General features: G+C 48.3%; 2 protein-coding genes across 3 annotated transcripts; one reads left to right on the forward strand and one right to left on the reverse strand.

The window, feature by feature from the left end:
* Window positions 1-323: 323 nt before the first annotated feature.
* Window positions 324-136777, reverse strand: LOC134983988 (oocyte zinc finger protein XlCOF6-like). The gene is made up of 8 exons (XM_063949652.1): window positions 136466-136777; window positions 135865-136011; window positions 133089-133167; window positions 120100-120197; window positions 118966-119125; window positions 80585-81679; window positions 77155-77159; window positions 324-9864 (listed from the first exon to the last, which is right to left on the reverse strand). Exons 3-8 carry the CDS (start codon window positions 133117-133119, stop codon window positions 8620-8622), a joined length of 2634 nt encoding a protein of 877 aa, XP_063805722.1. The 5' UTR covers window positions 133120-133167; window positions 135865-136011; window positions 136466-136777; the 3' UTR covers window positions 324-8619.
* On the forward strand, window positions 136515-154868 carry LOC134983961 (gastrula zinc finger protein XlCGF26.1-like). Of its 2 annotated transcripts, none has more exons than XM_063949597.1 (5): window positions 136515-136703; window positions 139438-139516; window positions 140592-140677; window positions 140813-141359; window positions 153373-154868. In XM_063949597.1, exons 2-5 carry the CDS (start codon window positions 139483-139485, stop codon window positions 154554-154556), a joined length of 1851 nt encoding a protein of 616 aa, XP_063805667.1. In that variant the 5' UTR covers window positions 136515-136703; window positions 139438-139482; the 3' UTR covers window positions 154557-154868. The 2 variants fall into 2 exon arrangements, with proteins under 2 accessions (XP_063805667.1, XP_063805668.1); XM_063949598.1 differs by having other exon boundaries at window positions 136515-136649.
* The last annotated feature ends 74722 nt before the right edge of the window (window positions 154869-229590 follow it).

The raw sequence follows: 229590 nt of genomic DNA on the forward strand, positions 1-229590 counted from the left end.
TCTACTACCTACTGCCCCTTCTCCCATGGGTGTATAATCTGTAATGTACAGAACCGTACCTCTTCTACCTACTGCCCCTTCTCCCATGGGTGTATAATCTGTAATGTACAGAACCGTACCTCTACTACCTACTGCCCCTTCTCCCATGGGTGTATAATCTGTAATGTACAGAACCGTACCTCTACTACCTACTGCCCCTTCTCCCATGGATGTATAATCTGTAATGTACAGAACCGTACCTCTACCTACTGTACTAAGTTGCTGCTTAGCAATTTAACAACTCATTGGAAGAGGAGTCAAAAAACTGTAGAACAAAGGTTTATTAAATGAAATGCACAGTATATTGATTTTACTAACAACTACAAATTTATATAATCAAATACTTAAACAAATCGTATAACTAATCTCCAGTGTGTTTTTTTTTTTTCCCTGATGCAGTTCTCTAAAATCTCAGCTGGATCAAACGACATATCATCTAGTAAAGTGTTTTTCAAACACTGTGCTGTGGCACACTAGTGTGCCCTGAGCAGTCTCCAGGTGTGCCGCCGTAGAAGCACAGCCAGGCCCGTCAGTGTTTTGCCGCTACTGAGGCCCTGGAACGATCAATACTGGTGGGTTTAGTGGTTGCAGAGCCAGTTCTTATTTTGGACCCGGGCAGTGTTGGGATCTTATGGCTTTCTCAGATGTGGCTCAGGCGTTACCTATGGAGAAGCTGCAACATGACATCATAGGACACGCAACTGCACCACGCATCACCATTATATTTGTGTGTGCCTTGGCAATATTTAATACTTGTTCAGTGCGCCACGAGTTGTAAAAGGTTGAAAATCTCTGATCTAGTGTGTACCCAGCTTGTGTGCCCAATGTATATATTGAAGTCAGGATGGGACAGATCCTGCCCCATTCCTGGACTTCACAATGATTCCTATAGTATAGAAGCTTACTGTCTGATTAACACACTGATCACCAGTCTTCTAGAGAACAAATTATTTTAAAAATGGAGACTTCCTTCTTTTCAATACTGCACTTTTAATGTCCTCCAGCCATTCCGAGTCTTAAAAAGTGGGGCTTAATGATGTCATTGGGTATTGCAGTAATTATATAATCATGTCCTGCCTCCTCCTCGGCCACCATTTGCACTTTGATGACCAGTGCATCCGGAAAGTATTCACAGCGCGTCACTTTTTCCATGTTTTATGTTAGAGACTTATTCCAAAATGGAATAAATAAATTTTTCCCCTCAAAATTCTACACACAATACCTCATGACAATGTGAAAAAATAAAAAACAAAGAAATCACATGTACATAAGTATTCACAGCCTTTGCCATGAAGCTCAAATTGAGCTCAGGTGCATCCTGTTTCCATTGATCATCGTTGAGACGTTCTTACAGCTTAACTGGAGTCCACCTGTGGTAAATTCAGTTGATTGGACATGATTTGGAAAGGCACCCACTTGTCTATATAAGATCCCACACTTGACAGTGCATGTCTGTGAACAAACCAAGCATGAAGTCAAAGGAATGGTCTGTAGACCTCCGAGACAGGATCGTTTCAAGAGAGGCACAAATCTGAGGAAGTTTACAGAAAAATATCTGCTGCTTTGAAGGTCCCAATGAGCACAGTGGCCTCCATCATTAAACGGAAGAAGTTAGGAACCTCCAGGACTCTTCCTAGAGCTGGCCAGCCGACAAAACTGAGAGATCAGGGGAGAAGGGCCCTAGTTAGGGAGGTGACTAAGAACCAGATGGTCACTGTCAGAGCTACAGCATTCCTCTGTGGAGAGAGGAGAACCTTCCAGAAGGACAACCATCTCTGCAGCAATCTACCAATCAGGACTGTATGGTACAGTGGCCAGACGGAAGCCACTCCTTAGTAAAAAAGCACATGACAGCCCGTCTGGAGTTTGCCAAAATGCACCTGAAGGACACTCAGACCATGAGAAACAGTATTCTCTGGTCTGATGAGATAAAGATTGAACTCTTTGGCGTGACTGGCAGGTGTCATGTTTGGAGGAAACCAGTCACCGCTCATCACCAGGCCAATACCATCCCTACTGTGAAGTATGTTGGTGGAAACATCATGCTGTGGGGATTCAGCGGCAGGAACTGGAAGGCTAGTCAGGATAGAGGGAAAGATGAAGGCAACAATGTACAGAGACAGCCTGGATGAAAACCTGCTCCAGAGCGCTCTTGACCTCAGACTGTGACGATGGTTCATATTTCAGCGGATCAAAGACCCTAAGCACACAGCCAAGATATCAAAGTAGTGGCTTCAGGACAGCTCTGTGAATGTCCTTGAGTGGCCCAGCCAGAGCCCAGACTTGAATCCGATTGAACATCTCTGGAGAGATCTGAAAAAGGTTGTGCACCGACGCTACCCATCCAACCTGATGGAACTTGAGAGGTGCTGCAAAGATGAATGGGAGAAACTGCCCAAAGATAGGTAGGCCAAGCTTGTGGCATCATATTCAAAAATACTTGAGGCTGTAATTGCTGCCAAAGGTGCATCAACAAAGTATTGAGCAAAGGCTGTGAATTCTTGTGTACATGTGATTTCTTAGTTTTTTTATTTTTAATAAATTTGCAAAAATCTCAAAAACATTTTTTTTTACATTGTCATGGGGATTTGTGTGTAGAATTTTGATGGAAAAAATAGGATTTTAATTACCTACCGGTAAATCCTTTTCTCGTAGTCTGTAGGGGATACAGGGAATCCATTTAGTGCCATGGGGTATAGACTGGCCCACTTGCAGCCATGGGCACTATAGAAGTTTGATAAAGTGTGCTGGCTCCTCCCTCTGTGCCCCTCCTACCAGACTCAGTCTAGGAAACTGTGCCCGAGCAGACGGACATACTTTTAGAGAAGGAAATAGATAAGGATAGCGGTGAGATTTTGAACCAGCACAACAGAACAAGACGAAAGCCATGCTAACCAAACTTGAAAACAGTGACAGCAACAGCTGAATCAAACAACAGTTAAACAAGCAACCGTGCAAGAAGAACGAAGCACCGGGCGGGTGCCCAGTATCCTCTATGGACTACGAGAAAAGGATTTACCGGTAGGTAATTAAAATCCTATTTTCTCTTACTAGGGGATACTGGGAATTCATTTTGTACCATGGGGAAGTACCAAAGCTCCCAAACTGGGTGGGAGAGTGCTGAGGTTCCTGCAGAACTGACTAACCAAACTGAAGGTCCTCAGAGGCCAAGGTATCGAACTTGTAAAACTTGGCAAACGTGTTCGAACCCGACCTAGTAGCTGCTCAGCAGAGTTGTACTGCCGAGACACCGCGGGCAGACGCCCAAGAGGAAACCATCGACCTAGTAGAGTGGGCCTGTACAGATTTTGGAATTGGCAAACCTGTCGTGGAATAAGCATGCTGGATAGTGAGCAGGATCTAGCGTGAATAAACTGCTTTGAAGCAGAACACCCAATATTGTTGGCATCATATAGAATGAACAGCGAGTCCGATTTCCTGTGACAAGCAGTTCGCTTTACATATACCTTTAAAGCCCTTTCAAAGTCCAAGGACATCGAAGTAGCAGAGGTGTCAGTAACAACCGGAACCACAATTGGCTGGTTGCTATGAAACGCCAACACCACCTTATGAAGGAATTGCTGATGAGTCCTGAGATCAGCTCTGTCCTCATGGAAAATCAAGTAGGGTTTCTTTTGAGACAATGCCCCAGCTCCGAGACGCGCCTCGCCGAAGCCAAGGCCAACAGCATGACTGTCTTCCATGTAAGATACTTTACGTCTACCTCCTGTAATGGTTCAAACCAGTCCGATTGGAGGAATTGCAGAACCAAATTGAGATCCCAAGGTGCAATGGGAGGCACAAAGGGAGGTTGGATATGAAGAACACACTTCAAGAACGTCTGGACCTCAGGAAGAGAAGCCAAATGTTTCTGAAAGAAAACAGACAAGGCCGAAATCTGAACTTTTATAGAGCTTAGGCGTAGGCCCACATCAACTCCCGACTGCAGAAAGAGCAGGAAACGTCCCAGATGAAATTCCACCGTAGAATATCGTCTGCTCTCACACCAAGGGACATATTTCATCCAGATACGATGGTAATGTTTTGACGTTACCCCCTTTCTGGCTTGGATCATAGTCGGGATGACCTTGTCAGGAATCCCTCTCCTGGCCAGAATCAGCGGTTCAACTTCCATGCCGTCAAACGTAGTCATGGTAAGTCTTGATAAATGAATAGGTTCTGCTGCAGAAGATCCACTAGAAGAGGCAGAGGCCACGGATCTTTGATTAGCATCTCGAGAAGATCCACATACCAGGCTCTTTGCGGCCAGTCCGGAGCAATCAGGAGTGCTTGACCTTTTTCCCTTTTAAATTTTTTTGAGAACTCTTGGGATCAGAGGAATTGGAGAAAACAAGTACACCAGCTGGTAGACCCACGGAGTTGTCAGGGCGTCGACCTCTACAACCTGTGGGTCCCATGACCTGGAACAATACCGCTTGAGCTTCTTGTTGAGTCGAGAGGCCATCATGTCGATTTGTGGATAACTCCACCGACATGTCAGCCACTGGAACACCTCCGGGTGGAGGCCCCATTCCCCCGGGTGCAGGTCATGTCTGTTGAGGAAATCTGCTTCCCAGTTGTCTACTCCCGGAATGAAGATCGCCGACAACACCACGGCGTGTTTTTCTGCCCAGAGGACAATTCTTGACACCTTTGACATTGCGGCTCTGCTTTTTGTTCCGCCCTGTCGGTTTATGTAAGGCACCGCCGTCACATTGTCCGACTGAACTTGAATGGCCTGATTCTGAAGAAGAGAGGAGGCCTGCCGAAGGACGTTGTAGATAGCCCTGAGCTCCAGGATGTTTATTGGAAGGATGACTTCATGACTTGACCACCTTCCTTGAAATTGCACCCCCTGGGTTACTGCACCCCCAACCTCTGAGGCTTGCATCTGTGCTTAAGAGAATCCAATTCTGAATCCCGAACCTGCGACCCTCCACTAGGTGAGAAGTTTGTAGCCACCAGAGGAGGGAGATCCTGGCTTTTGGCACCAGACAAATCCTCTGATGCATGTGAAGATGCAATCCGGAACATTTGCCCAACAGATCCAGCTAGAAGGGCCTTGCATGAAACCTTCCGTACTGAATTGCCTCGTAAGAAGACACCATTTTCCCCAGAAAGCGGATGCACAGATGTACTGAGATTCGGGTCGGCTTCAAGCCAGCCCGAACCATCGACTGGATCACCATTGCCTTTTCCAAGGGAAGGAACACTTTCTGAGACTGTGTCCAGTATCATTCCCAGGAAATGAGCTTTTGCGTTGGTTCTAGGTGAGATTTTAGCAGGTTCAGAATCCACTCATGATCCAGAAGTAATCTACTTGTGAGACCAATGTTCTCCAACAACTGCTCCCTGGAGGCAGTCTTTATCAGAAGATTGTCCAGGGAAGGAATTACGTTCACTCCCTGTTTGCGGAGTAGCATCATCATCTCTGTCACCACTTTGGTGAACACCCTCGGTGCCGTGGAAAGACAAAATGGCAGGGCCTGAAAGTGGTAGTTACAGTCCTGCAGCACAAACCATAAATAAGCCTGATGAGGTGGCCAGATCGGAATGTGAAGATATGCATCCTTGATATCTAGAGATGCTAGGAATTCCCTCTCTTCCAGACCTGAGATCACTGCTCGCAGACACTCTATCTTGAACTTGAACACTTGTAAGTATAGGTTCAATGACTTCAGATTCAGAATCGATCTTACTGAACCGTCTGGTTTCGGAACTACAAACAAGGTGGAATAGTATCTCTTGTTTTGTAGATGAGGTGGAACTGGAACAATGACCTGGGTCTGTAACAGTTTTTGAATGGCTTCTTGAAAGGTTACTCTTGCCTCTTGTAAAACTGGTAAGCCTCATTTGAAGAATCTGTAAGGTGGGAGATCCTGGAACTCCAGCCTGAAATCCTGGGATATAAGGTCTGTGACCCAGGGATCCCAGCAAGATCTTGTTCAGATGTGACTGAAGAATATTAGCTCGGCTCCCACCTCCCTGTCTCCCAGGCATCGCGGCCCACTGTCATGCGGAAGGCTTTGAAGAGACTTAGCCGGAGCTCTGTTCCTGAGAACAAGCAGCCGCTGGTTTGCGTGGTTTACCTCTAGCACCTCTGGCGGCGGTAGAAAAACCTCTGGCCTTGCCCCGAAACTTTGCAGTCCGAAAGGACTGTAAATTGGGTCCTGAGTAGGCTTTCCTGGGGGATCTGCAGAAGGTAGATTTACTCGCAGTAGCTCGCGAAATCCACTTATCGAGGTCTTCGCCAAATAAGGCCTCACCTGTGAAAGCAGGCCTTCCACGCCTTTTTTGGAGTCCGTGTCAGCAGTCCACTGACGTAGCCATAATCCCCTGCATGCCGACACTGCCACAGCTGTGGTGCGTGCATTAAGCAAACCTATTTCCTTAATGGCTTCCACCATAAAGTTTGCAGAGTATTGTATGTATTGCAGGAGTAAAACAATTTCCTCTTGAGGTAAGGTGTCTAACCCCTCAATTAAGTTACCAGACCATTTAGCAATGGCTCACGTAATCCACCCACATGCTATAGTGGGCCTCTGGGCCACCCCTGCAGCTGTATACAAAGATTTGAGTGTAGTCTCAATCTTACGATCAGCTGTATCCTTTAGGGAGGTTGCACCAGGAACAGGTAATACTATTTTACGTGAGAGCCTGGACACTGACGTATTCACTATCGGTGGATTTTCCCATTTTTTCCCCTATCCTCAGGAGGAAAAGATGATAACCGCCTAGGAATTTGAAATTTCTTATCTGGATTAACACAGGGTTCTTCAAAACAGGCTATTTTCCTTTGACACAGGAAAAGTGGCTGAGGATTTTTACGTCACATTAACGAAAGCTTCCTCACACATCTCTGTCACCTTATCAGGAATATACAGGATTTCCCTGATAGAGTCTATGAGATCCTCAACACCTTGCGACAGAGTACCCTCCCCTACCTCTATGTCCACCTCACCTTCCTCCATTTCTTACCCTTCATCATCAGAGTCAGAATGCAGGAGATGAGCCAAATAATGTTTCTGCAGACAAACGGTAGAGTACTGAGACGCTGGTACTGAGTCATAAACTGAGTCATAGACTGTCTTAAGTATTGTGTTTCCTTCTCACTACGAGATAATTTAGTAGAGATGGTGGAAATTATCCGCCGAATGGAGTCTAGCCATGCTGGCTACATCCCACTAGCCTGAGAAGGGATACTACACTGAGTACAGACTAGTGAACCCCCTGGATAAGAGGAACACTGTGCCCTGCATGATACATTTTGCCTGACATACTGCAGCAGTAACAGCACACACACAGGAAAAGGTTAAGAGCACAATTAACCCACAAAGAGTCCTTCCCGAGAGACAGAGAGAGAGGATAGAACCCTTATCGCTAAAGCCAAGCTTAGCTGGGTCGCAGACTAAGTACCCAGAGTAGGGACTTAGTACACTAGTATATAGCTCCCCCCTGCTATGACCCCCTGGTACCACTGAGGTAATCTGGAGTCTCTCCGGAGGAGCTGTGCGTCCCTGTCAGTCAGCGTCTGTGTCCACTGCAGAGGGAAAATGGCGCTGGTGAGCTGCTGGATCCGCTCATAGTAAAGCCCCGTCCCTGCAATGGCACGCGGTCTTCCAGCTCTTCTTTATACTGGCTTTATGTGTCTAAGCGCATAAAATGGAGTAAGCCCCCTTTTAAGCTGCAATGCCAGTCTGGGTACTGTGTACACATACTGTGTACTAAGTCTGGAGACTCAGTCCGCCCTGTTAGAAGCCATGCATCTCCGTACCCTAATGCCGCCATAATGGCTGGTGACGCGCTAGTCGCAGGATTAGTACTCACCACTCTTCTGGCTCTGTTAGGGGTGGCGGCGTGCTGCGGGAATGTACGCTCACCGCTGTGGGGACCATTAACCCTTAGTGGAGCTGGGCCGTTCCCCCCCTAAGTCCCACGAAGCAGGCTGGCTGGTGCCATCCAACCCTGCCTGAAAATAACAAACTTTTAAAATAAATGCAGAAAACTCTTCAAGCGCTTCCAGAGATGTGACCGGCTCCTTCGGGCACATTTTCTAAACTGAGTCTGGTAGGAGGGGCACAGAGGGAGGAGCCAGCACACGTTACCAAACTTCTATAGTGCCCATGGCTCCAAGTGGACCTGTCTATACCCCATGGTACTAAATGGATTCCCAGTAACCGGTAGCACGTAACAGAAAATTAATGTATTCCATTTTGGAATAAGGCTGTAACATAATAAAATTTAGGAAAAGTGAAGCGTTGTGAATACTTTCTGGATGGCACTGTATATGTTGAGGAAAAGTCCCGCATTTTACTTAGCATTGAAGTGGTTGATTAGAAAGTATGACCATGTAATAAAATGATGTCACAGCTTCCCATTATATCTAAAACCCATTGTTAGGAGTATTTTTTAGAATGCTATTTAACAATGCAGTCTTATTAATGTTGAGAGATACCTGTTCTAACTTTAGGTTGGTGAAATACATTTAATCTATTTTAAAATAATGAATTTATAATTTATTAATACATTGTATGCTTGAATATTTGACTTGCCTTCCACAAAATATCGTGGCATACCAGCTCAGGAAAATTGCTTATGTCTTAGGTGAGTCCTCTGATGTGTAACAAGATCTATATTCTGCGTAAAACATTTCCCACACTCAGAACACATAAATGGTTTCTCACCTGTGTGAGTTCTCTGATGTGTAACAAGATTTGATTTCTGTACAAAACATTTCCCACATTCAGAACATGGATAAGGCTTCTCACCTGTGTGAGTTCTTTCATGTCTAACAAGAGTTGATGTGTGTGTAAAACATTTCCCACACTCAGAACATGTATATGGTTTCACACCTGTGTGAATTCTATGATGTCTAACAAGATGTGATTTCTTTATAAAACATTTCCCACACTCAGAACATGGAAAAGGCCTCTCACCTGTGTGAGTTCTCTGATGTCTTAAAAGAGCTGATTTGTGTGTAAAACATGTCCCACACTCAGAACATGGATATGGTTTCTCACCTGTGTGACTTCTCTGATGGTAAATGAGGTGTTCCTCGGAAAAACTTTTCCCACACTCAGAACATGGAAAATGTTTTTCACCTGTGTGACTTCTCTGATGGCGAAGAAGGTGTTGTTCCTGTGAAAACCTCATCCCACACTCAGAACATGGAAATGGTTTCTCACCTGTGTGGGTTCTTTGATGTCTAACAACATCTGATTTCTGCGTAAAACATTTCCCACACTCAGAACATGGAAAAGGCTTCTTACTTGTGTGAGTTCTCTGATGTCTAACAAGATCTGATTTATGTGTAAAATATTTCCCACACTCAGAACATAGATATGGTTTCTCACCTGTGTGAGTTCTATGATGTATAACAAGATATGATTTATCTGTAAAACATGTCCCACACTCAGAACATGGAAATAGTTTCTCACCTGTGTGACTTTTCTGATGTTTAAGAAAATATGATTTACGTGCAAAACATTTCCCACACTCAGAACATAAAAATGGTTTGTCACCTGTGTGAGTTCTCTGATGTGCAGCAAGACTTGATTTCTGTAAAAAACACATCCTACACTCAGAGCATGGAAATGGCCTCTCACCTGTGTGACTTCTCTCATGTCTAACAATTTGTGATTTGTATGTAAAACATTTCCCACACTCAGAACATGGAAATCGTTTCTCACCTGTGTGAATTCTCTGATGTGTAACAAGTTCTGATTTCCGTGCAAAACATTTCCCACACTCAGAACACAGAAATGGTTTCTCACCTGTGTGAATTCTCTGATGTGCAAGAAGATGCGATTTCTGTATAAAACATTTCTCACACTGGAAACATAGAAATGGCCTCTCATTTGTGTGACTTCTCTGATGTGTAATAAGTTCTGATTTGCATGCAAAACATTTCCCACACTCAGAACATGGAAATGGCCCCTCACCTGTGTGACTTATCTGATGTCTAACAAGACTTGATTTCTGTGTAAAACATTTCCCACACTCAGAGCATGGATATAATTTATCATGTGTGTGAGCTGTACTATCTGTAGCTATATCTGAGGTATCATGACAACTGTCATTATTATAATTAGAGGCATCATATGGTATATGTGAACTGTGAAGTTTTGGATGTAAAGTTTGGGGATGAGTGTTTTCTCCCAGAGAACCTTGTGTGATGAGGTTATCTTTAATGTCACAATCTGGAGACAAAATTAGGTATTCTTCCAAGGTATTCCTGCTGCGTCCATCTGCAGGAAATAAATGAATGGAAATAAAATAACTTATTTTACATTGAGGGGAAGATTTTATTGCCCCAAAGTGCTTATATTACTAAATAGTGATTTGAAAAATGGACTGTAATTCATTTCCATTTATAACCTACAGATGTGTTCCATAAACCTTTCCCTTCCTGCTTCATTTGGCACAAAATGCTTAGCATGGTAAAGACGCTGCACCGCGAGTAGCAATTAGAAGGATTCACAATGTTTGTTTTCGTAAAAGAATTCGTATAAAGTAGAATATCTTAAGAAAATCACAATGTTTTAGATTCCACGGCATGACTAATTTGGCCATACGGCTTAACTGGGGAAAGGTGTATGTGGACACATTTGTAAGTGCACTTCATTACCATTATATATGTATATACAGCTGAAAGGACTCACTTGATTGGATAAAACAGTTGTAATGTGGTTGTGTTATATTTTAAGCCGGTCACATGGCTTACACACAGCCACAGTGACACTGCAGACAGAGCAGCTACATAACTCACCAAAGTCCAGGCAGCATCACGAGACAGAAAACCTCATGTACCAGTGCTGTGCCATGTAACTCATATGGTATCAATGTATTTGTCTGAATATACATGGGCGCACACAGGGAGGGGTTCTGAGTACCCAGAAACCTCCCGATAGTCAGTTTTATAAAGCACCCTGGTCGCAGGCCCTGCATCCTCACATTGTAATGTTGCAATTCACAGGTCTTTGTCCCTTTCAACAACCTGCTGTGTTACATCAACAGTAAATGTTTCTGTGTGACATAGTACCTAGGTATACATGTGTCTGTGTGATATGATATCTATATGTGTGCTATATCTAGAGATACGTATCTGTGTGTGGTATGATATCTACGGTGTATATATATATATATATATATATATATATATATATGTGTGTGTGTGTGTGTGTGTGTGTGTGTGTGTGACCAAACTATTTGGCCACGCCTGTTGATTAGTGACATGGTGTTTCAATCAGACCCGTTGCCACAGGTGTATAAAAATCAAGCACCTAGCCATGCAGTCTCTATTTGCAAACATTTGTGATACAAACTGGCTCGTTCTGAAGAGCCCAGTGACGTCCAGCGTGGTACTGTGATAGGACGCCACCTTAGCAATAAGATGGTGTGTGAAATTTCATCCCTGCTGGATATTCCACGGTCACCTGTAAGTGATATTATTAGAAAGTGGAAGTGTTTAGGAACAACAACAACTCAGCCACGAAGCGGAAGACCACGTAAGATCAAGAACAGGTTCAACAACTGCTAAGGTGCATGGTGCGTAAAAGTCACCGACTCTCTGTTGATTCCATAGCTAAAGCGTTCCCAACTTCTACTGGCATTAATGTAAGCACAAAAACTGTGCGGCAGGAGCTTAATGGAATGGGTTTCCATGGCCGAGCAGCTGCATGCAAGCCTCACATCACCAAGTCCAATGCCAAGCGTGGGATGGAGTGGTGTAAAGCACACAACACTGGACTGTGGAGCAGTGGAAACGTGGTCTGTGGAGAGATGAATCACACTTCTCTGTATGGCAGTCAGATGGGCGAGTCTGGGTGTGGTGGATGCTGTTAGAACGTTACCTGCCTGACTGCATTATGCCAGCTGTGAAGATTGGTGGAGGATGGATAATGGTATGGGGCTGTTATTCAGGGGTTGGGCTAGGCCCCTTATCTCCAGTGAAGGGCAATCTTAATGCTTCAGCATACCAAGACATTTGGACAATGCTATGTTTCCAACGTTGTGGTAACAGTTTGGGGAAGGTTCTTTCCTATTCCAACATGAGTGTGCCCCAGTGCACAAAGCAAGGACTATAAAGGCTCAGTTTAATGGGTTCAGTGTGGAAGAACTTGACTATTCCACACAGAGCCCTGACCTCAACCCCATCGAGCACCTTTATTATGATCTGGAACGGAGATTGCGAGCCAGGCCTTCTCATCCAACATCAACGCCTGACCTCATAAATGCTCTACAGAATGAATGGGCACAAATTCCCACAGAAACACTCCAAGATCTTGTGGAAAGCCTTCCAAGAAGAATGGAATCTGTTATAGCTGTAAAAGAGGGGACCAACTCCATATTAAAGTATATGTATGTGACTACAATGTCATTACAGTCCGTATTGGTGTAATGGTCAGGCGTCCGAATATTTTTGTCCACATAGTATATGTCCAATCTTCCTCAAGTGTCCCTGTCATGTCTTGTGCTGCATTGGACCTGTATGAGTCCTGCTACATCCTTTCTACATAAAGGTTACACTCCTGTCTATCACACACATCTACCATATCTTACGCTAGTGTCTTCTGTCTGCTATGCAGTTGGGTTGAAATTGCATCCATTCATTTTTATAAATATTAAATAATAATAAAATAAAAAGGACCCTCCAGCATGAGTACTCTTCCGTACGCCATTAAAATATGCACAGTTGTAGATAAAGCGCACTTTGCACATTCACAGGTAAAATACAGATCTATTAAATTCTATTTAGCAATAAAAAGTAACATATGCAGTTATCTATAAATGACAGTCAAGGAGAAAAAGTACAAACCTTGGCTACATAAAAACCATTATCACTAAAAATAAGAATTTACTTACCGATAATTCTATTTCTCGGAGTCCGTAGTGGATGCTGGGGTTCCTGAAAGGACCATGGGGAATAGCGGCTCCGCAGGAGACAGGGCACAAAAGTAAAGCTTTTACAGGTCAGGTGGTGTGTACTGGCTCCTCCCCCTATGACCCTCCTCCAGACTCCAGTTAGGTACTGTGCCCGGACGAGCGTACACAATAAGGGAGGATTTTGAATCCCGGGTAAGACTCATACCAGCCACACCAATCACACCGTACAACTTGTGATCTAAACCCAGTTAACAGTATGATAACAGAGGAGCCTCTGAAAGATGGCTTCCTAAACAATAACCCGAATTAGTTAACAATAACTATGTACAAGTATTGCAGATAATCCGCACTTGGGATGGGCGCCCAGCATCCACTACGGACTCCGAGAAATAGAATTATCGGTAAGTAAATTCTTATTTTCTCTATCGTCCTAAGTGGATGCTGGGGTTCCTGAAAGGACCATGGGGATTATACCAAAGCTCCCAAACGGGCGGGAGAGTGCGGATGACTCTGCAGCACCGAATGAGAGAACTCCAGGTCCTCCTTTGCCAGGGTATCAAATTTGTAAAAATTTACAAACGTGTTCTCCCCTGACCACGTAGCTGCTCGGCAGAGTTGTAATGCCGAGACCCCTCGGGCAGCCGCCCAAGATGAGCCCACCTTCCTTGCGGAATGGGCCTTAACAGATTTAGGCTGTGGCAGGCCTGCCACAGAATGTACAAGTTGAATTTTGTTACAAAACCAACGAGCAATCGACTGCTTAGAAGCAGGTGCACCCAACTTGTTGGGTGCATACAGTATAAACAGCGAGTCAGATTTTCTGACTCCAGCCGTCCTTTAAATGTATATTTTTAAGGCTCTGACAACGTCCAACAACTTGGAGTCCTTCAAGTCGTCTGTAGCCGCAGGCACTACAATAGGCTGGTTCAGGTGAAACGCTGATACCACCTTAGGGAGAAAATGCGGACGCGTCCGCAGCTCTGCCCTATGTCGAATGGAAAATTATATAAGGGCTTTTATAAGACAAAGCCGCCAGTTCAGATACTCTCCCGGCCGAAGCCAGGGCCAGTAACATAGTCACTTTCCATGTGAGATATTTCAAATCCACATTCTTTAGTGGTTCAAACCAATTGGATTTGAGGAAATCTAAAACTACATTTAGATCCCACGGTGCCACCTTAGGCACCACAGGAGGCTGTATATGCAGTACTCCTTTGATAAAAATCTGGACCTCAGGGACTGAGGCCAATTCTTTGTGGAAGAATATTGATAGGGCCGAAATTTGAACCTTAATAGATCCCAATTTGAGACCCATAGACAATCCTGATTGCAGGAAATGTAGGAAAACGACCCAGTTGAAATTCCTCCATCGGAGCACTCCGCTGCTCGCACCACGCAACATATTTTCGCCAAATACGGCGATAATGCTTCGCGGTGACTTCCTTCCTTGCCTTTATCAAGGTAGGAATGACTTCTTCTGGAATGCCTTTTCCTTTTAGGATCTGGCATTCAACGCCATGCCGTCAAACGCAGCCGCGGTAAGTCTTGAAAAAGACAAGGACCCTGCTGAAGCAGGTCCCTTCTCAGAAGTAGAGGCCACGGATCGTCCGTGACCATCTCTTGAAGTTCCGGGTACCAAGTCCTTCTTGGCCAATCCGGAGCCACTAGTCTTACTCCTCTTTGCCGTATAATCCTCAATACCTTTGGTATGAGAGGCAGAGGAGGAAACACATATACCGACTGGTACACCCAAGGTGTTACCAGCGCGTCCACAGCTATTGCCTGCGGATCTCTTGACCTGGCGCAATACCTGTCCAGTGTTTTGTTGAGGCGAGACGCCATCATGTCCACCATTGGTTTTACCCAACGGTTTAATAGCATGTGGAAAACTTCTGGATGAAGTCCCCACTCTCCCGGGTGAAGGTCGTGTCTGCTGAGGAAGTCTGCTTCCCAGTTGTCCACGCCCGGGATGAATACTGCTGACAGTGCTATCACGTGATTCTCCGCCCAGCGAAGGATCCTGGCAGCTTCTGCCATTGCCCTCCTGCTTCTTGTGCCGCCCTGTCTGTTTACATGGGCGACTGCCGTGATGTTGTCCGACTGGATCAACACCGGTCTTCCTTGAAGCAGAGGTTCCGCCAGGCTTAGAGCATTGTAGATTGCTCTTAGTTCCAGAATGCTTATGTGAAGAGACTTTTTCAGGCTCGACCACACTCCCTGGAAATTTCTTCCCTGTGTGACTGCTCCCCAGCCTCTCAGGCTGGCATCCGTGGTCACCAGGATCCAATCCTGCATGCCGAATCTGCGGCCCTCCAATAGATGAGCCTCCTGCAACCACCACAGAAGGGATACCCTTGTCCTCGGCGACAGGGTTATCCGCAGGTGCATCTGAAGATGCGACCCTGACCATTTGTCCAACAGATCCCTTTGCATGGAATCTGCCGAAAGGGATTGCTTCGTAAGAAGCTACCATTTTTTCCCAGGACTCTTGTGCATTGATGTACAGACACCTTTCCTGGTTTTAGGAGGTTCCTGACCAGGTCAGATAACTCCTTGGCTTTTTCTTCGGGAAGAAAAACCTTTTTCTGAACTGTGTCCAGAATCATCCCCAGGAACAGCAGACGAGTTGTCGGCATTAATTGGGATTTTGGAATATTCAGAATCCATCCGTGCTGCTTTAGCACCTCTTGAGATAGTGCTAAACCCCTCTCTAGCTGTTCTCTGGACCTTGCCCTTATTAGGAGATCGTCCAAGTATGGGATAATTAATACGCCTTTTCTTCGAAGAAGAAATATTATCTCGGCCATTACCTTTGTAAAGACCCGAGGTGCCGTGGACAAACCAAACGGCAGCGTCTGAAACTGATAGTGACAGTTTTGTACAACGAACCTGAGGTACCCCTGGTGTGAGGGGTAATTGGAACGTGGAGATACGCATCCTTGATGTCCAAGGATACCATAAAGTCCCCTTCTTCCAGGTTCGCTATCACTGCTCTGAGTGACTCCATCTTGAACTTGAACTTCTTTATGTATAGGTTCAAGGACTTCAGATTTAGAATAGGCCTTACCGAGCCATCCGGCTTCGGTACCACAAATAGAGTGGAATAATACCCCTTCCCTTGTTGTAGAAGAGGTACCTTGACTATCACCTGCTGAGAATACAGCTTGTGAATGGCTTCCAAAACCGTCTCCCTTTCTGAGGGGGACGTTGGTAAAGCAGACTTCAGGAAACGGCGAGGTGGCTCTGTCTCTAATTTCAACCTGTACCCCTGAGATATTATCTGCAGGATCCAGGGATTTACCTGCGAGTGAGCCCACTGCGCGCTGTAATTTTTGAGACGACCGCCTACCGCCCCCGAGTCCGCTTGCGAAGCCCCAGCGTCATGCTGAGGCTTTTGTAGAAGCCGGGGAGGGCTTCTGTTCCTGGGAAGGAGCTGCCTGTTGCTGTCTCTTCCCTCGTCCTCTGCCTCGTGGCAGATATGAATAGCCCTTTGCTCTCTTATTTTTAAAGGAACGAAAGGGCTGCGGTTGAAAGGTCGGTGCCTTTTTCTGTTGGGGAGTGACTTGAGGTAGAAAGGTGGATTTCCCGGCCGTAGCCGTGGCCACCAAATCCGATAGACCGACCTCAAATAACTCCTCTACGCATCGCCTGTCCACTGTCGTGTCCATAAAGCTCTTCTGGCCGAAATGGACATAGCACTTACCCGTGATGCCAGTGTGCAGATATCTCTCTGTGCATCACGCATATAAAGAAATGCATCCTTTATTTGTTCTAACGACAGTAAAATATTGTCCCTGTCCAGGGTATCAATATTTTCGATCAGGGACTCTGACCAAACTACCCCAGCACTGCACATCCAGGCAGTCGCAATAGCTGGTCGTAGTATAACACCTGCATGTGTGTATATACCTTTTTGGATATTTTCCATCCTCCTATCTGATGGATCTTTAAGTGCGTCCGTCTCAGGAGAGGGTAACGCCACTTGTTTTGATAAGCGTGTTAGCGCTTTGTCCACCCTAGGAGGTGTTTCCCAGCGCTCCCTAACCTCTGGCGGGAAAGGGTATAAAGCCAATAACTTCTTTGAAATTAGCAGTTTTTTATCGGGGCACCCCACGCTTCATCACACACGTCATTTAATTCTTCTGATTCGGTAAAAACTACTGGTAGTTTTTTCACACCCCACATAATACCCTGTTTAGTGGTACCTGTAGTATCAGCTAAATGTAACATCTCCTTTATTGCCAAAATCATATAACGTGTGGCCCTACTGGAAAATACGGTTGATTCGTCACCTTCACCACCGGAATCAGTGCCTGTGTCTGGGTCTGTGTCGACCGACTGAGGCAAGGGACGTTTTACAGCCCCTGACGGTGTTTGAGGCGCCTGGACAGACACTAATTGAGTGTCCGGCCGCCTCATGTCGGCAAACGACTGCTTAAGCGAGTTGACGCTATCCCGTAATTCCACAAATAAAGGCATCCATTCTGGTGTCGACCCCCTAGGAGGTGACATCCTCATATTTGGCAATTGCTCCGCCTCCACACCAATAACGTCCTCATACATGTCGACACACACGTACCGACACACAGCAGACACACAGGGAATGCTCTATACGAAGACAGGACCCACTAGCCCTTTGGGGAGACAGAGGGAGAGTCTGCCAGCACACACCAAAAAGCGCTATATATGACAGGGATAGCCTTATGATTAAGTGCTCCCTTATAGCTGCTTTTATATTAATATATTGCCATTTATTCTGCCCCCCCTCTCTGTTATACCCTGTTTCTGTAGTGCAGTGCAGGGGAGAGACCTGGGAGCCTTCCTGACCAGCGGAGCTGTGACAGAAAATGGCGCCGTGTGCTGAGGAGATAGGCCCCGCCCCTTTTTCGGCGGGCTCGTCTCCCGCTATTTAGTACATTTAGGCAGGGGTAAATATCTCCATATAGCCTCTGGGGCTATATGTGAGGTATTTTTAGCCTTTTTAAAGGTTTTCATTTGCCTCCCAGGGCGCCCCCCCCCAGCGCCCTGCACCCTCAGTGACTGCCGTGTGAAGTGTGCTGAGAGGAAAATGGCGCACAGCTGCAGTGCTGTGCGCTACCTTAAGAAGACTGCAGGAGTCTTCAGCCGCCGATTCTGGACCTCTTCTTGCTTCAGCATCTGTGAGGGGGCCGGCGGCGTGGCTCCGGTGACCATCCAGGCTGTACCTGTGATCGTCCCTCTGGAGCTTCATGTCCAGTAGCCAAGAAGCCAATCCATCCTGCACGCAGGTGAGTTCACTTCTTCTCCCCTCTGTCCCTCGTTGCAGTGATCCTGTTGCCAGCAGGAATCACTGTAAAATAAAAAAACCTAAGCTAAACTCTCTAAGCAGCTCTTTATGAGAGCCACCTAGAATTGCACCCTTCTCGGCCGGGCACAAAAATCTAACTGGAGTCTGGAGGAGGGTCATAGGGGGAGGAGCCAGTACACACCACCTGACCTGTAAAAGCTTTACTTTTGTGCCCTGTCTCCTGCGGAGCCGCTATTCCCCATGGTCCTTTCAGGAACCCCAGCATCCACTTAGGACGATAGAGAAAACATCATATCATCTAGTATAAAGCAATATACTCTACAAGTAATTTTAAATGTAAAAACACAAATCGAGTAATGTCCCAGATACACAAAGCCTCACATACATAAATCACACATATATACATGATCTAGCCACAATATTATGACATGTGATGTCGGTAGCCCATGAAGTATATCACGTGTCGTGCGCTGGCTTGGTGGGTATAGAAGGCGTGTGATAGGCCGTCTGCACACTTATCACTCGTTGCTGTCATGGGTAAAAGGGGCGATTTATCAGAGTTGCAGGAAGGGATGATTATCTGTTTCGGGCCAAGGCTGGCAGTTTGTGACCTGTCCGCGTGCTGCTGCGGTGATGGTATATTGTGACTGGACAAATGGCACCATTGCTAATAACTGGCGTGGAAACTGCGGAGCACCACGTGCCATTGATGTGAGAGGTGAACGTCGGCAATGAAGGTGCGTGAGGGCTGACCGACACGCTACAGGGGAGCAGCTCACCGTCACAATGTACCTGGGGGCTACCAAACGTGTGTCTATAAACAGTATATAGTATATAGAGTCTAGCTACTGTCCGTGCTGCACACGGTGGTCACTCTGGCTATTATCTGGTGGTCATAATAATGTGATTCCACTGTGTATATTGTATATAAAAAACAAAAAGATAACTGGTGACTCCTTGTGCAATATTTTCCAGATAAAATCACAAATACATGCAGCGGAGAATGTATAATATCCCGTCCCAAAAATAAACCAAATCAAGCTTATGTAAAACAGTCTCCAAATGTTTCATATGTCAGCTCAAATAAGGACAAAAACAGCCATCACAGTGCACCCAATACAGCATTCAACATAACAAGACAATGCAAATGTACTGTGATCAAAAGATATAAATAGTTTACCTTAAAAATCTTTATTGAAACATTAAAGGATAATGGACGCTGACACAAACCACCATCAGTTGGCACAACGCGTTTCGCTTTGACCACCAATGTGGTCTGTGTGATTTCATCAGGGTCATATACAAGAATCACAATATTACATTCTTATATACCGTGACCATTATCTAAAATTAGAAACCAGTATAAATCCACATCCATTTTAGCCTTATTGCTGGAAACAATTTCTAATTTTATATGATGGTCATGGTATGCAACACACACTGACGTCTCCTGATGTATGAGATACACCAGAGAGTTTGGGGAGGAGACTGATCAGATGTCTGGGCTGGTAACACACAGTGACATGATGTGAGAGGGAGAGCAGGAGTATAATAGGGGCTGATGGCTCCTGATGTATGAGATACACCAGAGAGTGTGGGGGGGAGACTGGTCAGATCTCTGGGCTGGTAACACACAGTGACATGATGTGAGAGGGAGAGCAGGAGTATAATACGGGCTGATGGCTCCTGATGTAGGAGATACACCAGAGAGTGTGGGGAGGAGACTGGTCAGATCTCTGGGCTGGTAACACACAGTGACATGATGTGAGAGGGAGAGCAGGAGTATAATAGGGGCTGATGGCTCCTGATGTATGAGATACACCAGAGAGTGTGGGGAGGAGACTGGTCAGATCTCTGGGCTGGTAACAAAGTGACATGATGTGAGGGGGAGAGCAGGAGTATAATAGGGGCTGATGGCTGCTGATGTATGAGATACACCAGAGAGTGTGGGGAGGAGACTGGTCAGATCTCTGGGCTGGTAACACACAGTGACATGATGTGAGAGGGAGAGCAGGAGTATAATAGGGGCTGATGGCTCCTGATGTATGAGATACACCAGAGAGTGTGGGGAGGAGACTGGTCAGATCTCTGGGCTGGTAACACAGTGACATGATGTGAGGGGGAGAGCAGGAGTATAATAGGGGCTGATGGCTGCTAATGTATGAGATACACCAGAGAGTGTGAGAAGGAGACTGGACAGATCTCTGGGCTGGTAACACACAGTGACATGATGTGAGGGGAGAGCAGGAGTATAATAGGGGCTGATGGCTCCTGATGTATGAGATACACCAGAGAGTTTGGGGAGGAGACTGATCAGATGTCTGGGCTGGTAACACACAGTGACATGATGTGAGAGGGAGAGCAGGAGTATAATAGGGGCTGATGGCTCCTGATGTATGAGATACACCAGAGAGTGTGGGGGGGAGACTGGTCAGATCTCTGGGCTGGTAACACACAGTGACATGATGTGAGAGGGAGAGCAGGAGTATAATAGGGGCTGATGGCTCCTGATGTAGGAGATACACCAGAGAGTGTGGGGAGGAGACTGGTCAGATCTCTGGGCTGGTAACACACAGTGACATGATGTGAGAGGGAGAGCAGGAGTATAATAGGGGCTGATGGCTCCTGATGTATGAAATACACCAGAGAGTGTGGGGAGGAGACTGGTCAGATCTCTGGGCTGGTAACACACAGTGACATGATGTGAGGGGGAGAGCAGGAGTATAATAGGGGCTGATGGCTCCTGATGTATGAGATACACCAGAGAGTGTGGGCAGGAGACTGGTCAGATCCCTGGGCTAGTAACACACAGTGACATGATGTGAGGGGGAGAGCAGGAGTATAATAGGGGCTGATCTGTACTTAGCGATTATTACTCACCTGTGCTGATACCTGTAGGGATTTCCTCCTCCTTACACTGCTGATCAACCATCATATATGGGTCCTCTTCCTCCTTTATATCTTCTGCCTTTATATAAGGCACATTGGGCTCTTCTTCTCCCCCCAGATCTTCCGCCTTAATATTAGACAGAACTTCACCCTAAATATCCCATATAAAAAGAAATGCTTTGTTAATGCCGGAATGCAACTATTCAGAGTAATCAGGAGACAATCAGAGTACCAGTCACACAAAGGTTCTGTACAGATCATATAGTGTAATGGTTCTCAGTCACTCCCCCGCCTGGTTACCCCCTTACAGTCCATGTGTGTTATTTGTACACTGGCATTTATAAAGTAATACATGTGTAATGAATATAATTGCTAATACATAAAATAATTATATAATAAAGCAATACATGAGTAGTGTTTCCCCCAGGATTTTGGGCGGGAGGAGCGCAGGAGCTGCGGGGGGGATGGGCACTGCCCTGCCGGCGTCACAATTGGGGGCGGGCCTGCACCTTCACATCATTAGTGAAGGTGTGCCCAGCCCGTTGCGTCACTTGTGGGGGCGTGCGTAGGTGCTGGGCTTCTCACAAGCGCTCACTTTCCTGTGAATAGATGCCGCGCGCACGTCACCTATTCACATAGTGGCGGCAGGAGCGGCAGGCTGTTTTAGCAGGGAGCTACTGAAGGGGCAGGGCGCATTTTGCCCTTTAAAAAAACAGCCAAGCGTGAACACTACATGAGCAATCTCTGTCCTGCAGGCACACTAACACTGCAGGTTTTCATTATATCCAGGCTTCAGCACAGATGGTTAAATCAAAATAATAAGATTTTACTCACCGGTAAATCTATTTCTCGTAGTCCGTAGTGGATGCTGGGGACTCCGTAAGGACCATGGGGAATAGCGGCTCCGCAGGAGACTGGGCACAACTAAAGAAAGCTTTAGGACTACCTGGTGTGCACTGGCTCCTCCCTCTATGACCCTCCTCCAGACCTCAGTTAGGATACTGTGCCCGGAAGAGCTGACACAATAAGGAAAGGATTTGGAATCCCGGGTAAGACTCATACCAGCCACACCAATCACACCGTATAACTCGTGATACTATACCCAGTTAACAGTATGAAAAAACAACTGAGCTTCTCCACAGATGGCTCAACAATAACCCTTTAGTTAACAGTAACTATATACAAGTATTACAGACAACCCGCACTTGGGATGGGCGCCCAGCATCCACTACGGACTACGAGAAATAGATTTACCGGTGAGTAAAATCTTATTTTCTCTAACGTCCTAAGTGGATGCTGGGGACTCCGTAAGGACCATGGGGATTATACCAAAGCTCCCAAACGGGCGGGAGAGTGCGGATGACTCTGCAGCACCGAATGAGCAAACTCCAGGTCCTCCTCAGCTAGGGTATCAAACTTGTAGAATTTAGCAAATGTGTTTGACCCCGACCAAGTAGCTGCTCGGCAAAGTTGTAAAGCCGAGACCCCTCGGGCAGCCGCCCAAGAAGAGCCCACCTTCCTCGTGGAATGGGCTTTCACTGATCTAGGATGCGGCAATTCAGCCGCAGAATGTGCAAGCTGAATCGTACTACAGATCCAGCGAGCAACAGTCTGCTTTGAAGCAGGAGCACCCAGCTTGTTGGGTGCATACAGGATAAATAGCGAGTCAGTTTTTTCTGACACCAGCTGTCCTGGAAACATACATTTTCAGGGCCCTGACTACGTCCAGCAACTTGGAATCCTCCAAGTCTTTAGTAGCCGCAGGCACCACAATAGGTTGGTTCAAATGAAAAGCTGATACCACCTTAGGAAGAAATTGGGGACGAGTCCTCAATTCCACCCTATCCATATGGAAAATCAGATAAGGGCTTTTACATGACAAAGCCGCCAATTCTGACACACGCCTGGCCGAAGCCAAGGCCGACAGCATGACCACTTTCCACGTGAGATATTTTAGTTCCATGGTTTTAAGTGGCTCAAACCAATGTGACTTTAGGAAATCCAACACCACGTTGAGATCCCAAGGTGCCACTGGAGGCACAAAAGGGGGCTGAATATGCAGCACTCCCTTAACAAATGTCTGAACTTCAGGTAGTGAAGCCAATTCTTTCTGGAAGAAAATCGATAGAGCCGAAATCTGGACCTTAATGGAACCCAATTTTAGGCCCATAGTCACCCCTGACTGTAGGAAGTGCAGAAAACGGCCCAGCTGAAATTCCTCCGTTGGGGCCTTCCTGGCCTCACACCACGCAACATATTTCCGCCATATGCGGTGATAATGGTTTGCGGTCATGGCAGCTTTAATCAGCGTAGGGATGACTTCCTCCGGAATGCCCTTTTCCTTCAGGATCCGGCGTTCAACCGCCAAGCCGTCAAACGCAGCCGCAGTAAGTCTTGGAACAGACAGGGCCCCTGCTGCAGCAGGTCCTGTCTGAGCGGCAGAGGCCATGGGTCCTCTGAGATCATTTCTTGAAGTTCTGGGTACCAAGCTCTTCTTGGCCAATCCGGAACAATGAGTATAGTTCGTACTCCTCTTCTTCTTATTCTTCTTATTATCCGCAGTACCTTGGGTATGAGAGGAAGAGGAGGGAACACATAAACCGACTGGTACACCCACGGTGTCACTAGAGCGTCCACAGCTATTGCCTAAGGGTCGCAATATCTTTCTAGCTTTTTGTTGAGGCGGGACGCCATCATGTCCACCTGTGGCCGTTCCCAACGGTTTACAATCAGCTGGAAGACTTCTGGATGAAGTCCCCACTCTCCCGGGTGGAGGTCGTGCCTGCTGAGGAAGTCTGCTTCCCAGTTGTCCACTCCCGGAATGAACACTGCTGACAGTGCTAACACGTGATTTTCCGCCCATCGGAGAATCCTTGTGGCTTCTGCCATCGCCATCCTGCTTCTTGTGCCGCCCTGTCGGTTTACATGGGCGACTGCCGTGATGTTGTCTGACTGGATCAGTACCGGCTGGTTTTGAAGCAGGGGTCTTGCCTGACTTAGGGCATTGTAAATGGCCCTCAGTTCCAGAATATTTATGTGTAGGGAAGTCTCCTGGCTTGACCATAGTCCTTGGAAGTTTCTTCCCTGTGTGACTGCCCCCCAGCCTCGAAGGCTGGCATCCGTGGTCACCAGGACCCAGTCCTGTATGCCGAATCTGCGGCCCTCTTGAAGATGAGCACTCTGCAGCCACCACAGTAGAGACACCCTGGTCCTTGGAGACAGGGTTATCAGCCGATGCATCTGAAGATGCGATCCGGACCACTTGTCCAACAGGTCCCACTGAAAAGTCCTTGCATGTAACCTGCCGAATGGAATTGCTTCGTAGGAAGCTACCATTTTTCCCAGGACTCGCGTGCAGTGATGCACCGACACCTGTTTTGGTTTCAGGAGGCCTCTGACTAGAGATGACAGCTCCTTGACTTTCTCCTTCGGGAGAAACACTTTTTTCTGTTCTGTATCCAGAACCATCCCTAGGAACAGTAGACGTGTCGTAGGGACCAGCTGTGACTTTGGAATATTTAGAATCCAACCGTGCTGTTGTAGCACCTCCCGAGATAGTGCTACCCCGACCAACAACTGCTCCCTGGACCTCACCTTTATCAGGAGATCGTCCAAGTACGGGATAATTAAAACTCCCTTTTTTCGAAGGAGTATCATCATTTCGGCCATTACCTTGGTAAATACCCTCGGTGCCGTGGACAGACCAAACGGCAAAGTCTGGAATTGGTAATGACAATCCTGTACCACAAATCTGAGGTACTCCTGGTGAGGATGGTAAATGGAGACATGCAGGTAAGCATCCTTGATGTCCAGTGATACCATGTAATCCCCCTCGTCCAGGCTTGAAATAACCGCCCTGAGCGATTCCATCTTGAACTTGAGTCTTTTTATATAAGTGTTCAAGGATTTCAAATTTAAAATGGGTCTCACCGAACCGTCCGGTTTCGGTACCACAAACATTGTGGAATAGTAACCCCGTCCTTGTTGAAGGAGGGGTACCTTGACTATCACCTGCTGAGAATACAGCTTGTGAATTGCCTCTATCACTGCCTCCCTGTCTGAGGGAGTTGTTGGCAAGGCAGATTTGAGGAAACGGCGAGGGGGAGACGTCTCGAATTCCAGCTTGTACCCCTGAGATACCACTTGTAGAATCCAGGGATCCACCCGTGAGCGAGCCCACTGATTGATGAAGTTCTTGAGACGAGCCCCCACCGTACCTGGCTCCGCCTGTGGAGCCCCAGCGTCATGCGGTGGACTTAGAGGAAGCGGGGGAGGACTTTTGTTCCTGGGAACTGGCTGTTTGTTGCAGCTTTTTCCCCTTTACCTCTGCCTCTGGGCAGAAAGGACGCGCCTCTAACCCGCTTTCCTTTTTAAGGCCGAAAGGACTGTACCTGATAATACGGTGCTTTCTTTGGCTGTGAGGGAACATGAGGTAAAAATGTTGACTTCCCAGCTGTTGCTGTGGAAACTAGGTCAGAGAGACCATCCCCAAACAACTTCTCACCTTTGTAAGGCAAAACTTCCATGTGCCTTTTAGAATCTGCATCCCCTGTCCACAGCCGAGTCCATAATCCTCTCCTGGCAGAAATGGACATTGCACTTATTTTAGATGCCAGCCGGCAAATATCCCTCTGTGCATCTCTCATGTATAAGACTGCGTCTTTAATATGCTCTATGGTTAGCAATATAGTGTCCCTGTCTAGGGTATCAATATTTTCCGACAGGGACTCTGACCACGCAGCTGCAGCACTGCACATCCATGCTGAAGCAATAGCTGGTCTCAGTATAATACCTGAGTGTGTATATACAGACTTCAGGATAGCCTCCTGCTTCCTATCAGCAGGCTCCTTTAGGGCGTCCGTGTCCGGAGACGGTAGTGCCACCTTCTTTGACAGACGTGTGAGCGCTTTATCCACCCTAGGGGATGTTTCCCAACGTGACCTATCCTATGGCAGGAAAGGGTACGCCATTAGTAACCTTTTAGAGATTACCAGTTTCTTATCGGGGGAAGCCCACGCTTCTTCACACACTTCATTCAATTCCTCAGATGGGGGAAAAACCACTGGTAATTTTTTCTCCCCAAACATAATACCCTTTTTTGGGGTTCACTACGGCTGGCCGGCGGTCGGGCTCCCGGCGACCAGCATCCCGGCGCCGGGAGCCCGACCGCCGGCTTACCGACAGCTTGGCGAGCGCAAATGAGCCCCTTGCGGGCTCGCTGCGCTCGCCACGCTACGGGCACGGTGGCGCGCTACGCGCGCCACACTATTTTATTCTCCCTCTATGGGGGTCGTGGACCCCCACGAGGGAAAATAAGTGTCGGTATGCCGGCTGTCGGACTCCCGGCGCCGGTATACTGAGCGCCGGGAGTCCGACCGCCGGCAAACAGAAGACCACCCCCTTTTTTGTGGTTCCTGGGGTAATATCAGAAATGTGCAACACATTTTTCATTGCCGTAATCATGTAACGTGTGGCCCTATTGGAATGTACATTAGTCTCATAGTCGTCGACACTGGATTCAGTATCCGTGTCGACATCTGTGTCTGCCATCTGAGGTAGCGGGCGTTTTAGAGCCCCTGATGGCTTTTGAGACAGCTGGGCAGGCACGAGCTGAGAAGCCAGCTGTCCCACATCTGCTATGTCGTCAAACCTTTTATGTAAGGAGTTGACACTTTCACGTAATTCCTTCCACAAGTCCATCCATTCAGGTGTCGGCCCCGCAGGGGGTGACATCACATTTATCGGCACCTGCTCCGCCTCCACATAAGCCTCCTCATCAAACATGTCGACACAGCCGTACCGACACACCGCACACACACAGGGAATGCTCTGACTGAGGACAGGACCCCACAAAGTCCTTTGGGGAGACAGAGAGAGAGTATGCCAGCACACACCAGAGCGCTATATAATGTAGGGATTCACACTATACATACAGTGATTTTTCCCTTATAGCTGCTCTGGTGTATGCTGGTATACTCTCTCTCTGTCTCCCCAAAGGGCTTTTCTAAGAGCTCAGGAGAGCCCCTAGTGTGCATCCAGCTCGGCCGGGCACAAAATTCTAACTGAGGTCTGGAGGAGGGTCATAGAGGGAGGAGCCAGTGCACACCAGGTAGTCCTAAAGCTTTCTTTAGTTGTGCCCAGTCTCCTGCAGAGCCGCTATTCCCCATGGTCCTTACGGAGTCCCCAGCATCCACTTAGGATGTTAGAGAAAAGTGATTAAGTCACCTGTGCTCAAATGTGGATATCACTAAAACCTGGACTGTTAGCGTGCTGTGAGGACGGAGGTTGGGAATGCCTGCTCTAGGGTAAAATAATTTACACAATAGAACTAATTGCACAAATAGATTTCTCACATACTACATTTATGAAAAATGTAAGATGTACAATAGAGCTGCAATCATGATGTTATCAGGGTCCTACTGTGCTGCCCGGGGCTAGAGACCCCTAGGACAGTGCTTTCCCTGTGTCTCATGATCACTAGGATACCCTGCGCCAGCCTCGTCATTACAGAACATTTTTCATGTACCCCTGACACCAAAGCTAATACCCCTGGGGGCACTAGTACCGTAGGTAGAGAACAGATCTAGTGAAACGTTACATTGGCATGTTAGTATTTGGCGAGACCCTAAATTCCACCTACCTGACCCTCCTGTGGGACACTGTGATTCTCCTCTGTATGATCCTGGGAATAAAGAGGACGGGGACATCTCTCTGGGGTATTCCTGTTACTGGCCACATCTGTAGGAGACACACAGTGACTGAGTACATTGTATATATGCGATTATCAGGTGATGTGTATCTAGGTGACCCCATAGCTGCTCTCTCCATTACACTACATGACAGTCTCCTCTTACCCAGTGATGTGAGGGGCCGGTGATTCTCCATCATCACGTCCTTGTACAGACCCCTGCGTTCCTCTATATACTCCCACTCCTCCATGGTGAAATAGACAGTGACATCCTCACACCTTATAGGCACCTGACACACACAATGATAAAGTCATCACCCAGACACATCCCCTGGTGTTACTGTATAATGCCCCATTCCCAGCAGTCACCTCTCCAGTCATCACCCAGACACGTCCCCTGGCGTTACTGTATAATGTCCCATTCCCAGCAGTCACCTCTCCAATCATCACCCAGACACATCCCCCGGTGTTACTGTATAATGTCCCATTCCCAGCAGTCACCTCTCCAGTCATCACCCAGACACATCCCCTGGTGTTACTGTATAATGCCCCATTCCCAGCAGTCACCACCCAGACACATCCCCTGGTGTTACTGTATAATGTCCCATTCCCAGCAGTCACCTCTCCAGTCATCACCCAGACACATTCCCTGGTGTTACTGTATAATGCCCCATTCCCAGCAGTCACCTCTCCAGTCACCACCCAGACACATCCCCTGGTGTTACTGTATAATATCCCATTCCCAGCAGTCACCTCTCCAGTCATCACCCAGACACATTCCCTGGTGTTACTGTATAATGCCCCATTCCCAGACACATCCCCTGGTGTTACTGTATAATGTCCCATTCCCAGCAGTCACCTCTCCAGTCATCACCCAGACACATTCCCTGGTGTTAATGTATAATGCCCCATTCCCAGCAGTCACCTCTCCAGTCATCACCCAGACACATCCCCTGGTGTTACTGTATAATGCACCATTCCCAGCAGTCACCTCTCCAGTCACATCCCCTGGTGTTACTGTATAATGTCCAATTCCCAGCAGTCATCTCTCCAGTCACATTCCCTGGTATTACTGTATATTGTCCCATTCCCAGTAGTCACCTCTCCAGTCATCACCCAGACACATTCCCTGGTGTTACTGTATAATGTCCCATTCCCAGAAGTCACCTCTCCAGTCACATCCCCTGGTGTTACTGTATAATGTCCAATTCCCAGCAGGCACCTCTCCAGTCAGCAGCTGAGTTCCAGGATCTTCTGGTCACTGTGCCTCTCATGTGTCAGTGAGTGAGGTGAAGGCACCGGGATGGAGGCACAGCTGTAGGATGTCAGATGGTCACCAGAAGTCTTCTTCACTACTGCATAAGATAGAGATATAAAAAAAAAAAAAAATAGATTTATGGTAGACTTGCCATAGTTAAATCTTTCTGCGAGGTACACTGGGTTCCACAGGGAATAAATCGGGGTGTAGAGTTGGATCTTGACACAGAGGCACCAACAGGCTAAAGCTTTGACTGTTCCCAGGATGCATTGCATGGCCTCCTCTATAACCCCACCTCCGGACACTGGAGCTCAGTTTCGTTAACCAGTCCAATGCAGGAGCAGGTAAAAGAGAAGGCAGATGTTAGTCACACAGAACCACATTCTCATGACAGGAGAAGGGACCAGCGGCTAATGCCATACAAACCCAAAGAAGCTAAGTGCGTCAGGGTGGGCGCCCTGTGGAACCCAGTGTACCCCGCAGAAAGAGATTTAACTATGGTAAGTTTACCATAAATCTCCTTTTCTGCAGCGGGGTACACCGTGTTCCACAGGGAATACATTGGGGATGTCTTAAAGCAGTTCCTTATGGGAGGGGACGCACTGTAGCGGGCATAAGAACCCAGCGTCCAAAGGAAGCATCCTGGGAAGCGGAAGTATCAAAGGCATAGAACCTAATTATCGTGTTCACTGAGGACCACGTAGCCGCCTTGCACAATTGTTCACCGGACATGCTACGGCTGGCCGCCCAAGAAGGTCCAACAGACCGAGTAGAATGGGCTTTAATAGCAGCAGGAGCCGGAAGACCAGCCTGTGCATACGCTTGTGCAATAACCATTCTAATCCATCTGGCCAAGGTTTTCTTCTTCGCAGGCCAGCCACGTTTGTGAAAAACAAAAAGTACAAAAAGTACAAAAAGGGAATCTGACCTCCGGAAAGAGGCAGTCCTCTCCACGTAAATACGGAGAGCCCGTACCACATCCAAAGACCGCTCTTTGGAGGATAAACCAGAAGAGATAAAGGGGGTAATTCTGAGTTCATCGCAGCAGGATTTTTGTTAGCAGTTGGGAAAAACCATGTGCACTGCAGGGGAGGCAGATATAACATGTGCAGAGAGAGTTCGATTTGGGTGGGTTATTTTGTTTCTGTGCAGTGTAAATACTGGCTGCTTTATTTTACACTGCAATTTAGATTGCAGATTGAACACACCACACCCAAATCTAACTCTCTCTGCACATGTTATATCTGCCTCCCCTGCAGTGCACATGGTTTTGCCCAACTGCTAACAAAGATCCTGCTGCGATCAACTCAGAATTACACCCAAAGGCCGGAACCACAATCTCTTGGTTAAGATGGAATGACAACACCACCTTCGGTAGATAACCAGGACGAGTTCTAAGAACTGCCCGGTCATGGTGAAAATCAGAAAGGGTGGACGACAGGACAAAGTGCCTAAATCCGACAACCTCCTAGCAGAGGCAATAGCCAGCAGAAACACGACCTTAAGCGTAAGCCATTTAAGGTCCACTGACTCAAGAGGTTCAAATGGAGACTCTTGCAGGGCAGCCAGGACAACAGACAGATCCCATGGTGCCACAAGAGGGACATAGGGAGGCTGAATCCGTAAAACACCCTGAGTAAAAGTATGATCATCAGGAATAGACGCAATTTTCCTCTGAAGCCACACCGACAAGGCAGATATATAAACCCTGAGGGAAGCCAGATGAAGGCCCAAGTCCAGACCTTGTTGCAGAAAAGCCAGGAGTCTGGGAGTTCTGAATTTGTATGCGTCATAGTTCTTGGCAGCACACCAGGTGAAGTAAGAATTCCAGACCCTATAATAAATCTGTGCAGAAGCCGGTTTGCGGGCCTTCAGCATAATTTGGATAACCGCCTCAGAGAATCCTTTGGCCCTCAGGAGTGATGCGTCAAGAGCCACGCTGTCAAAGCCAGTCTGGCCAGGTCCGGGAAGACACAAGGGCCCTGAACGAGGAGGTCTGGGCATTGAGGAAGTAGAGGAGGACGCAATATCAATAGACCCTACAGGTCTGAAAATGAATACCGTCTGGGCCACGCTGGAGCAACTAGAAATAGTATTCCTCCTTCTTGCTTGAACTTCAGCAGGACCCTGGGCAGAAGAGACACTGGAGGGAACTTGTAGGGCAGCCGAAAGTTCCATGGAATTGCCAGTGCGTCCACGAACGCTGCTTGAGGATCCCTTGTTCTTGATCCGTAGACATGAACTTCGTGATTGTGTCGAGACGCCATCAGGTCTACATCTGGTAGGCCCCACTTGTCCACTAGGAGTTGAAAGACTTCTTGATGAAGACTCCACTCTCCGTCATGCATGTCCTGACGACTGACGAAATCCGCTTCCCAGTTGAGGACTCCCGGAATGAACACTGACGATACTGCTGGCAGATGGCGTTCCACCCAACAAAGGATTTTTGACACTTCCAACATTGCCATGCGGCTTCAAGTGCTGCCTTGATGATTTATGTATGCCACCATGGTGGCATTGTCTGATTGTACTTGAACAGGCCAGTTCTGAATCAGAGGCAGGGCAAGAGTCAAAGCATTGAACACTGCCCGCAATTCCAGAATGTTTATTGGGAGGAGAGATTCCTCCTTGGTCCACCCACCCTGGAGAGACTGTTGCTGTAGCACTGCGCCCCAACCCCGCAGACTGGCGTCCATAGTCAGTCGGACCCAGGTGGGAATCCAGAAGGGATAGGCCCTGCTCAACTGTTGGTCCTGTAGCCACCAGCCCAGTGACAGACAACCTCCGAAGTCAAGGATATCATCTGAGACCTGATCAGATGAGGCAGGCCGTCCCACTTGGACAGAATCAACCGCTGCAGATGGCGGGAATGAAATGGAGCGTACTCTACCATGTCGAAAGCCGACACCATGATGCCCAGTACTTGCATCGCAGGCTGATGGGCAGCCCAGGATTGTTTAGGTTTGGGCTTGGTGGTTTTGGAAGCACGAGCCTATCTCGGGTACGCCTGACCCTTTGCGTTCCCTGGAGGCCGAAAGGAACGCAAAGTGGTGCTCTTTGTCTTCGGAGCAGAAGGACTTGTATTTGGGAGAAATGCAGTCTTAGCAGCCGCTAAGTCAGTCACATGTATGTATATGTGTATATTATATATATATATATATATATATATATATATATATATAATTCATCTGCCTGCTCTTTATTAGGGTCCCTACTGTCTGAAGTTCCCCGGGCCCCCCATGGCCTTAATCTGGCTTTGCTTCCCCGTGTGCTCCGCCCCCCCACCTCGTAAATCTGCAGTGTCTGTGCCCTGCGAAGACGTGCTGCCTGTGACCGCAGAGGTAAGCAGCAGTGGGGAAAGAGTAGGGAGAGGAGCAATGAGGACGAGGAGGTACTCTATCTAGCTCATATAATGTGTAATGGGCTCTACCAGGTGTAATGTGCAACGGGAGTGTGTGACATGTGTAATGGGGTTTACCAGGCGTAATGTGCAACATGTGTAATGGGATCTACCAAGCGTAATGTGTTACATGTGAAATGGGCTCTACCAGGCGTAATGTGTATAATGGTCTCTACTAGGCGTAATATGTATAGGGGCTCTACCAGGAGTAATATGTACAAGCGGCTCTACCAGGTGTAATGTGTACAAGCGGCTCTACCAGGTGTAATGTTTAGAATGGGCTCTACCTGGCATAATGTGTATAAGGTGCTCTATCAGGTGTAAAGTGTACAAGGGGCCACTCCCAGCTGCTCCATAGAGTTCCATACAGGTTCAAGAGACCTGTCTAAGGTGGCCAGAAGCTAGGGGCGCCAAATTGAGATTTTATCTTGGCCCCCCCAACCAAACATCTTTCTGACACCCCTGGGAGTTTTAGGGTAAGAACTTACCTTTGTTAAAACTCTTTCTGCGAGGTACACTTAACAGAAGGTCTAGAGAGCATGGTGTCAATTTTTGCAGATAATACCAAATTGTGTAAAGTTATAAATGCGGAGGGGGATGCGGAGTCGCTTCAGAATGACTTAGTTAAATTAGAAGCTTGGGCAGCGAAATGGAGCATGCGCTTCAATACAGACAAGTGTAAGGTAATGCACTGTGGTAACAAGAACAAAAATAACACCTACCTACTAAATAGGGTAAAATTAGGGGATTCTGTACTGGAAAAGGACTTAGGTGTCCTCATAGATAGCAAACTAAGCAGTAGTACCCAAAGTAGGACTGCAGCAAAGAAGGCTAATAAGATATTAGCATGCATAAAACGGGGAATTGATGCTAGGAACGAGAGTATTATACTCCCGTTATATAAATCACTTGTGAGGCTACACCTTGAATACTGTGTATTCACCTTACTACAAAAAGGATATCCTGGAGCTAGAAAAGGTTCAAAGGCGGGCGACCAAACTAATTAAGGGTATGGAGACGCTGGAATACGAGGAAAGGCTTGTAAGACTAGGCATGTTTACACTGGAAAAGAGGAGATTAAGAGGGGCCATGATCAACATTTACAAATATATAAGGGGACAATATACAGATCTTGCGCAGGACCTGTTTTTAGTTAGATCAACACAGAGAACTCATGGACACTCGCTCAGGTTAGAGGAGAGGAGATTCCACACAATACGGCGCAAAGGCTTTTTTTACGGTAAGGACGATACGTGTTTCGAATTCCCTGCCTGAGGGAGTTGTAATGGCCAACTCGGTCAACACCTTTAAGAATGGGTTAGATAAATTCCTAATGGATAAGGATATCCAGGGTTACGGGGCATAGTCACGCACTATGGTTATTATAAAAAAGAGGGGTTAATCGGAACGGCAGTCAGCAACTTCAGTCAAAATTTTATACAAAATAATCGTGAATAGGAGTCCACAAATAGGTTGAACTCGATGGACAATTGTCTTTTTTCAACCTTAGATACTATGTTACACTGGGCTCCACAAGGAATGGACAATGGGGTGTAGAGTAGGATCTTGATCTGAGGCACCAACAGGCTCAAAGCTTTGACTGTTCCCAGAATGCATAGTTCTGCCTCCTATATCACCCGCCTCCCTGCACAGGATCTCAGTTTTTAGTTAACCAGTCCAATGCAGTACTAGGAAAAGAGACGACAACGGTTAGTAGCCAGAACACCGCATTCTCACGACAGGAGACGTGTCAGCAGCTAATGCCATACCAACCCAAAGAAGCTAAGTGCATCAGGGTGGGCGCCTTGTGGAGCCCAGTGTACCTCGCAGAAAGAGTTTTAACAAAGGTAAGTTTTTACCCTAAAACTCGTTTTCTGCTGCGGGGTACACTGGGCTCCACAAGGAATGGACAATGGGGTTGTCCTAAAGCAGTTCCTTATGGGAGAGAACGCACTGTAGCGGGCACAAGAACCCGGCGTCCAAAGGAAGCATCCTGGGAAGCGGCAGTATCGAAGGCATAGAACCTTATGAACGTGTTCACAGAGGACCACATAGCCGCCTTGCACAATTGTTCAAGGGTCGCACCACGTTGGGCCGCCCAAGAAGGTACAATGGAACGAGTAGAATGGGCCTTAATGTGATCAGGAGCAGAGAGACCAGCCTTCACATAAGCATGTGCAATCACCATTCTAATCCATCTGGCCAGAGTGAAACCCAAACACAACAAAAAGAGAATCAGATTTCCTAATAGGAGCAGTTCTCTTCACATGGATACGGAGAGCCCGTACCACATCCAAAGACCGCTCTTTGGGAGACAGATCAGGAGAAACAAGTGCCGGAACTACAATCTCCTGATTAAGGTGGAACGAAGAAACCACCGTAGGTAGATAGCCGGGACGAGTCCTAAGAAACGCCCGGTCACGGTGAAATATCAGATATGGGGAACTACAGGACGAGGCACCCAAATCCGACACTCTTCTAGCTGAAGCAATAGCCAGCAGAAACACCACCTTAAGGGAAAGCCACTTAAGGTCAGCTGAACCAAGAGGTTCAAACGGAGACTCTTGTAACGCCTCCAAAACCACCGACAAGTCCCAAGGAGTCACAGGCGGGACATAGGGAGGTTGGATACGCAACACGCCCTGAGTAAAGGTATGCACATCAGGTAAGGTCGCAATTTTTCTCTGAAACCACACCGACAAGGCAGATATTTGAACCTTGAGGGAGGCCAGACCCAGGCCTAAGTCCAGGCCCTGCTGAAGAAAAGCCAACAACTTGGCTATACTAAACTTGGAAGCGTCATAATCGTTAGATGCGCACCAAACAAAGTAAGAATGCCAGACCCTATGGTAAATCCGAGCAGAAGCCGGTTTCCGGGCCCGCAACATAGTTTGAATGACCGCCTCAGAAAACCCTTTAGCCCTTAAGATGGAAGCTTCAAGAGCCACGCCGTCAAAGACAGCCGGGCTAGGTCCTGGTAGACACAGGGGCTCTGAACGAGGAGGTCTGGGCGTTGTGGAAGTAGAATTGGACGCTCTGACGATAGGCCTTGCAGGTCTGAGAACTAGTGCCGTCTGGGCCACGCTGGAGCTATGAGAAGCAGAATTCCTTTTTCTTGCTTGAACTTCCGAATTACCCTGTGCAGGAGTGACAACGGAGGGAACACGTACGGCAGCCGAAACCTCCACGGTACCGCCAGCGCATCCACGAATGCTGCTTGAGGATCCCTTGTCCTTGCGCCGAAGACCGGAACCTTGTGATTGTGTCGAGACGCCATCAGATCTACGTCTGGAAGGCCCCACCTTTCCACTAGGAGTTGAAACACTTCTGGATGGAGGCCCCACTCGCCGGCATGCACGTCCTGACGAATGAGAAAGTCTGCTTCCCAATTCAGGACTCCTGGAATGAATATTGCCGATATGGCCGGTAGATGGCGTTCTGCCCACTGTTGAATCCGTAAGACTTCCTTCATTGCTAGGCGGCTTCGAGTGCTGCCTTGAAGATTTATGTACCAACTGTACTTCAACAGGACGGTTCTGAATTAAATACTGGGCTAGGTTCAAGGCATTGAAGACCGCCCGCAACTCCAGAATATTGATCGAGAGGAGGGACTCCTCCTTGGTCCACCGCCCCTGAAGGGAGTGTTGCTCCAGCACCGCGCCCCAACCTCTTAGACTGGCATCTGTCGTCAACAGGACCCAGTCGGATATCCAGAACGGACGGCCCCTGCACAATTCTTGTCCCGGAGCCACCAGAGCAGCGACAGACGGACCTCCGGAGTCAATGAGATCATTTGAGACCTGATCCGGTGAGGCAGGCCGTCCCATTTGGCTAGAATCAGCCTCTGGAGAGGGCGAGAGTGAAATTAAGCGTACTCCACCATGTTGAATGCTGACACCATGAGGCCCAGCACCTGCATCGCCGAATGTATCGACACTTGCGGACGAGATAGGAAGCAACGAATCCTGTCCTGAAGTTTCAGGACTTTCTCCTGAGACAGGAACAACCTCTGGTTGTGAGTGTCCAATAGTGCTCCCAGATGCACCATGCTCTGAGCAGGGATCAGGGATGACTTGTTCCAGTTGATGAGCCACCCGTGGGCTTGCAGAAACCGGACCGTCACATCTAGATGACGCAGGAGAAGTTCTGGGGAATTTGCCAGGATTAACAAGTCATCCAAATTAACAAGTCATCCAAATACGGCAGTATCCTGACCCCTTGACGGCGGAGTACCACCGTCATCACCGCCATGACTTTTGTAAAGACTCGCAGAGCCGTTGTTCAACCAAAAGGTAATGCCCGAAACTGGTAATGGCAGTTGCCAATCGCAAATCTCAGGTATTGCTGATGAGACACTGCTATAGGAATATGCAGGTAAGCATCCTGTATATCCAGGGAGACCATGAAGTCCCCAGGTTTCAAGGCCAGAACTATAGAGCCAAGGGGTTCTATCCGGAACTTGGAAACCTTCACAAACCTGTTCAATGTCTTGAGGTTGAGAATGGGCCGGGAGGACCCATTCGGTTTCGGGACTAGAAACAGCGGAGAATAGTACCCCCGGCCCCTCTGCGCAAGAGGCACCTGTACTACGACTCCTGTATCTATGAGGGTCTGTACCACCGAATGTAGAGTGTTTGCCTTTGTCTTGTCCAACGGGACACCTGTCTTGCAAAATCGATGAGGGGGTCGGTTTTTGAAGGCTATGGCGTAACCTCGATTGACGACTTCCCGTACCCAGGCATCTGAAGTGGTCTTCAACCATTCCTGGGTATACCCTAGAAGCCGGCCCCCCACCCGGGATCCCCCAGATGGAGGCCCGCCCCGTCATGCGGCAGGCTTATCTGTCTTGGAAGCCTGACCTTTTGCTTTACCTGAAGGACGAAAGGGGCGAAAGGAATTACCTTTAGCCTTCGACACAGAAGGAGCAGTACTTGGCAGACAGGCAGTTTTGGCAGTAGCCAAGTCAGCCACAATCTTATTTAAATCCTCCCCAAACAGAATATCTCCCTTAAAAGGCAGTACCTCCAGGGTTTTTCTAGAGTCCAGATCCACAAACCAGGATCTCAGCCACAATATCCGGCGAGCCAGGACTGTCGTAGTAGAGGCCTTGGCTACCAGGATACCGGCATCAGAAGCCGCCTCTTTAATATGAGGAGAAGCTGTGACAATATAAGACAAGCATTGTCTAGCATGGTCAGAGGAGATTTCACCATCTAACTCCAAGGCCCATGCTTCAATGGCCTCTGCAGCCCAAGTAGCTGCAATAGTGGGCCTTTGTGCAGCACCTGTGAGAGTGTAAATCGCTTTCAGACAACCCTCCACACGTTTATCCGTAGGCTCTTTTAGAGACGTGTTGGTGGTGACCAGTAGAGCTGAGGAAACCACCATCATAGCCACATGTGAGTCCACTGGAGGAGGCGTTTCCCAATTCTTAGACAGCTCTGGCGCGAGGGGATAGTGAGCCAGCATCTTCTTTTGAGGCACAAACTTCGTACCCGGGTTTTCCCAGGGTTCCTGACGTATATCAATTAGGTGGTCAGAGTGAGGTAAAACTTGTTTAATCACCTTCTGACGCTTGAACCTATCTGGTTTCTTAGGAGGAACGGATGGCTCGGGATCATCTGTAATCTGTAAAATTAACTTAATAGCCTCCAAAAGATCAGGAACATCCACATGTGAACTACCCTCCCCATCAGCAGTATCTGTGTCAGAAACTGTGGGGTCAGTGTAAGTGCCGTCTTCATCCGATGAGGTGTCAGTGACAGCAGTGGATTCTGAGGAGACAAGCGCTCGCTTAGAGGACCCCTGGGATGTAGGCCAGCGACGGTCAGACTTTTTAGTAGTCAGGGACTGGTTCAACTTCTTTAATTGAGCAGATAAATCATCCGCCCACGGTGGGTTAGCTGCAGGGACCACAAACAGTTGCACCGGCATTGGGGGTCCCATAGGGGGTGTTAGTTTATAAACTAGCGTATGCAGAAGCGTGGAAAAAGCGGCCCACGGCGGGTCATTATTTGCCCCCGTTGCCACCGTCCCACTGGGGAGCAAGGAGCCCCCAGAACCAGAGCCCAAAGCTGCTATATTCTCCTCACAGGTATCTGCGGCTTCAGCAACACCGGCAGTGTGTTCAGCCCCAGAACCGTTACCCTCAGAAGCAGACATGATATAACTTGCAGTATCAGGTAACACAGTACAATTTGTCAGCAGCCCGATACCTCTAGCACAAACCCCTGCGCAGTGTAGTCAGCACCAGCAGAGATAAAGGAGAGATATGGTGACTAAATCACAGAGAAAAATACGTAATACAGTATATCTTTGTGAAAATCCTATATTAGATAAAACCTGATGCACCAAGCCCCCTCAGGTTATAGAATATAGGGATAGCAGGTTGAGTGAAAGACACGAAATGGACACCACTCAGTTATCAAATGCACACACAAATAGTCACAGTCTGTACAATGCAGAGGTTATTACTAACAATAATACTGCACTGGACTAGCTTACACAGCTATATAACAATAGATATAACAGTACACAGTAAGAACTGGATGTATATCACAGGGTAATTGTACTAGGAAACCCTAAGTGCACTCTTTCTTAACTAACACTGACTAAAAAAGGCAGGTAGAATACTTAAGTGTCTTGTAAAGTCACAGCACTGACAACCAGGCGGCTTTACATAGGAGGATTTGCCCAAGCAGTCCCAGGAACAGTGAGCTGAGGGATAATGACGGTGCAGACACTGCCAGGGAGTGAGGGAGAGACAGATATGCAGCTCCAGGGCGGGAACATTTGCAGAAAATGGCGCCCTGGGGCTGGGGGAGGGGCTTCAGGTCCAAGCTCTATCCCCCTGCTGGCAAAACCACCGGGTACTGCGGGCTCTAATAAAACGGTTTATAGAGAAAACCTGACCTGTCCCATGCCCTGGTGATCTAGTGGGATCGCCTGTACTGCCACAGTGTCCACCGTCAGCGCGTGCAGCCCGCCTCCCACTGACCGCGCCGGATCGTGATAAAGACCGGGTCCCGGAAGCGGGACCCACTTACCACCTCCCGAAGCGCGGCCACGCGATCCCGGAGAGCCCCCCGTCGTGTGTGCCTGACAAGAAGAAAACCGGAGCCTCCTGCTGTAGTTACCCGGCAACCAGGGCTCGGGAGTGTACAGCGCCGCTGGGGAGAGTCGGAGCTGCAGCCGTGAATGTCCACTGACATGTAACACTGCTGCTGCCCTTGAAGTCTTCACTTTTTTCCTCAGAAAAAAAGCTCTTCTTAGGGCTGCCTGGAGCAGCCCCTCAAGTGCCTGCTATCTGCAGCACCAACTACAAAACTGAGATCCTCTGCAGGGAGGTGGGGTGATATAGGAGGCGACACTATGCATTCTGGGAACAGTCAAAGCTTTGAGCCTGTTGGTGCCTCGGATCAAGATCCTACTCTACACCCCATTGTCCATTCCTTGTGGAGCCCAGTGTACCCCGCAGCAGAAATAATAAGAATTTACTTACCGATAATCCTATTTCTCGGAGTCCGTAGTGGATGCTGGGGTTCCTGAAAGGACCATGGGGAATAGCGGCTCCGCAGGAGACAGGGCACAAAAGTAAAGCTTTCCGATCAGGTGGTGTGCACTGGCTCCTCCCCCTATGACCCTCCTCCAAGCCAGTTAGGTACTGTGCCCGGACGAGCGTACACAATAAGGGAGGAATTTTGAATCCCGGGTAAGACTCATACCAGCCACACCAATCACACCGTACAACTTGTGATCTAAACCCAGTTAACAGTATGATAACAGCGGAGCCTCTGAAAAGATGGCTCACAACAATAATAACCCGATTTTTGTAACTATGTACAAGTATTGCAGATAATCCGCACTTGGGATGGGCGCCCAGCATCCACTACGGACTCCGAGAAATAGAATTATCGGTAAGTAAATTCTTATTTTCTCTATCGTCCTAGTGGATGCTGGGGTTCCTGAAAGGACCATGGGGATTATACCAAAGCTCCCAAACGGGCGGGAGAGTGCGGATGACTCTGCAGCACCGAATGAGAGAACTCCAGGTCCTCCTTAGCCAGGGTATCAAATTTGTAGAATTTAGCAAACGTGTTTGCCCCTGACCAAGTAGCTGCTCGGCAAGTTGTAAAGCCGAGACCCCTCGGGCAGCCGCCCAAGATGAGCCCACCTTCCTTGTGGAATGGGCATTTACATATTTTGGCTGTGGCAGGCCTGCCACAGAATGTGCAAGCTGAATTGTATTACACATCCAACTAGCAATAGTCTGCTTAGAAGCAAGAGCACCCAGTTTGTTGGGTGCATACAGGATAACAGCAAGTCAGTTATCCTGACTCCAGCCGTCCTGGAACATATTTTCAGGGCCCTGACAACATCTAGCAACTTGGAGTCCTCCAAGTCCCTAGTAGGTGCAAGGCACCACAATAAGCTGGTTCAGGTGAAACACTGACACCACCTTAGGGAGAGAACTGGGGACGAGTCCGCAGCTCTGCCCTGTCCGAATGGACAAACAGATATGGGCTTTTTTGAGAAAAAAAAAAAAAAACACCAATTTGACACTCGCCTGGTCCAGGCCAGGGCCAAGAGCATGGTCACTTTTCATGTGAGATGCTTCAAATCCACAGATTTGACTGGTTTTAAACCAATGTGATTTGAGGAATCCCAGAACTACGTTGAGATCCCACAGTGCCACTGGAGGCACAAAAGGGGATTGTATATGCAATACTCCCTTGACAAACTTCTGGACTTCAGGAACTGAAGCCAATTCTTTCTTGAAGAAAATCGACAGGGCCGAAATTTGAACCTTAATGGACCCCAATTTGAGGCCCATAGACACTCCTGTTTGCAGGAAATGCAGGAAACGACCGAGTTGAAATTTCTTTGTGGGGCCTTCCTGGCCTCACACCACGCAACATATTTTCGCCACATGTGGTGATAATGTTGTGCGGTCACCTCCTTTCTGGCTTTGACCAGGGTAGGAATGACCTCTTCCGGAATGCCTTTTTCCCTTAGGATCCGGCTTTCCACCGCCATGCCGACAAACGCAGCTGCGGTAAGTCTTGGAACAGACATGGTACTTGCTGAAGCAAGTCCCTTCTTAGCGGCAGAGGCCATAAGACCTCTGTAAGCATCTCTTGAAGTTCCGGGTACCAAGTCCTACTTGGCCAATCCGGAGCCATGAGTATAGTTCTTACTCCTCTACGTCTTATAATTCTCAGCACCTTAGGTATGAGAAGCAGAGGAGGGAACACATACACCGACTGGTACACCCACGGTGTTACCAGAACGTCCACAGCTATTGCCTGAGGGTCTCTTGACCTGGCGCAATACCTGTCCCGTTTTTCGTTCAGACGGGACGCCATCATGTCCACCTTTGGTATTTCCCAACGGTTTACAATCATGTGGAAAAAACTTCCCGATGAAGTTTCCACTCTCCCGGGTGGAGGTCGTGCCTGCTGAGGAAGTCTGCTTCCCAGTTTCCATTCCCGGGATGAAACACTGCTGACAGCGCTATCACATGATTTTCCGCCCAGCGAAAAGTCCTTGCAGTTTTTGCCATTGCCCTCCTGCTTCTTGTGTCGCCCTGTCTGTTTACGTGGGCGACTGCCGTGATGTTTTTCCCACTGGATCAATACCGGCTGACCTTGAAGCAGAGGTCCTGCTAAGCTTAGAGCATTATAAATTTACCCTTAGCTCCAGTATATTTATGTGGAGAAAAGTCTCCAGACTTGATCACACTCCCTGGAAATTTTTTCCTTGTGTGACTGCTCCCCAGCCTCTCGGGCTGGGCTCCGTGGTCACCAGCATCCAATCCTGAATGCCGAATCTGCGGCCCTCTAGAAGATGAGCACTCTATAACCACCACAGGAGAGACACCCTTGTCCTTGGATATAGGGTTATCCGCTGATGCATCTGAAGATGCGATCCGGGCCATTTGTCCAGCAGATCCCACTGAAAAGTTCTTGCGCGAAATCTGCCGAATGGAATTGCTTCGTAGGAAGCCACCATTTTTACCAGGACCCTTGTGCAATGATGCACTGTTTTTAGGAGGTTCCTGACTAGCTCGGATAACTCCCTGGCTTTCTCTTCCGGGAGAAACACCTTTTTCTGGACTGTGTCCAGAATCATCCCTAGGCACAGCAGACGTGTCGTCGGATCAGCTGCGATTTTGGAATATTTAGAATCCACCCGTGCTGTTGTAGCAGTATCCGAGATAGTGCTACTCCGACCTCCAACTGTTCCCTGGACTATGCCCTTATCAGGAGATCGTCCAAGTAAGGGATACTTAAGACGCCTTTTCTTCGAAGAAGAATCATCATTTCGGCCATTACCTTGGTAAAGACCCGGGGTGCCGTGGACAATCCAAACGGCAGCGTCTGAAACTGATAGTGACAGTTCTGCACCACGAACCTGAGGTACCCTTAGTGAGAAGGGCAAATTTGGGACATAGAGGTAAGCATCCCTGATGTCCCGGGACACTATATAGTCCTCTTCTTCCTGGTTCGTTATCACTGCTCTGAGTGACTCCATCTTGATTTGAACCTTTGTAAGTGTTCAAAAATTTTTTTAGAATAAGTCTCACCTAGCCTTCTGGCTTCAATACCACAATATAGTGTGGAATAATACCCCTTTTCTTGTAGTAGGAGGGGTAATTTAGTTATCACCTGCTGGGAATACAGCTTGTGAATTTTTTCCCATACTGCCTCCTTGTCGGAGGGAGACCTTGGTAAAGCAGACTTCAGGAGCCTGCGAAGGGGAAACGTTTCGACCTTCCAATCTGTACCCCTGGGATACTACTTGTAGGATCCAGGGGTCCTGTACGGTCTCAGCGCCATGCTGAGAACTTGTCAGAAGCGGTGGAACGCTTCTGTTCCTGGGAATGGGCTGCCTGCTGCAGTCTTCTTCCCTTTCCTCTATCCCTGGGCAGATATGATCTTATAGGGACGAGAGGACTGAGGCTGAAAAGACGGTGTCTTTTTCTGCAGAGATGTGACTTAGGGTAAAAAACGGTGGATTTTCCAGCAGTTGCCGTGGCCACCAGGTCCGATGGACCGACCCCAAATAACTCCTCTTCCTTTATACGGCAATACACCTTTGTGCCGTTTGGAATCTGCATCACCTGACCACTGTCGTGTCCATAACATCTTTTGGCAGTTATGGACATCGCATTTACTCATGATGCCAGAGTGCAAATATCCCTCTGTGCATCTCGCATATATAGAAATGCATCCTTTAAATGCTCTATAGTCAATAAAATACTGTCCCTGTCAAGGGTATCAATATTTTTAGTCAGGGAATCCGACCAAGCCACCCCAGCTCTGCACATCCAGGCTGAGGCGATCGCTGGTCGCAGTATAACACCAGTATGTGTGTATATACTTTTTATGATATTTTTCCAGCCTCCTGTCAGCTGGTCCTTGAGGACGGCCCTATCTATAGACGGTACCGCCACTTGTTTTGATAAGCGTGTGAGCGCCTTATCCACCTTAAGGGGTGTTTCCCAACGCGCCCTAACTTCTGGCGGGAAAGGGTATACCGCCCATAATTTTCTATCGGGGGGAACCCACGCATCATCACACACTTTATTTAATTTATCTGATTCAGGAAAAACTATGGTAGTTTTTTCACATCCCACATAATACCCTCTTTTGTGGTACTTGTAGTATCAGAAATATGTAACACCTCCTTCATTGCCTTTAACGTGTGGCCCTAATAAGGAATACGTTTGTTTATTCACCGTCGACACTGGATTCAGTGTCCCTGTCTGTGTCTGTGTCGACCGACTAAAGTAAACGGGCGTTTTAAAACCCCTGACGGTGTTTTTGAGACGTCTGGACCGGTACTAATTGTTTGTCGGCCGTCTCATGTCGTCAACCGACCTTGCAGCGTGTTGACATTATCACGTAATTTCCTAAATAAGCCATCCATTCCGGTGTCGACTCCCTAGAGAGTGACATCACCATTACAGGCAATTGCTCCGCCTCCTCACCAACATCGTCCTCCTACATGTCGACACACACGTACCGACACACAGCACACACACAGGGAATGCTCTGATAGAGGACAGGACCCACTAGCCCTTTGGAGAGACAGAGGGAGAGTTTGCCAGCACACACCAAAAACGCTATAATTATATAGGGACAACCTTATATAAGTGTTTTCCCTTATAGCATCTTAATATATAAGCATATCGCCAAATTAGTGCCCCCCCTCTCTGTTTTAACCCTGTTTCTGTAGTGCAGTGCAGGGGAGAGCCTGGGAGCCTTCCCTCCAGCCTTTCTGTGAGGGAAAATGGCGCTGTGTGCTGAGGAGATAGGCCCCGCCCCTTTTTCGGCGGCCTCGTCTCCCGCTCTTAACGGATTCTGGCAGGGGTTAAATATCTCCATATAGCCTCCGGAGGCTATATGTGAGGTATTTTTAGCCAAAATAGGTATTCATTTGCCTCCCAGGGCGCCCCCCTCCCAGCGCCCTGCACCCTCAGTGACTGCCGTGTGAAGTGTGCTGAGAGGAAAATGGCGCACAGCTGCAGTGCTGTGCGCTACCTTTAGAAGACTGAGGAGTCTTCTGCCGCCGATTCTGGACCTCTTCTTACTTCAGCATCTGCAAGGGGGCCGGCGGCAAGGCTCCGGTGACCATCCAGGCTGTACCTGTGATCGTCCCTCTGGAGCTGATGTCCAGTAGCCAAGAAGCCAATCCATCCTGCACGCAGGTGAGTTCACTTCTTCTCCCCTCTGTCCCTCGTTGCAGTGATCCTGTTGCCAGCAGGACTCACTGTAAAGTAAAAAACCTAAGCTAAACTTTCTCTAAGCAGCTCTTTAGGAGAGCCACCTAGAATTGCACCCTTCTCGGCCGGGCACAAAAATCTAACTGGCTTGGAGGAGGGTCATAGGGGGAGGAGCCAGTGCACACCACCTGATCGGAAAGCTTTACTTTTGTGCCCTGTCTCCTGCGGAGCCGCTATTCCCCATGGTCCTTTCAGGAACCCCAGCATCCACTAGGACGATAGAGAAATATATATATATATATATATACACAGACACACACACACAGATATAACAATGCACAGTCAGATACTGGATGTATATATCAGAATACTTGTACTAAATATTCAGGTAGAAATACACTTGTTCTTAACGGACACTGAATACTTAAGTGACTGTAAATGCACAGCGCTGAGCAAGCAGGCGGATTTACAGAGGAGACATTGCCCTGCAGTCCCGGAGATCAGCTGCAGCTAATTGTGAAAAGATGGCGCCCAAATCTCTGTCAGGGAGTGAGGGAGAGGGAGAAGCAGCTCCTGGGCGGGAACACCAGCAGTAGATGGCGCCCGGAGCTGAGGGAGGGGCTACAGGTCAAGCGCCTTATCCCCTATGCTGGTCCTCACCACCGCGTACTGTGGGGCCTTATTAAATGGATTTTTGTGTAATCCGACCTGTGCTCCCTGCCCTGGTGGATATAGTGGGGTCCCTGCTCTAACACAGTGTCCACGCCAGCATCACGGTCCGTCTCCTAAGACCGCGACCGGAACGCGATTTTGGCGGGTCCCACCTGGTGGACCCTATTACCTCCTCCCAAAGAAGCAGCCACGCGATCCTGGAGAGCGTCTGCGGTGGTGTGCCTAGGAACCAGAGCGCCTCTGCTGCAAGTATGCGGGAACTCAGCCAGCGGGAGTATGTGGTGCTGCTGGGGAGGTGATGGAGCCGCAGCACAGTATGTCACTAGGACATAAAAGTGCTGCAGCCCTTGAAGATTCTTCTAAGAAAAGCTCTTTTTAGGGCTGCCTAGCGCAGCACCCCCTAAGTGACCTGCTCTGCAGGCACCAACTTGCAAACTGAGCTCCAGTGTCCGGAGGTGGGGTTATAGACGAGGCAGTGCAATGCATCCTGGGAACAGTCAAAGCTTTAGCCTGTTGGTGCCTCTGGATCAAGATCCAACTCTACACCCCGATGTATTACCTGAGGAACACAGTGTACCCGCTGCAGAAACATAGAGCATAACAGGGGTCACGGGGGTGAGATAGGGGAGGGGATAACAGGGAGCACAATGATGGGGATGATAATATGGGGCACAGGGGTGTGGGGAGATAACAGAGGGCACATGGGTGGAAGATGATAATATGGGGCACAGGGTGGTAGAGGAGGGTACACAGGGGAGCAGACATTATAGGGGTAAATGTATTATAGCGGCACAATACACTTCCTGCTTTGCCCCATTAACGAGGTGAAGGTGGGAGGGACATCGACAATATGTATTAAGAGCTTGTCTGCCGAGGCGCCTCCGCCCCGAGCACACAGCACATCAGCTCAGTACTGACACACTGTGCCTCCTTCCCGGCTAGCTCCCCTGTGCATGTGTGGGATCTCGCCACTCACGTAAGATCCCCAGTGCAGTCCGGAGCCGACACCCGCCACAGCCAGTATGGGCATCGCCACCTGCCGATATTGACAGCTGCAGGTGTCAGAACTGCAGACCGTTCATACACTGCCCACGCTTATCGACCTATCTTTTAGATAGCAGCGCCAATAAGGACAGAGGCGCATAGACGACACCGCTGCCATGATACATGGGGAGCTGATACCACTGCTCCCCCATAACGACGCATAATACATTTACCCCATACTGAGATGGGGAGAAGATAATGGGGCGCTGCAGGGGGGGAGACAGAGAAGTGTAATCATGTGGAGAGAATAAAAGAGGATACAGGGGAGGGAGCAGAGAGTCCAGAGGAGCAGTCAGTAAATAGACATCGTGAGAGGATAACAGGGTGGTAGAGGTGAGTACACAGGGGGGCAGTAGGTGGTAGATGCTAGAACCAACCATGGAGGCACATAGAGGATGGGTGGGAGGAGCGAGGACTACAGAGCATGGGGGGCAGGATAACAGGGGGTCCGGTAGTTGGGGGGGGGGGGGAGTATAAATGGGGTACTAGGATGAAAGGGGAAGGGATAGCAGGGGGCACAGAGGTGAGGGAATAAGTGGGGAAAATATACCAGGGAGCACACAGCGATGTCTCCAACTCACCCGGGAGCAGAGGGCGGAGACCAGGGGGCAGGAGCGCGGCGACCTCACATCCGGTGCAGCGAAGAAGTCGGGTGGAACGCACAGACCGGAACTCGGGTGGAACGCACAGGCCGGAAATCGGGTGAGTAACGTCTTGCGGGCGAGAGGAGGCGTCCGGGCCCGGGAACCACTGGGGGAGAGGCACTTACAGCTGGGATAGAGCAGGGACCTGGCTGATGCTTTCTCATGTCGCCATTATCCGGCACCATTAGGCTATGAAGTAGGGATATGGGGCTATGACCCCTACCACATGACCTAGGACTGATTCCCCCCCCCCCCTCTCCTCCTGGCTTCCCACTCCATGTCCTCATATCACCCTCCTCAGCCTCATTATACCTCACCTGGTTACCCTATAAAACCTCATCTTTGCCTAATAATGGTCTCCTGCTATCCTGTAACCCGTATTATATCCTCTGTATGCCCCTCTCACCCCTCCCAGTGCCCATCTTACACACCCACATATAGATCACCCCATAGTGCCCATCTCACACCCACATATAGGTCACCCCAAAGTGCCCATCTCACACCCACACATAGGTCACCCCATAGTGCCCATCTCACACCCACACATAGGTCACACCATAGTGCCCATCTCACACCCACACATAGGTCACACCATAGTTCCCATCTCACACACACATATAGGTCACCCCATAGTGCCCATCTCACACCCACACATAGGTCACACCATAGTGCCCATCTACTACCCACATATAGGTCACCCCATAGTGCCCATCTCATACCCACACATAGGTCACCCCATAGTGCCCATCTCACACCCACACATAGGTCACACCATAGTGCCCATCTACTACCCACATATAGGTCACCCCATAGTGCCCATTTAACCCCCACAATAAGTCACTCCATAGTGCCCATTTCACACCCACATAAGAGTCACCCCATATAGCCTGTGAGTGGACGCTCCTCGCTGCCCACACCAAGCAATAACAGCGGACAGTGTGGAGTGGTCACTTCTCTGTGCCTAAGCCCACCTGGGGTGTTAGGAACAGCCCAAGTGCCGGCTTGTCTGGAGTGGAAAAAAGTTCCTTCCAAAAACGATCTTCCAGGAATCTGCTAAGGGACCCAGCTCACCATCCCTAGCCTGAATTTGAGCTCCTAGATGTGCAACCAAGTATCCCGGGCAAAGGGGGTCATTCCGACCTGTTCTCACGCAGTTCTGCGGTGCTAATGAGTTGGAATTGCTCATGCGCGGTGTACACATTGCGCACGCGCGTCGTTGTGTCGCCGGGCAACGACGTGCACAACGAAAAAAGAAGACGCAGTGCCAATCGCATGAAGTTTGACAGCGGAGAGAGGCATTCCAGGGCGGATACTCACCGTTGTATGCCGTTTTCGGGGAGTGGTCGTCCGAAGGCGTGTCCAGGCAAACAGGGCAGATGTGTGACGTCAAAGCCAGGAGGAACGTCGCTGGATCCGTCGCACAGGGTAAGTAGCTCCAGCCTTACTCCTAGGTTGATGACATTTTTTTTTGCATAATAGGGCTGCACAAGCGATCGCAGCCCTGCTAAGCTAAAATACACTCCCTCATAGACGGGGATTAGTTGATCGCACCAGCAGCAAAAAGTTGCTGGCTGCGATCAACTCGGAATCACCCCCAAAGTCCTCTGGCCACGGGAGGTGGTCAGGGGGACCTAGCACAACGTGCTCCGGATTCCCCATAGACCACAGGGATAGATGTGTTTTTGTTTTCGTAAAAAAAAAAAAATTAAAACCGTTTTACATTGTAAACTATACACTGAGCCTGTGCACAGCAACAGAATTTACACTGCAGCACTGCAACTCGGGACCTGTGATCTCAGCTCAGTTGCTGCAAATACATTTAAAAAAACGTTTCCATCTTTTGTTTCTAATATTTATATATTATATTCTTATTCAGTCTGCCTTACTACTAGTGCCAGCGCCCGGCGCTGGGTCTTTGACCATTATAATACTAGCTGGATTGCCCCGCCCCCTCTCCCGGTCACCAGCACTCTGTCCGGCTGTGCTGCTTCCCCTCCTGATACCCGGTATTTGGTAAGTGTGGGGGGTAACAATCCTGATAGCCGCAGCTGCTGGACCTGGCTCAGTCTGTGGCGATTAGCTACTCTCCCATCTCAGCGATTGGACTCTAGATTGACACCATTGGAGCACTCACTGGCAGCCGGCTTTCCTGGTCCCCACAGCGGGCATCTCTGTGTACACCCCCCCCCCCCCCCCCCCCCTCAACTCTGGGGGTTCAGGGAGCTTGAGTCTCCCTGTCTTCCATTGCGCATCCACACAACTTGACTGCCCTGTAGTGTTGGCGTGCCGGAGCTAGCTCCCAGTCCCCAGTTATCTGATTTCAGTTCCTGGGAATGATACTGGACACAGTGTCTCAGAAGGTGTTTCTTCCAATGGACAAGGCCTTGACTATACAGGCTATGGTCCACTCGGTGCTATGACCCCGAAAAAGATCAGTTCATCTCTGCATTTGCTTACTGGGCAAGATGGTAGCTTCATACGAGACAGTCCAATACGGCAGGTTTCATGCCAGTCCATTCCAGCTGGATCTACTGGACAAGTGGTCGGGGTCTCACCTACACATGCACTAGAGTGTAACTGTCACCAAAAGCACGAATTTCCCTGTTATGGTGGCTTCAAGTCCCTCACCATGTGGAGGGTCCTAGTTTCGGAACCCAGTCATGGGTACTACTGACAACGGACGCCAGCCTCCGGGGCTGGGGGGCGGTGACCCAAGGGGCCCAGATAAAGGGAAAATGGTCGAGTCAGGAATCTGCACTACCGATAAACATCCTGGAATTTACAATGCTCTTCTGCAAGCTTCATATCTTCTCTGGAATTAAGCCATCCAGGTAAAGTCGGACAACGCCACGGCAGTGGCGTACATAAACCGACAGGGAGGAACAAGAAGCAGAGATGCAATGTGAGAGGTGTCAATAATAATCCTCTAGGCAGAGGCCAATGCAAGGGCCATCTCAGCTATATTCGTTCCAGGCGTGGACAATTGGGAAACGGACTTCCTAAGCAGGCACGATCTCCATCCAGGAGAATGGGGCCTTCACCCTGAAGTGTTTCAACAACTGGTTCACCGGTGGGACTGTCCGCAGGCCGACCTGATGGCTTCTCGTCTCAACAAGAAGCTACGTCGTTACTGTTCCAGAACGAGGGATCTGCAGGCTGCTGCAGTGGACGTGCTGACGGTACCATGGTATTACTAGTCCGTATACCTGTTTCCTCCAATCCTCCTCATTCCCAGAGTTCTAAAGAGACTCAAAAGGGAAAGCGTTCAGGCGATTCTAATCGACCCAGATTGGCTTTGGCGGGCCTGGTATGCAGACCTCCTGACCATGTCTCTGGAGGAACCCTTGTCTCTGCCGCTTCTAAAGGACCTTCTTCAGCAAGAACCATTCATCTATCCAGACTTACATCGGCTACGCTTGACGGCTTGGAGGTTGAAAGGGAGATTTTAGCCAGGAAAGGTCTCCCTTTCAAGGTTATTTTCTCTAACGTCCTAGTGGATGCTGGGGACTCCGAAAGGACCATGGGGAATAGCGGCTCCGCAGGAGACTGGGCACAAAAGTAAAAGCTTTAGGACTACCTGGTGTGCACTGGCTCCTCCCCCTATGACCCTCCTCCAAGCCTCAGTTAGATTTTTGTGCCCGAACGAGAAGGGTGCATACTAAGGGGCTCTCCTGAGCTGCTTAGAGTAAAAGTTTAAAGTAGGTTTTTTATTTTCAGTGAGACCTGCTGGCAACAGGCTCACTGCACCGAGGGACTAAGGGGAGAAGAAGCGAACTCACCTGCGTGCAGAGTGGATTGGGCTTCTTAGGCTACTGGACATTAGCTCCAGAGGGACGATCACAGGCCCAGCCATGGATGGGTCCCAGAGCCGCGCCGCCGGCCCCCTTACAGAGCCAGAAGACTGAAGAGGTCCGGAAAATCGGCGGCAGAAGACGTCCTGTCTTCAATAAGGTAGCGCACAGCACCGCAGCTGTGCACCATTGCTCTCAGCACACTTCACACTCCGGTCACTGAGGGTGCAGGGCGCTGGGGGGGGGCGCCCTGAGACGCAATAAAAACACCTTTTTTGGCAAAAAATACATCACATATAGCTCCTGGGCTATATGGATGCATTTAACCCCTGCCAATTTTTCCATAAAAAAGCGGGAGAAAGGCTCCGCCCCCTTCTCGGCGGCCTATCTCCTCAGCACACTGGCGCCATTTTTTCCTCACAGCTCCGTTGGAGGAAGGCTCCCTGACTCTCCCCTGCAGTCCTGAACTACAGAAACAGGGTAAAACAAGAGAGGGGGGGCACTAATTTGGCAGATAAATATATACAGCAGCTATATCAGGGAAAAACACTTATATAAGGTTATCCCTATATATATATATATATATATATATAGCGCTCTGGTGTGTGCTGGCAAACTCTCCCTCAGTGGGGTCCTGTCCTCTGTCAGAGCATTCCCTGTGTGTGTGCTGTGTGTCGGTACGTTGTGTCGACATGTATGAGGAGGAGAATGGTGTGGAGGCGGAGCAATTGCCTGTGTTAGTGATGTCACCCCCTAGGGCAGTGATTTTCAACCTTTCTCGACTCGCGGCACACCTAACAAGACTTTAAATTCCCAAGGCACGCTATCAGTTACCCACGGGAAAAAAACCCCACATTGGCCCCCACAGATATCAAATACATTGGCCCCCACAGTAATTGAACACATTGGCCCCAACAGTTAAAGCATATTGGCCCCCACAGGTATAAATCAAACACACTGACCCCCACAGTAATTCCACACCGCCACCCCATACCTTACCCAGACATACCCCTCACTCACCATCACTGCCTGACCCTCTCGCTCTTCTATTGCCAGTAATGTGCTCCAACCACTGTTCTGTCAGTACTGTGTCCTCCCTCTGTATTGCTAGTGATGTGCCCCTTAATATGGTGCAGTGGTGTGCCAGCTCCCCACTGTACTCCAATAGTGTGGTCCCCCTGTTGTATTTACAGTAGTGAATGCTCCTTCTCCCCCTCCGTTTTCCCAATACTGCGTTCCCCCCCCCCCCCCCCCTGTCCCCATGTATGGTCATTAATGTGCTGCTCCGGCCCTTCAAACTCCCTGCTACCCGAGTTAACTTACCTTGTTCTGCTGTTCTGCTCTGTCTTGACAGCCTGTACCCTCCTTACACTCACCAGACGCGTGGGTCTCCTCTCTTCTGTGACAGCACGACGGCAAACATTAGGCTGCAGCGTCGTGACATGACGTCTGTGCGACACTGCTCAGGGGACAGAACTGACTACGGAGCGGGGAGCGGCCTTCCCCCTCCGCTTACATTCTTCCAGAACTGCTTCCTTTTTAGCCCGGAGGTCGCTGGCAGCGTCTCATTAGTAATGAAGCTTGCTGATACTGTTGCCGGCTGTGTGGCTGCACCGCTAGTAGTTCTGACACTGGGTTGAGCACTGTGCAGGGCATCTCTGGTGGCCAGTGAGCAGCAGGCTGCGGCACACCTGACAACCGCTGGCGGCACACTAGTGTGCCGCGGCACAGCGGTTGAAAAACGCTGCCCTAGGGAGTCGACACCTGACTGGATGGTCTTATGGAAAGAATTACGTGATAGTGTCAGCACTTTACAAAAGACTGTTGACGACATGAGACAGCCGGCAAATCAGTTAATACCTGTACAGGCGTCTCAAACACCGTCAGGGGCTCTAAAACGCCCGTTACCTCAGGTCGATACAGACACTGACACGGACACTGACTCCAGTGTCGACGGTGAGGAAACAAACGTATTTTCCAGTAGGGCCACACGTTACATGATCACGGCAATGAAGGAGGTTTTGAACATTTCTGATACTACAAGTACCACAAAAAAGGGTATTATGTGGGGTGTGAAAAAACTACCCGTAGTTTTTCCTGAATCAGATGAATTAAATGAGGTGTGTGATGAAGCGTGGGTTTCCCCCGATAAAAAACTGCTAATTTCTAAAAAATTATTGGCATTATACCCTTTCCCGCCAGAGGTTAGGGCACGTTTGGAAACACCCCCTAGGGTAGATAAGGCGCTCACACGCTTATCAAAACAAGTGGCGTTACCGTCTCCTGATACGGCCGCCCTCAAGGAACCAGCTGATAGGAAGCTGGAAAATATCCTAAAAAGTATATACACACATACTGGTATTATACTGCGACCAGCAATCGCCTCAGCCTGGATGTGCAGTGCTGGGGTGGCTTGGTCGGATTCCCTGACTGAAAATATTGATACCCTGGACAGGGACAATATATTATTGACTATAGAGCATTTAAAGGATGCATTTCTATATATGCGAGATGCACAGAGGGATATTTGCACTCTGGCATCAAGAGTAAGTGCGATGTCCATTTCTGCCAGAAGAGGGTTATGGACGCGACAGTGGTCAGGTGATGCGGATTCCAAACGGCATATGGAAGTATTGCCGTATAAAGGGGAGGAGTTATTTGGGGTCGGTCTATCGGACCTGGTGGCCACGGCAACGGCTGGGAAATCCACCTTTTTACCCCAGGTCACCTCTCAGCAGAAAAAGATACCGTCTTTTCAGGCTCAGTCCTTTCGTCCCCATAAGGGCAAGCGGGCAAAAGGCCACTCATATCTGCCCCGGGGCAGAGGAAGGGGAAAAAGACTGCAGCAGACAGCCTCTTCCCACGAACAGAAGCCCTCCCCCGCTTCTGCCAAGTCCTCAGCATGACGCTGGGGCCTTACAAGCGGACTCAGGCACGGTGGGGGCCCGTCTCAAGAATTTCAGCGCGCAGTGGGCTCACTCGCAAGTGGACCCCTGGATCCTGCAGGTAGTATCTCAGGGGTACAAATTGGAATTCGAGACGTCTCCCCCTCGCCGGTTCCTGAAGTCTGCTTTACCAACGTCTCCCCCCGACAGGGAGGCGGTATTGGAAGCCATTCACAAGCTGTATTCCCAGCAGGTGATAATCAAGGTACCCCTCCTACAACAGGGAAAGGGGTATTATTCCACGCTGTTTGTGGTACCGAAGCCGGACGGCTCGGTGAGACCCATTTTAAATCTGAAATCCTTGAACACTTACATAAAAAGGTTCAAGTTCAAGATGGAGTCACTCAGAGCAGTGATAGCGAACCTGGAAGAAGGGGACTATATGGTGTCTCTGGACATCAAGGATGCTTACCTCCATGTCCCAATTTGCCCTTCTCACCAAGGGTACCTCAGGTTTGTGGTACAGAACTGTCACTATCAGTTTCAGACGCTGCCGTTTGGATTGTCCACGGCACCCCGGGTCTTTACCAAGGTAATGGCCGAAATGATGATTCTTCTTCGAAGAAAAGGCGTCTTAATTATCCCTTACTTGGACGATCTCCTGATAAGGGCAAGGTCCAGAGAACAGTTAGAGGTCGGAGTAGCACTATCTCAAGTAGTACTACGACAGCACGGATGGATTCTAAATATTCCAAAATCGCAGCTGATTCCGACGACACGTCTGCTGTTCCTAGGGAAGATTCTGGAAAGGTGTTTCTCCCGGAGGAGAAAGCCAGGGAGTTATCCGACCTAGTCAGGAACCTCCTAAGACCAGGCCAAGTGTCAGTGCATCAATGCACAAGGGTCCTGGGAAAGATGGTGGCTTCTTACGAAGCGATTCCATTCGGCAGATTCCACGCAAGAACTTTTCAGTGGGATCTGCTGGACAAATGGTCCGGATCGCATCTTCAAATGCATCAGCGGATAACCCTGTCTCCAAGGACAAGGGTGTCTCTCCTGTGGTGGTTACAGAGTGCTCATCTCCTAGAGGGCCGCAGATTCGGCATTCAGGAGTGGGTCCTGGTGACCACGGATGCCAGCCTGAGAGGCTGGGGAGCAGTCACACAGGAAAAAAAATTTCCAGGGCTTGTGGTCAAGCATGGAAACGTCACTTCACATAAATATCCTGGAACTAAGGGCCATTTACAATGCCCTAAGTCAGGCAAGGCCTCTGCTTCAGGGTCAGCCGGTGTTGATCCAGTCGGACAACATCACGGCAGTCGCCCACGTAAACAGACAGGGCGGCACAAGAAGCAGGAGGGCAATGACGGAAGTTGCAAGGATTCTTCGCTGGGCGGAAAATCATGTGATAGCACTGTCAGCAGTGTTCATTCCGGGAGTGGACAACTGGGAAGCAGACTTCCTCAGCAGACACGATCTTCACCCGGGGGAGTGGGGACTTCACCCAGAAGTCTTCCACATGATTGTGAAACGTTGGGAAAAACCAAAGGTGGACATGATGGCGTCCCGCCTCAACAAAAAACTGGACAGATATTGCGCCAGGTCAAGGGACCCTCAGGCAATAGCTGTGGACGCTCTGGTAACACCGTGGGTGTACCAGTCAGTATATGTGTTCCCTCCTCTGCCTCTCATACCCAAGGTACTGAGAATCATAAGAAGGAGAGGTGTAAAGACTATACTCGTGGCTCCGGATTGGCCAAGAAGGACTTGGTACCCGGAAATTCAAGAGATGCTCACGGAAGACCCGTGGCTTCTACCTCTAAGAAAGGACCTGCTCCAGCAGGGACCATGTCTGTTCCAAGACTTACCGCGGCTGCGTTTGACGGCATGGCGGTTGAACGCCGGATCCTGAAGGAAAAAGGCATTCCGGATGAAGTTATCCCTACCCTGATCAAAGCCAGGAAGGATGTAACTGTGCAACATTATCACCGTATTTGGCGTAAATATGTTGCGTGGTGTGAGGCCAGGAAGGCCCCTACAGAGGAATTTCAACTGGGTCGATTCCTGCATTTCCTGCAAACAGGACTGTCTATGGGCCTCAAATTAGGGTCCATTAAGGTTCAAATTTCGGCCCTGTCAATATTCTTCCAAAAAGAACTAGCTTCAGTTCCTGAAGTTCAGACGTTTGTCAAGGGGGTACTGCATATACAGCCTCCTTTTGTGCCTCCAGTGGCACCTTGGGATCTCAATGTAGTTTTGGGATTCCTAAAATCACATTGGTTTGAACCACTCACCACTGTGGACTTAAAATATCTCACATGGAAAGTGGTAATGCTGTTAGCCCTGGCTTCAGCCAGGCGTGTATCAGAATTGGCGGCTTTATCCTATAAAAGCCCTTACCTAATTTTTCATACGGACAGGGCAGAATTGAGGACTCGTCCTCAATTTCTCCCTAAGGTGGTTTCAGCATTTCACTTAAACCAGCCTATTGTGGTGCCTGCGGCTACTAGGAACTTGGAGGATTCCAAGTTGCTGGACGTAGTCAGGGCCCTGAAAATATATGTTTCCAGGACGGCTGGAGTTAGAAAATCTGACTCGCTGTTTATCCTGTATGCACCCAACAAGCTGGGTGCCCCTGCTTCTAAGCAGACGATTGCTCGTTGGATTTGTAGTACAATTCAGCTTGCACATTCTGTGGCAAGCCTGCCACGGCCAAAATCTGTAAAAGCCCATTCCACACGGAAAGTGGGCTCATCTTGGGCGGCTGCCCGAGGGGTCTCGGCTTTACAACTTTGCCGAGCAGCTACTTGGTCAGGGGCAAATACGTTTGCAAAATTCTACAAATTTGATACCCTGGCTGAGGAGGACCTGGAGTTCTCTCATTCGGTGCTGCAGAGTCATCCGCACTCTCCCGCCCGTTTGGGAGCTTTGGTATAATCCCCATGGTCCTTTCGGAGTCCCCAGCATCCACTAGGACGTTAGAGAAAATAAGAATTTACTTACCGATAATTCTATTTCTCATAGTCCGTAGTGGATGCTGGGCGCCCATCCTAAGTGCGGATTGTCTGCAATACTTGTACATAGTTATTGTTACAAAAATCGGGTTATTATTGTTGTGAGCCATCTTTTCAGAGGCTCCTCTGTTATCATGCTGTTAACTGGGTTCAAATCACAAGTTGTACGGTGTGATTGGTGTGGCTGGTATGAGTCTTACCCGGGATTCAAAATCCTTCCTTATTGTGTACGCTCGTCCGGGCACAGTATCCTAACTGAGGCTTGGAGGAGGGTCATAGGGGGAGGAGCCAGTGCACACCAGGTAGTCCTAAAGCTTTTACTTTTGTGCCCAGTCTCCTGCGGAGCCGCTATTCCCCATGGTCCTTTCGGAGTCCCCAGCATCCACTACGGACTATGAGAAATAGAATTATCGGTAAGTAAATTCTTATTTTTACTATGATCCATTCCCAAAAGTTGGTTACGTCAAAACATTACCACAGTATCACAAATAAATATGTTTCTTGGTGTGAGGGTAGGAAAGTTTCTCCTGTGGAGTTTTGACTTTGTCGTTTTCTACTGTTCATGCAAGCAGGAGTGGATATGGACCTAAGGTTAGGCTCCATCAAAGTCCAGATTTCGTCTCTCTCCATCTTCTTCCAAACACAAATTTCAGTATTGCCAGAAGTACAGACATTCCTGAAAGGGATTCTTCACATGCACACGCCCTATGTACCCCCCACGGCTCCGTGGGAACTCAATGTGGTTTTGACCTTTCTCCAGTCGGACTGGTTTGAACCCCTGCAAAGGGTGGAATTTAAATATCTAACTTGAAAGACTGTCATGTTGCTGTCATTAGTCTCTGCAAGACGTGTATCAGAATTGGGGGTCTTATCCTGTAAGAGCCCGTACTTAATATTCCACGAGGATAGGGCGGAACTCGCCCAAAGTTTTTGCCGAAAGTGGTGTCGGCTTTTCACGTAAATCAACCAATTGTGGTTCCAGTGTTGTCCGACACTTCAGTTGCTCCACAGTCCTTGGACGTGGTGAGAGCTTTGAAGATTTACGTCAAAAGAACTGCTCGTCTTTGGAAGACTGACTCACTTTTTGTCCTTTATGATGCCACCAAAATCGGTAGTTCTGTTTCTAAGCAATCCATTGCTCGTTGACTCAGGTTGACCATTCAACAAGCCTATACTTCGGCAGCACTGCCTTTGCCGACGTTTATCCAGGCCCACTCCAATAGATCAGTGGGCTCCTCCTGGGCGGCTGCCCGGGGTGTTTCGGCCTTACAGTTGTGCTGTACAGCTACTTGGTCTTGTTCGAACGCGTTTGTAAAGTTCTATAAGGTCGACACCTTGGCCAGAGATGACCTTCAGTTTGGTCAGGCGGTTTTACAGGGGTCTCGGCACTCTCCCACCCGTTCTGGGAGCTGAGTTAGAGAAAATAGGAATTTAATACCTACCAGTAATTCCTTTTCTCATAGTCCGTAGTGGCTACTGGGCGCCCGCCTCAGTGCTTCGTGTTCCTGTTTATCTAGTTGTAAGCGTTCTTCATTGGGTCCGCTGATGCGGTTCCTGTTCCATGTTGGGTTAGTGTTGCTATCCTCTGTTCTGGTTAGCGCTGCTTTTATTACGGTTGTGTGTTGGTTTGTTGCCTACATGTATAGCCTTCTCTCAAGGTATGTCCGTCTCCTCGGGCACAGTTTTCTAGACTGAGTCTGGTAGGAGGGGCATAGAGGGGGAGGAGCCAGCACACACTATAGATTTCTTAAAGTGCCAGGCTCGAGTGGACCCGATCTATACCCCACGGTACAAAAGTACATTCCCCAGTATCCACTACTGGCTATGAGAAAAGGAATTACCTGTAGGTATTAAATTCCTATTTTTTTGCGTATTGGATGTACTCATAGGCCAAAGCTTTTTGGCTGAATCACTAATGTGAAGACAAGCATGATGGGACATAATTACCCACGGTGACTTCATTTTTTTAAATGCTTGTTTAATACCTGTACTTTATATAAACTGTGCCATTAAAATGCCTTTAGATGTATTTACTCACACCAATGTGTTCCCCTGCACCCACCTCAGACACCAGGTTATGGGAAGACACAGAGGCCATCACCTCTAACCTTTTGTCTCCTTCACCTTTATTATGGATTCACCACACAAGCCTGCCCAGACCAACCTCCTTCCAACCCTGACCTTCTCATACCTCTAATATGTCCTGTACATATAACCTAATACCTGGATACCTTGGCTTTTTCTCATTGGACCCATCATAGGGGTAAATTTACTAAGGTGGGAGTTTTTTTTAGAACTGGTGATGTTGCTCACAGCAACCGATAAGATCCTATTTACTATTTATCTTGCTGCTTCTAGAAAATAATAGAATCTGATTGGTTGCTATCATAGTATTTAACATCACCAGTCCTATTTTCTCTTACATCCTAGAGGATGCTGGGGTCCACATTAGTACCATGGGGATGTACCAAAGCTCCCAGAACGGGAGGGAGAGTGCGGAGGCTCCTGCAGAACTGATTGACTGAACTTCAGATCATCAGAGGCCAAAGTATAGAACTTGTAGAACTTGCGAACGTGTTCGACCCAGACCAAGTTGCCGCTCAGCAAAGTTGTAACATGAGACACCCCGGGCAGCCGCCCAGGAAGACCCCACCTTACGAGTACAGTGGGCCTTAACAGATTTTGGACACGGCAAGCCTGACGTAGAATAAGCATGCTGGATAGAGAACCTAATCCAGCGAGATATAGTCTGCTTTGAAGCAGGACACCCAATTTTCTTGGGATCATACAGGACAAACAAAGAGTCCGATTTCCTGTGACGAGCAGTCCTCTTCACATAGATTCTCAAAGCCCTCACAACATCCAAGGACTTTGACGAAATTGAGGAGTCAGTAGCCACTGGCACCACAATAGTTGGTTGATATGAAATGCCGACACAACCTTTGGAAGAAACTGCTGACGTGTCTGGAGCTCAGCTCTATCTCCGTGGAATATCAAGTAAGGGCTTTTACCTGGACAAAGCCCCCAATTCTGACACGTCTAGCAGAAGCTAAGGCCAACAACGTGACAGCCTTCCATGTAAAAAATTTGATCTCAACCTCCTGTAGAGGCTCAAACCAATCCGACTGGAGAAACTGCAACACCACATTAAGGTCCCAAGGTGCCGTAGGCGGTACAAAGGGAGGATGGATGTGCAGAACTCCCTTCAAAAAGGTCTGAACCTCAGGGAGGGCAGCCAATTGTTTCTGGATGAAAATGGACAGGGCCGAAATCTGGGCCTTCACAGATCCCAACCTCAGGCCCATATCCACACCTGCTTGCAGGAAGAGGAGAACACGTCCCAGTTGAAACCACTGCAGTAAACTTCTTGGACTCACACCAAGAGACTTATTTCTTCCAAATACGATGGTAATATTTAGACGTTACCCCTTTCCTAGCCTGTATCAGGGTAGGAATGACCTTCTTCAGAATGCCCTTCCGAGCTAGTATCAGGCGTTCAACCTGTCAAACATAGCCGCGGTAAGTCTTGATAGGCGAATGGCCCCTGCTGCAGCAGGTCCTCCCGAAGAGGAAGAGGCCTTGGCTCTTCCTGCAAGAGATTCAGAAGGTCTGCGTACCAAGCCCGCCTTGGCCAGTCTGGAGCAATGAGGATCGCTTGAACCCTTGTTCTCCTTACGAGCTTTAGAACTCTTGGAATGAGTGGGAGTGATGGAAACACGTATACTGACTGCAACACCCACAGAGACACCAGGGCGTCCACTGCCACTGCTTGTGGGTCCCTCGACCTGGAACAATAGCGTTGAAGCTTTTTGTTGAGATGAGAGGCCATTATGTCTATTTGGGGTAACCCCCAAAGGTTTGTTATTTCCTTTGAACACCTTCGGATGGAGACCCCACTTCCCCGGATGGAGATCGTGTCTGCTGAGGAAGTCTGCTTCACAGTTGTCCACTCCCAGAATGAAGATTGCAGAGAGCGCCAACATGTGTTTTTCTGCCCAGAGGATGATTCTTGTCACCTCTGACATCGCAGCTCTGCTTTTCATTCCGCACTGTCGGTTTATGTAAGCCACTGTAGTTACATTGTCCGACTGTACTTGAATGGCCCGATTTCTTAGAAGATGGGCCGCCTGAATAAGACCGTTGTAGACGGCTCTTAGTTCCAGGATGTTGATGGGCAGGCCGGCTTCCAGACTTGACCACCTTCCTTGGAAGGTTTCCCCTTGAGTAACTGCGCCCCAGCCCCGGAGGCTCACATCCGTGGTTAGAAGGACCCAGTCCTGAATCCTGAACCTGCGGCTTACCAGAAGGTGAGGCAATTGCAGCCACCAGAGGAGTGAAATCCTGTCCTTTGGCGACAGACAAATTCTCTGGTGCATGTGTAGATGAGATCCTGACCATTTGTCCAGGAGATCCAGTTGGAAGGACCGAGCAGGAAATCTCCCGTACTGCAGAGCCTCGTAAGAGGCCACCATCTTCCCCAGAAGGCGAATGCACTGATGAACCGACACCCGGGCTGGCTTCGGGACATCCCGGACCATTGTTTGTCGTGCGGAAGAAACACCCTCTGCACTTGTCGAGGATCATCCCCAGAAAAGACAACCTCCGGGTTGGTTCCAAATGAGATTTTGGAAGGTTCAGAATCCAACCGTGGACTCTGAGTACGCGGGTCGTGAGTACAATGGACTGCAACAGCTCCTCCTTGGATGATGTTTTTATCAGTAGATCATCTAAATACGGAATGATGTTCACCCCCTGTTTTCGGAGTAGAACTATCATCTCCACCATTACCTTGGCGAACACCCTTGGTGCTGTAGAAAGGCCGAATAGCAGGACCTGGAACTGGAAATGACAGTCCAGTAATGCAAAACGGAGATAAGTCTGATGCGGTAGCCAAATCGGAATGTGGAGGTACGCATCCTTGATATCCAGGGATACTAGGAATTCCCCCTCTTCCAGACCTGATATCACCGCCCTGAGAGACTCCATTTTGAACTTGAACTTTTTCAGAAAAGGGTTCAGTGATTTTAGGTTTAGAATGGGCCTGACTGAACCATCCGGTTTCGGTACCACGAAAAGGTTTGAATAGTAACCCATGGCTTGCGAATGAGGAGGCACTGGCACAAAAGACCTGTGCCTCCACCAATTTCTGAACCGCTGCTTGTAGGATAGTCCTGTCTGCCAGCAGAGCTGGCAAGCCTGATTTGAAAAATCGGTGAGGAGGGAGATTTTGAAATTCCAACCTGTATCCCTGGGACACAATATCTATCACCCAGGGATCCAGGCCGGACGATGCCCAGACGTGACTGAACTGTCTGAGCCTTGCTCCCACTGGCCCCACCTCCAGGCTGCGCGGTCCACCATCATGCGGAGGACTTTGGCGTACTGGAAGCAGGCTTAGTTTCCTGGGAACCTGCCGTAGCAGGTTTCTTGGATTTAGCTCGACCTCCCCTAAAGAAGGTGTTGGACGGCTTGGCCTTCCTAGGCTTGTTAGGCCGAAAGGACTGCGATGCTGATGAAGAGAAGGATTTCTTTGGAGCAGGTGCAGCTGAGGGAAGGGACGGAGACTTACCCGCCGTAGCCGTGGACATCCACGCATCCAAAGCTTCCCCAAAGAGAGCCTGACCTGTGTAGGGTAGGGACTCCACACTTTTCCTGGATTCCGCGTCGGCCGACCACTGGCGCAGCCACAGTCCCCGACGAGCTGAAACAGACATGGAAGAGATTCCCGCAGCCATGGAACCCAGGTCTTTCATGGATTCTACCATAAAACCTGCTGAATCGTGAATGTTACGCAAAAACAATTCAACATCCCCTCTATCCATCGTATCCAAATCCTCAAGTAAGGTGCCTGACCATTTCACTATAGCTTTGCAACCCATGCTCTGGCAATAGTGGGACGTAATATGGCCCCCGAAGCTGTGTTCATTGATTTAAGTGTATTATCAATCTTTCTATCAGCCAGCTCCTTTAAGGCGGTAGATCCCGGATCAGGCAAAACCACCTTCTTTGAGAGTCTGGACACAGATGCATCAACAATTGGTGGGCTTTCCCATTTTTTCCTATCCGCCTCAGGGAAAGGAAACGCCACCTGGACCCTAATATGGATCTGGAATTTTTTCCCAGGGTTTTCCCATGCTTTCTCAAATATAGCATTCAATTACTTTGACGCAGGGAAGGTTATCGAGACTTTCTTATTTTCAGTGATAAAAGCCTTCTCAACCTGCTCAGGTGTGGTATCATTAATATTCAACAAATCTCTGATAGAGGCTATCATCAATTGCACCCCCTTTGCAAGAGATGCGGACCGCCGCAACACATCCCCATCACCATCTGTAGTGTCAAAATCGGTATCCGTGTCATCTTGCATGACATGAACAAGCGCACGTTTGTGCGGGTATATAGCGGAGCATCCTGAGGTACCAGAATCGGGCCATACTGCCAGTTCTGTAATACCTGGGTTGCGGATTCATTACCTGTAACCCTAGCTGAAATCTGAGAAATCCAAGATTTGATAGAGGAAAGCCACTCAGGTTCCCTTGTTGGAATCTGTGCTAAACCAGTGCTATCCTGATTACATGGAATGGGATCATCCTGGGAGGATATATCCTCCGCAGCATATGACACAGTGTCCCTGGACATAGCTAAAGGAGACCACAAAACACTCCACACACACACACACACACACACACACACACACACACACACACACACACACACACACACACACACACACACACACACACACACACACACACACACACACACGTTTCTCCCCCAAGAATGGCAAGAGAGACACAGAGATTGGAGCCAACCCAGATACAGCGCTTTTAACCAAAGGGAGACCTCTTGTCAGCGCTGACTGTGCACCTTAGTAGGTTACACGGTCGTATTACAGCCTCCACCCACCCCCCCCACCCCCTTTCTACAATCTCCTGGTACCGTGAGAGAGAGCTGGAGTTGCTGTGGAGGGACCTTCTTTCTCCTGATCAGCGCTGTGCAGGCAGGAAAATGGTGCTGAACGCTGCTGGGTCCGCTCTGAGAAGCTCCGCCCCCAAAATGGTGCTGTCTTCCCGCTCTTTATATGATTATACTGGCCTGAGGATTGATGCTGAGACCCCAACAGGCTTTGTGACCAAAGTAGGGTGTAAGCGCGGGCCCAGGACACCCCTCACCGCGCCGCACTACGTACCACTGAGCCATTCCGGCGCTCCTACCCTGCTGCCACCATCTTCACACCAGCCCCCGCATGCTAGGGGGGTCGGTGTCTTACTCGCTACAATCTTCAGCTCTGTAAGGGTGTGGCGGCATGCTGCTGGGGTGAGCGATCCCCTGTGGTGTGGAACGATCTATCCCCTCTGGTGCTCAGTGTCCTGTCAGCAAAGATAGTGGCTCAGACCCCGCAGGGCAGACACTGCTCCCCTCCCCCTCAGTCCCTCGCTGCAGGGAGGCTGTTGCCAGCAGCCTCCCTGTAAAATAAAAAACTCTAAAATAAAATTTTACTAGAAAAGCTCTGTAGAGCTCCCCTAGCTGTGACCAACTCCTCCTGGCACATTTTCTAAACTGTCTGGTAGGAGGGGCATAGAGGGAGGAGCTAGCCCACACTCTCAAACTATGAAAGTGCCAATGGCTCCTGGTGGACCCGTCTATACCCCATGGAACTAATGTGGATCCCAGCATCCTCTAGGACGTAAGAGAAAAGTTTTGTGCAGTTTCTGAGTAGGTTTGAACTCACTCAGCCGCTGCGATCACTTCAGCCTGTTCGTGTCTGGAATTGACGTCAGACACCCGCCCTGCAAATGCATGGACACGCCTGCGTTTTTCCAAACACTCTCAGAAAACGGTCAGTTGACACCCACAAACGCCTTCTTCCTGTCAATCTCCTTGCGATCGGCTGTGCAAATGGATTCTTCGTTAAATCTATCGCTCATGCGCAATAGTGACCTGAACGCTGCGAAAAACTGCAGCGTGCAATCGGGTCGGAATGACCCCCACAGTTCTGCTATATGGGTAATCCCCGGCCAAAGTGATCCACTGCTTCAACCCCCGCCCCCCACAGTCCCAACGCTCCTTAGGTAAAGGTCTAAATTCGTCTTTATACCAGTCCATACTGAAGCAGGGATCCTCCTGGTGAAGGTTCGTTTAAGAGCCTCTGCCACAGACCTTTCATCCTGTACTTAGATTCTGAGGGGTCTATTTAATAAGCCTTGGATGGAGATAAAGGATCAGCCAATCAGCTCCTGCCATGTCACAGGCTGTTTTTGAAAAATGACAGTTAGGAGTTGGTTGTCTGGTACTTTATCTCTATCCACTTAATTTCCATCCAAGGCTTAGTAAATAGACCCTTCAGTCTCTTACTTCCACTCCATAGTTTTCCAGACAGGAACTAATATCACCAGGCCATATTAATCTCCACAGAGCGCAGGTCAATGATCATCTCCAGCCAAATTCTAGTTTAACTCCAGGGGGTGATCATCAGTCTCCTCCGGCCTAGCCTGACTACAGGGTCGATCACCAGACACAGCCGGCTGGCCTGACTCTAAGGGGCGATCATCAGTCACCATCGGCTGGCCTAACTACAGGGTCGATCATCCAACATCGACAGCAGGCTTGACTATAGGGGGCGATCATTAGTTACTGTTTCTCATATATATCTCTCCATGCAGGAGGGGGAGTATATAGAGGAACACAGGGGTCTGTACAAGGACGTCATGATGGAGAATCACCTGCAGCACACATCAGTGGGCGGCCGGGCAGGGGGCGGCCCTTAAAAATCAGAGACATGCCAGCTCTGATGGAGGACTGGGAGGGTCACCCGATTTTCGAGAGCCTCGTGGCCATTCCTGGAAAGTAGACAATTTGGACACGGTGGCATCCAGACTTTGAAATCTGGATGAGAAATGATACTTGGGAAAGTCTGGTTCAACATTTATAAATATTCCAGGTATTATGATGTCACTGATTACCAACCAATGAAGTCAAACATGAATTAGTGACACTGGCTCTTGCAGTATACGTAGTGTGATGTCACTGTTGACTGTGTTTTGCTTTAGCGCTAGTTCTTGTTGGCAGGAATGTTTTTGTAAGTTTTCACCTTGCAACAATTCATGACACTAACTTCACACACAAAACAAAATCATTTGATGTTTTTAAGATATAGGGGTCTATTCAACTATTGTCGGATCCTCTCCGACGTAGAGGATCTGATACTTCAGTATTCAATTTGTGGGCATTTCTGACAGGTTTTTGCCCGTTTGTGACAAGCCGATCCAACTTTTTTTTAAATCTGTTGAAGGTGGAAAAAGAACACATACAAACAACACACAGAGCGGCGTTTCTCAGTGGTGGCGTAATTACGCAATTGACGTATGGAGACACACGATGCATCTTACCACGCACTGTGCATAGAATCGCACGGCGTGCGTGTTGCCGCGTGGCGAGTGTATATATGGTAAAATGTGCAATTACTGAGAAATCCCATAAAGACACACACAATCGTATATCATTATCTACATATCACATAAATTACACATAGTCACTACACATCCAGAGCACTGTTTTAAATGTATAGGGACTGTAGTATTATTTCAGTAAACTGGCTATATACCAGTGGTTTCCAAACTTTTTTGAATCACGGCGCCCTAGAATATCAGAAAATTTTTTACGGCACCCCTAGGCCAAAAATTTCTTATTGAGAAATTTAGAAATAAATATTACATTAAGTAGATCACGTTTATATGTCATCCTTAGGGTCAGTTGTGTGGTGAGGGGCAAGATTTGCTTCTGTTTGGCCACATATTTTATGACTGGCAGCCACCAGCACTGGTTTTGTCTATTACATTGACCATGAATAATTTGAATTGGTCCTGGACCACCAACCCAGGGCACCCCTGCAAGTGTCCCGAGGCACCCCAGGGAGCAACGGCACACAGTTTGGGAACCTCTGCTATATACATATTCCAGGGTTAGAACCACATTGTCGCATCATGTTTAGTCTCATATTAATCAGTGTTTTACCATCAGTAATCCGGTCATTACAGATAAACAGTCGCACACTGCGACTGCAAGATATGAGTAATAGAAGATATGTATGGAATAATGTGCAGAGCAGGTTGTGCATACTGGCTAGTTCAATCCAGTTTCAGAGCGGGACCCTCAGGGACATCACATGTCCTTGCAGCAAAGAACAAAGGCCCACATCTTCAAGTGGACTGACCCATGAGCCGTCGAGTTCTTGAGAGATCTGGACCAATGAGAGAAGACTTTGCTTGATGTATTGTATTCTTTTTGGACAAACTATAAAATAGTGAGCCAAAACCAGGCAGCGCTCTCTCTCTCTCTCTCTTCTCAGAAGTCTTCTATCTGATGAATGGCTGCCTGGAACTAGGGAAACTTGTGTATGTATATTAACTGTAACTCTCTCATTGGGGCAGATGTATTAACCTGGAGATGGCATAAGGAAGTGATAAATCTGTGATAAAGGCACCAGCCAATCCCCTCCTGTTAATTTACATATTGGAGCTGATTGGCTGGTGCGTTTAGCACCTTGCACTTATCACTGGTTTATCACTTCCTTATGCCTTCTCCAGGTTCATACATCTGCCCCATGGTGTGTTATACCTGAATTTGTGTTTTATATCTGTAATTGTGTTTAATACTTGTACTTGCTCAATTTAAATCTGTTTGTGCGTTGGACCACAATTAACAGTATATGATACCGTACTCTCTCTTATTACGGTATTAGCGTGCGTATAACCGCACCGGGGGTGCATTACGCAAATAGAAGCAGCTTGCGTTGGCAGCAAACTATTTTGTATTGTTTTAAAATTAAGCGACTTTTACAAATACTATGGCCTTGTAAAACGGGTTTGGAAGCTGCCCAAAATAAATTGTCTAAATGCTTATCAACATTATTAGAAAAGAGCTGAGTTAAACACATTTTAAAGTCATCTGAGGAAATGAAATAAGCAGGAAGTTGTCAATTATTTCATACGCAACATGGAGTACAGATAGGTCACACCACGTAGGAGAATGATTGGAGATCACTATGGTATCAATGTCAGAGCCTGTTATTCTATGAATTAGGGTTAAATACTGCAACCACAAATCTATCCTGGTGGACATGTGGTGGGGTGGGAATAAAAGATAACATCTTGGAATGTGGGGTGTTGGTACCTCCAGAGATCCAGCCTTTGGAAGGAGTTCACCAACAGAGTCGGTGCAGATGATGCGCTGCCCCACCACCTACCTGGGTGCCTGATTGGGCCAGGAGCAGGTACAGTTTATGTTTTTCTTTAGCCAAATGGCTCACCCTAGAACCTAGTTGTTGCTTGGCTACAAATGTTTCCATGATACAGTCAGTGGTATAGAACGTCCCAAGCAGAGGATACATGGTGTAGGTAGGTCTCAGTATGATGTATATGGATAGCGGTACATATCAAGGTAGGCACCATGCGTGGAAATGAATATATGAAATGATGCCTCCTGCTGCCACCTGGTTAAGTGCAGCAAGGCTACTGGGGAGATGAGCCCAAGACACTGTATGGAGCACCTCTTGTGGGGAGGCCGTATAGAGCAGTTGTCACTTCTAGACCGTTTAAGCTCCTCCAGAGAAGGGCTTTGTTGTGGACTCAACACCCATTGGGGCACCTTCAGGCAGAGCATGCTGTTATGCTCTGGGGGTAGCGGGGACAGGACGATACCTGGTTGCTAATGCAATATAGTCACGAGCTAGATTCCGGTGCCTACAGTTGTCACTGGGAGCAGGGTGTAACACTTGCCTGTATCTAACCCTGGCGCAGTCCAACTTTCCCAAGTTATGCAAGAGTGCGCCTATGCACTGAAGTCATTACAAACATATGAGGGTGTCCACCCTCCATAGTAAATAGTAGCAATAGGACAGGTGAGTGCTCTGCCTCCAGATTGTGTGTGTGTGTAGTTACAGTATATGTCGGACCTTGAATGTATATGTAAAAAGAACTGATTGCATGGACCAGTAAGGTGGATTAATAGCTCTTTACTATATGAACATTAATGTTAACTACATGGTACAATGCAGCCGCAAATCCGATCAATGGTAATGTTGACCTGGCGTTTATAGGGTAAATTGTCCCATGGTGGGATACATATAATATGCAGATAGTTGCTGCAGGATGAGGGTCTTATCTGGATCTATGAGCAGTCATAAGGTACACAGCTCAGTGACTGCCTGTTCTCCTTTGTTAAATAGTCTCAGCCCTACTGGGAATGTGGACCTTTATATAATTGTGAGGTCTTCTCTGGCTCCTTCCTCCCTGGTCTCCGTTCCAGCTGCTGATTCTGTGCATCCACGGTCATACTGGAGGTGGGCTCACCCTCAGTACGTGATGCAGTTAATATACCGCCTGTCTGGATCCCGGCGTTCAGGATCCTGACAGGCGTCTAAATGCCGGCAGTTGGAATCCTGACCGCAGCCCCGTATTCCCACTCGGGTGGTGGGTCCATGCCACCACCCAAGTGGGAACATAACCTGTGACAAGCAAAGCTCGCCACCAGGCCCGATATGTGGAGTGTGCAGCGAGGCCGCAAGGGGACTCGCTGCGCTCACTACCGGTATGCCGCTGTCGGCATCCCGACAGCCATTATAGATTCCACTACAGGGGTGAGGGTGGGGAGTGATCCTTCTCGTCTGACCTTGCTGGACCTCAGATATCTGGTAAATAGGTTGTGAACCCCCGGTAACTGTCCGGTCATGACTCCAGGTCCTCCTTTTCTCCTTAGATAGCTGGGGTTTCCTCTGTCAGTCACAATCTCCCAGCAGTGTGCGAGGGTCTATGAGATTTGTGGAGACATTGGGGGTCATTTCGAGTTGATCTCTCGCTAGCTACTTTCTGCAGCGCTGCGATCAGATAGTCGCCGCCTATGGGGGAGTGTATTTTCGCTTTGCAAGTGTGTGATCGCGTGTGCAGCCGAGCGGTACAAAAAAGTTTTGTGCAGTTTGAGTAGGTCTGAACTTACTCAGCCGCTGCGATCACTTCAGCCTGTTCGTGTCCGGAATTGACGTCAGACACCCGCCCTGCAAACGCTTGGACACGCCTGCGTTTTTCCAAACCACTCCCAGAAAATGGTCGGTTGCCACCCACAAACGCCTTCTTCCTGTCAATCTCCTTGCGATGGGCTGTGCGAATGTATTCTTCGTTAAATCCATCGCTCAGCAGCATTCCGCTTTGTACCCGTACAACGTGCCTGCACGCAATGCGCATGTTCTGACCTGATCGCAGCGCCGCGAAAAAACCTAGCGTGCGATCAAGTCGGAATGAGGCCCATTGAGTTGTATCACTGTGCGATGTCTCCAATGCTCCTCACTTACTGAGTAGTCTTTTTCAAGGATCCTGTGTGTATCTTGGGTCTTCTTAAGTAGGCACACCAGGACAGGTTCTTGTTGCTGATTGCTTGTCTGTTGGACTTGCACTATTGGTTGGTCTGGGTGACCTGTCTTTCCTAGTAGGTTAGGCATGCAATGTGTGTTTTGCTCTTCTTCTGGTACAGTAGTAATTATGGAAGTGGTCTGATTTGAGGTTTGTCTGACATACGCTGTAACTGCAGATATACAATCTGGAGGATAAGCGCTCACCTTTCCTATTATTACACGTGGCACCCACAGGCCAGATGGTAGGAGGCAAATACATTGGGAGCCTCGGCAGCTCCTCTACAAGTCAGCCATCGGATAGGACTGCTCACTAGAAGTCAGGAAGGAATGTTTTTATATTGAAACATTTAATGACAGCAAATCACAGACACCGTCATGGCGGATAAATAGCTAATAATGGAAGTATGTCTTAAACCAATATGCAAGCACATTAGGTATATAATACATTTGTTCAATATTTATATATTTATTTATCGACATATTCTTGCCTTAGCTGGTCTCATATAGGGGTCAGCCGGTTATTTTTGTTACCATTTTTATAATCTTGTATAACATACAGACAAACACTCTCCATTCTTCTAATGTCTAAATGGTTTACTTCAGGAGGTAAACAGGAAAATGCAGATTGGGGGTCTAGCTGCAGAACAGAGAGCGGGGTCAATAATATACCTAATTTGTCCCTGACCCTACTGCCTGCAACTATATAGTAATCTCAAGTACAACTCTGCAAAGTATCACAGTTTCCATTTACAAGAAAGGGCAAATGGCTATTATTAAAAATGATAACAAAAATGTCAGACAGTCCGTTTGCATTTTCTTCTCCAAATAGGACTTCTGTGTAATGTACAGTACTGTGGGGCAGATTTTATATAGGGGCATTACGCAATTATACAGATGAGTATCGAGGCTCTTGCTGGTGATCTGGCTCATTTCCAATTCACTCTATATTCTAATGCTGCATTCAGATCGCAAATGCCGGATCCTACCCGGTAAGAGAAACGTGTACATACCGGGTGGAATCCGGCATTTGCGCTCCGTTGCTGGCTTTCCGACCCGGCAATATACCGGGTCGGTTGCCTTAGCAGCGGAGGGCGCAGCAGGGGCGGGGGTGGAGGCGGCGCCGGGAGATGAGCTCATCTCCTGCGCCGCCTCTGCCTATGCTGTGAATGGGAGCCGATTCGCATCGGAACGGCTCCCATTCACACTGCGCCTGACCCGGTAATCAACCCGGTAAGAACCCTTCTTTTTTACCGGGTTGAATTACCGGGTCAGGCGACCCGCTATTTCAACAAAGGACCTTTCACATCGCACACTGACCCGTTTCGACACGGCAATATGCCGTGTCGATACCGGGTTTTCAGTGCGATGTGAAAGGGGTTTAACAGGGCATAATCTTGAGTCCCCCCCGGCTATCGCTACCCCCAGTTATAGGGGACAGGAAAACTGCACCATTTATCAAGCAGTGAAAAGATTTTTCACAATAAATAGCTTATCTGTAAATACCTAGGCCATCTGGGGACAGCAATAAATGTCACAAAGAATTGAATCATTACATAGCTTTTTCCCTGCAAGTCTCGAGTAATATTTTCTGAGAGAAAAAGCCAAGCCGCTATAATAATACATGCTTATTTTATTTATCACTATATTTTTTAATGGATATAAGCTTATTGTGTTTTGTTTTTACAAAAAATTGTTATATTTAACTTTTATTCAATACCAGAGGGGCTAGTTTCCTGACCATTTCGTACAGTAAAGCTTGAAGTGACATGTCACTATGTTCATCATTATTCAAAGGAAAGAGCTCCACAAGGTGCCCCTTCTCCCATGGGTGTGTATTCTATGTAGTGTTCATTACTGTACCTCTACTATTTACTGCCCCACTGTGTACCCCTTCTCCTATGGGTGTGTAATCTGTATAATGTACAGTACTGTACCTCTACTACCTACTATCCTACTGTGTGCCCCTTCTCCCAGGGGAGTGTAATCTGTATATTGTACAGTACTGTACCTCTACTACCTACTGTCTCACCATGTGTCCCTTCTCCCAGGAGTGTGTAATTTGTATAGTGTACAGTACTGTACCTCTACTACCTACTATCCCACTGTGTGCTCCTTCTCCCAGGGGTGTGTAATCTGTATAATGTACAGTACTGTACCTCTACTACCTACTATCCTACTGTGTGCCCCTTCTCCCAGGGGTGTGTAATCTGTATAATGTACTGTACATCCACTACCTACTATCCCACTGTGTGCCCCTTCTCCCAGGGGAATGTAATCTGTATATTGTACAGTACTGTACCTCTACTACCTACTGTCTCACCATGTGTCCCTTCTCCCAGGGGTGTGTAATCTGTATAATGTACAGTACTGTACCTCTACTACCTACTGCCCCACTGTGTGCCCCTTCTCCCAGGGGTGTGTAATCTGTATAATGTACAGTACTGTACCTCTACTACCTACTGTCTCACCATGTGTCCCTTCTCCCAGGGGAATGTAATCTGTATAATGTACAGTACTGTACCTCTACTACCTACTGCCCCACTGTGTGTCCCTTCTCCCAGGGGTGTGTAATCTGTATAATGTACAGTACTGTACCTCTACTACCTACTGCCCCACTGTGTGCCCCTTCTCCCAGGGGTGTGTAATCTGTATAATGTACAGTACTGTACCTCTACTACCTACTATCCCACTGTGTGCTCCTTCTCCCAGGGGTGTGTAATTTGTATAGTGTACAGTACTGTACCTCTACTACCTACTATCCCACTGTGTGCCCCTTCTTCCAGGGGTGTGTAATCTGTATAATGTACTGTACATCCACTACCTACTATCCCACTGTGTGCCCCTTCTCCCAGGGGAGTGTTATCTGTATATTGTACAGTACTGTACCTCTACTACCTACTGTCTCACCATGTGTTCCTTCTCCCAGGAGTGTGTAATTTGTATAGTGTACAGTACTGTTCCTCTACTTACTGCCCCACTGTATGCCACTTCTCGCAGGGGAGTGTAATCTGTATATTTTACAGTACTGTACCTCTACTACCTACTGTCTCACCATGTGTCCCTTCTCCCAGGGGTGTGTAATTTGTATAGTGTACAGTACTGTACCTCTACTTACTGCCCCACTGTATGCCCCTTCTCGCAGGGGTGTGTAATCTGTATAATGTACTGTACATCCACTACCTACTGTCCCACCACGTGCCCCTTCTCGCAGGGGTGTGTAATCTGTATAAATAGGATTTGAATTACCTACCGGTAAATCCTTTTCTCGTAGTCCGTAGAGGATGCTGGGATCCATATTAGTACCATGGGATATAGACGGGTCCACCAGGAGCCATTGGCACTTTAAGAGTTTAACAGTGTGGGCTGGCTCCTAGGGAAGCTGGAAGTGCAGAACCCCTTTCAAAAAGGTCTGAATCTCAGGGAGGGCAGCCAATTGTTTCTGGAAGAAAATGGCTAAAGCCGAAATCTGGACCTTTTGGGACCTCAATCTCAGGCCCATATCCACTCCTGCTTGCAGGAACAGGAGAAACCGTCCAAGTTGAAACTCCACCGCCGGAAACTTCTTGGATTCACACCAAGACACATATCTTTTCCAAATTTGATGGTAAATTTTAGACATTTCTCCCTTCCTAGCCTGTATCAGGGTAGGAATAACCGCGCTCGGCATACCCTTTCGAGCTAAGATCTGGCGCTCAACCGCCATGCTGTCAAACGTAGCAGTGGTAAGTCTTGATAAACGAACGGCCCCTGATGAAGAAGATCCTCCCGAAGAGGCAGAGGCCTTGGATCTTCCAGTAGTAGATCCAGCAGATCCGTGTACCAAGCCCTCCGTGGCCAGTCCGGAGCAATGAAGCTTGCCTGAACCCTCGTTCTTTTTACAAGCTGAAGAACTCTTGGAATGAGAGGAAGTGGAGGGAACACATACACAGGGAACACATACACCGAATCGAACACCCACGGTGTTACCAGTGCGTCCACCGCCTCTGCTTGTGGGTCTCTCGACCTGGAACAGTACCTCTGCAGCTTCTTGTTGAAGCGGGAGGCCATCATGTCTATGTGAGGAACACCTCACCAACCGGTTACTTCCTCGAACACCTCCGGGTGGAGGCCCCATTCTCCTGGATGGAGATCGTGTTTGCTGAGGAAGTCCGCTTCCAAGCTGTCTACTCCCAGAATGAAGATTGCTGACATCGCCACTGCATGCCTTTCTGCCCAGAGGAGGATTCTTGACACCTCTGACATTGCAGTCCTGCTCTTCGTTCCGCCTTGTCGGTTTATGTAGGCCACTGTGGTCACGTTGTCAGACTGCACCTGAACAACCTGATCCTGCAGAAGGTGTGCTGCTTGAAGAAGACCGTTGTACACGGCTCTTAGCTCCAGGATGTTTATTGGAAGAAGGGATTCCTGACTTGACCACCTTCCTTGGAAGGTTTCCCCTTGAGTGACAGCTCCCCAACCTCTGAGACTTGCATCCGCGGTTAGAAGGATGCAGTCCTGAACCCCGAACCTGTGGCCCTCCAGAAGGTGAGGCAGTTGCAGCCACCAGAGGAGTGAAATCTTTGCTTTCGGCGACAGACGTATCCTTTGGTGCATGTGTAGGTGAGATCCCAACCACTGGTCCAGGAGATCCAGGTCAAGGGACCGAGCATGAAACCTTCTGTATTGCAGAGCCTCGTAGGAGGCAACCATCTTCACCAGAAGGCGGATGCACTGATGAACAGACACCGTGGCAGGCTTCAAGACATCCTGGACCATTGACTGTACCACCAATGCTTTCTCCACCGGGAGAAACACCCTCTGCACCTCCGTGTCGAGGATTATCCCCAGGAAGGACAGCCTCCTCGTCGGCTCCAGATTAAACTTTGGAAGGTTCAGGCTCCAACCGTGCTCCCTGAGCAGATGCGTTGTGAGAGCAATGGACCTTAACAACTTCTCCCTGGACGATGCCTTGATCAGCAGGTCATCCAGATATGGAATTATGTTCACCCCCTGCTTGCGGAGAACCATCATCTCTGCCATCACCTTGGTGAAGATCCTTGGTGCTGTGGAGATACCGAATGTCAGCGCCTGAAACTGATAGTGATCGTCCAACAGCGCAAATCGGAGATAAGCCTTATGCGGCGACCAAATGGGAATGTGGTGGTACGCATCCTTGATGTCAAGGAACACCAGAAACTTACCCTCCGCCAGACCTGAGATCACTGCCCTCAGAGACTCCATTTTGAATTTGAACTCCCTTAGATAAGGGTTTAACGATTTCAAGTTCAAAATTGGCCTGACCGAACCATCCGGCTTCGGTACAACAAAAAAGTTCAAATAGTAACACTTGTTAAGCTGATGAGGTGGAACTGGAACAATGACTTCTGACATTTCCAATTTTCGAATAGCTACCAGTAGGATAGCTCTGTCTGCCATGAAAGCTGGCAAGCCTGATTTGAAGAATCGGTGAGGTGGAAGAGTTTGAAACTCCAGCTTGTACCCCCAGGACACAATATCCTGCACTCAGGGATCCAGGCCGGACGACACCCAGACGTGGCTGAAATGCCGGAGTCTCGCTCCCACCTGACCGACCGCCAGGGTGTGCGGTCCACCGTCATGCTGATGACTTTGAGGCGCCAGAAGCAGACTTCTGGTCCTGGGAACCTGCAGGAGCAGGTTTTTTGGATTTAGCACGACCTCCTCTAAAGAAGGCGTTAGGCCTGTTCTTTCTAGTCCAAGCGGGCCGAAAGTAGTGTGACGTGTTGGGAGATAAAGGTTTCTTCGTAGCCGGTGCAGCTGAGAGAAGAAAAGGAGACTTACCCGCGGTAGCTGTGGAAATCCACGCATCCAGCGCCTCCCCAAAAAGAGCCTGACCTGTGTAGGGTAGGTTCTCCACACTTCTCCTGGATTTCGCATCTGCAGACCACTGGCGCAGCCAGAGACCCCTGTGAGCCGAGACAGACATGGAGGAGATCACCGCAGCCATGGAACCCAGATCCTTCATGGATTCTACCATAAATCCTGCAGAATCCTGTGTTACGTAAAAACAATTCAACGTCACCTCTATCCATCGTAGCCAAGTCTTCCAGTAGTGTGCTTGACCACTTTGCTATAGCTTTAGAAATCCATGCACAGGCAATAGTAGGCCGCAGTATCGCCCCTGAAGCAGTGTATATGGACTTGAGCGTAGCGTCAACTTTGCGATCTGGTTCTTTCAACATGGTAGATCCTGGGACAGGTAAGACCACCTTCTTTGACAGCCTGGAGACAGATGCGTCAACTATAGGCGGTGTCTCACATTTTTTCCTATCTTCCTCAGGGAAGGGAAAAGCAACCAGAACCCTTTTAGGGATCTAGAATTTTTTTCTCCGGGTTTTTCCAGGATTTTTCAAATATAGCAATTAATTCTTTAGATGCAGGGAATGTTAGCGAGGCTTTCTTAGTATCAGTAAAGTAAGCCTCTTCAACCTGCTCAGGAGTTGTGTCAGCAATATTTACCACATCTCCCATGGCCTCAATCATCAACTGCACCCCCTTAGCAAGTGACGCCGCCTTCCTCAACACATCACCGTCTGCAGTATCAGAATCGGTATACGTGTCATCCTGCGTAATTTGGGCAAGAGCACGTTTTTGAGTCTACAGCAGGGGGGCCCGAGGGAACAGAACTGGACCATACTGCCATAGAGGACTGTAACACCTGATTTGCAGTCTCAGTCTGAGCAACCCTCAGAAATCTGAGAAATAACCCCCTTAAGAAGGCTAACCACTCCGGTTCCCTAGCCGGGATCTGCGCTACAACAGTGCAATCCTGATTACATGGAATGGGATCTTCTTGAGAAGATATATCCTCTGCAGCATATGATACAGAGTCTCTAGACATGGTTGCTTGAAATCCCCACACACCCCACATACACACAGGGTAAGGGCAGAGTTTCCCCCCAAGAATGGCAGAGAGAGACAGAGATTGGAGCCAACCCACACACAGCGCTCAAAAGGTATAGGGAGACCCCAACCAGCGCTGACTGTGCACCTTAATAGGTTATACTGTCTTTACACAGCCTCCCCCACTTTCTACAACCCCCTGGTACCGTACAGATAGCTGGTGTTGCTCTGGAGGGACTGTTCTTCACGGACAGCGTGTCTGCAGGCAGGAAAATGGCGCTGAACGCTGCTGGGTCTGCTCTGAGAAGCTCCGCCCCCGTAATGGCGCTGTCTTCCCGCTCTTCAGAAGATTATACTGGCCTGAGGATTCATGCTGGCTGAGATCCAGGGACCCCAACAGGCTTTTAGGTCAGTGTAGGCGCTGGCTCAGGGCGCCCCTCACAGCACCGCACTATGTACTGCTGAGCCCCGGAGCGCAGTTAGTACTGCGCTCCATACCCTGTTGCCGCCTTCTTCACATCGGCTCCCCGCTTGGTAGGGGGGTCGATGACTCACTCGCCACCGATCTTCTGGCTCTGTAAGGGGGTGGTGGCACGCTGCCGGGGTGAGCGATCCCCTGCGGCGGGGAACGTTCTATCCCCTCAGGAGCTCAGTGTCCTGTCAGCGGAGATAGTGGCTCAGACCCCGCAGGGCGGACACTACTCCCCCCTCAGCAGCCTCCCTGTAAAAAAAATAAACTCTAAAAAAAACTTTTTCTAAAGAAGCTCTGTGGAGCACCCCTAGCCGTGACTGGCTCCTCCGGGCACATTTTCTAAACAGAGTCTGGTAGGGGCATAGAGGGAGGAGCCAGAACACACTGTTAAAATCTTAAAGTGCCAATGTACCCCATGGTACTAATATGGACCCCAGCATCCTCTAGGACAGGGGTGGGGAACCTCAGGCCCGATGGCCGTATAAGGCCCTCAAAGCCACTTGATCCGGCCCGGCTCACCTAAACGAGAGATGACCAGCGCCCGCTGAGATTTTACCACCAGCGGGCGCCCAGCTCCTCAGCAGTAGCCGGAGGCAGGAGCTCACGGCTGAGCTCCAGCTTCTGGCTCGGGCAGTGTACATATGTGGCTGTGCGGCACTATGGGAGAGACGTCATGACATCTCCCATAGTTTCGAGGAGAGTGAGGGCAGCGGTCCGGAAGCAGGAGCAGGGCTGGTGAGCATTGTGGTTTTTTTCCGTGTGTGTGTGTGTGTGTGTGTGTGTGTAAGCGGCACTACTAGGGGGCATAACAAGTGACTGGAGGCAGGCTAATTTTTAAGTTGATAATTTTTGTATGGCTCCCGAAGGATTTTATAAATATCCGAATGGCCCGTGGTAGAAAAAAGGTTCCCCACCCCTGCTCTAGGATGTAAGAGAAATATACAGTACAGTACCTCTACTACCTACTGCCCCATGTGCCCATTCTCCCATGGGTGTGTAATCTGTATAATGTACAGTACTGTACCTCTACTACCTACTGTTCCACCATGTGCCCATTCTCCCATGGATGTGTAATCTGTATAGTGTACAGTACCTCTACTACCTACTGCCCCATGTGCCCATTCTCCCATGGATGTGTAATCTGTATAGTGTACAGTACCTCTACTACCTACTGCCCCATGTGCCCATTCTCCCATGGATGTGTAATCTGTATAGTGTACAGTACCTCTACTACCTACTGCCCCATGTGCCCATTCTCCCATGGGTGTGTAATCTGTATAGTGTACAGTACTGTACCTCTACTGCCCCTTCTCCCATGGGTGTTTAATCTGTATACTGTACAATACTGTACCTCTACTGCCTCTTGTGGCCCTTCCGCCCCATGGGTATGTAATCTGTATAGTGTACAGTACCTCTACTACCCCATGTGCCCCTTCCCTCTTGGGTGTTTAATCTGTATCGTGTACAGTACTTCTACTACCGCAACGTGTGTCCTTTGGGTGTGTAATCTGTATAACATACAGTATTGTACCTCTAGTACCTACTGCCCCACCTTGTGCCCCTTTTCCCATGGGTGTGTAATCTGTATAGTGTACAGTACTGCCCCACAGTGTGCACCTTCTCCCATGTGTGTGTAATCTGTATAATGTACAGTACTGTACCTCTCCTACCTACTGCCCTACCATGTGCCCCTTCTCCCAGGGGTGTGTAATCTGCATAATATACAGTACCTCTACTATCTACTGTACTGATTTGCTGCTTAACAACGGAACAACTCATTGGAAGAGTAAAAAAACTGTAGAACTAAAATTTATTAAATGAAACGCAGTATATGAACTTTTGTAACAACTACAAAATTATATCAAATAATTAAACAAATCTCATTTTATCCTGTGTATATCTAAGCTCCAGTGTGTTTTGCCTTTTTCCCTGATGCATTTCTCTTAAATTCTCAGTTGAATCGATCAACATATCGTCTAGTGTGTACTCCGGATGGGAACACATCCCTGGACTTCACAATGATTCCTGTAGCATAGAAGCTTACTGTCTGATGAACACACTGATCACCAGGCTTCTATAGAGAACAATTAATTTTAAAAAATGGAGACTTCCTTATTTCCAAAACTACACTTTTAATGTCCTCCAGCCATTCCCAGAGTCTTAAAAAGTGGGGTTTAATGATGTAATTGGGGATTACAGTAATGATATAATTACAGTATGTCAAGTCTCCTATTTTGGCCACCATCAGCACTTTGATGTATATGTTGAGGACAAGTCCCGGCTCTTCCTTAGCACTGAAGGGTTGATTAAAAAGAATGAACACATAATGTAATAATGTCCGTTTCCCATTATATCCGAAGCCCATTGTCAAGATTATTTATTAGAATGCTATTTAACAATGCAACCTTATTGTTGAGTGATACCTGTTCTAACTTTAGGTTGGTGACATATAGATTCATTATTTTAAAGTAGATGAAATGTAACTTATTAATACGCTGTATGCTTAAATATTTGACTTGCTTACTATAAAATATTGCTGTATCCCAGCTCAGGTAAATTGCTTATCTCGTGTGAATTCTCTGATGTGTAACAAGATCTATTTTCTGCGTAAAACATTTCCCACACTCAGAACATGCAAATGGTTTCTCACCTGTGTGAGTTCTCTGATGTGTAACAAGATTTGATTTCTGTAAAAAACATTTCTCACACTCAGAACATGGATATGGTTTCTCACCTGTGTGAGTTCTCTGATGTCTAACAAGAGCTGATGTGTGTGTAAAACATTTCCCACACTCAGAACACGTATATGGTCTCTCACCTGTATGAATTCTATGATGTCTAACAAGATGTGATTTCTTTATAAAACATTTCCCACACTCAGAACATGGAAAAGGCCTCTCACCTGTGTGAGTTCTCTGATGTTTAACAAGGGATGTTTTGTGTGTAAAACATTTCTCACACTCCGAACACGGAAATGGTTTCTCACCTGTGTGAGTTCTCTGATGTCTAACAACATTTGCTTTTTGCATAAAACATGTCCCACACTCAGAACATGGAAATAGTTTCTCACCTGTGTGACTTTTCTTATGTGTAAGAAGATTTGATTTTTGCGCAAAACATTTCCCACACTCAGAACACGTATATGGTTTCTCACCTGTGTGAGTTCTCTGATGTCTAACAAGATCTGATTTATGTGTAAAACATGTCCCACACTCAGAACATGGAAATAGTTTCTCACCTGTGTGACTTTTCTCATGTGTAAGAAGATATGATTTTTGCGCAAAACATTTCCCACACTCAAAACATGTATATGGTCTCTCACCTGTATGAATTCGATGATGTCTATCAAGATGTGATTTCTTTATAAAACATTTTCCACACTCAGAACATGGAAAAGGCCTCTCACCTGTGTGAGTTCTCTGATGTATAACAAGACTTGATTTCTGTGTAAAACATTTCCCACACTCAGAGCATGGATAAAATGTATCACCCATTTGAGCTGTACTATCTGTAGCTATATTTGAGGTATCAGGACAACTGTCATTATTATTATTAGAGGCATCAGATGATATATGTGAACTGTGATGTTCTGGATGTAAAGTTTGGGGATGAATGTTTTCTACAGGAGAACCTTCTGTGATGATGTTATCTTTAATGTCACAATCTGGAGGCAAAATGAGATATTCATCCAAGGCATTTCTGCTGCTGCTGTGTCCGTCTGTAGGAAATAAATGAATGGAAATAAAATAACTTATTTTACATTGAGGAACAGATTTTATGCCCCCCCCCCAAAATGGTTCATATTACTAAATAGTGAGTTCAAGATGGTCTGTAAACAATTTAAATTTGCAACCTACAGCTGTGTCCCATACACCGTTCCCTTCCTGCTTCATTTGGCGCACGATGCTTAGCATGGCTGAGACGCTGCACTGTGAGTAGGGATTAGATGGGTTCACAATTTTTGTTTTCCCAAAAGAATTCATATACAGTAGCATATCTTAAAAAAAAAAATCACTCTTTCAGAATCCATGTCATGGCCTATTGGGCCATACGGCTTAACTGGGGAAAGGTGTATTTGGACTAGGGATGAGCAGGTTCGGTTCTCTAAGAACTTGGAGATCTGACCCCAGAGCAGAGTCAGGCTCGGTTTTTCGCGCCTGACTCGGATCTGAAAATGAGGCAAAACGTCATCATCCTGCTGTCGGATCTCGCGGGTTTTGGATTCTTTATCGAAGCCGCGTGTTGCTGCCACTACCACTTCGGACTTGGAGCGTGCACAGTTAGGACGTGTTCCTTCTGACGCTGTAGTTAGGGAAGAGGGGCAGAAGAGAGCAGAGGAGTTGTTTGCAGGAGAGTTGAGTTAACCTGGGATGCTTGTGTAGGTGTGCTGTGTTAGGGCTCTGCATAGTAGTGCACTGCACATAGCATACTGTGGCTGTGTATAGGACCAGGTGTTGATCTCTGTCTATAAGGGGCTGTATGACTGTGTGTAGTCGTGTGTCACACTACCAGTAATGCCATACACTACTGCTATATATTCACTGTGTGTGATCCAGACCCAGAGCAAAGAATATATTAAATTTTCTATTGGTGCGTCACTCAGTGACTACCAGTACTGCGGCTGCCGTAGACTAATGCTATATATCCTGTGTGTGTGATCAAGAGCAAAATATATTTCTCTAACGTCCTAGTGGATGCTGGGGACTCCGTAAGGACCATGGGGAATAGACGGGCTCCGCAGGAGACTGGGCACTCTAAGAAAGATTTAGTACTACTGGTGTGCACTGGCTCCTCCCTCTATGCCCCTCCTCCAGACCTCAGTTTGAATCTGTGCCCGGCCAGAGCTGGGTGCTTTTAGTGGGCTCTACTGAGCTTGCTAATAAGAAAGTATTTTAGTTAGGTTTTTTATTTTCAGAGAGCTTCTGCTGGCAACAGACGCTCTGCTACGTGGGACTGAGGGGAGAGAAGCAAACCTACTCACTGCGGCTAGGTTGCGCTTCTTAGGCTACTGGACACCATTAGCTCCAGAGGGATCGAACACAGGACCTGACCTTGTCGTCCGCTCCCGGAGCCGCGCAGAGCCAGAAGACAGAAGCCGGCGGGTTGAAGCAAGAAGACGACCAAATCGGCGGCAGAAGACTCCTGTCTTCATACCAGGTAGCGCACAGCACTGCAGCTGTGCGCCATTGCGCCCACACTAACCCACACACTCCAGTCACTGTAGGGTGCAGGGGGGGGGGGGCGCCCTGGGCAGCAATTAAGTACCTCATGGCAAAAGCAGCATATATACAGTTGGACACTGTTATATGCATGAGCCCCCGCCATTATTTTACACAAAATCGCGGGACAGAAGCCCGCCACTGAAGGGGCGGGGCCTTCTTCCTCAGCACTCACCAGCGCCATTTTCTCTCCACAGCTCCGCTGAGAGGAAGCTCCCCAGGCTCTCCCCTGCAGATTCACGGTAGAAAGAGGGTACAAAAAAAGAGAGGGGGGGCACATACATTTAGGCGTATTGATCATATATACAGCAGCTACTGGGTAAACACTAAATTACTGTGTAATTCCTGGGTTATATAGCGCTGGGGTGTGTGCTGGCATACTCTTGCTCTGTCTCTCCAAAAGGCCTTGTGGGGGTCCTGTCCTCATTTAGAGCTTCCCCTGTGTGTGTGGTGTGTCGGTACGCGTGTGTCGACATGTTTGACGAAGAGGGCTATGTGGAGGCAGAGCAAGTGCAGATGACTGACGTGTCGCCACCTGCGGTGCCGTCACCTGATTGGATGGATATGTGGAAGGTGTTAAATGATAATGTAAACTCCTTACATAAAAGGTTTGATAAAGTTGATACCTTGGGGCAGTCAGGGTTGCAACCCATGCCTGATCCTACAGCGCAGAGGCCCTCAGGGTCTCCAAAGCGCCCACTATCCAAAATGGTTGACACAGATATCGACACGGATTCTGACTTCAGTGTCGATGACGATGATGCAAAATTGCAGCCTAAAATGAAAAAAAGCAAGAGGTGACTTTTCCCCCTTCACATGAGTTGAATGAATTATGTGAAAGAGCGAGGGATTCCCCCGATAAGAAAGTACTGATTTCCAAAGGGTTACTTATGGCGTACCCCTTCCCGCCAACGGACAGGATGCGCTGGGAATCCTCCCCTAGGGTAGATAAAGCTCTCTCACGCTTATCTAAGAAGGTGGCCCTGCCGTCACATGATACGGCCGCCCTAAAGGATCCTGCGGATAGAAAGCAGGAAAGTATCCTGAAATCTGTTTATACACATTCCGGTACTCTACTGAGGCCGGCAATTGCGTCGGCTTGGATGTGTAGTGCTGTAGCAGCATGGACAGATATTCTGTCTGAGGGAATGGATACCTTAGACAGGGATACCATTATGCTGACCCTGGGGCATATAAAAGACACTGTCCTATATATGAGGGATGCCCAGAGGGACATTTGCCTACTGGGCTCTAGAATTAATGCAATGTCAATTTCTGCCAGGAGGGTCCTGTGGACTCGGCCGTGGACAGGTGATGCCGACTCCAAGAAACACATGGAGGTGTTACCTTACAAGGGTGAGGAATTGTTTGGGGATGGTCTCTCGGACCTGGTTTCCACAGCTACTGCTGGGAAGTCAGACTTTTTGCCATATATCCCCTCACAACCTAAGAAAGCACCGTATTACCAAATGCAGTCCTTTCGCTCACAAAGAAGCAAGAAGGTCAGAGGTGCGTCCTTTCTTGCCAGAGGCAGGGGTAGAGGAAAAAAGCTGCACCTTGCAGCTAGTTCCCAGGAACAAAAGTCCTCCCCGGCTTCCACTAAATCCACCGCATGACGCTGGGGCTCCACGAGTGGAGCCAGGAGCGGTGCGGGCGCGTCTCCGACATTTCAGCCACCAGTGGGTTCGCTCACAGGTGGATCCCTGGGCTATACAGATTGTGTCTCAGGGATACAAGCTAGAATTCGAAGTGATGCCCCCTCACCGTTACCTCAAATCGGCACTGCCAGCTTCCTCCATAGAAAGGGAAGTAGTGTTAGCGGCAATTCACAAGCTATTTCTCCAGCAGGTGGTGGTAAAGGTTCCCCTTCTTCAACAGGGAAAGGGATACTATTCCACAATGTTTGTGGTACCGAAACCGAATGGTTCGGTCAGACCCATATTGAATTTAAAGTCCCTGAACATTTATCTGAAAAGATTCAAGTTCAAAATGGAATCGCTCAGAGCGGTCATTGCAAGCCTGGAAGAGGGGGATTTTATGGTGTCTCTGGACATCAAGGATGCTTACTTGCATGTCCCCATGTATCCACCTCATCAGGAGTACCTCAGATTTGTGGTACAGGACTGTCATTACCAATTCCAGACGTTGCCGTTTGGGCTCTCCACGGCACCGAGAATATTTACCAAGGTAATGGCGGAAATGATGGTGCTCCTTCGGAAGCAAGGAGTCACAATTATCCCATACTTGGATGATCTCCTCATAAAGGCGAGATCCAGAGAGCAGTTGCAGATCAGCGTAGCACACTCTCAGGAAGTGTTGCAGCAGCATGGCTGGATTCTGAATATCCCAAAGTCGCAGCTGATTCCTACGACGCGTCTGCCCTTTCTGGGCATGATTCTGGACACAGACCAGAAGAAGGTGTTTCTCCCGGCGGAGAAGGCTCAAGAACTAGTGACTCTAGTCAGAGACCTCTTAAAACCGAAACAGGTGTCGGTGCATCACTGCACGCGAGTCCTGGGAAAGATGGTGGCATCGTACGAAGCCATTCCCTTCGGCAGGTTCCATGCGAGGATCTTTCAATGGGATCTGTTGGACAAGTGGTCCAGATCGCATCTTCAGATGCATCGGCTGATCACCCTGTCCCCCAGGGCCAGGGTGTCTCTTCTGTGGTGGCTGCAGAGTGCTCACCTTCTCGAGGGCCGCAGGTTCGGCATACAGGACTGGGTCCTGGTGACCACGGATGCGAGCCTCCGAGGGTGGGGGGCAGTCACTCAGGGAAGAAACTTCCAAGGGTTGTGGTCAAGTTAGGAGGCTTGTCTGCACATAAATATCCTGGAACTAAGGGCCATATACAACGCCCTGAGTCAAGTGGAGCCCCTGCTTCGCAACCAACCGGTGCTGATTCAGTCAGACAACATCACCGCAGTGGCTCATGTAAACCGCCAGGGCGGCACAAGAAGCAGAGTCGCGATGGCGGAAGCCACCAGGATTCTTCGGTGGGCGGAGAATCACGTGCAAGCACTGTTCATTCCGGGAGTGGACAACTGGGAAGCGGACTTCCTCAGCAGAGAGCAGACACGACCTCCACCCGGGAGAGTGGGGACTTCATCACGAAGTCTTCGCTCAGATTACAAATCGATAGGAACTGCCACAGGTAGACATGATGGCGTCCCGTCTCAAGTGGACGCACTGGTAACACCGTGGGTGTTCCAGTCGGTCTATGTGTTTCCTCCTCTTCCTCTCATACCCAAGGTACTGAGAATCGTAAGACGAAGAGGAGTGAGAACAATACTAATTGTTCCCGATTGGCCAAGAAGGCCTTGGTACCCGGAACTGCAAGAAATGCTCACAGAGGACCCGTGGCCTCTACCTCTCAGACAGGACCTGTTGCAACAGGGACCCTGTCTGTTCCAAAACTTACCGCGGCTGCGTTTGACGGCATGGCGGTTGAACGCAGGATCCTAGCGGAAAAAGGCATTCTGGAGGAAGTTATTCCTACGCTGATAAAGGCTAGGAAGGACGTGACAGCAAAGCATTATCACCGTATATGGCAAAAATATGTTGCTTGGTGTGAGGCCAGGAAGGCCCCTACAGAGGAATTCCAGCTGGGCCGGTTCCTGCACTTCCTACAGTCTGGAGTGACTATGGGCCTAAAATTAGGGTCCATAAAGGTCCAGATTTCGGCCCTATCCATTTTCTTTCAGAAAGAACTGGCTTCACTGCCTGAGGTTCAGACGTTTGTTAAGGGAGTGCTGCATATTCAGCCCCCTTTTGTGCCACCAGTGGCACCTTGGGATCTTAACGTGGTGTTGAGTTTCCTGAAATCTCACTGGTTTGAGCCACTTAAGACCGTGGAGCTAAAGTATCTCACGTGGAAAGTGGTCACTTCAGCTAGGCGTGTGTCAGAATTGGCGGCTTTGTCATGTAAAAGCCCCTATCTGGTTTTCCATATGAACAGGGCAGAATTGCGTACTCGGCCACAATTTCTGCCGAAGGTGGTATCCTCTTTTCATTTGAACCAACCCATTGTGGTGTCTGCGGCTACTCGTGACTTGGAGGACTCCAAGTTGCTTGATGTAGTCAGGGCTTTGAAGATCTATGTAGCCAGGACGGCTGGAGTCAGGAAGACTGACTCGCTGTTTATCCTGTATGCATCCAACAAGTTGGGTGCTCCTGCTTCAAAGCAAACCATTGCTCGCTGGATCTGTGGCACGATTCAGCAGGCTCATTCTGCGGCGGGATTGCCGCATCCAAAATCTGTAAAACCCATTCCACAAGGAAGGTGGGCTCTTCTTGGGCGGCTGCCCGAGGGGTCTCGGCATTACAGCTTTGCCGAGCGGCTACTTGGTCGGGTTCAAACACATTTGCAAAATTCTACAAGTTTGATACCCTGGCTGAGGAGGACCTTGTATTTGGCCATTCGGTGCTGCAGAGTCATCCGCACTCTCCCGCCAGTTTGGGAGCTTTGGTATAATCCCCATGGTCCTTACGGAGTCCCCAGCATCCACTAGGACGTTAGAGAAAATAAGATTTTACTCACCGGTAAATCTATTTCTCGTAGTCTGTAGTGGATGCTGGGCGCCCGTCCCAAGTGCGGACTTTCTGCAATACGTGTATATAGTTATTGCTTAATAAAGGGTTATGTTATGGGGCATCCGTTGAGTGATGCTCGTTTGTTGTTCATACTGTTAACTGGATATGTATCACAAGTTGTACGGTGTGATTGGTGTGGCTGGTATGAGTCTTACCCTGGATTCCAAAATCCTTTCCTTATAATGTCAGCTCTTCCGGGCACAGTTTCCTTAACTGAGGTCTGGAGGAGGGGCATAGAGGGAGGAGCCAGTGCACACCAGGTAGTACTAAATCTTTCTTTAGAGTGCCCAGTCTCCTGCGGAGCCCGTCTATTCCCCATGGTCCTTACAGAGTCCCCAGCATCCACTACGGACTACGAGAAATAGATTTACCGGTGAGTAAAATCTTATTATTTCTATTGGTGCGTCACTCAGGGAGTGCTAGTACTGCTGTACACTAATGCTATATAGCCTGTGTGTGTGATCCAGAGCAAAAGATATATTTCTACTGGTGCGTCACTCAGTGACTACTAGTACTGCGGCTGCCGTACACTAATGCTATATATCCTGTGTGTGAGATCCAGAGCAAAATAAATATTTCTCTAACGTCCTAGAGGATGCTGGGACTCCGTAAGGACCATGGGGATAGACGGGCTCTGCAGGAGACATGGGCACTTTAAGAAAGACTTTGGATCTGGGTGTGCACTGGCTCCTCCCTTTATGCCCCTCCTCCAGTTTGATACTGTGCCTAGTGGAGACTGGGTGCTTTCAGGGAGCTCTCCTGAGTTTCCTGTAAAAGAAAGTATTTTAGTTAGGTTTTTTATTTTCTGGGAGCCTGCTGGCAACAGGCTCCCTGCATCGAGGGACTGAGGAGAGAGAAACAGACCCACTTCTCTGAGTTTCAGGGCTCTGTTTCTTAGGCTACTGGACACCATTAGCTCCAGAGGGATCGGTACGCAGGTCTCACCCTCGCCGTCCGTCCCAGAGCCGCAGCGCCGTCCTCCTCGCAGAGTCGGAAGAGAGAAGCCGGGTGAGTATGTGAGGAAAAGACTTCAGAGGCGGCAGAAGACACCTTGATCTTCATAGAGGTAACGCACAGCAGTGAAGATGTGCGCCATTGCTCCCATTCACCTCACACACATCGGTCACTGTTAGGGTGCAGGGCGCAGGATGGGGGGGGGGGGGGGCGCCCTGGACAGCAATAAACACTTCCTGTGGCAAATACACATATATACATCTACAGCTGGGCACTGTACATGTATAAAAAGAGCCCCCGCCATGTTATTAAGAAATTTGTGTGGGACAGAATCCTGCCGCCGAGGGGGCGGGGCTTCTCCCTCAGCACTCACCAGCGCCATTTTTCTCCACAGCACCGCTGAGAGGAAGCTCCCCGGACTCTCCCCTGCTTAACACACGGTGAAAGAGGGTTTTAAAGTAGAGGGGGGGGCACATAATTGGCGCATATACATGCTACAAAAGCGCTACTGGGTAAACATTCTGTGTTTTTTACTGGGTCATATAGCGCTGGGGTGTGTGCTGGCATACTCTCTCTCTGTCTCTCCAAAGGGCCTGGTGGGGAACCTGTCTTCAGAAAAGAGCTTCCCTGTGTGTGTGTGGTGTGTCGGTACGCGTGTGTCGACATGTCTGAGGTTGAAGGCTCACCTAAGGAGGAGTGGGAGTGTATGAATATTAGGTCTCCGTTGGCAGCGCCGACACCTGACTGGATGGATATGTGGAATGTTTTAAGTGCTAATGTTAATTTATTGCACAAAAGATTAGACAAAGCTGAAGCTAGGATACAGTCAGGGAGTCAACCCATGTCTGTCCCAATGTCGCCGGGACCTTCGGGGTCTCAGAAGCGCCCACTATCCCAAATAGTTGACACAGATACCGACACGGATTCAGACTCCAGTGTCGACAACGATGATGCAAAATTGCAGCCAAGGGTGGCTAAATGTATTCGATATATGATTATCGCAATTAAAGATGTTTTGCATATCACTGAGGAACCCCCTGTCCCTGACACGAGGGTACACATGTATAAGGGAAAGAAACCTGAGGTCACCTTTCCCTCTTCACATGAGCTGAACGAATTAAGCGAAAAAGCTTGGGAAACTCCAGACAAAAAAACTGCAGATTCCCAAAAGGATTCTTATGGCGTATCCTTCCCCGTCACAGGACAGAATACGGTGGGAATCCTCCCCTAGGGTAGACAAAGCTTTGAGGCGCTTATCAAAAGAGATAGCGCTCCCATCCCAAGATACGGCTACCCTCAAGGATCCTGCTGGTACGTTACTCAGACCGGCACTTGCGTCGGCCTGGGTTTGTAGTGCTGTACCAGCATGGACAGATTCCTAATCAGCGGATATTGAGACCCTTGATAAGGATACCATTTTAATGACCCTAGGGCATATAAAAGATGCTGTCTTATATATGAGGGATGCTCAAAGAGACATTAGTTTACTGGGTTCCAGAATAAACGCTATGTCTATTTCTGCTAGGCGAGTCTTATGGACCCGACAGTGGACAGGTGATGCCGACTCAAAGAGGCATATGGAGTTTTTGCCTTACAAGGGTGAGGAATTGTTTGGAGAGGGCCTCTCGTACCTCATCTCCACAGCTACGGCAGGTAAATCAAATTTTTTGCCTTATATTCCCTCACAATCTAAGAAAGCGCCTCATTATCAAATGCAGTCCTTTCGTTCAAATAAAAGCAAAAGAGTACATGGATCGTCCTTTCTTGCCAGGGGTAAGGGCAGAGGAAAAAAGCTGCACAACACAGCTAGTTCCCAGGAACAGAAGTCCTCCCCGGCCTCTGCAAAATCCACTGCATGACGCTGGGGCCCCCCTGAGGGAGTCCGCTCCAGTCGGGGCACGTCTTCGACTTTTCAGCCACATCTGGGTTCACTCACAGGTGGATCCCTGGGCAATAGAAATTGTTTCCCAGGGATACAAGCTGGAATTCAAAGAGGTGCCTCCTCGCCGGTTTTTCAAATCGGCGCTACCAACTTCTCCCCTGGAAAGGGAGATAGTGTTACATGCGATTCACAAATTGTGTCTTCAACAAGTGGTGGCCGAGGTTCCCCTGCTTCAGAGAGGGAAGGGGTACTACTCAACCCTGTTTGTGGTCCCGAAACCGGACGGTTCGGTCAGACCCATTTTGAATTTAAAATCCCTGAACCTTTACTTAAAACGGTTCAAGTTCAAGATGGAATCGCTCAGAGCAGTCATCGCCAGCCTGGAAAGGGGGGATTTTATGGTATCGCTGGACATAAAGGATGCATACCTGCATGTTCCCATATATCCTCCTCATCAGGCGTACCTGAGATTTGCGATACAGGATTGTCATTACCAATTTCAGACGTTGCCATTTGTGCTTTCCACGGCCCAGAGAATTTTCACCAAGGTAATGGCGGAAATGATGGTGCTCCTGCGCAAGCAGGGTGTCACAATTATCCCGTACTTGGACGATCTCCTCATAAAAGCAAGATCTCGGGAGAAGTTGCTGGACAGCGTGTCTCTGTCCGTGAGGACGTTGCAGATGCACGGCTGGATTCTCAATTTACCGAAATCCCAGCTAGTACCTGCAACGCGTCTGACCTTTTTGGGCCTGATTCTAGACACAGACCAAAAAAGAGTTTTTCTTCCGGTGGAGAAGGCTCAGGAGCTCATAGCCCTGGTCAGGAACCTTTTAAAGCCAAAAAAGGTTTCGGTGCATCATTGCACAAAGGTTCTGGGGAAGATGGTGGCTTCATATGAGGCCATCCCCTTCGGCAGGTTCCATGCGAGGACTTTCCAATGGGACCTATTGGACAAATGGTCCAGGTCCCCTGGTCCGTCTCCTGCCGCACCAAACAAAAAAACTGAATTGCCTGAGCCAGGAGGCGGGGATATAGGGGACTGGCCCGGTGCATTCTGGGAGGCCGTAAGCTTTGATCGTTTGGTGCCAATCCGCTGTCGCCACATCATATCCCAATGTTATCCTGTGGATAACCTGCGGACCCTGCCGGAGAATTCTGGAAGTTCTAAACTTAGTAGCATCATAATGCTTAGCAGCGCACCAGGAGAAGTAAGGGTGTCACACACACACACTCTCTCTCTCTATATATATATATATATATATATAATCAAGAATTTACTTACCGATAATTCTATTTCTCGTAGTCCGTAGTGGATGCTGGGGACTCCGTAAGGACCATGGGGAATAGCGGCTCCGCAGGAGACTGGGCACAAAAGTAAAGCTTTAGAACTACCTGGTGTGCACTGGCTCCTCCCCCTATGACCCTCCTCCAAGCCTCAGTTAGGATACTGTGCCCGGACGAGCGTACACAATAAGGAAGGATTTTGAATCACGGGTAAGACTCATACCAGCCACACCAATCACACCGTATAACTTGTGATCTAAACCCAGTTAACAGCATGATAACAGAGGAGCCTCTAGAAAAGATGGCTCACTACAGCAATAACCCGATTTTTTGGTAACAATAACTATGTACCAGTATTGCAGACAATCCGCACTTGGGATGGGCGCCCAGCATCCACTACGGACTACGAGAAATAGAATTATCGGTAAGTAAATTCTTATTTTCTCTAACGTCCTAAGTGGATGCTGGGGACTCCGTAAGGACCATGGGGATTATACCAAAGCTCCCAAACGGGCGGGAGAGTGCGGATGACTCTGCAGCACCAAATGAGAGAACTCCAGGTCCTCCTCAGCCAGGGTATCAATTTTGTAGAATTTTACAAACGTATTTGCTCCTGACCAAGTAGCTGCTCGGCAAAGTTGTAAAGCCGAGACCCCTCGGGCAGCCGCCCAAGATGAGCCCACCTTCCTTGTGGAGTGGGCATTTACAGATTTTTGGCTGTGGCAGGCCTGCCACAGAATGTGCAAGCTGAATTGTACTACAAATCCAACGAGCAATAGTCTGCTTAGAAGCAGGAGCACCCAGCTTGTTGGGTGCATACAGGATAAACAGCGAGTCAGATTTTCTGACTCCAGCCGTCCTGGAAACATATATTTTCAGGGCCCTGACAACGTCTAGCAACTTGGAGTCCTCCAAGTCCCTAGTAGCCGCAGGCACCACAATAGGTTGGTTCAGGTGAAACGCTGAAACCACCTTAGGGAGAAACTGAGGACGAGTCCTCAATTCCGCCCTGTCCGAATGGAAAATCAGATAAGGGCTTTTACAGGATAAAGCCGCCAATTCTGACACGCGCCTGGCCCAGGCCAGGGCCAACAGCATGACCACTTTCCATGTGAGATATTTTAACTCCACAGATTTAAGTGGTTCAAACCAATGTAACTTTTGGAACCCAAAAACTACATTGAGATCCCAAAGTGCCACTGGAGGCACAAAAGGAGGCTGTATATGCAGTACCCCTTTTACAAACGTCTGAACTTCAGGGACTGAAGCTAGTTCTTTTTGGAAGAAAATTGACAGGGCCGAAATTTGAACCTTAATGGACCCCAATTTCAGGCCCATAGACACTCCTGTTTGCAGGAAATGTAGGAATCGACCCAGTTGAATTTCCTCCGTCGGGCCTTACTGGCCTCGCACCACGCAACATATTTTCGCCAAATGCGGTGATAATGTTTTGCGGTTACATCCTTCCTGGCTTTGATCAGGATAGGGATGACTTCATCCGGAATGCCTTTTTTCCTTCAGGATCCGGCATTCAACCGCCATGCCGTCAAACGCAGCCGCGGTAAGTCTTGGAACAGACAGGGTCCTTGCTGGAGCAGGTCCCTTCTTAGAGGTAGAGGCCACGGATCCTCCGTGAGCATCTCTTGAAGTTCCGGTTACCAAGTCCTTCTTGGCCAATCCGGAGCCACGAATATAGTGCTTACTCCTCTCCATCTTATCAATCTCAGTACCTTGGGTATGAGAGGCAGAGGAGGGAACACATACACTGACTGGTACACCCACGGTGTTACCAGAGCGTCTACAGCTATTGCCTGAGGGTCCCTTGACCTGGCGCAATACCTGTCGAGTTTTTCCCAACAGTTTATAATCATGTGGAAGACTTCTGGGTGAAGTCTCCACTCTCCCGGGTGGAGGTCGTGTCTGCTGAGGAAGTCTGCTTCCCAGTTGTCCACTCCCGGAATGAATACTGCTGACAGTGCTATCACATGATTTTCCGCCCAGCGAAGAATCCTTGCAGCTTCTGCCATTGCCCTCCTGCTTCTTGTGCCACCCTGTCTGTTTACGTGGGTGACTGCCGTGATGTTGTCCGACTGGATCAACACCGGCTGACCTTGAAGCAGAGGTCTTGCTAAGCTTAGAGCATTGTAAATGGCCCTTAGCTTCAGGATATTTATGTGAAGTGATGTCTCCAGGCTTGACCATAAGCCCTGGAAATTCCTTCCCTGTGTGACTGCTCCCCAGCCTCGCAGGCTGGCATCCGTGGTCACCAGGACCCAGTCCTGAATGCCGAATCTGCGGCCCTCTAGAAGATGAGCACTCTGCAACCACCACAGGAGGGACACCCTTGTCCTTGGTGACAGGGTTATCCGCTGATGCATCTGAAGATGCGACCCGGACCATTTGTCCAGCAGGTCCCACTGGAAAGTTCTTGCGTGGAATCTGCCGAATGGGATTGCTTCGTAGGAAGCCACCATTTTACCCAGAACCCTTGTGCATTGATGCACTGAGAGTTGGCTCGGTTTTAGGAGGTTCCTGACTAGCTCGGATAACTCCCTGGCTTTCTCCTCCGGGAGAAACACCTTTTTCTGGACTGTGTCCAGGATCATCCCTAGGAACAGAAGACGAGTCGTCGGAACCAGCTGCGATTTTGGAATATTGAGAATCCAATCGTGCTGCCGCAACACTACCTGAGATAGTGCTACACCGACCTCCAACTGTTCCCTGGATCTTACCCTTATCAGGGAATCGTCCAAGTAAGGGATAACTAAAACTCCCTTCCTTCGAAGGAATATCATCATTTCGGCCATTACCTTGGTAAAGACCCGGGGTGCCGTGGACCATCCATACGGCAGCGTCTGAACCGATAGTGACAGTTCTGTACCATAAACCTGAGGTACCCTTGGTGAGAAGGGTAAATTGGGACATGAAGGTAAGCATCCTTGATGTCCCGAGACATCATGTAGTCCCCTTCTTCCAGGTTCGCAATCACTGCTCTGAGTGACTCAATCTTGAATTTGAACCTCTGTATGTAAGTGTTCAAAGATTTTAGATTTAGAATCGGTCTCACCGAGCCGTCCGGCTTCGGTACCACAACAGTGTGGAATAATACCCCGTTCCCTGTTGCAGGAGGGGTACCTTGATTATCACCTGCTGGGAATACAGCTTGTGAATGGCTTCCAAAACGGTCTCCCTGTCAGAAGGAGACATCGGTAAAGCCGACTTTAGGAAACGGCGAGGGGGAGACGTCTCGAATTCCAATTTGTACCCCTGAGATATCACCTGAAGGATCCAGGGGTCTACTTGCGAGTGAGCCCACTGCGCGCTGAAATTCATTGAGACGGGCCCCCCACCGTGCCCGATTCTGCTTGTAAAGCCCCAGCGTCATACTGAGGGCTTGGCAGAGGCGGGAGAGGGTTTCTGTTCCTGGGAACTGGCTGATTTCTGCAGCCTTTTTCCTCTCCCTCTGTCACGGGGCAGAAATGAGGAACCTTTTGCCCGCTTGTCCACGAAAAGACTGCGCCTGATAATACGGCGTCTTCTCATGTTGAGAGGCGACCTGGGGTACAAACGTGGATTTCCCAGCTGTTGCCGTGGCCACCAGGTCTGAAAGACCGACCCCAAATAACTCCTCCCCTTAATAAGGCAATACTTCCAAATGCCGTTTGGAATCCGCATCACCTGACCACTGTCGTGTCCATAACCCTCTACTGGTAGAAATGGACAACGCACTTAGACTTGATGCCAGTCGGCAAATATTCCGCTGTGCATCACGCATATATAGAAATGCATCTTTCAAATGCTCTATAGGCAATAATATACTGTCCCTATCTAGGGTATCAATATTTTCAGTCAGGGAATCCGACCACGCCAACCCAGCACTGCACATCCAGGCTGAGGCGATTGCTGGTCGCAGTATAACACCAGTATGTGTGTAAATACATTTTAGGATACCCTCCTGCTTTCTATCAGCAGGATCCTTAAGGGCGGCCATCTCGGAGAGGGTAGAGCCCTTGTTCTTACAAGCGTGTGAGCGCTTTATCCACCCTAGGGGGTGTTTCCCAACGCACCCTAACCTTTGGCGGGAAAGGATATAATGCCAATAACATTTTAGAAATTATCAGTTGTTATCGGGGGAAACCCACGCATCATCACACACCTCATTTAATTTCTCAGATTCAGGAAAACTACAGGTAGTTTTTCCTCACCGAACATAATACCCCTTTTTGGTGGTACTCGTATTATCAGAAATGTGTAAAACATTTTTCATTGCCTCAATCATGTAACGTGTGGCCCTACTGGAAGTCACATTTGTCTCTTCACCGTCGACACTGGAGTCAGTATCCGTGTCGGCGTCTATATCTGCCATCTGAGGTAACGGGCGCTTTAGAGCCCCTGACGGCCTATGAGACGTCTGGACAGGCACAAGCTGAGTAGCCGGCTGTCTCATGTCAACCACTGTCTTTTATACAGAGCTGACACTGTCACGTAATTCCTTCCAACAGTTCATCCACTCAGGTGTCGACCCCCTAGGGGGTGACATCACTATTACAGGCAATCTGCTCCGTCTCCACATCATTTTTCTCCTCATACATGTCGACACAAATGTACCGACACAGCACACACACAGGGAATGCTCTGATAGAGAACAGGACCCCACTAGCCCTTTGGGGAGACAGAGGGAGAGTTTGCCAGCACACACCAGAGCGCTATATATATATATACAGGGATAACCTTATATAAGTGTTTTTCCCCTTATAGCTGCTGTATTGTTAATACTGCGCCTAATTAGTGCCCCCCTCTCTTTTTTAACCCTTTCTGTAGTGTAGTGACTGCAGGGGAGAGCCAGGGGAGCTTCCTTCCAACTGAGCTGTGAGGGAAAACGGCGCCAGTGTGCTGAGGAGATAGGCTCCGCCCCTTTTTCGCGGACTTTTCTCCTGCTTTTTTATGGATTCTGGCAGGGGTTAAAATTCATCCATATAGCCCTGGGGGCTATATGTGATGTATTTTCGCCAGCCAAGGTGTTTTTATTGCTGCTCAGGGCGCCCCCCCCTAGCGCCCTGCACCCTCAGTGACCGAAGTGTGCTGAGGAGCAATGGCGCACAGCTGCAGTGCTGTGCGCTACCTTGGTGAAGACAGGACGTCTTCTGCCGCCGATTTTCCGGACCTCTTCTGTCTTCTGGCTCTGTAAGGGGGCCGGCGGCGCGGCTCTGGGACCCATCCATGGCTGGGCCTGTGATCGTCCCTCTGGAGCTAATGTCCAGTAGCCTAAGAAGCCCAATCCACTCTGCACGCAGGTGAGTTCGCTTCTTCTCCCCTTAGTCCCTCGATGCAGTGAGCCTGTTGCCAGCAGGTCTCACTGAAAATAAAAAACCTAAAACTAAACTTTTCACTAAGCAGCTCAGGAGAGCCACCTAGTGTGCACCCTTCTCGTTCGGGCACAAAAATCTAACTGAGGCTTGGAGGAGGGTCATAGGGGGAGGAGCCAGTGCACACCAGGTAGTTCTAAAGCTTTACTTTTGTGCCCAGTCTCCTGCGGAGCCGCTATTCCCCATGGTCCTTACGGAGTCCCCAGCATCCACTTAGGACGTTAGAGAAATATATATAGTAAATACATGCAGAAGCCAGTTTACGGGCCTTAAGCATAGTCTGAATGACAGCCTCTGAAATTCCTTTGGACCTCAGGATTGATGCTTTAAGAGTCACACCGTCAAAGACAGCTGGGCCTAGTCTGGATGGAAACATGGACCTTGCAATAGAAGGTCCCATCACAAAAAGTGGAAGGGGTCGCTCTGCTGAGAGGCCCTGGAGATCTGAGAACCAGTGCCGTCTGGGCCATTCTGGAGCTATTAGAATGAGTTTTCCTCCTTCTTGTTTGAACTTCTGTAGCACTTGAGGTAGAAGAGATACCGGAGGGAAGATGTAAGGTAGACGAAAGGTCCATGGGATCGACAATGTGTCCATGAACGCAGCCTGGGATCCCTGGTTCACAATCCAAAGACCAGAACCTTGTGATTGTGTCCACGTCTGGTAGACCCCATTTGTCCACCTGGAGTTGAAAGATCTCTGGATGAAGGGTCCACTCTCCGGTGTGAACATCCTGGCGACGGAGAAAGTCTGCCTCCCAGTTTAGCACACCCGGAATGAACACCGCCGATATGACGTGCGGTCCATCGCAGAATTTTGGAAACGTCTAGCATCCCCAACTGGCTGTGAGTGCCGCCCTGATGATTGATATAAGCCACCGTGGTGACATTGTCTGACTGAACCTGAACTGGTCTGACCTGTAGAAGGGGATGGGCTAGGGTCAATGCATTGAATACCGCTCTCAACTCCAGCACATTGATTGGCAAGAGGATTCTTCCCTGGTCCATCATTCCTAAAATGAATGCTGCACTGTCACTGTTCCCCAGCCCCGGAGACTGGCGTCTGTTGTCAGCAGGACCCAGAAGGGACGGCCCTTGCTCAGTTACTGGTCCTGAAGCCACCCGGAACAGCGACAGGCGAAACTCCTTCGTCAAAGAGACCATTTAAGATCTGATCCGATGAGGGTGGCCGTTCCACTTGTAGAGGATCAGACATTGTACAAGGCGGGAGTGAAACTGAGCGTTCTCGACCATGTCTAAAGATGACACCATCAGGTAGAGAATTTGCATAACAGAGTGTACCGACACCAGAGGACGGTGAATGAAGTGAAGTATTCTGTTCTGTAGTTTCAGAACCTTGTCTGGTGATAGGTACAGTCATTGACGGTTAAGCTAGGTACACACTGTCAGATTTTAATTGGTCTGCCTGACAATCGCCCAGTTTTTCAGGAAATTATAGGCACCAATATCTGAGATACACAATAATAAATTTTATTTTTAAAGTTACCAAATTTTCTGCCACATCACCCTGCATTTGCATATGTCCGTCCACAAGGAGAATGATGTAGTGAGAGGAAAACATAGGAAATATGGGCAGATTATTGAGAACGCACACATAATGCTCAATATCTGGAGATTGTGGCAGATAAATAAGTTATGGTAAGAACTTACCATTGATAACGGTATTTCTCCTAAGTCCACAGGATAACATTGGGATATGATGAAGCGACAGCGGATTTGCACCAATTGGTCAAAGCTTTCCGGACTCCCAGCATGCAATGGACCTGTCCATATATCCCCGCCTCCTGGATCAGACAAATCAGTTTTTTTCCCAAAGCTTAAGGCAGGAGCATCATAGATAGCCTAATCAGGCGAAATGAACACACATGCATACCCTTCCGTACAAGAAGGAAGAGGTTAGTGAGTTAAAGGATCCTCAAATCAGGTGTGTCAGGGTGGGATACCCGTGGATCCTGTTATCAACTGTAAGTTCTTACCATAATGTATATTTCTCCAACAGGGTCCACAGGTTATCCACAGGATAACAATGGGATTTCCCAAAGCAATTTAGTGGTGGGGACATTCCTGAAAGGACAGGAGAACCTTACGCCCAAATTCAGCGTCATGAGACGCAAAGGTATCCACGGCATAATGTCTAATGAATGTGTTAATGGAAGACCATGTAGCTGCCTTACATATCTGTTCTGCTGAAGCACCACGTTGTGCTGGCCATGATGGACATACCTTACGAGCAAACATAGCAGAGACATTATCCGGAACAGGGAGATCGGCGTAAGAAAATGCTTCTTAAATAGTCATCCGAAGGCACATCGCCAGTGTCTGCTTATCAGCAGGCCACCCTCTCTTGTGAAATTCGTAGAGAATGAAGAGAGAATCTGTCTTTCGGATGGCACTGGTACGATCCAAGTAGATCCTTAAGGCACGGACCACATCCAGCGATGCATCTCCTGCAGAAAGGCCTGGTTCCTGGAAAGCCGGGACTACAATTTCCTCATTAAGGTGAAATTTAGATACCACCTTGGGAAGATACCCAGATTTAGTTCTGAGAACCACTCTATCTGGATAAAAGATCAGAAACGGAGGACAAAATAACAATGCCCCTAAATCTGATACTCTTCAAGCTGACGCCACGGCCAGTAGAAAGAGAACTTTAGCTGTCAACCATTTAAGATCCACTTTATTAAGTGGTTCAAATGGGGCAACTTGAAGGGCCTTTAGGACTAAACTTAAGTCCCAATGCACTCTAGGAGGAACAAAAGGAGGTTGAATGTGTAGCATTCCCTGGGAAAAAGTATGCACATCCTGTAAATTGGCAATTTTCTTTTGGAACCATACAGTCAATGCTGACACTTGCACTCTCAAGGAAGCCACTTTCAAACCGTTATCCATTCCTGCCTGAAGGAATGCTAAGACCCTGGAAACTCTGAAATACCTAAGGTCCATTTTCCGTTCACTGCACCAATGAATACAGGTTTGCCATATTCGGTGATAAATTCGAGCTGAGGAAGGTTTCCTTGCTCTGAGCATTGTTTGAATTACCTGTTGTGAGAATCCTCTTGACTTCAGGATAGATGTCTCAAGAGCCACGCCGTCAAAGACAGTCGATCCAGATGTCTGTGATAACAAGGACCCTGCGTCAGTAGATCTGGACTTTGAGGGAGCAGGAATGGAGCATCCATCCACATTTTCTGCAGATCTTTGTACCAATGTCTTCTGGGCCAAGCCGGAGCTATTAGTATCACGGAACCTTTCCCTTTCTCACCACCCTGGGTAATAAGGCGATTGGAGGAAACACGTAGGCCAGATGTAAGTCCCATCTCACACACAGGGCATCCACAAAGATCGCTCTGGTATCCTTTGTTCTTAACCCGTATGCGAGAACTTTGTTGTTCTGACGGGACGCCATGAGATCTATCTCTGGCAACCCCACTAGAGTCTGGAAGACCTCCAGGTGAAGAGCCTATTCGCTTGCCTGAATGGCGTGTCGAATGAGAAAATCCGCTTCCCAGTTTAGGACTCCCGGAACGAATACTGCGGACAAGGCTGGATGATGAAGTTCTGCCCACTTTAGTGTGTGACTTATCTCCTTCATTGTTTTTTTAACTGCGAGTTCCTCCCTGATGGTTGAGGTACTCTACTGCCTTCGCATTGTCCGAGCGGATCTGAACTGGTTTTCCCAGAAGAATGTCCTTTGACTCAATCAGTGCCATGTATATAGCCCGAAGTTCCAATATATTTATTGGCAGGCAACCTTCTTCCTTGGTCCATTGCCCCTGGAAACAAAACCTTCCTGACACTGCTCCCCAGCCCTATAGACTGGCATCTGTTGTTAGAATTTCCCAATCTGATATCCAAAATGGTCTCCCTTTGTCCAGATGGGATTTCTATAGCCACCAGGCCAACGACCACCTTACTTCCACCGTAAGGACCATAGTCTGCGTTTTTATTGTAATGAAAACCATTACATTTGGCAAGGATCAAATACTGCAAAGGCCTCGAATGGAACTGAGCATACTCCATGTTGAATGCTGACACTATCAATCCCATCACACGCATTGCTGCGTGAATGGATACCCTTTGAATGTGTAGCAGCTCCTGAATCCCTGACTGAACTTTGGATATCTTGTTCAGAGGTAAAAATACTCTTTGAAGGCTTGAATCCAGTACAGCCCCCAAGTTAGTCATTCGCTGTGTCGGAACCAGAGACGATTTCGCCCAATTTATGAGCCACCCGTGCTTCTGAAAACACGTTATTGTCTGCTGCAGATGACATAAGAGCAATTCCTGTGACTGTGCCAGGATTAAAAGATCGTTGCGATATGGAAAAATTCTTATCCCCTGCTGGCGGAGATATGCTGTCATTACTACCATCATTTTGGTAAATACTCTGGGAGCTGTGGCTAACCCAAAAGGTAGGGTCTGGAACTGAAAATGCTGTTGGAGGATAGCGAACCTGAGATAGCACTGATGGGACAGTGCTATAGGAACATGTAGGTACGCATCCTGGATATCCAGGGATACCATATAATCCCCTGGCTCCATGGCCAAAATGATGGAAAGTAAAGTCTCCATATGAAACCGGGGTACACAAATGTACTTGTTCAGCACTTTGAGATTGAGTATGGGTCAGAATGACCTATTTGGCTTCTGAACTAGAAACAAGTTGGAGTAAAACCCCTGTCCTTGTTGTGCAGGAGGAACTGGAATGATTACCCCTGACTGAAGCAATTTCTGAACTGCCTCTTGCAAAGCCCTGGCCTTTGTCTTTACCTGAGATGGGCTGGTACAAAAAAAACCTTCGAGGAGGGTGTTTCGTGAATGCAAATGCATAACTGATAGATACCGCTTCCTGCACCCAGGCATCTGTTGAAGACTGCTGCCAAATCTGAGCAAACTGAAGAAGTCGCCCCCCCCCCCGGAATCCCACAGTAGGAGGCCCGCACCATCAGGCTGATGGCTTATTTTCTGTTTTACCAACGGGTCCTCTGGTAGCCCAATGCTTTTTAGTCTTACCGGACTTGTTGTATTGGGGCTGTTTACAATCACTTTTCCATTTTGCTTTTCCTTGAGACTGAAAGGGCCGTAAAAGCTGGAGCTTTAGGTTTGAATTTGTATGTGGAAGGAAACTTTACTTTCTTGGAGTCTGCTTCTGACTCCAAAATATCTGTCAATTCTTTACCAAAAAGAATATCTCCAGAGAAAGGTAAAGACTCTAAAAGCTTTTTAGATTCTGAATCAGCATACCATGTACGTAGCCAAACTGCTCTGTGAGCGGCTACTGTTGAAGCTAAGACCCTGGAGGCAATTGTACCCATATCCAAAGCTGCTTCTTCCAAGAACATCGCAGCCTGTTTTAAATGTGCCATTTTTGCTCTCTAGATGCCATTGAAAGATCTCCTTCCAATGCATCAGCCCAGGCAGCCACTGCATTTGCCACCCAAGCTGAAGCCATGTCTGGTCTAATGACTGCCTCAGACAGGGAAAAATGTTTTTTAAAAAACCATCGACTCTCCTATCTGTGACATCATTTAATGATGTTGAAGGCAGAGGTAATGTAGACTTTCGCACTAATCGAATAACGTGTATCTACTTTAGGAGCCATCTCCTTCTTTAAACAATCCCCAGCTGGAAGAGGATCATTGGAATTCCATTTCCTAGGAATTCTAACTTCTTACTCGGCGTAGCCCAAGCCTCTTCCATGATTTCCGTCAGCTGATCTGACCCAGGAAACTCAGTCTTAATTGTTTTGGGACACAGGTGCCTTGGATTTTAACACAGGCTCTGCTGATTCTTCTAAGGATAGAATGGCTTTCATTGCCTTAACTCAGCTATGTCCACTGATCTAAGGCCTACCTCCTCCTCTTCATATGCAGAACCAGAGCTTAATGAGCCTTCATCCTCTGATGAATCCTCATCTGAAACATGTGTAGACTGTGAAGATGTAGATTTACTTACCATTGGCTTTTCAGCCTGTTTCTTTTGAGAGGCTGCTGCTGGAAGTGATTAAACCGCAGGTGGGAAGCTGCATGTAAGGGTTAATCGTGTAACCTATTCCTGGTACAGAAGATTGAATTATCCGCTCAGATATACTGGATAATGTTTGTGCAAACACAGCCCAAGGTGGATCAACTTGCACCTGTACTATTCAAGAGACCTTGGTGAAAGTGAAAACAATCTGCACACAAACCATCCTGAACCAGATCCTGAGAGGATAACCCAGCTTTGCAAGACAAACATGATGAGTGTTGTTGTTGCTGTGAGTGCATCTTCCTCACCTTTGCCGCTCTTAGACATGATAAATAATCAACAATTACACAGTGTACTACACAATTTGTGACCGTAATCACTTTAAGACTCGTTAAAGGGACATACAATCCGACCCTACCCTGCTATACACCAGCATGGGTAGGAGGAGGAGGAGACGAGGGGAGCAGCGGCTGCAGCAGCGGAGGCTCACAGCAGCGTCCACCCGGCTCCAGCAAGCGGGACGTCGCTTGCTGGAGCCGGGTGGACGCTGCCGCTGGGTCGCTGCTCCCTCCGTCTCCTGCTCTCAGATCACATATCTCAATCCAACTTTTTTTAAAGTCGGATTGAGATTGTCGGAAACGGAGCTAAATCCAGTCGTGTTTGGCCCCGCTTCCGACAATGCACGCTGAACGGCGGCTGAAGCCGCCGATCAGCGTGCATTCCGACAAGTCGGGTTTCCCGACTTGTTGGAAAAAATGGGGCCGTAATGATTAGGTCGGGACCCCTTCCGACCTAAAACTGTCGGAAGCTGCCGTCTTTCCGACAAGAAGGCAGCTTCCGACACACGTCAGGCAGAAGCCAAGGCCAACAAGGTGACCGCCTTCCACGTGAGAAACTTGAGATCAGCCTCCTGTAGACGCTCAAACCAAGCAGATTGCAGGAACTGCAACACCACATCAAGATCCCATGGAGCCGTAGGCACCACAAAGGGAGGCTGGATGTGCAGAACCCCTTTCAAAAAGGTCTGAACTTCAGGAAGAGCAGCCAATTATTTTTGGAAGAAGATGGACAAAGCAGAGATCTGGACCTTGATGGAGCCCAGCCTCAGTCCCACATCCACCCCTGCGTGCAGGAAAAGGAGAAAACGTCCAAGTTGAAACTCCACCACCGGAAACTTCTTGGCCTCACACCAAGAAACATATTTCTTCCAAATGCGATGGTAATGCTTAGACAATACCCCTTTCCTAGCCCGTATCAGGGTAGGAATGACTTCACTCGGAATACCTTTCCAAGCTAATATCTGGCTTTCAACCGCCATGCCGTCGAACGCAGCCGCGGTAAGTCTTGAAAGGCGAACGGCCCCTGCAGTAGCAGATCCTCCCGAAGAGGTAAGGGCCTTGGATCTTCTAGTAGAAGATCCAGCAGATCCGCGTACCAAGCCCTCCTTGGCCAGTCCGGAGCAATGAGGATTGCCAGAACCTTTGTTCGTCTTACCAGCTGAAGAACCTTTGGAATCAGAGGAAGTGGAGGGAACACACACACTGACCTGAACACCCACGGGGATACCAGTGCGTTCACTGCCCCTGCCTGAGGGTCTCTCGACCTGGAACAGTACCTCCCCAGCTTCTTTTTGAGGCGGGAGGCCATCATGTCTATGTGAGGAACCCCCCCACCAACCGGTGACCTCCTCGAACACCTCCGGGTGGAGACCCCACTCCCCTGGATAGAGATCGTGTTTGCTGAGGAAGTCTGCTTCCCAGTTGTCTACTCCCGAAATTAAGATTGCTGACAACGCCACCGCGTGCCTTTCTGCCCAGAGGAGTATTCTTGACACCTCTGACATAGCAGCACTGCTCTTCGTTCCACCTTGTCGGTTTATGTAGGCCACCGTGGTCACGTTGTCCGACTGAACGTGAACAGCCCGATCCTTTAAAAGGTGTGCTGCTTGCAGAAGGGCGTTATACATGGCCATTAGTTCCAGGATGTTTATTGGGAGAAGAGATTCTTGATTCGATTACCTTCCTTGAAAGGTTTCCCCCAGAGCGACTGCTCCCCACCCTCTTAGACTTGCATCTGTGGTCAAAAGGATCCAGTCCTGAATTCCGAACCTTCGGCCTTCCAGGTGCGAAAGTTGTAGCCACCAGAGGAGTGAAATCCTGGCTTTCAGAGACAGACGTATCCTCTTGTGCATGTGTAGGTGAGAGCCCGACCACTGGTCCAATAGGTCCAGCTGAAAAAGGACGAGCATGAAACCTGCCATATTGCAGAGCCTCGTAGGTGGCAACCATTTTCACCAGAAGGCGGATGCATTGATGAACCGAAACCCGGGTAGGCTTTAAGACATCCCGAACCTTTGACTGAATCACCAATGCATTCTCCATCGGGAGAAAAACGCTCTGCACCTCCGTGTTGAGGATCATACCCAGGAAAGACAGCCGCCTTGTCGGCTCCAGATGAGACTTTGGAAGATTCAGGATCCAACCATGTTTCCGGAGCAGCTGTGTCGAGAGCGCGATAGATTGCAACAACTTCTCCCTGGACGACGCCTTGATTAGGAGATCGTCCAGATATGGAATTATGTTCACCCCCTGTGTGCGGAGGAGAACCATCATCTCCGCCATCACCTTGGTGAACATCCTTGGTGCTGTGGAGAGGACAAACGGCAGCGCCTGGTACTGATAGTGATCGTCCAACAGTGCAAACCTGAGGTATGCCTGATGCGGCGTCCAAATGGGAATGTGGAGGTAAGCATCCTTGATGTCCAGCGACAGCAGGAACTCCCCCTCAGTCAGTCCTGAGATGACAGCTCTCAGAGATTCCATCTTGATTTTGAACTCCATGAGATAAGGGTTCAAAGACTTTAATAATAATTTTATTTATATAGCGCTCTTTCTCCAATAGGACTCAAGGCGCTTAACAGATATATAGCATAATATAGTACAGAAAATAATGAAGTGCATTTTCATAAAATACAGAAGCATGAAGATACTAAAAGGGACATTATGGAAATGCTTGAGTAAACAGGAAAGTCTTGAGTCTACTTTTGAAGGATTCTATAGTAGGGGCCTCTCGCACTGTGCGGGGAAGTGAGTTCCATAAAGTCGGAGCCGCATAACTAAACGCTCGACCCCCAGATGAATTACGGGAGATTCTAGGTACTGCTAAAAGTCCTTCATCTACAGATCGCAGTAATCGAGTGGGGCAGTATGGGGTCAGAAGCTGCTTCAGGTACCTTGGGTCCTGGTCATGTAATGCTTTGAAACTCAGTAAGCCAATCTTGAAGATGATTCGCCATCTTACAGGCAGCCAGTGAAGGGAGTAGAGGATGGGTGTTATGTGGCTAGAACGGGGCTGGTTGGTTAACAGCCTGGCAGCTGTGTTTTGCACCAGCTGTAAGCGGTGCAATTTCTTCTGCTGGGAGACCAAGGTAGAGGGCATTACAGTAGTCTAATCGAGATGATACAAAAGCATGTATGACTTTTGGCAGATCATCTGAGGGAATTAAGTGCTTGATTCTGGCTATGTTCCTCAGGTGAAAGAATGAGGATTTGATTGTGGCTGATATCTGATGTTTAAGTGTCAAGCCACCATCCAGGACAATGCCAATATTCCGCACACGATCACTGGTCTGTAATTCTGAATCCCCGAGTGTAAGTCCAGTTGGTTGGCTATGCTGCAGTCTTGTCCTTTGATGTTGCAGTCGTATCATAAGGACCTCTGTTTTATCCGGGTTCAGTCGCAGCCAACTGGCACTCATCCACTCCTGGAGCTCAGCTAGACAGCCATTTAGGGTTGCTATTGGGTTATCAGTGCCCGGAGCCAAGGGCAAGTACAGTTGTGTATCATCTGCATAGCAGTGGTAGACCAAGCCATGGCGCCTGATTATTTCACCCAATGGGAGCATATATACTGCAAAAAGCATGGGGGATAGTATAGAACCTTGTGGGATCAGACGATACTCTCTGTGACCTACCTGTAAGAAATGATTTGAACCAGCTTAGGACTGTGCCATCCAGACCACAGAAATGTATCAGTCGCTCAATCATAAACCCATGGTCCACGGTATCAAATGCTGCCGAGAGATCCAGAAGGATTAATATTGAACAATCACTTCTGTCTCTTGCCATCAGAAGATCATTTAACACACACACCAGGGCTGTTTCAGTGCTATGTCTTCTCCTGAATCCTGATTGGAATGGATCATAAATATCATGGGTTGTCAGGCGGGTTTCTAGTTGATTTGCAATCACTTTCTCAATAACCTTTCCTAGGAAAGGAAGATTTGATACCGGTCTGTAGTTGGTCATGCAGTCGGGATCTAAATTAGGTTTTTTAAGAAGCGGTCTAACAATTGCTTCCCTTAGGGTCCCAAGAAAAATGCCTGTCTGCAAAGAGCATCGAACAATTTTTGCAAAGACAGGACCAATTATATCCATACAACCGTTGAGGCCGGGTCCAGATCACAGGCGGTGGGACGCAAAATCCGAGCAATTTCAGCAGTGTCCTTTACATCCACTGGGTCAAAGCTGGTCCATGAAGGCAGGTAGCTTATATTGGCAGGCTTTGTAGTTTGGCACTCCTTTGATGGCACTGTGGAGATTCCAGCCCGGATGGTGGATATTTTATCTGCAAAGAAGTTTGCAAACTTGTTGCATCTTGCCTGGGAGAGGGTTTCATCAGTCTGCAGGCATGCTGGCTTGCAAAGCATCACTGTGCGGAAAAGTTGAGCTGGCCTATTGTTTGCTGCTGTGATCTCATTTGACAGGAACTGTGATTTCTTACGAGTTTTTGTCGATTGATATTCTTCGTTATGCTTTTATTAGTTTTATTTTGTCATCCACTAGGTTAGTCTTCCTCCATCGTCTTTCCAGTCTACGCCCCCCTTTCTTGAGTTCACTAACACTGTTGTCGAACCATGGAGCTTGACGTTGTGGTTTACGAGGTCTTATACGCACAGGGGCGATAATATCAATAGCAGCCATAACATCCCTATTATAATAACGGACTAGGGAAGAGGGATCTTCACAGGCACCCAGTATAGCAGAAAGATCCAGATTTGCTGCTAGAGCCTGGGGAGGTTTAGAATAGGCCATACCGAACCATCCGGTTTCGGTACCACGAAAAGGTTCGAATAATAACCCTTGTTCCACTGTTAAGGTGGAACCGGAACAATTACCTCCGTCACCACCAATTTCCTGATGGCATTCAGAAGAACTGTTCTGTCTGCCAGCAGCGCCGGCAAGCCTGACTTGAAGAAACGGTGAGGCGGGGGATCTTGGAACTCCAGTCTGTACCCCCTGGACACTATATCCAGGACCCAGGGATCCAGACCAGACGACGCCCAGACGTGGCTGAACTGTCGGAGTCTCGCCCCCACCTGACCTTCCTCCAGGCCTAGCTGTCCACCATCATGCGGAGGACTTGGTGGTATCAGAAGTGGGCTTCTGGGTTTGGGAACCTGCGGGAGCAGGTTTCTTTTCTTTGGCTCGACCACCTCTGAAGAAGGTATTTGAAGGCTTGCTCTTTCTAGACTTCGCGGGCCGAAAGGACTGTGACCTGGCAGGTGTAAAATGCTTCTTTGTAGCTGGTGCAGCCGAGGGGAGAAAAGGAGAAGTACCCGCGGTAGCCGTGGCAATTCACACATCCAGCACCTCCCCAAAGAGAGCCTGACCTTTATACGGCAGGCCCTCCACACTTTTCCTAGATTCCACGTCCGCAAACCAGTTGCGCAGCCAGAGACCCCTGCGAGCCGAGACGGACATGGAGGAGATCCCAGCCGCCATGGAACCCAGGTCCTTCATGGAATCCACCAGGAACCCTGCAGAATCCTGAATATTACGTAAAAATAAATCAACCTCACCTTTATCCAGCGTAGTTGATTCCTCCTGAAGAGTGATTGACCACCTGGCAATAGCTTTTGCAATCCAAGCACAGGCTATCATAGGCCGCAATATAGCCCCAGAAGCCGTGTAAATGGATTTTAGCGTAGCATCCACCTTGCGATCTGCCGGGTACTTTTACACAGTGGACCCCGGGATGGTAACACCACCTGTTTTGACAGCCTGGAGACAGTGGCGTCGACTATCGGTGGGGACTCCCATCTCTTCCTATCTTCTACAGGGAAAGGAAAAGCAACCAAGACACTCTTAGGAATCTGGAATTTCTTTTCTGGAGTTTCCCAGGCCTTTTCAAAGATAGCATTCAATTATTTGGACGCCGGGAAGGTGAGGGGGGGCTTCTTATTATCCATAAAGAAGGCCTCCTACACCTGTTCCGGAGCTGTGTCCGAAATGTGTAAAACATCTCTTACAGCCTCAATCATCAACTGCACCCCCTTGGCAAGTGATGCCGCCCTCCTCAATACATCCCCATCACCGTCAGCCATGTCAGAGTCTGTGTCCGTGTCATCCTGCAGAATTGCAAGTGCACGTTTGTGAGAATGTACCGCAGGGGACCCCGAGGAGGCAGTATCAGACCATACAACCATAGAGGACTGAAGGACCTGAGTGGCATGTTCGGTCCTAGTAACCCTATAAGAAATCTGAGAAAAGAGGATTTTGGTACTTACCGATAAATCCATTTCTCTGAATCCTCTAGGGGACACTGGAGTCCTATACAGTAGGGGTGTGAAGCCTTGAACCGGAGGTGTGGCACAATCTATAATTAGCATTGTCTGCATAGCCGGCTCCTCCCCCTTCACATCCCTCCTCCCTCAGTTTGAAAAATTTGACTGAGAGAATAGGACATGACACTATAGCACATGGCGAGGAACCGAACCGTACAACATATCAAACAGCGGCCAAGAACTCTTAACCGAATAACTAACGCTGTTTGTACGAACTGTTTAAAACAAGAACTTTGAACACAGCAGGTTGACAGCACCGAGGCGGGCGTCCAGTGTCCCATAGAGGATTCAGAGAAATGGATTTATCGGTAAGTACCAAAATCCTCTTTTCTCTTTCATCCACTAGGGGACACTGGAGTCCTATACAGTAGGGGACGTCCCAAAGTTTTCCCCCAGGGAGGGAGTGCTGTCGGTGGCCTGCAAAACTAAACGTCCGAACTTAGATTCTCCGGACGCAAAAGTATCAAACTTGTAAAATTTCGCGAACGTGTGGGCTGAAGACCACGTCGCCACTCTGCAAAGTTGAGTAGTGGAAGCACCCCTGGCAGCCGCTCACGAGGCACCCACTGATCGGGTAGTATGAGCACCCGTCTGAACCGGAACCTGTTTGCCACAGGAAATATAAGCTTGCCGAATGGCAAGTCTAATCCATCTAGACAAAGACTGCTTAGATGCCGGCCAACCCTTCTTTGGCCCATCATAAAGAACAAACAAATGGTCCGACTTTCTGAAAGACGACGTAACCTGTACGTATACCCGTAAAGCTCGGACAATATCCAATGACACGTCCTCATCTGTGAGACCCTGCAAGGATGGGACCACTATTGGCTGGTTTACGTGAAAACCCGAAACCACCTTCGGAAGGAAGTCTGCTCTTGTACGTAATTCCGCCCTATCCTCATGAAAAACTAAGAAAGGACTCTTACAGGATAAGGCTCCCAACTCAGAAACCCGCCTAGCCGAAGCCAAGGCAAGTAATAACGTGACCTTCCAAGAGAGATATTTCAGGTTTGTTCTTGTCAACGGCTCAAAAGTCGGTGACTTCAAATATTCTAACACCAAATTTAAGTCCCATGGTGCCGTGGGAGGACGAAAAGGGGGTTGAATCCTCAGAACCCCTTGTAAAAAGGTCTGAATCTCTGGCAAGGATGCTAGCCGCTGTTGAAAAAGGATGGAGAGAGCCGAAATCTGAACCTTCAAAGAGCCTAGTCTGAGCCCTCCCTCTAGGCCGGCCTGAAGGAAAAGTAGAAGTCGAGACAAATGGAAGTTCGTTGAATTCCATCCGCGCTCCTGACACCAAGCCATGTACCGTCTCCAAATCCTGTAGTAGTGCCTGGCTGTGACCGCTTTCCTAGCGGCAATCATTGTAGGGAATGGCCGTTCGTGGAATCCCTCTGTTTCTTAAGATCCGGGTTTCAATAGCCACGCCGTCAAACGCAGCCTGTTCAGGTCGGGGTGTAGGAACGGTCCCTGAGATAGCAGGTCCTCTCTCTGAGGTAACCTCCAAGGATCTTCCGCAAGTAACCCCCGCAGGTCGGAGTACCAACTCCTGCGGGGCCAGTCTGGTGCGATTAGAATGACCCACACTCGTTCCCGTTTTACCCTTTTTAGAACCCTGGGTATGATTGGGAATGGGGGAAATATGTAAACCCTCCTGTAACACCAAGGAAGTGTTAATGCGTCCACTCCTTCTGCTGCTGGATCTCGGGTCCTTGATACATATCTGGGCAGTTGATGGTTTTGTCGAGACGCCATTAGGTCCACCTGAGGCAGCCCCCATCTTCTCACAATCATGTTGAAAATCCGTGGATGAAGGCACCACTCTCCAGGATGCATGTCCTGGCGACTGAGGTAATCTGCTTCCCAGTTCTCCACACCTGGAATGAACACTGCCGAGAGAATGATGTCTCGCCTTTCTGCCCACAACAAGATCTTTGTGGCTTCCTTTAACGCCATCCTGCTCTTTGTTCCTCCTTGACGGTTTATGTAAGCCGTCGTCGTGACATTGTCTGACTGAACCCTGATGTGTTGATTCATGACTAGGTCTTCTGCTAAGAGAAGTGCATTGTAAACTGCTCTTAGTTCGAGGATATTTATGGGTAGTTTGCTCTCCTGTAGCGTCCACCGTCCTTGAAACTGATGGTCCTCTAGGACGGCTCCCCAACCTCTGAGACTGGCGTCCGTCGTCAGGATCCTCCAATCCCAAATGCCGCATTTCTTGCCGGCTGCAAGGTTCTTGTGTAACGACCACCATATCAAGGAGACCCGTACCTGTGGTTGAAGTCGGATTCTCCGATGGAGAAGCCAGTGCGAGCCTGCTCCCTGAGCAATGAGGTTTAGTTGGAATGGTCGGGAATGAAGTCTGCCGTACTGGAAAGCTTCGAATGACGCCACCATCTTCCCGAGAAGTTGCACACAGAGGTGCAGAGAAACGGTTTGCGTCCTCAGTACCTGAGCCACTAATCTCTGTAGGTCCTGGACCTTGTTCTCTGGTAGGAACACACGTAATAGGACCGTGTCCAAGATGAGACCGAGGAATTGAATCCGTTGGGTCGGTATGAGGTTGGACTTTTGGAAATTGACAATCCATCCATGTTGAATTAAAAATTGATGGGATGTCTGAACATCCTTGAGCAGTTGATTTTGAGATGGAGCCTTGATCAGTAAATCGTCCAGATAAGGTATACTCGTGACCCCCAACAGTCTCAGTCCTGCGACCATGATCGCCATGATCTTTGTGAAAATTCTTGGGGCTGATGCTAGACCGAACGGCAAGGCCCGGAATTGGTAGTGATCCGCCACCAGTGCGAACCTTAAGTAAGCCTGGTGAGGAGTCCAGATTGGAATATGCAGATATGCATCTTTTATGTCCATGGATACCATGAACTCGCCCTGTTCTAAGCCTGCAATGACCGATTGGATTGATTCCATCTTGAATTTGTAGACTCTTAAAAATTGGTTGAGAACTTTTAAATTGAGTATTGGTCTGGCTTTGGCACGACAAAAAGATTTGAATAAAACCCCGTTCCTCTCTGAGAAGCGGGAACCGGAATAACAACCTCTGCCTGTAGCAATTTTAGAATTGCTGCCCGTAGCACCCTCGCCTTTTGAGGGCACTGAGGCAATCCTGTTGTAAAAAACTGACTGTGTGGCCTCTGTTGAAATTCCAGTTTGTATCCCTGTGAGATTAAGTTGTTCACCCAAAGTTCCGGTGAGGTTTTGGCCCAGATGTCCTGAAAACCTTCCACTCGGCCGCCCACCAAGGGGGACCCCAGGTGAGCTGGGAGGCCGTCATGCCACGGTCTTGTCAGCAGGTTTATCCTGCTTTCTTGTTGCTGCCTGTGAGCGGCCTCTACCTCTGCCCCCACGTGCTTGTGCACCGAAACCCCTTCCTCGGGCTCGAAAGGACTGTGATCTAAATGAATTAAACGCTGGTCCCGAATAACCTCTCCTAGTCTGTGGAGCGGTTCTCGTATAAGGAGTAGGCAGAAAAGTGGACTTCCCCGCTGTAGCCTGCAAAATCCACTTGTCCAATTCTGGTCCGAACAGCATTTCACCCCCAAGGGGGATGGATTCTACCGCTTTCTTTGTGTCAGAATCTCCTTGCTATTCTCTGAGCCATAAAATCCTTCTAGCCGATATGGCCGATGCCGATATGCGCGACGCTATTCTGCTAATATCCTTAGAAGCTTGACACAAGTATGAAGCAGATTCTCGAATGTGTTCCGCCAGTTGGGTAATCTCTTCTAAGCTATTTTCTTCCTCAATAGCTTGTACAACACGCCCGGACCATGCACCCATGGCCTTGTTGACCCAAGCACAGATGATCGCAGGGCGCTGCGCTGCACCAGCTGCTACAAAAATTGACTTTAACGCAGTGTCAACTTTATGGTCTGACGCATCCTTTAAAGTAGTTACGTTCGGAATTGGTAAGATTGTCTTCTTTGACAACCTTCCTAGGGAAGCATCCACTACCGGCGGAGACTCCCACTTGTCCATTACACCCTTAGGTAGGGGATAAGTTACGTGAAACCGTTTTGGAAATTGAAAGGGTCTGTCAGGTTGTTTCCAAGCCTCCTCCATCTGAGATTGGAGGGATTTAGGAATGGGAAACACTGCTGAACGCGGCTTTTGGGATTCGAACAAATCGAAATCTTCCGGCTCCCGTATTTCCTCGTCCTTAAAGCTTAGGATCTCCTTTACCGCGTCAATTAAGGAGTCCAGACCTGAAATTGCAGAGTCCTCTTCTGGAAAATCGGCGTCTAGGTTAGGTTCAATTAACTCACCTTCCTCCGTATCAAGAAGAAAACCCGTCATCCTCCTCTGATTCTGGTATAATAGGAAGAGTTCTTTTAACAGCTTTGCGCACACTCGTCTCTGCGTGTGCGGGCGGCGTTAACTTGATGAGAAATTCCTCCATCGTCTTTGAGAATCCCGCAGCCCATTCCGATTGTTGTATGCGCGATTCTGCCATCTCCTTGGAGATTCTATTAGCAAGGTTGTCTTCCCATGGCCTAGCCAGAGCACTGCTCCCAGGTGGAGCGTCCTTGTCTACGCAGGAGTCGCACACCCCCGGAGCTGCCAACCCGCGTGCTCTTCTTGTTACATCTCGTACAAACATAACAGGTCTTGGAGGTCTTGGTTGCCTTAGACATGTTGTTTTTAAACCCTTTATCAGGTTAACTCACCGCGCTTTCACCCTTTAAACTAGGAAGAGAAAGAGTGGGAGAAGACGGAAGCGAAGGTATTGGATCCGGCTGGCAATTACCTGTCTGTTATATAAAACGATCAGGTCAAAATATTTTTTACATTAAAAGATTAAATAAAAATGTAAAAATAAATAAATAAAACACCAGCCGACTCGCAACCCTCACACCGCAACTGTTAAATCAGCTACGATGTTAGAGTTGGTATCCGCTTGCTTCCGCGTATTTTCGTCAGGATCTTTGAAACAGAATTCCTTTGAAATATAATCAGAAATTAGTTTTCAGGAGATCCTCAGAGAACATTATATTTTTACAACAGCAGGGGGAGCTATTAGTTCTTTCTAATCACTAATATCTATTTTACCAGTAGGGGGAGCTATGATTATAAATATACATCTCACCAGCAGGGGGTACTAGATAGTGAAGTGAGATTTTTGGCGCCCTTGAGTATTAAAATGGGCGCCACTGAGTTTCCCCTTATGCGCTATGCTAAACAGCGCTGTGTCCCCCACTGGTATCTCTTACCAGAGGTCCGTTATACAGGTCCCCGCTGCCGCTGGCTGTGCGTTCCGCTCTGTGCGCTCCCCTGCCCGTCTCCCCCTGACCGCGGCTGAGGGAGTCTTGTCAGCTGTGCGGCAGAGATCTTTGTCTCTGTCGCGTCCTTCCCCGCTGGCTGGCGCGCGCCGGGACCGCTCTTATCGGGTCCCGTAGCGGCGCCTCTCCGTGACCACGGACCCTCTGCGCAGCTGCTAGGGGAGACTGTCTTGTAAGCCCTGCGCTGTCTCCCTGCTGTTGGCTACGCCTTGCTGCTCTTGCTGGCTAGCTGGAGCGGTTTCTTTCTATCTAAGCTTCTAATCAGGGAAATGATACATAAAATAAATAAAGTTAAAAAAATAAAAATCTAACACTACTTGGGCTCTTTGTAAACGTTGTACTCACTTGCCCAAGTCGATGAGGATCTCCTGTGAAGAGATGCAGGTCCCTTCAATAGGGATCTTTGTCTCTTCCAATAAGTAGCCTTGTCTCCCTTTTATTAGGTGGACGCAGCACACTTTTAATAGTTTTTTGTCAGGAGCCCAGTGCTCCCACGTGCTGAACCTCCAGCACAATTTTTCAAACTGAGGGAGGAGGGATGTGAAGGGGGAGGAGCCGGCTGTGCAGACAATGCTAATTTTAGATTGTGCCACACCTCCTGTTCAAGGCTTCACACCCCTACTGTATAGGACTCCAGTGTCCCCTAGTGGATGAAAGAGAAATAGTCCCCCTCAGAGAGAACAACCATTCTGGCTCACTAAGTGGGATCTGTGCTAAAACAGTGCAATCCTGATTACATGGAATAGAGTCTTCCTGGGAAGACAAATCCTCTGCAGCATATGAAACAGTGTCCCTAGACATGTTGTCACACACACTAAGCACCCCCCAATCACACAGGGTACTGGCAGACAGAGTTTCCCCCCTTAAGAATGGCAGAGAGACACAGAGATTGGAGCCAACCCACACACAGCGCTATTAGAGTATAGGGCGACCCCAACCCGCGCTGACTGTGTCCCTTAATAGGTGACACAGTCTTAACACCATCTCCTCCCCCTTCTACAACCCCCTGGTACCGTACAGATAGCTGGAGTCGTGCAGGAGGGACCTGGCATCCACTGGCAGTGAGCTGCAGGCTGGAAAATGGCGCTGAACGCTGCTGGGTCCACTCTGAGAAGCTCCGCCCCCTCAATGGCGCTGTCTTCCCGCTCTGTACAGATTATACTGGCCGGAGGCGTTTATACTGGCTTGGATCCTTAGACCCCGACAGGCTGTTCTTGGTCAGTTTTGGGTCCTGGCATCCACTGGCAGTGAGCTGCAGGCTGGAAAATGGCGCTGAACGCTGCTGGGTCCGCTCTGAGGAGAAGCTCCGCCCCCTTAATGGCGCTGTCTTCCCGCTCTGTACAGATTATACTGGCCGGAGGTGTTTATACTGGCTTGGATCCTTAGACCCCGACAGGCTGTTCTTGGTCAGTTTTGGGTCCTGGCATCCACTGGCAGTGAGCTGCAGGCTGGAAAATGGCGCTGAACGCTGCTGGGTCCGCTCTGAGGAGAAGCTCTGCCCCCTCAATGGCGCTGTCTTCCCGCTCTGTACAGATTATACTGGCCGGAGGTGTTTATACTGGCTTGGATCCTTAGACCCCGACAGGCTGTTCTTGGTCAGTTTTGGGTCCTGGCATCCACTGGCAGTGAGCTGCAGGCTGGAAAATGGCGCTGAACGCTGCTGGGTCCGCTCTGAGGAGAAGCTCCGCCCCCTCAATGGCGCTGTCTTCCCGCTCTGTACAGATTATACTGGCCGGAGGTGTTTATACTGGCTTGGATCCTTAGACCCCGACAGGCTGTTCTTGGTCAGTTTTGGGTCCAAAACTGGCCCAGGGCGCCCCCCCTCCTCCCCAGCGTTGCACCGTAGTACCGCTGAGCCTTCCCGGAGCGCGCCTACCCATAGCCGCCTTCTTCACACTGTCCTCCCGCTTGCAAGGGGGGACAGTGACCCACTCGCCTATTTTCAGCTCTCTAAGGGGGTGGCGGCTGGCTGCCGGGGCGAGCGTTCCCCTGCGGCGGGGCGCAATCAGACCCCTCTGGAGCTTCACGTCCAGTCAGCGGGAGCAGTGGCTCAAAACCCCGCAGGGTGGATACTGCTCCCCTTCCTCAGTCCCACGCTGCAGAGAGACTGTCGCCAGCAGCCTCCCTGTACAAAAAATAAACTCTGAATAAAGAAATTAAACTTTTACCAAGAGAACTCTGTAGAGCTCCCCTAGCTGTGACCAGCTCCCTGGGCACATTTTCTAAACTGAGTCTGGTAGGAGGGGCATAGAGGGAGGAGCCAGCCCACACTATTAAACGCTTAAAGTGCCAATGGCTCCTGGTGGACCCGTCTATACCCCATGGTACTAATATGGACCCCAGCATCCTCTAGGACGTAAGAGAAATAATAATAAGTAATAAGGACAAAATGGCCACAACCATTTTAGCCTAATTGCTTGGGATTTACTCCAATGTCTAATTTTAGATGATGGTCATGGTGTGTAATACACAGTGACATGATGTGAGGGGGAGAGCAGGAGTATAATAGTGGCTTATGGCTCCTGATGTATGAGATGCACCAGAGAGTGTGGGGAGGGGACTGGTCAGATCTCTGGGCTGGTAACACACAGTGACATGATGTGAGGGGGAGAGAGCAGGAGTATAATAGGGGCTGATGGCTCCTGATGTATGAGATACACCAGAGAGTGTGGGGAGGAGACTGGTCAGATCTCTGGGCTGGTAACACACAGTGACATGATGTGAGGGGGAGAGAGCAGGAGTATAATAGGGGCTGATGGCTCCTGATGTATGACATACACCAGAGAGAGTGTGGGGAGGAGACTGGTCAGATCTCTGGGCTGGTAACACACAGTGACATGATGTGAGGAGGAGAGCAGGAGTATAATAGGGGCTGATGGCTCCTGATGTATGAGATACACCAGAGAGTGTGGGGAGGAGACTGGTCAGATCTCTGGGCTGGTAACACACAATGACATGATGTGAGGGGGAGAGCAGGAGTATAATGGGGGCTGATGGCTCCTGATGTATGAGATACACCAGAGAGTGTGGGGAGGAGACTGGTCAGATCTCTGGGCTGGTAACACACAGTGACATGATGTGAGGGGGAGAGCAGGAGTATAATAGGGGCTGATGGCTCCTGATGTATGAGATACACCAGAGAGTGTGGGGAGGAGACTGGTCAGATCTCTGGGCTGGTAACACACAGTGACATGATGTGAGGGGGAGAGCAGGAGTATAATGGGGGCTGATGGCTCCTGACTCACCCACTGGGCAGGTACATTGTCCTCGTTAGTCTGTAGTGACAGAGGAGGGTGGGGGAATAGAGATTGCTGTATAGACAGAACATAGAGAATATGTGACTCTGGGCCTGGTTCAGACGTGGTTGGAGTTACTGTCACTTCCTTGGAAGCAGCAGTAATAGCGATATATGGTACAGAAGCAGGAGGCATCTATTACAAGAAGACGCCTCCTGCATACTAGGACGCAGCATCGGATCACTGGACTCACCAACAGGAGCGTGCGACAGGAAGCCGCATGACACAGATACCAGGAAACCTTTGTCCAGTGATGGAGATACCTGGCCTCAAACAGCGGCGATATGCTTCCATTTTGGGAAACTGGGGCCATCGCCGTTCCCACCCCGCCCCACAGACGGCAGCCATCAATCACTGACAGTCTTCTGCCGTCCTGCTTCTTACATCACAGGACCCGTTCACACATGCAGAACAGGCCCTGTGCATGTACAATGTACCGATAATCCTGTAGCATCTGAATAACCTCCTCTGTTCTGTACTTAGTGATTATTACTGACCTGTGCTGATATCTGTAGGGATCTCCTCCTCCTTACACTGCTGATCACCCCTCACATATGTCTCTTCTTCCTCCTTTATATCTTCTGCCTTTATATCAGGCACATTGGGCTCTTCTTCTCCCACCAGATCTTCCGTCTTAATATTAGACAGAACTTCACCCTACATAACCCATATAAAAATAAATGCTTTGTTAATGCCGGAATTCATCTATTCCGAGTAATCAGGAGACAATCAGAGTATCAGACACACACAGCCTTTGTACAGATCACATAGTGCAGTGGTTCTCAAACTCGGTCCTCAGGACCCCACACAGTGCATGTGTTACAGGTAACCCAGCAGGTGCACAGGTGTATTAATTACTCACTGAAACATTTTAAAAGGTCCACAGGTGGAGCTAATTATTTCACTTGAGATTCTGTGAGGAGACCTGCAAAACATGCACTGTGTGGGGTCCTGAGGACCGAGTTTGAGAACCTGTGATATAGTGTAATGATTCTCAGTCACTCCCCGACTGGTCGCCCCCTTACAGTCCGTGTGTGTTATTTGTACATTGACATTTATAAAGCAATAGATGTTTAATGAATATAATTGCTATTCCGTAAAATATTTATGAGCTCTAATATATTAAAGCAATACACGCGCAATACTCTAGGACAGGCATTCCCAACTACAGTCCTCCGGGCACACTAACAGTGCAGGTTTTCATGATATCCAGGCTTCAGCACAGATGGTTAAATTAAAATAACTGAGGTACTAATTAAGTCACCTGTGCTGAAGCCTGGATAGCACTAAAACCTGGACCATTACTGTGCCCCGAGGACTGAGGTTGGGAATGCCTGCTCTAGGGTAAAATAAATAACACAATAGAACTAATTGCCCAGATATATTTCTCACATACTACAAATTTATGAAAAATGTACAATAAAACTGTAATCATGGACAGTGCTTTCCCTGTGTCTGGTCATCACCAGGATATCCTGCACCAACCCCAGCATTCCAGAACATTTCTCATGTACCCCTGACACTAAAGCTAATACCCCTGAGGGCACTAGTACCGCAGGTGGAGAACAACCAATGTAGTGAATAGTTACTTTGACATGCTGGTATTTGGTGAGACCCTCAATCCCACTTACCTGATCCTCCTGAGGGACACTGTGATTCTGCTCTGTACAATCCTGGAAATAAAGAGGACGGGGACATCTCTCTGGGATATTCCTGTTACGGGATCCATCTGTAGGAGACACACAGTGACTGAGTACATTGTATATAATAGGATTTTAATACCTACCGGTAAATCCTTTTCTCTTAGTCCGTAGAGGATGCTGGGGATGCTTCAAGAACCATGGGGTATAGACGGGATCCGCAGGAGACATGGGCACTTTAAGACTTTGAATGGGTGTGAACTGGCTCCTCCCTCTATGCGGATGCCAAGGCCAACAGCATGACCACTTTCCAAGTGAGGAATTTGAGCTCAACCTTATGTAAAGGTTCAAACCAATGAGATTGCAGGAACTGCAACACCACGTTAAGATCCCACGGTGCCACTGGGGGCACAAAAGGAGGTTGAATGCGCAGCACTTCTTTCACGAAGGTCTGAACTTCTGGAAGGGAGGCCAATTCTTTCTGAAAGAAAATTGATAAGGCCGAAATTTGTACTTTAATGGAGCCTAACTTTAGGCCCGCATCCACACCTGCTTGCAAAAAATGGAGAAAACGCCCCAGCTGAAATTCTTCCGTAGGAGCCTTCTTGGATTCACACCAAGACACATATTTTCTCCAAATACGGTGGTAATGCCTCGCCGTTACTTCTTTTCTAGCCTGAAGTAGTGTGGGAATAACTTCACTGGGAATACCCTTTCGGCCTAGGATTTAGCGTTCAAACGCCATGCCGTCAAACGCAGCCGCGGTAAGTCTTGATACACGCACGGTCCTTGCTGTAACAGGTCCTCTCGTAGAGAAGAGGCCAGGGATCTCCTATGAGTAATTCCTGAAGATCCGGATACCAGGCCCTTCTTGGCCAGTCTGGAACAATGAGTATCGCCTGAACCCTTGTTCTTCTTATGATCTTTATCACCTTTGGAATGAGTGGAAGTGGAGGGAACACATAGACTAACAGAAACACCCACGGTGTCACTAGGGCGTCCACCGCTATTGCTTGAGGGTCCCTCGACCTGGAACAATATCTCTGAAGTTACTTGTTGAGGCGAGACGCCATCATGTCTATTTGAGGAATTCCCCAACGACTTGTCACACCTGCAAAGACCTCTTGATGAAGACCCCACTCTCCTGGATGGAGATCGTGTCTGCCGAGGAAGTCTGCTTCTCAGTTGTTCACGCCTGGAATGAAGACTGCTGACAGAGCGCTTGCATGTCTTTCCGCCCAGCGAAGAACTTTTGTGTCCTCCGCCATTGCCGCTCTGCTCTTTGTTCCGCCCTGGCGGTTTACGTACGCCACTGCTGTAATGTTGTCCAACTGAATCAAGACGGGCAGACCGCGAAGATGTTCTTCTTGCAGAATGCCGTTGTAAATGGCCCTTAATTCCAGAATGTTTATGTGCAGACAAGCTTCCTGGCTTGACCATTTTCCCTGGAAATTTTTCCCCTGTGTGACTGCTCCCCGGCCTCGGAAACTTGCATCTGTGGCCACCAAGATCCAATCCCGGATCCCGAACCTGCGTCCCTCTAGGAGGTGAGAGCTGTGCAGCCACCACAGGAGAGAGATTCTGGTCCTGGAAGATAGGATTATTTTCCGGTGCATGTGAGACCCGGACCACTTGTCCAACAGGTCCCACTGAAACACCCTGGCATGGAACCTGCCAAACTGAATGGCCTCGTAGGCCGCCACCATCTTCCCCAGCAACCGAGTGCATTGATGAATCGACACTCTTGCCGGTTCCAGAATCTGTTTGACCATGTTCTGGATATCCAGAGCCTTTTCCACTGGAAGAAAGACTCTCTGTAATTCTGCATCCAGAATCATACCCAAGAATGACAGCCGTGTTGTCGGAACCAACTGTGATTTTGGCAAGTTTAGGAGCCAACCATGTTGTTGCAGAATTGCCAGGGAGAGAGTAACGTCTTTCAGTAATTGCTCCTTGGATCTCGCCTTTATCAGGAGATCGTCCAAGTACGGGATAATTGTGATTCCTTGCTTGCGCAGGAGAACCATCATTTTCGCCATTACTTTGGTGAAAATCCTCGGAGCCGTGGAAAGACCAAACGGCAACGTCTGAAATTGATAATGACAATCCTGAACAGCAAACCTCAGGTAAGCCTGATGCGGAGGATATATGGGGACGTGTATGTAGGCATCCTTTATGTCGACGGACACCATAAAACCCCCCTCCTCCAGACTGGAGATCCCTGCTCAGAGAGATTCCATCTTGAATTTTAATTTTTTTAGATAGAAATTGAGGGATTTTAGGTTCAGAATCGGTCTGACCGAGACATCCGGCTTCGGGACCACGAACAGGCTCGAATAAAAGCCTTCTCCCTGCTGTGACGGGAGTAACGTGACAATGACTTCATTTTGACACAGCTTTTGTATTGCAGCGCATACTACCTCCCTTTCCGGAAGAGAAGCTGGCAAGGCCGATTTGAAAAATCGGAGAGGGGGCACGTCTTGAAACTCCAGTTTGTACCCCTGGGACACTATTTCTAATACCCAAGGATCCAGGGCCGAGCGAACCCAGACTTGACTGAAGAATTGGAGATGTGCCCCCACCGGTGCGGACTCCCGCAGAGGAGGCACAGCGTCATGCGGTGGATTTGGCAGAAGCCGGGGAGGACTTCTGCTCTTGGGAACCTGCCACAGCCGGTGACCTTTTTCCCCTACCTCTTCCTCTAGTAGCAAGGAAGGAAGACCCTCGTCCTTTTTTGTATTTATTGAGCCGAAAAGTATGCATCTGATAGTGGGGCGTTTTCTTTTGTTGTGCAGGGACATAAGGTAGAAATGATGACTTACTCGCGGTAGCCGTAGATACCATGTCAGCGAGGCCGTCACCAAACAAGACACCACCTTTATACGGCAGGGACTCCATAGCCTTCTTAGAGTCAGCATCAGCATTCCATTGATGAATCCACAATACCCTCCTAGCTGAGACTGCCATGGCATTTGCCCTTGATCCCAAAAGGCCAATATCCCTCACAGCTTCCTTTAGGTAGGCTGCAGCGTCCCTGATATAACCCAGTGTCAAAAGAATGCTATCCCTATCCAGGGAATCTATATCAGATGACAAGTTATCTGCCCACTTTTCAATAGCGCTACTCACGGCAGGTCTCAGCAGCATACCCGTAGTGACATAAATGGATTTCAATGTATTTTCCTGCTTACGATCTGCAGGTTCCTTTAGGGCTGACCTGTCAGGGGACGGAAGCGCCACCTTTTTGGACAGACGCGATAGAGCTTTGTCCACAGTGGGTGTTGACTCCCACCTTTCCCTGTCCCCAGAGGGGAACGGATATGCCACTGGAATTCTCTTGGGAATCTGTAACTTTTTGTCAGGATTTTCCCAAGCCTTTTCAAAAAGAGCGTTCAGTTCATGGGGGTAATTCCAAGTTGATCGCAGCAGGAATTTTTTTAGCAGTTGGGCAAAACCATGTGCACTGCAGGGGGGGGCAGATATAACATTTGCAGAGAGAGTTAGATTTGGGTGGGTTATTTTGTTTCTGTGCAGGGTAAATACTGGCTGCTTTATTTTTACACTGCAATTTAGATTGCAGGTTGAACTCGCCACACCCAAATCTATCTCTCTCTGCACATGTTATATCTGCCTCCCCTGCAGTGCACATGGTTTTGCCCAACTGCTACCAAAGTTCCTGCTGCGATCAACTCAGAATTACCCCCCATGAGAGGGAGGAAACGTTACCTCAGGTTTCTTTCCTTTGAACATACAGACCCGTGTGTCAGGAACAGTAGGGTCCTCCATGATATGTAATACGTCTTTTATCGCCACAATCATGTACTGAATGCTCTTAGCCAGTTTAGGATTCAATCTGGCATCACTATAGTCGAGGTTTGGTTTGGTTCCGCACAGGAAGATTATTATAGCAATGAACATGGGTTTGTACAGAAATTGTAGAAAACTGTTCAACTAACCAACAATCCTAAACTTAGAGATCCTTAGAGAAGGTATCTAATAATTATTATAGGTTAGTGGTGCTCCCAGAGTCAGTAATAATTGGATAGGGAGGAGAAATAAGAAAGACTCTGTGTTGGGGCACACTTTGAAATTTGTAAATTTATTAAAACTTTACTTTTAATTTAGTATCGCATAAAAAAAAGGGAAAAGTTTGATACAGAAAAATGTTCAAATACACAGAGTATACATATGATAGTAACAATCTACACAAAAATATATATAAATATATTTGTTGAAATGTATAAAGTATACAAATAAAGTAATTGATGAGTTCCACACAGGGAGAAATAAGATAAATTTGTTATGAGTCAAAATTAATTAACAAAAATCATTAACTAAAATCAGGATAAGCCTGATAGAAAATTAGGAGCACCTGTGGTGAAAAATATGTAGAAAACAATTATATGCCTTAGTTGATCAAGACAAGGGGTACAAATAAATGACATTCAAGTATAATCACAGTGGTAGCAATAGTAGGTTGTTAGAGATCTATTGACCTATTTGATCTAGATGGAAGGCACAAATAAGTATAATTGTAATATAATTCATAATTGAAATATCAATTAACTGATGGCGGTCCCCTGGTAGAAGCTCTGTTTGCTACAAAAAAGATCCTAATGTAAAAGGACGTTTGTAGGAATTTGATACCAAACGACATTCATAGAAAAACAAAAATTGCCAAGAAGAATTATTAAAACTAAGAAAAGTTCATCACTGTGTGAACAAGCCACCCTGGTGAAACGGTCCGTCTGTGCTCAGTGATGCTGAACTTTTCTTAGTTCAGATCACTCTATGGTATCCCCTGGTATTGTATGTGCCCATTGGGACTTTCTGCATTTCTTAAAAGTTATTTAACTAATATATATATATATAACAATTTCTTTCTTTCCTTTGTTTGCTTACTTGATCCTTAATTCTCAATCAAAAAAAAAAAATATGTTTTTTTTCCTTAAATTGCCTTAAGACCATCTTCTCTTTCTCTTATAAAAACGCATATATATATTTTTTAGCATTTTTTCATGTATAGCAGGACCTCGTACCACCTGTTTCTAAGCCTATTTATTTACAATTTGTGCATGCCATTTATCAGCACTATATTAATGGCTATTCCGCTACCCAGGTACTTCTCAACTATCATTATGTAGCCTAACTCAGGTTCTTTTTCTCATCAATAATTTTTTGTATACTGGTCCTCTGACTCAGCATAGTAGCCTGTCATACACTGACTGCTTGTGATTATACCACATTATCTTCAACCCTTTACTTTTCAATAGATGAGCCTAACCTACCTCTCTCATCCACTGTCCGCTATAATATATAAGACAGTGGACAGCAGAAGGTGGGGTCCCCTCCCTATCCTCTACCTATCTCACCTATAACTCTGTACCCTCTCATCCAGATGCGATACCACTCTCTGCAATGCCCGCAGTAACAGAGAATCTGCGCTACTAACTGGACAGCAGAAGTACTCTTGTTGCTCATCCTCTATTACACTCTCTCATTTGTGTCCTAGTGTTTCAATCACTTGGGAATATCAGGTGCAGTAAAGTTTTAACCTCTGATCACAAACAGCAAAAGTGTTAGAGCAACTTCTTCACTTTCAAAGTCTGTACCTATTTTTTGGCTACTCTCCTGATAACCTTAGATAATAAGAATTTACTTACCGATAATTCTATTTCTCGGAGTCCGTAGTGGATGCTGGGGTTCCTGAAAGGACCATGGGGAATAGCGGCTCCGCAGGAGACAGGGCACAAAAAGTAAAGCTTTAGGATCAGGTGGTGTGCACTGGCTCCTCCCCCTATGACCCTCCTCCAAGCCTCAGTTAGGTACTGTGCCCGGACGAGCGTACACAATAAGGAAGGATTTATGAATCCCGGGTAAGACTCATACCAGCCACACCAATCACACTGTACAACCTGTGATCTGAACCCAGTTAACAGTATGATAACAGCGGAGCCTCTGAAAAGATGGCTCACAACAATAATAACCCGATTTTTGTAACTATGTACAAGTAATGCAGATAATCCGCACTTGGGATGGGCGCCCAGCATCCACTACGGACTCCGAGAAATAGAATTATCGGTAAGTAAATTCTTATTTTCTCTATCGTCCTAGTGGATGCTGGGGTTCCTGAAAGGACCATGGGGATTATACCAAAGCTCCCAAACGGGCGGGAGAGTGCGGATGACTCTGCAGCACCGAATGAGAGAACTCCAGGTCCTCCTTAGCCAGGGTATCAAATTTGTAGGATTTTACAAACGTGTTTGCCCCTGACTAAATAGCCGCTCGGCAAAGTTGTAAAGCCGAGACCCCTCGGGCAGCCGCCCAAGATGAGCCCACCTTCCTTGTGGAATGGGCATTTACATATTTTGGCTGTGGCAGGCCTGCCACAGAATGTGCAAGCTGAATTGTATTACACATCCAACTAGCAAAAGTCTGCTTAAAAGCAAGAGCACCCAGTTTGTTGGGTGCATACAGGATAACAGCAAGTCAGTTTTCCTGACTCCAGCCGTCCTGGAACCTATATTTTCAGGGCCCTGACCTCATCTAGCAACTTGGAGTCCTCCAAGTCCCTAGTAGGCGCAAGACACCACAATAAGCTGGTTCAGGTAATCCACAGATTTGACTGGTTTTAAACCAATGTGTTTTGAGGAATCCCAGAACTACGTTGAGATCCCACAGTGCCACTGGAGGCACAAAAGGGGGTTGTATATGCAATACTCCCTTGACAAACTTCTGGACTTCAGGAACTGAAGCCAATTCTTTCTGGAAGAAAAATCGACAGGGCCGAAATTTGAACCTTAATGGACCCCAATTTGAGGCCCATAGACACTCCTGTTTGCAAGAAATGCAGGAATCGACCGAGTTGAAATTTCTTCGTGGGGCCTTCCTGGCCTCACACCACGCAACATATTTTCGCCACATGTGGTGATAATGTTGTGCGGTCACCTCCTTTCTGGCTTTGACCAGGGTAGGAATGACCTCTTCCTGAATGCCTTTTCCCTTAGGATCCGGCGTTCCACCGCCATGCCGTCAAACGCAGCTGCGGTAAGTCTTGGAACAGACATGGTACTTGCTGAAACAAGTCCCTTCTTAGCGGCAGAGGCCATAAGTCCTCTGTGAGCATCTCTTGAAGTTCCGGGTACCAAGTCCTTCTTGGCCAATCCGGAGCCATGAGTATAGTTCTTACTCCTCTACGTCTTATAATTCTCAGTACCGTAGGTATGAAAAGCAGAGGATGGAACACATACACCGACTGGTACACCCACGGTGTTACCAGAACGTCCACAGCTATTGCCTGAGGGTCTCTTAACCTGGCGCAATACCTGTCCCGTTTTTTGTTCAGACGGGACGCCATCATGTCCACCTTTGGTAATTCCCAACGGTTTACAATTATGTGGAAAACTTCCCCATGAAGTTCCCACTCTGCCGGGTGGAGGTCGTGCCTACTGAGGAAGTCTGCTTCCCAGTTTCCATTCCCGGAATGAAACACTGCTGACAGTGTTATCACATGATTTTCCGCCCAGCGAAAAGTCCTTGCAGTTTTTGCCACTGCCCTCCTGCTTCTTGTGCCGCCCTGTCTATTTACGTGGGCGACTGCCGTGATGTTTTATCCCACTGGATCAATACCGGCTGACCTTGAAGCAGAGGTCTTGCTAAGCTTAGAGCATTATAAATTTACCCTTAGCTATATTTATGTGGAGAAAAATCTCCAGACTTGATCACACTCCCTGGAAATGTTTTCCTTGTGTGACTGCTCCCCAGCCTCTCGGGCTGGCCTCCGTGGTCACCAACATCCAAAACTGAATGCCGAATCTGCGGCCCTCTAGAAGATGAGCACTCTGTAACCACCACAGGAGAGACACCCTTGTCCTTGGATATAGGGTTATCCGCTGATGCATCTGAAGATGCGATCCGGACCATTTGTCCAGCAGATCCCACTGAAAAGTTCTTGCATGAAATCTGCCGACTGGAATTGCTTCGAAGGAAGTCACCATTTTTTTACCATGGCCCTTGTGCAATGATGCACTGATTTTAGGAGGTTCCTGACTAGCTCGGATAACTCCCTGGCTTTCTCTTCCGGGAGAAACACCTTTTTCTGGACTGTGTCCAGAATCATCCCTAAGCACAGGAGACTTGTTGTCGGGATCAGCTGCGATTTTGGAATATTTAGAATCCACCCCTGCTGTTGTAACAGTATCCGAGATAGTGCTACTCCGACCTCCAACTGTTCCCTGGACTTTGCCCTTATCAGGAGATCGTCCAAGTAAGGGATAATTAAGACGCCTTTTCTTCGAAGAAGAACCATCATTTCGGCCATTACCTTGGTAAAGACCCGGGGTGCCGTAGACAATCCAAACGGCAGCGTCTGAAACTGATAGTGACAGTTCTGTACCACGAACCTGAGGTACCCTTAGTGATAAGGGCAAATTTTGGACATGGAGGTAAGCAACCCTGATGTCTCGGGACACCAGATAGTCCCCTTCTTCCCGGTTCGTTATCACTGCTCTGAGTGACTCCATCTTGATTTGAACCTTTGTAAGTGTTCAAATTTTTTTAGATTTAGAATAGGTCTCACCTAGCCTTCTGGCTTCAGTACCACAATATAGTGTGGAATAATACCCCTTTTCTTGTTGTAGGAGGGGTAATTTAATTATCACCTGCTGGGAATACAGCTCGTGAATTTTTTCCCATACTGCCTCCTTGTCGGAGGGAGACCTTGGTAAAGCAGACTTCAGGAGCCTGCGCAGGGGAAACGTCTCGACATTCCAAACTGTACCCCTGGGATACTACTTGTAGGATCCAGGGGTCCTGTACGGTCTCAGCGTCATGCTGAGAGCTTGTCAGAAGCGGTGGAACGCTTCTGTTCCTGGGAATGGGCTGCCTGCTGCAGTCTTCTTCCCTTTCCTCTATCCCTGGGCAGATATGACTCTTATAGGGACGAAAGGACTGAAGCTGAAAAGACGGTGTCTTTTTCTGCAGAGATGTGACTTAGGGTAAAAACGGTGGATTTTCCAGCAGTTGCCGTGGCCACCAGGTCCGATGGACCGACCCCAAATAACTCCTCTTCCTTTATACGGCAATACACCTTTGTGCCGTTTGGAATCTGCATCACCTGACCACTGTCGTGTCCATAAACATCTTCTGGCAGATATGGACATCGCACTTACTCTTGATGCCAGAGTGCAAATATCCCTCTGTGCATCTCGCATATATAGAAATACATCCTTTAAATGCTCTATAGTCAATAAAATACTGTCCCTGTCAAGGGTATCAATATTTTTAGTCAGGGAATCCGACCAAGCCACCCCAGCTCTGCACATCCAGGCTGAGGCGATCGCTGGTCGCAGTATAACACCAGTATGTGTGTATATACTTTTTATGATATTTTTCCAGCCTCCTGTCAGCTGGCTCCTTGAGGACGGCCCTATCTATAGACGGTACCGCCACTTGTTCTGATAAGCGTGTGAGCGCCTTATCCACCCTAAGGGGTGTTTCCCAACGCGCCCTAACTTCTGGCGGGAAAGGGTATACCGCCCATATTTTCTATCGGGGGGAACCCACGCATCATCACACACTTCATTTAATTTATCTGATTCAGGAAAAACTACGGTAGTTTTTTCACATCCCACATAATACCCTCTTTTGTGGTACTTGTAGTATCAGAAATATGTAACACCTCCTTCATTGCCCTTAACGTGTGGCCCTAATAAGGAATACGTTTGTTTATTCACCGTCGACACTGGATTCAGTGTCCCTGTCTGTGTCTGTGTCGACCGACTAAAGTAAACGGGCGTTTTAAAAACCCCTGACGGTGTTTTTGAGACGTCTGGACCGGTACTAATTGTTTGTCGGCCGTCTCATGTCGTCAACCGACCTTGGCGCGTGTTGACATTATCACGTAATTCCCTAAATAAGCCATCCATTCCGGTGTCGACTCCCTAGAGAGTGACATCACCATTACAGGCAATTGCTCCGCCTCCTCACCAACATCGTCCTCATACATGTCGACACACACGTACCGACACACAGCACACACACAGGGAATGCTCTGATAGAGGACAGGACCCACTAGCCCTTTGGAGAGACAGAGGGAGAGTTTGCCAGCACACACCAAAAACGCTATAATTATATAGGGACAACCTTATATAAGTGTTTTCCCTTATAGCATCTTTTTTATATATTTCTAACGCCAAATTAGTGCCCCCCCTCTCTGTTTTAACCCTGTTTCTGTAGTGCAGTGCAGGGGAGAGCCTGGGAGCCTTCCCTCCAGCCTTTCTGTGAGGGAAAATGGCGCTGTGTGCTGAGGAGATAGGCCCCGCCCCTTTTTCGGCGGCCTCGTCTCCCGCTCTTAACGGATTCTGGCAGGGGTTAAATATCTCCATATAGCCCCCGGAGGCTATATGTGAGGTATTTTTAGCCAAAAAAGGTTTTCATTTGCCTCCCAGGGCGCCCCCCTCCCAGCGCCCTGCACCCTCAGTGACTGCCGTGTGAAGTGTGCTGAGAGGAAAATGGCGCACAGCTGCAGTGCTGTGCGCTACCTTAAGAAGACTGAGGAGTCTTCTGCCGCCGATTCTGGACCTCTTCTCGTTTCAGCATCTGCAAGGGGGCCGGCGGCGAGGCTCCGGTGACCATCCAGGCTGTACCTGTGATCGTCCCTCTGGAGCTAATGTCCAGTAGCCAAGAAGCCAATCCATCCTGCACGCAGGTGAGTTCACTTCTTCTCCCCTAAGTCCCTCGTTGCAGTGATCCTGTTGCCAGCAGGACTCACTGTAAAATAAAAAACCTAAGCTAAACTTTTCTAAGCAGCTCTTTAGGAGAGCCACCTAGATTGCACCCTTCTCGGCCGGGCACAAAAATCTAACTGAGGCTTGGAGGAGGGTCATAGGGGGAGGAGCCAGTGCACACCACCTGATCCTAAAGCTTTACTTTTTGTGCCCTGTCTCCTGCGGAGCCGCTATTCCCCATGGTCCTTTCAGGAACCCCAGCATCCACTAGGACGATAGAGAAAATTAATAATTCTTCTTGGCAATTTTTGTTTTTCTATGAATGTCGTTTGGTATCAAATTCCTACAAACGTCCTTTTACATTAGGATCTTTTTTGTAGCAAACAGAGCTTCTACCAGGGGACCACCATTAGTTAATTGATATTTCAATTATGAATTATATTACAATTATACTTATTTGTGCCTTCCATCTAGATCAAATAGGTCAATAGATCTCTAACAACCTACTATTGCTACCACTGTGATTATACTTGAGTATCATTTATTTGTACCCCTTATCTTGATCAACTAAGGCATATAATTGTTTTCTACATATTTTTCACCACAGGTGCTCCTAATTTTCTATCAGGCTTATCCTGATTTTAGTTAATGATTTTTGTTAATTAATTTTGACTCATAACAAATGTATTATCTTATTTCTCTCTGTGTGGAACTCATCAATTACTTTATTTGTATACTTTATACATTTCAACAAATATATTTAGATATATTTTTGTGTAGATTGTTACTATCATATGTATACTCTGTGTATTTGAACATTTTTCTGTATCAAACGTTTCCCTTTTTTTTTATGCGATACTGAATTAAAAGTCAAGTTTTAATAAATTTACAAATTTCAAAGTGTGCCCCAACACAGAGTCTTTCTTTTTTCTCCTCCCTATCACTATAGTCGACACTGGAGTCAGAGTCCGTGTCGGTATCTGTATCCGCTATCTGGGTAACCGCACGCTTCTGTGACCCCGAGGGGGTCTGGACTTGTGACATCTTATTCAATAGAGCCACATTTGCATTCTAAACACTCAAAACATTTACCCAATCAGCAGTCGGCGGTGCCGACAGGGTCACTCCCACAGTCTTTTCTGTCCCCACTCCAGCCTCCTCCTGGGAAGAGCATTCAGCCTCAGACATGCCGACACACGCGTACCGACACCCACAAACACACTGGGGCTATAGGGGACAGGCCCACAGCAAAGCCTGTTAGAGAAACATAGAGGGAGTTTTGCCAGCGCCTATCCCGGTACTGAAACGTTTTATACAATTCCTCAGACCTGTTAGCGCTTTTAACATTAATAAAACAGCACCAAATTACTGTGTGCCCCCCCCCCCCCCCCCCCCCTGTTTTGCACCCTGTTACTTGTACAGCAGTGTAGGAGGCCAGGACCAGCGTCTCTGCAGCTCTGTGAAGAGAAAATGGCGCTGATTAGAGCTGTGAGGACTAAGCCACGCCCCCTTAATGGGGCGCTTCAGCCCCGCTATTTTCCACATACTTATACTGGCGGGGGGCTGGTTTTAGTGCCCAGGCACTTTATACTGCTTTTGCCAGTCCATTAGTGAGGTTTTATGCTGCCCAGGGCCCCCCATGCGCCCTGCACCCTGTAGTGCCGCTGTGTGTGTGGGAGCATGGCGCGCTGCGCGGTACCTCAAAGCCGTCACTGAAGTCTTCTGATATTCTTCTACTCACCCGTCTTCTGACTTCTGGCTCTGCAAGGGGGGTGACGGCGTGGCTCCGGGAACGAGCATCTAGGCGTACCTAGCGATCAGACCCTCTGGAGCTAATGGTGTCCAGTAGCCAAAGAAGCAGAGCCTTGAAACTCACAGAAGTAGGTCTGCTTCTCTCCCCTCAGTCCCACGATGCAGGGAGCCTGTAGCCAGCAGGTCTCACTGAAAATAAAAAACCTAACATAAAGTCTTTTTCAGAGAAACTCAGGAGAGCTCCTCAGTGTACATCCAGTCTCCCTGGGCACAGAATCTAACTGGAGTATGGAGGAGGGGCATAGAGGGAGGAGTCAGTTCACACCCATTCAAAGTCTTAAAGTGCCCATGTCTCCTGCGGATCCCGTCTATACCCCATGGTTATTGAAGCATCCCCAGCATCCTCTAGGACGTATGAGAAATGTGATTATCAGGTGATGTGTATCTAGGTGGCCCCCATAGCTGCTCTCTACATTACACTACATGACAGTCTCCTCTTACCCAGTGATGTGAGGGGCCGGTGATTCTCCATCGTCACGTACTTGTACAGGCCCCTGTGTTCCTCTATATACTCCCACTCCTGCATGGAGACATAGACAGTGACATCCTCACACCTTATAGGAACCTGACACACACAATGATACAGTCATCACCCAGACGCATCCCCTGGTGTTACTGTATAATGCCCCATTCCCATCAGTCACCTCTCCAGTCACATCCGCAGGTGTTACTGTATAATGTCCCATTCCCAGCAGTCACCTCTCCAGTTATCACCCAGACACATCCCCCGGTGTTACTGTATAATGCCCCATTCCCTGCAGTCACCTCTCCAGTCACATCCCCTGGTGTTACTGTATAATGTCCCATTCCCAGCAGTCACCTCTCCAGTCATCACCCAGACACATCCCCTGGTGTTACTGTATAATGCCCCATTTCCAGCAGTCACCTCTCCAGTCATCACCCAGACACATCCCCCAGTGTTACTGTATAATGCCCCATTCCCAGCAGTCACCTCTCCAGTCATCACCCAGACACATCCCCTGGTGTTACTGTATAACGTCCCATTCCCAGCAATCACCTCTCCAGTCATCACTCAGACACATCCCCTGGTGTTACTGTATATTGCCCCATTCCCAGCAGTCACCTCTCCAGTCATCACCCAGACACATCCCTGGTGTTACTGTATAATGCCCCATTCCCAGCAGTCACCTCTCCAGTCATCACCCAGACACATCCCCCACTGTTACTGTATAATGTCCCATTCCCAGCAGTCACCTCTCCAGTCATCACCCAGACACATCCCCCACTGTTACTGTATAATGTCCCATTCCCAGCAGTCACCTCTCCAGTCATCACCCAGACACATCCCCTGGTGTTACTGTATAACGTCCCATTCCCAGCAGTCACCTCTCCAGTCATCACCCAGACACATCCCCTGGTGTTACTGTATAACGTCTCATTCCCAGCAGTCACCTCTCCAGTCATCACCCAGACATGTCCCCTGGTGTTACTGTATAATGCCCCATTCCCAGCAGTCACCTCTCAAGTCATCACCCAGACACATCCCCTGGTGTTACTGTATAATGTCCCATTCCCAGCAGTCACCTCTCCAGACACATCCCCTGATGTTACTGTATAATGTCCCATTCCCAGCAATCACCTCTCCAGTCATCACCCAGACACATCCCCTTGTGTTACTGTATAATGCCCCATTCCCAGCAGTCACCTCTCCAGTCACATCCCCTGGTGTTACTGTATAATGTCCCATTCCGAGGAGTCGCCTCTCCAGTCATCACCCAGACACATCGCCTGGTGTTACTGTATAATGTCCCATTCCCAGCAGTCACCTCTCCAGTCATCACCCAGACACATCCCCTGGTGTTACTGTATAACGTCCCATTCCCAGCAATCACCTCTCCAGTCATCACTCAGACACATCCCCTGGTGTTACTGTATATTGCCTTATTCCCAGAAGTCACCTCTCCAGTCATCACCCAGACAAATCCCCTGGTGTTACTGTATAATGTCGCATTCCCAGCAATCACCTCTCCAGTCATCACTCAGACACATCCCCTGGTATTACTGTATATTGCCTCATTCCCAGCAGTCACCTCTCCAGTCATCACCCAGACACATCCCCTGGTGTTACTGTATAATGCCCCATTCCCAGCAGTCACCTCTCCAGTCACATCCCCTGGTGTTACTGTATAATGTCCCATTCCCAGCAGTCACCTCTCCAGTCATCACCCAAATACGTCCCCTGGTGTTACTGTATAATGTCCCATTCCCAGTAGTCACCCCTCCAGTCATCACCCAGATACGTCCCCTGCTGTTACTGTATAATGTCCCATTCCCAGCAGTCACCTCTCCAGTCATCACCCAGATACATCCCCTGGTGTTACTGTATAACGTCCCATTCCCAGCAGTCACCTCTCCAGTCATCACCCAGACACATGCCCTGGTGTTACTGTATAATGTCCCATTCCCAGCAGTCACCTCTCCAGTCATCACCCAGACACATCCCCTGGTGTTACTGTATAATGTCCCATTCCCAGCAGTCACCTCTCCAGTCATCACCCAGACACATCCCCTGGTGTTACTGTATAACGTCCCATTCCCAGCAATCACCTCTCCAGTCATCACTCAGACACATCCCCTGGTATTACTGTATATTGCCTCATTCCCAGCAGTCACCTCTCCAGTCATCACCCAGACACATCCCCTGGTGTTACTGTATAATGCCCCATTCCCAGCAGTCACCTCTCCAGTCATCAGTTAGACACCTCCCCTGGTGTTACTGTATATTGCCCCATTCCCAGCAGTCACCTCTCCAGTCATCACCCAGACACGCCCCCTGGTGTTACTGTATAATGTCCCATTCCCAGCAGTCACCTCTCCAGTCATCACCCAGACACATCCCCTGGTGTTACTGTATAATGCCCCATTCCCAGCAGTCACCTCTCCAGTCACATCCCCTGGTGTTACTGTATAATGTCCCATTCCCAGCAGTCACCTCTCCAGTCATCACCCAGATACGTCCCCTGGTGTTACTGTATAATGTCCCATTCCCAGCAGTCACCTCTCCAGTCATCACCCAGATACGTCCCCTGGTGTTACTGTATAATGTCCCATTCCCAGCAGTCACCTCTCCAGTCATCACCCAGATACATCCCCTGGTGTTACTGTATAACGTCCCATTCCCAGCAGTCACCTCTCCAGTCATCACCCAGACACATGCCCTGGTGTTACTGTATAATGCCCCATTCCCAGCAGTCACCTCTCCAGTCAGCAGCTGAATGGTCTTGTTGGTGAGTTCCAGGATCTTCTGGTCAATGTGCCTCTCGTGTCAGTGAGTGAGGAGGAGGCACCGGTATGGAGGCACAGCGGAGGGGTGTCAGATGGTCACCAGATGTCTTCTTCACTACTGCATAATAAGATAGATATATATAATTAAAAAAAACACGGTAAGGGAGGAGACAACAGTGTTGGGGGATAACTGGGACACAGGTGTGGGAGAAAATAGCAAACGGCACAGCATTGGGGGATGATAATATGGGGCACAGAGGTGGTAGAGGAAAGTACACAGGGGAGGAGACATGATAACGGAGCATGGGGGTGGGGAGAATACAGAGAAGTATAAACACGGGGGGGGGGGGGGAAATAAAAGGGGATACAGGGGAGGGAGCAGAGAGTCCAGAGGGGAGCAGGCGGTATATAAACATGGGGAGAGGATTACAGGGGGCAGATTACACAGGGGGAACAGTAGGTTTAGACACATGGGGATGCCTGGAGCCAGGAAAATAGAGCATGGGGGCAGGATAACAGGGGGTACAGTGGTAGGGTTAACTGGGGCACTAGGATGAAAGGGGAAAGGTTACCAGTAGGCACTGAGGTGGGGGTAGGAATAATATGTGGCACACAGGGCAGCAGCAGGCAGTATCACACACAGCTCTGGCGAAGACCAGAGGGGAGGAGCGCGGGGACCTCACATCCGGTGTGGAGTGGAAGTCCGGTGGAGCGCACAGGCCGGAAGTCGGGTGGACCGCACAGGCCGGAAGCCGGGTGAGTAACGTGCTGCGGGTGAGGGGAGAAGTCCGAGCCCAGGAGCCTGTGGTGGTAAGTCCGCACGGGGAGAGGTACAATGAGGCACTTACAGCTGGGATCGAGCAGGGATATGGCTGATGCTGGCTCATGTCACCATTATCCGGCACCATGGAGCTATGAAGTAGGGATTTAGTGTTGTGACCCCGATCACATGACCCCAGGACTGACTCCCTCCTGACTTCCCACCCCATGTCCTCATATCACCCTCCACAGCCTCATTATACCTCACCTGGTTCCCCTATAATGCCTCATCTCAGCCTAATAATGGTCTCCTGCTATCCTGTAGGGTGGTCTTCAGTATGCCGACTGTCGGGATCCCGGCGTACGGTATACCGGCGCCGGAATCCCGACAGCCGGCATACCGACACTTTTTCTCCCTCATGGGGGTCCACAACCCCCCTGGAGGGAGAATAAAATAGCGTGGCGTGCTTAGCGCGCCACCGTGCCCGCACCGTGGCGAGCGCAGTGAGCCCGCAAGGGGATCATTTGCGCTCGCCACACTGTCGATATGCCGGCGGTCGGGCTCCCGGCGCCGGTATGCTGGTTGCCGGGAGCCTGGCCGCCTGCATACCATACTACACCCATCCTGTAACCCTATCCTATATCCTCTGTATGCCCCTCTCACCCCTCCCAGTGCCCACCCCATAGTGCCCATCTCACACCCACATATAGGTCACCACATAGTGCCCATCTCACACCCACATATAGGTCACCACATAGTGCCCATCTAACACCCACATATAGGTCACCCTATAGTGCCCATCTCTCACCCACATATAGGTCACCCCATAGTGCCCATCTCACACCTACATATACGTCACCCCATAGTACCCATCACACACACATATAGGTCACCCCATAGTACCCATCTCACACCCACATATAGGTCACCCCATAGTACCCATCTCACACCCACATATAGGTCACCCCATAGTGCCCATCTCACATCCACATATAGATCACCCCATAGTGCCCATCTCACACCCACATATAGGTCACCCCATAGGGCCCATCTCACACCCACATATAGGTCACCCCATAGGGCCCATCTCACACCCACATAGAGATCACCACATAGTGCCCATCTCACACCCACATATAGGTCACCCCATAGTGCCCATCTCACACCCACATATAGGTCACCCCATAGTGCCCATCTCACACCCACATATACGTCACCCCATAGTGCCCATCTCACACCCTCATATATCATAGTCCCATAGTGCCCATAGTTACTCTATGGCGCATTTTTCAATCACTATATCGGGTAAGCTTGTTGTTTATTTTTCCCTGATGAAAGTTTGTTCCGACTGAAACATTGGGACAAATGTTCCTACTCTAAATAATAGTTTATTTCAGTGCTTTAAGGAACGTTCGTCAGGAATACAATGACAATAGAAATGTGCTCACCGTAGATAACGGCAACATCCTATTGGTTTGTGCACCATTTTCGCTGTTCCTCGCTGTGTATGGCCGTTTCCGGATAAGGGACCTGATTTAGATTTGTAAGTACAGCTAGGATAGAAAGCAACTTTATGTCAGGAACAGACCATGTTGCTATGCAAGAGGAGCAAATACATTTAGATAATTTCTATGCAGGGTAAACACTGGCTGCTTTTGCATGTAGTCCACACATTTTACACAACTTTATTTTTACACTGCAATTTAGATTTTAGTTTGAACACACCCCACCCAAATCTAACTCTCTCTGCACATGTTACATCTGCCCCTCCCCCCTGCAGTGCAACATGGTTTTGCCCAGTTTCTTCCCTTTTTTGTTTTTCTTGCAAATCCGATATCGGGGCCCAATGACAACAGCAAGTGCGCCCTATCGCCGTGCTGATAAACCCTTTCTGAAACATGTAACTAGAATAAGGGTCTGTCATTGCGTATCTGTAAGTTCTGCAGTTGGGACATCTGTGGCAGCCAAGTCTAGGATATCCTAAAAAAATGTATAGGACGTAATTCGCCCACCTGGGTGACATTAGTCCTCGTCATGATGTTTTTGTTTTCCTTTTATGATAACCAGACTACAGGTGCATGTTATGGAGACACCTTAATTGCGTATTGGATGTACTCATAGGCCAAAGCTTTTTGGCTGAATCACTAATGTGAAGACAAGCATGATGGGACATAATCACCCATGGTGACTCAATTTCTTAAAATGCTTGTTTAATACACTGTGCCTTTAAAGTGTTACAACAAAATGCCTTTAGATGTACTTACTCACACCAGTGTGTTCCCCTGCACCCACCTCAGACACCAGGTTATGGGAAGACACGGAGGCCAGCACCTCTAATCTTTTGTCTCCTTCACCTTTATTATGGATTCACCACACAAGCCTGCCCAGACCAACTTCCTTCCAACCCTGACCTTCTCATACCTCTAATATGTCCTGTACATATAACCTAATACCTGGATACCTTGGCTTTTTCTCATTGGACCCATCATAGGGGTAAATTTACTAAGGTGGAAGTTTTGGTGATGTTGCTATTAGCAACCAATAAGATTCTACTTAACACTTATCTTACTGCTTCTAGAAGATAATAGAATCTGATTGGTTTCTATAGGCCTGACTGCAGGGTCGCTCACCAGACACTGCCGGCTGGCCTGACTACAAAGTGGGATCAGCAGTCACCGTCAGCTAGCCTAACTACAGGGTCGATCATCAGACATCGCCAGCAGGCTTGACTATAGGGGCGGTCATTAGTTACTGTTTCTCATATACATATATCTCTCCATGCAGGAGTAGGAGTATATAGAGGAACACAGGGGTCTGTACAAGGACGTGATGATGGAGAATCACCGGCCCCTCACATCACTGGGTAAGAAGCGACCCATCCACGTTGGGGACACTGCTGTACCTTGGAGTATAGAGGGTGGAAGTGGTGGAGCAGGTTTTGCCTTGTAAGTGATTTCCCCTTTAAAAAAAACGTCCAAGTTCGTCCGTCCTCCCGTACGGCTACTGAACCCTGACGTCATTACATCCGGCCCCAGGAGTTATTTGTCAATGCAAGAAACAACCACAATCATGCTTTGTGTAGAATCATCTTGGCATTTTTTATTTCGGACGCAGAAATTTAAAATTGGGTCACAGCTTATTTCACCAGGTCAGTGATGGCTTCCTGGGTGGTGCGGCATGAAGCCTTTAGAGAAACTGAACTGCGATTTGGTCTTTGGTCTCTACATTCTCAAAATGTTAAATGTTCAACGTCTTTGTATGTAAGGACGCTGAATGGATGTGGATCATCAAATCGACAGTGTCTAGGTCGACAATGTTTAGGTCGACCACTATAGGTCGACAGTCACCCCCCCAAAAAACAAAACCTTATGTCGACCTTTTGACCTGTCAACCTAGCACACTTCGAACTTCCAACCCTGTCGACCACAGGTTGGAAAGTCGACAGGGTTTCTAGGTCGACATGTGCTAGGTCAAAAGGTCGACATGAGGTTTTTGGAGGTGTTTTGGTGTCGTTTTCTGCGTACAGAGAACGGGAAGCGCGAATTTGTGTGCCGTGTCCCCTCGCTCCACTACCGCTTCGCTCAGCACAGATTACCGTTCCAATCATAGTCCACATGGATCGTTAAGTATGAAAAAGAAAAAAAAAGGGAAAAACTCATGTCGACCTTTTGACCTGTCGATCTAGCACATGTCGACCTAGAAACCCTGTCGACCTTCCAACCCTGTCGACCTATAGTGGTCGACCTAAACATTGTCGATCTTCAGACCGGATCCCCGCAGAATATGGATAAAAGGTTCTGGGCACAGCAAGTGCTTAGCGTGTCCTCCTTCAGGGCAGATTTGGAATGTCCCCACGGTACAGCAGTGTTCTCCAAATGTATTCAGAGAAACAGTAAGTACAAAAATACTATTATTCAGTCGCTGTGTGTCTCCCACAGATGAATCCAATAACAGAAATACCCCAGAGAGATGTCCCCAGTCTCTTTATACAGCGGAAGATCACACGATCCCACAGAAGAATCAGGTAGATGGGATTTAGGGTCAAATTACCAAACTGACTGTCACTGTACGATACGTAGACAAACTGCATATGTGTAATCCTGTTGTTTAATCTCAATAAAATCAGATGTTACGGATTTATTTTTTGTGGGTTATTTAGGGTGAAGATTTGACTAATATTAAAGTAGAAAATGTAGAGGGAGAAGAAGAGACGTATGTGACTGATATGAAGGTAGAAGATATACAGGGAGAAGAAGAGATGTTTGTGACTGATTTGAAGGCAGAAGATACAGAGGGAGAAGAAGAGACGTATGTGACTGATGTGAAGGTAGAAGATACAGAGGAAGAAGAAGAAGAGACGTATGTGACTGATATGAAGGCAGAAGATATAGAGGGAGAAGAAGAGACGTATGTGACTGATTTGAAGGCAGAAGATACAGAGAGAGAAGAAGAGACGTATGTGACTGATATGAAGGCAGAAGATATAGAGGGAGAAGAAGAGACGTATGTGACTGATATGAAGGCAGAAGATATAGAGGGAGAAGAAGAGACGTATGTGATTGATATGAAGGCAGAAGGTATAGAGGGAGAAGAAGAGACGTATGTGACTGATATGAAGGCAGAAGATATAGAGGGAGAAGAAGAGACCTATGTGAGAGGTGATCAGAAGTGTAAGGAGGAGGAAATCCCTACAGATATCAGCAGAGGTGAGTAAAAAAACCCGTATTAAAGAGTCACAAATTCTAATTGCACAGTCACTACAGCAATCTCTGGGGCAGATGTATTAAGCCTGGAGAAGTGAAAAGTGGAAGGTGATAATACGCTAGCCAATCAGCTCCTGTCATTTTTCAAACCCGTAATGATTGGCTGGTGCATTATCACTTTCCACTTTTACAGCTTTATCACTTCTCCAGGCTTAATACATCTGCCCCTGTAATCCTTCGCCCTCCTCTGTCAGTACAGACTAATGAAAGAAAGTATGGGAGTCAGGATCCTTCAGCTCCTATTATACTCCTGCTGTCGCCCTCACATCATGTCACTGTGTGTTACCAGCCAGAGATCTGACCAGTCTCCTCCCCACACTCTCTCTGATGTATCTCATACATCAGGAGCCATCAGCCCCTATTATACTCCTGCTCTCTCCCTCACATCATGTCACTATGTGTTACCAGCCCAGAGATCTGACCAGTCTCCTCCCCACACTCTCTGGTGTATCTCATACATCAGGAGCCATCAGCCCTTATTATGCTCCTGCTCTCCCCCTCACATCACGTCACTATGTGTTACCAGCCCAGAGATCTGACCAGTCTCCACCCCACACTCTCTCTGATGTATCTCATACATCAGGAGCCATCAGCCGCTATTATACTCCTGCTCTCCCCCTCACATCACGTCACTGTGTGATACCAGCCCAGAGATCTGACCAGTCTCCTCCCCACAACACTCTTTGGTGTATCTCATACATCAGGAGCCATCAGCCCCTATTATACTCCTGCTCTCCCCCTCACATCATGTCACTGTGTTACCAGCCCAGAGATCTGACCAGTCTCCTCCCCACACTCTCTGGTGTATCTCATACATCAGGAGCCATCAGCCCCTATTATACTCCTGCTCTTCCCCTCACATCATGTCACTGTGTGTTACCAGCCCAGAGAGATCTGACCAGTCTCCTGTCTGTACTCTGGTGATTGGGTCGCAGTGTCATGTCAGCTTCTGCAGAATGTCGACATGTTCACAATGTGGGAAAGGTGGTTAGATTTAGGCTACAGGACTGGAGGGTTAGTGTTACTCTACAGGAGGGAAGGGTGTCAGAACTGATACTGGATGATCCAAAAGTCGTCATGATATCATCGCTAGTCCCGAATGGACACTGCTGGAGCTGCCAGAGCAGTAAGTCGCTGCTAGACCAACAGGAACATTTTGTCAACATTCTAATCATGTTGACATTTCATCAGTGTAGACATGATGAAAGTTGACGTGGTCATGTGAATATTATGAATGTCAATAAAATTTGGTGAATCACTTAACTTCAGTACCAGGGAATCACCATAGGGATTCCATCTCTGACCAATGAGATGAGACCCTGTGTGACATTACCCGTTATCATTCCTGTGCACTAGCACATGCGACAATAACCATCTGTACAATAATTGGAGATGGTTTGTCCTGTCTGTGGCATGTACCGTGATGGGACAGACCACCAGGAGAGGAGGACCACTGTACTTGGGAGTAAGTATACCTTCCTGTTGCCACAACAAATATGGTGTCGAGGGAAGGTGTATCAGGATAGGTTTCAGGAGCAGAGTCAGGCATGTGCACATCAGTAGGTATGCCTCGGTATTGGATCCATAGTGGCCTTCAGGTTAATGGAGGTAAGCCTAGGGTGGGATGAGAGTAGAGTATGTGCAGCAGGAGGTAGATGTCTAGACCACCCATACCTGGTGAAAGAGGCCCAGGCTATCGTGAAGGTTATACATAATCTTCCATGCAAGTGACATGCCAGATGCAATGTTTGACTGCTGAGAGAGGAGGGGGTTCATAGACTTTGCAACTGCTAGGATGTTGTCATGATTCCTGTGAGGATACGGATTCTCAGATCACTCAGGTAAACAGTTTAGTAAAGTGGCAAATGCCCTTTATTGTAACTATACACACACAGTACAAAATAACATTAACAATTGCAAGCCAGGATGGTATCTTACTAACTAAGTCCCCACAGTAGTTTACAATTACAGTCTCCTGATGTTACATGCCAGCAGTAGTTCTGTGTCTCCTGGTCTGGACTACCAGCTCACACAATCCCCTTCACAACAGATTCTCGTCACTGACGGCACCGCAATGCCTAGTAGTCAGCGCATGCACTCCAGAAGTACCTCTACTGTCTACTCTCTGACCTTCTGTGTAGATCTCTTCTCTCTTTCAAAAGTCCAACCAATTCCTCTAGGTTTAGACCTGCCTTCCAGGGCTGTCCAAGACGTGGTGCTCTCTGCTTATTGGAGCTGCAGAGTAAGGGGTGGATATGGCTGGGAGAAAGGCCAGGTCCATTGCAGGGTAACACCTGCTGTTGTCCTGTAACATGTCTATACATGTCTACTAGAGAACAATAGATGATAATTAGGTTATCCCTCCTCCAAGTATCAGATAGTGTCCATTCACCACCAGACTTATCCCCTTTGTAGCAGACAAGGGATTCCAGCTGCTATTTGTCTGTGAAATCCTCTGGCAGAGAACTATTCCTATTACCAACTACACACATTGAACACAGTATAACCAAATAAACCACGAAGTCCAAATATAACATATAAAATATAACTGTAAAATATAATAACACAATACAATATTGCCTAGCATATAACTAATAACATATCGGCAAATAGTGGAGTCCATGGGTAGGACCAGGGCTAGGAAAGTAACCGCATGTATTTTACAACTGTACGACACGACGCGCCGGCTGTGTCGTCACAATTCCCACTGGAGATACCAGAATCAGGCTATGTCCGAGTATAGAAAAGAAAGCTTGGAGAAGGGCTTCATCCGTCCCTCATCATCTCCGGCTGGGGCAAGAATGTTTTTTGAAGAAGGATGTGTTATGAGCCACGGCTGTGGCTCATTCCTGTTTTGCATTTTGGTTATGTATTTTATGTTATACTTCTGTTTATGTTCCCCGTGGGTGTCATGGGGTGTTCGGAGCTCACCCTTAAGGAGAGGATACTGTTATGAACCACAGGTAGTGGTTCATTCCTATTTTATGTTTATAATTCTCTTGCAGGCCAGGATTTCCCTTTGCTCTGGTTTAGAAGATTATTGTTTGCTGTCAGTGGTGAGTCTGTGTAATTGCAGCCTGTTTCCATGTGGTTGGCCTCACCTGTCTGCTAATTGCATCTTGTCAGTTTGGAGTCATGCAACAGGGCAGCTGCATGACATAATTAATTAGGCCTCTCTGTTATATGCTGGCTCAGTGCAATTCACAGACGCTGGTGATATTTCCAGGTTTCCTGACGTCCAGAGTTCTTGAGTTCTAAGTTAGTCTCTGCCAGTTCCTGAGCTCCTGTCTAGCAGTGTCTGTCTAGCTGCTTCCTGAGTGTCGGTTCCTGAGTCGATTCCAGTGTCTGATTCCGTGTCCTGCCGTGAAGCGTTCCTGTCCAGAAGTCCTGTGGCTTTGCCTGTGCCTGGTCGAGTTTCTGGCTTCTTGGTGTCCACCGGTCTGTCGTTTGGGATTCTGCCTGTCCTCCAGTTCTGAGAGTCTGTGTCAGCAGCATTGGGGGTTCCTGTCCGTTTGCCAGTATTTGTACCGGTTCTGTGAGTAGCGGCTTTGCCGCGTCCGTCGGCCTAGGCCGCTGTATTCCTTGGTTATATCTGTCACTGGTGTTTTGCAGAGGGTTCTGCTTATGCTGTCACCGCCGGTACACAAAAGTATTGTGTCGGCGTGTGGACAGCATTTCCTTTGTTGTTCTTTTCCTTTGGCGGCAAGCCGCACATACATTTAGTTTTAGGCTAGTCAGTAGCCCTTGGCTTTGGTTGTTTCAGTTAGAGGTCCCCTTGTTATTACCCTGTCTCAGTTCACGCTTTGTCTCTCTTTAAGAGCTGAGGGGGCATCGGAGTTGGGCAGACCTAATCCGCCCTTCAAACGCGGCTGCCATGGGCCCAAGAAACCATAGTCATGCAGGCGTGAATTGACAACATGGGTAAAACAACGGAGGTAGGGTGCCAGGGGCTATTCCCGTTCCATTTCACCAAATCCAGCATTACGTCCTGGTGCTCTGGACTCACTTCATAACATCTCCCTTGTTCTGAGCACCAGGAACCTAACATTATCACCAGCCATACCACAAAAAAGAAATAAAACTTTTTCTTTTTTGGCCCAGTCCAGTGTCTAGTCTAGAATCCAGTCCTGTCAAGAATTCAGTCCTGTCTAGAACTCAGTGTGCAGAATCCAGTCCGGTGTTTAAAAATCCTGCCCAGTCTTGTCTTGTCTAGTTTAGAAATCCAGTCCAGTCTTGTCTTGTCTAGAATCTTGTCTTAGAATCGTGTCTAGCCTTGTCTTGTCTAGTTTGAAATCCTCCTATGCCTACTATGCAAGCCCTGCAAGCATCTCTCTCAGCCCTGAACTCTGCTTTCAGTGCTTTGAAACCTGAGCGGCTGGAAGTTTTGCAGCAATCCTTAAGGCAACTGCAAAACCTTCTGACTAAAATTTTGCTTATCTTGCCAGAAGTTATTGAGAGTTCATCTACCTCTAAAGAGACTCTTGCTTACAGTATGGTGACAAGAGAATCCCCAGGTTTAATTAGAGAGAAAAAGTTTGAAAGTTTTCTGCGGCCCAGGCTCTCAGAAGAGGAGAGTCTGCGTCGCAGAGACTTAGATTTATGCCTATATTGTGGGAGTTTAGGCCACTATCTGCAGACCTGTGAGTTGCGCAAACCAAAGTGTGGCGACAAGTCTTGCCCTCTTGCCAAGTTGAGTCAGGATACAAGACCTACTCCTGTCTTAACTGTGGCAGAGGTGCTTGTCACACAACCCACACTAAAAAGCACTCTGTCCTATAATTGGGGTCCTTGGGCTAGGGAGCCCCATTATAGATTCAGGAACCAAAGGAGAATGTTTCTCTCCTCTCTTGGTTTTCCTGTGGAAGCAGAGTTGCAAACCCCTGGAGTGGTGCCCGATGCCCAGGGTCCGGGAGTGGTGCCCGATGCCCAGGGTCCGGGAGTGGTGCCCGATGCCCAGGGTCCGGGAGTGGTGCCCGATGCCCAGGGTCCTGGAGTGGTGCCCGATGCCCAGAGTTCTGGAGCGGTACCCAGAGTTCTGGAGCGGTACCCGGTGCCCAGAGTTCTGGAGCGGTACCCGGTGCCCAGAGTCCTGGAGCGGTACCCGGTGCCCAGAGTTCTGGAGCGGTACCTGATGCTCTAGGTTATAGAGGGACATCGAATACTATAGCTCTGGTGTCAATACCAGAAGGGGTCTCAGAAGCTGTTACCCCAGGTAAGGACTTGAATAGCGCAACCCCAGAAAGGGTATCTAAAACCATAGTTCTAAAAGGGAACTCGAGAAGCAAAACCCCAGAAGGGATCTTTGAAGTAATATCCCCAAGTGGGGTCTCGAGAGACACAGCCCCAGAGAAGGGTCTAGAAGTCGTTTCCCCAGGAAAGGACTTAAGAGGCATAGCGTTAGAGGAAGTTCTGAAGATAATAGCTTCAGCAAAAGTCACGGAAGTCATAGTCCCGGGAGAAGTTTCGATAATTATCGACTCAGAGAGGGAGGCCGACGGCCCGGTCCCTGAGTGGGAAGCCGACGGTCCGGTCCCAGTAAAAGAATCCGAGGTGCTGACCCCAGCAAGGTTCCCGGAGGCCACTGCCCCAGCGGGGTTCCCGGAGGCCACTGCCCCGGGTGGGGTTCAGAAAGTCACTGCCCTGGGTGGGGTTCAGAAAGTCACTGCTCCGGGTGGGGTTCAGAAAGTCACTGCCCCGGGTGGGGTTCCGAGGGCCACTGCCCCGGGTGGGGTTCCGAGGGCCACTGCCCCGGGTGGGGTTCCGAGGGCCACTGCCCCAGGTGGGGTTCCGAGGGCCACTGCCCGAGGTGGGGTTCAGAAAGTCACTGCCCCAGGTGGGGTTCAGAAAGTCTCAGCCTCGAGTAAGGTCAATAGTGTCCAGGTCCTAGCAAAGCACTCTAGTCAGTCAGATGGGAAGGAGGCAGATCCTGACTCTGTTGATATCTCAACTTCTATAATCTTTGATGGGGACTTAGTCCAATTTCTGGCGCTTTACAAACACTATTACATCATGTTGTCTAGACCATTTCTGGGCATCACTTCAGAGAACCTAGTGCTCTATTTGATATATTTCTTTAGAGGAGAGCCTTTTGAGTGGGCGACCAGCCTAATGAAAGCTGAAGATCCCATTCTTCAGGATCACCCAGCATTCAGTGATGCATTTATTAAAAGATATGGTTCCAAAGAAATTGGTTCAGGTTCCTCTAGGTCACCCGTCTTATCTGCTGAGAGTTCACCGTATACTGTAGACTCGGCACAAGAGTCTCAGCCCGTTGTTTTGACTGCAGGATGTGCTTTTCTGTCTTCTTCTAATAGTAGTACTTTGACTGAAAGTTCAGCTCCCAAGCTTAAGAAACCAATCTCTGATTTGAACCCAGCCTTGCTGGGAGGTACCATCAGCTCAGACAATGTTTGGGGAATTACCTTGGTTAGACCTCAAGAATTTTGTAAAAATAAGAAGAAGAAAAAGAAATAATTATTGACTCTTGCCTTGATATAAAAAAATAAAAAAAATGTTTTTTCCTTGTCTTGTGTCCAGTGGCCACCGTTGAGGGGGGTGGCACCGTTACAAGCTGTTGCCACAGCTTGTTTCTGTTAGACCAGTGTGTCAGGTTTTTTTTTTGTATACCTTGTTTTGGATAACCTGAATTTTGGGGTCCTTTGACCCCTCCTCAGGGGGGGGGGGGGTAATGTCATGAGCCACGGCTGTGGCTCATTCCTGTTTTGCATTTTGGTTATGTATTTTATGTTATACTTCTGTTTATGTTCCCCGTGGGTGTCATGGGGTGTTCGGAGCTCAGCCTTAAGGAGAGGATACTGTTATGAACCACAGGTAGTGGTTCATTCCTATTTTATGTTTATAGTTCTCTTGCAGGCCAGGATTTCCCTTTGCTCTGGTTTAGAAGATTATTGTTTGCCGTCAGTGGTGAGTCTGTGTAATTGCAGCCTGTTTCCATGTGGTTGGCCTCACCTGTCTGCTAATTGCATCTTGTCAGTTTGGAGTCATGCAACAGGGCAGCTGCACAACATAATTAATTAGGCCTCTCTGTTATATGCTGGCTCAGTGCAATTCACAGACGCTGGTGATATTTCCAGGTTTCCTGACGTCCAGAGTTTTTGAGTTCTAAGTTAGTCTCTGCCAGTTCCTGAGCTCCTGTCTAGCAGTGTCTGTCTAGCTGCTTCCTGAGTGTCGGTTCCTGTGTCGATTCCAGTGTCTGATCCCATGTCCTGCCGTGAAGCGTTCCTGTCCAGAAGTCCTGTGGCTTTGCCTGTGCCTGGTCGAGTTTCTGGCTTCTTGGTGTCCACCGGTCTGTCGTTTGGGATTCTGCCTGTCCTCCAGTTCTGAGAGTCTGTGTCAGCAGCATTGGGGGTTCCTGTCCGTTTGCCAGTATTTGTACCGGTTCCGTGAGTAGCGGCTTTGCCGCGTCCGTCGGCCTAGGCCGCTGTATTCCTTGGTTATATCTGTCACTGGTGTTTTGCAGAGGGTTCTGCTTATGCTGTCACCGCCGGTACACAAAAGTATTGTGTCGGCGTGTGGACAGCATTTCCTTTGTTGTTCTTTTCCTTTGGCGGCAAGCCGCACATACATTTAGTTTTAGGCTAGTCAGTAGCCCCTGGCTTTGGTTGTTTCAGTTAGAGGTCCCCTTGTTATTACCCTGTCTCAGTTCACGCTTTGTCTCTCTTTAAGACCTCAGGGTGCATCGGAGTTGGGCAGACCTAATCCGCCCTTCAAACGCGGCTGCCATGGGCCCAAGAAACCATTGTCATGCAGGCGTGAATTGACAACACGGGTAAAACAACGGAGGTAGGGTGCCAGGGGCTATTCCCGTTCCATTTCACCAAATCCAGCATTACGTCCTGGTGCTCTGGACTCACTTCATAACATCTCCCTTGTTCTGAGCACCAGGAACCTAACAGGATGGCGGACTCAATGACAGAATCGCTATTCCTTGCCTCTGATCACTGAGTTGTTCGACCAGGTAATGAGCGTCTGTATTCTCCAAATTCGACTTGAGAGGAGCATTTGATTTGAATTGGCGCTGGGGATGAGTGGAAGACGGCCTTTAACCAGGAATGGGCATTTTCAGTATTTAGTTATGCCTTTCGGTCCTTGCAAAGCTCCAGCCATATTGCAACATTTTGTCAACAAGATTTTTTGACATCTACTTTACAAAAATTTCAACTATTTGGACAATATTTTTTTTTTTCTCAAGATCTGGAAACTCATAATTTCCCAGGGAAAAGAAGTGTTACTCATACTGCAAACTAAACAGTTGTACTGAAAACTTGAAAGGTGGTTTTCGAAGCTCCATCCATTCCCTTCCTGGGATACATCATTTTAGATCTTCAAATGGATCCAGAGAAACTACAAGCAATCTTTGAGTGGTATGTTCCTACTATTCTGGATGCTATTCAGCGATTCTTAGGATTTGCACATTATTACTGGCAGTTCATTAGAGGATTCTCAACCATGGTGGCACCTTTCACCGCTCTCACCCATAAAGGCACTGATCCAACTTAGTGGTCAGCAGAGATCAATTCAGCTTTCCGGTTACTTTAACAGTCATTCAAGTCAGGGCCAGTCCTCAGAGGACAGATGTTACTCATACATTTATTATTGAGGTTGATGCCTCTACAGAAGAAGTAGTGAAAGTACTTTTTGCAGTGGTCTGATGATGATGATAAAGTCGATTCCTATGGATGCTTTTCTTGAAAATTTCAGTCAGCAAAAAGAAATGACTCCATTGGGATCAGGAGTTATTGGCAAACAATCTTGCACTTGAGGAATGGCGATATCTGCTTGACGGAGCCCTGTATCCAGTAATCATCTTCACAGACCATAAGAACTTGTTAGATTTAAATACACCTAGTGTCTTAATCCCCAACAAGCCCAGTGGGCAATGTTCTTTTCAAGATTTGATTATAAACTTCGCTATCTTCCAGGATCTCAAAATTGCAAAGAGACACACTATCCCATTCTATGAGTTCCGGAGAAGCATCCATAGGCGAGGAGATCCACTCCATCTTAAATCCGGCATCTTTTGTCTCAGTGCAGTTCTCCACCTACTGGGAAGACCTTTGTAGCCCCTGAACTTTGGACGAAATTACTCCAGTAGGCCCATGCCTTCTATTTTGCCGCCCGTGCAAGAATCCAAAAGACTCTCAAATTTATTCCGCACTCCTACTGGTGGCCCACTAGGAATCCGATGTTTAAGCATTTGTTTCATCATGTGTAAAATGTCTCGACGTGAAACTCTGAAGGGTCTACTGACTGGCCAGCTTCCTCCATTCTCTACACCCAGTCATCCTTGATTGCATTACAGATCTTCCTTCATCAAATGGCATAATAACATCTGTGTCATTGTGGACCAATTTTCAAAGATAGCACATTTCATTCCCCTCACAGGGCTTCCCTCTGCACCACGTCTTGCACAGTTATTTATACAAGTAATCTTTAGACTTGATGGCTTACCTACTAAATCATTTCAGACAAAGGATTCCAATTTGTAGCAAATTTCTGGAGATCTTTGTGCTTTGCGCTACAAGTTAAGTTCTGTTTTGCCTATCATCCCCAGACCAACAGTCAAACTGAAAGAGTTAACCAGGATCTAGGCTGAATAGACCTCCTGTCTTGGGCAGAATTTGCCTAGAATAACTGCTACCACACTTCCTCCAAATCAGCATCATTCTTTACAGTATATGGTCTTCATCCTCGAGTTTCTGAGTTCAGATTTTTACCAGCCTTTAAAGTTTCATTAGCAAGTCACTCCCTCCAACATTTCACTAAAATTTGGAAGAAAGTATATCCTTGAAGAAATCTTCAGCATGCTATAAGTTCTTTGCCGGTAGCAAGTGTAAAGCAGTGCTTAGCCTGAAGACGGGTGATCAGGTCCGATTAACGACCCGCAACTTAAGACTCTGTTCCTTCAATGAAGTTTGCTCCATTAATGCTCAATTGATTCCAGTTAACTTTACCCAAAGTGCCCAAGGTACAGACGCAACATGGTGTGGAATTTGAGGCTGAGAGAATCTTGGATTCACGCTGCAGATATGGCCATCTTCAGTACTACATCTATTGGAAGGGATGTGGCCCAGAGGAAACGGCTCAGATTGATGCTGTTGATGTCCACGCACCCCGCTTGGTTCAAACCTTTCCACGCCAAATATCCCCAATAAGCCAAAAAAGTGTCTGGTAGCCACTCGTGAAAGGGGGGTATTGTCATGGTTCCCACTAGAGACTCCAGAATCGGACCCTGATGCTTACTTGTCTCAGTGCTGTCGGGTCCTCACCGGGTTGCATCTGGGGTCCATGAGTGGCTGTTTTCTAGGACTGCTCCCACTCTTGTTCTTGTGGCATTTTCTGCTACACATCGGGCTCTGCATGCAGTCTCTACTGGCGCTCTTTGTGTCCCACGTCACAGAGTTCCCGCAAATCAGAGGGTTTGGCACCGTCATGATCGGGAAACTACCAATTCGGAAGTAATTCCTGGGTTCTCCACAGCTTTAGCCAATCTGCAACATCCAGCCGCTATAAAGGGACTCCTATTGCAGCTCACAAATCGCCAGTGCAACAAAACTCAGTATGAGCTCGATCCCTGTACTGCTCCAAGTGTCTTCTCTGAATTCCCAGCTCAAATTTCCAGACCAAGTCTGTTGGTTAATTCTAACCCAACTAAGACCTCACCGGTACCAGTCCATTGTTCAGCTAAGACCACACTGGTACCAGTCCATTGTCCAGCTAAGACCTCTCCAGTACTAGTCCGATGTCCAGCTAGGACCCCACTGGTACCAACCCGGTGTCCAGTTAACACCTCACCGTTATCCACCCGGCACTCGGATAAGACCCCACTGGTGCCTGTCCTGTGTCCTGCCTAGACTTCACCAATACCAGGCTGGTGTTCAGCTAAAGACCTCTGCATAAGCATCCTGCAATCAAGCTAAAACTTCACCCTACCAACTCTATGTTCAGCAAAAGATCTCTTTCAGAATCCTGCTACGATGACATCATTGCCAGTTCAAAGATCAAGCTAGACTCCATTGGTTCCAGTCCAGTGTTGCTCAAATTCCATCAGGTCCAGCCCACAGTTTAGCTAAACTCTTTCCAGTGGCTACTTGGTGTACAACCAGTACCTTCCAGATCCAGTCAGCTGTTCAGTCCAGCATCCTCGCCAGTGTCCAGGTCAGGACCTGCTCAGCTGCCTAAAAGACCCAGAACTATATAATACCCGGACTCTGCACAGTCCTTTCCGTTCCTCCTTTTGTACATAGAAAGGACCAACATTAGGCCTCCTCGCTTTCTGCCTACAGCTGTGTCTCTGCCTCTGAGCCCCAATAACAATTCCGAAACACAAACAAGCCAAGCCCTGGCAGATATGAGAGACCAGTTTAGTAGAGTGTCTCCATAGATCTTGGGTGGGTATAAGAAAGGAGAGTCCATGAGTCCTTAAGAAATGGGGATTCCAACATAATGACAAGGATCTGGTGTATTTTTTCCCAACATAGAAATAGCATAGGACAAGTCCACCTGATTTGATAGAACGTTTCTCTGTGGCCACTTCTGCTACAGAGTCCACTGCTGGAAATATCTTAAGTCTATTTGGGGCATAGTACCAATGATAATAAAGCTCAGAAACCGTTACTTTAATAAATGTGGAATTCGAGAAATGGGAGATGCTATCCCTGATCTCCTGCCACATACCTCACCAGGATGCAGGCCGAGATCTGACTCCCACTCTAGCTGTGGTTATAGTTTTATACATATCCTGAATCCAGTGAAACACTGAGATTATTATAGTCGTATTCACAAAGAAATAATTATTCCTTGTTGGCTACAGCTATGTAGCTTTAAATCCTGTACTTATAGTTGTTTTGCTTTGAGTAGATATGAGTGCCTCACATAAGCCATTACACGTGTTATGGACAAACATTGATATTTCTATATATTGTATTCCCTGCAGATGGATGTAACAGAAGAGATATATGGCAGGAGCATCTCTCTTTGTCTCCAGATTGTGACATAGACGATAACACCAGAAGAGATTATCCAGCAGAAACTCCTATTACCTCACCTATGCATCCAGATCTTCACAGTACAGATCCGTCATCTGACCCCACTTATCATGAAGAATGTTCTGATAGAGTAGATACCAAATACTTTACACAGGACACAAAGCCTATTACCCATCAGCCAGCTAAGACATTTTCATGTTCTGAGTGTGGGAAATGTTTTACATGCAAATCACATCTTGATAGACATGAGAGACGTCACACAGGTGAGAGGCCATTTCCATGTTCTGAGTGTGGGAAATGTTTTATACAGAAATCAGATCTTGTTAGACATGGGAGAACTCACACAGGGGTGAAGCCATTTCCATGTTCTGAATGTGGAATATGTTTTACACATAAACCACATCTTGTTATACATATGAGAAGTCACACAGGTGAGAAGCCATTTCCATGTTCTGATTGTGGGAAATGTTTTACGCAGAAATCAGATCTTCTTATACATGAAAGAAGTCACACAGGCGAGAAGCCATTTCCATGTTCTGAGTGTGGGAAATGTTTTACACATAAACCATATCTTGCTATACATATGAGAAGTCATACAGGTGAGAAGCCATATCCATGTTCTGATTGTGGGAAATGTTTTACACAAAAATCAGATCTTGTTACACATGAGAGATGTCACACTGGTGAGAAGCCATTTTCATGTTCTGTGTGTGGAAAATGTTTTACACAGAAATCAAATCTTGTTAAACATGAAAAAAGTCACACAGGTGAGAAACCATTTTCATGTTCTGAGTGTGGGAAATGTTTTGCGCACAAATGGCTTCTTGTTACACATCAGCGCCAACACACAGGTGAAAGACCGTATTCATGCTCTGAGTGTGGGAAATGTTTTATGGGCCATTCAAATATTATTAGACATAAGAGAAGTCACACAGGTGAGAAGCCATTTCCATGTTCTGAGTGTGGGAAACGTTTTACACAAAAATCGCATCTGGTTAATCATCAGAGACATCACACAGGTGAGAAGCCTTTTCCATGTTCCGAGTGTGGGAAATGTTTTACACAAAAATCACATCTGGTTAAACATCAGGGAAGTCACACAGGTGAGAAGCTGTTTCCAACTTCTGATTGAGAGAAATGATAAAAATCAGATCTCGTTAAACATTACATTAATCACACATTTTAACAGGTAAAACTTTGCATATTTGCAGGTCGAAAGTATTTTGACCTAAAGAACAGATGTAGTAAGAACGTATTTGGCATAGTATATCACCAGGTACAGGCTCTTTATTGACTTTTCACATTATTTCATTATTATGCTGTTATTGTTTGCGCTACTTATCAGTTTGTATTCTTTTTTTTTTTCTTTTTCTTTTTTTTCTTATCCATTTGGTAATATAACATCCACCCATTGAGCTGATGGGATGGAAAGTCACTTTCTGCAGCGGGGTACACTGGGGTTCCACAGGGAATAACATCGGGGGGGGGGGGGGGGGGTGAGTAGGATCTTGATCCGAGGCACCAACAGGCTAAAAGCTTTGACTGTTCCCAAGATGCTCAGCGCTGCCTCCTCTATAACCCCGCCTCCATGCACAGGAGCTCAGTTTGTAAGTTGGTGCCCTGCAGGCAGGACATTAACAGGGAGATGCCCTAAAAAGAGCTTTTTTAAAAGAAGATAGAAGACTTCAAGGGCTGCAGCAGAGGCACTCTTAGTGCTAGATGTCATTCTGACATCTGCTGCAGCTTCATCACCTCCCACGGCGGCGCTGTATACTCCCGGGTTCCTGGTTGCTGAGTACTTACAGCGGAGGCTCTGGTTCTTCACCTAGGGCACACACACTTGCCGCAGCTCTCCAGGATCGCGTGGTCGCGTCAAGGGATGTGGTAAGAGGGTCCCCCAGGCGTAACCCGCCGAAAATCGTGATCCGGCGCGGCCATTAGAAGGCGGGCCGTGCGCGCTGGTGTGGACACTGTGTTGGTACAGGGACCCCACTAGACCACCAGGGCAGGGGCACAGGTCGGTTTTATATATATATAAATAACCGTTTTATTATGACCCACAGTACCCGGTGGTGAAGTCCAGCAAGGGGATAAGGCTCTGACCTGTAGCCCCTCCCCCAGCCCCAGGGCACCATTTAGAGTAAATGTTCCTGCCCTGGAGCTGCATCTCTCTGCCTCACTCCCCGTTTGTGCGCCATTACACACATGCTACGCTGATTCTGGGACTGGTGGGCAATGCCTCTTCTGTAATGCCGCCTGCTTCATCAGTTCTGTGCATTTACAGGACACTTAAATATTCTACAGTGTTAGTTAAGAACAAGTGCATACATTCAGTGTTATTTAGTACAAGTACCCTGTGATATACATCCAGTCTTTACTGTGCATTGTTTTATTTATATATATATATATATATATATATATATATATATATATATATATATATATTTCTCTAACGTCCTAGTGTATGCTGGGGACTCCGTAAGGACCATGGGGAATAGACGGGCTCCGCAGGAGACATGGGCACTTTAAGAAAGAATTTGTATTCTGGTGTGCTCTGGCTCCTCCCTCTATGCCCCTCCTCCAGACCTCAGTTTGAATCTGTGCCCGGACGAGCTGGGTGCTGTTCAGTGAGCTCTCCTGAGCTTGCTATAAGAAAGTATTTTGTTAGGTTTTTTATTTTCAGGGAGATCTGCTGGCAACAGACTCCCTGCATCGTGGGAATGAGGGGAAAGAAGCAGCCCTACTCTCTGCAGATAGGTCCTGCTTCTTAGGCTACTGGACACCATTAGCTCCAGAGGGATCGTACACAGGATCTCACCCACGTCGTCCGATCCCAGAGCCGCGCCGCCGTCCCCCTCGCAGAGCCGGAAGACAGAAGCCGGGTGAGCATAAGAAGCAAGAAGACTTCGAAATCGGCGGCAGAAGACTCCAGTCTTCACTGAGGTAGCGCACAGCACTGCAGCTGTGCGCCATTGCTCCCACATACACCCACATACTCCGGTCACTGTAAGGGTGCAGGGGGGGGGGGCGCCCTGGGCAGCAATTAGGACCTCTTGGCAAAAGCTTGACATATATATACAGTTGGGCACTGTATATATGTATGAGCCCCCGCCATAATATTGTACATAAACGCGGGACAGAAGCCCGCCGCTGAGGGGGCAGGGATTCTTCATCAGCACTCACCAGCGCCATTTTTTCTCCACAGCTCCGCTGAGAGGAAGCTCCCCAGGCTCTCCCCTGCAGATACACGGTACAGGAGGGTAAAAGGAGAGGGGGGGCACAAAATTAGGCACAAAAGTCATTATAACAGCGGCTACTGGGTTAACATTAAGTTACTGTTTTATTCCTGGGTTATATAGCGCTGGGGTGTGTGCTGGCATACTCTCTCTTTGTCTCTCCAAAGGGCCTTGTGGGGGTACTGTCTTCAAAAAGAGCATCCCCTGTGTGTGTGGTGTGTCGGTACGCTTGTGTCGACATGTTTGACGAGGAAGGCTATGTGGAAACAGCGGGAGCAAATGAATGTGGTGTCTCCGCCGACGGTGCCGACACCTGATTGGATGGATATGTGGAAGGTTTTAAATGATAATGTTAATTCCTTGCATAAAAGGTTGGATAAAGCTGAAGCCTCAGGACAGTCAGAGTCTCAGCCCGTGCCTGATCCTATGTCGCAGGGGCCGTCAGGGTCTCAGAAGCGCCCACTATCCCAAATTGTTGACACAGATACCGACGTGGATTCTGACTCCAGTGTCGATTACGATGATGCTAAAATACAGCCAAAATTGGCTAAAGCCATCCGTTATATGATTATAGCAATTAAAGATGTGTTGCACATCACAGAGGAAACCCCAGTCCCTGACAAGAGGGTTCATATGTATGGGGGAAAAAGGCAGGTGGTGGCCTTTCCCCCTTCACACAAGCTAAATGAGTTATGTGAAAAGGCTTGGGAATCTCCAGATAAAAACCTGCAGATTTCCAAAAGGATGCTTATGGCGTATCCTTTCCCGCCAACGGACAGGTTACGATGGGAATCCTCCCCTAGGGTAGACAAAGCTTTGACACGCTTATCCAAGAGGGTAGCCCTGCCGTCACAGGATACGGCCACCCTAAAAGATGCTGCGGATAGAAAGCAAGAGGGTACTCTGAAGTCCATTTATACGCATTCAGGTACCTTACTGAGGCCAGCGATCGCGTCGGCCTGGGTGTGTAGCGCTGTAGCAGCATGGACAGATACCCTATCTGAGGAACTTGGTACCTTAGACAAGGATACTATATTAATGACCCTGGTGCATATAAAAGATGCTGTCCTATATATGAGAGATGCTCAAAGAGACATTAGTATACTGGGTTCTAGAATAAATGCTATGTCGATTTCTGCCGGAAGGGTCCTGTGGACTCGGCAATGGACAGGTGATGCCGACTCAAAAAGGCACATGGAGGTGTTGCCTTACAAGGGTGAGGAATTGTTTGGGGAGGGTCTCTCGGACCTGGTCTCCACAGCTACTCCTGGAAAGTAAAATTTTCTGCCATATGTTTCCTCACAACCTAAGAAAGCACCGTATTACCAAATGCAGTCCTTTTGATCACAAAGAGGCAAGAAAGTCCGAGGTGCGTCCTTTCTTGCCAGGGGCAGAGGAAAGAAGCTGCACAACACAGCTAGTTCCCAGGAACAGAAGTCCTCCCCAGCTTCCACTAAATCCACCGCATGACGCTGGGGCTCCACAGGCGGAGCTAGGCCTGGTGGGAGCGCGTCTCCGAAATTTCAGCCACATGTGGGTTCACTCCCAGTTAGATCCCTGGGCGATAGATATTGTGTCGCAGGGATACAAGCTGGAATTCGAAGAGATGCCCCATCACCGCTACCTCAAATCGGCCCTGCCAGCTTCCCCCCTCGAGAGGGAAATAGTGCTAACTGCAATTCACAAATTGTATTTTCAACAGGTGGTGGTCAAGGTTCCCCTCCTTCAACAAGGAAAGGGTTATTATTCGACCATGTTTGTAATACCGAAACCGGACGGTTCGGTCAGACCCATATTGAACTTAAAATCCCTGAACATATACCTGAAAAGGTTCAAGTTCAAGATGGAATCGCTCAGAGCGGTCATCGCAAGCCTGGAAGGGGGGGATTTTATGGTGTCTCTGGACATAAAGGATGCATACCTTCATGTCCCCATTTATCCACCTCATCAGGAGTACCTCAGATTTGTGGTACAGGATTGTCATTACCAATTTCAGTCGTTGCCGTTTGGTCTCTCCACGGCACCGAGAATATTTACCAAGGTAATGGCGGAAATGATGGTACTCCTGCGGAAGCAAGGGGTCACAATTATCCCATACTTGGACGATCTCCTCATAAAGGCGAGGTCGAGAGAGCAGTTGCTGATCAGCGTAGCACGCTCTCTGGAAGTGTTACGACAACACGGCTGGATTCTAAATATTCCAAAGTCGCAGTTGATTCCTACGACTCGTCTGCCTTTCCTGGGCATGATTCTGGACACAGACCAGAGAAGGGTTTATCTCCCGATAGAGAAAGCTCAGGAACTCATGACACTGGTCAGAGATCTATTAAAATCAAAACAGGTGTCAGTGCATCACTGCACGCGAGTCCTGGGAAAGATGGTGGCATCGTACAATGCCATTCCCTTCGGCAGGTTCCATGCGAGGACCTTTCAATGGGACTTACTGGACAAATGGTCCGGATCACATATTCAGATGCATCGGTTAATCACCCTAACCCCCAGGGCCAGGGTGTCTCTCTTGTGGTGGCTGCAGAGTGCTCATCTTCTCGAGGGCCGCAGATTCGGCATTCAGGACTGGGTCCTGGTGACCACGGATGCAAGCCTCCGAGGGTGGGGGGGCAGTCACACAGGGAAGAAATTTCCAAGGTCTGTGGTTAAGTCAGGAGACTTGTCTTCACATCAACATCCTGTAATTAAGGGCCATATACAACGCCCTACGTCAAGCGGAGACCCTGCTTCGCGACCAACCGGTTCTGATTCAGTCAGACAACATCACCGCAGTGGCTCATGTAAACCTCCAAGGCGGCACAAGGAGCAGGGTGGCGATGGCGGAAGCCACCAGGATTCTTCGCTGGGCGGAGAATCACGTAAGCACACTGTCAGCAGTGTTCATTCCGGGAGTGGACAACTGGGAAGCAGACTTCCTCAGCAGGCACGACCTCCACCCGGGAGAGTGGGGACTTCATCAAGAAGTCTTCACACAGATAGCAAGTCGGTGGGAACTGCCACAGGTGGACATGATGGCATCCCGCCTCAACAAAAAGCTACAGAGGTATTGCGCCAGGTCAAGAGACCCTCAGGCGATAGCTGTGGACGCACTGGTAACACCGTGGGTGTTCCAGTCGGTTTATGTATTTCCTCCTCTTCCTCTTGTACCCAAGGTGCTGAGAATCATAAGAAAAAGAGGAGTGAGAACAATACTAATGGTTCCGGATTGGCCAAGAAGGACTTGGTATCCAGATCTGCAAGAAATGCTCACAGAGGACCCGTGGCCTCTGCCTCTAAGAAAGGATTTGTTGCAACAGGGGCCCTGTCTGTTCCAAGACTTACCGCGGCTGCGTTTGACGGCATGGCGGTTGAACGCCGGATCCTAGCAGAAAAAATGCATTCCGGATGAGGTTATTCTTACTCTGATAAAGGCTAGGAAGGACGTGACGGCTAAACATTATCACCGTATATGGCGGAAATATGTTGCTTGGTGTGAGGCTAGGAATGCCCCCACGGAGGAATTCCAGCTGGGCCGTTTCCTTCACTTCCTACAGTCGGGAGTGACTTTGGGCCTAAAATTGGGTTCCATTAAGGTCCAGATTTCGGCCCTATCCATTTTCTTTCAAAAAGAACTGGCTTCTCTTCCTGAAGTTCAGACGTTTGTAAAGGGAGTGCTGCATATTCACCCCCCTTTTGTGCCTCCAGTGGCACCTTGGGATCTTAACGTGGTGTTGAGTTTCCTGAAGTCACACTGGTTTGAACCACTTAAAACCGTGGAGTTAAAATATCTCACGTGGAAGGTGGTCATGCTATTAGCCTTGGCTTCGGCTAGGCGTGTGTCAGAATTAGCGGCTTTGTCACATAAAAGCCCCTATCTGGTTTTTCATATGGATAGAGCAGAATTGCGGACCCGTCCACAATTTCTGTCTAAAGTGGTGTCATCTTTTCATCTGAACCAACCTATTGTGGTGCCTGTGGCTACTAGTGACTTGGAGGATTCTGAGTTACTAGATGTGGTCAGGGCTTTGAAGGTTTATGTAGCCAGAACGGCTAGGGTCAGGAAAACTGAGTCGCTGTTTATCCTGTATGCATCGACCAAGCTGGGTGCTCCTGCTTCAAAGCAAACTATTGTTCGTTGGATCTGTAACACGATTCAGCAGGCTCATTCTGCCGCTGGATTGCCGCTACCATAATCAGTAAAAGCCCATTCCACAAGGAAGGTGGGCTCTTCTTGGGCAGCTGCCCGAGGGGTCTCGGCATTACAGCTTTGCCGAGCGGCTACTTGGTCAGGTTCAAACACTTTTGCAAAGTTCTACAAGTTTGATACCCTGGCTGAGGAGGACCTTGTGTTTGCTCAATCGGTGCTGCAGAGTCATCCGCACTCTCCCGCCCGTTTGGGAGCTTTGATATAATCCACATGGTCCTTACGGAGTACCCAGCATCCACTAGGACGTTAGAGAAAATAAGAGTTTACTTACCGGTAAATCTATTTCTCGTAGTCCGTAGTGGATGCTGGGCGCCCGTCCCAAGTGCAGACTTCTTCTGCAATGCTTGTATATAGTTATTGCTTAAATAAGGGTTATGTTATAGTTGCATCGGGTTGGTCTGATGCTCTGTTGTTGTTCATTCTGTTAACTGGGTAGGTTTATCACAAGTTATACGGTGTGATTGGTGTGGCTGGGATGAGTCTTACCCTGGATTCCAAAATCCTTTCCTTGTACTGTCAGCTCTTCCGGGCACAGTTTCTCTGAGGTCTAGAGGAGGGACATAGAGGGAGGAGCCAGAGCACACCAGAATACAAATTCTTTCTTAAAGTGCCCATGTCTCCTGCGGAGCCCGTCTATTCCCCATGGTCCTTACGGAGTCCCCAGCATCCACTACGGACTACGAGAAATAGATTTACCGGTAAGTAAAATCTTATTATATATATATATATATATATATATATATATATATAGCTTTACTCAGTAGTATAGTTACTTAGTATTGCTGGTCCAGTGCAGTTTTATTGTTGGTAATAATCACTGAATTGTATATGTGACTGAGTGTGTGCCAATGGCTGCTGTGTGGTCTCTATTTTGTGTATCTCACACATACGGCTATCCCTATATTCTGCACCATGAGGGGTCTCCGTGCGTCAGGGTTATTAGATAATATAGGTATTTCACAGGATATACATATTTTGTATTTTTCTCTGTGTTTTTCAGTCACATTTTACCTCAGAAATCCTCTGTTGGTGCTCTTCCTTGCAGTCACACCATACAGGGCATTTTTATCAGGTAGTTTGTCTGCTTATCCTGTACTGTTAAACCTTAGGGTTACGCTTACATATCATGTCTGCTACACAGGGTGGTAAATCCATGGCTGATCCTGCACCATGCAGTGTTGATGCCACGGATTTCTCAGAGGAAAACGTAGCAGCTGAGGGTTCAGGTACTGGGGGTTCTATACCCCATGGTCAGTCTGCAACAACGGGGGCAAATCAAGACCCACCTTAGGATGTTTTCTCTAATTTACTGACTACGCTAGTAATTAGACTTGCTGTGGAACCTCCTGTGCCATTACAGTCACATATTGTCCCTGCAGTTAATCCGCCGTGGGCAGATACTCTGTTTTGTCGGTTACAGCAATTACATCAGTCACTAGCTAAGCAAAATCCTGACTCTCGCCCGCCTAAGACCAGGGGGTCATCTAAACGGGCCATTACTTCCTCACAATCCACACATGTTTCGGATAACTCATCCAATGTAGATTCACTGATCCTTCAGACTCTGATGCAGATGCTTCTGATGGGGAATTTCTGACACAGGTGGATGTTCCTGACCGCTTGAAGGCTATCAGGCTGATACTTCAATTCAATGATGATGAAGGGCTTCCAGCTACCTCTGCGAAACCAGATAAGTTTAAACGTCAGAAGGTTACTAAGTTTGTTTTACCTCATTCTGACCACTTGGTTGATATTAGTCAGGAATCCTGGGAAAACCGGGTAACAAGTTTTCATTGTCTACGAAGATGCTAGCTCGTTATCCCCTCGCTGCAGAGTTAAGTAACAACTAGGAAACACCGCCGCCGGCGGATTCACAAGTTGCGCGTCTGGTGATCTCATCTGCTCTGCCTGTCTCTACCGTCACCTCCATGAGGGGACCGACAGATAAGCATGTGGAGGGTTGCTCGAAGTCCATTTACACTCTTGCCTGAGCTATGCATAGGCTTACTATTGCGGCCTCTTGGGCTGCTAAAGCTATAGAGGCCTGGGTTCAGGAAGTTGAGGCGGAACTACCGTCTAATTTTCCTGATAATGCTAGGCAGTGTCTTTCATGTATATTCAGCAGGCGGCATCTGATGCAGGTATCCTGGCGGCCAAAGCATCTACTATGTCTATTCTGGCTCGCCGGATCCTCTGGTTGCGGTCCTGGTCTGTAGATCTAGACTCTAGAAAGGCCTTGGAGGTGATCCCTTTTGAGGAAAACATAATTTTTCGGGAAAATCTCAACAAGAGCATTGCTGATTTAGCATCTGCTAAGACTGCATGTCTGCCTAGTACTACTCCTTCGGATCCGAAGGCTAACAGTACTTCCTTTCATTCCTTTCGACCTCCGGGTTAGGGAAAGGGTCAGGCGTACCCGATACAGGCTTGCACTTCCAAATCCACTAAGCCCAAACCTAAACGTGCCTGGGCTGCCCGTCAGCCTGCTTCCAAAACAGAGATGAAGACAACTTCAGATGCCTGGGTACAGGAAGTCGTCACTCATGGATACGCCTTATCCTTCAAGAAACGTCCCCCTCATCACTTTTGCCTGACAGACATCCCTTCGGATCAGGTAAAGGCAAAAACTCTTAGTTCGGTGGTTCAGTCCCTCCTGGACACAGGAGTGCTAGTGCCGGTGCCTTTGGCTCAGAGAGGCAGGGGGTACTATTCAACGCTGTTCCTAGTCCCGAAACCGAATGGTTCCTCTCTGCCCATTCTCAACCTCAAGTCTTTGAACAAGTTTGTGAGGGTCTCCAAGTTTTGTATGGAAACCCTTCGCTCTATTGTCCTGGCTTTGGGGCCAGGGGACTATATGATATCCCTGGACATACAGGATGCTTACCTACATATACCTATTGCCGTGTCGCATCAGCTATACCTGCGGTTTGCTATTGGCAACCTCCGGGCCTTACCCTTTGGACTGACTACGGCTCCGCAAATCTTCACCGAGGTAATGGCGGTGATGACTGCCCTGCTCTATTGTCAGGGTATCAGAATCCTACCGTATCTGGACGTCTTGCTGATCCTAGCGAATTCCCCAGACGTTCTCTTCCGTCATCTGGATCTGACGGTCCAGTTTCTGCAAGCCCACGTGCGGCTCATTAACTGGAATGAATTATCCCTGGTCCCTGCTCAGAGCATGGTGCACCTGGGGGCGTTGTTGGACACACACAACCAGCGGTTGTTCTTGTCTCAGGAGAAAGTCTTGAACCTTTAGATCAGGTCAGGTCAGGAACAGCTCCTGGTAGCATTAGATTATAGAGGCAACTCAGTAGGCAGTCTGGGTCAGTGGGCCACTCAGAGGAACAGCCACTAACGCGTTTCTCGACCTTACCACTGGTCGTTTCATCAGAGGAAGAAAGATGAAACGACCAGTGGTTAGGTCGTTTTGAGGGGTAGGCAATTCCCCTCTTTCCAGTTTGTACAGCAATAGAAATTTCCCCAGAGTCTGAGGATACGGGCGCCTCTCTTTCCCCCTTCTTTTTTGGTACAGAACAGGCCTGTTCATGTACAGTCGGACAACGCCACCACGGTAGCGTACATAAATCATCAAGCCGGCACTCGAAGCCGCATGGCAATGATGGAAGTGTCAAAGATTCTTCAATGGGCGGAACGCCATCTGCCAGCCATCTCGGCAGTGATCATTCCGGGGGTCCTCAACTAGGAAGCGGACTTCCTCAGTAGTCAGGATGTACACGCCGGAGAGTGGAGCCTTCATCCCAAAGTATTTCAACTCTTAGTGGGCAAGTGGGGTCTACCAAATGTAGAGCTGATGGCGTCTCGACACAATCACAAGGTTCCGGTCTTCGGAGCAAGAACAAGTGATACTGAAGCGGAATTCGTCTGCCGTACGTGTTCCCTCCTTTGTCACTCCTGCCCAGAGGAGTGAGGAAGTTCAAGCAAGGAGGAGGAATCCTACTATACTTCTGATAGCTCAGGTGTGGCCCAAATGACATTGGTTCTCAGATCTACAGGGTCTCCCTCTGGAGCGTCCTCTTCTGCTTCCACAACGACAAGACCGCCTCGTTCAGGGCCCTTGTGTCTACCAGGATCTGGCCCGGCTGGCTTTGACGGCGTGGCTCTTGAAGCTTCCGTGCTGAGGGCCAAAAGATTTTCTGAGACTGTCATTCAAACTATGTTGAAGGCCTATAAGCCGGCTTCTGCCTGGATTTACCATAGGATCTGTAATTCTTACTTTGCTTGGTGCACATCTAACAATCATGTAGTTTACAAGTTTAGTACAGCCTAATTTTTGGCCTTCCTACAACAGGGCCTGGACTTTGGCTTTCGGCTGGCCTCCCTCAAGGTTCATATTTCTGCCTTGTCGGTATGGTTTCAGAGAAAAATTGCGACTGCCTGATGTTCATACATTCACTCTGGGTGTTTTACGGATTCAACGTCCATATGTCCCACCTGTGACTCCTTGGGATTTGTTGGTGGTTCTGGAGGCCTTGCAAGAGTCTCCGTTTGAACCTCTTGAATCTGCGGACCTTAAGTGGCTTTCTCTTAAGGTCTTGTTTCTGCTGGCTATTGCCTCTGCTAGACGGGTATCAGATTTAGGTGCCTTGTCTTGTAGGTCCCCCTATCTGATTTTTCACCGTGACCGGGCGGTTCTTAGACCGCGCCCTGGTGATCTACCTAACGTGGTGTCTTCTTTCCGCCTTAAACAGGAGATTGTGGTTCCGGCCTTTGTGTCTCCTGAATTGTCTTCCAAAGAGAGGTCTTTGTATGTGATACGGGCTCGCTGTATCTATGTGAAGAGGACAGCCTTCGTTAGGAAGTCCGATTTTCTCTTTGTACTGTTTGGTTTTCGCAAACGTGGCTGACCTGCTAACAAGCAGACCGTGGCCAGAATGATGAATGCACATGCTTATGTACAGGCTGGCCTTCCAGCTCCTGCGACCATCAAAGCCCATTCTACTCGATCTGTTGGACCTTCTTGGGCGGCCCGCCGTGGTGAGAACCATGAACAATTATGCAAGGCGGCTACGTGGTCCTCAGTGAACACGTTCATAAGGTTCGATGCCTTCGATACTTCTGCCTCCTAGGATGCTTCCTTTGGACGCCGGGTTCTTGTGCCCGCTATAGTGCGTCCCCTCCCATGAGGAACTGCTTTAGGACATCCCCAATGTTGTTCCCTGTGGAGCCCCAGTGTACCCTGCTGCAGAAAAGGAGATTTATGGTAAGAACTTACCTTTGTTAAATCTCTTTCTGCGAGGTACACTGGGTTCCACAGGGAATAACACCAGGGGTGTAGAGTAGGATCTTGATCCGAGGCACCAACAGGCTAAAAGCTTCGACTGTTCCCAAGATGCTCAGTGCCACCTCCTCTATAACCCCAGCCTGTGACATGGCAGTTAGGAGCCGATTGGCTGGTGCTTTATCACAGTGATATTTATCACTTTTCAGGCTTAGTACATCTCCCCCACAGTCTGTAACATGGTAGTTAGGAGCTGATTGGCTGGTACACACACCGTGAAATGTATCACTCATTGATAAATGAGCCCAGTAGGGCTTTAAAGAGAATTTTTGTATCAGTCCCTGCCACAGTGGAACTTCCAACTTATATTCCCTAGCACATGTACACCCATATACACTACGGTTAATAATCTGCCTGGAGACAACCAGTATGTTTTTGAATTGTGTGAGGAAACTGGCTCACATTTTTCCATAGCAAGTATCCTTCCTAGATTTAAGTCATTTATATAGATGAAGGTACTGTGAAGACAAAAGCATACAGAAAAGCGACTGATTCAAATAGTTTTATAGATGTAACCAGTCGACATCATCCCAATAGGCTGAATTCTATACTGTTTGGCCAATTTTCCTGTATTAAGAGAAACTCTACTGATAAAAACTGTATGTTAGGAGCAATTTAAGGAAGTATCGGAATGCTTGCATGCTAAGGGTTTTACGATAGGTAAATTACAGAAAGGATAGACAGGGTAGATAGATCCGACCTATTGAGAGAGAAAAACAAAATGTGGTCTTTTATTAGTCAATTTACCATCACAAGGACGTAGAAGCTGTGTTTAATAGAAACTGGAGATTACTGGAACAGGACCCTATAATTGGTGAAGTGATACCATCTAAACCACACTTTATTTTTAGAAGGGCATCCTCCTTGAAAGAACATTTAGTGAAAAGTAATTTGGAAACGGGTGAGATTCAATTTGGCCCGAAGCTGGCAGGTGATAAGTATCGCCGCCGGGGGCTATTTAATTGGCCCCGATAAGCCGGCGCGTGGCGAAGCAAAATGCCCGATAACAGCGGGGCTATTTCACCCGAAAACACACAGGTTTCACTGAACCTGTGTGTTTACGGATGTAAAAGCACATTTTACCGTCCTAGCTAATTAAATAGCCCGACCGCAGCACCCAAAGAAACATCGGGGGTTTTTACTTCAGATGTCTCTTTGGGCCAAATTGAATATCCATGAAAGTGTGAGAACAAAAGTCTTTCATCGTTGCGGAACATGTTTAATGTGTAAAACTGTAAAATCAAAGGACCGTAAGGTCACTAATTTTAATATTAGCAATAAGATTTATGATATCAAGGAATATATCACATGCCACTCCAAGAATGTAATATATATGTTCTGGAGTGTGCATGTGGATTAATATATGTGGGTAAGACATCTCGACAACTTAAAGTAAGACTTGCGGAGCCTATATATAATATTCGCAAATCACTCACCACACAATACTGTTTCTGCATATTTTAAATTATGTCTTAAAGTCCGATGAATGTTTCATAAAATTTTTTGGGGGGGAATACAGCAAATTCTCCCAAAATGGAACACTCGTAACATTGAAAAACGTCTCTCACAGTCTGAGATGCGTTGGATTCACCAGTTGGACACACTTGTACCCAAGGGGCTCAACAGTGAATTCAAATTAAAATGCTTTCTCACCTAATTCATTTTAAATTGCACTTCTTAATGTGCTCACTATAATATTATTGGTGTATATTGTGTATTTATCTTTTTTCTGATGGTGCTTTTTAATTTGTTTCTTTTTTTATGTATAAATGGACTATGTATATTGGAGCTGTGCCTTATTGGACTATTAATTGGATAGGGTATTTGTGCACTTTGGAGCCTAAACCGCGCTTCTGACGAAGGAATATTGCGTATGAAATGCATTAAGCGTAGCTCTGCACACTTTGTATTCCCTGGGTGGATGAACAGCTTTTGGTATGTGGCTGGTTCTATCCGGACTTTGAGATCTAACCACTCCATATATCATCTGGAGAACCAGGACTGATCCGCCTTTCTGCTGCTGGCTACTCTGATATGTTTTATTTTATGCTGTTGATATTCTTTGTTCTTGTTAGTGCAATCTGTTATTAAACCTTTGATTTTAAACCAAAGGTTTTCTTTACGATTGTTTCTGTTTCTACGTGTCTCCACTACACATGTTATGTGAGATGGGAGTCACTTTTTACAAATTCCATTACAGGGGTAGATGAAGAAAACCTGCTCCAAGTTACCCCTGAAGTACACAGGCTTGTCAGCTGATCTATATGCACTTCAATAACTATTTGGATAACAAGAAAGAACCATTTCATATGGTGATTGATTTTTTTTTTTCTGTACCGGTGTAATTCTTGCCTTTACAGGAAACTGGACTACACAGAGTAAACCTACGCAAGGGGAACATACAAACTCCACACCAATAGGGCCTTGTGACTCAAACCCATGATTTCAGTGTTGTGAGGCATTGTTGATGAGCTGTATTTTCTATACCAGGGGCGTCCCCAGCAGCAGTGATGTGTGTGAGTAAGACCCTCTCAGGTCTCTGTGCTGCCCCCAGCCTTTTGCTATAATAATCTCTGGCAGCCCATCAGGATGAATGTTTTAGTTTGGAGCTAGGAGGAGACCACGTTTCCACTGCTCCACAGTCCAGTGTCGTGTGCTTTACACCACTCCATCCCACGCTTGGCATTGGACCTGGTGATGTGAGGCTTGCATGCAGCTGCTCTGCCATGGAAACCCATTCCATTAAGCTCTTGCCGCACAGTTTTTGTGCTTACATTAATGCCAGTGGCAGTTCGGAACTTTTCAGGTATGGAATCAGCAGAGCGTTGGCGACTTTTATCACCATGCGCCTTAGCAGTCATTTACCCCGCTTTGTGCTTTTACCCGGTCTTCCACTTCATGGCTGAGTTGCTGTTCTTCCTAAACGCTTCCACGTTCTAATAATATCACTTACAGGTGACCGTGGAATATCCAGCAGGGATGAAATTTCACGAACTGTCTTATTGTAAAGGTGGCGTCCTATCACGATACCACGCTGGAAGTCACTGAGCTCTTCAGAACGAGCCATTTTGTGTTTACAAATGGAGACTGCATGGCTAGGGGATTGATTTTATACACCTGTGGCAACGGGTCTGATTGAAACACCTGAATTCAATAATTAACAGGTGTGGCCAAATACTTTTGTCCATATAGTGTATATTTATTCTCGAGATTTAAAAACAAGTTTATAGGATATGTTCGAAGTGCTGTCCACCATGTTGCAGTGTTAAGGCTATTCTCTTTTCCCATTCCTGATGAACCTTGACCAATATGCCTGGCTGAATCTGAGCACAAGCATCAACAATTAGTTGTTGCAGATGATAACGATTGTGTATCTTCACAGCATAAACACGTTCCTTCAGGTAACCCCACAGAAAGAAATCCAACAGTTATATCTGGGGATCTTGTTGGCAACCGGACTGGACCTCTATGGCCAATCCACCTTTGTGGAATCTGCTAATTAAGATGTTCCCCTATAATGAGGTGGGGCACCATCTTGCTGCAAGAAATTAGGATAGGACCCATCCTCTGATGATAATGAGGGCAAAATATCTTCCATCTAACAACCTTTTGTAACGTGCTGCTGTTTATGTTCAATCAATGAAGAATGATCCTACACCACGGGTACCTCACAAACCACACCATACCAACTGTTTTGCAAAGGCTAAACTCTACAGGCATCATCCAGTGAGGGTTTGTACCTCACCATTGATGAAGGAATTTGCCTCATCACTAAACAATTCCTGGTGTAGAAAATGAAGGTTCAGTTGAAGTTGCTGTGTTACCCAGTGTGCCAACTCCACCCGACGATCTGGATGATCCTCAGTCAGGTGTTGCAATATCTGAAACTTGTACGGGTGCCATTTATATGTAGACAAAAATCTCAAAATGGTCGTACGACTAACTCCACGTTCACGAGACAGACAATGGGCCGGATGTAATGACGCCCAAGATCGCCAGAGGTGCGAGATGCTGGCCAATCTCGGACGTTTTTTTAAAGGGCCAATCGGCCCACATCTCACACCCTCAGCGATCTCTGCCGTTTTTACATCCGGCCCGATGAATGCTACATTGTGGGCTCTTTGAAAATGATCCCAGCACAAGTTGTTGCTTCATTTGTAGCAGTATTTGGTCATTCACTTTTTGGGTTATCTGCAACCGATCCAGTTTCTTTAAATTTGGCAAGGAGTTTGGCAACTGCACTGTGAGTAATGGGCGGGCCTATATGGGTGACGTTGGTAGAAATCATTTGCAATAGCATGTGTGCTTCGTTCTCTAGATATCAAGACAATCTCAAGATGTTCCGTTTGTGTTAGTGGCATTGTCATTAATGTCACTACCAACAAAAGAAAACTTAGTTTAAAACTTGAGAATGAATAACGATTTGTTAAAATAAAGAGCACCATTGTTTTTCTTGAGAAATTCTGCATATGTCACATGACTACCTTCCCAATGAAAATTTTTTGACAGTTGCATCCAAGATGGCCGCCATACTAATAACATACTACTCCCATATCATATGTGTAGATACTGGATTAATATTTCCGTACTCATTTCCATTTTATTAGGGTGTTTCCACACTTATGGACCCACCATGTATATCCCTTCATTATCCTCTCTCTCCTTGCCATACCACATATAGCCTATGGTATGCGTCATACTATTGTGTTGTAGGATTAAAACATAATTGTCTTTTTCCTACTCTAGATGCACTTGGTTTATTTTTACTAGCCAATGCCATTATTGCTGGAAGAATACCTTGCAGTGAATTCGAACTCTCTTTGTCTATTGCTTTGACAAAGAGGGTCTGGATTAACTGGAAGGGATTGTGCTACATAAAATGGAGGGGGGATATAACTGAAGGCTTGTAGCCCTAATGTATATGCCTTCCACTCATCAAGCTTTTTCCCTAGTTTATCTCATAATCTCTTCCATTGATCTATATCAAAGGTTCCTGTCAGTGGCATATCAGGGTACTGTGAATGCCACCTCTAGAGAAATCTCACAATCACACTTCCATGTCTCTGATATGTCACACGTGCTGTAATGCCATGCGGCATCTCTGATTGAATACAACTTGATGTGGGGGCTACTATGCAGATCACTTCGTACATTCAGATGATAAAATCCCATTTTACACAATTGCATCCAGACTTTGGAATCTGTTACAAGTACTGTACATCTATCTTTCCCACTGTGTGCCCTTTCTCCTAGGTACAGTACTGTACCTCTACTACCTACTGCCCCACCCTCTGCCCCAAGGGTGTGTAATCTATATAATGTACAGTACTGTACCTCTACTACCTACTGTCCCACCGTGTGCCTCTTCTCCCATGGGTGTGTGATCTGTATAGTGTACAGTACTGTACCTCTACTACCTACTGCCCCACTGTGTGCCCCTTCTCCCATGGGTGTGTGATCTGTATAACGTATAGTACTGTACCTCCACTACCTACTGCCCCTCTGTGTGCCCCTTTTCCCACAGGTGTGTATTGATATAATGTATAGTACTGTACCTTTACCTAGTGCCCCTTCTCCCAGGGGTATGTAATCTGTATACTGTACGGTACTGTACCTTTACTACCTACTGTCCCACTGTGTGTCCCTTCTCCCAGGGGTGTGTAACCTGTATAGTGTACAGTACCTCTACTACCTACTGTCCCACCATGTGCCCCTTCTCCCAGGGGTGTGTAACCTGTATAGTGTACAGTACCTCTACTACCTACTGTCCCACTGTGTGCCCCTTCTCCCAGGGGTGTGTAACCTGTATAGTGTACAGTACCTTCCCCACTGTGTGCCCCTGTCAGAGACTGGTTGAATGTCAGAGACTTGGTGCAGAATCTGGAACTTGGGGTCAGGTACCAAGTAGTTTACGTTACCCAGAACAGAGGCGCGGAGTCTAACACACCGGGAGGTTTTCACCAGGGAACCCCGCAAGGGTATATGGCTGAGAGCACCAGACAGGCCCCCCAGTAATTGATATATCATGCAGCTGCAGTACAGACTGAGCAGGCTGACAGGCTGAATAGTAGGATTCAGGTAACCAGCTGCAATTACAGAATGCAGACACCTGTGGAGTCAGTTGCTGAATGCAGGAGCTGACGCACTGGGAGAGAACTATGCAGGACCTAGCTGTGACCTGTAGTTCCACAAACTGAAGCAGAGGTAAGTCATAAGATTAACCAGCAAAACATGAGTAATATTAGTTAACGAGTTACTCCACATAAGCTGCGCAGCTAGTATCCTAATTACCAGGAACAACCTGACTACAAAGAAGAGAGAGCAGCAGCTTCCAGGTGCTTGATCAATGCTAAAAGCTAAACTGACAGATTTGCTGATGCTGCACATGACAGCCCCTTCTCCCAGAGGTGTGTAATCTGTATAATGGGGTCATTCCGAGTTGATCTCTCGCTAGCAGTTTTTGGCAGCCATGCAAACGCATTGTCGCCGCCCACCGGGGAGGGTCATTTCGCTTTGCAGAAGTGAGAACGCTTGTGCAGCAGAGCGCCTGCAAAATCTTTTTGTGCAAAACAAGACCAGCCCTGTAGTTACTCTTCATGTGCGTTGATTCTAACGACGGAGGGATGGCTTTTGACGTCACACACCCGCCCACCGTTCGCCCAGCCACACCTGCGTTTTCCCCGACACGCCTGCGTTTTTCTAAGCACTCCCTAAAAACGGACGGTTGACACCCAGAAACACCCACTTCATGTCAATCTTCCTGCGTTGTGCCGTGCGACTGAAAGCTTCGCTAGAACCTGTGCAAAACCACAAAGGTCTTCATACCCGTACGTTGCGCGTGTGCATTACGGTGCATACGCATGCGCAGAAATGCAGTTTTTTAGCCTGATCGCTGCGCTGCGAACAACGGCAGCTAGCGATCAACTCGGAATGACCTCCAATGTACAGTACTGTACACCTGTAATGTACTACCTACTGCCCCACTGTGTGCCCCATCTCCCAGGGCTGTGTAATCTATAATGTACAGTACTGTACCTCTACTACCTACTGCCCCACCGTGTGCCCCTTCTCCCAGGGGTGTGTAAGCTATATAATGTACAGTACTGTACCTCTACTACCTACTGCCCCACCGTGTGCCCCATCTCCCAGGGCTGTGTAATCTGTATAATGTACAGTACTGTACCTTTACTACCTACTGCCCCACCGTGTGCCCCATCTCCCAGGGGTGTGTAAGCTATATAATGTACAGTACTGTACCTCTACTGCCCCACCGTGTGCCCCATCTCCCAGGGCTGTGTAATCTGTATAATGTACAGTACTGTACCTCTATTGCTTACTGCCCCACTGTATTCCCCTTCTCGCACATGTGTGTATCGGTGTAATGTATAGTACTGTACCTTTACCTAGTGCCCCTTCTACCAGGGGTGTGTAATCTGTATAGTGTACAGTACTGTACCTCTACTACTTACTGTCTCACTGTGTGCCCCTTCTCCCAGGGGTGTGTACCTGTAAAATGTACAGTACGTAACCTCTACTACCTACTGTCCCTCCGTGTGTCCCTTCTCCCATGGGTGTGTAATCTGTTTAATGTACTGTACCTCTACTACATACTGTCCCACTGTGTGCCCCTTCTCCCAGGGGAGTGTACTCTGTATAATGTACAGTACTACACCTCTACTACCTACTGCCCCACCATGTGCCCCTTCACCTACGGGAGTGTAATCTGCATAATGTACAGTACTGTACCTCCACTACCTACTATCCCACCGTGTGCCCCTTCCCCCAGGGTTGTGTAATCTATATAATGTATAGTACTGTACCCCCACTACCTACTGTCCCACTGTATGTCCCTTCTCCCATGGGTGTGTAATCTGTGTAATGTACAGTACTGTACCTCTACTACCTACTGTCCCACTGTGTGCCCCTTCTCCCATGGGTGTGTAATCTGTGTAATGTACAGTACTGTACCTCTACTACCTACTGCCCCACTGTGTGCTCCTCCCAGGGGAGTGTAATCTGTATAATGTACAGTACTGTACCTCTATTGCTTACTGCCCCACTGTGTGCCCCTTCTCGCACATGTGTGTATCGGTGTAATGTATAGTACTGTACCTTTACCTAGTGCCCCTTCTACCAGGGGTGTGTAATCTGTATAGTGTACAGTACTGTACCTCTACTACCTACTGTCTCACTGTGTGCCCCTTCTCCCACAGATGTGTACCTGTAAAATGTACAGTACGTAACCTCTACTACCTACTGTCCCTCCGTGTGTCCCTTCTCCCATGGGTGTGTAATCTGTTTAATGTACTGTACCTCTACGACATACTGTCCCACTGTGTGCCCCTTCTCCCAGGGGAGTGTACTCTGTATAATGTACAGTACTATACCTCTACTACCTACTGCCCCACCATGTGCCCCTTCACCTACGGGAGTGTAATCTGTATAATGTACAGTACTGTACCTCCACTACCTACTGTCCCACTGTGTGCCCCTTCCCCCAGGGGTGTGTAATCTACATAATGTATAGTACTGTACCCCCACTACCTACTGTCCCACTGTATGTCCCTTCTCCTATGGGTGTGTAATCTGTGTAATGTACAGTACTGTACCTCTACTACCTACTGCCCCACTGTGTGCCCCTTCTCCCATGGGTGTGTAATCTGTGTAATGTACAGTACTGTACCTCTACTACCTACTGCCCCACTGTGTGCTCCTCCCAGGGGAGTGTAATCTGTATAATGTACAGTACTGTACAGTACAGTACTGTACTTTATTGCTTACTGCCCCACTGTATGCCCCTTCTCGCACATGTGTGTATCGGTGTAATGTATAGTACTGTACCTTTACCTAGTGCCCCTTCTACCAGGGGTGTGTAATCTGTATAGTGTACAGTACTGTACCTCTACTACCTACTGTCTCACTGTGTGCCCCTTCTCCCACAGATGTGTACCTGTAAAATGTACAGTACGTAACCTCTACTACCTACTGTCCCTCCGTGTGTCCCTTCTCCCATGGGTGTGTAATCTGTTTAATGTACTGTACCTCTACTACATACTGTCCCACTGTGTGCCCCTTCTCCCAGGGGAGTGTACTCTGTATAATGTACAGTACTATACCTCTACTACCTACTGCCCCACCATGTGCCCCTTCACCTACGGGAGTGTAATCTGTATAATGTACAGTACTGTACCTCCACTACCTACTGTCCCACCGTGTGCCCCTTCTCCCAGGGGTGTGTAATCTATATAATGTATAGTACTGTACCCCCACTACCTACTGTCCCACTGTATGCCCCTTCTCCCATGGGTGTGTAATCTGTGTAATGTACAGTACTGTACCTCTACTACCTACTGCCCCACTGTGTGCTCCTCCCAGGGGAGTGTAATCTGTATAATGTACAGTACTGTACCTCCACTACCTACTGTCCCACTGTGTGTCCCTTCTCCCATGGGTGTGTAATTTTGTGTAGTGTACAGTACCACTACTACCTACTATCCCACTGTGTGCCCCTTCTCCCATGGGTGTGTAATATGTGTAGTGTACAGTACTGTACCTCCACTACCTACTGCCCCACTGTGTGCTCCTCCCAGGGAGTGTAATCTGTATAATGTACAGTACTGTACCTCTACTACCTACTATCCCACTGTGTGCTCCTCCCAGGGGAGTGTAATCTGTATAATGTACAGTACAGTACCTCTACTACCTACTGTCCCACTGTGTGTTCCTTCTCCCAGGGGAGTGTAATCTGTATAATGTACAGTACTGTACCTCTACTACCTACTATCCCACTGTGTGCTCCTCCCAGGGGAGTGTAATCTGTATAATGTACAGTACAGTACCTCTACCTACTGTCCCACTGTGTGTTCCTTCTCCCAGGGGAGTGTAATCTGTATAATGTACAGTACTGTACCTCTACTACCTACTGCCCCACTGTGTGCTCCTTCTCCCAGGGGTGTGTAATCTGTATAATGTACAGTACTGTACCTCTACTACCTACTATCCCACTGTGTGCTCCTCCCAGGGGAGTGTAATCTGTATAATGTACAGTACAGTACCTCTACTACCTACTATCCCACTGTGTGCCCCTTCTCCCATAGGTGTGTAATCTGTATAGTGTACAGTACTGTACCTCTACTACCTACTGCCCCACTGTGTGCCCCTTCTCCCAGGGGTGTGTAATCTGTATAGTGTACAGTACTGTACCTCTACTACCTACTGCCCCACCGTGTGCCCCTTCTCCCAGGGGTGTGTAATCTGTATAGTGTACAGTACTGTACCTGTACTACCTACTACCCCACTGTGTGCCCATTCTCCCAGGGGTGTGTAATCTGTATAATGTACAGTATTGTACCTCTACCTACTGCCCCACTGTGTGCCCCTTCTCCCAGGGAGTGTAATCTGTATAATGTACAGTACTGTACCTCTACTACCTACTGTCCCACTGTGTGTTCCTTCTCCCAGGGGAGTGCAATCTGTATAATGTACAGTATTGTACCTCTACCTACTATCCCACTGTGTGCTCCTCCCAGGGGAGTGTAATCTGTATAATGTACAGTACAGTACCTCTACTACCTACTGTCCCACTGTGTGTTCCTTCTCCCAGGGGAGTGTAATCTGTATAATGTACAGTACAGTACCTCTACTACCTACTGTCCCACTGTGTGTTCCTTCTCCCAGGGGAGTGCAATCTGTATAATGTACAGTACTGTACCTCTACTACCTACTATCCCACTGTGTGCTCCTCCCAGGGGAGTGTAATCTGTATAATGTACAGTACAGTACCTCTACCTACTGTCCCACTGTGTGTTCCTTCTCCCAGGGGAGTGTAATCTGTATAATGTACAGTACAGTACCTCTACCTACTGTCCCACTGTGTGTTCCTTCTCCCAGGGGAGTGTAATCTGTATAATGTACAGTACCTCTACTACCTACTGCCCCACTGTGTGCCCCTTCTCCCATAGGTGTGTAACCTGTATAGTGTACAGTACTGTACCTCTACTACCTACTGCCCCACCGTGTGCCCCTTCTCCCAGGGGTGTGTAATCTGTATAGTGTACAGTACTGTACCTGTACTACCTACTACCCCACTGTGTGCCCCTTCTCCCAGGGGTGTGTAATCTGTATAATGTACAGTATTGTACCTCTACCTACTGCCCCACTGTGTGCCCCTTCTCCCAGGGGTGTGTAATCTGTATAATGTACAGTACTGTACCTCTACTACCTACTATCCCGCTGTGTGCCCCTTCTCCCATGGGTGTGTAATCTGTATAGTATAGTGTACAGTACTGTACCTCTACTACCTACTATCCCGCTGTGTGCCCCTTCTCCCATGGGTGTGTAATCTGTATAGTATAGTGTACAGTACTGTACCTCTACTACCTACTATCCCGCTGTGTGCCCCTTCTCCCATGGGTGTGTAATGTGTATAATGTACAGTACTGTACCTCTACTACCTACTATCCCGCTGTGTGCCCCTTCTCCCAGGGGTGTGTAATCTGTATAGTGTACAGTACTGTACCTGTACTACCTACTACCCCACTGTGTGCCCCTTCTCCCAGGGGTGTGTAATCTGTATAATGTACAGTATTGTACCTCTACTACCTACTGCCCCACTGTGTGCCCCTTCTCCCATCGGTGTGTAACCTGTATAGTGTACAGTACTGTACCTCTACTACCTACTGCCCCACCGTGTGCCCCTTCTCCCAGGGGTGTGTAATCTGTATAGTGTACAGTACTGTACCTGTACTACCTACTACCCCACTGTGTGCCCATTCTCCCAGGGGTGTGTAATCTGTATAATGTACAGTATTGTACCTCTACCTACTGCCCCACTGTGTGCCCCTTCTCCCAGGGAGTGTAATCTGTATAATGTACAGTACTGTACCTCTACTACCTACTATCCCACTGTGTGCTCCTCCTAGGGGAGTGTAATCTGTATAATGTACAGTACAGTACCTCTACTACCTACTGTCCCACTGTGTGTTCCTTCTCCCAGGGGAGTGTAATCTGTATAATGTACAGTACTGTACCTCTACTACCTACTATCCCACTGTGTGCTCCTCCCAGGGGAGTGTAATCTGTATAATGTACAGTACAGTACCTCTACCTACTGTCCCACTGTGTGTTCCTTCTCCCAGGGGAGTGTAATCTGTATAATGTACAGTACAGTACCTCTACTACCTACTGCCCCACTGTGTGCCCCTTCTCCCATAGGTGTGTAACCTGTATAGTGTACAGTACTGTACCTCTACTACCTACTGCCCCACCGTGTGCCCCTTCTCCCAGGGGTGTGTAATCTGTATAGTGTACAGTACTGTACCTGTACTACCTACTACCCCACTGTGTGCCCCTTCTCCCAGGGGTGTGTAATCTGTATAATGTACAGTATTGTACCTCTACCTACTGCCCCACTGTGTGCCCCTTCTCCCAGGGGTGTGTAATCTGTATAATGTACAGTACTGTACCTCTACTACCTACTATCCCGCTGTGTGCCCCTTCTCCCATGGGTGTGTAATCTGTATAGTATAGTGTACAGTACTGTACCTCTACTACCTACTGCCCCACTGTGTGCCCCTTCTCCCAGGGGTGTGTAATCTGTATAATGTACAGTACTGTACCTCTACTACCTACTATCCCGCTGTGTGCCCCTTCTCCCATGGGTGTGTAATGTGTATAATGTACAGTACTGTACCTCTACTACCTACTATCCTGCTGTGTGCCCCTTCTCCCAGGGGTGTGTAATCTGTATAGTGTACAGTACTGTACCTGTACTACCTACTACCCCACTGTGTGCCCCTTCTCCCAGGGGTGTGTAATCTGTATAATGTACAGTATTGTACCTCTACCTACTGCCCCACTGTGTGCCCCTTCTCCCAGGGAGTGTAATCTGTATAATGTACAGTACTGTACCTCTACTACCTACTATCCCACTGTGTGCTCCTCCCAGGGGAGTGTAATCTGTATAATGTACAGTACAGTACCTCTACTACCTACTGCCCCACTGTGTGCCCCTTCTCCCAGGGGTGTGTAATCTGTATAGTGTACAGTACTGTACCTGTACTACCTACTACCCCACTGTGTGCCCCTTCTCCCAGGGGTGTGTAATCTGTATAATGTACAGTATTGTACCTCTACCTACTGCCCCACTGTGTGCCCCTTCTCCCAGGGAGTGTAATCTGTATAATGTACAGTACTGTACCTCTACTACCTACTATCCCACTGTGTGCTCCTCCCAGGGGAGTGTAATCTGTATAATGTACAGTACAGTACCTTTACTACCTACTGCCCCACCGTGTGCCCCTTCTCCCAGGGGTGTGTAATCTGTATAGTGTACAGTACTGTACCTGTACTACCTACTACCCCACTGTGTGCCCCTTCTCCCAGGGGTGTGTAATCTGTATAATGTACAGTATTGTACCTCTACCTACTGCCCCACTGTGTGCCCCTTCTCCCAGGGAGTGTAATCTGTATAATGTACAGTACTGTACCTCTACTACCTACTATCCCACTGTGTGCTCCTCCCAGGGGAGTGTAATCTGTATAATGTACAGTACAGTACCTCTACTACCTACTGTCCCACTGTGTGTTCCTTCTCCCAGGGGAGTGTAATCTGTATAATGTACAGTACAGTACCTCTACTACCTACTACCCCACTGTGTGTTCCTTCTCCCAGGGGAGTGCAATCTGTATAATGTACAGTACTGTACCTCTACTACCTACTATCCCACTGTGTGCTCCTCCCAGGGGAGTGTAATCTGTATAATGTACAGTACAGTACCTCTACCTACTGTCCCACTGTGTGTTCCTTCTCCCAGGGGAGTGTAATCTGTATAATGTACAGTACAGTACCTCTACTACCTACTGCCCCACTGTGTGCCCCTTCTCCCATAGGTGTGTAACCTGTATAGTGTACAGTACTGTACCTCTACTACCTACTGCCCCACCGTTTGCCCCTTCTCCCAGGGGTGTGTAATCTGTATAGTGTACAGTACTGTACCTGTACTACCTACTACCCCACTGTGTGCCCCTTCTCCCAGGGGTGTGTAATCTGTATAATGTACAGTACTGTACCTCTACTACCTACTATCCCGCTGTGTGCCCCTTCTCCCATGGGTGTGTAATCTGTATAGTGTACAGTACTGTACCTCTACTACCTACTGCCCCACTGTGTGCCCCTTCTCCCAGGGGTGTGTAATCTGTATAATGTACAGTACTGTACCTCTACTACCTACTATCCCGCTGTGTGCCCCTTCTCCCATGGGTGTGTAATGTGTATAATGTACAGTACTGTACCTCTACTACCTACTATCCCGCTGTGTGCCCCTTCTCCCAGGGGTGTGTAATCTGTATAGTGTACAGTACTGTACCTGTACTACCTACTACCCCACTGTGTGCCTCTTCTCCCAGGGGTGTGTAATCTGTATAATGTACAGTATTGTACCTCTACCTACTGCCCCACTGTGTGCCCCTTCTCCCAGGGAGTGTAATCTGTATAATGTACAGTACTGTACCTCTACTACCTACTATCCCACTGTGTGCTCCTCCCAGGGGAGTGTAATCTGTATAATGTACAGTACAGTACCTCTACTACCTACTGTCCCACTGTGTGTTCCTTCTCCCAGGGAGTGCAATCTGTATAATGTACAGTACTGTACCTCTACTACCTACTATCCCGCTGTGTGCCCCTTCTCCCATGGGTGTGTAATGTGTATAATGTACAGTACTGTACCTCTACTACCTACTATCCCGCTGTGTGCCCCTTCTCCCAGGGGTGTGTAATCTGTATAGTGTACAGTACTGTACCTGTACTACCTACTACCCCACTGTGTGCCTCTTCTCCCAGGGGTGTGTAATCTGTATAATGTACAGTATTGTACCTCTACCTACTGCCCCACTGTGTGCCCCTTGTCCCAGGGAGTGTAATCTGTATAATGTACAGTACTGTACCTCTACTACCTACTATCCCACTGTGTGCTCCTCCCAGGGGAGTGTAATCTGTATAATGTACAGTACAGTACCTCTACTACCTACTGTCCCACTGTGTGTTCCTTCTCCCAGGGGAGTGTAATCTGTATAATGTACAGTACAGTACCTCTACTACCTACTGTCCCACTGTGTGTTCCTTCTCCCAGGGGAGTGCAATCTGTATAATGTACAGTACTGTACCTCTACTACCTACTATCCCACTGTGTGCTCCTCCCAGGGGAGTGTAATCTGTATAATGTACAGTACAGTACCTCTACCTACTGTCCCACTGGGTGTTCCTTCTCCCAGGGGAGTGTAATCTGTATAATGTACAGTACAGTACCTCTACTACCTACTGCCCCACTGTGTGCCCCTTCTCCCATAGGTGTGTAACCTGTATAGTGTACAGTACTGTACCTCTACTACCTACTGCCCCACCGTGTGCCCCTTCTCCCAGGGGTGTGTAATCTGTATAGTGTACAGTACTGTACCTGTACTACCTACTACCCCACTGTGTGCCCCTTCTCCCAGGGGTGTGTAATCTGTATAATGTACAGTATTGTACCTCTACCTACTGCCCCACTGTGTGCCCCTTCTCCCAGGGGTGTGTAATCTGTATAGTGTACAGTACTGTACCTCTACTACCTACTGCCCCACTGTGTGTTCCTTCTCCCAGGGGTGTGTAATCTGTATAATGTACAGTATTGTACCTCTACCTACTGCCCCACTGTGTGCCCCTTCTCCCAGGGGTGTGTAATCTGTATAATGTACAGTACTGTACCTCTACTACCTACTATCCCGCTGTGTGCCTCTTCTCCCATGGGTGTGTAATCTGTATAGTGTACAGTACTGTACCTCTACTACCTACTGCCCCACTGTGTGCCCCTTCTCCCAGGGGTGTGTAATCTGTATAATGTACAGTACTGTACCTCTACTACCTACTGTCCCACTGTGTGCCCCTTCTACCAGGAGTTTGTAATCTGTATAATGTACAGTACTGTACCTCTACTACCTACTGTCCCACTGTGTGCCCCTTCTCCCATAGGTGTGTAATCGGTATAGTGTACAGTACTGTACCTCTACGACCTACTGCCCCACCGTGTGCCCCTTCTCCCAGGGGTGTGTAATCTGTATAGTGTACAGTACTGTACCTGTACTACCTACTACCCCACTGTGTGCCCCTTCTCCCAGGGGTGTGTAATCTGTATAATGTACAGTACTGTACCTCTACTACCTACTATCCCGCTGTGTGCCCCTTCTCCCATGGGTGTGTAATCTGTATAGTGTACAGTACTGTACCTCTACTACCTACTGCCCCACTGTATGCCCCTTCTCCCAAGGGTGTGTAATCTGTATAATATACAGTATTGTACCTCTACCTACTGCCCCACTGTATGCCCCTTCTCCCAGGGGTGTGTAATCTGTATAATGTACAGTATTGTACCTCTACCTACTGCCCCACTGTGTGCCCCTTCTCCCAGGGGTGTGTAATCTGTATAATGTACAGTATTGTACCTCTACCTACTGCCCCACTGTGTGCCCCTTCTCCCAGGGAGTGTAATCTGTATAATGTACAGTACTGTACCTCTACTACCTACTGTCCCACTGTATGCCCCTTCTCCCATGGGAGTGTAATCTGTATAATGTACAGTATTGTACCTCTACTACCTACTATCCCGCTCTGTGCCCCTTCTCCCATGGGTGTGTAATCTGTATAGTGTACAGTACTGTACCTCTACTACCTACTGCCCCACTGTATGCCCCTTCTCCCAGGGGTGTGTAATCTGTATAATGTACAGTATTGTATCTCTACTACCTACTGCCCCACTGTGTGCCCCTTCTCCCAGGGGTGTGTGATCTGTATAGTGTACAGTACTGTACCTCTACTACCTACTGTCCCACTGTATGCCCCTTCTCCCATGGGAGTGTAATCTGTATAATGTACAGTATTGTACCTCTACTACCTACTATCCCACTGTGTGCCCCTTCTCCCAGGGGTGTGTAATCTGTATAATGTACAGTACTGTACCTCTACTACCTACTATCCCACTGTGTGACCCTTCTCCCAGGGGTGTGTAATCTGTATAGTGTACAGTACTGTACCTCTACTACCTACTATCCCACTGTGTGCCCCTTCTCCCAGGGGTGTGTAATCTGTATAATGTACAGTACTGTACCTCTACTACCTACTATCTCACTGTGTGCCCCTTCTAACAGGGGTGTGTAATCTGTATAGTGTACAGTACTGTACCTCTACTACCTACTGTCCCACTGTATGCCCCTTCTCCCATGGGAGTGTAATCTGTATAATGTACAGTATTGTACCTCTACTACCTACTATCCCACTGTGTGCCCCTTCTCCCAGGGGTGTGTAATCTGTATAATGTACAGTACTGTACCTCTACTACCTACTATCCCACTGTGTGACCCTTCTCCCAGGGGTGTGTAATCTGTATAGTGTACAGTACTGTACCTCTACTACCTACTATCCCACTGTGTGCCCCTTCTAACAGGGGTGTGTAATCTGTATAGTGTACAGTACTGTACCTCTACTACCTACTATCCCACTGTGTGCCCCTTCTCCCAGGGGTGTGTAATCTGTATAGTGTACAGTACTGTACCTCTACTACCTAATATCCCACTGTGTGCTCCTTCTCCCAGGGGTGTGTAATTTGTATAGTGTACAGTACTGTACCTCTACTACCTACTGCCCCACTGTATGCCCCTTCTCCCGTGGGTGTGTAATCCTACAGTACTGTACCGATACTACATACAGTAACATGTTGCTGCTGCTTAGCAATGTAATAAATCATTGGAAGAGTCATACAATTATGTAGAACAAAAGTTTATTGATTGAAACACCAGGGACGTGTCATATTCTGTTCCAACGATTAGAATAATACAAAGATCTTATTTATAACACAGATTCTGTGTTATAAATACTTTTTATTTTATTAGTCTCAGTTTTGCAGTGAAACCCTAGCTAAATCTGTACGGGAGGCAGCGAGAGTGCTGCCTCCAACTGACAATTATAAACTATCTGAGGCGGGGGGGGGGGGGGGGGGGGCACGTACGCGGGCAGGAAAGCCCATTGAAAAACATAGCAGTTGAGGCAGCATTACTTCTGCCGCAATGACAGGGCCGGGGGTGGGGCCAAGTGGAGCTCACGGACCTCCAGCCAATCAAGATTGGCCTATGGCTGGCTCCACGTTTGAAGCGCCGCTGGCCGCTGTCACTCTCACCTTGGCTGCGAGAGCGTGCCGGGTGAGACATCAAGGAAGACACAGCGTCCGCCTGCCCCAACCGCCGCATCGGCAAACAGCTCCGCCAGCGGCTTTGATGGGAAGGCTCAGGCTGCAGTAGCACACAGGCTCCTGGGATACACAGACAGGGACCATACCAGAGCCGAGCCTCAGTGACTAACACTGACCGCCCTAGCTGTGAAGCTGCTGTTACTGCCATCCTGGAGGTGAGCTGACAATTTGCATTATGTTCCCTCAGCCCTGCCCCACCTCACCCTGTACTCTCATACTACTGTACTTCCGATACAGACTGCTGACCTCATTATACCCTACTCACCCATCTTTCTCCCTAATTATTACACCTCTCTCACCTTATTTCTCCCTTGTCTCCCCTTATACCTTATTCCTGCCACTATGTCTGTGAGAACCCTTAGACTCCCACCAATGTGTTCTACCACTTATCCCTGGATGTTCCCCCTTCCCCCCCCATTATATATGCCCCCACTTATCCCTGGATGTTCCCCCCTCCCCCCATTATATATGCCCCCACTTATCCCTGGATGTTCCCCCCTCCCCCCATTATATATGCCCCCACTTATCCCTGGGTGTTCCCCCTTCCCCCCATTATATATGCCCCCACTTATTCCTGGATGTTCCCCCTTCCCCCCATTATATATGCCCCCACTTATTCCTGGATGTTCCCCCTTCCCCCCATTATATATGCCCCCACTTAACCCTGGATGTTCCCCCTTCCCCCCATTATATATGCCCCCACTTATCCCTGGGATGTCCTTCTGACCCCCATTTATCTCAGTGATGTTGTCCTGACGGGTGTGGTATGGTTTGCCGGCGGTCGGGGTCCCGACGACCAGCATACCAGCGCCGGAATGCCGACCGCCGGCATACCGACAGCTGGGCGAGCGCAAATGAGCCCCTTGCGGGCTCGCTGCGGGCACGGTGGCGCGCTATGCGCGCCACACTATCTATTCTCCCTCCAGGGGGGTCGTGGACCCCCAAGAGGGAGAACTACTGTCGGTATGCCAGCGGTCGGGATTCTGACGCCGGTAAGGCCGACCGCCGGCAACCAGAAGACCACCTGTCCTGACCCCTGCTCCATTGCCTGACCAGACTCACAATGTCACCAGAGCGACAGGATTGGCATTTCTTTGGTATGGAAAGCAATAGTGCCTTTCCTCTAATCCTAAAGATATATAGAACCACATTTTCTTGGTGTGATCTGTTTGACTGTGGCTGATAAAACAGGGACACTCTGGCTGAATTATAATGGCTTATTTTTAGTAACACGGGATCTATTTTTATATCTTCATATATTCGTGTTTTTATGCACCAATTGATACCCACCCCCATTGTAGCTCCACCCATAATATCCACAGATCTCTCCCCCCCCCCCCCTCCCCAGGAGGGGGGCCCTGTCTATTTTGTCAATCCCGGGCCCCACAATTTCTGATGGCAGCCCTACGTGCCATTGGTAGAGCTCAGCTAATGGTGGCTCCCCATGGCGCAGCTCCAGATCTTACCCGCACCCCTGTAGACATCTCGGACCTTAACGCTGCCCGTCCGATAGTCGCATGATCCTGGTGGCCTTCTGCAGTGGGCTCTGGTGACTCGGCGTCGGCGGTGATCTTCAGTGGTCTGTGTAAGTATCTGAGCCCCCCCCCCACCTGCTGCTCCGTGGATTTGTGTTGACAAGCGGCTCTATCCTCTCTATGCCTGCCATCACTCACCCTAACTTTTCCTAACATGCAATACCGGTGTCCTTACTGGGCATTCCCACACATCTTCTATGATGTGCCAACAGTGTTTCAGAGCTGTGCAGAAAAGTCACAACGTGACAGAGTTAAAGCTCTCTATTCCTTATCTTCCATCATTGACTGTGATGCTCATGCACTCCATCTAAAGTGAGTTTCTGTATAGACATTATATATACCCAGTATACCTGTGTGTGCATGTACATGTTATTTGGGTTTTATTCTGTTTTATCACTGCATGAAGGTCTGGCAATTTCCACTATTACTACATTTAACACAATGGGGGAATTCAATTGTGGTGCATGCTTGATCTCCCATCTAAAGTGATGGGAGATCGCGGGGCACAATTCAAATGACCCGTTTGAGCGCTGAAATAGGTAACTTTTGGCACATTTTAGCTCACCCCCCCCCGGAGAGTATGAGCTAAAATTGATGCGCCGGCAGTCGATTGCGCCCAAAGAGCTACAATTGAATAGCTCTGCTGTGCGCCATCTGCTGGCTGCCGGAATACAGGGCGGACTAGCCCTGTGCTGGGTGCCCTCCCACATGCCAAAGAATTTGATCGTACATGTGCGTTTTTTCGCACATCTACGATCAGGTCTGAATTAGGCCCTATATTGGAAGTTGCTTGTTTACCCTAAGGAGCGCTGGATGATCATGTACAGTATTACTCAGAGCCCAGTATGCCATCTCTTACACTACAAAATTACTGGATTTGCTTAATACATAAATAAATGTATTAATTTCTCCCAATCGCGGATCACCACATTATTTCCCCACCTCCTTGGGTGGTGTGATACTGGCCAGTGTCTCCCCAGCCATTGACGTCACCGCACGTCACTGTGAAACACATAGTTCATGAACTTTACGAACTATAAAATTATATCATCAACCAAACAATGGAACAAATCTTTTTTTTTTACCCTGTGTACATCTAAGCTCCAGCATGTTCTTGGGGTTTTCCTGATGCAGTTCTCTAAGTTCTACGTCAGCTAATTGTCGTCTGCTTTACATATGACCTCAGCTTTCATTCAATCCCACATTGCCTGTATCTGTGCATCACATATACTATGCATATCATATGTGGCCAATGTGGGCTGCACGTGTTGCTGCCACTGTAATGGGGTGAACCGAGCTGCAGTGCCTGCTGCCGTGCAGGTGTAGTCCCACTGCTTTCCTGTGGTCACACCTTCTCACTATAGGATGCCGAAGCTGTGATGGACCAGAGCCTCCGGAGAAACCCAGAGCGCGGATGCCTCCTCCCAAAAGCGGTCGTCGGTCAGTCTAGGAAGGAAAGTGAGCTGATTAGGAAGTATCAACCCTTTTCCTCACTGGAATGGGATACGTCAGGGGTAGCAGTGACCTTCACCGGTTGGGCGGAAGGTCATCACTAGCTAAAAGCCTCAGCTACCCAATTTTCACACACTCGCACTCTTGCGCGTAGTGTGCCAATAGGGCTCTCATGCCCGTGAGCAAACCCCTTTAGACCTCAACGTGATGACGCAATAACCCCGTATATCTGGCTTCGCTCACAGGTTAACAGACACGGACGCTCTCCACTTTACGAGAGTGCGAATAGGGTTCTGTTGCGGACAGCCGTCCACTTCAGGTTCACGGGAAGTTGAGGCGTATGGGACGGGTCTGTTACTCCACAGCCCCTCCAATCCCTTGTAGTGGGCCGGTCCCTCACTTCCAGCCAGGGAGTACAATATGCACTTGGGTCAAAAATTGGTTAGATAATAGGGAACAGCGCATTGTGGTTAATGGATCATTTTCAAATTGGACTAAAGTACTAAGTGGTGTGCCACAGGGGTCTGTACTAGGACCACTATTGTTCAACATTTTCATTAACGACCTAACAGAAGGTCTAGAGAGTATGGTGTAAATTTTTGCAGACGACACCAAATTGTGTAAAGTAATAAATGCGGAGGGGGATGCTGAGTCTTCAGAACGACTTAGTTAAATTAGAAGCATGGGCAGCCAAATGGAGAATGCGCTTCAATACAGACAAGTGTAAGGTGGTAGCAAGAACAAAAATTACACCTACATACTAAATGGGGTAACATTAGGGGATTCTGTACTGGAAAAGGACTTAGGTGTTCACATAGATAGCAAACTAAGCAGTAGTACCCAAAGTAGGACTGCAGCAAAGAAGGCTAATACGATATTAGCATGCATAAAACAGGGAATTGATGCAAGGGACAAGAGTGTTATACTCCCATTATATAAATCACTAGTGAGGCCACATCTTGAATACTGTGTGCAATTTTGGGCACCATACTACAAAAAGGATATTCTGGACCTAGAAAAGGTTCAGAGACAGGTGACCAAACTAATTAAGGGCATGGAGACGCTGGAATACGAGGAAAGGCTTGCAAGGCTAGGCATGTTTACACTGGAAAAGTGTAACAGTAAGAATAATACGTGTTTGGAATTCCCTGCCTGAGGGAGTTGTAATGGCCGACTCAGTCAACACCTTTAAGAATGGGTTAGAAAAATTCCTAATGGATAAGGATATCCAGGGTTATGGTGCGTAGTTGCGCACTATAGTTACTATGAAAAGAGGAATAAAACACAATGGCTGAGATCAGCATCAGACAAAATTTAGACCAATATAATCCTGCATAGGAGGCCACAAATAGAATAGGTTGAACTTGATGGAAAAATTGTCTTTTATTCAACCCTAGATACTATGTTACTATGTTACATCTGAGAAAAGAGCCGAGTACCTTTTTACATATATCCTTTCACTGTAACGGAGTATAACTACACGGTGATTCAAAAGTCACAGTACACCCCTTTGTTTCAAAAACTGTGCAGAAAATGGGAAAACTGACTTAGATTCAAGATGGACGATTTCAAGATGGTGCCCATGTTCGGTACATACCCTAAAAGATAGCCCACCTCACCCATACCTTACTGGAGTATTCCTGCACAGTTTTTGAAACAAAAGGGTGTACTGCGACTTTCGAATCACCCTGTATTTTTTACTTGTATGCTTTTCATTGTTGTAACTTAGATAATAAATGCTTATCCTGTTTGAAATGCCCTGCGTTAGTCCCCCTCATTAACACATTGTATCCCAGTTTTTCAACCGACAATATGCTACATATGGGTATGAGGAGTACATATAGGAATAGGGTACATGAGGAAAACATGGCACTGCAGGCTAAATAGGAAGCTCAGAAGTAATTTGAAAAATAAAGAAAAGGATATAAAGCAGTGACAAAGTAAGCAGCACAGAAATCTTACACATAAAGAGACATGTTTATTAATGTAATTTCACACAGATTGGCAAATTAAAAACAGGCACAGAATAAAATGATGTTTAGAACATCTATTTAAAACTTCCTACATTTTCTCCACTCACCATTCTCCCACTTACCAGAAAATAGGAATTTGATACCTACCAGTAATTCCTTTTCTCGTAGTCCGTAGTGGATACTGGGGAATGTACTTTATTACCATGGGGAAATCCCAAAGCTTCCAGAACGGGTGGGAGAGTGCTGAGAACCCTGCAAAACCGCCTGACCAAACTGAAGGTCATCTGAGGCCAAGGTGTCAAACCTGTAGAACTTCACAAACATGTTCGAACCAGACCAAGTAGCCACTCAACACAATTGTAAGGCTGAGACACCCCGGGCAGCCGCCCAGGAAAAACCCAGTAACCTAGTGGAGTGGGCCTGTATAGAACTCGGCAGCGGCAATGCCTCCGAAGAGTAGGCTTGTTGAATAGTCAATCTGAGCCATCGAGCAATGGACTGCTTAGAAGCCGGACAATCAATTTTTATTAGCATCATAAAAGACAAAAAGCGAGTCAGACTTTCTGTGACGAGCTGTCCTCTTTACATAAAGTTTCAAAGCCCTCACCACGTCCAAGGACTTCGGAGCAATGGATGTGTCAGCCATTACTGGAACCACTATAGGTTGATTAACGCGAAAAGCCGACACCACTTTTCGGCAAAAACTGTGGGCGAGTCCTGAGCTCAGCCCTATCCTCGTGAAATATCAAATACGGGCTCTTATAGGATAAGGCCCCAAATTCTGCCACACGTCTTGCAGAGGCTAATGCCAGCAACATGACAGTCTTCCAAGTGAGATATTTCAAGTCCACCCTATGTAAATGTTCAAACAAGTCCGACTGGAGAAAGGTCAAGACCATATTAAGATCCCACGGAGCCGTGGGAGGTACGAAGGGTGGTTGAATGTGAAGAACCCCCTTCAGGAATGTCTGTACTTCCGGCATAACCGCAAGCTGTTTCTGGAAAAATATGGAGATAGACAAAATCTGGACTTTGACAGAGCCCAATCGTAGGCCCATGTCCACAACTGCTTACAGGAGAATATTTCCTACCCTCACACCAAGAAACATATCTTTTCCTTATATGGTGGTAATGTTTTGACGTAACCACCTTCCTGGCATGGATCATAGTAGAAATAACCTTGGAGGGGAGGCCTTTTCTGGCTAGAATTTCCCTCTCAACCTCCAAGCTGTCAAATTTAGCCACTTTAAGTCTGGATAGAGAACGGACCTTGTTGAAGGAGGTCCTTGAGAAGTGGCAGAGGCCAGGGGTCCTCCAGAGAAATCATCAGGAGGTCTGCATACCAGGCCCAAAGGGGCGAACCCTTTCCCTTTTGAGTCATTTTAGAACTCTGGGAATGAGAGGGATCGGTGGAAACAGGTACACAAACTGATAAGTCCACGGTGTTGTCAGAGCGTCGACTGCCGCAGTCTGTGGATCCCTTGTCCTGGAACAGTAACAATGGAGTTTCTTGTTGAGACGAGAAGCCATCAGGTCTATCTGTGGACAGCTCCAGCTGTGAATCAGCTGTTGAAACACCTGAGGGTGAAAGCCCCATTCTCCTGGATGAAGATCGTGCCTGCTGAGGAAGTCCGATTCCCAATTGTCCATACCTGGGATAAAGATGGCCCTTGCATTGGCCTCTGCCCAGAGGAGTATCTGGTCACCTCTCACATTGCGGCCCTGCTGTTTGTTCCTCCCTGTCGATTTATGTACGCCACTGCCGTGGCATTGTCCGATTGCACCTGGATAGCTTGATTTCGGAGAAGACAGGAGGCCTGCAGGAGAGCATTGTAAACTGCCCTGAGTTCCAATACATTTATCGGGAGTGCAGATTCTTGACTTGACCACTTCCCCTGGAAATGGGCCCCTTGGGTCACAGCCCCCATCCACGGAGGCTGGCATTCGTTGTCAGTGGTATCCATGACTGGATACTGAAACTCCGACCCTCCACTAGGTGAGGGACCTGCAGCCACCATAACAGAGAAATCCGTGCTTTTGGCGACAGAGTTACCATCTGGTGCATGTGTAGGTGAGACCCAGACCATTTGTCCAGCAGATCCAGCTGGAACGGACCGGCATGAAACCTGCCATACTGGATGGCCTCATATGAGGTCACCATTTTGCCCAGTAGGTGAATGCAAAAATGAATCGAAATCTTGCACGGTCTGAGCACCGAGCGGACCATAGCTTGGATAGTTGAGGCCTTATCTAATGGAAGGAACACCTTGAGACACTTTATCCAGTATCATTCCCAGAAACTGAGGTCTTTGTGATGGTTCCAGGTGAGATTTCCTGAAATTTAGGATCCACCCATGATCCGTAAGCAGGCGAGTCGTCAGGTCGATGCTGTGCAGCAGATGTTCTCTGGACATCGCTTTTATCAGGAGATAGTCCAAGTAGGGGACGATGTTGACTCCCCTTCTGCGCAATTGGAGCATCATCTCCGCCATGACTTTCGTGAATACCCTCAGAGCTGTGGAGAGACCAAAAGGTAATGCCTGAAACAGGAAGTGGTTGTCCAGGAGAGCGAACCGAAGATAAGCCTGATGGGGAGGTCAAATGGGAATATGTCTTTCATGCTTAGCTGTAACCAACTCAGTATTAGTATTATTAATCATTGTTTTAAATGATTCTAACCACTCAGGTTCCTGCATAGCACTGGCCTGTGAAGGCAGAGAACATTGGGTACACAGTAAAGATCCCTGTGAGGAATGTGTAAACTTAGGGGGTCATTCCGAGTTGTTCGCTCGTTATTTTTTTCTCGCAACGGAGCGATTAGTTGCTAATGCGCATGCGCAATGTCCGCAGTGCGACTGCGCCAAGTAAATTTGCTATGCAGTTAGGAATTTTACTCACGGCATTACAAGGTTTTTTCTTCGTTCTGGTGATCGTAATGTGATTGACAGGAAGTGGGTGTTTCTGGGCGGAAACTGGCCATTTTATGGGAGTGTGTGAAAAAACGCTACCGTTTCTGTGAAAAACGCGGGAGTGGCTGGAGAAACGGAGGAGTGTCTGGCCGAACGCTGGGTGTGTTTGTGACGTCAAACCAGTAACGACAAGCACTGAACTGATCGCACTGGCAGAGTAAGTCTCGAGCTACTCAGAAACTGCACAGAGAAGTCTTTTCGCAATATTGCGAATCTTTCGTTCGCAATTTTGAGAAGCTAAGATTCACACCCAGTAGGCGGCGGCTTAGCGTGTGCAAAGCTGCTAAAAGCAGTTTGCGAGCAAACAACTCGGAATGACCCCCTTAGTGTTGCATGAGGTACACACAGATTTTTTCCCAGACATTCTTATAGCCGATAACACAGTGTTCATAAGAATACAGTGTAAATAACACAATTAGTGTACAGACACAGTAACCCCAGACAGCCCTCTATGGAGTGACACAGAGAGGATAGAGACCAGCACACAATACCACAGTCCAAAGCAAAGCTCTGCTGGGTATATTATATATGCATTTGTTTGCTAAATGGACAGAGGTGTAAACTTCCTATTAGACCCCCTGATACCAGTACAGTGGTGGTTCAGTGGCCATTGTGGAGGAGCAGTGTCAGCATGCAGCCTGTAGCAGCAGCAGGAAATGGTGCCCTCTGACCGCTGGTCCCGCTCTCCAGGAAGCCCTGCCCCTTCCATGGCGAGCGGTACCTATCATTTATACTGGCTTGTACTGTGTGTAAAAAGCAGATTTGAGGTAAAAAACAGAGAACAACCTCATTTCTTCAGCCAGTGTGGGTCCGCGGTGGGCACTGCAGCTCGTGGCCCTTATGCCGCCATTGTCACCGGACTCCCGCTAATCGGGACCCCGGTGTAACACTCACCGTGCCGTGTCTGTCTTCGGCATCTGTTAGGGGTGGTGGCATGCTGCCGGTGTGGGCTCTCACACTGGGAGTATGAGAAACAGCACCTCAGGAGCTTAGTGTCCTGTCAGCGGGGATACAAACCATTAACTCTATATTGAGTTGGTTCCCCCCCCCCCCCCAAGTCCCACGAAGCAGGCAGACTGGTTGCCAACCAGTACTGATTGAAAAAAATAAACTAAATAAAATTCTGAAGAAAACTCTCTGGAGATCCAAAGATATGCACCCTGGGCACATTTTCTAAACTGAGTCTGCTAGGAGGGGCATAGAGGGTTGAAGCCAGCACACACTAATTAATTCTTAAAGTGCCAGGCTCCAATGTACCCAATCTATACCCCACGGTACTAAAGTACATTCCCCAGAATCCACTGGGACGTTAGAGAAACTAACTTTTCTTCTCTCTACTTACTAGACCCCAACCTTTCCTCTTGCCTTCTGACCAGGCCCCCCACCCTTCCTCTTGCCTGCTCACCAAGTCCCCACCATTTCTTCTGTCTGCTCAGCAAACCTTCACTTTTCTCTACCAGACCTTCACCCATCCTCTTCTCTGCTCACCAGACCCTCACCTTTTCTGATTGCACACCAGAATCTTATCCTTCCACCTACACCAATCATACCCTCAAGTTTCCAATCTGCTCAGCAGGCTCTCATCCTATCTCTCTGCTCACCAGTGCCTTACCCTTCTACCTACACCAAGCATACTCACAACTTTCTTCTCAGCTTACCAGATCCTCAGCCTTCTTCTCTACTACTGATAACTAGTTGCAGGTTGGTGTTCCTCTAAGGTCATGACCTGTGACCAGATCACTGAAAGTCCAACTGCCTGTGGTCCCAGGGCCAACTAGAAGACATTGCTGATGGCAGTGTACATATCAGGCCACATTCTGTCTAGTGCGTACCCAGCTTAATTGTGCCTTATGTATATATTGAAGTCAGGATGGGACAGATCCTGCCCCATCCCTGGACTTCACAATGATTCCTATAGCATAGACACTTAGGGGTATATTTAATAAAGTCCCGATTTTGACCGAGTTGGTGTCTTTTCTTCAAAGTGTCATATCGGGAATTTACTAAACACAAATCTCGGCAGTGATGAGGACATTCGTATTTTTTTTACCATGTTATGATAGGCATGCACGGATCCGTGAGATTCGTGCATGTTTATCAGTGGGAAGGGGTTGGAAAGAGTTAAAAATCAAAAATCCCTCCTCCTAAGCATAACCAGCCTCAGGCTCTTTGAGCCGGTCCTGGTTGTAAAAATACGGGGGGGAAATTGACAGGAGTTCCCCCATATTTTAACAACCAGCACCGGGCTCATAGCCTGGTCCTGGTGCAAACAATACAGGGGACAAAAGACGTAGGGGTCCCCCATATTTTTAACACCAGCACCGGGCTCCACTAGTCAGAGAGATAATGCCACAGCCGGGGGGCACTTTTATATTGGTCCCTGCGGCCGTGGCATTACCCCCCCCAACTAGTCACCCCTGGCCGGGGTACCCTGGAGGAGTGGGGACCCCTTAAATCAAGGGGTCCCCCCCTCCAGCCACCCAAGGGCCAGGGGTGAAGCCCAAGGCTGTCCCCCCCATCCAAGGGCGGCGGATGGGAGGCTGATAGCCTTGTGTGTAAAAAAAAAAATATTGTTTTTTGTAGCAGTACTACAAGTCCCAGCAAGCCTCCCCACAAGCTGGTGCTTGGGAGAACCACAAGTACCAGCATGCGGGGGGGAAACGGGCCCGCTGGTACCTGTAGTTCTACTACAAAAAAATACCCAAATAAAAACAAAACACACACCTTGATGGTACAATTTTATTAAACATACATGCACACTTACATTCATACATACTTACCTATGTTGACACGAAGCAGTCGGTCCTCTTCTCCAGTAGAATCCCAGGATACCTGTAAATAAAAATTATACTCACAAACAATCCGGTGTAGATCGGTCCTCTTCTTTAAGTTTGTAATCCAGGGACTTGGTAAAATAAAAAATCGGATTACACGAACCACGCACTGAAAGGGGATCCATGTTTACACATGGATCCCCTTTCCCCGACTGGCGGGACCCCCCTTGACTCCTGTCAAAGAGGATCCCTTCAGCCAATCAGGGAGCGCCACGTCATGGCACTCTCCTGATTGGCTGTTGGCTGTGTGCTCCTGAGCTGTCAGTCAGGCTGCGCACTGTAGATACAATGTAGCGCAGAGGCGCTCCATTGTATCCAATGGTGGGAACTTTGCAGTCTGCGGTAGACCGCGAGGTTAAGTGGGGTCACAAACCAAAACCCAGCAACAATTATTTACTTAAAAGGGGGTTACAACAGAAATACAATAATACAAGAGAAGAAGCTACAACCAATGGATACATACGTTTGTACGCCTGCGCAACCCGGTTCTGGTCCTCAGTCAATCTGAATAGATGACCTTCAGAGAAATAGACTGAGGATAGCCAGGAGGCTTGGTTTTATACAATAGTCCAAAGCATGAAACAATAGAAACTGTAATCTCTTCATCCATAGGTTAAAGGGCTGGTCATTTACAGTACATGAGGGGTCATAGGTCGGTTTGAACAGGTGGGCGATGCTTGGCCCAGGTGTACTTGCTGGTGTCCACCACTGGGTTCCCGCCAAATATCAAGAGTACAGTACATATAGTGAGATATGAATATTGTATTCCTGCGCATAGTTATGCGCAGGAGCATGTGATTATCTTCAAACTGCGATCGGAATATTGCCCTTGAATTACTGTACATGTGGATACCAAACACTATGTTCTGACCTATTTCTGTCCCCTCACATCCTGCAAAGTTGAATACCTCCGTTGCTATACATTCTAAGCAAGTGTAAGTTGCTGGTGTGGTGCATGTAGACTATGTGTAAATAATGCACTATGTGTATAAAATATAGAATATGTCTTTGTGGCATTTCTATGCGTATGCGTATGCTACCGTATTTACTCATACCACGTGCCAGTGCCAATACTCAAGGCCCGCGAGCCAATGTACGCAGCATGCGGGTAAGCGCACGCACGGCAGCACAAGCACACGCACGGAGGCCACTCTGTGTGGTGTTTGTATGTGACGCATGTGGGTATAAAATTTTAGACTTTGACGCGACTCGGCGGGGAGTTGTTGGAGCGTATTTTCTATTATGTGTTTAAGACGCATAGAAAGCTCACTTCGAAAAAGAAAAATGCTATAAAATAACAAAAGTTGTGACTGCTAAAAATGCAGCCCAACCGTTCTAGTGTTCTGGCTTCTGCCACACCAAACAAAAAACTGAATTGCCTGAGCCGGCAATATAGTGGGCTTGCCCATTGCATCCTGGGAGTCTGAAAACTTAACTGTTTAGTGCCTGTTCCACTGTCTCTTCCTTATATCCTAAGGTAGATCCTGTGGATCGCTGTGGAGCCTGATAAAGTAAAGATAGAAGTTACAAATGTAAAAATATAAAGCTTGAGCTGCAGCATGCAGTCCCACTGTTCAATGGTGACCAGCTCCTGCTGGCACCAAAACAAAACTGAAGATCCTGAGATGTGGGTGGAGTATGAGGGGAGAGGGACCCACTGCATCCTGGGAAACTTAACGCTTTTGCTGTTCTGTGCCTGATCCTGGTCTCCACCAAACATACCCCAAGGTTAACCCTGTGGACACCATGGGCCCCGAAGAAGAATATGTGTAATAACTACGTGATCCCGTCCCAAAAATGATTAAAATCAAGCTTATGTGAAACAGAATCTTCCAAGTACTCTAATAACTCGCAGACAAAAATAGCCGACATAGTGCACCCAATATAACATTCAACATTACAAAACAAATGCAAACGTACTATGGTTAAAAGCAATAAATAGTTTATCTGAAAAATCTTTATAGAAACATTAAAGGATAATGGACGCCGACACAAACCACAATCAGTTGGCACATCGCATTTTGCCTTGACCACCAATGTGGTCTGTGTGATTTCATCAGGGTCATATACAAGAATCACTGTCTTACCTTCTTCTATACCGTGACCATTATCTACAATTAGAAACCAGTAATAATAATAGGTAATAAGGACAAAATGGCCACATCCATTTTAGCCTAATAGCTGGGGATTTACTCCAATATCTAATTTTAAATGATGGTCATGGTGTGTAATACACAGTGACATGATGTGAGGAGGAGAATAGGAGTATAATAGGTACTGATGGCTCCTGATGCATGAGATACACCAGAGAGTGTGGGGAGGAGACTGGGCAGATCTCTGGGCTGGTAACACACACTGGCATGATGTGATAGGGAGAGCAGGAGTATAATAGGTACTGATGGCTCCTGATGTATGAGATACACCAGAGAGTGTGGGGAGGAGACTGGTCAGATCTCTGGGCTGGTAACACACAGTGACATGATGTGAGGGGGAGAGCAGGAGTATAATAGGTACTGATGGCTCCTGATGTATGAGATACACCAGAGAGTGTGGGGAGGAGACTGGTCAGATCTCTGGGCTGGTAACACACAGTGACATGATGTGAGGGGGAGAGCAGGAGTATAATAAGGGCTGATGGCTCCTGATGTATGAGATACACCAGGGAGTGGGGAGGAGACTGGTCAGATCTCTGTGCTGGTAACACACAGTGACATGATGTGAGGGGGAGAGCAGGAGTATAATAGGGGCTGATGGCTCCTGATGTATGAGATACACCAGAGAGTGTGGGGAGGAGACTGGTCAGATCTCTGGGCTGGTAACACACAGTGACATGATGTGAGGGGGAGAGCAGGAGTATAATAGGGGCCGATGGCTCCTGATGTATGAGATACACCAGAGAGTGTGGGGAGGAGACTGGTCAGATCTCTGGGCTGGTAACACACAGTGACATGATGTGAGGGGGAGAGCAGGAGTATAATAGGGGCCGATGGCTCCTGATGTATGAGATACACCAGAGAGTGTGGGGAGGAGACTGGTCAGATCTCTGGGCTGGTAACACACAGTGACATGATGTGAGGGGGAGAGCAGGAGTATAATAGGGGCCGATGGCTCCTGATGTATGAGATACACCAGAGAGTGTGGGGAGGAGACTGGTCAGATCTCTGGGCTGGTAACACACAGTGACATGATATGAGGGGGAGAGCAGGAGTATAATAGGGGCCGATGGCTCCTGATGTATGAGCTACACCAGAGAGTGTGGGGAGAAGACTGGTCAGATCTCTGGGCTGGTAACACATAGTGACATGATGTGAGGGGGAGAGCAGGAGTATAATAGGGGCTGATGGCTCCTGATGTGTGAGATACACCAGAGAGTGTGGGGATGAGACTGGTCAGATCTCTGGGCTGGTAACACACAATGTCTAATTTTAGATGATGGTCATGGTGTGTAATACACAGTGACATGATGTGAGGAGGAGAGCAGGAGTATAATAGGGGCTAATGGCTCCTGATGTATGACATACACCAGAGAGTGTGAGGAGGAGACTGGTCAGATCTCTGGGCAGGTAACACACAGTGACATGATGTGAGGGGGAGAGCAGGAGTATAATAAGGGCTGATGGCTCCTGACTAGTCTGTAGTGACAGAGAAGGGTATAGAATTAGACATTGCTGTAGTGACAGAACAAGGAGAATATGTGACTCTGTACCTAGTGATTATTACTCACCTGTGCTGATGCCTGTAGGGATTTCCTCCTCCTTACACTGCTGATCACCCACATACGTCTCTTCCTCCTTTATATCTTTTGCCTTTATATCAGTCTCATACACCTCTTCTTCTGTACCTTCTGTCTCAATATTAGTCAGATCTTCACCCTAAATAACCCATATAAAAATTAGACACACATAGCCTCTGTACAGATCATATAGTGTAATGGTTCTCAGTCACCCCCCACAGTCCATGTGTGTTATTTGTACACTGACATTTGTACAGCAATAAGTGTGTAAAGAATATAATTGCTATTACATAAAATATTTAGGTGCCGTTATATATAGAAGCAATACATGAGCAATACTCTAGGGTAAAATAGCATAATAGAACTAATTTCTCATTTATATTTCTCACATATTACAATTTATGAAAAATGTACAATAAAGCTGTAATCTCGCCTTTGCTTTCTTATACAGGGATATCATGTTGTTATCAGGGTCCTACTGTGCTGCCCGGGGCTAGAGACCCCTAGGACACTGCTTTCCCTGCGCCAGCCTCGTCATTACAGAACATTTTTCAAGTAGGCCTAAACATTTCAGTGCGTACCACTGGAAGAACCAAAACATCAGGTTGAAAACTGATATAGTGAAATTACTTTGGTATGTAGGTACATGGTGAGACCCTAAATCCCACCTACCTGACCCTCCTGCTGGACACTGTGACTCTCCTCTGTATGGTCCTGGGAATAAAGAGGACGGGGACATCTCTCTGGGGTATTCCTGTTACTGGCTCCATCTGTAGGAGACACACAGTGACTGAGTACATTGTATATATGTGATTATCAGGTGATGGCTGTATTGGTGGCCCCATAGCTGCTCTCTCCATTGCACTACATGACAGTCTCCTCTTACCCAGTGATGATAGGGGCCGGTGATTCTCCATCATCATGTCCTTGTACAGACCCCTGTGTTCCTCTATATACTCCCACTCCTCCATGGAGAAGATAGGATTTTAATTACCTACCAGTAAATCCTTTTCTCGTAGTCTGTAGAGGATGCTGGGGTCCATATTAGTACCATGGGGTATAGACGGGTCCACCAGGAGCCATTGGCACTTTAAGAGTTTAATAGTGTGGGCTGGCTCCTCCCTCTATGCCCCTCCTACCAGACTCAGTCTAGAAACTGTGCCCAAGGAGACGACATACTTCGAGAGAAGGAATTACACAGATAGTGGCGAGATTCATACCAGCTCACACAACAGGCAAATACGGCTAACATGTCGGAAAACTCAGCAACAGCTGAAACAGTAATAACGCAAAACTTACCTAGGAACCTGGTAGTACTGAACTGTAAAACCAATGCAGGAAAACAAAGCGCTGGGCGGGCGCCCAACATCCTCTACGGACTAGGAGAAAAGGATTTACCGGTAGGTAATTAAAATCCTATTTCTCTAACGTCCTAGTGGATGCTGGGGACTCCGTCAGGACCATGGGGATTAGCGGCTCCGCAGGAGACAGGGCACAAAAATAAAGCTTTAGGATCAGGTGGTGTGCACTGGCTCCTCCCCCTATGACCCTCCTCCAAGCCTCAGTTAGGTTTTTGTGCCCGTCCGAGCAGGGTGCAATCTAGGTGGCTCTCCTAAAGAGCTGCTTAGAAAAAGTTTTTAGGTTTTTTATTTTCAGTGAGTCCTGCTGGCAACAGGCTCACTGCAACGAGGGACTTAGGGGAGAAGAAGTGAACTCACCTGCGTGCAGGATGGATTGGCTTCTTAGGCTACTGGACACCATTAGCTCCAGAGGGATCGAACACAGGCCCAGCCATGGAGTCCGGTCCCGGAGCCGCGCCGCCGACCCCCTTACAGATGCCGAAAAGCGAAGAGGTCCAGAAACCGGCGGCAGAAGACTTTTCAGTCTTCATGAGGTAGCGCACAGCACTGCAGCTGTGCGCCATTGTTGTCACACACTTCACACCAGCGGTCACGGAGGGTGCAGGGCGCTGCAGGGGGCGCCCTGGGCAGCAATGAGAATACCTTGTTCTGGCTAAAAAATACATCACATATAGCCCTTGGGGCTATATGGATGTATTTAACCCCTGCCAGGTCTCACAAACTCCGGAGAAGAGCCCGCCGAAATAGGGGGCGGGGCCTATCTCCTCAGCACACAGCGCCATTTTCCTGCTCAGCTCCGCTGCGAGGAAGGCTCCCAGGACTCTCCCCTGCACTGCACTACAGAAACAGGGTAAAAAAGAGAGGGGGGGGGGGCACTTTTTTTGGCGTTTTTGATATATATTAAGCTGCTATAAGGGAGACAACACTTCTATAGGGTTGTTCCTATATATTTATAGCGCTTGGGTGTGTGCTGGCAAACTCTCCCTCTGTCTCCCCAAAGGGCTAGTGGGGTCCTGTCTTCGATAAGAGCATTCCCTGTGTGTCTGTACGTGTGTGTCGACATGTATGAGGACGATGTTGGTGTGGAGGCGGAGCAATTGCCGGTAATGGTGATGTCACCCCCTAGGGAGTCGACACCGGAATGGATGGCTTTATTTATGGAATTACGTGATAATGTCAGCACATTACAAAAATCAGTTGACGACATGAGACGGCCGGAAAACCAGTTAGTACCTGTACAGGCGTCTCAGACACCGTCAGGGGCTGTAAAACGCCCTTTACCTCAGTCGGTCGACACAGACCAAGACACGGACACCGAATCTAGTGTCGACGGTGAAGAAACAAACGTATTTTCCAGTAGGGCCACACGTTATATGATCACGGCAATGAAGGAGGCTTTACATATCTCTGATACTGCATGTACCACAAAAAGGGGTATTATGTGGGGTCTGAAAAAACTACCTGTAGTTTTTCCTGAATCAGACGAATTGAATGAAGTGTGTGATGAAGCGTGGGTTAACCCCGATAGAAAACTGCTAATTTCAAAGAAGTTATTGGCATTATATCCTTTCCCGCCAGAGGTTAGGGCGCGCTGGGAAACACCCCCTAGGGTGGATAAGGCGCTCACACGCTTATCAAAACAAGTGGCGTTACCGTCTCCTGAAACGGCCGCCCTCAAGGATCCAGCAGATAGGAGGCTGGAAACTACCCTGAAAAGTATATACACTCATACTGGTGTTATACTGCGACCAGCCATCGCCTCTGCATGGATGTGCAGTGCTGGGGTGGTTTGGTCGGATTCCCTGACTGAAAATATTGATACCCTGGATAGGGACAGTATTTTACTGACTATAGAGCATTTAAAGGATGCATTTCTATATATGCGAGATGCACAGAGGGATATTTGCACTCTGGCATCGAGAGTAAGTGCGATGTCCATATCTGCCAGAAGAAGTTTATGGACGCGACAATGGTCAGGTGATGCGGATTCCAAACGGCATATGGAAGTATTGCCGTATAAGGGGGAGGAATTATTTGGGGTCGGTCTATCGGATTTGGTGGCCACGGCAACAGCCGGGAAATCCACCTTTTTACCTCAGGTCCCCTCCCAACAGAAAAAGACACCGTCTTTTGAGCCGCAGTCCTTTCGTTCCTATAGGAACAAGCGGGCGAAAGGACAGTCATATTTGCCCCGAGGCAAAGGAAAGGGTAAGAGAGTGCACCAAGCAGCTTCTTCCCAGGGGCAGAAGCCCCCCCCCCGGCTTCTACAAAGCCCTCAGCATGACGTTGGGGCTTTACAAGCGGACTCAGGGGCGGTGGGGGGGGGGGTCGACTCAAGAATTTCAGCGCACAGTGGGCTCACTCACAGGTGGACCCCTGGATCCTGCAGATAATATCTCAGGGTTACAGGTTGGAATTCGAGAAGTCTCCCCCTCGCCGGTTCCTAAAGTCTGCTCTGCCAACGTCTCCCTCAGACAGGGCGACGGTATTGGAAGCCATTCACAAGCTGTATTCTCAGCAGGTGATAGTCAAGGTACCCCTCCTACAACAGGGAAAGGGGTATTATTCCACACTATTTGTGGTACCGAAGCCGGACGGCTCGGTAAGACCTATTCTAAATCTGAAATCTTTGAACCTGTACATACAAAAATTCAAGTTCAAGATGGAGTCACTCAGAGCAGTGATAGCGAATCTGGAAGAAGGGGACTTTATGGTGTCCCTGGACATCAAGGATGCTTACCTGCATGTCCCAATTTGCCCTTCACATCAAGGGTACCTCAGGTTCGTGGTGCAAAACTGTCATTATCAGTTTCAGACGCTGCCGTTTGGATTGTCCACGGCACCTCGGGTCTTTACCAAGGTAATGGCCGAAATGATGTTTCTTCTACGAAGAAAAGGCGTATTAATTATCCCTTACTTGGACGATCTCCTGATAAGGGCAAGGTCCAGGGAACAGCTGGGGGACGTAGTAGCACTAACCCAAATAGTGCTGCAACAGCACGGGTGGATTCTGAATTTTCCAAAATCTCAATTGACCCCGACGACACGTCTGCTGTTCCTGGGAATGATTCTGGACACGGTTCAGAAAAAGGTGTTTCTTCCGGAGGAGAAAGCCAAGGAGTTATCCGAACTTGTCAGGAACCTCCTAAAACCAGGGAAAGTGTCTGTGCATCAATGCACAAGAGTCCTGGGAAAGATGGTGGCTTCTTACGAAGCGATTCCATTCGGCAGATTCCACGCACAAATTTTTCAGTGGGATCTGCTGGACAAATGGTCCGGATCGCATCTGCAGATGCATCAGCGGATAACCTTGTCGCCACGGACAAGGGTGTCTCTTCTGTGGTGGTTGCAGAGTGCTCATCTGTTAGAGGGCCGCAGATTCGGCATACAGGACTGGGTCCTGGTGACCACGGATGCCAGTCTGAGAGGCTGGGGAGCGGTCACACAGGGAAGAAACTTCCAGGGAGTATGGTCAAACCTGGAGATGTCTCTTCACATAAATATACTGGAGCTAAGAGCGATTTACAATGCTCTAAGCCTGGCAAAACCCCTGCTTCAGGGTCAGCCGGTGTTGATCCAGTCGGACAACATCACGGCAGTCGCCCACGTAAACAGACAGGGCGGCACAAGAAGCAGGAGAGCAATGGCAGAAGCTGCAAGGATTCTTCGCTGGGCGGAAGATCATGTGATAGCACTGTCAGCAGTGTTCATTCCGGGAGTGGACAACTGGGAAGCAGATTTCCTCAGCAGACACGATCTACACCCGGGAGAGTGGGGACTTCATCCAGAAGTCTTCCACATGATTGTGAACCGTTGGGAAAAACCAAAGGTGGACATGATGGCGTCTCGCCTCAACAAAAAACTGGACAGGTATTGCGCCAGGTCAAGAGACCCTCAGGCAATAGCTGTGGACGCTCTGGTAACGCCGTGGGTGTTCCAGTCAGTGTATGTGTTTCCTCCTCTGCCTCTCATACCAAAAGTACTGAGAATTATACGGCAAAGGGGAGTAAGAACGATACTCGTGGCTCCGGATTGGCCAAGAAGAACTTGGTACCCGGAACTTCAGGAGATGCTCACGGAAGATCCGTGGCCTCTACCTCTAAGACGGGACCTGCTTCAGCAGGGACCGTGTCTATTCCAAGACTTACCGCGGCTGCGTTTGACGGCATGGCGGTTGAACGCCGAATTCTAAGGGAAAAAGGCATTCCGGAAGAGGTCATTCCTACACTGGTAAAAGCCAGGAAGGAGGTGACTGCACAACATTATCACCGCATTTGGAGAAAATATGTTGCGTGGTGTGAGGCCAGGAAGGCCCCCACGGAGGAATTTCAATTGGGTCGATTCCTACATTTCCTGCAAACAGGATTGTCTATGGGCCTCAAGTTGGGGTCCATTAAGGTTCAAATTTCGGCCCTGTCGATTTTCTTCCAGAAAGAATTGGCTTCAGTTCCTGAAGTCCAGACTTTTGTAAAAGGAGTACTACATATACAGCCCCCGGTTGTGCCCCCAGTGGCTCCGTGGGACCTTAATGTAGTTTTGGATTTTCTCAAATCCCATTGGTTTGAGCCACTCAAATCGGCGGATTTGAAATATCTTACATGGAAAGTAACCATGCTACTGGCCCTGGCTTCAGCCAGGAGAGTGTCAGAATTGGCGGCTTTATCGTATAAAAGCCCATATCTGATTTTCCATTCGGACAGGGCAGAACTGCGGACGCGTCCTCATTTTCTGCCTAAGGTGGTGTCAGCGTTTCACCTGAACCAGCCTATTGTGGTGCCTGCGGCTACTAGCGATTTGGAGGATTCCAAGTTGCTGGACATTGTCAGGGCATTGAAAATATATATTTCAAGGACGGCTGGAGTCAGAAAATCTGACTCGCTGTTTATACTGTATGCACCCAACAAGCTGGGTGCTCCTGCTTCTAAGCAGACGATTGCTCGTTGGATTTGTAGCACAATTCAACTTGCACATTCTGTGGCAGGTCTGCCACAGCCTAAATCTGTCAAGGCCCATTCCACAAGGAAGGTGGGCTCATCCTGGGCGGCTGCCCGAGGGGTCTCGGCATTACAACTCTGCCGAGCGGCTACGTGGTCGGGGGAGAACACGTTTGTAAAATTCTACAAATTTGATACCCTGGCTAAAGAGGACCTGGAGTTCTCTCATTCGGTGCTGCAGAGTCATCCGCACTCTCCCGCCCGTTTGGGAGCTTTGGTATAATCCCCATGGTCCTGACGGAGTCCCCAGCATCCACTAGGACGTTAGAGAAAATAAGATTTTACTTACCGATAAATCTATTTCTCGTAGTCCGTAGTGGATGCTGGGCGCCCATCCCAAGTGCGGATTGTCTGCAATACTTGTACATAGTTATTGTTACAAAGAAATCGGGTTGTTATTGTTGTGAGCCGTCTGTTCGGAGGCTCCTACGTTGTCATACTGTTAACTGGGTTCAGATCACAAGTTGTACGGTGTGATTGGTGTGGCTGGTATGAGTCTTACCCGGGATTCAAAATCCTTCCTTATTGTGTACGCTCGTCCGGGCACAGTATCCTAACTGAGGCTTGGAGGAGGGTCATAGGGGGAGGAGCCAGTGCACACCACCTGATCCTAAAGCTTTATTTTTGTGCCCTGTCTCCTGCGGAGCCGCTAATCCCCATGGTCCTGACGGAGTCCCCAGCATCCACTACGGACTACGAGAAATAGATTTATCGGTAAGTAAAATCTTATTTTTCTCTTACGTCCTAGAGGATGCTGAGGTCCATATTAGTACCATGGGGATGTACCAAAGCTCCCAGTATGGGAGGGAGAGTGCAGAGGCTCCTGCAAGACTGCTTGACCAAACTTGAGGTCATCAGAGGCCAAAGTATCGAACTTGTAAAACTTGGCAAACGTGTTCGATCTAGACCAAGTAACAGCTTGGCAAAGTTGTACAGCCGAGACACCCCGGGCAGCCGCCCAGGAAGAGCCCACTTTACGAGTAGAGTGGGCCTTTACAGATTTTGGACACGGCAATCCTGCCGTAGAATAAGCATGCTGGATGGTGAACCTGATACAGCGTGAAATCGACTGCTTAGAAGCAGGACACCCAATTTTCTTGGGATCGTAGAGGACAAAGAGAGTCAGTCTTTCGATGACGAGCTGTCCTCTTCACATAAATCTTCAAAGCCCTCACAACATCCAAGGCCTTTTAAGCAATTTAGGAGTAAGTAGTCACTGGCACCACAATAGGTTGGTTGATATGGAAAGCCGATACAACCTTAGGCAGGAACTATGGATGAGTCCTAAGTTCCGCCCTAACTTCATGGAATGTTAGATAGGAACTCTTACAAGATAAAGCCCCCAATTCCGACACGCGTCGAGCCGAAGCTAAGGCTAACAAAGTGACCACATTCCACGTGATAAACTTGATGTCAGCCTCCAGCAGAGGCTCAAACCAAGCAGATTGCCGGAACTGCAGCACCACGTCCAGATCCCAGGGTGCCATTGGCGCCACAAAGGGAGGCTGGATGTGCAGAACCCCTTTCAAAAAGGTCTGAACCTCAGGGAGGACAGCCAATTGTTTTTGGAAGAAGATGGACAAAGCAGAGATTTGGACCTTGATGGAGCCCAATCTCAAGCCCATAACCACACCTGCTTGCAGGAAAAGGAGAAAACGTCCAAGTTGAAACTCCACCGCAGGAAATTTCTTGGATTCACACCAAGAAACATATTTTTTTCCAAATACGATGGTAATGTTTAGACGTTACCCCCTTCCTAGCCTGTATCAGGGTAGGAATAACCTCACTCGAGATACCTTTCCGAGCTAAGATTTGGCGTTCTACCGCCATGCCGTCAAACGTAGCCGTGGTAAGTCTTGATAAGTGAACGGCCCCTACAGTAGCAGATCTTCCTGAAGAGGTAAGGGCCTTGGATCCTCCAATAGAAGATCCAGCAGATCCGCGTACTAAGCCCTCCTTGGCCAGTCCGGAGCAATGAGGATTGCCAGAACCTTTGTTCTTCTTACCAGCTGAAGAATCTTTGGTATCAGAGGAAGTGGAGGGAACACATACACTGACTTGAACACCCACGGTGTTACCAGTGCGTCCACCGCCACTGCCTGCAGGTCTCTCGACCTGGAACAGTGCCTCCCCAGCTTCTTGTTGAGGTGGGAGGCCATCATGTCTATGTGAGGAATCCCCCACTAACCGGTTACCTCCTCAAACACCTCCGGGTGGAGGCCCCACTCTCCCAGATGGAGATCTTGACGTCTGAGGAAGTCCGCTTCCCAGTTGTCTACTCCTGGAATGAAGATTGCTGACATCGCCACCGCGTGCCTTTCTGCCCAGAGGAGGATTCTTGACACCTGGCAGCCCTGCTCTTTGTTCCGCCTTGTCAGTTTATGTAGGCCACAGTGGTCACGTTGTCCGACTGCACCTGAACAGCCCGATTCTGTAGAAGGTATGCTGCTTGCACAAGACTGTTGTACACGGCTCTTAGCTCCAAGATGTTTATTGGGAGAAGGGATTCTTGATTCGACCACCTTCATTGGAAGGTTTCCCCCTGAGCGACTGCTCCCCAACCTCTTAGACTTGCATCTGTGGTTAGAAGGATCCAGTCTTGAACTCCGAACCTTCGGCCTTCCAGAAGGTGTGGTAGTTGGAGCCACCAGAGGAGCAAAATCCTGGCTTTCGGTGACAGACGTATCCTCTGGTGCATATGTAGGTGAGATCCCGACCACTGGTCCAAGAGATCCAGTTGAAAGGATCGAGCATGAAACCTTCCGTACTGTAGAGCCTCGTAGGAGGCAACCATCTTCCCCAGAAGGCGGATACACTGATGAACCGATACCCGGGAAGGCTTCAAGACATCCCGGACTATTGTTTGAATCACCAATGCTTTCTCCACCAGTAGAAAAACCCTCTCCACCTCCATGTCGAGGATCATCCCCAGGAAAGACAGCCTCCTTGTCGGCTCCAGATGAGACTTTGGAAGGTTTAGGATCCAACCGTGCTCTTTGAACAGTTGTGTCGTGAGAGCAATGGATCTTAACAACTTCTCCCTGGACGACGCCTTGATCAGGAGATCGTCCAGATACGGAATTATGTTCAACCCTTGCTTGCGGAGAACCATCATCTCCGCCATCACCTTTGGTGAAGACCCTCGGTGCTGTGGAGAGGCCAAATGGCAGCGCTTGAAACTGGTGCAAACCTGAGATATGCCTGATGCGGCGACCAGATGGGAATGTGGAGGTACGCATCCTTGATGTCCAGGGACACCAGGAACTCCCCCTCCGTCAGTCCTGAGATGACAGCTCTCAGAGACTCCATCTTGAATCTGAACTCCTTGAGATAAGGGTTCGGAGATTTTAAGTTCAGAATTGGCCATACCGAACCATCTGGCTTCGGTACCACAAAAAGGTTCGAATAGTAACCCTTGTTCCACTAATGAGGTGGAACTGGAACAATAACCTTGGATACCACCAATTTTTGGATAGCCTCCAGAAAAATTGTTCTGTCTGCCGGCAGAGCTGGCAAGCCTGATTTGAAGAAGCGGTGAGGTGGGAGATCTTGAAACTCCAGCCTGTACCCCCTGGACACTATAACCAGTACCCAAGAGTCCAGGCCAGACGACACCCAGACGTGGCTGAAATGCCGGAGTCTTGCCCCCACCTGACCTTCCTCCAGGCCTAGCTGTCCACTGTCATGTGGAGGACTTTGGGGTATCAGAAGCTGGCTTCTGGTTTTGGGAGCCCGCGGGAGCAGGCTTCTTTCCTTTAGAACGACCACCTCTGAAGAAGGTGTTCGAAGGCTTGTTCTTTCTAGACCTCGCGGTCCAAAAGGGCTGTGATGTGGCAAGCGTAAAAAAAGGCTTCTTCGTAGCCGATGCAGAATTTTTTTAGAGGTGTATAACACCCCAACTCCCGGCGCAAATAAATAAAGTATAAATGAATTGAACATCAGCTGCACACACTAGAGGGTTGGCAAAATCCCCAAAGCACAAAACAGAGAAAAAAATAAATAGTATGGTGCGCTTGATGTACTTTGTAAAATGCAGTGGCGTGCGGTGAGGTCAGAGGCTGGCGAGGCACTACAGCCATAATGTCCGCCGAATCCTGCCGATGACCCCTACCGCCGCCAAGGCAATGCCCGCTACTGCCACTGAGCCGATGCCTGCTGCCACCGCCAATGGCTTACAAACTCGCCCACCATCAACTGACCCAGCCCTCCGCCACTAATTTGCACCTCAGTCCGATGCCGCCAATGCCCGCTGCCTGCCTGCTCATCATACTTGTGATATATTGTACATTTTTATAGAAAAAAAATAAAAATTAGTGTTTGGGACTGGGAAGGGAGTGGGAGGAGGACATGAATGCAAGTTTGTTGTCCAGGGCTTCCATTAACTTAGTGGAGAAGGGTCTGAATGGGTTAAAAAAAAAATGCGTGAGGTCCCCCCTCCTAAGTATAACCAGCCTCGGGCTCTTTGAGCCGGTCCTGGTTGTTTAAATACTGGGAAAAAATTGGACAGGGGTTCCCCGTATTTAGACAACCAGCACCAGGCTCTTAGACCGGTCCTGGTTCCAAAAATACGTGGGACAAAAGATGTAGGGGTCCCCCGTATTTTTAAAACCAGCACCGGGCTCCACTAGCCAGGGACATAATGCCACAGCCGGGGGACACATTTATGTAAGTCCCTGCGGCCGTGGCATTACCCCCCCAACTAGTCACCCCTGGCCGGGGTTCCCTGGAGGAGTGGGGACCCCTTAAATCAAGAGGTCCCCCCCCCCCCTCCAGGCACCCAAGGGCCAGGGGTGAAGCCCGAGGCTGTCCCCAGCACCCCTGGGCGGTGGGTGCCGGGCTGATAGCCATAAGTGTGTATAAAAAAGAATATTGATTTTTGTTGTGGAACTACAAGGCCCAGCAAGCCTCCCCCGCTTGCTGGTACTTGGAGAACCTCAAGTGCCAGCATGCGGGGAAATAACGGGCCCGCTGGTACCTGTAGTTCTACAACAACAAAAAATACCCAAATAAAAACACAACACACACACCGTGAAAGTAAAAATTTATTAAAACACACTTACACACTCACACATACTTACCTACATCCCACGCCGGTCACGTCCACTTGTCCATGTAGAATCCAATAGGTGGGTTCCTGTAAAAATGAGAGTGAGATTACTTACCTATATCCTACGCCGGTCACGTCCACTTGTCCAGTAGAATCCAATAGGGCCGGTACCTGTAAAAATGAAAATTATACTTACAAACAAAGTAGTTGAGCCCCCCAGTTGCTGTACCCCTTGTAGTTGTGCCCCCCAGTTGCTGTGCCCCTTGTAGTTGTGCCCCCAGTTGCTGTGCCCCTTGTAGTTGTGCCCCCAGTTGCTGTGCCCCTTGTAGTTGTGCCCCCCAGTTGTTGTGCCCCTTATAGTTGTGCCCCTGTTGCTGTGCCCCTGTTGCTGTGCCCCTTGTTGTTGTGCCCCCCAGTTGCTGTGCCCCTGTTGCTGTGCCCCTTGTTGTTGTGCCCCCCAGTTGCTGTGCCCCTGTTGCTGTGCCCCTTGTAGTTGAGCCCCCCAGTTGCTGTGCCCCTTGTAGTTGTGCCCCCCAGTTGCTGTGCCCCTTGTAGTTGTGCCCCCAGTTACTGTGCCCCTTGTAGTTGTGCCCCTGTTGCTGTGCCCCCAGTTGCTGTGCCCCTTGTAGTTGTGCCCCTTGTAGTTGTGCCCCCCCAGTTGCTGTGCCCCTTATAGTTGTGCCCCTTTTGCTGTGCCCCTTATAGTTGTGCCCCTGTTGCTGTGCCCCTGTTTTTGTGCCCCTTGTTGTTGTGCCCCTTGTTGCTGTGCCCCCCAGTTGCTGTGCCACTGTTGCTGTGCCCCTGTTGCTGTGCCCCTTGTTGTGCCCCCCAGTTGCAGTGCCCCTGTTGCTGTGCCCCATGTTGTTGTGCTCCCCAGTTGCTGGGCCCCTTGTTGTGCCCCCCAGTTGCTGGGCCCCTTGTTGTTGTGCCCCCCAGTTGCGGTGCCCCTGTTGCTGTGCCCCTTGTTGTTGTGCCCCTGTTGCTGCCCCCAACACAAACACATAAAAATAAAAAAAAACACACACATACTTACCGCTCCTGCAGCGCTGTCCTGACTCATGACGTCTCTCCCATAGTAGTGGCGCTGGCTGCAGCGGGCGCCCACACAGCCCACGGCGCCTGCTGCAGCCGGGAAGGGGATGATTGGACAGCGGATCCAGCACTGGATCCGCTGGGCCAATCACATCTGGGGCACTGACAGGGGCGTGCATTCATCGCACGCCCCTGTCATTGCGGCACCAGTATAGGTGCCGCTTCCCCATTCAATTTCAATGGGCTTTCACAGCCCATTGCTGCGCCCCGCCCCCTTCCCGCCCCCCGGACTTTTAGTGTTAGCAGCGGGAGGCACCTCTCCCGCTGCCTCCCACCCTCACAAGCAGCCACAGGGGGGGGGATTGTTAAAATAAAAAAAAAAGATATTTATAACAGACTGTGTTATAAATATCTTCTTTTTATTATTGTAATAATTATGACAGGGGAGGCACTGCCTCCCCTGACTGCACGTCCCTGGTAAAATGTGTATATTAGTATATACAAGTAAGTGTCTGCTTCTACTCAGAATCAGCACCCAAGGAACTTGCTTTTAAATAAAATATAATATTTTAATTACTATCACAAAAATACCACATAAATTATACCATAAAATACAAAGAGTAAATTCATATATTCCAAGCACACTGATATAAAGCACACTGGAAGTCCTTTTTATATGTAAAGTGAATAGCAACACTGTATCTTTATAAATGCTAAACAGACCCGTCTGGTCTGTTACATAAAATGCATCAAAACTGCAACAGTAACTGATTGCCTGTAGGGAATAAATGCAAAGTTTCTCCAATCCTCCTGCCACTGGCATCCCAGTGCAGAGGATAAATGCTGTGTTTATAATTACCCAAACCAGCGGGAATGTCCAGTAGTACAGCAAGAGTGCTCGGAGAAATGTCCTTGTGGCATGCAGTCACAGCGTTCACCGCCGGCGCTATTCGTGGTACAGATTCCTGCCTGTGTCCTGGCGGGCTGGTGTAAGCGCTCCAAATGCTGCTCGGATGTGATCGCTGACAATAGCGCTTGTACAGGTGCTTCCGTCAGTGCTTCTGTCAGTGTGTGGATCTAAGCAGGGAGATGACGTCAACGCGTTTCGTCCCGTCACAGCTCGGGACTTCCTCAAGACTATAGGACTCACTCTGTCTTAGCCCTTATTTAACTCCCCATACGGACCGCCTTTAATTATAATTGCAAACATCAGTGTGCTGCGGTCTGAATACTTAATGGAATATGCACATACTAACAGTGTTAAAACAATAAAAAAAACAATAATAAAACGCGTACAAAGCAAGTTCCATATGGTTTCTAAAAAGGCTAATATCCATATATAGATAAATAAACATATATTAACGTATATTAAAATACATATTGGGATTGAAAGAATCAAGCAAACAGCTTCGCTTCTATTATACCATACAGTTAATATTAATATTAATACTACTATAATAATAATAATAATAATAATAATTGTAGTTGTAGTAATCGCATATTAAAAATAATAATAATAAGATAATAATAATAATAATAATAATGATGATGATAATAGTAATGATAATAACCCTGATAATATTACTTAACCTTAATAAACAAGGTAACGGCGTTACTACTAATATTAATCCCTTCAATACTATTCGTCCCTATATCCAATATTACTACCTAGTCTAAGCATGTGTAATCAATGGCCTCATTAAGACCCCTAGGACTCAAAGTATCTAATTTAAAAATCCATGCAGATTCACCGATACATAGCTGCCGAAATCTATTCCCACCCCTCCTGGTAATGCAATACTGTTCAACCACCGTTAGGGACAACCCCTTAGGGTCCCCATTGAGACACTATGTTTAATAGACTTATTGATAATGTTACATCTATGTTCCCTAAAACGACTTTTAATTGATCTAATCGTCCTGCCAACATATTGCAGTTGGCAGGGACATTGCAAAACATACACAGAATAAGTGGATTCACAATTTAGATATTGCCTAATAGGAAAACTCACCCCACTATTATTAGAGATAACGTTTGCTACACCATTGTGCTTGCTTATATCAGTGTGCTTGGAATATATGAATTTACTCTTTGTATTTTATGGTATAATTGATGTGGTATTTTTGTGACATTAATTAAAATATAATATTTTATTTAAAAGCAAGTTCCTTGGGTGCTAATTCTGAGTAAAAGCAGACACTTACTTGTATATATCAATATACACATTTTACAAAGTACATCAAGCGCACCATACTATTTGTTTTTTCTCTGTTCGTAGCCGGTGCAGCTGAGGGGAGAAAAGGAGACCTACCCGCGGTAGCCGTGGCAATCCACGCATCCAGCGCCTCCCCAAAGAGAGCCTGACCTGTATAGGGTAGGCCCTCCACACTCTTCCTGGATTCCACGTCCGAGGACCATTGGCGCAGCCAGAGACCCCTGCGAGCCGAGACGGACATGGAGGAGACCCCCGCAGCCATGGAACACAGGTCCTTCACGGAATCTACCAGGAACCCTGCAGAATCATGAATATTATGCAAAAATAAATCAACGTCACCTTTATCCATAGTAGTCGATTCCTCCTGCAGAGTGATTGACCACCTGGCAATAGCTTTAGCAATCCAAGCACAGGCTATAGTAGGCCGTAATATAGCCCCTGAAGCCGTGTAAATGGATTTTAGGGTAGCATCCACCTTGCGATCTGCCGGGTCCTTCAACGCGGTAGATCCTGGTACCGGCAATACCACCTGTTTAGACAGCCTGGAGACAGAGGCGTCGACTATCGGCGGAGACTCCCACTTTTTCCTATCTACTTCTGGGAAGGGAAAAGCAACCAAGACCCTCTTGGGAATCTGGAATTTTTTCTCCGGATTCTCCCAGTCTTTTTCAAAGATAGCATTTAATTTCTTAGATGCTGGGAAGGTGAGAGGGGCTTATTACTGTCCGTGAAAAAGGCCTCCTCTACCTGCTCAGGAGATGTGTCAGAAATGTGTAACACATCCCATACGGCCTCAATCATCAACTGCACCCCCTTTGCAAGTGATACCGTCCTCCTTGACACATCCCCATCACCGTCTGCAGTGTCAGAATCGGTATCCGTGTCATCCTGCATAATCTTGGCAAGTGCACGTTTGTGAGAATGTACCGCAGGGGACCCCGAGGAAGCAGTATCAGACCATACAACCATAGAGGATTGCAGAACCTGAGTTGCATGCTCAGTTCTAGCAACCCTGTCTGAAATCTGAGAAATAGTCCCCCTAAGAGAGGCTAACCATTCTGGCTCTCTAGCTGGGATCTGCGCTACAACAGTACAATCCTGATTACATGGGATGGGATCTTTCTGGGAAGATAAATCCTCTGCAATATATGAGACAGAGTCTCTAGACATGTTTGCTTGCACACCCCACATACACACAGGGTACTGGGCAGACAGAGTCGTTCCCCCCCCCCCCCCCCCCCCCAAGAATGGCAGAAAGACACAGAGATTGGAGCCAACCCACACACAGCGCTATTATAGGTATAGGGAGACCCTAAACCAGCGCTGACTGAATAGGTGGCACAGTCTCTACACAGCCTCCCCTCCCTTCTACAACCCCCTGGTACCATACAGATAGCTGGAGGTGCTCTGGAGGGACCTGTTCTTCCACTGGCAGTGTGCTGCAGGCAGGAAAATGGTGCTGAATGCTGCTAGGTCCGCTCTGAGGAGAAGCTCTGCCCCCTTAATGGCGCTGTCTTCCCGCTCTTAGTAGATTATACTGGCCTGAGGATTTTGTGCTGGCTTGGATCCGCAGACCCCGACAGGCTTGTTTTGGTCAGTGTAGGGTCAGGTGCTGGCTCAGGGCGTCACTCACAGCGCCGCACCGCAGTACCGCTGAGCCATCCAGGAGCGCGGTTAATACCGTGCTCCTATCCTTAAGCCGCCTTCTGCACACTGACCCCCCGATTGTAAGAGGGGACAGTGACTCACTCGCCACACTTCTGCTCTGTAAGGGGGTGGTGGCTGGCTGCCGGGGTGAGCGTTCCCCTGTAGCGGGGCGCGATCTGTCCCCTCTGGAGTTCAATGTCCAGTCAGCGGAGACAGTGGCTCAGACCCCTCAGGGTGGACACTGCTTCCCCCCTCAGTCCCTCGTTGCAGGCAGGCTGTTGCCAACAGCCTCCTGTAAAAAAATAAACTCTAAAATAAACTTTTACTAAGAAAGCTCTGTAGAGCTCCCCTAGCTGTGACCGGCTCCTCCGGGCACATTTTCTAAACTGAGTCTGGTGGGAGGAGCATAGAGGGAGGAGCCAGCCCACACTGTTAAACTCTGAAAGTGCCAATGGCTCCTGGTGGACCCGTCTATACCCCATGGTACTAATATGGACCCCAGCATCCTCTAAGACGTAAGAGAAATAGTGACATCCTCACACCTTATAGGAACCTGACACACACAATGATACAGTCACCACCCAGACACATCCCCTGGTGTTACTGTATAATGCCCCATTCCCAGCAGTCACCTCTCCAGTCATCACCCAGACACATCCCCTGGTGTTACTGTATAATGCCCCATTCCCAGCAGTCGCCTCTCCAGTCATCACTCAGACACATTCCCTGGTGTTACTGTATATTGCACCATTCCCAGCAGTCACCTCTCCAGTCATCACCCAGACACATCTCCTGGTGTTACTGTATAATGTCCCATTCCCAGCAGTCACCTCTCCAGTCATCACCTGGACACATCCCCTTGTGTTACTGTATAATGTCCCATTCCCAGCAGTCACCTCTCCTGTCATCAACCAGACACATCCCCTGGTGTTACTGTATAATGTCCCATTCCCAGCAGTCACCTCTCCAGTCATCACCCAGACACATCCCCTGGTGTCACTGTATAATGTCCCATTCCCAGCAGTCATCTCTCCAGTCATCACCCAGACATATCCCCTGGTGTTACTGTATAATGCCCCATTCCTAGCAGTCACCTCTCCAGTCATCACCCAGACACATCCCCTGGTGTTACTGTATAATTCCCCATTCCCAGCAGTCACCTCTCCAGTCATCACCCAGACACATCCCCCGGTGTTACTGTATAATGCCCCATTCCTAGCAGTCACCTCTCCAGTCATCACCCAGACACATCCCCTGGTGTTACTGTATAATTCCCCATTCCCAGCAGTCACCTCTCCAGTCATCACCCAGACACATCCCCCGGTGTTACTGTATAATGTCCCATTCCCAGCAGTCACCTCTCCAGTCATCACCCAGACACATTCCCTGGTGTTACTGTATAATGCCCCATTCCCAGCAGTCACCTCTCCAGTCATCACCCAGACACATCCCCTGGTGTTACTGTATAATGCCCCATTCCCAGCAGTCACCTCTCCAGTCATCACCCAGACACGTCCCCCGGTGTTACTGTATAATGTCCCATTCCCAGCAGTCACCTCTCCAGTCATCACCCAGACACATCCCCTGGTGTTACTGTATAATGCCCCATTCCCAGCAGTCACCTCTCCAGTCATCACCCAGACACATCCCCTGGTGTCACTGTATAATGTCCCATTCCCAGCAGTCACCTCTCCAGTCATCACTCAGACACATCCCCTGGTGTCACTGTATAATGACCCATTCCCAGCAGTCATCTCTCCAGTCATCACCCAGACACATCCCCTGGTGTTACTGTATAATGCCCTATTCCCAGCAGTCACCTCTCCAGTCATCACCCAGACACATCCCCTGGTGTTACTGTATAATGCCCCATTCCCCCAGACACATCCCCTGGTGTTACTGTATAATGCCCCATTCCCAGAAGTCATCTCTCCAGTCATCACCCAGACACATCCCCTGGTGTTACTGTATAATTCCCCATTCCCAGCAGTCACCTCTCCAGTCATCACCCAGACACATCCCCCGGCGTTACTGTTTAATGTCCCATTCCCAGCAGTCACCTCTCCAGTCATCACCCAGACACATTCCCTGGTGTTACTGTATAATGCCCCATTCCCAGCAGTCACCTCTCCAGTCATCACCCAGACACATACCCTGGTGTTACTGTATAATGCCCCATTCCCAGCAGTCACCTCTCCAGTCATCACCCAGACACATCCCCCGGTGTTACTGTATAATGCCCCATTCCCAGCAGTCACCTCTCCAGTCATCACCCAGACACATCCCCTGGTGTTACTGTATAATGCCCCATTCCCAGCAGTCACCTCTCCAGTCATCACCCAGACACATCCCCCGGTGCCCATTCCCAGCAGTCACCTTTCCAGTCATCACCCAGACACATCCCCTGGTGTTACTGTATAATGCCCAATTCCCAGCAGTCACCTCTCCAGTCATCACCTAGACACATCCCCCGGTGTTACTGTATAATGCCCCATTCCCAGCAGTCACCTCTCCAGTCATCACCCAGACACATCCCCTGGTGTTACTGTATAATATCCCATTCCCAGCAGTCACCTCTCCAGTCATCACCCAGACACATCCCCTGGTGTTACTGTATAATTCCCCATTCCCAGCAGTCACCTCTCCAGTCATCACCCAGACACATCCCCCGGTGTTACTGTTTAATGTCCCATTCCCAGCAGTCACCTCTCCAGTCATCACCCAGACACATTCCCTGGTGTTACTGTATAATGCCCCATTCCCAGCAGTCACCTCTCCAGTCATCACCCAGACACATCCCCTGGTGTTACGTGTCACCTCTCCAGTCATCACCCAGACACATTCCCTGGTGTTACTGTATAATGCCCCATTCCCAGCAGTCACCTCTCCAGTCATCACCCAGACACATCCCCTGGTGTTACTGTATAATATCCCATTCCCAGCAGTCACCTCTCCAGTCATCACCAAGACACATCCCCTGGTGTTACTGTATAATGTCCCATTCCCAGCAGTCACCTCTCCAGTCATCACCCAGACACATCCCCTGGTGTTACTGTATAATGCCCCATTCCCAGCAGTCATCTCTCCAGTCATCACCCAGACACATCCCCTGGTGTTACTGTATAATTCCCCATTCCCAGCAGTCACCTCTCCAGTCATCACCCAGACACATCCCCCGGTGTTACTGTTTAATGTCCCATTCCCAGCAGTCACCTCTCCAGTCATCACCCAGACACATCCCCCGGTGTTACTGTATAATGCCCCATTCCCAGCAGTCACCTCTCCAGTCATCAACCAGACACATCCCCCGGTGTTACTGTATAATGCCCCATTCCCAGCAGTCACCTTTCCAGTCATCACCCAGACACATTCCCTGGTGTTACTGTATAATGCCCCATTCCCAGCAGTCACCTCTCCAGTCATCACCCAGACACATCCCCTGGTGTTACTGTATGATATCCCATTCCCAGCAGTCACCTCTCCAGTCATCACCCAGACACATCCCCTGGTGTTACTGTATAATGCCCCATTCCCAGCAGTCACCTCTCCAGTCATCACCCAGACACATCCCCCGGTGCCCATTCCCAGAAGTCACCTTTCCAGTCATCACCCAGACACATCCCCTGGTGTTACTGTATAATGCCCAATTCCCAGCAGTCACCTCTCCAGTCATCACCTAGACACATCCCCCGGTGTTACTGCATAATGCCCCATTCCCAGCAGTCACCTCTCCAGTCATCACCCAGACACATCCCCTGGTGTTACTGTATAATATCCCATTCCCAGCAGTCACCTCTGCAGTCATCACCCAGTCACATCCCCTGGTGTTACTGTATAATTCCCCATTCCCAGCAGTCACCTCTCCAGTCATCACCCAGACACATCCCCCGGTGTTACTGTTTAATGTCCCATTCCCAGCAGTCACCTCTCCAGTCATCACCCAGACACATTCCCTGGTGTTACTGTATAATGCCCCATTCCCAGCAGTCACCTCTCCAGTCATCACCCAGACACATCCCCTGGTGTTACTGTATAATGCCCCATTCCCAGCAGTCACCTCTCCAGTCATCACCCAGACACATCCCCCGGTGTTACTGTATAATGCCCCATTCCCAGCAGTCACCTCTCCAGTCATCACCCAGACACATTCCCTGGTGTTACTGTATAATGCCCCATTCCCAGCAGTCACCTCTCCAGTCATCACCCAGACACATCCCCTGGTGTTACTGTATAATATCCCATTCCCAGCAGTCACCTCTCCAGTCATCACCAAGACACATCCCCTGGTGTTACTGTATAATGTCCCATTCCCAGCAGTCACCTCTCCAGTCATCACCCAGACACATCCCCTGGTGTTACTGTATAATGCCCCATTCCCAGCAGTCATCTCTCCAGTCATCACCCAGACACATCCCCTGGTGTTACTGTATAATTCCCCATTCCCAGCAGTCACCTCTCCAGTCATCACCCAGACACATCCCCCGGTGTTACTGTTTAATGTCCCATTCCCAGCAGTCACCTCTCCAGTCATCACCCAGACACATCCCCCGGTGTTACTGTATAATGCCCCATTCCCAGCAGTCACCTCTCCAGTCATCACCCAGACACATCCCCCGGTGTTACTGTATAATGCCCCATTCCCAGCAGTCACCTCTCCAGTCATAACCCAGACACATTCCCTGGTGTTACTGTATAATGCCCCATTCCCAGCAGTCACCTCTCCAGTCATCACCCAGACACATCCCCTGGTGTTACTGTATAATGCCCCATTCCCAGCAGTCACCTCTCCAGTCATCACCCAGACACATCCCCCGGTGCCCATTCCCAGCAGTCACCTTTCCAGTTATCACCCAGACACATCCCCTGGTGTTACTGTATAATGCCCAATTCCCAGCAGTCACCTCTCCAGTCATCACCTAGACACATCCCCCGGTGTTACTGTATAATGCCCCATTCCCAGCAGTCACCTCTCCAGTCATCACCCAGACACATCCCCTGGTGTTACTGTATAATATCCCATTCCCAGCAGTCACCTCTCCAGTCATCACCCAGACACATCCCCTGGTGTTACTGTATAATTCCCCATTCCCAGCAGTCACCTCTCCAGTCATCACCCAGACACATCCCCCGGTGTTACTGTTTAATGTCCCATTCCCAGCAGTCACCTCTCCAGTCATCACCCAGACACATTCCCTGGTGTTACTGTATAATGCCCCATTCCCAGCAGTCACCTCTCCAGTCATCACCCAGACACATCCCCTGGTGTTACTGTATAATGCCCCATTCCCAGCAGTCACCTCTCCAGTCATCACCCAGACACATCCCCCGGTGTTACTGTATAATGCCCCATTCCCAGCAGTCACATCTCCAGTCATCACCCAGACACATCCCCTGGTGTTACTGTATAATATCCCATTCCCAGCAGTCACCTCTCCAGTCATCACCAAGACACATCCCCTGGTGTTACTGTATAATGTCCCATTCCCACAAGTCACCTCTCCAGTCATCACCCAGACACATTCCCTGGTGTTACTGTATAATGCCCCATTCCCAGCAGTCACCTCTACAGTCATCACCCAGACACATCCCCTGGTGTTACTGTATAATTCCCCATTCCCAGCAGTCACCTCTCCAGTCATCACCAAGACACATCCCCTGGTGTTACTGTATAATGTCCCATTCCCACAAGTCACCTCTCCAGTCATCACCCAGACACATTCCCTGGTGTTACTGTATAATGCCCCATTCCCAGCAGTCACCTCTACAGTCATCACCCCGACACATCCCCTGGTGTTACTGTATAATTCCCCATTCCCAGCAGTCACCTCTCCAGTCATCACCCAGACACATCCCCCGGTGTTACTGTATAATGTCCCATTCCCAGCAGTCACCTCTCCAGTCATCACCCAGACACATTCCCTGGTGTTACTGTATAATGCCCCATTCCCAGCAGTCACCTCTCCAGTCATCACCCAGACACATCCCCTGGTGTTACTGTATAATGCCCCATTCCCAGCAGTCACCTCTCCAGTCATCACCCAGACACATCCCCTGGTGTTACTGTATAATGCCCCATTCCCAGCAGTCACCTCTCCAGTCATCACCCAGACACATCCCCCGGTGCCCATTCCCAGCAGTCACCTTTCCAGTCATCACCCAGACACATCCCCTGGTGTTACTGTATAATGCCAAATTCCCAGCAGTCACCTCTCCAGTCATCACCTAGACACATCCCCCGGTGTTACTGTATAATGCCCCATTCCCAGCAGTCACCTCTCCAGTCATCACCCAGACACATCCCCTGGTGTTACTGTATAATATCCCATTCCCAGCAGTCACCTCTCCAGTCATCACCCAGACACATCCCCTGGTGTTACTGTATAATTCCCCATTCCCAGCAGTCACCTCTCCAGTCATCACCCAGACACATCCCCCGGTGTTACTGTTTAATGTCCCATTCCCAGCAGTCACCTCTCCAGTCATCACCCAGACACATTCCCTGGTGTAACTGTATAATGCCCCATTCCCAGCAGTCACCTCTCCAGTCATCACCCAGACACATCCCCTGGTGTTACGTGTCACCTCTCCAGTCATCACCCAGACACATTCCCTGGTGTTACTGTATAATGCCCCATTCCCAGCAGTCACCTCTCCAGTCATCACCCAGACACATCCCTTGGTGTTACTGTATAAAATCCCATTCCCAGCAGTCACCTCTCCAGTCATCACCAAGACACATCCCCTGGTGTTACTGTATAATGTCCCATTCCCAGCAGTCACCTCTCCAGTCATCACCCAGACACATCCCCTGGTGTTACTGTATAATGCCCCATTCCCAGCAGTCATCTCTCCAGTCATCACCCAGACACATCCCCTGGTGTTACTGTATAATTCCCCATTCCCAGCAGTCACCTCTCCAGTCATCACCCAGGCACATCCCCCAGTGTTACTGTTTAATGTCCCATTCCCAGCAGTCACCTCTCCAGTCATCACCCAGACACATCCCCCGGTGTTACTGTATAATGCCCCATTCCCAGCAGTCACCTCTCCAGTCATCACCCAGACACATCCCCCGGTGTTACTGTATAATGCCCCATTCCCAGCAGTCACCTCTCCAGTCATAACCCAGACACATTCCCTGGTGTTACTGTATAATGCCCCATTCCCAGCAGTCACCTCTCCAGTCATCACCCAGACACATCCCCTGGTGTTACTGTATAATGCCCCATTCCCAGCAGTCACCTCTCCAGTCATCACCCAGACACATCCCCCGGTGCCCATTCCCAGCAGTCACCTTTCCAGTCATCACCCAGACACATCCCCTGGTGTTACTGTATAATGCCCAATTCCCAGCAGTCACCTCTCCAGTCATCACCTAGACACATCCCCCGGTGTTACTGTATAATGCCCCATTCCCAGCAGTCACCTCTCCAGTCATCACCCAGACACATCCCCTGGTGTTACTGTATAATATCCCATTCCCAGCAGTCACCTCTCCAGTCATCACCCAGACACATCCCCTGGTGTTACTGTATAATTCCCCATTCCCAGCAGTCACCTCTCCAGTCATCACCCAGACACATCCCCCGGTGTTACTGTTTAATGTCCCATTCCCAACAGTCACCTCTCCAGTCATCACCCAGACACATTCCCCGGTGTTACTGTATAATGCCCCATTCCCAGCAGTCACCTCTCCAGTCATCACCCAGACACATCCCCCGGTGTTACTGTATAATGCCCCATTCCCAGCAGTCACCTCTCCAGTCATCACCCAGACACATCCCCTGGTGTTACTGTATAATATCCCATTCCCAGCAGTCACCTCTCCAGTCATCACCAAGACACATCCCCTGGTGTTACTGTATAATGTCCCATTCCCACAAGTCACCTCTCCAGTCATCACCCAGACACATTCCCTGGTGTTACTGTATAATGCCCCATTCCCAGCAGTCACCTCTACAGTCATCACCCAGACACATCCCCTGGTGTTACTGTATAATGCCCCATTCCCAGCAGTCACCTCTCCAGTCATCACCCAGACACATCCCCCTGTGTTACTGTATAATGTCCCATTCCCAGCAGTCACCTCTCCAGTCATCACCCAGACACATTCCCTGGTGTTACTGTATAATGCCCCATTCCCAGCAGTCACCTCTCCAGTCATCACCCAGACACATCCCCTGGTGTTACTGTATGATATCCCATTCCCAGCAGTCACCTCTCCAGTCATCACCAAGACACATCCCCTGGTGTTACTGTATAATGTCCCATTCCCACAAGTCACCTCTCCAGTCATCACCCAGACACATCCCCCGGTGTTACTGTATAATGCCCCATTCCCAGCAGTCACCTCTCCAGTCATCACCCAGACACATCCCCCGGTGTTACTGTATAATGCCCCATTCCCAGCAGTCACCTCTCCAGTCATCACCCAGACACATTCCCTGGTGTTACTGTATAATGCCCCATTCCCAGCAGTCACCTCTCCAGTCATCACCCAGACACATCCCCCGGTGCCCATTCCCAGCTGTCACCTTTCCAGTCATCACCCAGACACATCCCCTGGTGTTACTGTATAATACCCAATTCCCAGCAGTCACCTCTCCAGTCATCACCTAGACACATCCCCCGGTGTTACTGTATAATGCCCCATTCCCAGCAGTCACCTCTCCAGTCATCACCCAGACACATCCCCTGCTGTTACTGTATAATATCCCATTCCCAGCAGTCACCTCTCCAGTCATCACCCAGACACATCCCCTGGTGTTACTGTATAATTCCCCATTCCCAGCAGTCACCTCTCCAGTCATCACCCAGACACATCCCCCGGTGTTACTGTTTAATGTCCCATTCCCAGCAGTCACCTCTCCAGTCATCACCCAGACACATTCCCTGGTGTTACTGTATAATGCCCCATTCCCAGCAGTCACCTCTCCAGTCATCACCCAGACACATCCCCTGGTGTTACGTGTCACCTCTCCAGTCATCACCCAGACACATTCCCTGGTGTTACTGTATAATGCCCCATTCCCAGCAGTCACCTCTCCAGTCATCACCCAGACACATCCCCTGGTGTTACTGTATAATATCCCATTCCCAGCAGTCACCTCTCCAGTCATCACCAAGACACATCCCCTGGTGTTACTGTATAATGTCCCATTCCCAGCAGTCACCTCTCCAGTCATCACCCAGACACATCCCCTGGTGTTACGTGTCACCTCTCCAGTCATCACCCAGACACATTCCCTGGTGTTACTGTATAATGCCCCATTCCCAGCAGTCACCTCTCCAGTCATCACCCAGACACATCCCCTGGTGTTACTGTATAATATCCCATTCCCAGCAGTCACCTCTCCAGTCATCACCAAGACACATCCCCTGGTGTTACTGTATAATGTCCCATTCCCAGCAGTCACCTCTCCAGTCATCACCCAGACACATCCCCTGGTGTTACTGTATAATGCCCCATTCCCAGCAGTCATCTCTCCAGTCATCACCCAGACACATCCCCTGGTGTTACTGTATAATTCCCCATTCCCAGCAGTCACCTCTCCAGTCATCACCCAGACACATCCCCCGGTGTTACTGTTTAATGTCCCATTCCCAGCAGTCACCTCTCCAGTCATCACCCAGACACATCCCCCGGTGTTACTGTATAATGCCCCATTCCCAGCAGTCACCTCTCCAGTCATCAACCAGACACATCCCCCGGTGTTACTGTATAATGCCCCATTCCCAGCAGTCACCTCTCCAGTCATCACCCAGACACATTCCCTGGTGTTACTGTATAATGCCCCATTCCCAGCAGTCACCTCTCCAGTCATCACCCAGACACATCCCCTGGTGTTACTGTATGATATCCCATTCCCAGCAGTCACCTCTCCAGTCATCACCCAGACACATCCCCTGGTGTTACCATATAATGCCCCATTCCCAGCAGTCACCTCTCCAGTCATCACCCAGACACATCCCCCGGTGCCCATTCCCAGAAGTCACCTTTCCAGTCATCACCCAGACACATCCCCTGGTGTTACTGTATAATGCCCAATTCCCAGCAGTCACCTCTCCAGTCATCACCTAGACACATCCCCCGGTGTTACTGTATAATGCCCCATTCCCAGCAGTCACCTCTCCAGTCATCACCCAGACACATCCCCTGGTGTTACTGTATAATATCCCATTCCCAGCAGTCACCTCTCCAGTCATCACCCAGACACATCCCCTGGTGTTACTGTATAATTCCCCATTCCCAGCAGTCACCTCTCCAGTCATCACCCAGACACATCCCCCGGTGTTACTGTTTAATGTCCCATTCCCAGCAGTCACCTCTCCAGTCATCACCCAGACACATCCCCCGGTGTTACTGTATAATGCCCCATTCCCAGCAGTCACCTCTCCAGTCATCAACCAGACACATCCCCCGGTGTTACTGTATAATGCCCCATTCCCAGCAGTCACCTCTCCAGTCATCACCCAGACACATTCCCTGGTGTTACTGTATAATGCCCCATTCCCAGCAGTCACCTCTCCAGTCATCACCCAGACACATTCCCTGGTGTTACTGTATAATGCCCCATTCCCAGCATTCACCTCTCCAGTCATCACCCAGACACATCCCCTGGTGTTACTGTATGATATCCCATTCCCAGCAGTCACCTCTCCAGTCATCACCCAGACACATCCCCTGGTGTTACTGTATAATGCCCCATTCCCAGCAGTCACCTCTCCAGTCATCACCCAGACACATCCCCCGGTGCCCATTCCCAGAAGTCACCTTTCCAGTCATCACCCAGACACATCCCCTGGTGTTACTGTATAATGCCCAATTCCCAGCAGTCACCTCTCCAGTCATCACCTAGACACATCCCCCGGTGTTACTGTATAATGCCCCATTCCCAGCAGTCACCTCTCCAGTCATCACCCAGACACATCCCCTGGTGTTACTGTATAATATCCCATTCCCAGCAGTCACCTCTCCAGTCATCACCCAGACACATCCCCCGGTGTTACTGTTTAATGTCCCATTCCCAGCAGTCACCTCTCTAGTCATCACCCAGACACATTCCCTGGTGTTACTGTATAATGCCCCATTCCCAGCAGTCACCTCTCCAGTCATCACCCAGACACATCCCCTGGTGTTACTGTATAATGCCCCATTCCCAGCAGTCACCTCTCCAGTCATCACCCAGACACATCCCCCGGTGTTACTGTATAATGCCCCATTCCCAGCAGTCACCTCTCCAGTCATCACCCAGACACATTCCCCGGTGTTACTGTATAATGCCCCATTCCCAGCAGTCACCTCTCCAGTCATCACCCAGACACATCCCCTGGTGTTACTGTATAATATCCCATTCCCAGCAGTCACCTCTCCAGTCATCACCAAGACACATCCCCTGGTGTTACTGTTTAATGTCCCATTCCCAGCAGTCACCTCTCCAGTCATCACCCAGACACATCCCCTGGTGTTACTGTATAATATCCCATTCCCAGCAGTCACCTCTCCAGTCATCACCCAGACACATCCCCTGGTGTTACTGTATAATTCCCCATTCCCAGCAGTCACCTCTCCAGTCATCACCCAGACACATCCCCCGGTGTTACTGTTTAATGTCCCATTCCCAGCAGTCACCTCTCCAGTCATCACCCAGACACATTCCCTGGTGTTACTGTATAATGCCCATTCCCAGCAGTCACCTCTCCAGTCATCACCCAGACACATCCCCTGGTGTTACTGTATAATGCCCCATTCCCAGCAGTCACCTCTCCAGTCATCACCCAGAAACATCCCCCGGTGTTACAGTATAATGCCCCATTCCCAGCAGTCACCTCTCCAGTCATCACCCAGACACATCCCCTGGTGTTACTGTATAATATCCCATTCACAGCAGTCACCTCTCCAGTCATCACCAAGACACATCCCCTGGTGTTACTGTATAATGTCCCATTCCCACAAGTCACCTCTCCAGTCATCACCCAGACACATCCCCCGGTGTTACTGTATAATGCCCCATTCCCAGCAGTCACCTCTCCAGTCATCACCCAGACACATCCCCCGGTGTTACTGTATAATGCCCCATTCCCAGCAGTCACATCTCCAGTCATCACCCAGACACATTCCCTGGTGTTACTGTATAATGCCCCATTTCCAGCAGTCACCTCTCCAGTCATCACCCAGACACATCCCCTGGTGTTACTGTATAATGCCCCATTCCCAGCAGTCACCTCTCCAGTCATCACCCAGACACATCCCCCGGTGCCCATTCCCAGCAGTCACCTTTCCAGTCATCACCCAGACACATCCCCTGGTGTTACTGTATAATGCCCAATTCCCAGCAGTCACCTCTCCAGTCATCACCTAGACACATCCCCCGGTGTTACTGTATAATGCCCCATTCCCAGCAGTCACCTCTCCAGTCATCACTCAGACACATCCCCTGCTGTTACTGTATAATATCCCATTCCCAGCAGTCACCTCTCCAGTCATCACCCAGACACATCCCCTGGTGTTACTGTATAATTCCCCATTCCCAGCAGTCACCTCTCCAGTCATCACCCAGACACATCCCCCGGTGTTACTGTATAATGCCCCATTCCCAGCAGTCACCTCTCCAGTCATCACCCAGACACATCCCCTGGTGTTACTGTATAATATCCCATTCCCAGCAGTCACCTCTCCAGTCATCACCAAGACACATCCCCTGGTGTTACTGTATAATGTCCCATTCCCACAAGTCACCTCTCCAGTCATCACCCAGACACATTCCCTGGTGTTACTGTATAATGCCCCATTCCCAGCAGTCACCTCTCCAGTCATCACCCAGACACATCCCCTGGTGTTACTGTATAATGCCCCATTCCCAGCAGTCACCTCTCCAGTCATCACCCAGACACATCCCCCGGTGTTACTGTATAATGCCCCATTCCCAGCAGTCACCTCTCCAGTCATCACCCAGACACATTCCCTGGTGTTACTGTATAATGCCCCATTCCCAGCAGTCACCTCTCCAGTCATCACCCAGACACATCCCCTGGTGTTACTGTATGATATCCCATTCCCAGCAGTCACCTCTCCAGTCATCACCAAGACACATCCCCTGGTGTTACTGTATAATGTCCCATTCCCACAAGTCACCTCTCCAGTCATCACCCAGACACATCCCCTGGTGTTACTGTATAATGTCCCATTCCCAGCAGTCACATCTCCAGTCAGCAGCTGAATGATCTTGTTGGTGAGTTCAAGGATCTTCTGGTCATTGTGCCTCTCATGTATCAGTGAGTGAGGTGCAGACACCAGGATGGAGGCACATCGGAAGGATGTCAGATGATCACCAGATGTCTTCTTCACTCTGCATAATAAGATAGATATAAAAAAAAAAAAAGAAGAAGAGCATAACAGGGGGCACAGGGAGAGATATGGGACGGGATACAGGGGGCACAGGGTGGTAGAGGAGAGTACATAGGGGCATAAACATGGGGAGAGAATAACTGGGAGTACATGGGAGTAAGCAGAGAGTATACAGGGGAGAAGTCATTACTTACATACTTCCCAACATGACCCTCTCCAGGAGGGACACAATGCTCTCCTTCTGGACTTTTCTCTTAATCTATGATTGCAGGCACCGGTTTTGAACAGGTTAATGGATAAGAACGGTGTTTCACCACAGGTGACGGCAATCACAAATTAAGGGAAGACCAGGAGCAGAGCATTCTGTCTCTCCAGGAGAGGGTCATGTTAGGAGGTATGTACTTACACAGTGGGATAGGGTTACAGAGGGCACAGGGGAGCAGATATTATATAGAAAAAAAGGGAGACAATTACAAAGGGGCATAGAGGAGCTGGAGATGAGAGCATAAGGAAGCACAGTGGTGAGCAGTGTTGCCAACTATGAAATGGGAAACAAGCAACTGATGACTAAAAAATAAGCTCAAAACAAGCCCAAACCATTCCTATAAAAAGCCCCCAGAAAGCCGAACTTAAGTTTTTAGTTTTCTAATTAAAATACATATAATTATAGGTGCTATGTCTGGATACTACTCAGTGTTATCTCAGCTGCTGCTGGATAGACTGAAGACAAGTTCTGGAACTTGAAGTCAAGTGGATAGCTTTCAGTTCCTTGAACTTTTTCTCCTGGTATCTGGTTCTCCATTCGGCACGATAATGATATCCCGGTGGACAGGATGCTGGCTGTCAATATACCAAGAGTGGACTCCCGGCAGCCAGAATACCGGCAGCGATGAGAGCGCAAAAAGTCCGCCTGCAGGCTCGGTGGCTTGCTGCACCCACCACAGGTTTTATTCCCACTTTGTGGGTCTTGTGGACACCCGTGGCGAGTGCTGTCGGCATTCTGTCTGTCAGGAT

Source organism: Pseudophryne corroboree, assembly GCF_028390025.1.
Source record: "Pseudophryne corroboree isolate aPseCor3 chromosome 3 unlocalized genomic scaffold, aPseCor3.hap2 SUPER_3_unloc_3, whole genome shotgun sequence".
NCBI lineage: Eukaryota > Metazoa > Chordata > Amphibia > Anura > Myobatrachidae > Pseudophryne > Pseudophryne corroboree.

Excerpts from the sequence above, each read along its gene's own strand:
- LOC134983988 (XM_063949652.1), bottom strand. The coding sequence starts at position 133,119 with ATGGAGAATCACCGGCCCCTCACATCACTGG. Across the intron at positions 120,198-133,088 it reads CCGGCCCCTCACATCACTGG|ATGGATCCCGTAACAGGAAT; the intron begins GTAAGAGGAGAC and ends TGTCTCCTACAG. Across the intron at positions 119,126-120,099 it reads GTGTCCCTCAGGAGGATCAG|GGTGAAGTTCTGTCTAATAT; the intron begins GTAAGTGGGATT and ends TGGGTTATGTAG.
- LOC134983961 (XM_063949597.1), top strand. The coding sequence starts at position 139,483 with ATGATGGAGAATCACCGGCCCCTCACATCACTGG. Across the intron at positions 140,678-140,812 it reads CGATCCCACAGAAGAATCAG|GGTGAAGATTTGACTAATAT; the intron begins GTAGATGGGATT and ends TGGGTTATTTAG. Across the intron at positions 141,360-153,372 it reads CCCTACAGATATCAGCAGAG|ATGGATGTAACAGAAGAGAT; the intron begins GTGAGTAAAAAA and ends TATTCCCTGCAG.